Here is a 214,457-nt window from a genome sequence, read left to right as displayed (position 1 = left end):
ATTAAACAGTGATGAATTTTAGAAATTGCAGCATACAGACCCAGTGCTTTTTGAAAAGTTTACATCTTTTCCTGCTCAAATTGTTTTCGCTTCTGGCTGTCATAAATATCAAACAATACAAAACTGGGTAAGGGTAGATGACACTCACAGGCAGTGATGGATCTGCATAGCAGCACAGATCCTAAATCAGCAAATTTAGGGAAAAAGCGTAGGTGAATTGAGGGTGGGTTCATGAATGTCTGACAAATGAAAAAGGAGCTGTGCACTGGAAGAGACGGATGGTGTGGTTAAGTCAAAAAGAAATCTGTCTTCAGATTTGGAATGGGACAACTGATGTCTGAATGCCATGGTCAGAACCCTGCAAGGGCTCACTTTTCAGAAGATTTGAGAAATAAAGTGCTGTTGAATTTGGAAATACTAAGACATTGCAGTAGAACAAGTAAAATATCCAAGTAATTGGCCTAATTACCTGTAATTACGCAGAGGAAAAATGTTTTCCTGAACTTATCTAACAATTTCTTTCACTGATACAAAAAGATTAGTAGCTTGGTATTAGGCCTCTCTTGTGGCAAAAATTTTCTGGAGCTCTAGTTCTGCTTCTGCCACAGACATTGTTGCTACTGTGAATAAATCACTTAACTGAGATATATCTCAATGTTTTTTCTTTTTTTTGTTTGTTTGTTTGTTTTATAAACAGAGAGGATTTATAACAGGAGTGATATAAAACTTCTGTAAATACCAATAAAATAGTTTGCAAAGTATATCTATATAGTATATAGTATATATACTGTATACTTCATTTACAAGCAGGGATGGACATGTACTGTTCCTGCTATCGATTTTGTTGCTGTGGATTCCATTTTGATGCAGTGTTTGTTTTTGTTCACATTACTAGCCTTGGGAACCAACACAAAACTTATTTTACTCTGCACTTGAACAATGTTATAATATCCTAAAGTTTAATCATCTGTACATCTCTATACATTCCCACATGTGTCTCTTTGGCTAGCTGAAAGTGGTCTTGTATTTTCATTTGCAACCTATGTCCATCCTTTTCCATGCTCATCCTGTTGCCATGTAATATTTTCTCAGTCTTCCCAGCTAACAAGAAGAAGGAGATACAAAACTAATCCAGTTAGTTAGAAGTGCTGACCACTTCAGCAGTGCAGCTGTTTTGCCATCACATGTTTCAAGGGCTTGTAGCAGAAAGGCTGTGTTGGAAATAGGTTTTGTTAAATAAATACATAAAGGAGCCCTACCATGGCCAGTTTGGGTAGAGCTCATACAGGAATCGTGTAAGAAGATATTCTAGGGGAAGAGATTATTTCGGTTCACATATGATTCTGGATGTGCAGACAAACTGAAACGGTAGCAAGGAAAATATTACTACATGTAGTAAGAATGTGAGGGCTACAACACTGGCTACCTCGTCAGAAGCCAACAAAGAAAAACAAATTTCCACAGAAATGGAAAATCTTTTGTAATTATACAAAATTCAAACTAAAAACAACGAGCTATACTTGCAAGGAGGTGAAGTTACACAGATTGACCTGCACATCTACTGGAAATAGAATATTTGCTTGGCAAATTGTATTGGTGGATATACATGAGCTACACACTGAATTATTCAGTAGAGTTGGGTATCCATTTTTTTGTGTGCTGAAGATGGACTTGAGAAACACAGAATTAGGAAGCGATTGCCATCACAATGGTGAATAATAAAGCAAACCTTCAAAGTTTTCAGAATATATGAGGCCAGATACTAAACAGCTTGAAACCAAGAGAGCAGTGTGACAGAACAGGAGGACTATCTAGAAGTAAGCAGAAAGAAACCTAAGAGCAAGAATCAGCTCACATTGATTTTCAGGTGGTTTTATGTCCTACTTTTTCTTTTTTTTTTTTTTTTTTGGTGTACTCAAGTGTATTTCATGACAGTTCAGTTGTGCTTTTTAACTTGCTTTTCCCCTGTGCTGCTTCTGCCTAGCTTTCAGAGAAGTCACTTAATAACATTGCATTTGACTTCTGTGGATATAAGTAAACGAGATTCATTTTTACTTGTGTGAGAATATTTTCTCTTTGACCAAGCTTTCTAAAGAAACATTTCAGGATCTTATTTATATTCAAATTTTCAAAGGTTTTTGTGCAAGCTAACGTTTCTACTTCATAGAGACTCTTTGCATGATATGTTAATTGTCAATTAAAGGGCTAATCATTTCAGTGAATGTACTTGAGTTATATGTTTTACTATTGTCTTGATGACTAATGTTCTTGGGGCATTCAGCGCTCTTCCAAACAGTATTCTGTGCAGCATTATTTCAAAATTTGTCTGGAAGTGTTGTTCTGTAAGCACTGCTCTGTAAACTCTGCTGACAAGGAGCTACCAGAAGTGCTATATTGATTCCTAGCTGTTGGGCATCTGCTTCTATATTTAAAAAGATGTTATTGCTTTGTTATCAAAATTGAAGGCAGAGGGGAACCTTATTGTTCTAAAACACATGGTAATTAGCAGTGGCAGTGAAAACTGTGAAACATTCTGAAATCAGACTGGAAGAGACTTAGCATGAATCTTACCACAAATTATCGTATTTTCATATGAAAAATGTCATTGAAGACTGGCGCGTTACATACTCCGTGTATTCCTACGGCTTTGCAAAACTGGAGTGATTAGTGATTAATTTGGAGAAAAGCCTGAGGCCTCGGTATCCATCTCAGGCGTGCAGCATCCCTGCCGGCCGGTAGGTGGCAAGGTACGCCAGCTCAGCCTGCAAGGGCTGCGACAGTACCGGCATCTGCACGGCGCTGGGCTGCCCGGCAGGCTGTCGGCATTGCCAGTTTTCGCTGAGGGTGATTCCTTACTGAATAAATATATATATATATTCTATGATTAAAATGACATACAGAATGAAGTCTGCGCTGAAGTATGAACTCGTTAATAAGTATCTTTTACCAAAAAAAAAAAAAAAAAGTATGAAAAGAGATGGGGAATGGAGGAAAATCACACAGTCCCTTATTTCACAGTTATCATGCAAATCAGACAACACAAGGTCTGGTTACTGGATGGCTCAGAAAATTGGCAATACCCTGACATTTTTGTCTTTGATCACTGGTTTGAGTTTAATCTAGGATGGTAATAGTTACTCGCTTGGCTCGGATGAGATTGTTTGGTGGTTTCAGGCCAACACACAATTGTCCACATCATAAAATGATGACAGCTACTTGGCAAAGCAATATGAAAAGGAAGGCTAAGGCTTTGTTTGAACAGTGAAGTTGTGCTACTTATATGGATTTAGTTAAACTGATATTATTTTCTGCATCTAGTCATACTTTTATAACTCCTTCTGTATGAGTAGGGATTTCACGTCCATAGCTGTAACAGGCTTTTGCGCCCATGTAAGTATGTCTGTTCTAGAAGCTGTGCTGATATAATTTTATTGGTAAAAAGCTACAACTTAGCCAATAAGGGAGAAGAAATATTGAGAGAGGATTAGAGTAATAAATGACATGGAAACTAATAATTCTGTCACATTTAAGACTATACAAAGTGGACTTGGTACATTTGGTCCATGATTTTAAATATCAGTGATAGCAGAAATATTAAGCATGAAAAATACTGTGGTATTTGTGATACTAGTTCTGTACCCTCTGCCTTACCCAACCTTCCCACTCTGTTGTGTTGTTCTCCAGAGCCAAAGAGGGATTATCTTCATAGGCTCTCTGCTATCACAGTGGAAGGATTGGTAGGCTGTCCTCTCCTTCTGTCCAAAAGGAAATGGTGGAAGTCCGTGAGATGCAAAAGGAACTGGGTGGTTGCAAGGGGCTGTGGCAGGGCAAACGGAGGACAGGAAGCATCCCCTTGCACCAGGCACTGGAACTTCATCCACAAGGTGCTTCCAGGGGCAGTCAAGGTCAGCATAGCTACAAGGCTGGTAAAGAAGAAGAAATGTCAGTCCTAGTACAGTCACTAACTCCTCTAACCCCTTGATCAAAGAGTATATTATGTTATGCAATCATGATTTTTTTCACATAGTATTCCTAAGGTTTTAAGTGGTATGAGCCATCAATGACATGCTAGTCTATTTGTGTGTATATCCTTATTACACTGGGCTGCAAGATGGTTTCTCAATATTCATTGAGAGCAGCTCCGCATTTTGCATGGGGTTAGGCAATACACAGGTGCAGTTTAATCCAACATACTATGAAATTATATCCTACTTTGTGATAGTAATTTTTTAGCAATGTGCTAGTAGATTTGTACTGAATGTGGTCCAAAACTCATGGATATTGTATGCTTGTTAGGAGGCCTTCAAGTGTTGTGCATTTAGCATGTGGACACTGTGATCTCTGAGATGGCTGTGGCTGCAGTCAGTATGTTTACAAGTTCTTTGAATGTCTAATAGATAGAGTTTATAAAAAGACTTCTTTGTACATGGATTCTAATCCCCACTTCATGCACATAGTATAGCCTGTGCCTCCCACAGAACACCTCATCTAAGGATGCATGTTCTTTGGGCACATCCAAGTTGACCTGCAAGGGTGAGAAAACATCACTGAGCATGCCCACCTCTTCTTGACTTTGAGTTCCAGATTACTGCTCCCAAGTCATTCATTTACTTTCTTTGTCATTTTGCCATCTACAAATGGAGTTAAATATAGAAATGTAATGAGGGGTTGACTGAGATTAATGTACATTCCTGCATGTTTTTGAATGTTGTATTTTCCAAGTCTCTTTAGTTCCGTAAGAAAACCAAGATATAAGTCCATAAGAAAACTAAGATATAAATTGGGATAATGTCTGACTGTGAAGGTAGTCTTATTCTGAGGCTGCGTTTTAGGCTGATTTTTTTTTCCTAATGTGAACTTGTTTAGGGCATGCTAGTCTATGTGTTTAAACGTTTAACTCCAGCTGTGAAGCATGAAGAGTGGAATTTGCCTAACCACTCACAGATAGGCTAATATTCATAAATTTTTAAAACAGGTAAATGTATTATACATCTCAGTAATTGTAAAAAGGGAAGCAGAGTTCTGAATTTCTAGCAGTTTTGCTTTGTGCTCTTTCCAGTTTCTAAGCATTGATTATTCATCCTAATCCTACAACTTCCTCTTTGAATTTCCTGAAATGTTGTGACCTTGAAAATCAACAGTCTGAAATTTTTCCTTGCTGTTTTACCAAGTTCTTGAAAGAGAAGGGATATTTCAAGTTTAAATATACAATACTTTCTGATGATGCTTTCCTTGTTTAATAGCAACTCTTCCAACTTTCCATCCATGGGTATGCATGTACATACATATGCATTTTGGGGGGGTAAAGAAGCTTGTTTCAGGCCACAGTGGGGACACGCATGCACACACACAAAAAAAGGCATTACCAGGCTCACAGCAGTTAATCTTGAACTGGCTGATTTCCTGGATGGATTTTTGGTGTACAAACCTTCTCATTAGGATTAAGGTAATGTTGAGCTCATCCCAGGAGCATAAAGAGTACTCCTCATTAAAAGCTCCTTATTTCCTTTTGAGAGATTGCAGTCATAGTGTTTCTACTAGTAGGTCTCATTTTGCCTGTTACAGCTTTTCTGGTCTGGGACCATGAGCTGAATGCCAGCTCTGACCTTTCACAACTTTATGCCATGAATATACTTCAGTGTACATGTTTCTGTACATCCTTTTGACTGATTACAGTATAAAGCCTGTGGATATATGATACATTTTACATGAGCATAGGGTTTTAGCTTCACTTTAATTATTGTTTTTATTAAGATTCACATTCATAACACCTGTAGTGATCATCTGTGATCATCTGTGTAGTGAGCACATGTAGAGGTACAATGCCCTTATCAAAAGTGTCAGGGCCAAAACCCTCAGCAGACATTAGTTACTCACTAACTCACCTTTACATTGTATTAAAGAAAAAATCAGGAAGCCCGAGACACCTAGAAATCCCCAAAGACTCAGGCTTGCAAGCTTCTGATTCACTTTCGAGAAATGCAATTAAAGACTCTGACAGATGATTTCTGGCACATCCATCTACAGTTGTTTTGTACATTGCTGCCCTCACTCTCCATCATGCCCCTTTTCCAGTTGTCTCCCTATGGCAGAGTCAGTAGAATGGAGCATCACAGCTCTAACTCACAATCAGGCAAATTAGGTTAAACTCTAAAACAAAAATAATGCTCAGGTGCTTTTGTGTGTGAAATAAGAAAGTTGAAGCATTCTGTTTTTACTCTAAGTCCAGTAACAAACAGCTGGAGGCTAAGACACAAACATCTTAAATGGCTGCAGCTGTTTACTTGGTAAATGTGAGCCAGGTCCCTTAAGTCAATTTTTATTTTTTCTTAAGAATATGTCAGTATACTTTCCACTTATTAAATTTAGTGATCTAACTGCCTCAAAATTAACTCATGCTTTTTTATGCCTAAGTCAACAGTGGAACCAAACTGAAATACTTGCTTTTCAAAGGGTAGTTATTGGGAGTTTCTGAAAAATCAGTTCCCATTAAAAGTGTAAGGGGTCATCACTGATAAGTCACTATTCATTTTGAGAGTTATATTGGTTAAAACTATTTAAGTTATATTTGGTAATGTATCATAAATTCATATTGGAAAATAGTTTTTCTGGAATAGAAATACTGCATCAGAATCTGCCAATTTTTTGTCAATCTTTGGCAGCATTCACATGCTTGCAGATTTTGGTATTTGCCTTAAAGGCACATTTTCATCATGCCTGTTTTCCTTGTAGCTCCCCTGATTGGCATTCTGCCTTGCAGACATTTGCAGGATGGGGCCTCAGGCCTTCCAGGCTCGCAGTAGAGCTAGACACCCTTGGGTGTAGGACCATAGAGTATGGATTCCCAAGGAAAACATCTCATTTAATGGGACCTTTCAAAATAGCAACTTTTCAGTCTGAAGTGTAAGTAGATTTTTCTTATATTCCTATTTGCGAACAGCTGATGTTCATGTTTGTAGATGTGCCTGGTAAGGTAGCAAAATAGTTTAAAATTCTTATATATGTGCTCCCTGTTCTTCACCTAAGCTAAGCAAAAATTTAGGAAGGAGAAAATACAAATATCAGTTCACACAGCAGACGCACATGTGCCTGGTTTGCAGCATTCACTTGCTCCAGTTGTTAGGAATAAGCTGAGCAAAAACAAGGTAAAACTCCTGGATAAACATCCCATTGGGGTACCAAATTTGCTGTCACTAAAAAGAACCTGATCTTACAAGATAGTTCCTCTAGTTTATAATTGATTTGATTGAGCTCTTTCCTATACAGCACATGCACAGTAAACCAAGGAACTTGAGAGCTTCAGTTCAGGTGCCACAGGTATGGTCATGTGGCAGAAGGTGGCCAGTGCAGTATGTAGCTGCCTAGAATAAGTTACAAAAATAAATAATAATTTATCCTTATGGGGAAAAAATAAAATAAAAATAAAATGTGTGTCTGGGAAAGTGAGATGAGCAAGTCTGGGGGTGCTGAATAGCTCCAGGGGAAGAGTTCTTGTTTATCTGTGTTAGGCAGAGATTATCCAGGATGTCAATATTTTGGTAGACCTATCTCAATAATACTGCACAGTAATTCATAGTTACAAAAGTCTGATTGTTCTCTGTATGTTTTGTGGGCTGAAATATTATATGGGGGTATATGGTGCCTACTAATTCACTCTTAAAGTAACTGAGTAGCTGCTTGATAGTTGAACTGTAGTAGTTGCTTAAGTGTGTACTTTTTGCTCACCTTATTTGCTGAGCTAGTTAAACTGTCTGGACAAGGCATGGGATAAAGAGGGAATCTGAATGAATAAAGATTGTAGAAGTGAAAATAGTAATTTACCATAAAACAGAAGTTCTAGCTACCAAGTACACGTTGGATACTTTGCTGTGCTCCACAGCTAAGCTTAGACACAATAAAACCATCTACACATGTATGATGATGCGTACACGTGCTTGATATGCTTATGATATGCAGTGGCACAGCAGAAAAGTTGAAACACCATCAATCAGTCCTCAGGTTGATTGCATAACCTCATGTACAGCATAACCATTGTTGACTTTTGCTTCTGTGATGCATGAGTAGGAATTGTCAGACTAATGGAAAATCTAAAGGCCATGAAAACATGACTGCAGACCAGCCTACCATTCCTTTTCCCTGTGAGAGACGAGCAGAGGAAAATCTTGTAGTACAACACAATCCCAGATTTGCTTCAGTACACTTTGATGCTGATGTATCTGGAAGAGCAAGTTTCCGTTTAGGCTTTGAGCTAGGAATCAGTGAATTCATCTGTCTGGCTGAACTGCAAACAGTTCAAATTTCAGAGTATAACATTTTTGAACAACAGCAGGGAAAATTTTAATTTATTAAATTGGCTAATGGCAGATTCTTTTTTTAAAAAGCAATAAATATTTGCACAATAAGTACCATAAAAGTGAGGAAGAAAGAGGAAAGGGAAAAAAAAAGAAAAAAGTATGATATGCCTATAGTAATAAAACAAGAGTTCCTTTGAAATCATATTTAGGGGGTAGCCAGAATGTGTCTTAGAGTAGTAATTTATTTGTATTCTTGCTCAGCTCTATTGGTGAACAGTTTATCATAAATGCTCTGTGAGATTAAGTATACTTTTATCAGCTTAGGCTTGTACTTAGCAAACTCTTGTGCGTGCTAGGCATTTTTATGGCAGAAGTCAGCAGGTGATGGGGTATAGTTTAAGTACTCAATGTGCTTTCTTCATGAGAAGTGGTACTGTTTCTACTTTTGTCACACAACTTCTTAGAGATGCCATTGGCAATCCTTCTGTTTTAATCTCCCGACTAGTGTCAATACTCAAGAGTGTTGGTATACTATTTGATATTTTTGAGAATTTAACTGTGTTGTTCAAGATTACCTTTGTTCAAGGGTTGGTGCGCTAACAGTATATAAAAATAAGCCACTAATAAAATCCTGACTCACCAGAATTGATCAACATGAAAGCAGAAATCTAAATCTTTGTTACTGTTTAACACAGAAGAATGAGGCTACAAAATTAAATCACTTTGTGATAATTCCTTATGAACTGTCATGGTATCAGCATCTGAACAAAGTCTGTAAGATTCTGATAATTTTCCTCAATGTCCTTTTAGAAAAGTTAGTTAACATGGCCTGACTCCTGGAATTATTAAGGAAGAGTATGTAGACATTATGTAATTATTATAAAATCATGAATCCACCACTGTACCTCCAGGCGGACTTGCTTTTAAATATACACACACAAATATATACACACATTCTGTCTTTTACTGACAGAAAATTGGTAATCAACCTGAGTATATTTTTATGTTTGTTTTACAGTTGACTTGAGTCTGAATGAAAAACAAACAAACAAAAAACCAAAACCCACACTGGCCAGTGGTGCAGTGTTTCAAAATCAGGGTCTTTACATTGGTTTAATTCAAACAGGTTATGCTGATTCTGACTAGGACACTGATGGTCATTTCCTGGATAATTACTTTTTTTTTTTTTTACATTTGTTGTCATGCACTGAGGTGAATCAGCTACATATGTTTAGTCAGTACACATAATTACACTGAAGACTGACTGAAATAGAACCCAAAACATGCCCACTCATAAGTCGTTGGGTGTCCTTTATCATCATATTTGTCTTACGGCATGGTGAAATACAGAAATGGCATTGGCCAGACTGATGAGTGCCCTCCATAATAATTATGAGCTTTTACAAAACACTTCTATCCTAAAAGCACAGTTGCATCTGGATATAGTTCTGTCAGTCTCCTGCCACTTTGTCTAGATGTTCCCATAAGAGAACAGACCCTCCTCTTGAACTTTCCAGAGTGCTTGTATGGACAGCAATACAACATTTACACAAAACCAGGACTCTAACCCTTACCAGTTGCATGGCCAAGGCATAAACAGTAAGGTGGACTTTCACAATCTTCTGCAAAACTCATAAGTACACTGCTGGTCAATAGTGCCAACTGGATAATGTTGGAAATCCAGAAATTACTAAAAGTATCTCAAAAGAAAATGATGGAATTGCAGAAGGGTGATTAAACTGGCTAATAATACCAATCTGCATTGGAAGGCCTGCACCAATATTGATTTTCCATTGTTGAAATTTTTACTCTTGACGAAAAAGGGTACTTAAGTGAATTTTAGACAAGATCTGTAGAACAGCTGGGCCTGTAAAGAAAAGCTCTAACTTTCTTTGTTTTGCTTTTCCTTCCTCTTCAGTAAAATGGAAAATGGATGTCCTAATAGGGTAAGACTAGTTGCTGGAAAGGAAAAGATAAGAAACAATGAAAAACATATAAGCAATTAGTCTTGAGAAGTAGGATTTGAATTAGTTAGTCTTGTGGTAGCTGCTTAAGGAGTCGCTGCCAATTTGTATGGTTCATGTGAGATGGTATTGTGCTTTTCCTGTATTGTCACAGAGAGAAAAATAAATAAATAAATAAATAAATAGTCCCAGATAGCACCTGAGAAATTTCCTCTATGGACACTAAAAATTTAGCCTTTTAGGAAAATTGTGAATGAAAATGTAGACATTGCAGTATGGCAGAAAGTTCAACACATTTGAGCTCTGCCCAACCAGAATTGTTTCAGAAAATATTACAGGGCTAGTGTTAGCAGAGAGCTTCCTTGAGGGTCCCGTTGAAGTGGTCAGGGATTTATGAACTTGATTTGTTATCTTTCTTTTCTAGCAGCAGGATTAGGGCAAAAAATTGGAGCAGGAGAAGAGATTTATAAGCCATTTTTCACATTAATTTCAATTTGTTAAATATATTTTTTTCTGGTTTGAGTTAAGGTGATTTTTCTTCATTTCTTCTACAGTACATACTGTCTGTCCAGCTGAGGCCCAAAATACTTAAGAAAAAAATCTGCTGGCTTTAGTCATGTTATGTATCTGGCATAAACTTCTGCAGAAAGCTCTTCTGGGAGGAAAGAATGGATTTATCCATTGATGAAAAGCTCACAACTGTAATATAAAACGAGGATTTGATTAGTAGAGGTTCAGGGGATGTAGTTGTTAGCTCTTTGTCCACTTCTGCCTCACATCCCATGCGTATTTTCCTTCTGTTTTTAGCCTCTCTCTTCAATACCTGTATATTAACTGTTTTTTTTTTCTGTTTTTTTTTTTTTCTTTTCTTCCTGCTGTGTTTTGGTGATGGTGATATTTGTTCGTTTCCCAAAGATAGCCAGTAGCAGAGTAATTTTCAGCTCATCGCTGTTACTCTGGCATATGTTTCAAAGTACATCCTGAATCTCTTTTCAAAGTTAAGGCTAAATGGGTTACAGTTAGAAGACTATACATAACTGTTAGAAATTGAAATCAGTTATCAGAGGAAGGAGGGCAGGAGAGATCCGTAGTACACTGTCAGTTCAACAGAACCCAGTGGAAAAGCAGAAGCAGTACATTCTTCTAAAAACTAAATCTGCATAAATTTCACTGATACAAAATCAATGTCCTCACCTGTCCCCCTTCCCTCCCCAACCCCCACCCAGGTATGTTTCAAAACTGACTGAATTCATATTATAAAACCATTTCAAGCAGATTCTTTAGAAAGTGTTTTACAGGTACACAGGTTAGCTGGCAGCATTTTCTTACCTATCTCCGGACGGGTTTCTTAATGATGAACTTTATTGAAAGCAGCCCAGAGGAGAAGAACCTGGAGGTGTTGGATGATGAGAAGCTCAACATGAGCCAGCAATGTGTGCTTGCAGCATAGAAAGCCAACCATATCCTGGGCTGCATCAAAAGAAGTGTGGCCAGCAGGTCGAGGGAGGTGATTCTCCCCCTCTGCTCCTGTGTGACCCCATCTGGAGTACTGCGTTCAGCTCTGGGGCCCCCAGCACAAGAAGGACAAGGACATACTAAAACGAGTCCAGAGGAGGGCCACAAGGATGACCTAGAGGACTGGAGCACCCCTCCTATGAAGACAGGCTGAGGGAGTTGGGTTTGTTCAGCTAAGAGAGAAGACTGGAGAGACCTTACAGCAGCCTTCCAGTACCTAAAGGAGGCTTACAGGAAAGCTGGGGAGGGACTCTTTGTCAGGGAGTGTAGGCTAGGAGGAGTAGTAGGTTTAAACTAAAAGAGTGTAGGCTTAGATTAGATATAAGGAAGAAATTCTTTACTATGAGGGTGGTGAGGCACTGGAGCAGCTTGCCCAGAGAAGCTGTGGATGCCCCATCCCTGGAGGTGTTCAAGGCCAGGCTGGATGGGGCTTTGGGCAACCTGGTCTGGTGGGAGGTGTTCCTACTCATGGCAGGCGGTAGGGGTGGTGAGTTAGATGAGCTTTGAGGTCCCTTACAAACCAAACCATTCTATGATTTTATGAATATAACTTACCCCACCTAATTCTGATGCCATTCCAGGGATATTTTAAACAGGAAAATTACTCCAGTGAACCTATTTTAACAAGACTTTTATTGAAAACATACACAAAGTCAACATGTTATTTAGCTTCTGAATGTACATATTAGAGAATATTCATATTAGAGAAGAATATTTGAATATTTTAAGAAAAAGGGAAATACAACTGGCATATACTGCAGTTTACATTACTAAGGCATTTAGGCTTAAGAGAAGGTTGTACCGTGTGTGTGTGTCTATCTATATACACAAACACACAAATACATACACACAAGTTATCTGATTTTAAACTGTACAGTGCTATGCAATTTGTTATTTTTTTAAATTTTTATCACACTATATATTTTTTATCCAAATAGTAGAAGTTGTTCACAGAACAGCAGTAATAATCTACTCTTCAAGAGTTTGCTTACAATTACAATACTAAAGATGCACAAAAAAAAAAAAAAAGATCTTCATGGGAAAGTTCTCTCTTACCAAATTGAGGCTCAAGTAAGAAAAACACTAGTTTGCAAAGGCACCGTGGAGACAGGTTTTAATACATTAAATACAACATGAATCATTCACAATAACAAGTTTAGTGTTTCTGGGAACTTTTGTAAATACAACACAGTTGGTCACACAAAAATGTTTCTGTTGATTTGTCTTGGCAACTCAGATGCATCAACAGTGTAACAGCATAACAGCTTTGTTCCCATCTGACAGAAAATAATGGCAGTTCTGCAAGGCAAACGTTAAACCTGACCGTATGTATTTATTAATTCCACAGTGTTTTGACAGATTATAAGGGATGAAACTTAAAGGATGCTGACACGCTCACTGAGGGCTTTCATTTCTGTTTCTTCTAGCTTGGTGTTTTCATTATGGTTAGCACTTGGACTGATAAGGTGTGCTGGATACTGCAATCCATGTTCTCCTGAATACTGTACCCATCGGGAGTCATCACTTTCATGGGTAATGTAACGTTCCTCCATTTTACATTCCAGTTCCCTTAAATCTAACCAGGTTTGATAGTCCTGAAATAAAGTAATAGCATTTGTTTCAACATTTCTAAAATAAATGACATTCTCTTCTACTACCAATAACATACAAAGTGCTACTAAGTCAGCAATTTGAGTATCATGCATCCCTATTGCCCCAGAACAGAAAAAACATATAATCAATAAATATGAAATCTGCCTACAGAAATAGGTATCATATTCAGAGCACTGTCTGTTAAATTAATTTTATTAAACTTTGTTCTAAGTATAGTATGGAGATATTACAGATTGTTTTGCAGGATGTATGAACAGTCTACAGATTTCTGTGATATGGCATGGGTAGTAAAACAATTCCTTGCACTAGTTGTAAGATGTAAGGGGAAGAAGAAACATCTTTAAATCAGACTTCTACATCCACATGATCAGTATAAGATAGTCAAGAAAGTTGTTCCATCTCAGTATAATGGTGCAGGATATGAATTCAGCTTGAGCTAGAAAAAATCTGCTTTTCCAAACTTAGGCAAGTAGTGGTGTGCTCATATAAATGCATACACCTAAATATCAAAGCTACATTGGAACTCTGTTTTGACAGTCAACAGTAAGGTTGCAAACACATTTGGTTCTCTTTAACATGCTCTGCAGCCTCTGATCTGCCCAAGGCATATCTCAAGTTCAATAATTACTTTTCTTATTCCCACCCAAAGCATCCATGAAGCTACAGTAATAAAGCCAACCCTAGTCCCACCCAGCCTAACCTCTGCTCACAACTCTGTACCCAGTTTTATTTTTTTCTCATACACTTTGTCATTACTTAAGAGACAACCCTGGTCACCTAGCCAAAGCATCAGAAAGCCCACACCCTGTAAATGCACAAAAGACTTCACCTTTCATTTCTTGCATCCTTAGGCCCACTTCTTACACAGACTTCCTCTCAGAAATCATCTCTACCTCTCACTCCCCTGCTCCACTGCTATCTTTCCTTCACCCACAAGCTTGGGCTTTTCTGGAAGGAGGACTCATCCATGGTGCTAGAGCTGCTGCTGTACTGCCTTGCCTTAGTTCACCTCCATTCACTATTGCACAAGGGACAAAAGTGAACGTAGAGGGGTGAAGGACACTGTCCCATCACATGAGACAGCCAGCAGCTGCGCTGCAGGACTTAGCTCAGATCACCTCTCTGGTCCCCAGAGGCCCAGACAAATGCATTCTGTAATGGTTGGCAGGGAGAACACAGTCTTGGAGGAAAAGACTAGAGGGTGACAGGAAATCTGCAAGGAAGAAAGCAAGCCCAGGAGAAATGTCCCTGGGGAAGGCAGGGGTGTGGTGGGAGGTTGCAGCCCTTTTCCTCCTGTTTCAACAGGTCACCCTCCACTTTGAGAAACATTGTTCAAGGAATAGGACCCAGGTCTTAGTTCAGATAAAGATTCCTTTGGGACTGTAGACTACGCATCTGATCTGTGCCATGCCTGTGCATGATTAGTTTCCTATGCATATATATGCATCCCTTGGGGGATCCTGTGGGCTGATGTCCCAGCCTGGCCTTGGCCTGTCCCCATTGCCAGGGAGGTGCCCAATGCCTGGGGCTGCTCTGGCCTGTCCTGCTCCCTGGCTGCTCACTGCATTGATTCTGTTTTACATGTTTTAACTTGCAGTGACTTTGTTGCTGCCAGGATAACAACATATAAGGAACAGAAGACAGTGCAGTGGATGATAGCATGTCAGAAATTCATAACATTTCAGTTTCCAGTAGAAGACTTCAACTGAAAGTGGCTAATGCATTTCGCTGGAAAGAATACAGCTTCACTAGCTCTTCTAATGACTGAAATGGCAGCCTATTAATTAGTTTTAATAATAAGTGAATCAGGGCTCCATGTGTGAATTGATGACACCAAGCTGAGTGATGCGGTTGATACAATAGAAGGAAGGGAAGCCATCCAAACGGAGCATCCAAAAGTCCCCCTCTACTCTGCCCTTGTGAGGCCCCAGCTGGAGTCCTGCATCCAGGTCTCAAGCCCCCAGCACAAGAAGGATGTTGATCTGTTAGAACGGGACCAGAGGAGGGCCACAAAGATGATCAAGGGGCTGGAGCACCTCTCCTATGAAGACAGGCTGAGAGAGTTGGGGCTGTTCAGCCTACAGAAGAGAAGGCTCTGGCTCAGTACTTAAAAGGGACTTATAAAAAAGATGGAGAGCAACTCCTTGCTCAATCAGATAATGACAGGGGAATGGTTTTAAACTAAAAGAGGGGAGATTTAGATTAGAAATTGGGAGGAAATTCTTCACTCAGAGGGTGGTGAGGCACTAGAACAGGTTGCCCAGAGAGGTTGTGGATGCCCCATCCCTGGAAGTGTTCGAGACCAGGTTAGATGAAGCCCTGAGCAACCTGATCTAGTGGGTGGCATCCCTGCCTATGGCACAGGGGTTGGAACTAGATAATCTTTAAGGTCCCTTCCAACCCAAGCCATTCTATGATATGATTCTGTGACATGTTGGGGCAGACCCAAGCCAATTTGATAATGCAAGTTGAATGACTTTATAGTCTATCTATCTATCTATATGTTCTTAGCAGACATACTAAATATACTTCTTTAGTGTACTTTGAAAACATGAGAGAGTTTAGTATTGGAATCTCATACTTCAAAAATTAATTAGTATATATACATTAATTGGTGAAGGAATATGAGGTTCTCAGGATCAGAAAACATCTTTGTGTTTGTAGATTTGCCTAGATTCTACTGTATTTAAAGATGAAAATTTTTATATATTTAGAGACTAAATACTCAGGAAAAAAAAACATGGAGTTTGCAGCAATACCTGTAACCATGGATGGCTTAATGTTTTGTCCACACTGTAGCGCTTTCTCATTTTCACTTGCAACAAATTATTTATGAGATCGATAGCTGAAAAGGAATAATATTAGAACACATCAGTTGAAATATATTTGTATATACAAACAGAGACAGACAGACAGGATAGTAGTAAAAAGGGCAATTTTTCCTCCATGCTCAAGCTTTTTCAAACTGTATTCAATGTTGATATCCCTGAAAGTACCCTATGTTGATATCCCTGAAAATACTGTTTTACTAAATAGTTGCCTGCTAGCTAGTGTATTGTCTACCTCTTTGTGTTCATTTGCAGGCATGTAGCAAAGACTGAAGAAAATTCTCACTCAGCTTCTGCTCAAGTGAAAAAAAACCACTTCATGTTAGTGAGGGCTGCAGTACACTTCAGGTTCTACAGCAGTTTACAGTAAACAGGTAGAGGGGTACCTTTGCCAGGTAGACTTTTCTGTATGTTTCTGCCCCAAGAGGATGGGGTGGACTGTTTGTAAGTCTTGAGTACCTGACTTGCCATGCTTTTCATACAGTGTGGAAGCAACCACTCTGTGGCTTTGACTGTGGGTCTCAGTACTATATCCAGGAAAATGGAAATTTACACAACAGTCTGTCAGACATGTGCAGTAAGCCTGACAGATAAAGCTATTCTTAACAATAACCAACTGCCATTAAAGTAGCCCTGGGTCCTTGGTGCTGAATATTATCTTGGAAATCAAAGCAATTGTGGGAATAAGATCAAACAAATCTCAGGAATTCTGGCAAAGAAGACACTGCCGGAGATTCTGAGCCACACTCTTCTTGGAGCAGACGGTCCTAATTTTGTTTTCTCTGTTGTGGACAAACAGATTTTTAGCTATCATCTCTTTTAGTGTACAATTCATGCTAAATTCTCTAACTTATGTTTATTTTGTTCCCTGTCAAAATGTCTGAGAAGCAGATGTGGGATCAGAAAGCCAGTGGATAGCCAACAGGACCACTACTGATAGATGGCAGCACTCTGAAAACTCATTTGTTTTCCAAAACAACAGGGTTAATCTTTCTCCTCTTTATTGATAAGAGAAGTTCTCAAGTTCCACGCTATGAGGAAGAGACAGAAAAGTTGGTCAATCATCTCACAGTCCAAAAAGGGTACAGGGAACAGGGAGGGATTTCTATCTTGTCTTGCATTCAAGTTTAGATGGGCAACTGGATTATAACTAAAATATGAGTGTAGCTTATTTTGCTTATTTCCTTCTCAAAGATTTCACCTATTTTGAAAGGCAGGCACCTATGGCCTGAACTTCATAAAAGATATCATGTGGACCATCCTGACTGAATTCTTTAGGCCATGTTTTTACTGTCCTTAGTGAAAACAGTTCCTAAAATGTTTTGAAAATCATTTGCCATTAGAATGAATGCCAAGATGACTGCTAAGCCTCAAAAATAAGAGAACTAGGCCTTTAAGAGGCAGAGGTATATAACTACGGAGGATAATTAGTTTATGATGGTCTTACAGATTTGAGTAGGTTATATCAGCTCTGTTTGGCATTCTCATGCGTTATAGGGTAGATGTCTGTTCATGACTCTAGAGAGGAAAGCAACAGACACTGCTCTGTAGAGGAGGACATCAGTACCACTTGCAATAGAGAACCAGCTTAGACTTGATGCAAGCTTCTACTGGTTTTAGGGACTAGAACCATCAGCTTTTCATAATGATCCAGTTTTACTGAACGCAAAGCTTCAGATTTCTTAGTGCTGAAACTGAAGGATTAAAGGATTTTCTTAGGGATCTGTAATAGTCGGTTACTGAGAGAATTCTGACTTTAACTGGTGTTAGGTAAATTAGAGAGGTTCAGACACTGATATTTATATCACTATTTATAGGAAATGAGGAAAGATCCTGGTTACTCTCTTTCAGCTTACAAAAAAACATGAGCTGTCCTGATAGCCATCACCTAAAATAAGCTGGTCTGGCTACATCATATAAAATGTGCCAACAGTAAGACACACGTTGACTCAATATCAGAATTTGAAAAAAAAAATGCTTATAAATAATAATTTGATGGTTACTTTACAAATTGTACTGCTTAAAAACACTGGATATAAAAATGCATAAGCTATTAACAATTAGTTTAGACATACAACTCAAATGTGATTCACATGAGTCACTCAGGGGACCAAACTGGGACACCATAACTCAGGAAACAAAATTTTCTGTCTAGAAAGAAAAAGCAGTTTCGAAGAAAGTGGGGCAACTACATTCTATTTTAAAGTATATTTTATGAATTAAGGACTGAATCTTTAAAAAAATAGGTTTTAAAATAATCCTTGTCAGACATTTTTAGAATTTTATAGTTTGACAATATTCCTCTGCAAAAACATCGTACAACATTATACACAGTTATTAATAAATGTAGAAGGTTCAGAAAGACCACCTATGGTCTGAACATCTTTTACGGAATCCAGCAGGTATTATCAAGGAAGTAATTGGTATGAAAGTTCTAAGAGGATTATGGTACAGCTTTTCCAAACACCTTTATGGGCTCCTGTTTATTTCCCCTGATTAAGGTAGGGCCACCTGAGGGCTTATCAAGTTTCAGGAGCTGCAGACTTTGCTGAACAGGATAAACCAGCCAGCTGTTCCTCTTAGCTTCCAAACAACATGACTACTCGTCATTTAGATAGCTGAACGTTCATCAGAATCCCAAATGAAAATATTCAAACACAGTTTTAAAAAACTAATAGTTTTTCAGTTGCATTTTACTGGAAGAACTTACTGAGTCAGGAAGTTCATGTTTCTAAACTACTTACGGCAGTTTGTTAGTATAGCAAATAATTAGTTGTAGCAAAGACACAGTAACAATTTTCACACAAAGTATTAAGTTAACAAATTACAGTTTTCATAGAAATGACTGTTTTAACTCAATTAGGATGTAACACATACATTAACACATAAGTTAGCAAAATACCTGAAAAACCTGTCTTACTGGAACTTACTATCCATTTAGTCCTACGATACAGACTTTTGCTTTTCATTTAATTTATAAGAAACACATCACCTTAAGAGTATCAAGAAAAGCAGTGCTAAATTAAAAATAAATTTATCCTTGATCCAGAATTTTTAAAGTACACACATAATATCAACTACTCTAGCTGCCATCACTTGTGAAAATTTAAGCTGCAGACATTAATATAAAACGTAGGAGTTCCCAGACCCTGTATTCTTCTGAGTATAGCTCTGTTATCAGTAGTATAACTTTTTCATACACCCACCCACTGCTTCCCTATTGCTGCTCAATACAGCTTTGTTGACAATGCGCACATGCAGTTATTTTGGTAAAAAATAATCTTCAGCTGGCAAAGCTTATTATTTTCTGTGAAATGGATTCAGCTGTACTATCAAAAGAAATCCTTGGCAATTATAAGCTGCACCTCCACAAGAGAGGTTAAAATACCATTCTATTCTGGCAAACACATGTAAGTATGGCCAAGACCTTAGTTTAAACGGCTAGTTAAACATTTACAGAGGTAGAGACATCTTTGAGCTATAATATGTATATGACCTCCTTGTACTTAATGCTTATTCATGCGACTTTCTCATTAACGCATGAAACAGTTTCTATTCACATATGCTGAAACAAGTCTATGTTAACACAAAGACAGCTGCAGTATTTATTTCTGACTCAAAAAAAAATATGTAAAAGGCACACCATGATCAAATTTAATACATGAAAGAAATTGCATTGTTTCTTCCCAAATTATTTAATAATATAAAGTAATATGAAGCACCTAATCAGTAGCATGTACCTCACATAGCTTATCAGGGTAGCAGTAATAGCTGTGTTGGTAGCTGATAAAAACAAACAAAAATAATTATGAATACAATGATTTACAAAAAAATCCACAGCAGAATGAAACATGCCATGAATAATCTAAAATTTGACATAGCACATTTTAGGCCCGTTCAGTTCAAAAGAACAGCTACCACAGAAAAAACACATCAGGTAAAATATATTAACAAGCAGAGGTACAGCATTTTTCAGGGAATTTTGTCCTTAAATTCAACAGGATTTATTTTTTGTAACCTGCAGCTAAGTCAAAATAATCTTTTTGAAATAATGCAAATTTGGTGGACAGAAAGTTCAAAGTTGGAAACAACCAGTAACACTGTTGAAAACAGGCTCCATGTTTTCATGGATATACATACAGATATGAAATTTACATCTGTAAGTAAGAAACTTGCAAGAAGATTTGTCTGTATTAATATCTAGCAAAATTCTACAGAGAATTCTGAGCGAAGCTAAGATTCTAACATAGCAGTTCAGTGAATTCAGAAATATAAACTGGCTTGACAATAATTGAAGCCAAAGAGAACAGAAATAGCAAATTGGACAATGGAATGCTGAATGGCTATGACAAAACCTGTTTTAATACAGAGATTACCACAGAAATTGCCTCTCCAGTAATGTCTTCCAATTCTATTTTGACATACAAATACATACTCAGTTTTCAGGGAGTATTCTTTCAAATGAGAGAAAAAGGTGGGGAAAATGCAGCTGCTTGGTACAGATGCAAATCAGAATTCTCTAAGGAGGATTCTGTGATTGACAGATAGATAGATACAGAGGTAGACAGATAGGTAGACAGACACATTCTCTGAAAAAAAAAAATGAAAAGCAATTGGGTTTGGTGAAGTTAGAGAAGGGATTTCATGGATGAGCTTGGGAAATGATGCTCGCAAGAGTTTTCAATGGATAAACGGGGAAAAAAATACATTTGTCAGGGGTATAAAAGTTGAAAAGCCTTAACTTTTACAGGCTAATTTTAATGGCTGAAAAGGACAGATAAAGCCTGTTCATCCATGACTGCTGCCTGTTACAGTTCTTAAGTAAATTGGCATGCACAAATTGGAGTCAATATTTATTCTCTTAGATGGTTGGATGTGGCTTTGAGCAACCTGGTCTAGTGGAAGGCCCCCATGGCATTGGGGTTGGAACTAGATGATCGTTAAGGGTCCCCCTTCCAACCCAAATTATGATTCTATGGTAGCCTAACTCTTTTTAAGTTCACTGAATTCTCGGTTTATGCTTGTCATTACTAAGACATGTAATATAGTCTCTGGAATAAGTTACCACTTTTAAAATCTACCTGTGATGTACAATTTATAGAGTCCATCGTTAAAGAGTGCTTGGATCCAGCACTGCCTTTTGGATGTATCAGAGTAAAGCACCAAGTAATGGAGAAGAACATTTACTTAAGTTTTACTTATGGTAATCATTTGCCAAATGGCTCCTAGTTTTTCAAATTCTGACAGCATAACATTTCTAAAAAGATCTTTCTCACGTGCATTAAAGATAGTATTAATTTTGTATTTCCTTTATCTGTGACAACGACACTTGTCTAATCAAATGAAGTTTCAATTTTTTAATGAATAGCAGTGAAGCAAAATTTGGGTTGAAGGCTTCTGTGAGGGATGTGGTTGTTCATTATGTGTTAAATTTCTCCTAAATATTTGCACTTGCCAATAAATAAATAAATAGGACTAACTGCTGAGTCTTCAATGGTTTTAATTCTTACATGTAAGAGTAGCTTAAAAAACTTTCTTTTAATTTTAAAATAATAATATAACACTTCTTGCAAGAAAACATCTGTGTAGATCCTTCAAGACAAAAAAAAAAAGAAATAGGTTCATCAATGTTTATTTACAGTAATTAGATTTGAGATATTGTTTGAGCTCAACTTTTATCTCTTAAAGTCACTTGTAATACTTTAGATAGAGATCTAGATTCCCATACTTGTTTCTAGAGTCATCTTTAATAGACTTCATTTACCTTCTTTAAAGACGCTCATAGTAAATTATTATTTTTGTTTGTTTGTTTGTTTGTTTTACTATTGAAAATCTTTCAGGCCCCTGAACAGAAATCTAGTTTCAAAAGTCTCATTGGATCAGCTCCCAGCTCTCATCTCCCAGCTTTTTTTCCCCCCACCCTTGCAGAAAGTCTCTTCTGACCATTTCTCACACTGTTTTTGAAATCTCATCTGTTTGGAATTGCTCAGTATCTTCTTTATCTTCTCCACAGAAAGACTCTCAGGTTACAGCATACAACTGAATGAAAACCAAATTACTGGCAAAAGTAGAATATGAAAAGGACTGAAGAAGTGCTAGGGCTGAAAGAAGAAGTACAGAAGTAAATAGATGTAACATGAATTCTAACAGCTGAGGTCCTCCACAAGATTCTATAGCAATCAAATCTGTAGGTGGCTATACGCATCCTTCAACACCTGGTGAGATCTCACACCAGAGGATTATGCATACACAGTCTATACAGGCTCTGCAGGAAATGTCTACAGCAGTTAATACTACAAAACAAAGACATTACATTATGGTACATTACTGAAATTTCAAAAAATAAATTTACCCCTGGTATGTAGAGAGAAAAACAAAGTATACAAGCAAAATACTACACTTTTTTAGCATTCATATAAAACACCCACAGACAGGTATTACCTTCATGAGAAATTTCTTTCCATGGATTAGGTGGATACATGAAAGCAGCATTCTGGATTTGGTCATGTATGTCCTCATCTTCATTGAATGGGAAGGTACCACTAAGGCTTACGTAAATGATAACACCCACAGACCACATATCCAGAGATCTGTTATAGCCTTTGTTTCTCAGCACTTCTGGAGCAAGGTAGGCTGGCGTTCCTACGACTGACCGCCTAAAGGATTTCTCCCCAATGATTCGAGCAAAGCCAAAATCACAAAGTTTTACCTGTTTAAAGAAAATTGCTAGAGTAAATAAGGGTTTGTTTTTATTATCAAATACATAGTTGATGTACTTTTATCATGGTTTAGTTGTAAAATGCATCTCTATTGTTCCCTCAAGGATACTTTTTTTTTTTTAACCTTCTCTTTGAGAGGAATCCCCTTATTCCACCACAGTATTAGACTAGATTACCAATCCATTACATTCCTTCATGCTGTAGATAAACTGTAGTGAAAGTAATAACACAGAACTGCTTTGAATGAAAGAAGTTATATTTTTGAAGGGCCTAACAGCTTTGGTTTCTGGTGAAAGTAGTAATACAAAATAATATTTATTCATTCATAGCAGAAGAACACAGCAAGAAGAAAAATGGTTTTACCTATGACTTTCTCCTGAATCAATCAAGTTGTCAAAAGTTAGTTCTTGAACTACCACTTTCAATTTGTTGGGGACCTAGTTATAACCTACCTATCAGCAAATTTCCTTGTTGGATTTCTTCAGCGGGTCAGATTTCGCTGCTTTAAAATTGTTGCTTAGAGTCTCAATATCGTCCCTTCCTTTCAAATTATTATTTATAAAATTACAGGGAAATGAGAAACAATGTTCTTTTGAATGTAAGCAGTTGGAAGAGCTTACACATGAATTCTGCAGATCAAAGGCAACAGGAACTGACTGATGTATATACCTCTTAATGAGAAGTACAATGAGTTAGAAAGTATGTTTACATCATCTGCAAGCTACCTGGCATTTAAATTCCTAACATTAAAGAAGCTGTTGTTCTTCATGAACCGTTCTTTAACTTAAAAAAAATAAAATTGTCGTTACTGTTTCTGCTTTCAAATTGTCATTCATCTGGACCAAATTAACCAATTAAGTAATTCGTGCTGTAATGGTGAGCAAATTAGAAACAACTGCACAAGTTGCTATATCATACTTGAAAATATTGTTGAATATTTTAGGTAAGTGACAAAAACCAAGGATATTAAAAAAATACCCTTTTTTGGATACTCGTATCTACAATTTTATGTAGTTCCTGGAATTGATACAGGCGGGTCACTAACCACTCGTTTGTTCATAAAATAATCATTGCTAGCACTTACTAATTTGAACAATTTATCTTAACAAAGGGCATTTCCTACTTGCCTGTGGAAAAGGATCAGCTGACGCCAATAATACATTTTCTGGTTTGAGGTCACAATGAACTATATTTTTGAAATGGAGATGTCTTAAAGCAACAAGGATCTGTCAAGAAAAAAAAAATCAGAAAGAATTTCAGTTATAAATGTTGTATATTTATTTGGCTTTACATTGTTTTGACAGTAACAGTGACCAGAGAATTGAGGAATGGTGCAAAAAGAAACAATCCAATAAGACTGTACCTTTTAAAACAATGTCCACAGTGTAGGAAAAAAGCAAAAATGTCAGCTATTATTTGTTGTGCCTCAAGTTTTCTTAATGTTTCACTGTACAGAATACGATTGTTCCTTCTCCAGACCTCATATTCGAAACATTTTTTAGAAAATGCATTCTAAGTACTTGTTTAATTTTTTGTGAAATCTTTAACACAGAAATATTTGCAAAGTGACCTTCCAGATCTAAATTATTCACTCAAAAATTTTCACAGAAATATTCTGTGATCCAATTTAAGCATATCCTTGAGGTGATAAAGCATAAGGAGCCTTGCATGTATTTTTATGCCATTACACACATAAGAACATGCAAAGAGAGTATAACAGATATCCATCCTGTCCCTGTGGCTTTAACTCATTCTTTGTGTCCGGTCAGGGGCTGATACTGACTTTCCTACTGTATTAGAGCAGGCAATGGCTAGAGGCTAAATTCTAGAAACCAAATTCTAAAGCTGATGGCAGTTTTGCCCATAAAAGCCTGAAAGCTAGAGAACCTACTATGTTCCAATTCTAATAATAAATTTCCATTGTAACACTGGAGTTTCTGCTCCTTTCTTTTTCTTGCCTTAACACAAAAAACAGGCTGCTGCTATAACTCTGAGGTGGCTCGCTACTCAATTGTGTGTATCTAAATTTAAACCAATAGTATGGGCATCCAAAGAAACAATATGATAATATCACAACAGGAAGAACAAAATAAAACAAAACAAAAAACAAATCAAAAAACAAAACAGATCACACTGTTAACAGAAGTCATACAGGAAACCAGATTCATTTAATCAGATCCAATCTCAGCATAGAAAAGAGGCACAGACGTGCATATCATGAACTGTAATGGTTAGGTACTGGGAAATTCAGAAGGCTCAAATTTCCTTCTGCAGGTCTTTGATGGTTTGCTATCTGTGTTTTGCAACCCCTTCTTGTGCTTAATCCTTCAAGCATAAGAGAACCTGTAACTTGATGGCCTTCCATCCAGCAGCCAGGCAACTGCACATTTATCTATTTCTAGGTCTTCTTAATGGTTTACTACAAATCACGTAATGTACACAAAGATGTCTGTACCATCCCTGATAATATAATCCAAGCTTTCATAAATCAGAGAGGTAAATTATGTCAAAAGCAAAACATAAGAAACAGTGGTAACAATTGACCTCAAATCTCTTTCTAGGTTTATAATCAATTTCTTACCTGAGTAATTAAAAACTTTGTTATTCTCTCCGGCAATCTGCCATTTTCACTTGATAAGATCATCTCCAGCATATCTCCATGGAGTTTTTCCATAACAACAAACACTCTTTCTGGTGTCTCAAACATGCACTCCAAATTTACAACCCCAGGATGATGAAGATTCTATTAAGGGTAAATACAGCACTTGAACAACATAGATTTCCCAACATGATTAGAAGGTTTTCTCATTACATAGCCAATCTTCAGACCCTCCTAAACCAGACAACATTTCAGTTTTTCTTAATATAAACCACATGTTCCATTTTTAAGCAACAGGCACAAAATTTCTAGGGATGGTATAAGAGAATGGATGCACTTAAAATCACTTTAACAAACATACATTATTGTGCTTGGTGCTTTAAACTGCAGAGAGAATTCCTAACATAACATTCCCAATACAGTTGGTTTTGAATATTTATGCACATTAGGCAGTAAAAATACTAATTTTTTTCTGCAAAAACAGTAGTGATTATCAACTGGAATAATTATATTATCTGGTATTTATAGTAATGTACAGAGCGAATACAGTGAAAATAATAGAAAAATACCTGTAAAATTGCAACCTCATTACGAAGTTGACTTTCCTGTTTGGTTGGAAACCTTAGTTTGTCAATTATTTTAATGGCAACATCTCTTCCTGTTTTGCGATGTTTTCCTGCATTAAAAACAAACAAACAAACCAAAACAAAAACAGAAGGCGTCCATCAAATAACATGATTAATTCTGAAAAATGTTCCACTTTCACTTGATGGTACCAATGACCACAGCTAAATATCAATTATGTACAACTATGTCCAAATAAGTAAATCCCAGTGCAGGTATGCAGTAACTTAAATAAAAGTTTTCTGTTATTTCCCTTTTTTCTTCCCTTTGACTAGTGAATTTTTCTCTTTATCACCTGACAAAGCTGTTGTAACACCTAAGAAACACATAAGCACATAAGAAAGTCAGCTCTGCCTTTCAATAATATATATGTAAAGTTAACTTTTTCATATACTTTTTCCTTTTCATATACTTTTACTAAATTCACAGGCTTAATCCTTCCAGACTAGCAAATAACAAAATAGGTGATCTCCTTCAAGCACGTGAGTGCACATCCCAGGCTTATCAGGCACCCGTAGAAATTCTTCAGTGAGAATGTACAATCAGTTCTCACCTCACTTGTCTCAAATAACTGTACCTAAACCTCCCCCCAACAAAAATAAAAAAAAAACCTGCTGAAAAAATGGGCAAAAAAAGAGAGGAAAAACAATTAAAAAATAATAAAAAAAAGACACAATTCAAACAAACTGGTAAAAAGAAAGAAAAAAACTCATGAAATCATGCCAAGAAAAACAGTAGCAAGAAATAATGTTTTCCTTCTTTCATTATAGTTCTTTAAGAGAACAGGTTTCTGCACTTCAGGGTTTGTACTACTAGAACTCTTAATATACACTGAACCTCTACTAGCAGAAAACTTGAAATTAAAAAAAAAAAAAGACTGTCAACAATAAATTCTGTCCCTGTTTAATGAACACTACTTAAACGCCTGTTAGCTAATTTCTGTAAGAAAGCATTTCAGAGTCCAAATACTTTCATCCTTCCAGATTTTTTCTGCCTTTAGCATAACTGTACAACACACCAAAACCTTACCTCCATAAACAATTCCAAACTGTCCTGATCCCAACACCTCATCTGGGAAGATTTGGTATACAGTACTGATATCCTGTTCATATAAACATAAGAAACATTAAGCATTGAGATACAGAAACAAAATTTTTATTTGATCTGCTTTTTCTAATGGGAAGCAGCATGCATTTACTACAGTACATTTCAAAACATATTATCTGCTAGAAACATTCACGTGAGTTTTCTTAAAAGCAGCGATAACTGCAATCGTAATATCTTCTTTGTACAACAAAGAGTATCTGATATCTCAGCAATGACACAAAAGGTATATTTATCAAGGCTTGTGATAAGCCTTACTAAATTCAACAGACAGAAATTCCACGAACTAATAATATCTAGTGCTCACTTTTCCTTTAGCTAATTAACATCCTGCAAGGATAAGTAGTAAATTCTGTGTTAAGCTAAATCACACATATGCAATTCTTGTGTCTTAAGGAAAAGGTGCCACAAAGATGACTTTTCTCAAAAGCTAACAAAGCTAATGGTTAATTTCTACAGGATAGGTGAAAAAACAGCTGATGGAAACTCCTCTCTAACATACCTCTTTGCAAAACAGATCAATGACTTCACAAGCTTAATCATATCATTTCTAGCACAAGCATTCAGAGAACACTCACCACATTTTCTTGAACTTGGCAGTTTGACACAGAAATACTGATGGAAATATCCCCTGGGGAAGAAAGTAAAATATACTTTAGATTGCTGTGCTTTTAGTTGAAACATGTAATAATAGGAAATGACATTTACATTACATCAATATCTTCTGACAGCTGTAGAAATTGGACCAATTAGGTCAGCTTGTTCATCTACCAGCTAATATAAAATTACACCAACCGACAAATATGTGACTCGAACAGCAGACTTTCGTAGTATATTGGAACGAACAGGATTATACATTTCATTACCTTTTTTTTTCTTTTTTTTTTTTTTTTAATACTAGAATCTCATATTTCCCACTGATTAGCTTTCTACTTACTACTTTATTCTGTTCTATTTTGGGGCTTTATATCTTATGCAAGTAACACAACAGCAACTAGCGTAAATTGCTTTTATTTAGTGCATTTCAAAGTAATCTTTTATTTCTAGTGTCACCTACAATGTATTTGATGCTATTCAGACTAAGGCCTATACTTAATCATATTGGTATGTATACTGTTAAAAGTAATAGACATTTCAATGGCATAAGAGACATTAAAACAAGTAATGGAAATAGAAATTTGCACATGCGCTTTAACACAACAAATATCAGATCCAACTTCTAAAAATTCAAACCTTAGGATGTTACCAGAACCTTTTTGAATGGCAAACCCACTGAGAAGCTCAATAAAACTGGAGAATATTTTTACTGTTACTGTAGTAAATAAAGATGCCATTTCGGGGAGGGGTTCTTTGGAGCACTGATGCGTCTATCTCCTGTCTCTGCCTAGAATCCCATTCAAGCTGACTTTTCATTATTTTTTGGTCCATACCAAGATTTCAGCCTCTTTGAAACCAGTGTCCTCTTCTATAAAGCCTGTATTACACATAGAAGAAACTTACTACCACCCATCAGTATCTTTTATGAGTAACTTCTGCTCCTTGTGACTTATTCCCTTGTCCTCTCCTTAGGAATAGATTGGTTTTGGAAGGGGAAATTTTGGTTTCATGGAGTCTTTTTATTGTTGTTGATTTATCTTCAAATGTATGTGATACTTTGCACTTACATGAAAAATAACATGGACGTGCCCCCCCTAAAGGAAACTTACAAGAAAGCTGGAGAGGGACTCTTTATCAGGGGTTGCAGTGACAGGGTAAGAGGTTATCTTTAAACTAAAAGAGGGTGGGTTTAGATTAGATATAAGGAAGAAATTCTTTACTATGAGGGTGGTGAGGCACTGGAACAGGTTGCCCCATCCCTGGAATTTTTGAAGACCACGTAGGATGGAGCTTTGAGCAACCTGGTCTAGTGGCAGGTGTCCCTGCCCATAGCAGGGGGGCTGGAACTGGGTGGTCTTTAAGGTCCCTTCCAACCATTCTATGATTCTACGTGTGTTACTTAGAGCAGAAACAGAACGTCGCTACCATTCTTAGTCCCCATGAAAGCTTGTTCTAAAGGTCGCAGCTGACCTTAATTTTTGCATAGAAAAACAAACAAACAAACAAACAAACAGGGGGGATAACTGCTAACTCAGAAAGAAAATTTTCAAGCTTCCCAAGAGGCAGAGACAGCTGTCAGTCCCGGTCCAGCATTTTAGGTGATTTGTTTAGCTACAATGGACTCAAACCAGGGGTACTAAGCAACTAACCTGACTGAAATGACATCCAGAATTTGACACTATTTTATGCAGGAACCTAGTCAAGAAAGCATAGGACAGAGATGATGTGAGCTGTTGTGCCTGGAGAAGTATGCCACAGTTTGTGGTATTACTGTGTTTCTGAAGGGCTTGCTGTCTTGTTAGTATTTCACACTGCATTAACAGCATCCAGATGTCAAGTGCTAAAGCAAGTGTATATATACTGCAACAAAAGATCTAAACCAGCTTGTGTAGACATACCCAAATTTGCTTTACGCTGACTAGGCTCAGTACAATTAGCAAAGCAACCACAGCAGCACATACCTGGTAGTGGTGAATTGTTTGGTCTCTGCTACTTTGTTATCATGTTTGGTTTACATAATCTGTCATCTTTGGTACAGAGTTACCCAAAGGTATGTAAATTGGAGACAAAGATATATTCAGTCGTTTTGGTCCTGGGTTGTTATCCATGCCTTGTTGTGCTTAGAACAGCTGTTCTTCACACAAATTCATTTCATCTCAGCATGGACAATGTTTGTGGCAGTTGTACAGACAAATGTAATGAAAAAGAGCATAACATCTATGCTGCAGTGACCTAAAGAGTGAACGGCTGCTTCTGCAGATAGCTAGAAACATAAATTACAGTCATGATGGGAAATATCTATCCATTCCTAACTGGAGCTCAGAAAACGTCACACCTCTGCACAAAGAAGCTATCATTCATGTCAGCAACACAAATATGGATGAGATGCCATAGAAATAGAACAACTATTTGCTCGCTAGCAAATCTGCACATTGTATGTTAACACAGATGACCTAGTATTAACTGGAAACACATGAATGAGAAATTGTGGCTTTTAAAATAATACACAGACAGATGATGAGCTGTGCAATATTTCCGTACAGAAGATTGAGCAATGTCATTTGTTATATGACTGTATTTATCTGAAACAGAGAAAATAAATAAACTTACTGTGTAGGCTGGGTCCCGACCCAGCGGATGCCCCTTTAGGGATGACAGGCATCAGGGCATGCTGTATTGCCATCTCCCACATTCTTGCCACGTCTATGCCAATACCACTTGTGAGAACACTGTTATTCAGTGGAACACTTGAGAGGTTTTCTATGTTTTCTCCAACATAATAGACTATATTTGCTGTGCTTATTTCAAAACAATGAGGATTGGCTCCTTGAGGCAGTAAAGTGAAAGTTTTTGCAGGTTCCAGAGAGAAAATTTCAGACAATGGAATTTCCTAAAATGAAAATATATATATATATATTTATTTTCTGTGTAAAGGTCATCAACACATAAAACTAAAAAATGAACTAATTTATGATATTAGCTATTGCTTTTAACCACATGCTTCTTGTGCAAACAAAAAGGCTCTTGTAACCTGAAACTCTTTGAAACAGAGGCCTGTTGATGGCAAAATATCAAACATTTCTTTCCAAGACCAAACAGAACTTCAATTATTTAAACTTAGCAAAGAGAGGAGTGAGGTGCCATCAGAAAAGACCACCAACAGAACTCCACTAGAAAATTGAACCCTGCTTCCTTCTATATAAAATATAATATATTTTAATATTATAAATTTCTAAACAAAATTTATTTGCAAATAAATCTATTAAGAAAAGCAGAAAAAATCTATTTTAACATTAAGACTGCAAATCCACCTTTCACATAGGCATTAACTTAATTGTTTCATCTTGAATAAGACTTAAGGATCCATTTTACTAACATATTTCTCTGAGAGGAAGCCACATGAAAGAAATATTTGGCATTATCAAAAACTACTGCAGTAACATCCAAGGAGTTTAACTGCCTCAGGTAAAAGTACATGAGCATTAAAATAATCTTTTACAATTTGAATCATAACATTATGTCCAAAGGGCTGAATTAAAATAGTATGTACTACACCTAATTGTTTGGAAAGAATTTATATAATGAATGACAGAATATCAGATGAGTTTCTTGGCAGAATTTGTCACTGGCACTGAATTGCCCCTGTATAAAAACCTTGCATTTCCATAACATGTATTTTACCAGTCATTGTTAGCTGACACCTTTTTGATCTGAGACTTGTTTGTGAAATGCAAAATGTATGTAAGTAAAGAAAACAAACATAGTTCTAAGTTATACCGCTAATGTACTTTTAGTATTTATTAATTCAGCGATTCACTCTAATCATTAAACATTAGAAAAGTAGATTGAAAAACATGCCTTACCTTGTAATATTTGCTTCCAGTATCATTTTGAAAAAGTGTAATGCATTTGCTGTCCAGTCTCCAGTAGTGTCGCTTCCTCTGCAACGAAAAATTGGGGAAAAATCTTTCTAAAAGTTTTCAAGAAAATTAAAGAAATACTAATTTCTCAAAAGAATCACTTCCAAAACATTATTTACATCTGAAGGGATGAATTGTAAAGGATGAAGTTTCCTTTGCTGTTACATGATTTTTATGATGACTTTAGATTTAAGATTTATAGGTACACCTTTTGTTGTTTTAATAATAATGTAGCTGTGTTCAAGTCATCCAAGTTTTGAAAACTTAACATGTCACTTTTATGTCTGGGTTACACTCCACACAATTTGCTACAGGTGTGTTGCTAAAATAATTCAACTTTCTTTTTTTATCAGTCATAACACCCTGTCTCACCTTAGAAGGCCACATATTGACACTTTGATTCTTGTTTTAGCACAAAATAACTGTTTTTTTTAATGATACATTTATTTTACAAAAGCCTCATTTCATATAACAGTAAGATACCTAGGAGACTGCAGTTGGAGGATAAAGATACTTTCCAGGACTTCTACAGTGTTAAGATTTTGTTCTTTCTTCAGAATGTCTTCACATTTGACCGACAATAATGCAACTGACAGATGCAGATGCTTTTTTGTGTTTTAACTGTCTCCTGGTATGATGAAGTGACTGACTTACAAGCATTGCCAGTCCTCAATTAGGGGAGTTAGGACTTCAGGAATCATAAATACTGTAAAAATGCCTTATGTGATTGACTTTAAATTATCAAAATATTGTTAGGATCTGATTGTGTACTATCATATAGTATGTAGTGTAAGACAGGCCTTCCTTAACATTTCTTACCAGTGTATCCTTGCTTGTATAGTGAACCATCCAACCCTCCTTCATTACTGTGCTACTTCTCCTTTTTGTGTGCTTCACAGATTGTACCACTCTCATTAATGGAATGTTGTTGCTGGTTGAAGGGCTTAAGAATAAATCAATAAAGGCTTTTAAAAAGAAGACAATTTTAGACAAAGAGAAAAAAATCTTCCAATTCAGAATGAATATATATATATATATGATAATCACATTTACAATTATAGTCACTAACAGACCTGGACTAGACACAAATTTTTTTGTCATTCCAAGTATCTCAAGATTACAAAGAAAAAAACTTGTAATGTCACAACAGGAAAAGGCTTACACACACAACACACATAAAATATTCTGAAAGATGAGCTAAGATGATGGGCAAATGACTAGGGCCTCAACTAGGGTGTGGGAGACATAGCTCAAGTCTGTGCTATGCGTGATTCAAACCTGCACTTGATCTTGAATATCTCATAACCTAAGTAAACATTGTCCATCAGATTACCACCCTGTGATCTTTCTTGGGTTCAAACACACAATGGAGTTACGACAGTTTAGAGTAGAAAATGTGTCAGCTGACTAGCTGTGTATATACTGGCAGGGCATAGTAGAGACTCTGCTGGAACCTCTCAGAGAAAGAGGTTTAAGACAACAATGTTGTCGTTGAGGATTAAAGCAAAGTCCCACTGCCCTGCACTTGGGTATGCACCCTGAAAACTTCCAGTGCTCAGCAGAGTAACTCAGGAAGGCATGAGAACTTGACAGTATGCGTGATAGTAAAAGCAGATAAATAGTGGAGTATCTAGTTGGAGAGGTTTAAGAAGTAGTCAAGCCCATCTTCCCACTTTTCTTGATGTTGGAGTTAACCATTCCAAGAGCAAACTCTGCATAATGGATCATCTGCTTCATCATCTGCTTCAATCCTAAACTTAAATGCTTAGTCATTTCCAGCAGAAATTCAAACTGAGATGCTGCATCCTACGTGAAAACAGAGCACTGAAAGCACATGCAGTCTGCCTGGCTGGCAGAGCCACTCGTGCAACAATTCCGGCAAAAAAAGGGCAGAAACCACCTAGGAGAAGAATATCTTAAGCTTCCACAACTGTTCTGATTGTGAATATTTGCAGATGGCCCCCCTTTGCTGTAATGAATCCTGGAAATATGAAGCATTTTATGAATCAGCAGTTTCCAAACAAAATGCAAAGTGTCTTGTCTTAAAGTTTCATTAAGACTCTAATTAACATACCTTTTGCCTAAAAATGATCAAATGAAATGCAGCCGCTGTATAACTATTCTTGTCTCTACTGACAAGAGATTTCCTTTTTTTATTTGCCTTTTACAGATCCCTTAAAAATAATCCATGGACATGGAGACTACCCTTACAAATAATTTTTGGAAAGTATTACTGGAAGTACAGGGATGCCCCTCAAGTAAGGAAAACAATGTACCTTGGTCATCAATTTTTAAATTATTTATAATTCAGTATCTATATTTCAGAGAACCTTCAATGTTGTCCATTTAATATAACTTAGACAATTCAAAATTATATATGACACTGACTTTGTGAAATAAACATAGACATATTCAGGTAATTCAATTTGTCTAAATACATAGTATCTATGCAGATGAATATGACAGTAGGAATAACAGTTCAATGCTGTTGATAAGGGCTTTAAACTAAAAGAGTTTAGCTACGTTAAGTTAAACTTAAGTTCCAGTTTGTCAAACTTTCCTTCTTTCTGAAGATACCTAAAAATGCAAACAATATACCTAGAGTCAATTATAAAAGTTGCTTATAAAAGGTTATTAATTATTTTATTTTATTTTATTTAAATGACCAAGTATTGCACTTCTAGTTGGGGAAAATAAAAACATTTTAAATTTTTTCTCTATTGCTCATGTACAAATGAAGTTTCACAACTTAATTTTCACAAGAGAAACAAACACTTGCGTATCACAGAATCACAGAATCATCTAGGTTGGAAGAGACCTCCAAGATCATCTAGTCCAACCTCTGACCTAATACTAACAAGTCCTCCCCTAAACCATATCACTAAGCTCTAAATCTAAACGTCTTTTCAGTTACTACTTCAACTCGACAATAATGCTTAAGTTCCTTTTAAAATCCTAATGCATATATTCAACAAAGTAATGTCATTGCAACTTCAGAACCATCACATATCACTAGCTCTCTCAATGTTGAAGGAGCAAGAATAGGGTCCATTTAGATTTCTCTTTGAGTCCTAGACATTATATAAATAAATACAGAAGAAGATGGAAGGTTCACCTGATCATCCTGTTAGACTCATCATGATCTGGATCAGGATCCTGCATTTCTCCGTTGTCACTATGGCATCCTGTCATTGATATCTCAGAATCATGAGCCATGGATTCTTCCATGTCATCTATAAAACTGCTGTTTCTTTCACTGTCATTGTCATCACTCCCTTCTTCCATGACCACGTCAGACTCAGCCCCAGGACTAAGGAGATCTGGAATATTATTTCTGAAATTAATATCTGAAAACATACAATATTCCAATTGCAACAATCTAACACTTCTCAAGCTTCCAGAAAAATCAGGTTCTCTTTGGAACTCTATTGCCTGGGTCTCTCTCTACTCAGTGCGTACTGGCAAAGCATGGTCTTTAACCAGCAATTTAGAAAATCACAGCAGAAAAATGGAAACACATCAAACTGGAGTATTTTCAGAAATACAACTTTCTGTTAAAAACTGCCAAAGTCATGGCATAATTTCTTATCCACAGATTTCTATTCAAATATTCTATACTCATGAGTGTGCAGCTTGTATGCTGTGCACTGACTTGATGGCTGTCGGCAGGCTACAGCTGCAAACTGATGTTAGAAGAGCAGAAATTTCAAACTACAAGTTTTGTAATACAATGATGACATGCTCATGAACTACTGAAATAACTCCCAATTACTTATAATATAAATTATTTATTTTGGGGAAAAAAATATTTCCTTTGTAGCAGTCTTCTCTGCGAACGCTGCACAATACAGCACTGCAATCCATTCTAATGAAATAACATTCCCCACCTTTAAAAAGGAAATATTTAATAAATACTGAATAGTCCTATATAAGATAGCACAGAAAAAATTTGATGTTTTAGGATTTAACTTATTTGACTATGGCACATAGTATTAACAGTATTAATAACTTATTTCAGCTGTAAATTATTTCTGCTCATATTTAAATAATGTTAAACTTTCCAATTTCATGATCAGATAAGCCTAACCAAATTCAAAGTAAGAAGTAACTTTTTACTGCTGCTTGTGAATGGATTAATAAGACAGAAAAGGATAAAACTTTATTTACTTATCAAAGGGCTTAACTATTAAAAAAAAAAAAAAGGCAAACCAAAAAAAAACACAAATTACCCAAAAAAGAAAAAGTCAAAATCATCAGTCCTGTCAGACAGGTAACAGAGCATTAACTTTTCTGGGATGTTTGCAGTGGTTCAGGACCCACTCAGGATAGCAGTTCAAAGTAAGATGAAATCACATGGAAGACACCAAATGTTTTCATTGAGAAACTTTCACCTAATTCTGTGGAGGAAGGTTTCTTGACAGTCCATATTGAGGATGCCCCAAAAGAAAAAGAACAGTGAAATGGTTGGCAGAAAAATGTTTTGAACTGATTGTATTTCACTAGAATTGGAAGTGCATGGCTGAAACATTTTAGTCTGAACATGTTTAGATATAAGTTACTGATGTGTGACTAAGAGACACATTAGACTTCATTTCTAGCTGAAACAGTCATCCAGTCATGAATGACATTTTACAGTTCAGGGCTCTCTTTTTGCTATTCCTACAGCATGGTTTTTATCTCTATTTTTAATAAACCCACAGTCAGTTAAAAATAACTGCCCACATTTAGTGTTTAATGTGTTTATTAATGAGACCATACTTGGAATTTTATTGCTTCAGCTCTTCCTTCACTTACTATTTTGGGGAAGATGCATCACACAGCAGATGGACAGAGTGACAGTTACTTTATTTTATTTATTAAGATGGAAATTAATGTGAACCGAATTTCTGTGAAAATAGAAATGAGATACCAGGATGAAATTGCCTCTGACAATCCTGATGACCCCAAATCAGTCATTTATACACACAATTAAGAGTTACACTATAGCACCATAGATACCATATTAGATATATCATTTGATGAGGAAAAGCCAAATTCTATAAATTTTAAGATGTAAAGTTCCAAGGGCCTAAGTACTAATTCTGCAGAACTGCACAAAAGGAAGCTTAACACTTAGCTTAACACTTTCTAAAATACTGCTTGGAGTAAGTGTTCTCACCCCAAGTGGCTTTGAACAAGCTTTCCTCACTCAGCTCTTCCTCAAAGAAACCACTACTTCTCATCAGACCGTCATCAGATTCATAGGTAGGAGACAAGCAAACAAAAGCAGCATGTCACTTGTAGGACAAAGACAGGGAGAGGGTAAAGAGGGTGTGTTGGAGGGATAAAGTACTGCTGCCTGAGATGAAAGGTAGGAATGCTAAGGAGTGAAACAGAAACAAATGTAAATCTTGTTCATTTAGTTTGGCTGTCCAGAAGTAAGTCTTGCCTTTCCACCTTAACACTCTTGATCGATCCTGTTTTGCACTGCTCTCAGACTGCACCTCAAATGTATGCAGTAGAAATTTTATCATTTATACTTAGTGACTTTGACTGCAAATCTCTGTGCTTACAATTATTTGCAAAGTCAAAAAATAGAGACTGGGTTGGAAAATGTATTAAAATGGTTTTTTTTAACCTACTTAAGATATCTATGGTCCATTCTGTTATCAATGAATTTAACATATCTTGGTATATTTTTAGTTCTTGGATTTGAAAGTCAGTCTACATCCTTCCATAAACATCATCACTTGCACTCCTGAAGAAACAGTTATGTACGGACACGTATAAATGGTGTAAAACATGCTGTAAGAGTGCCATACCAACCTTTCAGAAAATTATGCACCTTATCATGTTTCAAGTTGGGATACTTGGCATCTAAAATGTTTTTGCCTATGCTAATTGTCATTAAACAGAAAAACTTTGTAATAATACTGTCATGCACTATGAAAAATATTAATTATCACTCCTAATTTTGTAAGTTCTTTATATATTTTCAATAAACTAGATAACTGATTTAAAGTTTGAAAAATGATATCTAATAAGGCAATATTTCATTAACCTTAGAAGCAGTTTAGGCTGACAATATGGGGTAATATGCATTAGACACTGAACACTTTACCACACTTCTCATTCCCTTATCACATAGAAAAGTGACATTTCCAAGGCAATCAACAACTCATCTACAACCACCCTTTTTTTCTCCAGTACCGTCTGTCAAACCTAGCCATACATTCCTATACTTGACACAAAACCGACAGCACATGTATTGGAAATTCAGCAGATAATCAAGCTTTCATTTCTAGCAACTGATACAGGCTTTATCCCAACAGGAAGCAGTGGATTTTTTTCATGGAGGGCCTTCCCAGTTCCTCCAGGTATGCATTTCCTTCTCAGGAATATTATCCTAAAACAAACACTTTTTCCCTTCCCAGATTAAACAAAAAAAATGTGTTTGTATCTGCCAGGTAAATGCCAATGTCTAATACATGTTCCTTTTTTTTGGTTTACTTTGGCATTCTGCAGGCCATGATCACCCAGACATTTTGCTGTGGAAGCCACCTCTGTGGCACAGATGAGCCTGCCTTTTAGTGCTATATATTTTGAAGATACATGCTCCAAGTTGATGATGTATGAACCATTAATAGGGTTCCTCCCACACTTCATCTTCAATACACAACAGAAATATCGCAGAGGAAAGGCCACTCCCAAGCAATGGAAAAACATGTCTCTGCACACGTCAGTTTTACACTTCTCTTTATTTTGCTGGTGGCTTAAACAATGACAGCAACAATTCTTAAAGCAACTTACCTCCATTAATGGCAACTTCCCCCAGGCAGTTATTTGGCACTTTAGGAGCACAGCGCTTGTGACAGTTGAACCTACAGTCTTGCAAGAAAAAAAAAAGAATACAGCAAAATTATTTCTCTTTTTCGGTGCCACAATTACAATTTTTTCCTGCTATCCAACCTATAAATGTCAAGCCCTATTATTTCACTAACATAAAGTTAACTTAATGCATCCAGAGAGCACTAGCCTGGCCGCACACCATTTGCCAGTGGAACCAACAGCATAAACACACCAGCAGCTTCCCTGTGGGGAAAGGAAAGCAGCACTCACAGCAATGGGCGGAGACCTTCGCTGCACCAAATGCTTGCTACGCTCATCTCAGGGAGCAAGCTGGAGACCTGTGCACTTGGCTCAAAAGCCAGAGTTGCTTTTCCAATACAAGAAGCAGATCAGGCTACAGCATATCAACTGCGGCTCAGAAGTTTGACTATGTATCAAACACTGAAGGCTGAAAATTGAAGCAGCAGAATCCTAAGCAACAATCATAAGCGAGAAGTATTTGTTTGCATCACAAAATGAATTCTAAACAGCTTTAAGTGGAGGGTTCCTTTAATACCTCCCTCATTTTCCAGATATTTTAACTTTACTCTACTTTTCTTTTTTTCACATCTGTAAACGGCACTTTACTAGATGTCATTTCAACTATTTTCTTTTGGCTTATGGAACACATTTTACTTAAACTAAGAGCTATAACTTATTAACACAGCTGGAAAAGCACAGTCAGGAAGGAAGGAATATACTAGGGATGTCTATATCCTTGTAATTATTTAACTTCAGATTGATTCAAAAACCAGCTGAGGTACGGCAGTGCCGAACTGTTGGCAAAGATATATATCTTTAAATCAGGTTAATATTTGCTTATGTCACTGAGATTCAAAACAAACTGAAACAGGTGATGCCTTTATACAGATTTTGCTTGAGTTAAATCACATCAGAATCACTTAAGTGAAATGAATTTAACTTCGAACTTTTGCAGGGTATTCACGGAAGCAACACAAACTACATTGACTCATTTTATGAAAGTTATTGCTTATTTTAATAGAGAGAAGGTGATTTTAAGCATCTGTTGATCAACATTATTTAACATTGTAGTATACAAAATGTTTTGTATTTGTGGGCACTCTCGTTGGTTAAGGTGAGCCAGTAGTCTAGGCTACATTCCAAATGGCCTCATTCACTTTGGCACCTGCTAAGGTATAGCTACATGAGACTCAAGAGCATGTAGGTAAGAATGCATTAAAAACCATGTTCTTAAGTTCTCATATAAGCTCATCTTGTTTAATTTCCCTTAGAACTCCCTCAAAACTTTGAACTGCTAAGACTCATGCACATGCTTCTATTCAAGCATAAAGTCTTGCAGATTGAAAACAATGAAGACTGAGAATACGCTACTATGTGTTAACTATTCAGCTGTCACTGCCTGTGAGCACACTCTCACCTAGTGCCAAGATAATCCACACCTGAATGACAAAGATGTGAGCTACCTCAGCTATACCACAGGGTAATAATGAATAGGCAATGAATAGGCATGCAGCCAGCTCCTGTAGAACAATTATTGTAATTCTGATCCCAGCTTAATCCAATATAATTGCTCATTTGCCTACATCTAGACAGTTTGGTGAAAAAATCCTGAGTAAGGCTATATAGCAACTACTCAACTGTTAATTTATTAATTTTATTATGCTTAGCTTTTACGTTCCTAAAGGGAGTTTACTTACCTTTGCACTGCAAACCCTGTCTAAAAAGCCCTTTGAGAAGCTTCTTACAGTACTGGCAAACTGTTGGCCGTGTGTAAGAGTGAATGACAAAAGTGTGAGGCACTTTAACCTTGGAAAGTAAGATCTTGTCAAGCTGAATAGGTCGTCCAATGTAGGACTGTGAATTTGATCTCTTCTCTCTCCCGGTGAATGATTCTGATGGTGTCTTTTGCTGTGAAATACATAAAAAGGATATTTCAAATAATCATGATTTATTAATTGTTAAAAGAATATCATACTCACATATGCCTTAAAAATGGTACATCATCTGTCATAAAAAGCAATGTAATTACTTTTAAACACTAATAGAACATGCAACATACCCCTCTCTTTAAGACTGCTTTTGAAAAATTGGAATGGTATCAAACAATATTTTTGCTAACACTAGTGCCATACTAGTGCCATATATTTCACAATGTGGATGAAACAGTTTTGTTTTGTTTTGTTTTAAAAACTGACTTTGATCAAAATGAAAAAAGATTCATTAAAAAATTCTCAGAAAAGCATTTTGTGTTCTGATAAAAGCAAGAGGCATTTCTTTCCCTTTTTCCCATTTTCTGTTTTATATCAAAGCCAACTTTGAAAGGATGTACTTTTGTACAAACATTAAGAAAATTATCTTGATCTATGTGCATGCAGGTTTTTGATAGAAAGCAGATTAGTATTTTCCATCACCTTTATTTATAATGTTTGCTATCACTAACCTTACCACATTCAAATTATGCACAATAGATCAGAACAGATATTTAGATGTCACTATATAGATATGTATGAATTGAGACACACCGTGTCTAAGGAATGGAATCAATAGAATTCCTGAAAGAAATGAGTTATCTTATTTTCTCTGCTAAATTCATTTAGATGTAAATATGGCAATTACCCCAGAAAATAACTGACCCAGAAAACTACTTTCTCCCAAGAATTGTCCTTGAGAAACAGACTACACCCACATGGAAAAGAAAAAAAAAAGTGACAAGATGCAACTTGATCATTTAAAACTTAGTATCTTCTTGCCGCCATATGCAAATAATCTCGTAACTGAAGGGTAGAAAATGAGTCATTCTCTGTTGAGCCTCCACTGTTCAAAGGTTGTACTAGCTGAAGCTTCAGATTGGCCTAACTTGAAAAACTGTTTTGTTTAATAACTATAGGAAAGCTATAGGAAATTCTGCATCTGAAGAGACTGATTGAATATTATTTCCTGGTCACCAAAATATAAAAATACATTTCTTTATGCTTCTGTCTGAGAATCTTGGAGTACAGAGAAATTTGAAGGTCATTTTGATGGTAGAAGAACCTAAGGAGCAATTCTAGTCTTGCCTTCACATTGTATTTGTCATAGAAATAAATAAATAAATAAATACATAAGTTCCTTCCTTCCAAAAACTAGACAGGTTTCTTACTGTAAAGACATTTTTTTTTCTTTCGGCTATGCTTCAGAACTGCCTGTCTAGTATATGCAATAGATATACTGAACATTAGAGCTTCCTTGCTAATTGATAACAATGCCAACATCACATGCTTATTCAGTGTATAAATGCAGGCCTGTCAAGTCAAGGAGAAATATGCAAAATACGTTCTATGAACCACGTACATGTGATCACTGCAAACAACTTAGTCTGAAACAAGTATAAGAAAGCATCTGTCTTTTTCTTTACTACAAATAAAAGTGGAAAAATACAAGTACACGCTTTGATATTATGTGTTTACTTCCAGAGTTTTAGATCTCCTTTTGCTGTAAAGCAGCTGTGCATACGAAAAAAATAGACTCAGTTTAGGATTAAAACTATTTAGTATTGATCAGTGAGTAATATCATTTGCCTAATGCTTTCAAGGCAGATTGCATTAAGTCATATGAAGGCAACGTGAACAGGGCTTTGGGAGGGAGAGGAAGGAGGAGGGAGGAAGAAGCCCAACAGGAAGGAAATGGGCCCACTTGCACAGCACAACCTGCATTGCTCGGCTTGTGCGAACCACCTGCAAATGATAGCCCTCAGAACTTGTAGATGGGACAGAGCCCACAAGAGGAGCTCAGTCCTCTCAATATTTGTAAGGACAAATAGGACAGTTTTGGTACAGACTGATCCCACTTCAGTCTTAGTGCAGTGCCATACCACAGGCAACATGAGCCTCTGCTTCTGCTCAGCAGCAAGGGAATGGAAGCTGGGGGGACAGTCAACACACGCGACACTCTACACCCCGGGGTGACTGACCAGTTAGGAGGAGGACTGTCTCCTCCAATTTGTCAGTGATGAGCTTCTCCTCCCGTTACTTTCCAAAACTCCTGTCAATATGCCTTAACTTTAAGTTACAGCACTCTCAGCATCAGGCAGACACCATAAGTTAAAACCCCAGAAAGAAAGGAAAACAGGAACTACACCATTTTCACCAAAAAAGCAAGAATCTCTTGCACAGAGCACCTTCTTTTTCAGCTGGTGTGCCTGGTTTGTTAGAAAGATAAATTAGTTTTTCCTGGTAGCCAGCCAGACTACTGACTCAGCAACTCTGGAAACTTCCCAGGAAATGATTGCTTAACTGGATTACACCATGGAAACTAACAGCCTGCACTGCTCCAAACACTAAACAGTCCTTCTAACAATCATCTTAGCAAGGTAATTTTAACAGATCAGAATATTATTTTCAAAGTTCCAACAAACACAAAGGAACATATGCTAATATTTAACTGTATGGATGTCCAACCAAGCCACTGAAACTGATCGTATCCAGAGACTTACATTTAATTATGTCTTAAATAATGAGAATATCAAATAGAATCCAGTGCTTGCTTATTACTCTTAGGTGAGGGGGGAAGAAGGCCTTTTTCAAGAAAGAAGAGGTGCCAAGCTGTTCCCCAGCAAACATGGGGCATTCTACATATCCCTTACTTTTATTAGCTGATGCCTCACCCCTCAATCTTGTTCTATTTCTTCAGATTTTTGGAACATACTCGTGGTTTAGTTGTTGGGCTTTGTTAAAACCTACTGAAGAACACAACTATTTGCCTACAGTAGGCAGAAGCACAAAGTCATTGTGCAGAATCACGTCATCACAGGAAGGAGACAATTCTCCACATATCTCCTAGCCCAAAGGTAAAAAGCACTCAGCAGGAAATCCTGCCTGCCTGTCTTTTTACCTTGTCCAAATCCATTGCAAAATACAATTAAGAAACTGGAATAAATACCAATTCTCTGCCAAAGCATTCCACTGTTGTCTACCTGGGTGAGTCCAACTGTCTCTAGAACCACTTCTAGCACCCCTCTCAGGCACAGAAATCAAAGAAATGTTGGGGAGATGTGAAGGGACTAATGGGAAGCAATCAAGCTGACTGCAGAATTGGCCTATTGGGAGCAAAGACAAGGAACAGCCCTGCAATCCAACCGCGCAGAGCAGCCTAAATATAAAAGATACTGCTGTTTTCCTGACTTATTTTAAAAAGTTTCAACAGTCCTACTAAAAATGTCCCGGTGATTCTGGCAAAACTTTACTGAAGAGCTTCACATGCTATAGCAGCCAGCTATAGCAGCCAAAAATTTATATATTTTTGACATTTGATCACCTTTTTAAATTATGCTTGTGGGAAGACATTCAAATAAGTAAACTTCACCTGAAACAAATTTTTCAAAACTGTTCACAAAGAAATTCTAATCTTTTGCAGGCTCAGTATCTAAAAAGCATGGTGACATTATCCCTGTATATAACACTGAGATGGCCAACCAAAACTACACAGGTATTTCTATAGTGTGCTTGCCTTAACAAAAGAAAAAAATTGCCTAGTTTATTTATATATTTGGACAACTGAGAAAAGTGATGTATATTATAACAAAACCAACAAAATTATAAGTGGCCTCACAAAGTTTCATTTTCTGTGTTGAAGTATACTTGCTGAAAAATGCATTTCCTTCCTGTATTGAAGGCAGAAGATAAAGACTTAATATGTTCATATACAAATTTTTCACAGGAAACTACTGTCTTATGAGGTTCTGTCTATCTATGCCACCACAGGAACTATGTTTTTTGCTGCAAAGCAAATGTTGACTTTAACAAATTAAACTATGTGACTATAATTAAGTAAATTCAAGGAAACAAATCTTCAATTAAATATACTGAAATACCACACTTAGAATGCAATCAACTGTGTTGTCTTTTGAGGCTTCTTGCACTCTTCTTTTTAACTCAAGTGTATGATTTAATTCTACAAGCATCACAGTTAGATAGTTATGGTCTGAAAAACACTTCAACATTAAATGTGTAAACACATCAAAGAACTGACTTCAGTACAAACTGTTAATATTAAAGTATCCACAGATGAAATTATTATGTATCCTGTTCCTCCTGCTCAGACATCAACACCAGCAAACAGTGGTCTGTAACCTGCCTTATTTTGTGAAGTAACAAAAAAAAGATTATTGGGTTTCAGCTGTAGTTAGCAGACTACACTAACTTCTCAGACAGAGTTGGGCATTTCCCAAAACAAAAGCCCTTTGTTGACAAAGGAGTTGTTAGTGCCTGCAGGGCTATTTGGGCTTATATGCAGCTAATCTTTTTTCCTGCATCTTAACAATTTTTTTTACAATATTAGGTTTAATCTTCTATTACGTACTCCTTAATTTTAAGTAGAATAATTTTAAGTAATACATTATTTTAACGAAACTACCTTGCACTATTAGAATGCCCACATTTTAAGCCAGACTCAGCAGCTCAGTCATGCTTACAGCATAGAACTAAGAGTTTAAAAAAAAAAAAGGCAAAATTCATACCCTGATATAAAAGTGGTATAACCACTATATAATAATAAAAAATATTAAAAAAAACAACAACTATATAATAGAAAACCCTTCAGGGAATCTTTGTACAATTCTGGTTCATACCATCATGTACGAATATTGGCAGTTTTTTTTCAATGTCTGTGTAAACATGGCCCATTTGACATTGACTCCATTCCAACCTTAACACATCAAGGATAACCTGCAGGACTGTGTAATGAACAGCCACTGGTTTGGAAAAAGATTCAGCAATGGACAGAGAAGGTCTAGACAAACCAGCTTGGTGAAGTTTGTTTGGGGACAGTAGGATGTTACCAATACAGAAAACAAAAGTTTTATATTAGAAGGAAAAGCACCATTGAACATATTTGGGAAAGCTAAATCAAGAAAAAAGGTTGCACTGACTGCCTCTGTTACTCAGACTATCATCTGCATGTAAGGATCTTGTACCATTTCAGAAGATCCAGTGCCAACATGTGGAATAGTTCAGAGATGCTAGGAAAGTAAAATGTGTGCTGCAGGGTTTGCCTTTTTGCCTTTTTTTTTATTTTTAATTTTAGATACATGTGAACCCTTGTGTTAGTTTTTAGAAACTACGAAAAACTAGCTTTGAGTGTATGTTTGCTTACGCATACCATACGCTCCTCACAAATTCCTACTGCTACAGCATTTACAAGTCCTCACTTTAAGCTGTGGAGACTTATATGAAGTCTGACAAGCTGACAACTATCAGCCCAAGCTCCCAGGGGTAGGTTCTGGACCCTGTTCAGAGTCCTCAGGCTTAAAGCACTCTGCACTCAGCAGCTGGGTCTGCTCCCAGCGGTGGGTGAGCTGCCAGCACAGGAGGAGGGGGAGATGGACAAAGCTTCACTAAATCTTTTAAAGTTCAGAGCTGTCCCAAGATTTGCATGTCTTTCCTAAAAACGAAAGAGCGGATTTAAGAACAAGTGGCAATTCTCTGAGGACAAGAACAACCTGAACCTCTAACCTCTTCCAAGCTGAAGAATCCCATAAAACTTTTCCGGGGGATCACAAAAGGTTGCATTCAAAAACATCACCAACATATGGCACACATGAAATTTCGGGACATGCATAACTTAAGCTGTTTACTATTTTTGCTTCTAGCTATTTTCCTGAAAATATGGCAAATACTAGCTGCAAAAATGATGCAATATATAACACTTCCCTACATATACAACTTTTAACTTAAAATAATTGGCTCAGTCCTCACTTAGATCTCATCTAGCTGACATGAACTACAAAAACAACCATTATTTGGGCAAATTAGCCCTTAAAAAGTTCTAATGTAGTCTGAATTAGTGAAAAGAAATTCAGTCTTAAGAGTATTTAATGCACAGTAGCTAGAACACTGACGTTGTTCATTATTTCCACAGCAGTGTAGGAATGGTAGGTCATTCCAAATTTACTTTCTGTATCCTACATTTTAATTCAGGGTTCAATTGGACTTTGAATTTCATAGACACACAATTCTTTAAAATAAAAGGGAGCTACGTTTTTAACAGTTTTTGTTGGGTTATTTTTTACATTTAATACATTATTTTATTTTACATAGTTGTACAAAATTCCTTTTTAAATATTTAAATTTCATTGTCAGATTCATTGAGATTCTCAGTTCTGTCCAGCGCGTGAACCTAGAACAGTGTGGTGAATATGGCAATAAATCGATGTAAACATTATTTAGTTTGCAGGCTATATTTTGCACTTTTATTAATTTAAAATTAATCTAGATTTCGTACATTAAAAAAAAAACAACCTTACAGGAGCATTCCCCAAAATAACATAGGGACTTTTATTAAACAAACAAGCACACTGAAATTATATAATAATATAGAAATTTACATTACTATAGGACTGACAGAAATGTGCAGTCTATGTGTCCTGGTTTGGGCTGGGATAGAGCTAATTTTCTTCCTGTTAGCTGGTATGGTGCTGTGTTTTGGGTTTAGGATGAGAATAATGCTGATAACGTATGATTGTTTAGTTGTTGCAGACACTTTCCAGCCTCTCACCAGTACTGCCCTGCCAGCGGGGAGGCTGGGGGTGCACCACGAGCTGGGAGGGGACAGAATCAGGATAGCTGACACAGACTGGGATCAGCCACAGGGATGTCCCATACCTTACGGCCTCATGTGGAACAATAAAACTGGGGAAGTTGGCCAGGGGGGCTGCTGCTGCTCAGGGAGCAGCTGCACATCATTTGGCTGGAAGTGAGCAATTGCATGGTGTACCACTTGTTTTGTATATTCTTTTTATTATTGTTGATGTTGAATGCTTTCCTTCCTTTTTTTTTTTTCCCTCTTTCTTATTAAACTGTCCTTATCTCAACCCACAAGTTCTTGCACTTTTCCTTTCAATTTTCTCCCCATCCCACTGCAAAGGGAGTGAGCAAACAGCTGTGTGGTGGTTAGCTGTCTGCCGGGTTAAACCACAATAGTACATCACTGCAGGATAGAAGAATAACCTGGGTTGACAAGAATAGAACATAACTGTGAGTGGTATTAATTCAGAGTTAACTTGAGTGTCTTTCTTCAAGAGGAAATACTAATTTTGCCCCTGAGGATCTTCAGTCTAATGAACTCCACTCTATCCATCAGAGAAGGACTCCTACTAATTACAGCTGGCTTAAGGCACAAAGCTGCTCTCAGCTGCAACATTCTAGGTCTTCTTTAACCCTTCCCTCAAGGGCTCCTTTTTTCCAGTCCAGTGAGTTGGTGAGCCATATAGGGACTGGAACTGACAAAAGGAGACATCTTCTACCTGAGTGTGGAAAAGGAAGGCTTTGTAAAATGGGAATTTTTGACTCACTGGATTCCTTATTTTAAAGGAGCGAGAGAAAAGGACAGCTGTGTTAGGAGCTAGGAACAAGGGAAGAAAGAGAAAATGCCCATCTACAACTGAAGACAATTCCCTCCCATAGACTCTACTGTCCTACTTCTTCAAGATCACTCTTCTGTATACAGATCAGATTTCTCAAGCCACCTCTGCTTATAATAAATCTACAGAGGCAGGCAACACCTGGCGCTTTGTATTCTGTCAGTGATACACAAATAGTCTTTTTAACTAAAATGAAGTAAATTATTTTGCAAAAAAAAATTTCTTGATTTTCCATTAAAAAGCAAAGATAATATGTAAGTAACTCTGTAATATTCCACTTAACTGTGCCCCATAAGACACAACATTCCTATTTTAAATGCAAAACTCAGCTAGGCTTTTTCTGAGAAATCACGGCCAATATGTCTATCAAATTACCTTAACACATCAAAATTCATCACTTCTAGAAGGATGAATAAAGCTTACCAAAATAATGGAAACACAAATAACATAGACATAAAATGCTTTAGTGTCATATAAATGTACTTTAAAGTAAAAACATAGAAGGTTAACATATTTTTTCCTTTTGTAAAAAGAAAAACAATTTTCTTTTTTTTTCCTAAATAATACCTTTTTTTTCTTTACTACTTTTAATTACTGTTATTTTAGGGTGATCTAACACCATATGGATTGATGGATAATTTTTTAGATAGCACATAAAATAAAATTGTTATATATTACTAAAACTCCATTCTATATGTGTTTGTATTGTTTTGAGTATTTTGTGGAATAGCACTTCCAGGGCACACTATAATACTTAGGCACACCAGAATAAAAATACTCGTGTTTGAGAAAAAAAAAAAAAAAAACAAAAACAAAAACAAACAGTAATTTCTTTTAAAAAGATAAATGTTTGGCCATGATAATCTACATTTCAGTGCAACAAACTATTCCTCAGGTTAACTATGTAGTAATTCTAAAAAAGAAAACATTTTCAGTCTGCTCTTCTACAGCTGTATCTCAAATATATGTAACATGGGAAAGATGCCAACATTTCATAGTTCCAAACTCTTTTGAAACTTACTACATTTAAAGAGCTTCTTTGGGAAATCAATACTGAAAGCCAAAGAGGACAAATTTTGACATGAAGTATGCATTAAAAAAATCAAAATATTGTTCTCTCATTAAGGTAGACTTCATACTATGTGTATTTATTGCTATAACTTAGCTGTACACTGTTTGTTCTTCTTCCTTTTTTTTTTTTTTTTCAATATTATTTCCAGGGAAATACAGAATCTTTGATTGTTTTTTTGAATGCAACTGTATTCTGAAAAAACTCTACCACCCTGCATTATGGCATTAGAAGTTTGCTGTTGAGCACTTAAAGGTCAGGTCTGTTCAGCTTAAAAAGTTTATTTTCTACATTACTCCAGCAAATTCCCAGTGTTCTGAAAGTGAAATTAATATTTTCTTTCCATGTAAAAAATTTCTACCAGTAAAGAAAGGCTGTAGTCCAACCAATATGTCACTTTCATATTAAAATATTTTAATGCCAGGGTGTTTTAGCTAATTTTACTGTTTAATATAAGCAGAATCATGACCTTTACTTTGGAATCCCAACTTTAAAGTTTTGTATCAGATATACTCTTTCCAAAAGAAAAAACAAATGCTCTTTAGTTCTGAAGATCACATAAGGCCATCATAATCCAAATAAATCCATGCATTATTTCACACTGATGCTGATAATCAATGAAGTTCCTGATAGTATGGTAGGGAGTAGAGTATATTTAGTACATACCTCATAGCCAGGGCTGACAGGAGACTGAGACAGGAAGTTGGAAAGAAGAATTAAAAAAAAAAAAAAAGAACAAAGAAATATGGGAAAAAAGACAGAAAATAATGTTACATTAGAAGCAAGCATGGATGTGCTATTATTTTATACTTTCATTCTGTGTTATAGAATGGAATGCAAAAGAATTGCATTTGAGCTATGATAGATAAAAACATAAGTTACAAAACATTCTCCTAGTCCTACATAATTTTAACATTTCCATTTGAAGTGTTGTACACTATGAAGTTAAGAATCAAAAAAGGTTATTGTCCAGATTTTATTCTTTGGAAGTAGATTTTTAAAGTTGCATTTAAATATAGTCCTCAGTCAATTTTCAGCTCAAATGAAATGCTTTATTGGCTAATGAAGACATACCTATACCCAAACTGAAACTCTGCCTGCATGTGGTGGTTCCCTAGGAAAGGATAATTAAAGTACCCTTTGAAAGATTCCACATTACCATGTCTGAAAGATTTTTCAAATGCCACAATTTCATAAGTTAGGGCAAAACTTCTTAAGTTCCTATTTGGCATGTTTCCAGCAGCCAGACTTACAAGCTAAATTTAACAGTATGAGCTAAAGTTGGCTTCTTTCTGGTTCATACAGTGTCAACAAAGAAAGATTCTGAAATCATGACTCAGATAATAATTCCACCTATGAAAGGTCTCCAGAAGCTCATTCTCTCTCAACTGCTCTCACACCACATAGTAAATAGGGGTAAAAATAACATTTATTTTAATCCTGTTGAAGTAACTGGCAGATCTCTGATTTCACTGGTCCCAAATAGAGACTATATTTTACTATCAGTGATTCAAGTACCATTCCAATACTAATAACAATAATGAATGATGAATTTTGTGAATGAGGATGATGTCTCTTAGAATATTCACACAGATTCTAGAAGAATGAAACACATTCCAAAGTGCATGCTTTGATTGATACCACATTATAAACAGCCATAAAACTTATCTCATGAGTACTGCAAAAGAATGGAGTCCAAAGGACAGATCTGATATAGGAAAACTGACAAAGCTTATGCTCACTCAAAAAAAAAGAGGGGGAAATTGAAACATTTTCAGTGCAGAAAAGAAAAAAAAAAGCAAAGCAAAGCAAAGCAAAGCAAAGCAAAAAGAAAAAAGTATGTGAGATCATCTGAAAATCTGGTAAATGATACTGTGACTTCCTGAAATAAAAGTGAAATTGGAAAGCTATCTATTTCATTTCCCTAGGCTTATGCCCATTCCTGCTACTTCCTTTAAATATATTTTCTTTGTGCATGCATGTGTGTGTGCACGTGCATGCGCACATGCATGTGTGATGTTCTGAATCATCAGCTTGGGTACCCTGAGGATTACAAGGTCCTAGAGAAGTAGTCTTCAGTATTCATGAAACTTAATGTATTTAATTTTAATATTTTCAACAGATTTAAACCATCTGGATTTGCAAAACAGGTATTTCATTTAAGAGTATATTAGCAACTAACAGAGCCATATAATTAAAAGTATTTTAAAACTTACATTTTTTTGATACCTTGTAACTGAATTTAGTGCACATACAGAGAATATACTAGAACTCTCACCCATACAGCATTTTAAAACCAAATTCCAGAAACAATTCAGAATTAGGGTCAGCCTTCCTCTAAATTTCATCTGTATTGGTCTGAATAAGTCAGCATTCTGAAACAACCTACTGAGAATTACAAATAATCTATAAAGATCTGGTGCTGCAGTTTTTGCAGAACTTAAGCACCTTACTCATTTATGCAGCTTTTCAATTAAAAATACAGATTCATAATGTTAACCTTAATTTCCAAGTAGCTTTAGGCTAATGATAATCAGCAGCATAAGTACATAATTATGGCTCATATATGGCACTACATATTACACCAGGTCTACATCATTTGCAATAGTGTCCTTTTAGTATGTCAAGTTTAATAAGTTTAATATTCTAATTGAGAGGAAAACACGATAATTGTTGTGTGTACTTATAAATTTCTCCTCTCTTTCAAACCTTAAAGTTTTCAAAACTTTCACTTAGGAGTGGAGTCATTTACACACAGCATAAATTCTTAACTATTAGAGTATATTATGACCATTAATGTTAAAAAGAACAAATATTGCAAAGATAAAAAATACATACTCTAACTTATTCCAGTCATTGCATTTAGTTCTCAGAAGTCTTGTTTTCGTGACAGAAAACTACTGTATTAATGTATACACAAATATGCTGTATATGTATGTGTGCAGGTGTGTATCTTGTACCTCTACATCTACACACATATACACAGATAAGTGCACACATTCCATACGTACTACATTTACCACAAAGACTTGTTTAGGGAAATAAGGAAGATTTTCCTTTCTTCTGAACACTAAGAAATACGTTAAACATACAGGCTGAAGTGAATTAACTGTTGCCTTGACTGTTAAAGATAGTGTGTTTGATGCAGTGGTATTTGGCTCAGTATTCTGAGGCCCCTTCTTTCCTATATAATCAATTAACGGACATAATCATCTGATGCAGAAGAAATTCAGCTTCTAGTTCCAGGCAAAACATCCTCCAAGATACAGCTTCTCACATCAGTATAGGTGGCAGTTTCAGACCTTCAACATAACCTAATTCTTCACAAAGGGAGGAGACTACTGGGAGTATCAGAAGTGACACATACCTCAAGCTCACATACCTTAAGCTGGTGACCTCCCTTTTACGTCAAGATGCCTTTTCCCACAGCATAGCTTTATAATTTGCATACCACCCCCTTCTCTGTAGTCTACAACAAGCAAAAACAGATCCCATAGCACTAAATGTCACTGCTTAACAGCAACATCCATGCCCTCCATAGCTAAGGAATTGCATACCAGGAGGACTTCATCCGGCATACTGGGTGATGGTTCTGCAGAAACTGTCCGAACAGAGCTGAGTCCTGTTAAGGAAACATTTGACAGGCGTCTCTTCCGTACACCACTGCAGTTGTTAGGAATTTTAAATGCACATCTCTTATGGTAATTTAGGCCACATCCTGTAAAGAGAAATTTACAACCATCTGATTACAGTTTATTACTGGAAAAAGAAAAGAACTTTTTTATTATTATTATTTGGTGAATAAAAATGACACATTAATTTTGATTAAACTTTTTTCCCTTTACTCTGCTTCTTTAGTTCCTATATTTTACAAATTCTTAGAGGGAGAAAGTTATAAGCTCTGGAAAGCTTTTATCTATAATCAGTGTTGTTTCTTTCATTTTTCAAAAATCTATGGTCTGAAAGCGCAGGAAAGTTCTGTGACAACTATTTGGGAAGTAAGGAAGTCTTTCACTGGACATGGTATATTCCATTGCATACACAGTCTGGCAGGGGTCAAATAGTTCTGGTAAAATGAGAAAAGACAGCTATTACAACTTCATATGGACTGACAGTAATTTCACTTTAGTGAACTGAATTCATGGGATATAGAATTAGGAAATAGTCTCAGACTCATAAGAGAGTTCTCTTGAACTCTCCTGAGGATGGGAAGTGGGGAGGGAGGTGCCAGTCTCTCCTCCTTAGTAACCGATGACAGGACCCAAGGGAATAGCATAATGCTGTGTCACAGGACATTCAGAGTGGACATCAGAAAAAATTACTTCATGGTGAAGGTAGCCAAACACTAGAACAAGCTTCCTAGAGGTTGATGCCCTATGCCTGTTCAAGAGGCATTTGGACAATGCCCTCATTAATACACTTTAACTTTTAGTTAGCCCTGAAGTGATCAGGCAGTTGGACTAGATGATCTTTGAAGGTCCCTTCCAACTGAACTATTCTATTCTATTCTATTCTATTCTATTCTATTCTATTCTATTCTATTCTATTCTATTCTATTCTATTCTATTCTATTCTATTCTATTCTATTCTATTCTATTCTAAAGATACAGATAACCTTTCCTTAAAAATATTTATACGCTATTTTTTTTTGCATGTCCACTTACAGATCACTATCTAGGAAGCCTCAGAGGATTCAAAAAGATCAGTTCCTTAATCAGTTAGTTTATTATTATGACAGTTTGTTCTTACTGTCTCTACCTACTGTATAATTCTTTTGATACCTGGCAAATTTAAAAGCAGCACCAGAAACATGCATAAATGGAATGGAAGACTCCCTTCCTGAGTCTGAAAAGCCTACCTCATTGCACCTTACCTTCACATTTGAGTCCCTGACGCACAAGTCCCCACAGCATTTCTCCACAATGGTCACAAAAGGCTGGTGCTCGATAAGAATGAACAAAAAGAGCATGGGGCCGGATTTGAAAGTCTTCAAATGTAGCAGAAGCTGTAACAACAAGATTATTCCAAAACATGGTAAAATTAGTAATGTAACTAATATGCATCATCTAAGTGGTCTTTCATCACAGAACAAGACACCTTTTGGTTGCTATTGCTATGCCTTTCCTTGTTGCTCATGCAGTGCAAGCGGTAGAAGTAGGTAATGTACTTTGAATTTTTTATAGGTATATTATACATAGGTAAATATACTGTATTTTGAACATAAAAGAATTGACGATATTTCATTACACTACAAAAAACATTGGAAAATAAAATGGCTTTTAAAAATGTACAACAAACCTTTATGATCTTATTTTACGTAAACTCAGAACAAAGCTAATAACTTGCTGAAGCTGTAAGAATTATGTTCTCTAACTTGAACAACGGATGTCTTTGTTAATACAAGGTCATTGTTTACATTATCTGTCACTAATTGGATAACACCTAAAACCTAACCAAAGGTATAAAAAGATACACAAATGTTTACAGCAACACAGATAGAAAAACAGTCCAATTCTAAAGAATTCACAGAGAACAAGGAGTAAAAGGGACTAACTGAAAGGGAACTAAGGATAGGATTTCAATGGATAGAAAAAGGAAAAAAGATACTCATCCAGTCCAAGTCTCTGGGGAGGGCTGTTCTTCACCACTCAATAAAGAGAGCATGGATGACTATTAAAAAGATGACTACTAAAATTAGATGAGATGAAGCCTGAAGAAAACAACCAGCAAACTAAAGGAAACAGAAAATGATTTTTTTTTAAAAAAAAAAAAAAAGGAAAGGAAAAAAAAGAAAAGAAAGAAATGCTGTGAACACCTCTAAAACAGATGATTGTGCTAAGGCACATGAGTTGGTGTGACTGGCAGTTTTCCCAGAACACCATGGCAGGTAAGGCACAAGTCCAACCCTGGCTCGAAATTAACCCCCAGCATAGGTGACTGATTCCCCACTGCAGAGTTTTAGGTTCATTGTTCATCTTAACAGTCACCCTTCCACTCTCTCATGATAAAACAGCTCTTATGATGGCTGTCCCTTATCTTGCCATACACACTGGAAGGATCTACGCAGACTTATTTTTTGTTGGATACTGAAATATTTACAATGGAATTTTATCACTTAGGTTGTTTTGAATTATTATGATAAAAAAACTTCTCTGAGAGTATTTTTCCAATAAAAACACAGGAGGATAACAGGATATCAAACATTTATCAGAAATTGGCAGAGTTCAACCAAATGTTGGAAATTTTTGAACATGCTGTTTTACAGACTTGACTCCCTACAGTCAGGTATACATGCTTAAGATAAACTGAATACATCTATTAAAAAAAACTTTTTTTTTTTTTTGACAAGGGGAATGTAAAAAAAATGGGCCATTTAGCTGAGCATTTTGTGTATTTTACTCAATAAACTATGGTGGTATCTGTGAACTGATCATTCAAGTTGAAAATATCCATTACAGTTTAAAAAGAAAACATGTAATTACACACCCAGTCATCAATAAAAACAAAAAGCCTTGCAGAGAAGTTTGGAAGACTACTATAGCTTTCTTGACATACCAATCATTTCAAATGTTGCAACTATTTTAACAGTTGCAGAAGTTATATATGATAAAGGGTACTGGTATACACTGTAAAATAAACGATGACAATGTTTTAAGAACTATTCAGTATATGGAGGCAGCCAGCACCACAATGCTATTAAAAACACACTTTAATGAAATCTTTTCTTTTTCTTATTAGGTATGTTAATCATATATCAGTCAGTTTAATGAAAAATATTACCTCTCAAATGTTGTTAAAAATTAAGCAAGTATTCAAACACTTGATTTCATTTAGGCTGCCATTTAAACAGGTGATCTAACTGCATGCTTCCTCTTCATAGATAGCAGTATGAACCAGGTCTGTAGTCACTGAATAGAAATACTTTGTCTCTGAACAGAAATGCATTCCTGATTTGAAATCAAGAAAAAAAAAAATTCTTTTTTTTTTTTTAATAAATCAGTTTTAATAAATTTCTAAAACATCCAAATACCCTTAGTCCCTGGCTTGTTCTTTGTGTATTAATAAAAAGAAAACCAAAAATCTGCATATCACTCAAGAAAATGTTTTAAACTAAATACAGCTGACTAGAAATAAAGCCCAAACTATGCCCTGGGCCCAGTTCCATTTGTGCACAAAATTGCTTCTCTTATAAAAAAACTTTTCCAAAAATGTTCAAAGAAAAGCATGAGTAGCTATTTGTCATCTTAACCATGTTCCAGTTCTAGGGATCTAGACACAGATTTATTTTTTTTTTAATTTGGAATTTCATTTTCTTTTGGAATTATTCAATTCCTAGTTTTCATAATAAGCTTTGTTAAAAAGCTTACTTAATGCATGAAAATAAGTTTTCATAAAACAGCCCAAAATGTTAGAGCACCCTGATTCAGAAATAAAACAGTTTTGCTATTATTTAACAGTGTTAGGCCAGGCATTTTTTCCATCCTTAAAGGCTTCCAATCACATAAGGACACTTGTTATTTTTCTATTTTTTTCCAGACTAAAGCTGTGAAGTTCACTGTTAATGCAACGCTCGACTGAGTGTTGTAATGGCGATACTGTCCTTGGAATACTAGAAAACACACAGTAATCACAAGGCATTTTAGATGTTTATCAGAATTCTTGTGATTTTATTTTGTTTAGAACTTCAAGTCAACTGTCTTTTGTGTGTATACACAGATGATCTTCCTACAATTCTGACTGAAGCAAAGAAGAATCATTGATCATTGGATGATCAAGCACCCAAACTTTAAAATGATAATATATGATTATATATAATGTAAAATATATAATGTAAAATATATTAAATATAATATATAATATATAATTTTAAAGTTTATATATACATATAAAGTTTATATATAGTATATAATTAATATACTAATGTATAATTAATATACTAATATTACATAAAATATAAGTTGGTTCTTTATCTGTACACATCAAAGCAAAATACAGGCATATGAACTTTCCTATTTAATTTCATATCTAAGATATATCATAGTAACTAGGACAACGGATCCCCAGTAGGGTGTGTAGTTCGAGAATGATTCATTTCTGTGGTCTTCTGTGTCACTAGCATGCAGCCACTAGAAGAAAAAGATGGCACATAGTCAAGCAATGTGCATCCCTATGGTCCTACTACACATGAATGGCAGTTCTGCTACAATAGTCCAGCAGTCGGATGAGATCGAATTATAGATTAAAATCATACTGAACCTACAACTTCTCAGGTTGCCAAGAGAAGTTATAGATTGAACCTGGGGGGTTGGAGTTAAATTTCTTTAACGTCCCTTCCAACTCGAGCCATTCTGTGATTCTGTGAAAAGCTGGACTGGAGAAGAGGAGCAAGGGAGATTTTTCAGGAGTTCACAGACCTGCTCAAATCTTTTTGCAAAGAAAACACAGCACTAGCATTTGCACTATTCAGCCCATAGGTTAGGAGCTTGAATTCTCCTCATTGTCTCATATAGACTCATATAGCATCTGACTGATATTTTCTGTCATCTCTTGTTCTCCTAGAGGCTACCCAGGAGTCATTTTGGGTATCGGTAGTTCACACCTTCTTCTTTTCTCCTCTTGCCTGGTCTGTGACTGTGATATACACACGAAGACGTGGTCTTCTGCAGTTTGGGAACTCCAGCCATACAGTGCGATATAACATACCACCTCAGCAATACGGACCACTGAAAGCACATCACTCTGTACCTGTTTCCTTAAGAGCTTCACACCAAGTTTGGAACCCCACACCTTTCTGTTCAAGACTTTCTATTCTAGCCTTTTCACAGCATACCCACTTACAGCTTTAGGAATAATATACTGATCAACTTCTCCACTTTTTCATATAATAAAATGATCACAGAAAACCTGTGAGTTTTCTCAAAGATGAGCACCAAAACTCGAACAAAACACCCAATTTTGTTCCAATAAAACTGCAAAGTGTAGTTCCTTCATCTTGTTTCTCTAGTTTAAATTTGCACTTAACATAAAAATAAAAAGCTTGCTCAAACAAGACAATGAGTATGTATTTCTCCCCAAGGGAGAAAAAAACAAGAAAATGAATGAATTTTGATAACATATATGTGATTTTCAGAGACGCAAACTTTTTGTTTCTAAAAACATACATATAACAATCAAAGCACTATTAAAACAGGAATTATGTTTAAAATAGTGTAAGACTCAATCTAGCAAGGAATCTAAGTATATATACATATTTATACCTATTTCCTTGAATACTTATCTAAATCTATGCAAGTATTTAAATTCTATTCTGAGTAAAGGAAGTTTGCTATATTGGAAGATTGGAGAGAAACTTTATATGGATTTACTGGGTGTTTTTTCAAATAGGATGACCAGTGCAATAAAAACACAATGAAACAGAAAAAGCAGTAACTTCAATTTAGCTTAATAATTTAGATAATGCATTTAAAATATTTTAATCTACCTTTAATAATTAAATCGCTACTTTCTGTCAAGAGTAAATATCAATACCTCTGTAGAATCTGATTTGAAATTAAAACCTCCCACAAGCAGTTTTGCCTTAGGGATTTCATCATTTGGCTCTCTTCCTGTGTCCTAAATTCTGTTCCACCTGAAGCTGTTAAGTGGATAGAAAGTGTTTTGTCATTGAGTATTATTCTCCCTTAACTCCATTTTTTATTGTACTCAACTCTTTTTTTTTCTCCCCTCACAAATGGCAAAGAAATCATTTATATCCTTTTCATTAAACCTGTAACCAAACCTTCTGGTCTCTCTGCAAATTAATTAATGTGTTATCATGGCTCATACTCTTGTAACAAAAAACTGTTTCTACACCGAAGGCAAAAAAAAGTAATTTAGAAATGACTTTATTATACCTTTTTTTTAGTTCACATTAGCAATAAATGTGATACTAAATAAATACCACTTTTTTAACTAGTACTGTAAATGCAATTTTAGGGAGACAAAATCCAATGTAAAGAAACATCCCAAAGTACCAAACTTGAAGTTGTTGCAGTGGCCATTATAAACACACATAGGGTATTACATACATATATTTAATTTAATTATATATGTATTTAAATTAATGTCTTTTGAAAGTTGAAAAGGTAACTGCGGTAAGTTCTGGGATACTTCTTGCGTTATGAGAAAATATCAATGGTAAAGATGAGCAGTGATGAATATGATTCTTGCTCTACATTTTAACTGTCCTGACTGAATAACCAGAACTTTTTAACATATCATTTTATATTGAAATAATAAATTTCTCAAAAATGAAAGGCAAGGAGTACATTTATATTATTCTAAGAAAGCTTTAAATTTGGCAAGTACTGCAGGATACAGAAATGAGAAGAAAACACACCAACATTCTTTCTCCTTCATTTGAACCTTTGGCAATGTTCTACTGTGTTTAAAGAAATGAGAGCATTTGGGGTTTTAATTTTTAAGGTAAAATTAGTATTTTTCTAGGCTTCAGATTTATGTATTCTCATCAGGCTCTGCAGAAAGTTCTCTTGCCGCATGAAATGATGCTATTTCAGAGCACTATTCACTGAAACTAGTGTGTGTTTAGAACTTGCTCTAGAAGAACTGTTAACTAGCAAGTTACACAAATCCTTAATCTATATAAATATAATTCATAATTCATATTTATTGTTCTGCCACTTGGCTTCAGTATGGCATAGTCAACTTTCTATGGTTAAACTTATAAACTTATCTTTTCAGAGCATGCAACAGCAGGACTAGTAGTATATGAATTACATTCTTTTAAGATTCTTCCATCATCTTTCCATTTGTAACTTTTTGAAATTACATGTCTAGAAACACTTTCATATAACCGCTAACAATCAAAGTTTTAACTTTCAGAATATGCCTGTTATTCACTGAAAAAATAAAAGCCCTGCTGACAAAGAGGAAGATATGTACATGTTTCATATTAAATGGAGACTTTCTTATTAACAAAAGAAACTTTCTGTAATGTCAGGTTATTCTCTCACTTTGACAGAACACTGATATTATGAAAGTAATTTTCAGGCTGTACTCAAAACTGTGTACTAAAAAAAAGAACGGGCTCCAAATATTTCGGGATACAATTATTATCGTTATCCTGAAAGACCAGCTACTCTGCAGAGAAGTTTGCAATATTATGTTCTTAATATGATATTGTTATGCTATTAAGTCTCAGACTAACTTGTCATCATCTATTTAAGCATTCCTAGTATCACCAAAACACAGACATTGAAACTACAATAGTTTTGACAAGTCTATTTCATCAAGTCTGTTAATGACTCGGCTGTTAATGGCTAGTGTTCCTTGTTCTGGGCTCAGGAGCAGATCTATCAGTCAGCACAGCTGGAAATGAGAACAAGAAGCCACTGCAACTCACAGAGGCAAGGTCCGGCTTTCAGAAAGAGGCAAATGATTTACTGATCATTTTGAGTTCCAAGTTCAAAAGGGCTTGAACTATTAGCAAAGGCAAGATCCTGCTGTTTCAAGCAACAGTGTCACATAACGGGAACTGTTGTCTAGCACCACACCTCTCATAGCATAAGCAAACATCAACTACATGATCAATAATACCTTGCCACTATGCAAAGCAGACACTCCCTTGCTATCCCCTTCCATTTGGAATGCCTTCAAAGTAATATACCCCACTGACTTCCCACAGGTACTCTTAACCAAGTCTTTTGCTATGAGAACTGCTGACATTCACAACTTAAAAAACAAATATAATATGCCATTATACACTATTCCATCTCAAGCATTTCTTAAGCCATAACAAGTAATTGCTCTGTGTAGAATTTCACTGGGCTAAGAGACAGGAGAGCATTGTGTTCTTTTTGATATTCCCTTTTGGCAATCAATGCAAGTGTAAGTTTTCAGAGCTCCACCACAGTCAGCAGAGTTATAGTAGTTCATACAAGCCAAAGATTTGATCTCTGATCTCCACCTTAAAATCTGATTTAAAAATGAAACCTATCAGGACTCTAATGCATAACAGAAATTAAAACTTCCTAAAAACTAGACATACATAGATTTAGAATCACTCAGTTTTTCTGCTCAGAGATAAGGATAGTTGGATAAGAAAAATTTGGGTGTAATATGCTTCCTAGAAGTACATCAACATTCTAAATTTTACATTCAGAAAAATTCTTAAATTCTGCGTTTTTTTTTTTTCCTTTTTCCTATCTACTATTGCTTTTATGCCAATGTTTTAGGAAAAAAAAAATGAGAGAGAGAAAAAAAAAAGCTGGAATTATGAATGCTAACCATTGAGAGGTATTTGACTAGTGGTGTGGATGAAGAGGGAGATAAATGTTCAGAATTGAATTTTGAACTCTCAAGCAAAAGTCTGCTACTTGCTAGCTGCAACTGGTACGGGCTGGTTACAAATTTTTATATCACCATGCCAAAGCGAAAGTGGCACAATCTGAATCTAAAGTAACAGGAAACTGAGCCACTAAATATAAGGCTGATTACATGCTGTACTTCTGCATATGGACTATTTAGATTGGAAAAAATCTGAGCTGGGGTTCCAGCAGGAAGAGAAGGTAGAAGAGGAAGGTCCCCAAAAAGAAGAATTGATTTCAGGAAAAAGTAGACCTGGAAAGAAGAGAGTGAGTATTCTGCCTAGAGGTAAGATGCTGGAAGTAGGGCAAGATCAGGAAGATGAAGGCCAAGAGATGTCCATGCATTCTGGCTGGTGATGCCCAAGACTGACAGCTGCAAGCAGTGGTACTGCAGGAATCAACATAACTTTATGTCCAGTCTTCCCAGGCCAGCAGCTACCTGCCCGCTGGGAGGGGCAGTGGGGAGCTAGTGAACATAATCCTGGGAGGAAAGCCAGTGAGCAAGCCTGGGAGACATCCAAGTGAGGTAAAAGCTCTAATCTCCTTGGTTATTAAATAAACGCTAGTAGCCAGATTCACTATGGGTTGTTGTTTACACTGTCTCACCCATGACTTGAGATATAAGCAATAAACCCTAGGAGCTAGTAAACCATTTGGAATCATTTGTCCAGTGCTAGCTCAGACTTCTATGGAGAGTTTTAATAAAAAGATTAATATTTATGAGTCAACACGCTTTATTCATCTTTACATTCTCAATTTTAGAAGTTCTATTTTAACATGCTTTTGTTTATTTGAAAAATATTCCACATTTTTAAACCTACGAACTATACAGCACAGTAGGTTTAACATTTGAAATCTCAGCACTGGATCCTTTCTTTATGAATTTATCCATTTTTCACCCAAGTGGAAAAATATCTTAGCTCACGTATTGAGGCCATGTTAATCATAAAATTATACTGCAGAGGTATTAATTTAGCACAGGAAAACAAAATGAAATACTGCACGAGTTTACTGAACCTATTGATGCAGTGCTCAAAATGAACTCTGGCTACTGGCAAAAAGAAACAGCTGCAAATTAAAAAAAAAAAACAAAACAGCATCTTGCTCCTTTTCTGTGCTTGGATTGATTTAATTTAATATCATGAAGTAATCACTATGAGTCTTTTACATCTTTATTTCCTCTGACTTACAAAACTAAATTTTCTTTGCAAGGCTTATGAAAAAAAAAAATCAAGTGATGGATTACATAGCTGCTGTCAGGACTATATATCTCAAAAAGAAGAGGCTTCCCAAAAGAGTTAGTAGCACTTGTGTAATTCCTTCAAATTTGCTTCATAAAAGGTTAAGAGAATACTTATTATACAGTGAATAAATGCTGATGGCTAAAAGTATAAATATCAGGAATCAAAAATAAAATCTTATGCTGAGCTCTCCAAGGAAACTCTGTGTACATTAAACTATTTTAAACTCACTTTAATTGGAACAATCTGCAAAAGTTTAGTTATCTCCAAAAACTACCCTAAGAATTCATAAATATATATCATTATATAAAGAATATACTTTTTTTTTTTTCAGAGTATCATCAGATGTCCATGAGCCCTTATGGGATGCACCCATGATGAGGAAGCTGGCAGATATCATTGCAAGGCCACTTCTGATAATCTTTGAACTCTCGTGGACAATGGGATAAATGCCGAAAAACTGGAGGAAAGCAAATGTCACTCCTATCTTCAAGAAGGGCAAGAAGGAGGACTCAGCAAACTACTGGCCAGTCAGCTTGACCTTGATCCCTGATGGAGCAGTTAATCCTGTAAACCAGTTCCAGGCACATAAATGACAGGAAAGTCACGAGAAGTCAACATGGATTCACCAAGGGGAAGTCATGCTTCACCAACACGATAAAACTGTGTAATGAAATGACTGGCTTGGTAGACAAAGGAAGGACAGTTGTCTAATTCAACTTCAGTAAGGCTTTCAACAGTTTCCCATAATTTCCTCATAGAGAAGCTGTTGATGTATGGACTGAATGAGTAGACAGTGTGGTAGATTGAAAACTGGCTGAACAGATGGGCCAAGAGGATGGTGATCAGGGGTATGAAGCCTAGTTGGAGACCACTAACTAGCAGCGTACCCCAGGAGTCAATATGCTCTAATGTCTGCCTGACCAACAGTCTTTCAAAGACCTGAGACCACCAGAGACAAGGAACCGAAGCATGACTGTAATTAACCATTGTGTTTTTTCATCCTTACTTTAATCTTTTCTAGGATAAGACTAAAAAAGGGAGAACCAAACTGAACCATGCTAAGTAAATAGACAATTTGCACACAAAATATTCAATATGACATAACCTGGAAAAAAAATAAATCAAGTATTGCTATAAGTTGTTGTAGTTTTTGTTGTTGTTTCTTTTGGTTTTTTTTTTTTTTTTTTTAATGGTTTACCAGAATTCAAGAATGATTCAGATCATGGAAACATCTGCAGTACCTGGCCAGGAGATCTGGAGGTCAAAAACATAAGCAAAATGTTTAGAGAATATACCATCGCTGCACTGAAAATTAAAAAGTGTTGCTACTGTCTTATTGGGTTTACCCAGGATTTCTCCCATGCACAAAATTAAATGGGATTGAAATAAACATTGGGAAATGGTGACACCAATATTCCTCATTCGATGTTCTGTGTTTAGTCTCTGAGAGACCAACCTAAAAGGAACTATGGTAAGAGAGAAGAACTGACGAAAGAGAAAAAACACTGTAGGCATGGAAGAGCCTTCCATGTAAGGAGAGGTTAAAAGACTGGATTTGTGTCATTTGGACAGGAAATGAGTAAGAGTGTACCGGATTGAAGAAGAGGGGGAAGCCAAAACCAACAAAACTAGGAAACAAACATAACCCATGTAGTGTCATAGAAAAACCTTTTGCACCAACAAAACAGACTGAGGTGACTCTTCATGTCCTAAGAGACAGGAAAGCTCTCCAAACATCTCTTAGGCAACAAGTCACACACTTAAGCAGGTTAACAGAAACATTCTTGAGGCCTCTTTTAGAGTGAGCTAGATTTCACAGTCAGAGTGACAAAGTCTCCAAGCTTGAGTCACGCTACCATCCAGGTATAAAAAACAGCAGTTCACAACCTGTGGCAGATCCTGAATCTCTTTCTCAGTTTCTGCTTCCAATTGTCATATTCCTCAAGGGAAAAAAAGGGTTGCTTGTTTGTGCTCAGATCTGCTTTAGCTACAAACCTCAGGTAGTTCCTGAAAGAAGTCATATAACTACGACGAAAGGCTGCAAATATCATTCATTGGAAATAAATATTGGATTGTGTATTCCCATTTGCCCTCTCAAAATCTAAAACCAGCAGTCAGCCAAGGAAACTAAATTCAGTGAGTTAAATAGTGATAGTGAAAGATGTATTTTTTACATAAGCCATAATTAACTTGAAACATTCTAGAGCAATGAACTACTGAGACCATGAATTCAGAAACTGAAAAAGTAGAAATATTCTCCAAACAGCACTTTTTTCCTGACATATCCAAGCAGCTCAAAATGCCCTGTTGACAGGTTAACAACACAGCTCTTCTGATGGGCATGTTATTCCAAGTGGATTACCTTTTTTTTTTTTTTTAAATTATTATTAGACTCCTCTCAGAATCATTTACAGCTAGACTCCCTTCAAGATTTGCAACAATTGATTAAAAATACACTGATATAAATGTTTGATCAAGCATCTACTGGTCAAAGTAATTGTTGAACAAATGTATCAAATAATAATAATAAAAAATATGATGAATCAAATCTTTTTCTTTTCTTTTTTTTTTTTCTGAGCATAAAATTGGGTTTTTCCCAATTTCATATTTTAGCTAGTGGAAATGAAGTGAAAATAAATAAATATGCCTATATTGGAAATGTGCTCAAAAATGTAGAGATAGCAATGTGAAATAGAAGTATTCTTAAATAAGTGCTTAAAAAAGTGTTTAAAAAAGCACTTGTATGGCTTCTGGCAAACCAAATTTGCTATCTCAACTGAACAGAAAACTTGGGTGTTTTCATTAAACACCACACAAATAAGCTCAAAATGTATCATCTCTCAAAACCTGACATGTAAAGGTGTACAATGTAGGATGTCTGATATATTAGCTAGCAGTAAAACAGCAGCCTCTCATAAACAGGTACTGTCTTGAAAGAAGGATTTCTGTGTAGTTGTAGTTTCTTGCAAGGAAAATGTATCCTCTCTACCAACACTGTTTTTTCTAAAATTTAATTTTTAATGAACACAAAAATGCATTGTTTATGATTACCAACTAATTAAGCTTTAAAATGACATCTAAAAGCTCAACGTATATAGGAAACTAGTAATTCAAAAAGGTTCCTTAAAAATGTAATGTTAATTTTGTTCCTGTGAAGAACTGAAAGCACTGCTTGCTTTACTGCAAGCAACGTTATCAAAATCTCACAACTCTTTTTCTGTTTCTGAAATAATCATTGAATATGAAAAACGTACAGAAAGACCTAAGGAAGAATAACTAGCACGGCCTGTAGGAACACTAGAAGCAAAGCTGACACACATTAACTGCTTCCCTATTAACGTTTGCCTATCACATATTATTTTACTCAGTGTGTTCTGTTGAGGATGCAGCCAGATAAGGTAACTAGTGTAAGGAAGTGAGGTTGACAGGATATTATTTCTTCATCCTATTTTTACCTACTCCCTCCTGTAGCAGAAAGAAAAGAATGGTAAGGCAAGATAGGAGAGGCAATTCAGAAAGATGCAGCTGATACAGAAGTATGAAACTTGAAGTCTGTATCTATTGTAATTGTTACCTTCTACTTATAAGCTGAGGAAAAGACAATGAGGAAAAATAAACAAAGAAGCAAAAAATCTTTTAGTTCTAAGAACTTTAAATAGAGGCATCTATGTGAAATTCATGACTTATGAATGATGCACGCTACTGAACAGTAAGGGACAGAAAATCAGACCTACTTTAACCTAATCAGTAATGAGTCTTACCTACAGTATTAAGAAAAAAGATGACAGCTAGAGATCATTAAAAGGGCACAGAGGAAGAATTGTAAGAAATGTGACCTTGGACGGGACATTTGTATTTTCCAAAGACACCAGGGCCTTAAAGTAGCCATGGAGATAGCAAAAGAACTGTGGCTTTCAACTACAACGCAAGTCACAAACCATGACCAATTATGTAACTACTACAAAATAATGTTCAAAGATGTAACATCATAATATTTATCTCAAGGATTTGGCAGTCAAACTAGTATTACAATCCAGTTATACGCTGATATATGGCATTTACTATAATTGCATAGTTATCTACAGCTTTTATTCAGTTCATTATATTTTATCATATACAAGACAGTATAAAATATACTGAAACCAAATAAAATGTCAGCAACTAATGATCTGATGGTATATTGTCTGTGATATTAAACCAAAAATGGCTTCTTAACAAAAGTAGTGGATCAATTCCTGCCCTCATCAGCTCAGCAAGGGAACGTAAAAGAGCTGCTATTTGATTTTATTGCTTCAGGAATCCTGCCAAGTTGAGCACGACTGCTCACAGCAAGCAGATGAAGTACATTCTGCTAATTCTCACAAGATGCTAATGTTTCTTCGTCTGCCTTCCAGTGGCTGGCAAAGATCTCTTACGTGCCAGTGTAATTTTGCCCCAGTAAAAACAGACAGACTTTTAACCATCAAATTCATATTAAAACTGCAAAACTGCTTTTTTGCTCTATATAACATGAAACAACTTGGCAAATTTACACAGCAGTTTTTAATAAACTTTCCTGAACAAGGTATAGCATAGGACATAAATTACGCTGGCAAGAAGAAAAGTCTAAAGGCATCTAAACTAACAGTTTCCTTGCAGGATTTGAAAAACAGAGCTCAAACAGAGTCAGAAATACAGCAATTGTCATTTGCCAGATTGTTCTATAGAGGCTGTGCTTCCATTTAAGGGAAAAAGGGCAAATACGGCTCATCTGAAAAAGGTCACAAATACACACACAAAGTGCTGTTGGTTGCATCTATAGAGAGCTTGAAATAACTTTGATACATGCACTGCAACCCCCATTTTAGAAACAAGTTTACTCATCTACAATCCACATTTCCTTACATCTTAACTTACATTAATTACTTAATGTAAAAACTTGATACAACATTTTAACTACTTAAAAACTCCAGAAAGAAAGGATATGAAAGTCTGTACCTCTCAATAATTAATATCTTGTTATTGGCGTTAATAAATGGCACTTAAATTTATATAATTTTTAAAGGCTACTCAAAAGAGTAGCAAAATGCTTCAGTTAGGAGTAAAGCTTAAAGAAGACAGAAATCAGAGAAAGCTTATTCCATTCTATTCAAATCTAATGTATATTTTACGTTATTTTAGTGTCTGACATTTACATCCTTTATTTTATGAGTGGAACATGAATGATACCTTTCTGTTGATCCCTGCTTGTAGCAGGGATGCAGCCCATCAGATCAGGTTGCCCAGGGCCTTGTTCAACCTGGTCTTGAACACCTCTGGGGATGGGGCATCCACAGCTTCTCTGGGCAACCTGTTCAAGTGCTTCACCACCCTCTGAGTAAATAATTTCTTCTTAATATCTAATCTAAATCTCCCCTCTTTTAGTTTAAAAACATTTCCCCTTGCCCTGTCACTATCTGCCTGTGTAAAAAGTCACTAAAATCACCTTACATGAAACTTACTTCCTTTTCTTGAGCAGACAGGAAGAGTGCATTTTAGAGAAAGAGAGTGCACAAGTTACAGCCTGTGGTTCCTCTTCCTTTCAGTGTTTCTGAGTGAATGACTGCTCATTTACAGCCACCTTCGATTATAACTTTGATATAATCCTTCCTGATTTGGTCTGCTTGCTAATTTTCTAGAGTATTTTAGTCAAAAGAAATCCTTCCTACAAGTAGAGCTCTACAAAATCTTTTCTACAAATATTTTGCTCCTTTTTCAGTCTGTGATGCAATTTAACAGATAGGTAAATGGGTTCAGTGAACACATCAGTGGAGATTTCCCCAGCACTGTAAGTAAAGGGCCTTCCTCTTTTGTGCATCAGGAGACTAGATGTACTTTTCTAACACTTTGAAGAAGAAATGGAATAGAAAATGCATAGCAAAGAAAACGTCAGTATGGCAACTGATACATCACTAATAGAATGGTATTAGTGATACTGTTCAATGCACATACATGAATGTAGCCTAATTAACTTGGTTGAACAAACAAATTCGTGGTTTTAAGTAATTCATTTCTGACGTGCCCCCCATCTGCTTTACAAACACTGTCAGAATCCCATACTGTTAACTGAAATAAAGCATTAGAACAGATAATATTTTTAAAATACATAAAACAAAAGGAAGATAACCATATATGAGGTAAAAATAAAACTGTACTTATGAGGACTACTAACATTCATAATGAAAGTTCCCTTTTCTTCCTTTAATGTGTAGGTGACAGTCTGTAACTCAGTATACCCTCTTCCTTCCACTCTCATAATAACGTCTGACATTTCACCTCCAAAATGCTAGAATCTATTCTGGCACTGAACAGCAGTTTGGCTAGCTGATCCTAACAGTCTGTGTTTATCTCCTGTGGGCCAGTCAGCAGACAGACACACAGCAGTTGTTCAGTAAGTTACGTGATTCTTACACTCCATTAAAATCCCACTGCATAATGCACCAATGCAAAGTGCAGATCATAATGTTCATTTTAAATATAAAAGCACAAGAAGTGTTGCATTCTGAGCTGATTAAATTTCATGTGTTCCACCAGAAACCTAGCTCTTCTACAACCTGTTTCAGTTATATTATATGACATCTGCAGGTACAATTTTCTTCCCTAAATTGGATTAAAGTGCTTCAGCTGCACTCTTCTCAACTATAATTTTTTCTAGGTAACTTCTCATCTCTCTCAAGAACCTGTAATATAAGATCTAAACCAGAATATGATTTTATTATTCCTTAAACTGTTAAGAACGTAAATAGAATATGGAAAAAATAAAAATAAAATGAAAAAAAAATCACAGGTCGTCCAGCCTTTATAAAATACCTTGAAATTACATAAATTATTATTAAAATTAGATAATGCATAGCATTAGGATATGAATTGATTTATAATACCATAGTATTAGGAGTGATAGTTCAGCTTTTTCTCCACTGGCTAGTATTGACATGTGCAATAAAAAATGAATGCAGCGGATCAGTATAGCTTTTGACATCAGATATCTATACCTCAGGGGATGTTTACCCACAGTGTGCACTGTTTTCAGCAGCAAAGCTGTAGCAGTAACATTCTATTGCCTCCTTCAGAAATGTTATTCAAAAATGATTGCCAAAATATACCTTGAATTTACAGAACTTTGGAATGTACATTCTGTTTAGACATTTCTAATGTAGGCTAGAAAATACTTTGATGATCAAACGTAGGAAGAAGTAGCCAGAGAGGTTGCATACTCTTTGTGTTTAGAGACATTAAAAACCCAATGAGCCAAGCCCTTTGAGCGATCTGCTCCAGTTCATCAAATGTAAACTTAAAATACATTTACATGGATTTAATCCATTGTATGTCAAATAGGATCAAGCTTCCTATTCAGAAAGCTTTGAACACGATGCCGCATGCTCTCTCTGCTGCTGAAATTCAGGCTATGACTTCCCAGAGGCAGAAAATGCTCTCTTTTTGTTTGTCCACAGGGACACACTACATGCCCCAAAGTGAGTAACAGCAACACTCAAGAGGTTGACAAATTCACTGTAGTCCTTGGGCATCCTAGACTATAAATATTTTCAACTGGTGACTGTCACATGCTAAAGTGAACATCTGTGCTTGGTAACAGCTTCCTGGGCCTCTCTGAGGTGCTTTCTTTCCCCTAGTTCTCTGATCAATTTTTACTACAGTAATTGTCACCCTGTCTTATAAAACTCAACTTAAGTTCATGCAACACAGTATGTACTAGTATTGAAATACCTATCTAACATATCTGTGCACAAATAACAATTTTTTAAAAAATAAATGAAGATCAAATATTTTCAGACTTTGAAAAATAAAAGCACTGGAACTTTGAATGAAAAGATTGTTTCTCTTTTTATCAGTAGAATCTCACCGTTTTGTTCCTACATCTGTAATAGGAAGAATAATGAAAAACAGAATATGAAAGTCATCCAGGATTTTGAGAATGCCATGACAAATAATTTCCTATTGAAAACTTTTACCAATTTCTCCAAAACAAACACTTACAGAAGACCTTTCGAAACAGGTTTCCTTTCTTGCACAGCACATATACTGCCTTAGACTGCTTCTCACGTCCATTCTGCAAAAAGAGTTATTGCTCTCAGGTTTTGGGGGGGGGATATTTTAAATGGAGGGGAAGGCGAAGGATTCAGTGCCTTTTTTTTTTTTTTGTGTGTGTGTTGGTTTTGGCTCTTTTGTTTGTTTAACTTAATTTCCAAGCCACATCCTAATTTAGGTTGCAATTGTAAAAGCTCTGCAGAATATATTAAATCCCAATTTGGAAAAAAAAAAGTTTAAACATCTGAAAAAAAATGTAGTTTATATTTAAATGCAACTTGCAAATACTTACATCTAAAGATATCTTTAAAATTTACTTGCAATTTATCTGTTCTAAGTAAATATTGCAATAAATGACTAAAACAAATGACAATTTACAAATCTATAATAGTATAAACTACATAATAATCTGATTAAGTCATAATCTAAAAAGATGTAATTTGCCATCTTTTCCATGGGGTCAGAGCACATTTCTAATATGGACCACCAAACATGTTGGATAAACACTGTGAGAGCTTGATAGCAATACCATTACTAATGGCATCACTTTTTAATGTATTCTGTACTGCTCCAGCTCTACTGCCTCTGAAGTTAGTTTAAAAGTAAGTGCTTTTAAAAAGAATACTTTATAAGCTTTGCTAATATGAAATACTATAAATGCATGTGTTTATTTTCTTAAGAACTAGAGAAAATTTTTCTTCGTAAGGGTCAATGAAGAGTTTTAAATCTTTTGGCGGACAGAAGCAAAATGACTAGTGCAATTGTTCAATAAAAACACGGAAACAAAATCATAGTCTTTGGGCTATACAGAATTAAGAAATGAGTATACCTTGCCAAAGAGTCCTGAGATTACTCAACCCTGACTTATAAAGAAAAAAAAAAAAAAAGCCACTTTATTTTAGTAAGGACATGATTGATGGCTGTGGTTAAAATTCCATAAATCAGGTACTCTCAAAACATGGGAAACTGCTTTTAACAAATCTCTGGATGGGTGATTGGTCAAAGAGATGGTTATACTAGAACGATAACTTGCATCTTTGTATTTTCCAGAAGTAGCTCTAGATGTAGGGGAAAGAAAGAGAAAAAGGCTAAGGGAGAAGGAGAGAGAGAGGGAGGAAGGGAGGGAAAGAGAGAGAAAAACAAATTCTATTATTAACTACTGCTAATAGGAAGATAAACCTAAAACAAGAATTATTCTCAGGGGGTTAGAACTGCCTATCACTGTTTTTTGTGGAAAAAAAAAGAACACAGTAATGACATTAAGACTTCAAGATTCAGAAAGGTTTTGACTATGCATATAAGGATTATAATTACGCCCTATTTCCTGTAAAACTATGAAACAATACAAAAAATATATTATGCTTAGTTTTCAATACATCATAATGTTTTTACAAAACATTTTCATTGTAAATGTATTTAAAATACAACAATTTCCATAATCTCTGAATTTCCTACATTACAATGACCTTCAAAATGATTTGGATCCCACTGTATTCTCTACTCTCCTCTAACTCTTTCTGACACACTGGTGCAGTTACACAACTTTTGATAGCCAGTGAACTGCGAAATGGAAATAGGCCATCATAGAAATGACAAAAGTGAGTATCAAGAAGGCAAAGGCAAAGACAGACTTCATTCATGAGTTCCTCAAAAATACAACTAGATCAAATGATACAGCTGATCAATACTGTTAAGAACTGTGTAGCAGAGTTATTAGGAAGTGTGCAATACTATACTTCGGGGATTTGCCTTTAACTAAAATTTGATTACTAGAACACAGTACAACACTACTTTGTCATATTAAAAAATTCAAGCCTTCAGACAACACTCTGTATAATCTATTTTTATAAAGCACATACAGACAGGTACCTGTAAGTACCACCCATACTTTCAAGCAGTATTGGTTTAAGAGCCTTCCTCTAACTACCACAGACTTGCTTATACTTGACCACTTATTTGGGGAGATGTTTCACCCACAAAATAAAAGCATAAATCCCCTAGTGCTCTTAAATAGTATAGTTCTCTTGAAGATTTCAACAGCTACTTGCCTAATTTTGGAGAACTGGAAGATATGTGGTTTCTGTTTCAAAATCATAAAAAATATGCATTAAATAAAACACTAAATTCCTTGCTGATTTTTTTTCACTGCATCTGATTTATTGACCTGCAGCAATTATTTTAAGTGGATTATCTGAAATAGGGATTCTGGCATCTTTTCAAGACGCAAAGATTTGTTTCCTGATATGGAATAGATGAACGATGACTTACAGGAATAACTTGCATCATTCTCTACTTCCTATACTAATCAGAGTATGAAATAGGATCCTATACAGTAAAGTACAACTGGTTAAGATGACATTAACCTAACTTACCTCCCCATCTTTTCAGCAACCACTAGGCCTACGGCTTTCTATTTGTTAATCCTGCACTCTTCTACAGCTTCAGTTTTCACCTGTACACGACATATGTACCTCCCTATTTTTGTCTTTCCAGCTGGTCTAACTGCATATTCCAACTGCAAAAATAAAGCCCTTCAGACATCTTCTAAATTTCATTTAACAAATGCCACTTTTACATCTTTACAATTGCAGCATTTTCTCTACTGCATATCCTTCTAAACTTTGCGTCATTCCTATTTACATACTTCATCTTTTCTTATACATAGGCTTTTGACAAGTCCTGTTAACACCTAACAGCACCCCCAGACTTCCTTTACATACCAGTTGCATAATTTCTGTTTCCTTCAGTTAGAGTAATCCAATCTTTATGGCCACTTTGCTGGCCAAACGTGTTCCTTAAATCCATTTGTCATTTTATTGTCTCCAAAATGTGGCCTTTCACTCATCCTACATCTCTTCTTACAACCCTTCACCTGCTAAACACCTTCAGACTATAGCTTCTATTCTCTGGCTTTTTATCGGCTTACTGTCTCCTTGTATTTCCTAGGCCCTAAATATTTATCTTCTTTTGTTCTGCTTTTTTCCATGCAATCATTTATATATAGTCCTTTACAAGGAGTATCCAGCACTCCTCTTGGACTGCCATCCATAAATAATATATATTTACTATCCCAACTAAAATTAAAATTTTTCTCTTACTTTTTTAAATATGTGGGTTTTTTTTAATCACATAAGGAATTAGAGCAGCCTGAACAGGCATTGTTATGAAAGGCTGTGAAAAAGCAATTACTCTATTTCCAGTAGACATTTTAGCTTTTAGCTTATATGAAGTGCCAAAAAAAAAATCCTTTTTTTAAAAAGGAAACAGGTCACTACTAGCAAGAATGGCTTTCATAATTCCTCCACAGGTAATTATGAACAAACAGCACTGCTTATTAGGCTAGCAGAAAAATGTATAGTCTATCCATTTAAATATTAAACTATTGATACGTCATGCAAAATATGTTAAAACCAACTCTAATTTTTAAGCTTCTCTATTAATTAAGTAAATGCTAAAATGTTAATACAGATATTGTATTTTGTTGTTACTTGTTACTTTTTGTTTACAATATGCTTCTTTGAAAAGCGCTGTGCTGCCCATCTGGATGATTTTCCTCTAAAAATGCAGAATACACATTTTTCAAATTGTTCATTAAAATTAACCTGTTGCTTAACTAGTAATATGGACATAGGCTGTCAAAAAGTAAGCTGTACAACAGGAAAAAAAAGAATTCAAAAATTAATGTATGGCACATATACATCTGAGATTTTGACCCAGTATAGATGAAAGTCCATACACACAAAATCTCCTTTTCCTGGGACAAAACTGTGGATGTCTTCACATGCAATTGTCATGCTGTTAGTTCCTTTTTATTTTTTTTTTCTTTTAGTTACCTGACAAGACAACTTCAACTAGGTCTCCTTCTTGGATATCTGCAGCTGATTTCACCAACTGGAGAATGTTTTCAGAGGTAGGGTCATGGCGGAAGAGCAGAATTTTGTCATACATTCCATAGAAACCACATTCAGGAAACTGTAAATACAAACCCATAAGAAATTACTACATTGTAAAAATACATAACTGTAAAATACAATGAATATAATTAATTTTGAGGGCAAAGTAGACACTTGCTCACATTAGTACCAAACTAAATATTTTTCCATATATGGCAATATTTATCATGGTATTCTAAAAATAGCTTTTCCGCAACCCAAGTAAACTCATTTGCTTTCATTTTGTTTGCAAGTAATGCGGTGTCCACTAGTAAATGAGAGAGAAATAAGCACATCCCTTACTCACTGCTGATGTCTTTTCAAAGACAAGTTCCCAAGCAACTTGATTAGATCCTTCTGGAGAAAGTGGTTGGCCTAGAGGACCTCTGGAAGTCCCGGCCAACCTACATTATTCTATGATTCTATCATGATTACAATATTCATGGCAAAATGATGCCTGGAGGCCAGCAGAAATATTTTTCAGCTCTGCCTAAGATACAACTCTTAAGTGATAGGTCATTAGGTAATACTTATTTCTTGAGACTAAAGTGTATCACTTAAAGCCCTCATAATATTCACAACTTCATACTTAGAGAAGAAAAATGAAAAGTTACTGACAATCTTTCTTTACAAAAATCACACCCTATGTAAGATCTCTTTTACAGTGTCAAAAAAGACCATTTTCAAGTGCAACGAGATATCATATAATAGGATTTTTATTTTCTGGGGTATACTTTAAGATACTGAAATATAAAACTATGTTTCCAAACTTAACCATAATAACCTGTTTCTATTCAAAGGTGTTGGAGCTTTGAAACTGTACTATTGGAAAACAGAGTAAGTCCTATTCAAAGTAGAAAGCATTTCAAAAAACTCTGCAGCTGTACACTGAACATGAGATTATTATATAAGCAAAACTTTTTCACTCCTTTTTGCTGCAGCACAAAAATGTGAGTTTTTTCATGTTCCTAGCTTAAAAGAACCAAACTTTTGCTTTGAACACATAGCCAAGAAACCCTTTTTTATGATACAGAAAATTCAATCCAATTTTCCACTGTTGAACTACTCCATGTATTATCTGGGAGCTTTACCAACATGCAGTGAAAGAAACCCAATGATAAGCACAGACAGAGAGAAAAAGTGACAGGTTTTGAAGGGCAAATTACTTTGAAAAGAATAAAGAATAAAACAATACATTCATTACTGATTACTAGAAGCTTCAGAATCAATCCAAGCACTCTAAGAAAGTTATGCTTCATAGCTTTAAAGAATACACTGAAAAAGAGAGACAAAATAGTCATATCCCTGCTTCGAATGAAATGCATCAAAGTCTCTGAAGTTGGGTCAGTCCTATTCTAGATTAATTCTTAAGCCATGATTGTTTCAAAATCTCATTAATGTAATAAATTATTCAACATAGTGCCAAAAGCATTCTTCTAGATCGATAATACGCCAAATTCATGGCTTAAATGTGAAATAGTTACTCTTGTTTTTAAAGAAATTTGCTTTACATTAAGCTGAGCTAATCAAAACTTTCCAGGGGGAGACGTAATCTGAACTGCAATTACTCTCTTTGTCAATATACTCTATTATCTAAGTTAAGGTAAGCTTAGATAATAAAAAAGCAGATGATACGGGTGCTAGGAGACACCCAAGCATCTTACAAAGCTGTTCAACACTTGACCCGGCAGCACTGAGCTGAAACTAAAAGCCTGATGGAGCTGCCCAGGCCCTGTGCCATGGTGCTCAGTGGATGGAGCAGCTCTGCTTTGCGTACACCAGCACGGGAGCTGGCAGCAGGCAGACTCATGTCCTCAGAGCAGACATAAGAAAGTAATCCCAAGGAAATTTAGTTATATAGATCCCTACCTTGCTACAGTATACAAGCCTGATGGTTTGTATTGAGGGATTTTTTTATTACTTGGATGCAGTGTAAAATTGAAAGTATCTCTCAAAATGGACATTGCTGTCCTCTTTCAAACACCGACAGAATCTTCTCATTTCACTGGATTGCAGAGATAAAACAGGCAATTTCCCTCTAAATTCATTATGACTTAAATTGCTTGTTGTCCCTTTATTTTCCCACTCCATTTGCTCTTTTTATGTTATTTCAATTTTTTCTACCTATAAGAAGTATTTGTTATATTACACGTATTATCTATGTGTGTATAAATATGTATATTTTGAGGTATCATTACATTCTGAAGAGATAAAAAATTCGATCACAATTTGTTGTTCAATTCTATACAAGGGTTATCTGCTGGGTTCAAGTGAGTTTTCCCCACATGAGCTACTCTCACGCCAAGAAAGCCATTTTGATGGTGCGATTCTCCAAATAAAACATTGTGTAAGGACCAACTGTTGCAACAGTGACAAAAATATTCCCTCAGCTAAGCTTATTCCTGCCAACAATAATGTTGATATGCACAAACAAAAGTAAACAAAAAGCCGACACATTGCTTGGTACTACAACACTATAAATAGCATTTATTTTTGCCAAATACAGAGCAAAATAGGAAATGCATACATGTCAAGCTACCTAAAAGCTGACTAGAGCTAAGCTAACTGAAAACTAACTACAAATGATGGTATTGGACCTGAATTCCCAACACTAATAAAAAGCCTTTTCACTATATTAGCTGCTGTAAGTGGAATTACCACGAGTAAAATAGTCACAGAAAATGCTATAATGTGGAAATGGAATATTTCCTTAAGAATCAAAAACAGAATTTGAGATTTAACAAAAGAAACTGTGTTACATATCCACAGGCTTTGTTCATTAACGTACTAAATCAAAGATAACTGATACAAGAAGAAATTCTGAAAAATTAAAATATAAACTATCCTCAAAAATGTATCAGATTTACACTTTGCTATAAGAGCTTTTAATTTTGCCCAACCTTGCTATGCAGATGTCATTCATTATTGCTAAAAATATATTTATGTCAGTTCAGTAGACTTACAGGGGAAGCACTATATGCATTCCCTCATTCTGTATTACTGGTAAGCAGTTCGATGTGTACTATGGGAAAACTGTTGTAAAGGTAATATTGCATATACACAGCTACTCTTCTCAGAGCAAATTACAACCTGTTAATATGATCTTCTGTAAAAAAAAAAACAAAACTCTTTTCCATAATCATGCCAATGACATGTCAAAAATGAATTGCTGTCAAGAAGAAATAGAAAATAAGGTGTTTAATGGGCTTACGACTTCAAGGAAGACCTAAAGCTGCACTGAACTGACTTAATATGACTACTACTGGTCAGTGTAACTATTTGTAAAACACATATAGAAGTTCGCAGGAGAAACGGTTTCAGCCATTAGTCCAAAATAGCATTCATAGAGATAAATAATTATGTCACAGTAGAGTCAAACTGATTTCAGACAGCTTGAGGAGGAGAAGTTGTAATTTAGAGATGATCTGAATTTAAAAATCAGCTTCCATGGATGGCAGAGGGTGACTGAAATTTAAGCTATCCCGAGAACACGATGTCCCTGGATTAAGCTGCAAATTATTCAAAATGGAAAATGAAATATTAACAAGTTGCTTTTCATTATTGTTGCTTGTAATGATCACAAACATATTACAATTCTGAATACAAAGTGTTTAGTATTGAATAATGGGGATTTTAATTCTGTTTATTAGATTTTGGATTATTAATACCTACTGAATGCAGAAGCAGTGATCATTCACGGACTGTGAATGCTACTTTAGTAATACTTTAATCATTATATCCCCTCAAGAAATAAAATGTACATGCAAGTTGTATAGTACCTCATGAGCTACAAACAGCCTAAAAAAGTTTACTTATAAAAATTTTCAACAAAGGCTTAAATGTCAGTTTTCAGCATTCTTGACTTTTCAGTGATGCTTTTCTCATATTATGCCAATAATTTCTCCTTACAAGTACTGCAATGTTACCACAATAAAAGTGTATTATTTGGGAAAAGCATAACAGTTTGTTGTTGTTGTTTTTTTTTTTTAATACATGTACTTAAAAACTCTTACTTAAAAACTCTTGTCTAAACAGTTATATAAAACTTGTTTTATATCATATTGTAGCAGCTCTTAAGGTAAAAAACAGGAAACAACACTTGCATCTGAAGTCACCCATAAGCAGACTGAAGTCGTGTGCTTCTTTCATTTCCTGATAATATCATTTAACTTTTCTCTAACCGTGGGACTTCAAAAAAAAGGCAAATATTTTTTTCAGATGGAAAAAAAAACTTTCTGGTCAGCATTTTAAGTAATAGTTCAATGTTGCACAGCTTATGTGTACTATGGCAGCAAATTATCCATAAAACACAGTGCAAGAAGAAGCTCAACACCAACCTTTCCTTAGCACATACCAAAGTGAAAGCAATCATTGAAGTGTTTTTACCCTTAGCAACAGTAAATATCTACAGAAAATCCACCAAAAGACTTTACCAATAAGAAGTCAAATGACTATCCAAATTCCAGCTTTTAATTTAAAAAGACTTCAAGTAATACTACAAAAAATTGCAGACGTTAAATTTCAATAACTAAGGCCTCACATTATAAGTATTCAGTAATTCACATAATCCATTACATATTTTATCAGTCAATAATTTCAAAGGCATACATCCATACACATGCCAACACAGGTTGAACTATGCACTTCCATGAATGTGCTGTCTTATTAATGACTGTTCTCAACACAAAGATCAAAAACAAACTCGTGAAAAAAATACATGACTTAAAACTCTGTCCAGCTGCTGTGACAATCAAATCATTTTACTGTTGAAGACAGAACTTTGGAAGACCTACTATAGCTAAACGTTAACATACTTCCAACATGTATTAGGAAACTTTCAATACTTATAATCAAACATCTACATATTTATTTGAATGGAGAATGTATTCAGCCTTCCTTTTTGCTGTAGTAAAGGACATTTTTTAATAGAAACTAATTAAAAGGAAAGGTGAGACTGTCTAATGGAAGCAGAGCTCTCTCATCAATTACATTTAATAATTACAAATGTTGAAGGTTTGCACACTAGCTCAAATGAAACCCCAAATGAAAAACTGATGAGAAATAAAGTTCTTTTGGTGGAAGAAATGTATCTGGAAAATCTGGAAACAATGTACTCTAAACATCAATGCTGTTTCCACTGTAACTACTAATGGAATCCAATAGTTGAAAAAATAGGTCACTGTGATCATTTTACTACAGTTTTGCACATTTACACATAAGGGATAGCGTCTGTTGTTTTATTCTAGGAAGTAACAAGTCTTCTTTTTATTTTTTTTAGTCTACATTGACCTTCTTTTTTAAACTTTTTTTTTTTTTAGCTATAGCTATTTTTCTCCTCTTAAATTAGTTAGATTTTCACAAGCCTTCCTCTTATGTAAGTACTTAGTGAATACTGTAAAACCACCAAGAACCTTGATAAAACCTGGAAGTCTCTCACAGCACAAAGATAATAGTCCAGAACACATAAGGACTGTGCACTAAACAATGTCTTCACAGCATGTGGAGAAGTTGAGTCATGCTGAATGTTTGTTGACCTAACCTAACTTCTAAAACAAAAATAAAATAGTTAGGTAAACCCAACAAAAACAAGTTTGTGGACCTAACCTTAACATTGAAACTAACAATAATAAAAAGTCTTAACCTGACACATTTTTTTAAAATAATTATATTAATGATAGAATTTTTAAAACAATCATATTAACCAAACTGAAACGTTCTTCTTTGGCATTCTTAAAGTAAAAATGTATTGTATTTTTAGAAGTCAGGATTTCCTTTCTCTACAGAGGTTACAGCACTGTAAATACATGACACTAAAAAGCAGAAAACTTTTGGCCAAGAGATCTGCCTAAAATGTTGCCTAATTGTGGCAGTCACTGTTAACTTCCTTGAGAAAGTCAAGAGATTTTTAAAAGGCTCTATTTCTCCAACTCAAAACCATGAAACTTTGGAAGGTTTAGGAAGCATTAGAAGGGAGAGGCCCTGAGCAAGGAAAATACACTTAGGCCAGAGGCAGAAAAGATTTGAATAAAGGAAGTGTAGAAAGATGACACAAAGAATTAGGAGAGAGCCTTGAGGACAGTAGCAAGGAGCCAGGTTTACAAGGGTTCAAGTGGTGAATGGGAACAGCACCCTAAGTCCTTGCTTCCTTTTTGCCTTTGTGATCCCCAAAAAGGTTTCCTTCTGATTTAATCACCCAGTGAATCATAAATTTCTAAGATTACATCCACTAAACCAGGCAGGAACCACTCTCTGGTGATGAGGCTGAGTGGCACAGAAATGGCTCGCTGCCATGAAGCTGAACTCTCTTCCCCAGAAGCAGGGAGGCTGCATTCCCACGGCCTACTTGACACAGATCCTGGGCCATGCTGGGATGCAAACCTTGCCTGGGCATCATCTGAAAGAGTGTGATTCGACACAGTTCAAACTATATCAAGATGCGTGCAATTAAACAACTGAACAGCTTACGTAATTTTGGAGCAATGCTTAAGCCAGTGTTCTCATTTTGGTTTATTTAGAAGTACCAATATATCTTCAGAGAGTCATTGCCATTTGGACTTTTCCTAACATCAGTTAAGCTGCTTTACCAAATGTTTTAATGTGGACAGCATCACTCCCTATTTGCAGTATAGTTTTATTCTTCAATTTTTTTATTTTTTATTTTTTACTACAAATTTTGACTAATTACACATTCTATAAAGCATAAAGAGATACCTGCAGCACAGAAGTTAAGCCTTTTCCAAGTAGACTATCAGGAAGGAGTAAACTTTGTATCATTACCTGACATAAACAATATTTTAAATAACACACACATACAAATATTTCTCTAATTCTGTTTGCTGCAGCAATTTGCTGCAGGAATCAGACTTCTTCATATCTCACAGATCAAAACCAGAGTCCTTTGCCCACATGCACTGACTAGATTTGGCCCCAAACTTCCAACTTTTTTCCCCGCTGCCATCTGTGGAATTGCCAGCAGCAATGACCGCAGAGGAAAAACACAGCTGAGCTCCCTCACGGAAATATCTGTGAAACAGATGAAACATGGCTCTGGAGAAACATAGAAAGACGGCTGTTTTGCAGAGAGCCTGACCTCTGAGGGACCTTTTGGTCAGTCTCTTCCAGAACAGGTTGTTCCCTGCGGTCATCCAAGGAAGGAGTTGCTTCCTTTGCATGATATTTCCAAACAAACACACTCTAATGCTACCTATGCCTCCTGCTGCTGTACGGCTGCTTGCCTTCCGCCACTCAAATTGTGCACTGCCAAAAATACAGAGTACACACCGCATTACTCAAGCTACTACTATGCAGACTTTAAAAACTCCCACTTTTCCCAATGGCAAGAAGATAATCAAAATAAGGCCTTCTTAACAGGGCATTTTTTGTCAAAACTAGATTCTTTTACTTGACAGCAAACAGAAAGCTATGTGGACATATCAGAAACATGTCTCAAAAAGGTTGTTAAATTTTACTTGTGTGGTTGCAATTGAAAACTTCAGTAAAATCCCAGTGACTTTGTAGGTCCTGATGCTTGGCATTGTTGCTTTAGTGATTTTAAAAAATCTGAAGGAAAAGAAAAGTTTTCTCTCTTTGCTCCTGAACTGCATCTGGGAAGTGGCTGCTGGCCAGGAACAACCCTACACTCAATGCGTTTAAACAAGGAAAGTCTTAAATAATAACACTTCTCTCCAAAATGAAGAGAAATTTAGCATAATTAATATAACTCTATTTGTGCTACCATAACACACTCTTATCACTTTCCCTATTTCCATTAAAAAGACTAGATTTATTTTTCAAAGAGACTTCCATGAAAGTATTTCTTTCTGAATCACTGTACATAATGTGTTACCAAAAATATATGTTGTTTATTTCTTGGAAACTGATTTTCACTAATACCATATATGGACTACCTTATTTTGAAATAACCTCTCACTCTTAAATATAATTGATCTTTTGCAAGAGTTAGCTTCTTTTTTTTTTCTTTTACTATTAGTTCCTCAGTGTTTTGTAATATTCTATTATAGCTACCGAAGTAATGATGATAACACACAGTCAAGCAGGCATAATGAAAGAATAATTCAGACATTGAGAAAACAGTCAAATAATTGTCAAGATGCTGTCATGTAAACATTATAATAGGAAGTACACATCAAGCAAATGAGAACACGCTCATGTAGCTGACCTCACTATCAGGTACATTAAGCAATTAATTCAACAGGAATATTTTAAAAAGTAATATAACAAACAAAACAATGAAACTGAAAAGAGAAAACAGGTCTTCGCATCCTCCTGTAGCAAAAAGTATTGTCACATGCACCACATTTGCATATGCTGCCTAGTTTCCCTGAAAAAAATGCATTGGGAAAAAGCATTGAGGGCAAGCACTAAGCACCAATGGTTTGTGCCTTCTCTGTTATTTCATATCTTGAGCTCATGAGCAACGTTCTACTAACACTGATCCACTACTGCCACATTGTTCTTTCCAAGGCAACATGGGGATCTTAGCAGAAAGCCTTACACTGTGTCTGTAGATGTGTTCTGTGCAACCCAGTATGGACCACCCCAGTACCGAATTGTGGAGTTTCCTGTGAAATGGTTAGGAGCTGAACGTGACAATAACAGCATCAGATTGTTGACAAGCATCCACTTACGTGGCTGCTTCATGAACAGATTGCAGAAGTTCTCACCAAGGAGGTTGAGAACTGGAGCAGAAACTCTCATGCCCTTTAGGGAAGAGGCAGAAACTTTCTTTGTTGGTGATGTATGGGTGATGAAACTAATAAAAACAACTATTTTTTTCCACTTCCTTTAATCAAGAAAGAAATAAGACAGTGACTAAAGAGTCCCTCACATCCATTCACTCTTTCTGAAGCTAGTCTTACTAATACTCTGCCATATACTAAGCCTGGGAAAACAAACTGTTAATTTAAGAAATATGAAAAGAAACCAATTCCAGAGCCACTTCTACGTATTATTTTGAAAAATAAATCTCTAACAGTCTACAACCAGATGTGTCTTAGGCATCTCTGAGCAAGCATTACATCAATTAAGGGGACTCAGTCAGGTTCATAACTAATTAAACTGCACAGACATAAAACAGGTATCTGATCTTTTTAGGAACTGCACAACAAATAAACTGCTTACATTCAGCCAAAGTTTCTGTGCATGAGGTAAGAGCTCTCACAAAGGTAAGAGATCTAGAGCTCATTCTCGCTTTCTTGTAACTCTACTAGGCTTCCAACATACACTTCACTTCTTTCAACATCTACGTCAGTTCAAGTAATTGCTTAAAGATGAATTTAAAACTTTTTTTTTTTTTTGCAAGGAAACATTAAACAAACCACCTCTAAACAGAGCTATTCTTTCAATTAAAGCAAATATGCAGCTTCTTCCTGAAGCTTCCTGAGCTTCTTCCTGAGCTCCCTAACATTTTAAGTTTAGTTTTAAGAGAGATTTTGAAAATGTCATACTATTTCATCACTCATAATATTAATTCTATATTCCAGTAAGAGCATTTGAAGTGAATTTGATAGAATTGTGTTGGTGTAACTTTTAATACTAATCACTAGGTTGTTCCTTGGTCATTTGTCTATTTTGCTTCCATTTATTAATAACTAGGATCCTTATTAATAAACGATGAAGATACAAAATCAAGACTGGGATCATTAACCCTATAATGAATATAATCTCTATTAAATGGGAAAGAAGGCTGAGTGTGGACATAAGTTCAGCATGTGCGCACATACCTAGAACCAGATCCACGAAGGGAGTCAAAAGACAACCTTCTAGCTAAAAAAAAAAAAAAAAAAAAAAAAAAAAAGACGAAATTGTCCAGAACAGATAATAAACACAACTAGGACAGAAATGTCTCTAAAACACTGTTTTACGCAAATTTAGAATTTCTTTGAAGATCTGACTACGACATACTATGTGACATTTGGGATTCATTGTCCACAACAGCCAAAAGGATTTTCATTGCCAAACCTCTCCTTTTAACTGCATGGGTAGCTGCATGGTCTTATATTTTAAAAAGAAAAAAATTTACAGCTTTTATGTAAAGATACCATACATGCACACACACACACGCACACACATATATATGTATACGTATATACACTTCTAGATAGTGAGTCACTCAGGAAGGGGCATGTTAGGTTTCTAGGACTTCTTACCTGAGAGTTTCAAAGTCGAACTGTACAGCTTTAGAACAGGATCTTATTCAAGGGACAAGATCACTAGGGAAACCAAAACTACTGAAAGATGAATGGGATCACAAACAGATCACAACAAAGTTTGTCTTGGTGCTGGGCACTCAATAGAAACTGGACAGTTAAGAGACTTTATTTTTAAATTGCCCTGAAAGCAAAGACAAAATCTTAGTTTAAGATTGCACTCTCCAAACATCTTGCCAGCAATACTGTTTCTTAATAAAAATGCTCGTGGCTGCTGTGTTCCAATTTGCATACACCTTTTTATAATAAGTATAGACAGAAAGGAAAATCTCTCAGGACACTCAGGCACAGAGATTAAATCTTTAAGTCTTCTGTCATTTTTGTGTCTTAACGTCTTTAAGTCTTAAGATGTGTTTAAGACGTTTAAGTCTTCTGTCATTCTAGGGACACTTTCACAGGACTGAAAACAGAGGAAAATCATTCAAACAGAAGCCCATGAATAAGTCTTAAGTTTAGTTTTTCATGGTTTTCATAAAATAAATGCACTAAACAACACAGACATGGGCAGGCTGCAAAAGTAGCTATCTTATATATACAGACATATAATGTTCAAAACAGAAAGTTGATAGCAATAGATATAAATAGAAACCTAAAAGTTGTACAAAACCACTACGGGAAGCTAGAAGATGTACAGAAATAGCACTGTCAACTAACTTAAGGCACATTAAAAGTTTTGCTAACAGTTTTAGAACAAAAAGAATCACACTAATTCTCCCATTCCTAAATATCCATCACTTCCCTTTTTTAATTCAACATTTTGGGAAAATGTAGTATTATGTGTTAATATCTTAGAATGACGAAACACTTCCTATTCTAACATCTGTTGATACAGATGCTGAAGAGGACTCCCTGAAGTTGCACACCCATATTGGCAAATCCAGAAAAAAATCAAAGAAAAATTTAAACAGCTGTAATGGCAAAGATTGTCTTTCGGAACAACTGAGATGGAAAACTAATGTTGTGCTGGTTATTAAAAAGGGAAACAAAACAACCTGCAGAATTGTAGACTTCTCAAAGTCACAGAATCACAGAATTGTCTAGGTTGGAAGAGACCTCCAAGATCACCTAGTCCAACCTCTGACCTAACACCAACAAGTCCTCCACTAAACCATATCACTAAGTTCAACATCTAAATGTCTCTTAAAGACCTCCAGGGATGGTGACTCAACCACTTCCCTGGGCAGCCCATTCCAATGCCTAACAACCCTTTCAATAAAGAAGTTCCTCCTAATACCCAACCTAAACCTCCCCTGGCGCAACTTTAGCCCATTCCCCCTCGTCCTGTCACCAGGCACGTGGGAGAATAGACCAACCCCTACCTCGCTACAGCCTCCTTTAAGGTACCTATAGCTACCTATAGGTACCTTTAAGGTACCTATAGAGAGCGATAAGGTCACCCCTGAGCCTCCTGTTCTCCAGGCTGAACAATCCCAGCTCCCTCAGCCGCTCCTTGTAAGACTTGTTCTCCAGACCCCTCACCAGTAATGGAAGTAAAGTAATGGAAGAAAAGATAAATAGTTCAACAAATAAAAACATAAAGGAAAATACTATAATTAGAGTAGCACCTTGGCTTACGGAAAAAACAGATAACTTGGTAATTTAATGAGAAGACTGCATAAGCAGTCCATTAACAGCAATACAAAGTCAGACTTTGCAAAATACTGTGTCAGGCCTCTGAAAACACTGCAGGCAAGCTGTTCTAATATGGACTCTATTCTGAAAAGCAATGATGAAATTTAGCTAATGGAGTGGGTAACCAATGAACATGAACTCTCAGTGAATTGCTTATGCCATGAACTGGGGAATATCAAAAGAAGCATACAGATTTACTACCTCTTCTTTTGGCACTGATACAACTGCAACTGGAACTCTGTATTCATACCTGACATTTAAAATTCAAAAAGCTAGGACACTCAAGAATGAATGTGGGGAAGAATGATCAAATAATTAAGGAATTGAAAGACATGCTCTCCTGAATGTGGCAGCGGGAGTTTGAAATGTTTAATTTCTAAAGAAAAGTTAGAATGTGATTTGATCTTTTTTGATAAGCATCAGTATGAGAAAGTGAAATCTGATTATCTATTGATTCATCTGCCTTGCAGACAAAGAAACAGCAAGTCCCAATTTCTGACAGCTGATGGTATGTAGAATTAGACTACACAACAATTATTTTGCTGGTGACATTTTTTTTCTTTATTTTTGCTTCTTATTCTAAGTAGCTAAAACAAGTGCTTGCTTGAAAACAAATACAGTGGTTTTATTTCTACATTATTGGACTTTGTTTCTAAAAGAGATGCTCTGTTTGAAAAGGAATTAATTCAGACAACTCCTATGGTCTTTCTTACACCAAAGCATCAGGCCAGATTACCATAATGTCATACTCTCTACGTAGCAGTCACAGCCAAGCTAGCTGGAGAAAGGTAACACTTTTCTTGGGACTCTTTTCAGAACCACTTTTCTTTTTGTTGTTTTTGTTTGTTTGTTTTTAATATCAGGATGATAAAAAATGGATATCTAATACACCAGATATCTGTCACAATCCTGCCACTCATTTTGGCATTGATAAAACTTCTAATGTCTGTCTAGTCCTGGGTGCCTAGAGACAGATGACAGCACCAAAAACAGTTCCTATAAAATGTAGCAGAAAAGAAAAGACTTACAGAACTAAGATGTGTTCTGTTAGTTAGATAGTAAGGGGTTTTCACAAAGAGGTTTTCAGTTAAATATTAAGAATTAAGGATAGTTATAACCGGCAGTGACTTTTGAGGGAGGCTGTGGAATCTGGAATCTGTCATTGCAGGTTATCAGACCAGGTTAGACAGGCAAGAATGGTGCAGATATAGCTGACCCTCATTCACAAGACGCAGAAGGCCTTGTGGGTCTTTCTATCCATGTATCTAAAACTCTTCTGAAAGACATAAGAAAAAAAATTACTTTCAGTTCAGAGTAAGAAAAATAAACCAAATGCCAACATTCCTACAATTTTTATGTTCCTTTCTCTAAGTCACTTTCCTGGGACTTTCCTTTCTGATTATCTAAAATTCCCATTCTAAATTCAACTAGATAAATACTCCCCCTTTTTTTTTATCCTGAACTGCTGTATACAGCTCCTCTGTAACATTACATAGTTGCCACATTTCACAAGGGAGGTTTTTGCATCTTAGTGTGGGTGAATACACGTCCACCCCCATCCAACCAGTACAGACAGATTATTTGACAGTTTAATTTCAGTCAGACCTATCTGCCTTAAGAATATTTTTAAACATCAAGACAAAAGTTGCCTCAGGGTTTAATATGTCTGGGATATGCATCTTAGAAACAATTTAACAGATGAACAACCCGCTATCATCCCTCAATTCCTACACAGGTTTACCTATGTTGATAGCTAGCTATTCTCAACTTCCAATACTTAAGTATTTAATACTTCCAATTAGAGAATTTCACACTCACTAAATCCCACTTCTTCTCATACAATGGGATCGATACTTGACTGCATTGCTCTCAGGGGTCAGTAAATGACTGAAACTTTTCTTAAGGTTATGCCCCTCTGACAGGGGACTTTAAATAAGTTTCCCACTGTTTTTTGATGGGATTTAAACCCTCCCAATATATATACATAAAAATTGCAATTGCTTTTGTGAATACCGTTTGATTTAATCATGACTCTGAATATTTAATTTCAAGTGCTGGCTCCTGCCTTCTTGCAATAACAGCATCACTCGGTGTATTTGAAAAAAATCTTTTTTTCATTGTGCAGTGCTATAATCTTCAGCTACAGAACCACATTCCACAATTGATGCTGGAATTTTTAAAAACAAGGGGTTTTAGGGTCATTTTCTTAACAATGGTTTAAAGAAAGCCATAAAATAAAGACAAAAGTTCATGATTTTTTTTCTTAAAGTTGGAGACTAACTTATAAATATTGCAGAAAGAAAACTGACATGAAGAACAACAACAACAACAGAAAGTAAATCAGCCACTGTTTCACAGAGTAATTCCCTACAGAATACCATATTAAAAATATATTGCTTACAGCAAAGAAATTATGGCTTAATGCCTTTTCTAGAGAACCTGAAGACTTCGGCACAAACCGCAATGCTTTGAAGAGCATTACAAGCAAAGTTGAAATTCTTCTCCTGCCAGGGGAAAGGCAGCCATCACATTAGACTAAGAAAACTCTTCAGACCTTCATCTAACATGTAAAGAAACCCTTCTCGGTTCTAATAACAAACGAGTCATTGTAAAATAATCTCATTTACGTGAAGTCTCAACCAGGTGGCACCCAGCCAGATGGGGGTGAGGAGCCAGACACCTAATACAAGAAGTTCCTAGCAACCAGAGGTCTGCAGGAAGGATGAGGTTTTATTACCAGCAGCTAAACGAAGATCTAAGATATTACAGAGGAATACTCTGAATTACATTTGCGTATTCCTTCTCAGTCTTTTATGATAGATCGGAAGCAAGAAGATAGGCAGCAAGGCTCATAATCAAAGGGGGCAGAAAAACATGTTACATAAGTTGTTTGAACCTGTAAATCTGGAGTAAAAATATTAGGAGACTAACTTCCAGTGAAAGCAAAATTGAGAGAACAACACGGACAGCCTCATTCAATTAAACTGTTTGAATTTTCTGTGTATACATTAGACAGTCATCTTTTCTAGCAGGACCAAAAAAATATATATTTTTTGGCTGAGTTTTCATATTGCCATTTTTTGCCTATCTTTTCTTACACAGCAAAATAAAGTGGCAAGTAAAATGAAAAATAACTAAAAGTGTAATTCATTTTTTTTTGGCTCAAAAATAGTGGTTAATCATTTGGCTCAGACAAAATTCATTTTCCATGTGTTGCAGAGCCACAGGCTATCAGCACCCTGCACAAGCAGCAGAACCTGGGCTAGTGCGGTATGCAGAGAACATGCCAGAGCTCAGTCCAAACCAAACTAGCCACAGCCAGGCACTTCTCTAAACCCTTTATGCATGATATCTGGCATTTCCCATGCCCAGTGTTGAACACTGAAGCAGCTCCACACACAAACATCTGCTGCTGCATGCTCACTCCACACAAGCCACCTAAAAGCCTTCACTCCTCTCAGCTCCTGACATTTTCAACCACTCATGAAGCACTGAAGGGGTCATTGTGGTCATAAAAACACTTACTGATCATTTAGAAACATAAAAATAGGTATTTTCCCATGATACGTTCAACTGTGTTGATTCCCTACAAGTGGCAGCATTCTTACTATGGCTTACAAGAGTAAGCCTTGAAATAATGGATAGATGTATTATCAAGATAATGACACAGCCCTTTCACTGTATCAGATCCTGTGTAACTGCAAAGAGAAAACTTTTTCCTTGCAATGTTTATAGAAATACTTTAGAGATAATATATTTGTGCTTCTTGAAGGGCTTCTCTTTTTTCCTCACAGCAACAAATACTTTTACTCAACTAATGATGTATTACCAGCAGGTGATTTCATCTCAATTATTTCTTGCTTCTAAAACCAGTGAGTGTGTGAGAAAAAAAAGTTATAAACATGACAAATACGCACTGATCGGCACGCTATGCTGGTGATCCAGCATGCTATCTTGAGCTGCCAACATGTATGGCTTCAATAATAACTAATGACATTTCAGAAGCCTAAAGCAATCACCACAGAACTTTTCATGGGTTATGTCACCCTTGATTCACTTTAAGCAATGCTCCAGTACAAGGATACATTGATCATTAATTGTTACGCTTCGGCAAGGTAAATAAGCACTTGAAACAGGATATAAAGCACTGCCAGACCAGTTTGACTTGTGTGGACTTTCAACAGAGTTAAATGACCAAGGCTGTGATTTTCAAAAGCACCTGATAAATGCTCTTAAGCAAAAGTTAAAGATGTGTTTTAAGAACTAGACTTTCTCAGATCATATTCATTTCTCATTGTTGTGCTGACAATTTGTAACCTGTATCACTGTAAAACCTACAATGTAATAAGAAAGCTAAAAAAAAAAAAAAGTCAAATACAAAGGATCAAATCTATAACTGTCTGTTAACATAATGCATGCAATAGTTCTGTTCTGTACAATCAATCGTGTTTTCCTGACCAAAACATTCACCAGCAGCAGCATTCCCACCACTGTGTCACCTACACACAAAGGAGAAGGAATTTTTTTCTTTATTCACCAATAAACCCCGAATCCAGTAAAATTAGAAGAAAAATCAAAAGGTAGCAAAAAGAACGCTTAATAAAGTTGAAAAAATGTCTGTATTATCACAGAGAGTCAAATCTGAATATAGAGCAAATGACTGGGGCCAGAAGCAATTTTGCATGCACAGATGTGGATTTCACATCCACAGACAGGTGCACATTCAAATTACGTGCAAGCATGCACTGTGCTTGTTGGTTTCTGACCATTCCCTCCACCCTGCCCACTGGTTCTTCTTTGGAACTATCTGATTAGAGACTACAGATCATCTTAGACCACAACCGCAGACCTGTTTGTAGCAAGAACCTCTGTTTACCAGCATACAGAAGTCTGTGCAGATAATCTCCTCCAGAAAGCCACAATACTCTCTACTCAGAAAAAGTTACATTTCAAAAAAGCCATAAGAAGTGATAATTTCTCACAATACAGCACAAAATGCAGGAATCCAGGGTGGGAATTCTATTTTTAACTACCTAACAGATAATTTAAAGAGGGGAAATTTCTTTGCAATTGTTTCTTTTTATTTTCTTGTACAGGGAATAAGACAAAGTGCTTAATGTTCTTTACTGCAATGATAATACACATAACCATTCCCTGACATCAGTCAAAATCATTCCAACTCCCCAACTGGCCTACATTGTGTTAAATCTCATCTCTTAAATACAGACCAGTTCCTTTTTTGATCTGAAGTCTCTAGAACCAAAAATGTGAAAGAAAAACACCCCTTTGAAGTGGTTGTCTGAGAAAAAAAGCCTGGGCGAGGACAAATCACCAGTACCTTGGTCTGCCTACTGGGTGCGAGAAGCAAGGAGTCCACGCCAACCCTCCCAAGCCACATCAGTCTCCTCCTCTCCTCCCACTGAACTACAGCTGCGTTTGCAAGGAAATCACTTGTTTTCACCCAAAAGCCCACACAACCAAAACAATGGAATCATCTCATCCTGAATGAAACTGGTTGTATTTATGAAAAAGCTGAAAGAAAAAAAGAATAAACTGTACTGTTAAGAGGAATTTTTAAACAGAAAGTCTTCATACTGGTATTATAAAAAAAAATAATTCTGCCAGTGATTACTTCTGCCAAACTGGAAAAAATCCTTCTGGTTTAAATGAAATATGCATAAATACACAGGAGTGACAAAAGACTTTTTTTGCTTTCAGAGCACTATAATTTTACTTAAATGGTAGGTGTTCTTTCTAAACAGAATGGCATTTCAAAGAGACATCCAATCCTGTATTTCAAATGCAGCAGTCATCTCTGAAACATGGTCTTTAAGAAAATTTCAAAATACCAAGAAGCAAATTAGTGAAAAAAAAATTATCAACTGTATTTTGAATAAAAACATAATCATCAGGAAACAAATGCACCTACAGAGCCTCCCCTCTCCCTACCCGCTTTCTCCTTCCTCCAAGGTCTGCGCCTGCACAAAGATATAAGAAGCCACTAAACCACAAAGTCCCACGCCTGCCAACCACAATGGCTAAATAACTCACCAGGCATCAGCACTATGTTATATCAATGCCTTCCCTTGAGATTTGGAAACAAATAAAACGGCGTAAAGTGATCGCTCAAATTAAATGATCCTTTTAAAAAAATCTAGTTCTTTTAGCAATTACTTACAAAAATCTGAAAAAGTTGAGTTTATGAGTTTATACTAGTTTATGTCTTTAAACTAGCATTTTTGACAGTGAGATGAATAAATCATCAGGTCAGAGGGCTTTTTTCCCTCTAATAATAACAAACTTGCTATACGGATCATTTTTACCAATTTAATTCAAATTGTTTACTCTTCACACAACTAACAGGGAGAAGAATAAGGAGGGAATATAGGAATTTAAATAAGAAGAAAAGCAATGCCAGCGAATGACCGAAATGAGAGAACGGCACAAAATTCCTTCAACGTTATTTCCAGAATTACAGTGTAGGACCATCTAAGTCTCATACCCAGGCACTAATCTAATCTCTCCTACTCCTAGAAAAAAAGCTGAAGGGAGCATTTTAGACTGTCTCCCAACCAGGGTTCTTTGCAGGGCCAGAGAGTTAAAAAAGGACTTCACATTTAGATCCACAATTATAGTGCATCGAGAGCAGTTCAAATTCAAACACTTCATAGTTATTACTTTTATTTAGTCATTTCATCTGTCATACTTACTCTTCTACATATCAGTTACTTCTTTTATCCATTGCTACCTAGTAAAACAGATAATATGCCCCTTCAGCATTAAAAGACAAAAATACTTTTTTTTTTTAATATGGTGAAAAAATCCTAGCACGCTGCACATGACTAGGCAAAGATATCTTGGCTTTTAGCGAAGGGGTTGCAAATATCCTTCAGGAATAGGTGAGACAGAAAAGTGGAAAAGCTAGAGGTGTCACAGAATTGCTCAAAAGAAAAGAAAACAATAGCCTAGAAAACAGGACAGGCACATGTATGGAATAAATCCAAAAACAGGACAGGCATATGTATAGAATTAACCCGAAGACTTCTAGCACCTGCATCCTGATGTCTGATAGAAACCATCTACAACTGTTCTTTCTACCAATAAGATTTTGTTTAATTGTTATAAAATGCAGTGGAAAATTATGTTTCACTAGTCTGTTGTCATCTAAACACTTCACATGCGTGACCAGTACAACTCCTAGCCCTCAATCATAAGTTATAAAATACTGATGGCAATTTATTTAGAATGGGAACTCAGATAAGAAGGACACATCATGTCCCCTTTTCACCCTCTTTTTAATTCACCACAAACTCTTTCAAAAACAATTTTTGTACTCACAGTTACTCACTAAATTAGATACTTTGCCTCATCATATCCTGCAGAATATCATTATGCATGGGTTGTCTGATCTCACATTCACCAGAAGCTGTATCATAATAGGAAGTTTGGACTAGATTTCAGAAGTAAATCAACAAAGATGATCTACTGAAATCAAAAGATTTGTGCTAGTTTATAGCAAAGCAGAGAGCAGATAGAAACTTCGTCAAGACACAGCCTATAATGATACAAGGTCAGATTTCAACTTTGATATCCTAACTCACAGACTTTTACCAAAAAGTACATCTCATTTAGTCTTAACCAAGTATAAAATGTAAGCATAACATGGATGTGTGTCCCTAAAAAAAACCCACAAACCTATACCCGAGGCTCTAGGCATATTCAACAGAGAAGAGGAATCTATGTGGGCACATTCAACAGAGAAGAGGAATCTATTTGGTCATATTCAACAGAGAAGAGGAATCTATTTGTGCCATGGTACAAAGCACTGGTACAGTGCACAATCCCTACACTCCACAGTCAGTCAATAAATAAATAGGGTGGAAAGAAGGTAAAACTAATATGATTAGGGAAATATGTATTGTATCTTATAGGAAGAGACTAAGCACTGTTTGGTTGACCTGACCAAATGATCCTGAAGAGAAAGAAAAGAATGATCAAAACCAAGACACAGCCCTGCAGAAGTGTGTATCAGCTGCCTAGGAACAAAGTCGGCTGCATAAAGAGGATTCTCCAGCTTCAAAGAAATTTATCTTTTGGATAGTTTTTCCAACTAAAGTCCCAGGGGCAGAATGCCAAATCTTTAAAAGTGAAGTTTGGCAATTTTATGACACAAGATGAATGACCTGTCTATCTGCAAAAGCAGACAACACAGATCCTTTTCAGTTCTAGAACCATATTTGAATGTAAAGGAAATACCACGTCCATTCTGCTACTAATCTACTACCAAATCTGCTACCAAAATACTAATTTATTACTAATCTGTTAATCGGTTTTATCCTCTTACAAGTAGGCATAATGAATAAGCTGCAGAAGCAATGTAAAAAATCTTTTGAACCAAGTCAGTATTAAAGCTGAGATTTCCCAGAGATGTTTTCACAAGGTTTTTACTATCATGTTATAAATACTGTAGTAAGCATTAATTTTCACTAATGTGCAAATATTTTAATACAAAGGGTAAATAATATAATTTAAATAATGCAAAGATGTTCCTCCAGAAAGTTCTTAAAGATTAACAGAAATATAAAGCCAAATTCACCGATTCTATTTTCATCATCCCAGGTATTTTCTCCTACTGAGCCAAAAATTTTTTGTAACCTCTTCATGTAACATACCTACTTGTGTTACTATAATGGCTTTCTGTTGTTATAACATCTCTCTATGTATTATTAAAATTTAGTTTAGAAATTTTTATAACACACTACCTCTGTTGATGTTAACTGTCCAAGTGAGTGTTTCTGTACATGGATGATTTATTTCTGAGGTGCTGCTGTTCTTCAAGGTACACTGCCTGGAATTACTCTAAACTGACCTACCAGAAAAAAAAAAAAAAAAAAAAAAAGCTGCTGCTGGCTAAAAGGGAAAAAATATAGTATTACTGCAGCTGTGACACTGTGACAATGTAAGAATACAAACAGTCCTCAGCTCTGCACAAGCAATGGCTATCTGTTTTCACTGAAACTGTAACACGTTTTAACAAAAGTAAGAAAAGTTCAGAACAACTGTTTTTCAGCTGTACTTAGCTATGGAGCCACTGCTGAGCCACCGCTTCTATGTTAGCCCCAGAGAAGGACTGAGGACTGGCATGTTATTTTCCAAACACATCAGAAAATGCAAAAATTGTTACCTCTTCTTGCAACAGAAGTCATAGTCCACAGTTTTAAAAATGTTCTGTCTTGTTTTTGAAATTTTTAATGAAACTGAACATAAATCTTTCAGCATGCATTGTACTTCTTTTCACTGAACATTACACTTTCTTCCCTTCTGCCCAAAGCCACCTTACAACAGAGCCTAACTTCACCTGTCTTCAGTATTTCTTTCCAATAAATTTTCACTGCTATCATTGCCTTCCATACCTTCTGTAGCGCCTCAAAGAGCTTTCCAATTATCATTATCTCCTGCTTTTATTTTTACCCCCTCCTAGTCTGACAGTACTTTGTCTTACGGCTTTTTCAGTGTGGCTTGGGCTGGAAATTGTGATTTACCATACCTATGTACAAACGCTACAAGATTTTTTTCTGATTAATGCTTTCTTCCTTCTTCTCCATTCTTCATAGGAGAAGTGATTTCATCTGCTTATATGCTTTTAAAATTTTTCGTTATTTTATTTATAATTGTAATAATTTATTTCATTTTAAATTAATTTGTTTATATTGAAATATTTTCACAATTTCATATCTTGTACCTCTGGCAACTCCTCCCGTATGCTTATTAACTTTAATCTAAAAAGACTCAAAAAACTAATACAAAGCAATTTCCTTGGAACTGAGGGCTTATAGGACTGCCCACACTTGGTCTGACTTTGCCCACCCAAAGGCTGACCACCCTTTGTCATAAGTATTTGCAGAATCAGGTTTTAATTTGTTTACTTGAAAAATGGCCACACTGTTAAAAAATGATCTAGCATTTACTCTTAAAAATACAGCTATCTGCATTAATGTATTTGTCACTGTCTTCTAAAATAGTCATACCAAAGTTTTAGAAAGAGATCACAGTAGCACTAACACTTCCTGCATTTACACCACAACCAATGCAAATACAAGTGCTTAATAATACCAGTGCATGGAAGCAAATGGAATTTTGTCACACCTTGAGCAGAAACAATAAAGTGTATCAATCTTTTTCCCATTTTTAACTTTCTTATGTGATATTCAGTTAACACTCTTTTTTTAAGTGCCTCAAGCTAGGGGTTGCAGTAGCATCACATAGCTTTAGATTGCCTTCTAATTTAACAGTATATTTGCCTGCTAAATCTGTGACAGAATACCCAACCACTTGTTGCCAGAAATTCTTTCCCATGGGAACTTCAGTTTTTAAGCAAGCAAAAGGCAAAGCAGTGATGCATTTAAGTCTAACAAAATAAAAAATACCAATGCTTTAACTTCTATGAAGTCAAATTTCCCTTTTCTCTTCTAAATTAATATGATCTCTAGCACATCAGTGGTACAGTTTAATAAATATTAGTTTTGTGTTGGCGTTGGTATGTATTGGCACCACCAGGAGAAAATAACCCAAGCTGAAACCACTGTCATGCAAGTCCTCCCTCTTCTTGTTTCCTGCTCCTCAGAACCAGCTTAGCACAGCAACAAGTGAACAGAGCAATTCATACAATCCATGCATACTGTCATAGAAAGGTGTCATTATATCTAGTAAATTAAATATCAGCAGATACAAAGAGCTTTAGGAAAAGTAAAAATCATTTATTCAGAACTTTAGCTCAGTGACCACCCGCCTTTCCCTTATACAGCTACACACCCAGTGGGTGTTCCACACATAGTTACTCCTGGCTATTCAACAGCAAACATTCCCAGCAGAATATTTGCTCTAAGTTTTAATATCACTCTCTTCAGCCCTCTCTTGAGGTTGAGAAAACGTAAGTGTATGTGTGTATACATAGTGTATGCATATATATACAGTGTGCATCTGTGTTTGTATTTATGTATCTATGTCTATATGCATGTATACACAATAAAAATAAACTAATGCTTAATATTTGTAAGCAAAGTGAGGGACGAATTAAGGAGATTACAATATTAAAGGCCTAACACTTTCCTTTAGTAAAACATCACACATACAAAATGTTAATTCATTACTGCACCTGAAATGTGTGGTACTGTGAATTCACATTTGTTATCCAAATTAGGACAAGTGCAAGTGAAATACAAACATTTTTCCACACAAAAGAAAATGTATCTATAAACTTTCTTCATTAGTAATCCATAACATATCAACCAAACTGTGGCTGGAACCACTATGCTAAGAGGGAAAGCAGGGTATTTAGAGACTAAGGAGCTTTGAAGACCCTAAGAACCACAAATCACACATGATATTTTCACCTGATTGACCAGTAGTACCAAAATACTGCCTGAATATATTTTTCCTTGTTTTGTTTCACTGACAAGGACAGCACTACAGCAATACAGGACACTAAATAATGACTGTACGTATCAGTTTGCTATGTTATACTCTGTGCCTAAATAGATACCCAAATTTCTCTTTCGAAAGGAAAAAAAAAAAAAAAAAAAGCATAAACACTCCTCATGTATTCCCAGCTTCATCCACTTACTTTCCCCAAGTCCCATATTAACTATGCTTTCTATCATACATTTCTATATCCATCATTTCTTTGCCTAATCTTATCAGTGAAGAGTCCTAACAACTTTCTTCACGTGGAAGGCATATTTAGTTTCTAAATTTTTTATAGAAAAACACCAGACAAGACTGAGCTGAAAGTGAATTTCAGTTAGGCAGTACTCTGGCAAACAAAATCATTATTGATGTTTATTTCAAATTTTAATATTGAAGTAGAATTAATATTCTTAGATTGCAATTCTTGGAAGTTTTCATTTATGTAGATTTGAAAAAATCAACTAAGTAAAACAGGGATTATCTACTTCTACAGATGAGGAAACAATTGAAGAAAGGTAAGAACATGAAGTGAATGTCAAAAGTCTCTGATGAAAAAAAAAAAAAGTAGTGCCCTATGATGCCTTCTTATCAGGCAACTTGAAAAAAATTGTCTGTCAGGTTAACCTGATCACAAACGCATGAGGCACATGCTCTATTTAACACTGATATCTTTAGTTATCTAGCACATTATCTGTGCCAGACTGTGTCCAAAGGCTTCCACAAAGTTTCTACAGCAGAGAGCAGTTTCCATTTTAGAGTCTTGGCATGCGGAGGCCAGCATTGAGTCTCCTAACCAGAACTGTCCTAGGAGAACAAGTCATCAGTTTGAACTACTGTCTTCAAACCCGGAATATACATGCTAGAGTGTGTAGCATGTGAAATGGGTTTGCCCAGTCCAACCCCCCTGAGACAGCTGCATCTCAAGACCCAATTTGCAATCTGTTATGCTGACTGATGCCTAGGTCCGTTATTTCACAGGACTGCAACATAAACAAATTTCCATTCAATGAAAATGTAAATGCCAAAGACTTTGTGCAGGAAGGCTGAAACAAGTTGCCATATGAGCAGAAGGACGGAGCAGTGGCAGGGTCTTGCCTAGGAGACTTGTGCAGCCCCACTGCAACTTGCCACTTAGACGTGAGGAGAAGGAAGAGAGGGTAAGGGTCCTTCAACCACAGGACACCGGAGGAAAGGACCATCTCCTGTTGATCTCTCTCTGCTGTGGGATCACACTGATGGAGCATCACACTGATGGCATTTCCTGTTGTCTTTTGTTTGCCACGTCTTTGTAACCAAGCCATCCTCTGCATTGTACAGCCCACATCTCTGACGCCATATCAGTGATCAGTGGGAAGGAGAAAGGCAAAGTTCTTGGGAAAGCACTGTTGTTATCTGGGAACACTATTTTGCTCATGACTCATCTACCGGCTTCCAGAGTCCACAATATCAGCCAATATACATCTTGTAAATCCAGTCCTTTTTCACCTGTCCCACCCACCAAAGGAACAGCCCACATAAAAACACTAAAGCTATGCTTCCACAAATACCAAACACAGAGCTAGATCACCATTATATCATACTATTACATCCATAAAACTATTCCAGCTCTAAAACCATATAAAAGCACATAGCCTAAGCCTATACTGTCCACAGATGCATGTCTTGTCCTTCTATAATATAGAAATAAATCACTACAGTGATTTGTGCTGCTTGACCATTACCTGAGTCATCTATTAGCTGCACCTCTGAGATAAAATGAGCACACTAAGGCCTTCTGGGACCCCTTTGGAAGGCTGGACTATGCTGAGTGCGTCTGATACAAGAAGGATCACATCCATGCTGGATTTTAGTTTTACCTCTACCTATTAACACTATTCTTCACCTGCTCTCCTAAGGGAGCTATTTTTAGTGTGGACAATGGGTGAGAGAGGACAACAGCATGAAGCATGAAGCATGGAAAACACCAACCCAGAATCGTTCAGGTTGGAAGAGAACTTGGGAGCACATCTAGTCCAACTTCCTGCTCAAAGCGTGATGGTATTGACACACCCTCGAATTACCACCCTTGGTCTAAAACCAATGCAATAAAACTATTTATTACCATGCATTCAGAGGCTTTTAACATAAAAATCTAGCATCTTTCTAACATGCATTTTGTTAAGACAATGACATATTTACATAATATCCGATCTCTAAGCCATTGTTCCATTATTAAACATTTCTGTTTGCATAGGTAGCTCTGTAATGCATTTCTTACACCTTTTAAGTTTTATGTTGATGAAATAGATTACATATCACAGCTGAAAAAAAAAAACCAAACCTTTTTAGCAACAAATTGCTAAAATATTAATGAAGAAGCACTGTGGAAAATGTTAAGTAACTTGAAAAGTTTTAATAAATATTCATGTTGGACAATCCCCTGCCACAACAAAAAAGAAAAAAACATAAATATGCTTTCAGCATAAAACAATCATTAATTTCAAGTGGTACTTAATTAGTGAGTCTGGAACAAATTTACATAAATCCTCATTACAACATACAGCACGTGTATTTCAACCTTTTAAGTAAAGCTAACTGTGGGTAAATTCAAGGCTTGACCATCCTGTGTTAGCCTACAGGTTAATGCTTTATTTCCTCTTCTCTGAAGTTTGAATCTTCTGATAGCATACCATCTGCAAAGACTCACAATCCTTTCTGGCAAAACCAGCTACACAGTAGCAGAAAATTGCCAGTGGAATAAACACCTTTTAACAACGCATGATGATTATTTTATTTGCAATATTCACAAAGTTCACATTTAAAAAGCTGCTGTCATGCTATGGAATTCCCAAGTGCTACTCCTTCAGTCAGGATAGTTTACCACAATGGGTTTGGATTTATGGCCATGCAGCACAACGTACAAGCTTGTATTTACTAGTGTTACAGTAAAAGTCACAGACATGCCCCGTGTTCTAATATATTACGCATTTTATTACACAATGTTCACATTAATTTTGTGATAAGAAACCTGTATCTTGCCTTCACATTTCTGTACCTACTGTGGCTGCAGCATCAGGCCATTATTTCCACCTTCCCCAATGTTTTCCTTCTTACTAGTCCACTTCCAATTCATTAACAATTAGATAGAGCTGCTCCTGGCTAATTTAACATCACATGCTGCACTGTAATGCAGTTCACCAGAACAGCCCTCATCTCCATATCTTACATCATATGATGTCCACATCTTTTCCCTGCAGGGATCCTACAGGATCCTATCTTAGAGTACTGCTACTACATTCCTCAACCAACCAAGTGTTCTACCAGGCAGTTTCTGTCCTGTATTCTGAAGACAATATATGCCCATGTGATAAATACCATTAAGCTCTATTTCTGTTTCCAGATGTTTCATTTTGAGTTATCTTTATGATCCCATCTCATATTATGAGTATCATTGGATTATTTCAGGAGGAGGTAGACTAATATTAAATGGCAGCATCTTTCCAAATGCAAGTATAGAGAAGAAGCACTAAAACCCACACCATGGCTCCATATCCAGCAAAGGTCCACCTGGGGCTAATAACAAACAGTTGGCTATATAATAAACTGCCTGTAAGCTGGCATGCAATGGAAGTTGCCCTTACTTTAACTCCAGCATTGCAAGTGGCATAATGCTACACTTGTTTTGGATGCCCTTAACATATTGTTCCAGGACATTATTTTACATAAGACTCTTACATATGAAGTAAGAAGAGCTTATTGCATTTATTTCTATTTTGAAGTATATGTATTGCTAATTACTTAAATAATCCATTTATTACAACCAAGAAAAAAATCAAATTTTTATCTTTAGTGAAGGTTTCCATGGGGAAAAAAAACAACAATACAAAACAACTAAATATACCCACATACACATATTAAAAAAATTAAAAAAAAAAAAGAAAGAAAACATAAATATTTATATTTTATAAAGTTGTTTGGGATTTTTTACTTGCTTCATCTTCTTCTTCTAGTGTCTCAACTATTGTCTCAAGACAGCAAAGCTTTAAAATAAAATGGGCCCACCATGAAAAGAACAAAAAAAAAAAAAAAAAAGAAAGCCTCTGAAGGAAACGGACAATTTAGCAACATGTTCTAGTTCAGTGATTAATATAAATTTTCTAACTTACTGTAAGCTCTCACTGGGTGAGTGGCTAGTTCACTGCCTGTACTTTGTCCTATAATAAACTGACTCAAAATTTTGTCATTTGTTTCCTTATAAAATATTCCATTTCTCAACTGGCACCAAGGACAGCCTAAAATTTCATGAACTGTTTTGCCAGATTTTGTACACAAAATCCCATCTTCACTGACATAGGTTTATATTGACTTATTTTCACCTCCTGTACAACTATGCAGATTCTGCTATAAATGTAAATGTATCCTGTGACAGTTTTACACTTTGGCAGATTGCAAATGCTGTCAGATTAAAGTTGGTGTCTTTAATAAAGTAAATAAACTATATGGAATAACTCCACTACAGGAAATGGTAGTGGGTATGAATGCCCACATTAGTACTTGATGCTGAAGTTCTCTGCAGCTGAACATTCATGACTAAAGGCTAGGTGTTGCTGCTCATCAGATTATGACTCTGTTTTACACAAAGCAGTGACATTATTTGACTTTTGCTTTTATCCCTTTTTTAGTGCCTGTACAAAGGCTCCAGTAGTTCCCTGTCAGATATGTAAAACAGACAGGGGTGGGGAGTATAAAAACTTCCATGCACCATGCACACAAGGGCAGGAAGCAGTATCAGGATCATAAGCAAGCTATTCTGGAGCATATTATTCTTTCTTTTAATGCCAAACATATCGTTAGCCCATAGCTGAAGCTCTGAGATTACTCTTGCAACCTGGCAGATTTTGTATCATTTCAGATTCTAGTTAAGATTTGGACAGAAATATGTATAGCAATAGACAGGACATAATGCAATCTCCTGTGACAGGCCCAAAGTCCTACCTTTTCAATGGACTAAAGGCAAAAGAAAGCAAAACAAAAACCAACCAACCAACCAACCAAACAAAAAAACCCAACAACACAAGTGAAGAAATATGTGTATATATATATATAAGTGCCAAACATCTTTGGTGACAGTTTTGTATTATACATTTAATTAATTTCAGGGAAAGTTGTATGCAACCACTTCAAGTCAGTGCTTAAATGTGGGTGTTATGAACATGTTTCACATACTTATAATTGATACGCCCTACCTTTAACTTTTACCTTCAGTAAATGCTGAGGAAATCCCCTAGAATTAAATGGGAGTAGGCAAATCTACAGATCTAGAGCATAGACAGATGTAGTGTATTCAGAAATTAGTTTCCTATACTTGCTAACTGCAGAAATGGTTGGACAGGCACATAGCTGTGCCTGAGGAGAGAACCATATAAGAAGCTTTAGACCAGCAATTATCCAAGAAAATCACCTCAGGAAAAAAAGAGAGTTGTGAGCCCATGGGGTATAAAAGGGAAGGCGGAGAATTCAGTACTTCCCAATGGTTTGCCTTCATGCCTCTTATCTCCCTCTACGTCTGTTTTGTTTTCTAACACTTAAGGCAGCTTGTATCTCAGATAAAAATAAAACATCTATTGTCAGAGTTCTTCTTGTACTTCAGATATCTCCATACTAGCTTAGCATTTCTTACCATCTTATTCTCATGCCTACGTGGCTCTCTTCCTTTCTGCTTCTACTTCTCAGATTTCTTTCAAACTGTTGCCCTCCTTGACCCGGTTCCTATCATTTTACCTCACTTAGTGTCTCTTGAGATCCTTTTTCACCTGTTTTCCACAGAAGTCTAGGGCAGATGAAACAGCCAAGCTCCAGATGCAGGTAGGTCCTCATATTATTACTAGGCTCTTGAACCCCATCACCATTTCACCAGAGTTGCAGCACCACCACAGCTTCCACAGGCAACAAAACTTTCTGTATTTTTTTTTTTGTATTTCTACTAAGCAGAACTAATAATTAGAAGGAAGCCACACATATATTTAGACTGAAAACACTTCTAGTCAGCCACTTAAATTCTTCTCATAGGAGAATCCTGTTGTAATTAATGAGAGAAAAACAACTGTGGAAATATAATGGAATTACAGAAAGATTGTTCTACTGCTCATGTGTTCCTCTTATCCCACAACAGTTAAGGATTAGTCTATTAAGGATCTTAACAAAAGCCACAAACCTTTTTGTAACGTAAGATAATTGCAAAGGGTGCAGTTTTTAAACAGTTGCCAAACAATACCACATCACTGAAACACAAAACAGTTTTCACAATAGAGCCATCCTACCTTAACATAGACCTCCCTACCAACTGCAGTTATTTTCTGTATCACAAACATTTGGCTACTGCCATTCTCAAGCAAGGAATAGGAAATCTAATTTCATTTAAAAAATATATGGTTTAATGTTCTGAGAAAATCAGATGAGATGATATCAAATTAGAGGTAAATCTACATTTGTACCAGACACTAATCTTGAGGCTATACACCTAGGAAAACCAGATGTGACCTGTATGAAAACATCAACTGTCTAAGAATGCATTAATTTTAATGTCAGCGTTCAGATAGAGATACAATTACCATCAACATTAATTCACTCCAAAAGAAAGACTGGAGAGGAGGGAAGAACTGGATGAAGTCACTTTAACAGGGGACTCTGTCATTGCTTTAACCAAATAAGCTCTCCAATAGAATTAGAAAGAAATCAGATTTTACTCTATTCAGCTCTACGAATTCTCAAATATTCTCCCCTTCTGCTTCAGAAAGAATAAACCAAAGATCTTGCAGTTTTACAGTATGAAAAATACATTTCACAGCCAACAGTAACCCTTCAGCATACTTTCCTACAGTACAAGAGCCCGTATTTTGTTCCTAGTGCTCCCCAACTCAAATTACAAATTTCAATGTATTACTATATTCCCACAATTATTCTGCATTATAATTCCCTCTTGATAGTAAACAATACAATTCCTGCCTGTTTCCTCTTAAAAAATAATAATAGTATTAAATAAAATAAAACACAAAAACAAAACCACACACACAAAAACAGACACAACCCCCACACATACACACAAAAAAACACACACAATAAAAACACCCAACAACCCACAACTCTGTCTAAATCAGTGTAAAAATATCCTTAAAAACAGATATTAGAGTGAAAAACCATCTGTCAATTATGACACAATAACAGTTTGTATTGATAACTGCAAATAACAGTTCTGCTTTTGGGTCATTTTTCACACATTTTGATGGCTTCTATCACACACACTGGCAGGCTCGAAAGTTGAAAGGTATGATAGCAAAGCTTCAGTGAAAGCAGAACCATCTTTCATTCTGCGGCTTCAGGCCCACTAGAAAAAATAATAAATCTCCTCCACTAGGTTGCTCTACTAAGCATAAAATTGCAAGCAATTTTAATCAGATCCTACTGGCCTCAAACTCATTTTAGGTACACAAATTTTAAGCAAGTGTGAATATGAGAGAAGAGACTTGGGGTTTTATTTTCATTGGTAACTTCATTTGTGGTTTAATTTCATTAAGAGCTTATGAAGAAGGCTTACCTATACTAAAATCCATTTGCTAGCAAAAGGGTTGGCAAAACAGTTCTTGAATGGAATGTAAAACTAATATTACTTATTTTAACTTCAATATTAAATTTCATGGATAAGTCAAAATGGCCATGGAACAGTTACCATATTTTAAACTAAGTTTACTATTCATGCTGTAACAACATTGAAAACCTTATTTAAATGAAAAATGACAGTAAGAAATCTATCACACTTCAAAATGGTGACATTAGCCAATAGCTAAATTTTTGTAACCAGAAAGCCTATTCAGCTTGCAAATAATCATTCTTTCCAATCTAAAATGCAAAATATGTATGTAGTATATGTACTATAAAAGAGAAGGGAATTCTGAACTAGACACAAACTGCATATAATAAATGAATGATGCATCTTCTCCACCCACAATTCAGTGTAGTAATCTCTATTTATACAAAATGGTGATACTAGTAATCAGTAATTGTGAACCAGTGCTCAAAAACAACTCAGTGAACCCAATTCTTTCATTATTTCCAATACCTCTTTGACACTATGCCCACCAGCATTTAGCTCCTATTACCACAGAAAGTGATCTACTTTTCTGGATGAAAGATTTGAATAAATAATGCAGAGTTGTTTTACACAAAGTATTCATTACACTCAAGATGAAGAGCTCAGCAAGATCAAATTTAGTAACTTCAACTATTAACAGAATGGCTTTATTAGCAACATCTTTTTACCCCTGTAAATTTAAGGGTGTGATCTGGTATTGTATCCTGACAGATATCTGTCCAACTTATATACCACTCACGTAAGTGGCACTTTAATAGGAAAATAATAATCAATAATGCAATTCCTTCTGAAATTTTCAGTTTCACTGAAATAATTAATTTTAAAAATAACTGATGCTTCTCCTTTAGAAGAACTACAGAACTGCTGTAACATTGACAATCCTTCAGTAAACAAATAAGAGTGCAAATAAGATCACTCCAGAAACAGTAATGCCTTATCTCACAAAAATTACTCTGAGTAGGCAAAAGCGAGGAAAAAAAAAAAAAGACATTACAACAAGATTCAGTACTATCTAGTTAGTGTTACAGTTATAGTTATTTTTCTAGAAGTATGTGAAAATTTAACATTTGCACTATTACCTATGTAGTAATGCCATTTTTTTTCCTCTTCCTTCAAAAGCCATTTGAACCGGAGAACACTAAGCACATTTCTCTCTCCTAATACTTCTGTTACAGGATTAATATTGAGCGGTGCAATACCAAATTTCTCACTGTTCTCCACAAGCAAACTTCCCAGCGTACCCTGCACACAGTAATCAGAACATGCACAGTTGGAAGTCAGCGCTCAAGGCACTTCAGCAGTTTAATCAATCCATGTGCATTTTAAGTGAGTTATCTGCAACACGAATGGTGGTATATTCACAGCGGTGGTTACCGTGTTATTCTAAGCAAACAATAGAGAGCAAAAAATGTTTTCATATTAGGGAAATGTGAGGTATGGAAAAAATAACACAATAAATTTATTTTTTTTAATATTATTTACACAGTTATCAGAGGTCCACTGACACTTCATTGCCTCCACCTTCTCCATGCGTGTAAATTTAACTCATGTTCTAAGCTGGATGGGAGGTTTTAGCCATCAGAAGCCTGTAGCTTCTATAAGTTATTAAGACATTTGGTTTATAGGTTGACTGTACAAACTTGATATATCCGTGTCATCAGTTCCAATAACTGCAGCCATTAAAATGCTGGCTTTAAAATGCAGCCATTAAAATACAGTGCACACAAAAAAATTCACATTCACTTTTTTTCATTTTTTTTTGTTCAGAGATTTTATTTTTTTTTAATATTTTGTAGTGTTCCAGATACCTAGGTGACAACCCTCCTAAGGAATTAATACGGACAAAAAATTTAATAGTATTTACAGTTTCATATTCCTTTTAAAATCTTGCCATCAGAATATAAAAGAATATATATAAAATTGTATGAACAATGATAGCAAACAATCAGTAGTGATTTTAAAATCATATGATCAGTTAAATCAAATGAGCAAATAGAGCAATTTTTGCTATTTTCTTTGTCACTAGAGCAGGACAAAATTTTAATGTATTGCTGTTATCTGATGACTCTTTTGGGTTTACATACACTGGCTCTTTTCTGCCTGCAAGTCTGCTCTGTGACATACAGCAAAAAAGGTCGGTAGGCAGAAAAGTGATGGCAGAAAACAGTGCCACGTTAAGACTGACAAATCTCTTAAGAGAAGTCTCTTCTCCGGCAATGAAACTGATTAATATCCTGAACCTGCTCTGTCATGTATCTTTTCTCTTTTGTTCATGTAAGTGTACACATTTGAACAATGTGTACAAAATTGAACAAATTTGGCCTAATTTTCATAATTTTCTTATTGCAATTAAAAAAAAAAAACCTGCTAAAAACAGTCACCTTTGGAACCCATTATTTTTCTTGAAAAACATAAGTCACTTCCACCAAACACAGAGGGAAGGTGCTCCAGGGAAATCTTGATCAAGGGCCTCAAAAGATTCATGAGAATGCACCCAACCAGTTTTAACACCTGACCACATAGCAGTGTCCAGTCCACTTTAGGACAGACAATTCTTCCTTAGAATAGCTTGAAGAACTCCTGCAGCCGTAGCTGAAGGGAGACATTTTTAAACACTGGGTCTAGAAGGCTCCGTTTCAAGGAGCTCAGTTTCAAGTTGTACTGCCAGGAATCCTGTTTGCTACATAAGTTCTTGAATTATGCAGTCAAGTCCAGTGTGCTCGATGACAGTATAGGGGATACAGCTTTGGCAATTTTCACAACAACCAGCTGTTTTTCTAGACACCCATCATCCCAGGACTGTAGCTTCTTGAGAGGTCATTCAGAGCAAAGCCTAACTGAAGTACTATAAATTGCACTCTATTTAAGGCTAGCTCCTTCCCATCACTATACAAAGAGCCTAGAATATAAGTTTAAGTATCTTAGATAATGCACCCCATATCTGTATTTTCTGTTTACAAGCTACATTTTAGAATACAATTTTCAAATATGAGCAGAGGAATGCCTCTTCTCTTGGATATCTTCCAGAGGAGCTGTATAAATGTTACCTTGGGCTTATTATTTGACATAACTCACACAGTAAAATACAACATCCTCCATCAATTTGAAGCACACTAGAACCATCATGTTCTGTAGGACCCCTCTCAATGTCTACTCTTATTCAGCAGGGCTGTAATAATGTAATAACATAATGCAGACTCTTTTGACTATTTATGATGGAGGCGAGGTTCCCCAAAATACACTTTTTATTAAACTGAACTAAGTCAGAAAATTAAAATATTACTGAATGGTCTCTCATTCTTTTTTTTTTTTTTCATTATTTTGTAACTCACCTGCAGTACAGATAGGTCCTACAATAAGAGTAAGGTCTGTATCACTTTGGACTGTTAGTAGCATCTTAGACAAGCCACAAAAAGCTGGGTTTGGCTAGCTTTAACCTGTGGCTAGAACTTATTAGAACATTTTCTTGATTTCTCATTAAAGTACTTGTGCAACTTACTTATTTGGTTGGAGGCAAATGCCTTTCATCTCAAAAGCCATTTAATAAACGTAACTATTACGTCAAACTAAGTATTAGAAGAAGAAAAGCACACAGCTTAGAAATAAATATGCTTTAAGTTAGCTAAATCAAGTAACACAGCAAGACATAGACCATGTAAGTACAGTTTATAAAATAAGAAAAACATTTTAATGGAACAATTTAAAATTAAAATAAACATACTTTATTTTTAAAGACTAACAATTATATGTTACAAATTATTCAATAAAAAGATATTTTTTGTCAAAGTTACAATTACTAAATTAAAGCAAATTAAAAATACTGTTCCAACTGGCAATGAAGCAACCTATCTGCCAAAACTGTAAAATTTTGAGTATCTAAACAAACAGAAAGAAGTTCTACTTAAAATTTAACTATGTGCATTATTGTCCAAAATTTGCTAATCAGTCCTTGGTGATAACAACTTGTACTGCCCTCCTAGCTAAACAAACAAACAAAAAAGGCCTCTGATTTAGATGCTCTTTGTTGACAGAATTCACATAAAGCTTTTATTTATAGACATACACACACATATGTATATAAAATATTAATGAAGTAACAGCGTTACATGCAGACTTGCCTACTTTGTCTCTTTCACTTGTAAATACATTTTAAATGAGCTAATTGAGACAAGACATTTGCAACTGCTGTTGCTTTTTCTCCAGCTTTTATTCACAATTCAAATCTTAAAATAGCTAATCTACAGCATTCTAGGGATAATCTATGGATACTGTACTTAAAGTGCATTGTTTGAGCATCTGGAAAGCTAAAAATCTACTAATAGCCAATCCTCTAAACATATGATTAGAGAATAAAAATCTGTCTTATATCTGTTCACATAAATGGCTTTAAACAATATATAATATATTCCAAATTGTACTTATTTCTGCTGAACATGTTTTTTTTAAAAAGTGTTGATTTTACTTGCTCTTAATTGAAATCTGGCCTGGAAAAGGATATCTATCTACCTCATCAAATTAACTTACTGAAATTTTAAATTACTCCTGTTAAGAAACTATTTAAGAAAAGTGATTTTTAAATATTAATTTAGTTCCTGGAGATTGCATGATATCAGTCTGTCTTGGTAACGTCTTTGTAAAACACTTGAATTAGATGCCATTTGAGAAGCACCAAAATATTAATTTCCAAGTATTAGCCTATAGCCAAGACTAGTTTTAAGCACCATTATTATTGTAATAAGAACACATTAGAGATAGCTTGTTTTAAGGTTTGTGGGTTTGGGTTTTTGTTTTTGTTTGTTTGTTTGTTTGTTTTTTAGGAAAAACGTATAATTTAATGTCTTATTCATTTCTATGTAACATTACTGAAATTGTTATGAAGAATTAGGTTAACACTGGAATACAGTTGGACAGAAAGTATGTTCAGAGAGTTCGTAATGACAAGTTGACACATTTTATTTAAATTGTGCTCACTGGGATAGCCTCATGAGATGCAGATCTCATTTAAATGAAGACATTTGGATGACAATTGCAAAATTTGACTATGAAATGTAATGACTAAGCACTAAATTACCTAAACTTTCAGACATAATTATTCAACATGTACCATACAGTGTAATAAAAAGACATGAGAGGATACATTAATCAAGTTTAAATACAGTGATAGTGTGATACAAATGATATCCAGCAAGTGCTATAAATAATGTTCTGCAAACACTACAGACTGAACTGCTTTATGGTCTACTATTTGCTGCAATATTTCTCAACATTCAAAAGAGTTCCTACTCACTTGATACAACTCAACCCCACCACCACCACTCTAAGGTGACTACTTTAGAGGACATTTGGAGCATTATGGTGAACTCTAACTTAGGTACTCTAAATTGCACTGTTCTTGAGCTTATTTCCCTCCCATCCCATCTAGAAGAGCCATTACATACCTGTCCTTGGTATCCCCCCAACTCCATACTCCTCCTCCTCCCTGCCTTTGCGAGTTTCCAAACAATGTTAAGATATATTTCTTTTTTTCCCAGGTGCTGCTTAATATGTAAATTATACAGTCATTTAACAAATCTCAAAGTATATACAAACTATACAAGTAAAAGTAAGACAGAAAACAAACAAGAAATACTCTTCTCTAGATTTAAATCATATTAGTGGATTATAACACTAGCACATAATCCACTTTTATTTTAAAAAGTTTAAAATTTCACAGACCAATGTAATGCTTATACATGAAGAATTTTTTTCAATTTTTCAGTTTTTCATGTAGAGCTTTTTACTTTCACACTGTCAGTTCTGGCTACTCTGAAATCCTGAGGACAACCCTTCTGAAGAGATGCTTGCTAACTGAAAAATAAAAATAATAAAAATAGCAGCTTGTGTGATAATATCTAGAACAGAAAAGTAAATTGTTTTACAAAATCCTGTGCCAACTTACTTTTTCAAATGAATATTACCATTATTTGTTCCCCCATCGACCAAGGTGGCTAAAGTAGTGCATAAAGAACATTCCTCTCACAATTATTACAAGAAATATATTTAATACTTTATTCGATGACTTAATTCAACAATATACATCCTATTAACTATATTTTCTCCCAGAAGATGGATAAAAAAAGCCACCCCTCTACTCAGCTCTAAGCTGTGCATGACTTTTCTTGTAAGGAATCACTAGGAAAATTCTCAAAGTTCTATACAGTGTCATTAATGTTTTCATATACAAGTTAATCATACCAGCCAAATTTATAACTTCTAGACTTTCATCTGTATTAATCTGCATTTATGTCTTTGCCTTAAAAAGAGAAGGAGGAAAAAAAATAACACATACGTCCTACAGTATTTTGGAAGTTTCACTGGATAACTCCTCACTCTTATTAAGTAAGAGGAAAAAAATGAAAAAAGATGATCAAACCAGACAAAGGGCTTGACATGGTTTATAGTCTTCTTATTCTCCTTAAACAGAATCCTTACTGAGCTACTGTACAGAGAACCACTTATAATATTTGTTAACAGTTCCATCACAGAACTGCAACTGAATTCACTGGAATAGAAACAAGAACTTGGACAGAGACATTTTATTTGTTAATTTATGGACTGATAAAAAAATCAGCACTTTCAGTAAAACGGGTAGCATCATCTGGTTATAAACAACTCATGGGCTGTACTAACCTGTAAGCTAGCCACACTGTCTGTGCTAGAACCATTAACTAATCAAAAATATTAGTTTTGCTTCTTCCAGAACTACTCAGAAAGAGCAAAAAAAAGCAGACTAACTGGTTTCTATTTCATCTTCTCTGTGAAGTAAGAAAAGCGTTCTTCAATCTTACTAGCAAGAGAAACCCCTAAACCACTGCAAAGAAATAAGTAAAGTAAGGATATGTTACTATAGCTTGTAGCAGTGGATGTAACAGCAGCAATGACTAGCACACAATTTCCAAGTCTACTGACAACCTCCCACTGACCTGCTTAGAGAGCTACATTTCTATGCCACTGGGATAGGAAATCTGTTAATTGTAATTATATGTATTTTAGCTTATTGCAACTTGACATTACAATATGATCTCTGAAGATATGAAAGGAATTAACTTCATGTTAGGAAAAAAAATAAAATTAAACCAGCCTCAGAAGAGCAGCTATAGCTTTGAAACCCTTAGAAACTCTTTTTTGTCTTTTCCTACGCATTTGGATTCCAAAACAATGGTTCTTGGCTTTCATCACACCAATTCCATATTACAGTAAAAGAAAGCACCAAGGTCCTTCTCCATCTAATTATAACTGAAGGTAGAGGGACTACCCATACTTAAGTGTACAAACACATTTTTAAAGAAAGGATACAAAACAATTAGAAGACATGCTAACCAACATGCTGATTGACAGTTTGTTTGACATTTTACATAAACCAGGGGGTAAAGGGAGTCAACCAATCTCTTAATTTATGACTAAACTTTCCTTCAAATTCAGTGGCAGCTGGTTATATTCCATCTGGAGATGAAGCACCTGAAACAGACATGATTTTTAGGTTGACCTGTAGTATAATTGTGCAGACCAAAGCTGCAGTTTACTTCATTTCTTTTTAAACATATAAATATGCTCGTGATTAAGGTTATCTGCTAAGAAGCTGTGAAATTAGCATATTTAGTTTCCACTGAAAACATTAATATGCAAATTTGATGAATATCAAATGAGAAAAATAATAGAGTTCACCTTTGTGTAATCAAACATTCTGGGAAAGACATTCTTTTTCTCCTCAAAAATGGAAAAAAGGAAAGACAACATATGAAAAAGGCTACCATCAGTCTGTCAATATAAGGAAATGAAAGAAAAATAAGTGTTACTACTGATTACCTTTAATTTTGTGTTATTTGCAAATCATTATATTTAAAAAAGTACAAAATTTGAATTCTGTGAAATGCCTTTAATTTTCACGGTAAAATCGTAAAGGAGCTGAAAAATCAGGTCAGATTTTGAGTAACAGACTCAAAATGCAGTATATTTACATGGAAACTTGTCAATAAATGGTATACTCAATTGTTTCTAGTCCAAACGTAGCAGAACAAGTGTATTTTACTTAGATTTTTCCACACAGACTCAGTTGACTTTTGAGATTCTCTCCAAGGTAAGGTGTGCCCATTAGTGTGCCTTCCAAAAATAGACCTGCACAAAAATTACCCTGCACATTTATTCCATGTATTTAAGTTTAAGCAACTCAATAGACAAGTTCTTGCACTGATACATTAATTCCTTTGCTTAAATTCAATAAGAGACTAGGACTCTAGGACTCCAAGGGACTTGGTCCCTTATCCTTTACTATTCCTCCCCCAAGTAAATTTACTACAGAATGTAGCTTGCTGCATACAAATGTAAAAAAGTCACACATTCTATAAATTCCAGTCACAGGAAATCTTGTCTATCTCAAAAATATTTATCATGTATAGGCTTTTCTGTAATGTTGTGCTATTGTACTTTTCCACTTCAGCCATCTAAATGGTGAGTTGACAGGCCTTCCTTCAGCAATACCTGAAATGGGTACTCAATTCACCAATGCTTTATTGTACAGTTACAACAGTTACAATATAATAGCTTTGCAAATCAGAAAAAACAGTGTTTCAAAACAATTTTCCAAGGTGAATAGAGCCCAGCAGGAGTAAAAGCATACTAATGAATCACTGTTTCAAAAAAAGATGCATAGCATTTGCAAAAAAAAAAAAAGCTGGCAATGTCATCAATATTTAAGTAATGAAACTGAAGAACATCCAAAATCCCCACTACCTCCCGCATCTTCTATCGTTCATAGGGTATGAACTAAAAATACTGTTTTGCCTGACAAGCTAATACTCACCTTTCAAACTTGTGTCACTTGTTAGGGAAGAGGGGGGCTGGAGGGGGACAGGAAAGGGAGATGAAATGAAAGCAAACACTGTCGTTCGTACACATGTTGCTTAGCAATACACCATATGAAACTAGCAGAAATGGTGACACTAGCCCCCAGATGAATTTACATAAACACTAAACGTGCGTCACTGAAAGAGGTGTGAATGCAAAGTGTCAGGTATGTAACCTATAGCTACAATAGACACAGTAGCACACAGATACGTGTTAACATTCTAAAATCTGAACAGAAATTTCACTTCTTCCTTACAGCATAGAAATGTTTAAAGCAGTCTTTCCCTTTTATGATTATTTGGAAACTTACACGAACTGAAATTCATAATAATTCTCTTTTCCTGATAAGCACCTTAATAAGAGAAATTCATTTTATTCCTATAACAATGATTAAATATATATCTTTAAAACATGCCTTTCCCACCAATAAGCTTTGCCCTTGTGGCAATAGTTTGTTGTATACACTTTACTAATCACCTATTCATATTCTGAACAGAAATGAATTTTTAAAGTAGTAAATATACAATCAAATGCTACCACTATTACCAGCAACACTACCACTACTTATGAGAGCGTTTTAGCCACTGATCTCAAAGTACAGAATCTTAGAACAAGCTAAATATACTTTTTAAAGGTGAAAAAGTAAAGGCATAGAATGATGTAATGACTCAATCACTTCTGTGAAAGTGTCAAAGAGTAAAACTTTGACAACAGAGACAAAATATTGTAAGTAGTAGTAAATTAATGTCATCACTTTCATACCGCATTTCACACCACAGTCCATATATAAGAGATTCTATCTATATCAGTATGCCAAAACACAGAGATCAAAGACATAGGGGAGAATGCCTTGTGTTTTAAAATTTGTATAAATTTTAGACACACTTCTAAATACCTTACCCACGCACACAGAAAGCAAGTATTTGCATATTTCCTTCTTCAATAAAATGAATTTTTTAGAAAAGTTGAGGAAATTCCTTAAGCAGTAACAGTACACAATATATAAAATAAAAAGAAATACTTATTTTAAATAAATATGAAAGCCAAGAAAAATATCAAGAACCATCTATTTCCACTTCTTGGTTTTCACATTCATAGCAATTAGTTAAACAGCTGAAAATCACAAAACATGCCAGTTTGTCCTTTTTAGCAGTGGTTCCATGCTTGTAAGGTATGCACCACTAAGTATTCAGTTTGATAAGACAGACGCAACGATTACTGGTTGTCTTTTTTTTGGAAGTGGGGACAAAGAGAAAAGCATAAAAATCTTCCTGACATCCTGCCCAGTACCCTTTTGAATGGAGTACTCTAAAGCAACAGCCATCCTATCACCCTGTGAGCACACAGTCACAGGGTATCCTCACCAGCCTCAAGAAGGCAAATCCCCGCAGAAGAGTAACCATATCCTTTCCTTATTTCTTTACCTAGCTGCAGTTGTCCAAGTTACTCTCCATTTCGATACCTGATTGACTGAGTTGGCAATATGCTGTAAATTTGAAATACAGTAGGATATAGAACACTGTGTAAATTGTTACATTCTAAAATTTTTCATCTTGAGCAATTTGGTCTGTATTCTTCACATATACTAACGAACAACTTGTAAGCAATAATTTTTTCTACTGTTTATATTCAGGTGAACCGATTACTTCCTCTGAATTTGGATGTCCCAAGAGAAGGATAACAAAATCCCAAAATATTGAGAAATGGTTCACTTACATCGAACACCTAGAGCAAATAAAAAGCAAAGGAAAAAATGCATTACTGGGTTCAATATATTGAAATAATCTCAGGAAAAAAACGTTATACATGATGCAATGTTGCTTTCCTATATGACCGATACCCCCAGTTGTCCAAAAACACAGAGTTTTCATGCTTGGTTCTTCTGAAAAAAAAAACAGTTATGGTATATGTAAAGGAGGCTTTTACAGAGGTTATCAAAATGAAGCATTCCAACAACTGAGTATTTCAAGCTTCCTTAAAAGAATTCTGCAAAAACTATTACTCTTGTAGTATTTAATTCAGGTCCAAACAACTCAAGTCATGACGAATTTTTGATTGATAGATGACCAAATTAAATGTTTACTTCAGTACATAGTTTATTGTCTGCATATGATGGGTGTTTACATTATAGCTTAAACAACATGTTTCACTTTGTAATTGAGATGGACTAAAAATACACTCAAGGATCAGTTGCAGTATCAAATGTAATTGAGAACATTTAACCATTCTGTATTTTCTGTCCATGCTCCCGCTAGCTCATACTAAATCCACTTAGGCAGACTTAGAGTAAGAAGTATCTAATACCCAGATACATATGACAATCATCTTGTCCTACCAGTAGTGTCCATCATGACACAGAAGATGGCTGCATTTTTCCCCCACAGGAAAACCATACATATGACTGTTGAACAGCTGCAAGGCTCTCAGAGAGGGTGCAAGGCAGGACTACAACCTGCCACAACAATCAGTTTGGTTGTGCCCACCACTTATTTTATTCAGAGCAATAGTTCCCAAACCTGTTGGTGTATTCTCAGACACTATAAAAGACTCAAGATGACCAAAGATGGGAGAAAACTATCCTTGATGAGAACAAGATTTACAAAAACTACTCCTAATGTATTCCAACTGGCGAGCATAGACAAACCTTTCCTGCAGTCTAGCAGCTCTCTAGCAAGAAACACCTCAGGTGCCTTAACCCAGAGCACACAGACTTACAGAAAGTTGACCTGCATTCTTTAACTTATGTGGTTTCAACCTACATTGTTTTACTTTTGCTCAGATGCTTCCCTATCCATGTTAAGATCGAACAGCAGAAGATTTGTTCACCAGTTAATGTTCTGCATTAAAAATATCAGACCTATGGTTTGGGTTTGTACTTTATACCTGTATGTTCTTTGAAACCTAAAAAAACAATCACTAACCAAAGGAAAGACATGCAATAAACTCCCAAGTTTCCAAGCTCTTTCAGGTAGACCACAAGCTGCCTACATAACACTGAACATGGGATGTCAACTACATCTCAGAAAGAGACCATAGAGATAGCAGTCACAGTTTTCTGAAACCTCTGGTTTAAAGTGCAGTAGCTACTGATGAGAAAAAAAAAAAAAAAGAAAAAAAGAAAAAAAAAGCCAACAACATGTTAGCCATTATAAGAAAGGGTGCTGAGATCAATGAACGGCATATCACTTTACTACACGGTAAAACACTGACATTCACTTGGGATGACTGTTCATCGACATCCCAAGTGCTGGGTGTCACCTTGGTCTCCAGATCTTCAGCACAATGGAGCAGTTACAAAAGGCACAGAGAACTTCTAAAGGGATCACAGTGTTGAAGTGCTGCGTTCCAAGGCTAGTTTCTTAAACTTGATGAGGAGAAAGCTGAGTATGGTTAAAGTCTACAACATTGTGAAGGCAGGAGGGAAGATAAATAAGAAATATTACAGACCTAACCGTGCAAAAATCAAGTTAGGAGATACTTGCTCATTGCAAGCAGCAGCAGATTTAAAAAAAAAAAAAAAAAGAGAGAGAGAGAGAGAGAGAAAAAAAAAAGAAAAATAAGGACTTCTTTTTTTTAAAGTAACATATAACGATCTTCTGGAATTTGTGGCAGGATGGAGACAGAAGTATCCACATCAAAAAGACAACAAATAAATGGATAACACCTCCAAAACAGTCCCCCACATCAGAATGGATGTGACCTCTAAAAGCCCTAATTTGGAGTTGTGGGATGGGAAACAAGTTCACAAGAGGTGCCGGGCTTGAGTTGTTTTGGTGAAAAGCTTCTAACTACTGCTGCTGAAGACTGGAGTACTGGGTTAGACAAGCAACTGGTCTGGCTCATGAGAGTATTTTAGATGTGCTGCAGTCCTTATGCCCAAGAGACTGATTGAAGCAAATGGAAATGGGGGGAGGGGAGGGAGATAAAAAATAGTATTTTATACAATCGAAAAAAATAGGATTTATAATGCAGAAGTGGTTGGTTTTTGTGTTGTTTTTTTTGTTTGTTTGTTTTTTTAAAGTAGAAGAATGTCAGTAATGGCATGCACATTGTGTGTCCTTCATGAGGCAGGTGATTTTTCAAGCTTTTTGCCCTGTACAGAAAGTACTTGCCTCAGGGGATCCAAAGTAGAGAAACTTCAAGTCCTGCACATATTTGCAGAAGGGACAACACATTTAGTTGCCTAGAAGAAGTCAAGTTAATTGCACCATTAAATTCCAGCTCATTGGGTTGGAAGAGTGATGAATGGACTTGATGTGAGATTATGGGGTTGAATTCAATTTACTAGGCAGCTCATTAGCATTAGTTACCATATGCAATTAGTTCCCATATATAAAATGCATTTAATATATTAGTTCTCTTAAATCTAATGCATACAATATATTTTAACTTGGAGGATCTTCGTGCAAATTAAAACAATTCCTGAATGTGAATGATTCACACAAAAATGTAAAAAAATTACAAAATATTTATGATTCAATAGCAAAATCTTTGTTCTGGCAGTGATTCTTCTGCTATACTCTTCAAGATGTGACCCATGAAAACAGAAACAGGAATTTGGATCACCTGAACTATATATACAAAACCATTTTGACAAAACTATTTAATTACAGCACCATCTGAGAATATTTCAATATGTGAAGTGTTTACAGGTATTTTCTAAACATGCAATATGTCATTATTGAATGTAATGACATGACAAGATGCAAGATGAAAACAGAAACATTAAATATACCTGTCTGCTTTATTAGGTCAATTGGCAAAACTTTTAAGGAGGGTTTCCAAGCCTAATAATGAAGCACACAAACATCAGTATACGTAATTTCCATCCTTCTTGTACGTTTTTAAAACAGTGTATTATAGATCTGAACATACACCAAGATTTTTAAGTTTGCAGACGTTTTAAAATTCTGGAGTGCCAAAATTAAGGCTACCTGTGAAAACCTCATCTGCTTTGCAGGCACATAATACTGATAGTTGGTACACTTGTCATGCTTCTGACCCCAGCATTCCATACCTGGGTCTCAATGGTTCTCCTCCTTACTCTTCAGATACAGCACAGAGCAACTTATTTCAATACACTGATATATTTTTTTTAATTAATGTTTTAATAAATTTTCTCGGTTATTTTTCTATGATACTCATTGCTATACTACATTAATCTTTCCAAAAGTCATGTGAAACAAGAATTATTATTAGCTCTGTTCGAATGATCAGGAACCTAATCAAAGGAATATTAAACAGAAAGCTGTTGTCTTTGTCCACTTTGAACTTCCATGAATGTTGTTGTTGTTTTTTATTTTCTACAAAGTATTTCCCATTACACGTGGCCAATACTTATTATGCAAAGCCAGAAATGAAGGTGGCACATCCTCTATGTTCCAAAATATAAAGAGGGGCTGTGGCTAGAGCCACAGAATGAACAGTATCAGAAAAGGCCTTCACGGCGCTACAAGTTATAATGATGAAGGGTAATTGAGAATATAAAGCCAGAGTAGTTTCCTCCCTTTTATCCCTTTCCTACACCCCCAAAAAATCTGTTCCACAGTGTTCAGTTCATTTTGGATGAAGCTCTTGGTGTAGTTGCAGCTGTAAGTTCCTACGCTACTTCAAGCCAGGTCTCAGTGGTCTGAGATTGATACACAGACGGTGACGGTGCAGTACTAGTGAGAAGTTACTTGACTTGCTCCACAAAACAATTTAGCAGCAGGTGTGCAGATGAATACACACCCCCAAGATAGCATCCAACTTTAAAACTGTACCATTATTCCTTCTCCTTTTCCACTTTCTTGTCTCATTCATCACATAATGCTTCAACATTTGCAACAAATGAAGATTTCCTGCTGGCAACTGACTCCTTCACTACTCAAACCCAGTTCCACCCTGAAACTACAGCCCGAGTTCAAATGCAGATGTATTGTCCCGGACACATTCTAAGTTTCAGTTTAATTGAGTACAGAGGTATGTGATACTCTTCTTCTAAAGACATGTTACCCATTGAAATCATTAGAAAACAAAAAATGGGAAACGCTTTATTTACCCATGGAAGAGCTAGCATGGACTCATTGGCTTCGGATCTACTAGATGCATCACGTCAGGGTGTGATGATGTGTGGTGAACAGTACAAACATGATTTCCTGCTCTATTATTGCAAGTGAATTCAGACATGGCATTTAGGTGGTTCCAGATACAGTGATTGCATAGACAGTTTTACAGCTCCACCCTAATTGTGGTTTCTACTTTTGTCAAGGTCAATCTCAGTTTGTACATTTAATAGAATCTCTCAGCATTAGATTAAAAAAAAAAGCCATTTTTCTTTAAAAAATAAAGCCTACATTTCTTCATTCTTGATTTCAGTCGGTAAATTCCATATGCTCTTGTTCCAGAGGTTTCCTTCAAAAAAAACCCTGGTCATTCTTCAGATTCTGGGGAAAGATGATGATTTGTTAGCAATGGAGCCAAACTCTGAAAATGTGTTTCTTCCAATGGTTGTCTTGCAGCTATATGAGGACAGGCAGCAACTAGTAAAAGCTTACTCCCAAGTTGCTTATGTCGCCTACAACTGCTTGTCTATGTACCATTTTCATCTCAGAAAGAACCACTGGTCTTCCTTGGAAAGAAACCTAAGGGTGGAAGAAACACATCAGGTTCCCCAGAAAACAGATTCCTTTTGTGGATACACAAGCTGAAGTGCCCTCAAGTGCTGGCTGACATTCAAGGAGCTGTGCAAGAAGCATGCACGTGCAAGCACAGCATACAACTGATGGAAAAACAAACACAGGACAGCCAAACATTGGGAGTGCGTAGCAAATTAAAAAGTTCATGGACAACTATTTCTCCAGTCCTGGAGATCAGATCTAAATGACTACTTCCATCCGGTTTCAAGTATTTATTTTATTGTTGCTTAACTTATTTTAAGGAACGCAGGAGACCGTCCTCATCCTGACAGAAATGTAGAAAATCTGCGTCAGTTACATAGAGCAATAAGGAAGTTAGTTACCTTGTTTATGATCAGTAAAAGAATTGTTCTAAAAATAATGATGTACTTAAGACATACAGTCAAACCACTGAAAGGTTTTGTTTTACAGCTTCAAACTGTAACTAAACTAGAAGTACAGCATTTTCTAAATCAGCCTAAACCAAATTTGCTTTCTGTGCAATGAAGATTAAAATACAATATACATTCTGAACTAAAAATTACATGCAGCATTTTCTTACACAGTTCTTAGCATATTATTTCTGAGTTTAATTATATCTTGTATATTCCCTCAAACAATATTTAGTCTTGTAAAGTAAAATTACAATTTACAATTACGTATTTTTTAAAAGTTATGAGTAAAAATGCAACTGATATTCTTTTGCTATGCTGCTCCACAGTTTGAATTTTAAACATTTCTTGACCTAAACTGATTTAATAAAGTGAACCTTTAATTTTGTTCCATAATTTTTCTTCTACAATCCCTTCTTCGTAAACATTACAATGTAAACAAACCAATAAGCTCCAAAAACCTACATCAAAACTAGATCTGTATTTCTCTAGTTTAAAAATTGCCCTTCTTCTCCATTACAACATTAAGGAATTCCCCAAACTTAATACGTTCCTGGCTATTTTTCCCCATCCAGCTCCCTACTTTTTCCTGTAATTTACCTATTTCAACTGTATCAGTCACTCAACTGACTGATTTCTCCTTCCATGGCTGCACAGCTTCTGCTTCACTATTACTCCAAGAAGGTCACGGCAAGTTGTAATTCTTTTTTTAATTGGAGAGAGAAAAAAAAAAAAAGGGTGCAATCAGAAATGATTAGAACCCTAGTTCAGATTCCCTCCACATTTCATGAGGCAAAGACAGACCAAATTAGGTTTAGTATATGATGAGCAAAAGCACACCTCTTCAGCTGCAGCTCTTTTTCACAGGCATTCATGCATACTTAATATCATAAAAAGGAAATGCTAGAGCTGAAGACAACTTCAGAGTATGTTTTTTTTTGTTCAAACATTTACTATTATGAGAGCAAATAACATGACAGTCTTAAATTTACATTCCACTACTATAACTGTAAGTGTCCCATATATTGAAACACGAACCAATTTGCCCTGTTAAAGCACTGCAATTTTCTGCACATTTTTAGACACGCCAATCAAGTTGGATCAGAAGACTCTGGCAAACCATTCCATCTCATTGATTTAAATCAGAAGTATTTTCCAACCTTTGAAAAGGTAACCTCACAAATACTGACAACTTAATTCTTTATTTTTAACTGAAATGCAGTATCTCTTCTAACGTGCAGTATCACTGTACTTTCTGCTTTAATGCTAAACTTAAACCATCAAGACTTGCTCAAGTTGGAGACTTCATAAATAACTCCATAAAAATCATGGCTATGCTTTTCTAACTTTTGTCAGAAATTGAGGAAAGTGAGACCACTCAGGATCACAAAGAGAAGCATTTGACAATTTCAGAATGTAGATGTCAAGTTGTATTATTCCCAAACCATTGCCTTGTTTACTTAACAATTCACACAGAGAATATTATTGATGGGTTAGAAGTCATCACACAAACTTCTTCATATGGTATAGAAATCAATAGGTTACTAAAAATTACACTTTTTGATTTTGGTTAGGAAGGGTCACCTTTTTATATATATATATACTTATAGAAAAAAATATTTTCATATACATATATATTTTCCAGATCTACCTATGGATTTTTGCTAGTAAGTCCTAATTATGTTTACGAGAGAGAAAGAAAGAAAGAAAGAGACCTCTTTATACAGTTTGTAGAAACTACCATTGCAAAAACTAAGCAAAATTCACATATTTTTATGTTTAGTTATTTTTGGTACAGACTACAACTGATTTCCACTTGAAGCAGGAAAGTTAATCTACTAATCTAGTCTTTTAGATGATCCATAGTTTCACTCACATCCATAATGTAGTGGAAACTTACATGGACAAATATAAGTTCATACAATGTTCATCATCTTCATCTTTCTTACATTTTTAGACTTTTTTCTTGATTAATATTTTCTTGATCAATTAGGGTTAAAACATAGCTTTTTATTTTTCTTTAAAAAAAGAAAGGGGTCAGCAAGGCCACAGTGAGGGTTTAAAAACTGTAACATATATTCAGTAGTAAAAGTAATGCACGATAAACAGCTCATTTATTTTCTACCAGTAACAATCTAATATGTAAGAAAGTAAAGTACATCTGTAACTTTTAAATCTTGAAGTGGGGCCAGGAAAGTGGAAAATGGAAGACGAGAAAATTTCATTTTTGAAGTTATACTGCAACATAACTTTATAAACACATTTAAATTCATCATTTGAATTTATAAGACATAGTTGATGGCTTCAACATAACTACACCCAAGATGCCGTCAGATCTGTGATTCACTTGTAGCAATACATTTTAAAAATGGTTGGAGAATGAACTGATTCACTGTAAGAACTTTTAACAAAAATACAGCAGAGCACGCATTTCTAAGCTTTATGCTTTTTTACATACTATTCACTTACATTTTGAATATTCTTCTATTCTCTGGATAAAATCATTACATGCAGATCACGTATTCATTCCCCCCAGAAACAGTCTGATTAATTTTTAAAGCACCATTTTGTCATTAGTTATGGATTTGACAGAAGCAGAGACAGCTGAGGCACGTTACTGTAGTTTCAGAAAGCAGTGGGTGGAAGACAAACACTCTGAAACTCTGGGACATAAGTCAGTCTGCACACATGGTAGTAGAAATGTGAAAATAAATACAGGTAAAGTGTTGGAAAGAGATAATTCATATTTATTCTTCCCCCCAAAGAAAAAGATAACAAATATTCACAAAGTTGAATAACCCCTTCCAAATCATGTTCTTGCTTCTACAGCTTCTAGCTGAAATTAGTATTTGTACTAGCAATAGTAGCTCACCTACCTAGCTCTACTACAAACTGGCACATACTTGAAGATGTAGAGTAAATTCCGTGAATTTCCCTTCTTGTATTTAACAAAGATTAGTTGATCATTACCTAGAAACATGGGCAACAGTTGCCAACATGCTGTTCACTTTTAGTAACACTGCTAATCAAGGAAGTCTCCAATGACCATTTAGCTTTTTCCATGCAATTGCTGCCTGCAGCCTTCCTGGTCTGACTGCGCTGGATCCCATTTGCATTTGGAAGCCCAGGACCTGGCTAGTACTTTGAAACCACACAGGAATCCTTCACATCATATGTAACCCAAATAATCAAAATTTGACAGCAAATACACTAGTAGTGGAAAAACGTATCAAAGTAGGCTCCTTCTTCTTTTAATCTTCTGTTCAATTTGTTATTATCAATTTATATACATTGATAAGATGAACCTGAGCCTTCTGTTTTGCAAGCTGAGGGTGGTCAAACACTGGAACACGCTTCAGAGAGGTGGTTGATGTCCCGTGCCTGCCCACATTGAAGAGGCATTTGGATAATGCTCTCAATGATTTAACTTTTGGTTGGCCCTGAAGCAGTCAGGTAGTTGGTCTAGTTGATCTTTGAAGGTCCATCCAGCTGAAGTATTCTATTCCAAACAGCTCTGGCTTTCTCAACCTTTCCTCGGGGGAAAGATGCTCCAGTCCCTTAATCATCTTAGTGGCTCTTCATTGGATTCTCTGCAGTAGCTCCAGGTCTCTCTTGTATTGAGGAGCACAGAACTTGTATGGCCTCACAGTGCTGAACAGAGGGGAAGGATCACCTGCTTGACCTGTTGACAACACTCCTCCTAATGCAGCCCAGGATACTACCAGCCTTTTTTGCAGTGAGGGGACATTGCTGGCTCATCACCATTTAACAAAGTGAGGAGGTACTGACAAAACTCCACAGTAAAGATTAAACACACAGCAACATGTACAAAATCCTAAGGACAGAGAGATGGCTTACTCACAGTAACATTACAGGAGGAAAACAGTTTGGAGAGCTCACGAAACAGCTTAATACATTGTTAATACACCGGAGAATAAACTAAAGGATGTGGATGTTTTAATGGGCAATTAAGACTTAATTAGCTTGTAAAATGGCTTACATGACTATTAAAAATTAGCTGTATAAGTTTTTTTAAATAGCCGGCAGAGTAATTCAAAGCACAGAACTTTGATCTCATAGGGATTTGTGGAAGACGTACAGCAGGACCCAAACTCACACATCTAGATTAGTTGCTTGGTGTACTGAAGGTATTTCTTCAGGTAAAAATGTGCCCTGCATCCACTGTTGGGGTGGATGCACAACACACTGAAATACATCACTGGTACATTCAGCACAGCTTCCCCTTCAGTGGAACCAAAGCTGAACTCCTGCACAGGAGCACCTCATTTGCAAGGCAGACAGAAGTATCTACCCCAGAAAGAAAATGCATCTTCTCAATGCCCTCCGAGCCGTATGCTCCCTGTGCACGCACACAAGTCTGTCTGCACAGAAGTCTGCTCTGCATAACTCACAGACGTGGTACACACCTAAGACTGACACCTGGTGCAAACTTCCCACAGGTGACAAATATGCAATGTAAACATCTACTACTAGAACTGTAACAGACTGCACAAAAAATCCCGTTCCTTTTCTTTTTGAATTATACTAGTCACTAAGGCACAAAATTGTCCCTCAAGTTCTTGGAATGCATTGGTAAATATTTTTGGAAGGTGAAGAAAGTAGTAAAAGGCTCTTCAAATTCTAAACACAACCAATACAAAGGAAAATACTGGGAATAAGAAGGTGAAAAGCTCTTTGACTAAGAGCAACCACAGCATGGTAAGATTCATATTCCTCAGCAAAGACAGGAAGGAGAAGAACAAAATGAAAGCAATGGCCCTGCAGACCTCAGTAATCTCAAAGTTGCAAAAGGTCTCCGAACCCAAACTGGCAGTTCATTAAAAAGTAACAAAACAGGCAGAAGAGAAAGAATACAAAAATTCTGAACTGGGCAAATCATGTGTTTTTGATTGACCTCAATCATGAAAGCTTTCAGAAGTAGAAACTTAAAGCACAAGAGACTGCATTAGTAAAAAGTGTCAACAATAACAAGTAATAATTTCACTACAATTGTAGTCTTAAGACACACAACAAAAGAGTTTGCCTGCTACATGTTGCGGAGATCAATGATATGAAACACGTTGAACTTTCAAATGCTTTTTTTCATCAAACTTCATTAAAAACACCACCAGAGAACAAAGATGACTAACCCAGACTGGACAAAAAGAAATCAGAGTACTCACACTAATGTTTTCAACAAAGACCAACTCTAAAAAACTTCATCTAGTGTATTTTAAAATAATTCAAAGCAATTCTGGCATTTTCAAATTGCATTTGAAAACTCGTGGATGAATGCAGTAAAGGAAGGACTTGAATGAAAGCCTATTAGACATAAAAATCAGGGGAAAAGAAAGGAGTGTGGGAATTATAGACTGGTCAGCTAAACTTTCATCCTAAAGGTATTGTCTATTAATTATTAGACATTCTTCAAAGCAAAATTGGTATTACTTGGCTGAAATTGTCTTAAAATGAAGACAAAACTGATTGGATAACTAGACCCAGACCCAAGGAGGGCTTAGCACTGTCAGAAAGCATGGACATGCGGAAGGAGGATGAGAAGGGCACGTTCCAAAGGGGAGCCTGGTCTCAGTCAACTTCTTTATAATGATGTCATTGATTATCTGGATAATAAAAAAATCTTACAAAATTTTCATTACTATATGAAACTGAGACAGACAGCACATGCATGAGACACAGGGCTGAAATTCAAAAACATCTCCAAAAAAAACAGAGAAGCAACCTGAAGAAAAGAGGATGAAGTTTTAGAGGCATGTGTTACTGGAGACATGGTTTGGGAAAAGTAAGCATGGAGAACAACCAGTTAACTAACACTTTTCAGAAAAGGATTCAGGGGTTACATGCTGAATATGAATGAATGCAAAGTTTGAAAAGATCAGGAATAATGGTAGGAAAACTGATACTGCTCTAAAAAACATTTCTTGACATCTCATGCCACCTCTAAAAGAATCATTAAAGAAATAGATGCAAGCTCATGTCTGGAGGACAACTATTATGTTAGCTTATTCACATAGGCTTGTTAAACAAAGTTCTTAATCCCATACTCAGTGGCAGACTGGCAAACCAAATTACACAAATGAGAGTTTTTGCATGGAAACAGGTACCTCCAGAAATCTATTAAGTACCGCTTGGCAGTTCATAGCTCGTGAAGTCAGATGATTCCATCTCAATTTTGGCCTTTGCTTCATTTACCTGCCAAGTATGAAAGGTTATTTGGTTAGTTCATTGAGTGGGGCTGGGGGAGCCAGGGAGGGTTATCACTGACTCTGTAATCTATTTGATTTATTCAACACATGGGCCAACTGACAAACTCTTTCTCTCTGAACATTTGTTTCCAAGTTAAAAGGAAAAAAGAACATTCCACCCAAACTGGCATGGTAAATGCTGCATCTACAAAAGATCTTTACAGTTGTGATGTTTGGAGAAGTCTCTACTTCTTTGCATAGACTTGTGAAGAAAAAGCACTGCTATCACAGAAAATTTCAGATGTTTAAGATTTTACAACCTGAGAAAGCAATACTTGGTGTCCAAGTGGAAGACATTGCATTGGACTTGTTAAAAAAAAAAAAGGCACAAATCTCTTGCACTACTGAGTTACTGAGGTCTGCAAAAAAAACTCTTAGTTTGATGGTAAAAAATATTTGTTGATATACATTAACACAAAAAACATCCAGGAAATTTTGACTTTCATCAGAACTTTTAATATTTAAAAATCGAAACCAAAAAACATGGTTTACTTTTTAGATTTATTTTCTGTACGATCAAAGCTGATTTTCCATCATATAATAAAGTTCAATTCCACACAACACCGTAAATCTCTCTCTCTCACCTTAGAATAGTTCCAGCTGACAGATGCTACAGTGCATATCAGTACATACTAGGAAGACAGAAATATATTCATGCTTATATCATTCTTTTATAACGACATTTTTCTGAGTTCATATCTAACACATCACTAGCCAAACCCTCTTCCCGCAGGCATATTTTCTTCTGAATGCTAAAGTATTAGGAACAAATTAGGCCTACAGGTTAAATGTTAAAGTTTGTTTGTTTGCTGGTTTTTTTTGCTTTATTTTTTTTTTTTTTTTTACTTTTTTAAGGACAGCATCATCTGAGGGTCCTCCTCCCACTGGAGTTTAAGACTATGTCATACAGGACATTTTTCTTGGCATGTCTTATCTTTTACTACATGAAAGAGCATCTAGCCAATGGAAGAGGCAAATATCTTCAACTAGCAATCATAAAAAAAAATCTCATCTCAAAAGATGATATGTCAGCTAAAGTCATGTCCAATCTCAACATGATAGTGTGATTCTGTGATGTCTTAAGAAGTATAAGGATTTTTCTTAAGTTTTTTTTTTTTTTTTTTTTTTTTTTAAGTATTTGGCATCAACACAAATGAAACTGTACTATTAAAAACAAACTAAGCAACAAGGTGGAACTGCTAACAACAACTAAACTTTGTTGCAGCTATATCATTAGGCTAAAACTGGCATCTAGAAGTGTAGACAGACTTGTAAAAATGTAAAAAATAAAACTGATGTCCTTACTTTTTGCATTTTTAACAAACTTCCATGAGCAAATAAAGCACAAGAAGGACAGAAATATAGTTGTGCTTATTTTTCCTTTATCAAATAAAGTTTCTAGAAAGGATTTTAAAATGTTTCCTCTAACCATAACAAATTGATTCTGCTGGGTCTTCTATACAGTTTTGGATGTTAGTGAAAAGTTCCAAAAGCCAAATGTTCCAAAAGCAAAAGACAGCAAAGCAGCTTCATTTTTCAGGCTGAGACATCTCAAATTCATTCTCTCAATGCTAGCAGTCCCTTTTTCATTGAGCTGCTTTAGGGTAACAGACATTATGGCCAATCCATACCGCCAGGCAGGAGTGCTCCAAGGTGCACAAGGATCCTCTTAGAGCACAGCCCACATCACCAGGCCTCCAGGAGGACAGCCAGAGAACCCCCTCTGCATCTTAAGTTGGGAAGGATTACAAGTCTAGCACAGACGAAACCAATGTGAATACAGCTTTTACAATCTCCGTATAACATCAGCTGCAAGTTACACACTTTTAATACACTCCAAAATGTTTTCCACATGTACTTCAACCATTTTCTGCCCCTTGTTCTCTCCCTAACAACATTTAGCCAGTCTGCATAAAGCAATGTTATGCAATGCAAATTTAGGAAAATAGTAGGAAGTCATTGGCAATTTGTTTTAGCAATCTGACATAATGTAATTGCCCATCTTTATTTAGGCAATATTGTTTACCTCAATCAAAATGTTTTAGAGGGTACTGTCATTAGTCATTTTGATTGACTACTCTGAAAAGTCACACTAACTTTGAAAAAACATGCACCAGTGATCTTTAAGAACCTAAATTTTCTGTTTTCATTAACATAAGTGTTTTATACTAATGACCATTCAGGTAAAAGAATACAGCAACTGCAGCACATGCTTCAGACCATGTTTTCGTTATTGTAAGGATTTCAAAACAAAATACATGTATATTCAGACCATAATACATTGTACACAGATAACTTGTATATGTTTTCAATTAGCTGCCCTTCACTTACTGTCCAGCTTCCCCCTCTGAAGTCACTAGGCACCTTCAGTACCTAGTTTCCAGAAAAACATCTGCTTGCAGTTTTCCTTCATCTACTCATTACTGTGTGATTAAAAAAAAAAAGTTGTCACAGTATCTCAATGACATGAATTTGCAAGAACAGAAATTGAATCTTTCACTATGAATATTCTTCTGCATGAATATTGGAAGGTTCCTTTTTCAGTGTTATAGCCCTGCATCTGCCTACATTCCCATTATGTAAACCCCATTTTCCAAGCAATAAGAGAAAATGAATTCCAGAATGCAATCTAAAAGAAAAAAAACATACTCACTTAAACATTGTATTTCAAAAACAATTCAATTAATTTCTTAGAAGAAATACAGAAGAATCAACCTAGTTAGTATTTTACATATCTGAGTTTCCCTGTGAATTTCAGTATACGTGATTTTTTTCCACAATATCCACAACAGTCCAAGTGTATAAGTGTATAATGTATATATGTGTACAGTTGTCCTCATATATAAATAACACTGCACAAAATACAAAACTATCACTTTATAAAATAAGAGAATTAAAAATAAGTGGGAGTACTCTATTGTTCTGTACACCAGCCGAACTATCTCTCTCCAACATGAATTCTCTGCAATTTAATAACACACGAGCTCACAGACAGCCTACCTTCAGTCAGGTTACTTGGCTTCTTATTCTACCCAGATGTTGGTCCCTGAAAAATATAAGAACTTCAATATTCTTTGATCTTTCTAGTCTTCCATCAAATGCAACTGAATCCAGACAATAGAAAAAAAAATATTTCAGAGGTGACAGAAGAATAAACATGTAAAGTCTTAGAGACAGAAAACCAAGATCTAGTTTCCTTCAACAGCACCCACTCTGTCAGCCTGTCATTTGTTCCCATTCCCTCCCTCACTGACCTTTCAGAGCAGCTGTGCCCTAAAGTGGATCGGATAACAAGTACAGGAAAAGTTAAACGCATACTAAGTGTTATAGGTGTACCATTCCATTCAAAAGAGAAACCATGTTCTGAGCACCCAAACATTAACAAACTGAGCAATTATTCTAATCACTTATTTGTGAAATTAAAAAAAAAAAAATGAAGAAAAATGAATGAGAAACTGAATCATGCTTGAATTAGATTGCTTGAAAAGATTGTTCTTAGTACATATAGTTAAACAGAAGCTCTGACTTACTAAACAGGAAAATTTTTGCTTTTGCATTTGTAAATACCAAAAATGGAAAGCAGTACAGAACACTACAGTAACCTCTGGGAATGGAATTATCTCACAAATAAAAGATTACTTATTTTTTTACTCTTTTGTTTAACTTTTTGTCCTCCTCATGTTATATTAAAACACAAGCAAGAACATACAAATAACTTACTTAACAGCAATTTTATTTCTAGCTTTTCCCTTGAGAATTAGAAGATAAAATTTTAGAAGCATCCATACATTTGAATGAAATAACCACGATTAAGTGAAAAAATACCATTTTCCTTCCAAAGGAGAAAGAAGAATGAAATGACATAATAAAATAAAGCACACAAGGCAGACTGCCACTATTTGCAGCTTAATGGAAGATCAATATAAAGTAGATGAAAGACTCTGATGTGAATCTGCAAGCTGTGGTCCTTGTTGTTACCACCTAAGAAATCCCAAAGGAGGAGTGAATCTATGCTAAGCAGAGAATGTAAGTTGTACTTAATAATAGAAGAAGCTTTTTTCAATTTTCACCACATGGAACTGCAGAATCATTGACGTTGCAAGAGACTTTGGGAAGCCACCTAGTCAAAGTATGGTCAATAACGAATTTAGATCAATTAAAAAGCTCTAAATTAGAAAACTAAAGCTGTCTAGGTCCAAAGACATCATAAGTGTATTTGTAATTATCATGAGGTTCAGACTCTGTTTTTTAAAAAACACTCATCTCATCCCATTGTGTATCGGTACTCATGTAAGTGACATTCAAACAATGTTCATTTTTGACTGAAACACACTGGGGAAAAAAGGGTGCGATGATCATGCCACACCAGTGAAAGATTTTGAGGCACTCCTATTTAAAAGATGGAAATTAGGTTTCACAAAGGGCAAGTCAAAGCTTTTCTCATTACATAATGATTTTTGTTGTTTTCAGAACCTCCCTTTTGCACTACTAAATAAGAAATCAGGTTTTTGATTATTAATGTTACCATTTTTTTCCTCTAATAGCAAAAAAAGAAGCTTCCTAAATTAAAGGAAACATGTAGGTTCATTCATCAACACCGGATGAGAATGAGACACACCCACTATTTTAGGGAGAGTCTTGAGGGTGTATTTCCCTCAAATCTTTTTGAGAGGCATCTCCAAACGCACATCCTAACAAGTTTTTACATATTGTTTATTTACCTCTCAAATATAGAAACAAACACTTGCAGGCTTTTTAAGCTGAATCTGTGAAGTTTTTTGCTCTTAGGCCACCTAAGAAACAAATGATTTTCAGTAGCTTTAAAAAGTTTAGAAATTCTTGTTTCACAGTTTACTCTTCAAAGGGGGTTCATCCTTATTCTCTTACCTAGGTTATATCCAAAAATTAAACTTACCCAACTCAGTAAAAGTGACATTTTTTTTTCTTTTGTAACAGCATCAAGAACTTATTTCTGGGTAAGCCAGGATATTAAACAAAATTACGTGACCACAGTTTGAAATATGAACTGTATGCTGCATTGAATGTTACCAAAATATTAATATTCTTACATTTAAGTATATAATTGCACATACCGTTATGTGAAATCCGTGAACGCATAGCATGCTTAAAATACATTAAACTATCAGCAGCCAAATTTTAGCTTAGACTGTACGCCCTTAGTTTACTCAATAGCTGTCTATCAGTCCAGGATATTAACTTTAGTGTGACCATTCGATAAGAGCCCGTAACGAAGCATAGGAAATATGAAGAAAGGTGGAAAAAGGAACAAGTTACACAAAAAAAGTACTCAGTAGCTTTAGTTTTGACTTCACTTCTAAGCCTGAATAGCAAGGTAGTGTCTAAATAATGCATCTTTTTCCTGTGGAACATCTCTAACACGTACATGTCCTCCCTGCAAAGACAGATAAACCAAGCATGTCCTCATTCACTTTCCAAGCGGAATAATCTCTTTCATTCTTGAAAAATTACACATTGTTCCACTTAAACAATCTTTGCAGCAGATGGGTGTATTATTTCATTCTATCATTCCTTCCTTTCATCTCTGCACAGACAACCTTCACCACCCCATGAGGACAGATAACCCAAGCAGGACCCTCCCCTACATAACACTGTCGGGCTTTGTTGTTGTTTCTAACCTGTAAGATTTCAGGTCTTTATTTCATTTTGAAAAGGCTGACATTTTGCCAACCATTTCTGCTAATCACAGTTTTCCATGAGGAACTTCTGTGCTTTCGCTGACAGCCTACGATGAATTTCTCTCAGGGCTGTCTTCAGAGATACTGCTGATAAGCTGTGGCTTTTAATGTTGAGACATCATTCCATGTGGTCTAAGATGTGGTGTTTTAACCAGCTGTCTAGTACACCTTGACTGCAAAGTACAGATGGCAGGAACTTTATCCTGTGTACAATACAGCATATAATAAGGCTCTATCATATACTAATCTACTAATCTAATAAGGCTACATAGCATCTATGAGGGATCAATACAACAAGGGTACACACGCAAGCTTAAAGATTCAAAAGCACTGTTAGAAATATTTTTCCAGCTGCTTTCTACCTCGTCTTTTGTATGTATATTTAACTATCAGCCACAACTTCCCATTTTGCGCTATGCTTCCCTTTTTAAATAAACTAGGTGATACAAAACAGCACGGTGACTGCCTTAATGTACCTCCTTAATAGCTATATTCTCAAAGATCCTTATTACCTGTTACTGTCTTATAAGCATACTACTATCAGAATTTATGTTTTTAGTTTTTGAATATTCCATTCAGACAAGCAAGAAACCACAGATACAGCACAAAGCATGAAGAAGAAAAAAAAAAAGCAGACTTATTAAGCCACATATAAGCTGGGCCAGCTCCTTAATAAACTTTATCTGTGTCTTCAGCTGTGGCGGGGGAATGCTGCCACTTTAATTTGAATATTCGTTTAATTATTGATTGTGGTGAGCTGCACACTCTCAAAACCACAGAAACATTGCAGCCTTCAGGAGTCACCTGGTCTGACTTCCCACTTACAGCAGGACTATCTCCAACGCAAGGTTTTGTTTACCCAAGTCCAAAAGTGAAGGATGATGTTTCCACATTCTTTCTGGGTACCTGCTCTAGTCCTCCACTCTTTCAAACCCTAATTTGCAGTCACTGTCCTTTGTTTCACCCTCTGTCACTAGCTAAAAATTGAGCTTTATCACCTGTGTAACTCCCCTTGAAGTGCTTATGTAGTTCCCTCCAAGAACCTGTTCACCACGCAGAACCCCCAAGGTACTGTGATACTTGCCAAATAACATAAATCAAATGGAAGGAAGGAGGAGGAGGTTTACGTTGGATGATCAGTTAAACACTGGCATTAGTTGATAGGTTTGAAACTGTGCCATTCTCTGGGTAAGATTCAGTCTGCATGAAAACAAAACGCATGATCAGATCATAAACATGGGTTAAAGACAGACTAGACATATGTTTCTAGGTATAGAGACAAATATTTGTTTTCCAAATTGTTTGATTTTACCAGACTGGAAACTGTGTCAATAAACCATACTGTCTTCCTTATCAGTTGAGTTTCCTTCATCCCACACACTGTCATCCCATGGATCAACACCACTATTTAAGAAGTTTAGATCATATAAACAACCCTCTGTGGCCCATGGATTCTACAGGGTTTTCAGGACTGTTTCAGTTTGAATACAGATTCTAGCCTACCATTCATGAATTGCATAAGGACATACGCTACATACTTTTTGGAGCCTCAGATTATCGTACGCTTTTACCAGTATGGTCGACATATATACAAACAAATGACTAACATAACAGGATTTCATAGGTGGTAGGAAAAAGATAAAGCAATAGAACCACTGAAGTTGCTGTTTTTAAGGATAAATGTATTTTAGAGAAATTGCCTCATAGCCAGAATGTTGCTCCCTGTCGCAGCTTTTGCGACTGACAAGATGCTAACAAACGCTATTTCTAACGCTCAAGAAAAAAGTATTCTCAAGGTTGACCTTTTTTTTAAAAAAAAAAAAACTTGGAAAAAATAGAATATGCTTTCAGACTGCACGGGACACATTCAGATATGGTTCTTTTGAAGTATACAAGATAAAGGTTTATAACTGGCAACTGTGGTTCTGGTTAGCACCTTCAGTTCACGTACCTTGTGCTTAAAATTACAGTGGAAAGACCTTTTTATGCTAACCGCTAACGAAAGCCTCTAAAAAGACTCTTTACTCCTCTTAGGAAGCAGCCAAGATCCAGATTAGATGAAGTATATTCAGGTTTCCTACTTTAACCAAAAAAAAAAGTACTGATCAAATTAACATGTGATGTTCTAGCTTTAATGTCATTGCAGTTTCTGAGCTGATTCTGACTGCAGCATAGGCGCAGACAGCTGACTGTCTCTACAAGGAGACACTATGACAATACACTATACCATGGTACAAGAAGTGAAAGTTTACATCTTGACTAAGTTTTCCTCAGTTAAAGAAGAAAACGGAATTACAAGGAACAATCTAAAGGAAGCCACATATTCATGGAGGAAGAGAAAGTAAAACACAATGTTATACACTGAAATGTATGTCTACCTTCATGAGTATGCATATATCCCTGTAGTATGTTCAGATTCATTTCTGGATTATAACGTAATACACTATACTACCTTTCTAAATTTTTACATGTTTTTCCAGCAGATAAAACTAGAGGAGGATTTAAAAGAAAAAATGTGCCTCATGAAGTAGCTGACTTGAAGCACACGCTTCAAGGTTTTGTACTTAAAAAATTTAAGAACAGATGTGTACAAGTTATTTTAATCCTACATGTTATTTTTTGAGTGACATGAAATTTGTCATTATTTCAGATTGTTGCATGAATAGGAATATTTAAAAGGAAAAAGTCCTAAAAAGCAAGAGATCACACAGTGTTACTAATAGTTCTTTACTAGGAAAAAGAAAGGTAAAAGAAAGCCTTTGAAAGAAACCTGTTTTGGTTTCCAAAATCCTGGATGTTCACAGGGACTCCAAAAGACAGAAGGATGCAAACACAGGTGAGGTCCAGGCAGAGCACTGTGATGTTCATGCAGGGCATCCGTGCTGAGCCTGGTGAGGGCCCCGCCAGCCAAGCAGAGCAAGGCACTGCATCGAAAGCCTCCTCACACAACACTGTACATTGAGTGTATCAGGCACGGAAAACCAAATCACTGTCAAAGATGACGTAAAAGGCATCTCAAAGAGGAGAGTGTTTTTTATTCTCATATAGCACAAATACTTATAGAGCTAACGAGACAGGATAGCTAAACTCAGTAGCTTTTCCAGCAGAACCTCTACGATCAAACCTCTGTAGAAGATATTCAAGTCTGACGCTGAAAATGAAACAGGTACTGTTTACTGGAACACACCCTAAGGCAGATGTCAGTTCCATCCCAAAACAGATAAGCTGGTATCACGCAAGAAGCACATAGGAGCTCCAAAAGACAGTTTGAAAGAGCAGCTCTCCTCCGAGCAGCAAGAGCCAAATACAAGTCAAACGCCTACACTGACCCCGCTGAAGATGCCAGGCAATACAGCCAGACCATTGTACGATGAGGATTAATCAGAAAGGCAGAAACAAGATGTTTTCCAACAGGTGCAGAGCATTTAGAAGTCTGCACAGGGTAGCTAAAATGAATTCACCTATGCTTTGGATAAACACTTGGGATGAGATTTAATATATATACTAAATTGCACCTGCGTAACTCTAGCTACGTTACATAATGTCAACATAAACCTGCCAGATGTCCAACAGACACCAAAGTCAAGAAGTCAATGATGACCTACGATATGTACAAAAGTAATTAAAAAACTACAAATAAGGCATGTACTTATCACAGGTTGCTTGAAACAGATGATTAAACTCTTGGTCTCGCTGTACTTAATTTTGCCTTATAAGCTATATTTTTTAATTACACATAGCCCTATATTAAAAATTCCAGGGACGTCCTTAAAATAATTCCTATCGCAGATTCACTAAAAAAAAATAATAAAAAAAGCTAATGTAAATTTGGCAAAAGTTTTTAATCAAAATAGATTCATATACAGGAAAACATTAAGAAACTAAAAGTAACAATATGCAGATTTCAAGAAGTCTGCTCGTTTCCTTGCAGGTAACCACTGCGTAACACACGTGGTAACCATACAGCCAGATTTCTCCCAACAGGGGAAAAAAGCCTAGACAAGAAGAAAAACTAGTTTTGGATGTTTATGAGGCATTTCCAGAAATCATGGAAAAATACCCATGGACAAAGTCTGCACATGGACTTGGCACATACTGATGCACCATACATACTGCACAACACAGATAACCTGCATATAAACAGTAAATCCTCTGCATCTTCAGGACGTACTGGGCATTCACAGGTCACCCATGTGGCTCGTGCCCAGTAAGCCTGGTATCAGACAGACCGACCGACCCCTGGTACTTCACGTTCACTAAGCACATCATACAGCGTATGCACCTCTGTCTGGAAAATGCTGCAACTTCAGGAATAAATTCTGTTCTTTCTCTGGCAATTGAGCTTCATCTCATCAGCAATGAGAAGCATCTCATCTGCTTACTCATCTTATAGTTTTTAAAATCATTATGGAAATTATGTGTTTCCTGGAGGAAGCATCATTAGGACTACCACAACAGCAACACAGAACTCCTTTTATAATTCCTTTAAAAATGAAAATGTCAACTGCTTTGGTTACAAGCCAGTGTTCTGTCCAAAGCTCGATCTTATTTCTTATTCTATGAGAATTCATTTGATAGCCTTTAATCTTTGGCAAGGAATTTCTCAAACGGTCTAGATAACTCAGTGGCATTAGACCAACTTTCCTCATCCAAATCCCTGACATGTTAGATAACAAAGTTAGCATTTCTTTAAAAAAAAAAAAAAAAAACAGTTTCTTTAAACAAATTCAGACTGATTCCCTTTCATCAGTTATCCTTTTCCTGGCATTTTCTCACACATTCTCCAAATGTAATTTTAATGATCTACAAACTAACATTGCGTACACTGACTTACAGTTTCCAGGGTGGAGAATAATAAATGTAAAGTCAATAAAAGATTGAGCAGCAAACATCAAAAGTCTCACTTTAGTTTATAAGGGTGAGATTAGAAAAGTACTTTCACTTTGAAATATGTTTACATGCATAATGACAAGGCACGTCACATTCCTGAAATGAAATTGAACAACTTTGTTTCTTTGCAGGCAGAAAGCATTCAGTTTAGAGAAATCACAAGAAGTTGAACATTTTGTTATCAGTGTACATCAGGCAAAAACTCCTAGAGAATGTAGCTTTAACAGATAAACACACATCTGTACTAACTGTCCCCAAACATACAAAGGATGTGACTACAGCCAAATATGTAGTGAATATACGAAACGTCTGCATGCGCGTGTTGAGTCAACAGTATACAGGTTTTGGTCAGAGTGGGAAAAAACCTTTCACAGTTCCTCTGTCTATCCTGAAGGAAAAAATCTTTCTTTCTTTCTTTCTAGTATACTATTTATTGTGAGTCCCCGACCCACTCCAAAGGAAATTATTTTATTATTATCAGGCCCTTGTTTATTTTAAGAGAGTTTGTAGACTTAGGGGGAAAAACAACAACAAAAACCTTCATCCATATAAACAATATCCATATGTTTTTCATGGCTGCTTGAAACCCTGGCAGAAAAGGTTAAGAATATTTTCAAAACAATCTTCAGAAAAGCTCCTTTCTTCACTAAGACCACAGGTTTAAAGATTCTGGCCGGGGAGGGATGTGGCAAAAAAAAAAAACAACAACCATACATCTAAGCTTACATTTGTTTTCCTGTTTAATTTATTTCAGAATAAGTTGGATTTCCTTTATCAAGGTCAACCAGGAGCACAATCCGATATGTACCTGCTCCCAAATGTAAATATATTTGGTTTCAATTCTTCGTAAGGACAATACTTTATAAAAAGCTTGTGGTTTGACTTCTGACTATTCTCTTACTTTAAACACTGAATACCTTATGTGAAGATGAATCTGGGTACAGTATTCCCCTTGCAGTATACCACTTGAACCATCCTTTTATTTTTCTTTTTGTCCTTCCCCATTCCTGAAATGGCCTACTTTTTATTATTACTGTTTTTATTTGTTGCAAAGTTTCAGAATTAACCAAACCAGGGAACCACCTACAACAGTACTTTTATAAACAGTCTGAAACATGCACAGCCAATGATCAAATTTTGTTTCCATTTTGGATCAAATTGTTTCCTCTATGTTTGTTTTAAGAGAAAACACAAAAAACAGAAGAATACTTATACCGGCCTAGCTGTGTTCATATTCAAACTGTCTCAAGTTTCTAAAGCTTATAAGGTAGCAACCCACAGACCATCAGCCATGCAGATCTCAAAAAAAAAAAAAAAAACCAACTTTGCCAAACAACTTTGTAGCACATATTTACTTAAGAACTCAAAGTTTTCAAAAGTTGGCAATGCCACTACAGTAACCCAACACATTGCATGTGAGTCACTGAAGGTGACAAAGAATTTCAGCAAACAGAAAATATAAACTTTCCTCTTTGTATTAATAGTGTAGGAAATTTTATGCAAGTTCTTTTCTCTTTTGCTAATAACTTTAAATAAAAAGTCTTTGATAACATGACCATTCTGGACAACTACAAATATGCTGTGCTCCTACATCGTGTGCTCTGCCCTGGATAAGTGGTTCTACTGTGTGCAGTTAACCCAAAAAGGGCAATAATTCAAACTATTTATCTTCAGAAAACAAAGATTGTATTTTACAATATTCTCCTACTGATCCTGTGGGGGAGTCAGCCTAGAGGTCAAACACTGACACACATTTTTCAGTTTATTCTCATTTCTTGTTAGCCACATTTTTAAATGTTAAAATTCCCTCTCAGCCAAAGAACAAGTAACCCCACATGAACTAGTCTCAAGGTTTTCACATCACTGATTCTAAGAAAGACAAACAAACACAGACTCAAAGGAACCAACTGTAGTTTAGTTGTCTTTAAACAAATTTAAATGTGTTTGGATTTATGCCTGAAACTAGCAAATACCATTTCATCTTTAGAATTGTTATGAAAATTTCTATATAACTATCTCAGGACGATAGATGCAATTTCTTCCTGAAGGAATGTGGCTCATGGATAACGGAAGAAAAACAGACTCTTTGTTCATTCCATTTTTCACACCATGTATCAGATAATAAATACAATTATATTCTCTACCAAAAGTAGCAAGCCTAACCTTTGTACTTCAGATGCTGTTTAAAATCCACTAGTGTAAATGTATGCAAAAAAAATGCTTATTTCAAAATATAGACATATACTATACATAGCAAAACTTATATTTGTGCACACCTATGTACAGTATATATTATTTATATATAAAACCACCATATAGATGTATCTACGTATGGTGGTTTCCTACATATTTACATACACATGCATTCATCAACCCATATACGCATACACACCCTACAAATTCACACCCCACTGAAGCTTACGTATGCTCCACTATGCACGCTCTGAGAAGCTTAGTTCAATTTCATATAAATTCCGCACGCTAAGCACTAAGTTCACTTAGCTGATAAATCTGTGCAGACTAAGGGTCATAAATATCTTCACTCAGGTATACCCACATTACCATGGGAGAGGCTCTCTATAAACAGATCATCTGACACTGATACTAAAGGGAAGCTGGCACAATCCTATAAATAAAGTTACATGCAAGAGGATTGCTTGAATGTTTAACAGTATAACCACAAAGACAGAGCTGATATTAGCAGTCTAACAGGAAAGCTAAAGAGAAAAAACAAAGTCACTTCTTCTCATCTTGATACACCGCTTAAACAGTCCAGACCAAACAGTGACTTTGGGACAAAATAGGTACCTGGCAGGCACCACCTACCTACTTTACAAACCCACGGAAACTTGGAAATAGTGTGAGATTTCACTGAGATATTCTTTACGGTATTGTCTCCTGCTTAACTGTGATAAGCAAATCGATCTTTCCCATAAGATCACGAGCAAGCAGTGCTTCAAATAACTTCAGGGAAAGAAAAAAAAATCATGAATCTCTAACACACAGAAAGAGTTACCTTATAAAAAATATGTGGTATCTTGAAGTGTGGTGTTGTTAGGGTTTTTTTTGTGTTTTTTTTTTTTTTTTTTTAAGAAGGCCCTCTCTTTCTTCCAATTTTCCCTTTCTTTGAGTCACTTTCTTCTCACCAGCCTTGCAAAAGCAGTAATTAAAGCTCTGAGAAACTGTGCCTAGAAGAAAGTTCCTCGTTCAGGTGTGTTCTATAGAAAAGCAGCTAAATGATTTTCTCTTTTTTATTGTCAGTAAACAAATTAATGCGCTCGACATTTTTATGTCAGTACTTACTCAGATAAGCCTGACTCTTGGAGGAAAAGCCAACGCATTTAGTTTTCTTTAGACAATACTACATTGTTAGGAAATTAGGAAATTGTTAGGAAGTATGAAAGATTAGACTCAAGCTTACTGTAAACCCATGTAATGAATAAGCTACTCAAGCACAAATACATAAACAATGCATGCAACAATCTTGATATGTTTCCATTACTGCTAGCATAATAACACATGAATGGCAAAATATTAAAAGTATTTAAGTTGTGCCTGACGTATATGACCAAGCAACAAAGTTTTGGCCCAGCTCTGAAAGCAAATATGGCGATGTTAAAAAAAAAAAAAAAGTATGTCTTTCTTCAGAATTTAATTTAGCAAAGCAGGTAGCCAAGCACCTCAACCTGCAACTGAGACATAAAAGTTAGAAGTTAAGATATGTATTGCGTACTTTTTTGAAAATATGTAATTAGTTGCTCTTCAAAATAGGGAAAACTAACTTTTTGCGTGAAGTTCAGGTGACGGGCTCTCTACGAACAAACCTAAAACTTTAAAAAATAAAATACCCTGTTTGAAGTTATTTTACATCAGTGAAAACAAGGGGAGGAACAAAAACAAACAAAAAATATTTTTTTCCATTGTAACTATCCAGGATATCTGGCTTTCGGTTGGTTGGGGTTTTTTTGGTTTTGTTTTCTTCTGTAACGCTCCCTTCGGTCCCTCGCACGAGAACCACCGGGAGAGTAAAACTTCAACGCACATCGCTCCTGTTAACACAGAGAAGCGGGGAACGGCCGAGGCCAGCGGAGGCTCGGGGCAGATGCCAGCCTCCGGCCCCAGAGGAGCAGCAGCAGCAAGTGCCTCCCTGCCTCCCTCCCTGCCTGCCTGCCTGCCTGCCTCCGCTCCCCGCCTCCCCCAGAGCGACCCCGCCGCGGTGCGGCGCGCCCCGGCCTCCTGCGGCGCGGCGGCCACCTGCCAGCACCGGGCTCCCCGCGGCGCCGGCCTCTACCGGAGCCCCCGGCCCCGTCCCGCTGGTGCCCCCGCCCGGAGCGGGGCGCGGGGCTGCTCGCGCCGCTCTGGACGCTAGGCTGTTTTTTTCCTTGTTGGGGTTGGGTTGTTGTTTTCTCTTTCCTTCTTTCTCTTCTTTTTTTTTTTTTGAGTGGAAAGTTTCCTCTTCCAGCGGAGGCTGGGACGAGGCGCAAGGCGCCCTCGCGGCTGACAGGTTTCTGCCCGCCCCCGGCGGGGGGCTGTTTTGAGCCGCAGCCCTGAGCGCGGCGACAAGCGGCGCCACCGAGATGGGCGCCGAGCATCCCGCCCGGCACCGGGGGCCGCGGAGGCAGAGCGGGGGCCCGGCGAGGAGCCGGGGCAGGCGGCGGCGGAGGAGGAGGAGGAGACGCCGGGAAGTTGCCGCGGGTGCCCCGGAGCCGAGCCCAGCCCCGCCGGCAGAGGAAAGTTCGCAGCCACCAGCGGCGCCCGGGGGCTCCCCTCGGGGCTCTCTCCTTACCTTCTGGTCGACGATGGAGCAAGCCATTTCCCGGACGTGGGCGAGGCTGAAGTCCCCCGAGGAGTCCTGCAGCAGCAGCACCGGCTCCCGGCTCAGCCCGATCTGGAGGTGGAAGGCGACGCCGCCGCCGCCGGCAGCAGCAGCCCCCGGCGGCGGCAGCGGGCTGGGCGGCCGGAGCAGCGGAGGGGCGCTCATCGGGAACTGCCCGCCGGAGGAGACGGAGACGGAGGAGCCCGGGGAAGGAGGGGAGAGAGGCGGGCGCCGCGGCGAAAAGTTTGGCGGCCGCCCCGGAGGCGCCGCTCGAGTTCCCCCGCGAAGTTTCAGGGAAGTCCCCGCCGCCCTGCCGCTCCCGGGTGAAAATGGCGGGGGGTGGGGGGCGGAGGTCCGGGGAGGATGCAGACAGGAAAAGGCGGTGAGAGAGGCGCGCAGGGCGAGGGGGGAGCCGGGCCCAGCGCCGCCGCCACCGCCGCCGAGGTGGTGCCGCCGCTCCGGCTGCTGGCGCTGTGCGCGGCGCGGGGGCGGGACGGGCCGCGCCCTCCGCCGGGACGGGCCGAGCCGAGCCGAGCCGGGACGGGCCGGGCCCGGCCCCGCCGCCACCACACGGCGGCCGCGTCCCGACAGGCGCCGGGCCCCACTCCGCAGCCCCCGCCGGCAGCCGGCGAGTGCCCCCGCGACGGGGCGGCGTCGCCTCGGCCCGCCGAGCCCGGGCTCCCCACCCGCCCCCGTCAGTGGGGAGCCCCCCCTGTCCCGTTCGCCCCGTCGGATAAAAGCTTAAAGCTGCCCGAGGCGCCCCACCGGGCTTCACCCGGTGTGGGGGGAGCACGGGGGGCTCGGGGGGCAGGACGGGGACAGGATCGGGGCAGCAGAGCCCCCCCAGGGCAGGAAGGGGGGGACAGATTGCCCCCTCTCTTCCCTGACATCGCTCCCAGGTTCAGCTGCTGTCAGGGCTGAGGGGGCTCCCTGACGCCTCAACCCGGGACGAGTCCTTCCTCCCAGCTTTCACAGTAAGTCCCGTCCGTTTGCAGAAGTAGCACCGGTATCAGACAACATGTAATCTTAAAAAATATCCCTAATCTCCTCTTGGAAATCAGTTGTCGATGGGAACGTGAGCTGTAAATATTTTAGGTACCGGAGGAGAAACTACAGCTATTCATATGGCACCTGTAAGGATGGCAGCACCAGCCGAAGGTCTGAAGGTCACAGGGGTTGATGGAATTTACCACCTGTTTCTTTGCAAACTGCTTTTCTGACCAAATGTACAGCTGCAACATTGTTTCATTTTGATTAGCTGTTTTTAGGACACGTTTTACTGTAGTCAGCTTCTTTCCCAGCTGGCATTTGCACAGACAATACCTTACCGTCAATATTTTTGAATCCATTTATCCTTTAGCAAATTTTCTTATTAAAATGGTTGCATTTTAATCTGTATCCTCTGCAAACTACCAAACCTGACGAAAACGTCAGCACTCTAGATTAAGATGATTACTACTTCCACTTAGTGACTTTTTCTTGTCACGTCGGGAGTTACAATCATCTTCAACCATATCCTTTGGCGTTGCTGTTGAAAACCATACTTAATGTTGCTGTTGCCTGCAGTATTCCTGTAGCACTGGATCAGTCTCAGTGCAGTACTGTACCCCAGCTGTGCTGGTGACCATTGTGATGGGCTGTTTCTTAATAGTTTCCCACATACTGGCCATTTTCATGCTTGGATGTTTTGGGGTATGTACATTTATACTCTCATGTCAAAGCCTGCTGAGGCATTTTGATACTGTAAGCTACCCATTACCCCATGTCCCAGCCAGCTATCCTATGTAGGAGCAGCACAGGAGGACTGTGAGATTCTTGTGTAAATCTATAGCAGGAAGACTGTGTGAGGTCAGAATGCTATCCCCGAATGACTGTCAGAAGTTCAAATGCAAACGTAAGGCCAGAGCCATATCAGGTGGCTGGTGTGAGATTTTTTCTGAGCACTTTAGTTCCCACTTCTCAGTCCACTTCTCCACTGTTGAAAGCAGCATACTCAAAGATCCCACAGCATTGCTTCATTGTCCAGGTGATCCTTGAATGCAGTGAAGTGTCATAAGTGTCATCAACTACTATCAGAGTGCCTCTTCCTTACAGCTCACTGTGGAGAAAGCAGACATGGCTCTCTGATGGCAATAGGGGTGGTGAGTTGTCTCCCTCTCTCCTGGCCTTGCCATATTTAATTATGGGGTCACCTAACTGAGCATTTCACAACGTGAGTCACATGATGGCATCTGCTTTCAAAGGAAAGAGTAGAAAAATGACAGCTGTACATGCACTTAGCTACTGTGCACAGCTTTTCTGCACCTCTTAAAATAACTACAGAGGAGAGGTAGTGTAGTGCTGAACAGCAGCCAGAGTAGGCAAGTCAACATCATCATAACTAATATCAAAAAATCATTACAAAGTAGAAATGCTGTGAATTATATACCCATATTTTTATTATCTGTGTGAAATCTAGCAATATAGCTCTTTGGTCACTACCCACAGATCCACGTCCTCTGTGCAGACATGGTTGTGAGGTTTTCTTCAAAAGGAAAGACCGTGGTGTTTTTTGAAAGTTACAGATTGCTGGCTTGCTTGATTGGTGTATCACCCTATTGAGTACACACCTTTGTAATCGGAGTAGATGAGGGCAGGACTTATTCTACACTGTCAGCCAGTCATATTCAAATACTATTTATAAAGGGATTTAGTGAAATCACATGACATGATCCTGAGTACAACCTGGCCTGTTGTACTGACTGAAATGTCATCTATTTAGTGAGCCTTCCAGATGGGAGAATTATTGCACTGGTGCTAGGGAGGGGAAAAGACCATCCACAACAGTCTGTTCTCTTCCCTGTGACCTGATGCTGTGTGCACACCTGGTTGAGCCAATCTGTACAGGCACGGTTGGAAAAAACTCTGGGTGTTTAAATTTCACTATGCTTGTACCAGTCAAGTAAGCAGGATGTGAACTTATAAGGGAAAAAAAAAGTTTGCCTCACATAGCTACACAGTTTGTGCATCTAGCTACACACATGAAGAGGTGTAGAAAAGATTGTCACTGTAAAATCAAATTATGAAAACCTTCCCCAGCTGCCCCCAAGGTACAGAGCCTTACCTGTTTGTAGCAAATGCTCGACAAGATGTCAGTACTTGAAACAGGACTGCTTTTATTGCACGTGTGTATCGCACAAATACCAAAATAGGACTTAATTCCAAGCTGTTGTAATACTACTTCTAATTACTCTGAATTACTGCAGTATGAAGGGTGGATAGTGACCTTTGTATACCCACATAAACTGTATACTTGACACCCCACTTACATCCTTTTCTGAAACTTTCTTCTTTTCTTTCAGCATACTACATTGTATAGACAGAATTCTGTTCTATTCACTGGGAATAAGAATCATCCCCTTTTTTGCTTTTCTTTATCTGTGATGTAACTGGTCTGTAACTTTTTGAACAGTGAGTTATCTGTTTATCTTTCTGTTCTTTAACACAATTATTTGGTGCATGTGTTTTAATTTTTACAACTTTTTAAAAATCTGAACCCAAACACCTAGGAAATAATGCAGGATATGCCTCTGGAGAATAAGGCACCCTCTTTGACATAGACAATGTTCTTGTTCAGGTCAAAATAATTGACCTAAAATTAAGTCTTGATGTATTTACACAGTTGATTACTACTGGCATTGTTAGACAAATTGTAGAATATGATATCCAGTTCTGGGATCAGTATTTTGAAAATATGTTCCTCAACAGTATGTTCAATAGTATAGTGCATCTTGTCAAGGAGAAAAAAAGCAGAGCTAAAGCAGAAAATGAAGTAAAAGAAGCAATCTCTGGATGGTGGATGGAAAGTGAGATGGGAAATAAAGCTCAAATTTTAACTGTTAGAATGAATATGTGAAGGAAGTGACAAATAGTCTTTTTTAATATTTTCAAATTCAGGCTGAGAGTTTACTCAAGCACAAGCTTTTGGGCTCAGTACACTGGTAACTTTTTTGTTTTACAAGATCAGAGTGGAAGATAGTGGCCTTTGGCCTTCTGTTATGCTCTTAATAGCATCCAAAAAAGGCAGGCAGGTTTTGTTTCCTGTGACAGCACACATGAATTCAAAGATGTAGAGATAGTCATCTTTCTTCCTCTCTTAAAATAAGTGTATCTTTTCTACCTCAGAAGGAAGGCACCATCTGTCCAGGAAGAAAGTGAGCTAGCATAAACCCTTTGTTCCTTACGTCACTTCCACTTGTTTGCCCCTGCTGTACTCCATCAGCTGTCCCAAGCAGAGCAGGAGCTCTCCTTTTATCTTCAAAAGCTTACCTCCTCAACCTGCAGCAACAGATCTAATGTTAAAGGGGGCAAAGACTTTTTTTTTGCTGAATCAGGCTGATCCCACTTTCAGATTCTGCCACTGCCATGTTTCTGTTTCCAGGCCTTCCCTCATCTCACATGTTCCCGGACCGCACACCTCCAGGCTTACAGCTTTGATCAGGCATCCCGATGCTATATTTTTCCAGCAGTCCAGCTTCTTGACATATTGACTTGCATCCAGGGGATGGTCCATTATAAGCTCAACATCTGTCCATGCTAAGTAATTGTTTTGTTCCTATTTCTGCATGTCTGCAGTAGATTATTGCTGCACAAGCATTCTACATTCTACACTGCACGTTCTGTGTAGAAGCCCATCAAATTTTTCCGGGCCATTACAATGATTTGTCAAGTTCATTCGACTTTGAATCACAAGTGCTTCTGCGGCATTTGCAGTCTGTCTCCTTTCTTTATAATCCATAACTTTAATGGAGTTCATTATTCAGGTCATAAGTAAAGGACTGAATAAACCTGTATGAAAGACAGATTCCTGTGGAAATCCATTGACCATATTTTTCATTTTGACACAATCATACTCTTTGGGTGCTATTATCCAACCAAGGAAGAGAGAGAAAAACAGACTGATACATACAATGACATGAAATTTGGGAAGAAGTGTGGAGACTGTGATGGAAGGTAAAAAGACGTGAGAGTTGGAAAGGCAAATGTCACTGGATCTGGGATCATTATCATGTTAGGGGCTGAACTGATAAATTAAATAGAGCTGATATCTGAAATACTGGCAAAAATGGTTTTACAAATAAGCTCCTGGGTATTCATCAGATGAGAAGAAGCAGAAGTTAGCTGTAGAACTAGGGATTTTCTGATAAGCCATTTATTTACAAGAGAAGATTATAACATTTTAAGATCTGTATGTTTGATGTGAATATTGTCAGTTAATCTCTCAAATTAATTTTTATTTAGGCTTGGTTGTTTGGTTGAGTTGCCTTTTTTTTTTATTGTTTCCAATTGTTGAAATTGCTTCAGCACTTCTAAAAGGAAAATCTTGGAGTATTATCTATCCTCCATGTCTTTCTGCTAAATGTTTTAGATAATTAGGAAAAAACATTTTAAATACTTAAAAAATCAAAACTCAAATTTTCAAGATCTAAGCCAATTCAACTTAGCTTTTTTTTTTTTTTTAAGGTATCAAAAAAATCAGATTTTTGAATTTTGGAGTATCTTGGAAACAGAAGTTAAATCTGATTTCACCTGACAAAACTGTTTTCTGGCTATGCAAACCTATCTCTGGGCAAACTAACCATGGAAATACAAGGTAAGTTAATGTTAAAATAGGGTCTGAAAGACTGCAGTATAAAGCTCTCATGCCAAACTTCCACATACTCTGTTTCTTTTGCTTCAGCAAAAAAGTGTGCTGATTTTTTGCTGTTTTCTTTTTTTTTTTTTTCCTCTATGATCTGAACTGACCTAACTATACTTGAAAGATTCTGTGAGAGGACAGGCTCTGTTTATCCCAGAGTATTTCTTGAGGATGTTTGTTATGGCTTGATGATAGAATAACTGATGCATTCAGATAAATATGAGTATCTTGGCATTGCTTGTGCATATTTGTGCAAATTGTCCTCACTAACTCTCTGGTTCTTAAGAGCCCAGTACTTCTGGAACAAGGCAGCCATTGCTGCTTAAAACTGCTCCCTCAGAGATATGCTTCCAGTTCCGAGGACACTGAAACTGCCATTGTACCTTAAATGAAGACACAACGTAGATTTTACTCAGATTTTTTTTATTACTACTTCCTATGATTTCTGAACAGTGCATTCTATGTGAAGGACGCTTTTTTTGTCACTTAAATAGTGACAAAATACTTACTGTTTCACTAAGCAGTCTCCTGGATGTCACTACAGTGTATTGTTCAACAGCATTTTGGGCTGCAGTGACCTGAAATTTCTAGGTCTGAGAGTCAGACTTTGTAATAGTACATAACAGCTGCTTCCTTTTCAAAAATGATTATATGATATTCACAATTTAGCTGGGGATAATTTTCAGCTAGGGGCTAGTATGTTTGGTATATTTTGATAATTTTCTTTTTAACTACATTGATAATTCTGTTGGGAAAATACGTGTGTTACTAAAACCAGTTGTATCATATTTTAATTAAATGTGTTTTTTATTATAACAAAGTTCTTGAAGTACTGTTCATTTATTAATACATGCAAACATAAATAATTTACCAAACTTTGTTCTTTTACACATCAGGAACCTGTTATATTGTTACTTAACACTAATATTTTTTGTGGCTGCAGTCCAGGCCTTTGTGTCGTTTCCACTGACACTGGCGGTTCAGTAAATAATCCAGATACTGGGAATGCAAGTACTGTCCATGCAGAATCAGATATGTACATTGTAATTTGTGCATGATTTTGACCTGTAGGAATGGGTGTCATGCTATTTCTGTGAACAGATAGAGCCCAAAGGAAGAGGTATAAGCTGCTAACTGTCTATCAACAGTTCTCATCAAAGCTTACGGTACATGTCAAAGTAGAGGACATGTAGAGTAGCCAAGGATAAGTAAGGATGGCAGAATCTTACTTATGATCTAAGCTGTGTCTGATAGTATGGAAAGGATACAGTTTTATAGGCAATTTAAAATTGAGATAGAAATTTATCTAGGAGCTAGATAACTCAAAAACGACTACTGACTTTCTGCTCTGGTGTTTAAAAAGATGCTAATTGAGCTTTGTCAGACTGGTTAGTCCCACTACAACTAATATTATCATAATTTTATGTGGTTTGTTGTTTTTATCCAAAAAAATTACTGTACAATGTAATTTGAATAAATTAAACTATGGTTAACCTAATGATTGCTGCATGAATACTAGGATTACGGCCAGGTACAGGTAATATCTGGGTGGAATTATTGAGACAAAAGCTATAAAACAGTTGATAAACAGTGTTCCTCTATTCTTTTGTGTGGGTTTCCCTACTTGTAATGATTTAATGATGTAAGAGAGTCTACCCATAGGAACAGGGGATCAATAGATTTCTTACCTAAATTGCCATTGATCTTTTAATGTTTATTGGAGTTGGTTACTGCTGCTGCTTTGGTTTCACTACATGAAACTGAAAAGTGAGAGCTAAGAATAGCATTAGGGGGGAACCTAGTATTTTATACCAGAGGGCAGAGGGTAAAGGAAGGGAATGGTGCAGGGGATCCCAAGGAACCTGCAGGAGAGAGAAAGGTAAAAATAAAGAGAAGGAAGATTCACCGGAAAGGAGAAGAAAGAAAGGAAAGGGTTTCCTATTCATTGCAGGGTGTACTACAATTGCATGTCACAATTTTTTACTTGAAAATGTTTGGATCTTAAAATTTAGCCTTCACTCATCATTTCAGCGGGTTGGGTTTTCAGATAATTAAAACTGTACTTTCCTTTCATTTGCAATCACTTCCTGCACATAAAAAAATACTTAATTGCTCCATATTTCTTTAAGTAATAAAAGAAAATACCTTTCATTTAAATTACAATTTGGGCTTAACCCAAAAAAAAAAAAAGAAAAAAAGAATTGAAATATTTCCTTGCCATAGTAGACAAACATCTCAACATGAAGCCCTATACAATGTGCAGCTTTGTCATCCTTGGTTATATAAACAAGGAAATTGTAAGACAGAGTAGGAAGACATTTTAAAGAGATTAACTGTGTTTGATTCTACTTAAATTTAATGGATCTTGATACAATGAAGCATGCAAAGAGAATCTTAAAAATAACTTCATTAGAATAATGTTTTTCAGGGATATAAGAGAGTATAAGAATGTGAGATTAGGCAAAAACACATAGACAAACAGGAGAACATAATTATAAGTAATCTGCTCTTGAACATGCTCTTGATCATGTCAAGAGTAAATGATTTTTAGGAAAACAAAATTACAAAAAACTGAAACTTGAAATCAAACTTAGAGAAATGAGGTACATTTTTTCATCTTGTCTCTTGGAATGTCTCAAAGAAAGTTCAGTACTTCATATGTGACTATCTTCCAACCTCAGGTGGATGGCTTTCTCAAAGATGTACGTTTGCATTACAGTATTAGGTTCAGCACACAAGTATCAGGTAACGTTCTGGGTCTATGTTGTAAAGATATGATAATATACTTCTTTCTGAAATCTCTCTTCTACAGGTCTGTAAGGCAGATTTGTTTCTCATTTCTTAATTATATCTTATCAACCATTTTCTACTAACTTCTGAAGTCCTCTAACTTGGAGAGAAAAATAGACAATTTTAAATTGTCTTGTTTGCATCAAACTATTGGAAATGTCTATATTTCTAGCCACCCATAGCCTATTTTGTTTCTTAAATACTATGTGTATATATATATTTTAATATTCCAAGTGTTGAGCCCAGTCCTCTAATTTGTTTTGTATGGGTAGCAAGACTAGCAAAGAGTTTCACTGGATTGTTTGTGAGCACAAATAGCACAATATCGTATGGGTTGACAATGCTTTGAGGATCACAACTCTGAGAGAAGGAAGCAAAAAAGGAGTCCTCAGAGAAAAGAGATTTTTCAATGTAATCTTAAACTGAGACAGAGTAAAAAGCTTAATCTGAATCTATGATTCCAAAAAGTGCATTTTAAGGGTCACCTAAGTCATTTATCACCCACATTTCAAGAAGTATTTTAAGATGCCTACATGTTTTCAAGAAAGAGAAATCCTAAAGTGACACTCACCAGCTGTAACATGCATTGATGAAAAATGTCATGCGCAGCCATGTACCTGATGCCATCACATCCCTCAAACCTCTGTTGTTCATCAGTGACCAACTCCAGCTGTATGCTGTATTCAGTCCCCTACATTCCTTTCCTTCACTTTTTCCTAATATTTGCACCGGTGTTGATAGGGTATCCACGGCCTCTGCACCACAGAGACAGAAAAGCAGAATAAGACTGGCCATTGCTAGGATATAAAATTTACTCCAAGCTACAGAGATGCCATTGCCAAGTGAATCAAGACAAAAGTACCATTTTGAGTAGGCAGTCTATCCTCAAAGGCAAATTTGCTCTATGTTCTTCATGTAACAGTTAATGAAACAACTTCAATCTTCACCTAGAGGTTCATCCAATAAGGCAAAGAAAGTGAGATTCTGTGGGATACCGGGGCAATTATATACAGAAAGAGCAATGACAAAGCTTTAGCTCCTGATCCAGGCTGCTCTATTCTTACTTTTAGAGGGTATCACCCTGAATTAGGCAGTCACCTTTCCACAGGTTGTAGGAGCTAGAACTTGATGTGTGAATGTCTATGGACAGTCAGAAAATATGGTCTTTGGGCTATAACTAATGTCACTAAACCTTGATAGTTTCATCACTTCTATGTAAGAAGATGTTAGAGATGAAGAAAATGCCTCCCTGTTTTCTAAGTGTTTTTTTTTTTCTTTTGACAGCTTTGCAAAACAGAGCAGAACTATTAAAGGTCACAGAATGCAGCACAACTGTAATTCACAATATTTTGTGAAAACAAAGATGTGCGGCCTAGCTTTAAAATAGTACAAATATAATCTTTATACTTCACAGTTAGCCTGCTACACAGACAAATTAATTTATTTAAAGTTTAGTTTCATACCAGCGCATCGTGCTTTGCAGTTGAGACAGTTTCTCATAAATTACACAACACATTGAATAGAGCAGGGAATTGAATTAAGGTGTCCCTGGTACCAAGTTAGCTCAGTAACCACTTGCCCCCCACCTGCCTCCTGCCAAGAAAGAATAGGTATGCTCTTCTCTAAGGATGAAACTGTGCATGTCTCTGTGTATGCATGTGCACACAAATGTTGGTGGAAAAATCCAGCCGCTTCTTTCAGTTCAGACTTAAACACATGTCATGATGGAGAGCTCTTTATAGACATCCAGATAGTTGTGTTCCAAGTCTTTCCTAAATCTGATTTGTTGGAAGAAACTTGATGAAATAATAGTTTTATGAAATTTCATATATTCTCCTTTTAAGACACTGAGAAGTGAAAGTCCTTACAGATACAGAAAAGATCAGGCATTTATGTAAAGCTTGACTCATTAAAATCCTAGGTGGTCTTGTGTGGCTGGTCTATACAAATTACAGCAATGACAGTTGGGGTCAGGGGATCATGGAACAGCCGGTCTGTATTAGTTTGACCTAATCTCAGGTGATGTGGTCTAGGAAATAGTTAATTGCATTTATCAGCACTCCAGTGACTCACATCTTTAATATTAGGGTGATCGATCTTTGTACTTTGTAGATCCTTGCAGCTGGTCCTCATCATATTCTTCCTTCTCGGTATTGGCTGGATAGTCAAATACATTCAGTTAAGTTTCATAACTTTGACATGATTCTTCAACCAGAAATACGGTGTCTTAAAGTGAACAAATGAAAATCTTACTGATAGAAAACTATACTAGATGCACGTCAGAGACTGTGGAGGGAAAAGAGGGGAACAAATGGTCAGAAAATGCTTTTTTTCTGATTTCAACTGATGCCTCCTCCCCAGGGGATATCGAGTAAAGTTTTGAGCATGTTACCTTTTTAGATATTTTGCAATAGACAAAACGTACAAATGATGAACTGAAAATATCAACTATCAGTATATTTAAAGATTTGAAGTAGATTTAAAATACAGCACTTCATTAAACTGTATCAGTAGTTACTAGATTACATACATGCTTTCCAATGAAGAATCATCTGTTTTTCCAAAAGCCAAAACAGTTCAGAATGGAATGCCAAATATTATATTCATTGCAAATATTTATGTTAAATCAAGAGATGTGGACAGTGTGCAGAAGTCGGGAAATTGAATTTTGTGTTTTTCACAGCAGCTGTCACTTAACTGCATTGTAATCACAGTGGCATATTCTCACAGCATTGTTCTAATACAATTTTACATCTCTAAAAAGGGGCTGAATGCCAGCCACTGTGAGAACCTGCATTTTGAATTTCCTGACTCTGGCATATTTGAATTTTCATCCTTAACACTAGATTAAATTAAATCTTTATGTTGAATATATGGTAAGAAGCTGGATTAAGCTCTGAATTCTGTAGTTAACACTCGCACAGTGCTTCCTGAAATAAGATCACTTACATCTTTTCTCCTGTATACCATTCATGAAGATAGATGTTCAACATTTCCTCCAGAACTCTTTGTCAAAAGTTTATTCTGCCTGGGAGAAAGTTCAGCTGTTGTAACTGCAGTGTTTCCTGGCAAAGGTCTGCACCCACTTTCCTTGTCTGAGACTGCTTCCCTTATTCCTTTCAGGAATACGATAACACGTACTTGTAGGGATAGGAATCCCAGGACATTCATGAACATTATCCTACAGATTGCTATTTGCAGAAGGGAGACAGGGATTTATAACATTTTGAAAACATATTTTCAGAGCACTTCCTGGGTCTACAAAATTATTTTGTTTTTGCATTTGGTGACTGTTTTTAAGTCTGCCTTCATTGTATTATAACTTTGAAAGCTCTACCTAAATATTTGAAAGGCATTTCAAAAATACTTCTAAAATATACTTTAAACTTTAAATGAATAAATTTTCACTCAATGCTTACACATGCTGATTTTCCCTCAGTGCGCTGTATTTTAATTACAAAAATTTTCACAGGAAATCAATAAACTTCAACAATCACAGTTGAAGTTCATGTAATATAAATTACAATAAATTAATCCAATTAGGACTTATGTCAATTATAACACTTAAGCAAGAGGTTTAGATAGCAAATTTTAGTATCTGTTAATGATAAGCAATCATTTAAAACAAGTAAAAACAAAAAAGTAAAAACAAGTACTTGAATCACTGGGTGATCTTGGCTAAAGAATGGATTGGAGTCAGCTGTCATCTGCTTAAAGACATTTCCACTGACAGAAAGCTTTCCGCAAAGCAAAAAGTAATTTCATAAATTTCAGTTTATCCTTCTGAATGAATAAGAAATAAGGGCTTTGAGGTCTTGTAAATATTTAACATTTGAAAATGGCAGGTTTTATATCAACATGATGATTCTTTAATGAATTTCTGGTACTTATGAACATTGTACAGTTTTACTTTTGATACTAAAAAACTTCTAAAACATTTTTTTCTGGTTGCAATTGATCTTTTTTCAATCTCAGATATATTGCAAAGATCAAGCTACTCAGGGTAGCATTTATCTGGCAATTTATCCTCCTTTAGATTCACTGCTTAATTTGTAGTGAGTTAGAGATACAGGAAAACAGGAAGATCCACCATGATTCCTGATTAAAGTCTGATATATAGGTTGCATTACATCAAAAATCTGCATAATGCTGGTATAGTTTTGTCTTGGGGAAAGTAGTGGTGTTTAGGAATAAGAAGACATGATAATGAAGGCCAGTCAGTCATCTGTTCGAGGACAGGTCATTGGCACACTTAGTTCTTTATCGCTCTTTATTAATTAGCAGAGTGGGGACTTTTTTATTCTTTCTGTATATGACCTGACCAAAACAGGATATGAACTGTGATCTGGCCCAGTTCTGGCAGCTAATTAAAACATCAGCATTAAAATATTGATTCACATATAGTATTAGAAATATTTGACTATGTCACAGATCAGCCTGCCTCTCACAGCCAAGAGTCTAATAGAAAGAGTAAAATTTGATAGAATGCTTTATTTCAAGAATTAGCTTAATTTAAAGCAAGACATGGAAACTGGACATAACTATCCTGGAAAAAATGTGAATTAAATAAGTCACAATGAGGTGAAGGAAAATTAATAGATACGTTTATTTGCAAAACCTGAATTCCAGGTTTATGTCAGAGCACTATGACCTACATACAACCTATTAGACAATAAGGTTGTAACAAGAGAAATTCTCTTTTTTCCTTTATTTTACAAGCAATTAATTTAAAATTTAATCTTCTTTTTAGAATTTTCTATGTTGTAAGAAAGATTAATAGTAACTTAAGGAACAATTGGGTTAATAAAATCCCTGGTATCTATATCCTTGCACATTAAGGTAGTTTGTCTTTTGTTTTGTTTTGTTTCATTTTAGTGTTCCTTCTCTGTTGCAGGGCTATAGAAAAGTCATCAAAAATCCTTTATCTGGAACACATGAATGCTTAAGGACTGTATCCTACTCCCTGAATTTTTGTGTATGTGCAACTAGAGGTCCTCTTGTCCTTTAGGTCCAGATGTGTTCCACGTGTCTTAAAGCCTAAAGTATTTATATGAGCAGAGTCTCCTGTACATGAATTATTTGAGGTTCCTCAAGCACTCAGTGGTGAGGGATATGCACCTGTGTTGCTGTATGATCTGAATCACCCTCTGGAGCCGCTTGTCTCTCTCCATTGTCTATGCAGGGACTCTGAAATAAATAAGTTCTCCAGATCTATATTCTACTTTAATTATTGTAGGAATTTGTGCCAGTAGTCAGGCTTTTAAAAAGTTTTGATAGTATTTTCAAAACGATTGTGCTAGTCCAGCCACACTCTCAAGTTTAGTGAGAGAGAGCTGCCGTATTTCAAACGATTCTGAAAATTCCAGTAAACGTCTACTTCAAGCTTTTTTCCCCTCATAGTTCAGTGACTTAATTTCCTAAGACTAATGGCTCCCACTTCCATGCATGTGTTGGTGATTAGATTTTTGGCCTAAGCCTCTAGAGAGCCGGAAACTTGCTTCTGACATGTACAAGTAAACAAGAAGGTCTGGGCCACTCAAGAGCCCCAGAGGTGGGAGCGTTCCCTGCCTGTGTTTGTCGTTGAGCGAGGAGGAAAGCTGAGCAGACCAGGCCTCGCTCCCCATGCACGTGTGCCGCAGCTCGTAGCGTTTCAGTTAAAGCCGGTCTTGTCTGGAGGAAAAAGATAATAGTTACTATTCTCTGCTGACAGAACAGGTGATGAAACAAGAATGAACTGAGTATGCCAGAGGCAAGAAGGCAGTATATCTGTTTGTACAGCTTCTAAGTAAACTGAGTCAAAACCCTGACAACCATGATTTGCGGAGATTTGAGGTTTGGATCTGTTTTGTTGTTGTTGTTGTTGTTTTTCTGCCTAGGCTGTTTATAATACAGGACAATTTTCCAGTGCAGTCTGAGAACGTACACAAGAAACATCTTTTCTATTTGTGTTTTTTTTTTTTTTTCTGGTTTTCAGGAACTTTGTATTAGTATAATGATATTCAAATAATTTCATCTGATTTTTTTTTTTTACTGATTATTCCACATAACAAGATATTTACACTGAACACGAAGTACACAGGATATTCAATAAACTTACTTGAATTCAGATATCCCTGTTCATCTCTTTTGCATTAATCTTTGTCATATGTTACTATGAATCCTTTTTGAGCCTTGCTGCTTTATATATCGGTGGCATATTTTTAGGATTTGCTTTCTAGAATTTTTTTTCTTGTAGTGGTCCTGCTGAGTGGCAATGTAAAACTAAATAAAAATCTGCTATGGAAATTAATTCCTCAAGAATGTTCCCCAGTAGAATGTAGCAAATAAAGGCAGAATATTCGTGATACAGTCACTGCTACCGTGCTGCAGGAAAGATGTAAAAAAAGTTATTGTCGTGTAGCGTTGTCCCTAAATACACATTCAGAGTTTTAGTTCTAGATCGGTTTGACATATTTGGAGCATGTGACAAGAGCTTCAAAAATTTTCAACTTTCTCAACCAGCCTTCAACACTTGTGAAATAAACTGACTACAGAGTGCCATGTTACAACTCCATTCTCTCTTCCCTGTCTTTTTTTAACAGGAATATATTCACAGGGAATAGATTCAGGACTCTGGACTGAATCAGGCTGACAAAGTCTTGCAATAACGCTAAGTAGTGAATATTGTTTATTTTGGCCTACTTCCTGAATTCTTTTAGTCTTTCATAGCTTACCTTTTTTCTGTATTCTCAGGGAAAGATTATTTTTCCCATGTGAAAAGAAGTGACCAAAAATACGGAAGATGGCTGAGGTTAATAGTGCTACTCAGTGGTAATGAAAGATGACTATTCATCAGCATTAACCATTCTTTATTATCCTGAAAGATAATCATCCTTTTCACATTTTTATGGTGCTATTTGCCTGTCTTGCATAACATGCATGTAACGTATGCAAACTCAACTTTTTAGTCCAAAGAAGTTCCACAGTTAAAAATCCCTAAATATTAGTGACACCGTCCTTATTTCTACAGTGAAATTGTCTACAGGCAAAAGACTTTAAATAGTTCAGGTTACCTATAATTAGTGTCTCTGTTTTTTTATAGGAGGTTTATAACTGTAGGAAACCTCTCAACGTTTTTAATAAAAATGTGTCTTAAGGTGGGTGAATTAAGAGACTGTATTGCAAGTGTTTGAGAGGAAAACAGCAAAAAATACTACAAAGAATGAAATGCTGCAGAATTCAAAACAAAAAAAAAACCACTGGGAACATGATCCCCAAGGAATAAATAAATAAAGTAAATAAATAAATAAAGTAAATAAATAAATAAATAAATCTCGCGAGCAGCTTTTTGTTCTGGTTGCTAACTGAGGCATGGCAACATATGCAAAGATAATATCTCCTATTATATTCCTCCTCTGTTTGAAAAGAGATTTTTTACTCTTTTGATAAATAAATAAGATTGTATTAAAGAAATAGTTGGCCTCACAAGAAATTCCTCTTCCTACTCAGACCAAAGCAACTCTCATGATCCGAACTGTACTGAGTGCAGTGGCCAAAGCAAGGTAATATCACATGTGCTAACAATGGAAATGGGCAGAGTGCAGACAAAACACTGGAAAAGGTATGAAAAACATTTTTTTCTGTATGGCTATTGTTACCACATGTGCTTTGTATCAACACATCAAAGTGCAGAGCTGGTATCACTACCTCTTATTAAAATTTCCTGGGTTTTTTTTTTTCAGGTTATTTTTCTATTTTCTATTGTTTACTATTTTATTTAATTTATCCATTTGTTTGAAATCCTTCATGTTTGGCACTTGCATGAGAATTTTTTACAACTTTTATTTTTTAATTTAGCCAAAACTAATTCTATAACTTCTAAGAATGAAACTGAGGGAAATATAATGTAAAAAACTTTCTTGCTGTTTTCCTCAAAAAACTACAAATCACATATTTACAAATTAGGTTTGGCAGCTTTTTTCTTTCATATGGAAGTCTTCCCATTTCCTTAAAATGCCAAAATTTGTTCAAGTAACAGACTTTCAGAAAGCAGTTTGTACATGCTCAGTAGGTGCTTCATAATTTTCAGTGTTGATTCCATCACTGTTTGCATCTCTCATACCTCTTATTTCAGAGAAGTTTACTCTTTTGCCATCTTCACAGTGGGACACAGCAGGCAAACTGTAGAGTATGTGACAAAAGTGAGGCTTCCTCACAGGAGCTTCTCCATTGAGAGAGAGCCAATATTAGGCACTAGACTGAAAAGTAAAACATGTATTCATAATCATTTGTCAGTCTTTTTTTTTTGTGATGTGATGTACTACTTTGTTTTGTGGTTTCTGGACAACATAAAAAGGGAAAGTATCTCATTCAAGGCCAGCGTCTTAGAACTGGGGGTGAAGAACTGGGGAATGACTGATCATAGCACCCAAGCCTAGGAGAAATAATGAAGGTAGAAGGAGTCAGGTGTCTAAACTGAGCTGTTGAAGATGGACAATGAATTGCTGGTAAAACAAACAAACAAACAAACAAAACTGAATGCATAAGAAGATTGGAACAGGATACAAGTTTGCAGGGAAAGTCAGTGACCCTCCACTATTGTATATGCCCAGGAGCTACAGGGAAAGATTTGACCTGACCTGGAATGTGGAGCAAGAAGCAAAATAGTCTGCCAGGTAGATTGACATGAGAAGCCAGAGAGAAGATTGGAACAAAAGAAAACAAAAAAGGAAAACTGATGAACACCAATACTGGTTAAAGGACATAGATGTTACCTAAGGACAAAGATAAACCATCTGGAATTTAATGAGAGGTCGTTGGGGGGATATGAGCTGCGAGCCAGGAAATGAGTGGAATAATTAGCATTCGTATCGTGAGTTTGAGTAGAAAAAACAAGAACAGTGAACATGCCTGTGGGATGACTGTACCTACTTAATTCAATACTGTACAACTGTATAGTGCATGTCTAGGGACACCAACTAGAAAGCAGGTACTATTTTATTTTGTGCAGAAACTGGCATAAGGCATGGAATGGAAAGCACAGAAGACATGGTTTCAAGAAGATGACTGGAAAACTGCCCGAATCATTGTATTTACATGGTGATTTTACATGGCAGTTCCTGTGTGATGTTAATGATTTCCTTCAAAACGTCTGTCTCAGATACTGTCACTATGTGAAATTGTTGTTTTTTGTATTAAACTTTCACCCATGACTGAAATGAAAATTTATATATATATTTTCTATTCTGAACAAGTTCATAATTTCTTGAATATGCCCAGGGATTTGAGCTCAGTTTCATGGATAGCTTTACTGCTGTAATCTCTGGATTTGTAAATGATTAGCTGTCATAACATGGTTCTTAATTTTTCAGTGAAATGTAACAGAAAATTGAAAGTTTCTTTATGGAAAAAGAAATATATATTGCTTGCCTTAGAAACAAGCCAGATTTATGGGAAAAAAAAAGTTTCTTATTTTAAATTTGTATTTTATTTTTCTCATCTGTGATTTCTATTTTATTTTGAACATTTTTCCTGATCATTCCAGTTCTCTGGGAGTGTTGTTCAGTGTGTTCTTTCTTTTCTTATTACTTTATAATTTGCTTTTAGCTTTTAATATGTTTCTATTAAACATTCTTTTCATCTTTGTATGTTTTCTTTAAATTTGTTAAGTGTAAAAATGCATGCGTATCGAAATAACATATTATTATAAACAAAATTTCCAAGATAATAGCATCTTATTGTTTTTAAGAAAAGAAATTAAGAAAATAGAGTTTTGTTGAGTTTTAAAAAGTTTTAAGTACTGTACCTGCCATCTACTGGAAGTACAAGGACAGTGCACTTAAATTGTGTTAACTGTTCAGCCTGGTATAACATCCTAGTATAACATCCTACTACTTTATTACTTAACTTTTTCCTATTAAAAAAAAAAAAAGTAATGAACTTTAACCTGTATTATTTCGTTTATAGCTTTATTAAAAGTGAAAATCTTACAATTTAACTCAACAACTTTTCAACTCTTCAGCTTTCATAGAAAAACTCAAACCAGTACTAAGAATCTAGTGTAAGAAATACATTTGCCTTGTCTTCTACCCCATTCCACATTTTTTGGATCTGTACAACTTGTAGTTGGAGTGGCGTGTGAAATCTATATGAACAAAGAGGTTTCCAGAAACTAATTTATAGACTTCCTTTAGAAAGAACAGATATGGTATTTTTAAAAAGACAACTTACATAAGTAAGTTTTGTTTTGTTTTGTTTTTAGAATGGGGCACATTTTTAAGGGACAGGTAAATTGTGTTAGGTCCCCTTTCATCTCTTATTGACTTCTGGTTCTGGTCCCATAAACCACAGTAATTTCATTGCAGCGTGGTAACTTGGGCTGATTAAAAAACAGACAAAGTGATATAAAACAGATTAAGTCCATTATTATGCTGCTACTTGATTTGGGACAGTCTGACTTAAGTATTATTTGATTTTGTTTAGTAATCCAAAAGTCCTTGGCAACAGAGAGAAAAGAAATTAATGATTAGTTATGGCTGGTACGTGATGTGAATGCCTAAGTTTGCATTCAATGCAATTGAATCCACTCTGGTATGAGAAACTGTATTTTCCCGACATATTAACAGCAAAGGCTAATGTAGATTATTTGATAAACTAGATTTCATCACAGCAAACTGTGTAGAGGAAGAGAGAGAAATGCATATTTACCTTTTAAAAGCTAGAGCTAACCAAATCAAGGCAGGGCTAAAAGAAAAACAAAGGAAGTCGGCAGTTGTCATCAGGGAAGTATTGCTGGATTCCTAGGAGACTATTGTGGAAATAAACCTTTTCAGCCCTGGGAAAGTTCAATTACAAGATTGTAATTTTGGATACCTTTTACTATTAGATACCACTTGGCATCATTTTTAGTGTCCATTATTAGACACTCTCAGAGTATTATGTTCTGAGTAAAGTATGACTAAAACTGCTGTATCTTCTAGAACTGTTGCTAAGCAAGACATTACAATTTTTTTTCTCTGTTTTCTATTAGTTTGTTAACATCTATTAAGACATTTTTATCACTTCACTAGAGGAAAAGTGATTCGGCACTGAAATTCATTTTCACTTTTCAAAATTTCTTGTTTCTCAGACCGGGATAGGAATCGTTTGAAATCTGTATGTCGAAAACAGACAACCTTGGACAAGAGTTGCTTTCAGTGGAAAATATAAATGCTTTAGGCAAAGAAGCTGTTGAACTTTTGCCTTCTATTTGAACTATATATAAGCTAGTTTGATTATGGAAGGGTACAGAATGTCTGGATTCTATAAAGTTTAATTTAAAATTGATTTACTATGGTAGGTATATTATGCTGGCATTTTCCCATCTTTCTAGCTGGTCAAATGTCAAGTCAACAAGAACATTTCTGGAAACTTTTTAAAGCAGGATAAAAATAAAAAATAAAAGTAAAAAAGGGAGAGAGGGAGAACTCCTTTTCACCAAGAGATTTTATTGAAAACTTTAAATATAGGAACAGTTATTTGCTAAGCAAAAACTTATTCATTATGAATGACAAGTAGATTCTATTACTGCCACTTATTAATAAAGTACTTTTAAATAAAATACTTAGTAAAAACATTTTTGAATAATGGCAAGTTCACTTAACATGATAGATGGAATTGGCACCATGCTTTGGTTAGGATTCCTTTGTGCATAGCTAACCATATACACCTAGACGTCTTAAAAACTCTATACATCTAAGATACCTTTTTCAGAAATGCTTTGTACATGCTTCCCTGACAACCTCTAGCTCACTGTGAGGTATCTCTGGTTTCCAAGCGTTTTAATACAGGTAGACTGTAGACTACTAGGCTTTTGGTATGAGCTGAAAGCTTTTTACTTTCTTTCTCTGCACATTCTGGTAAAAGATATTTCACATAAACAAACTACATGTTTTCCTTTTTTTTTCTCTCTCTCTCTTTGACTGTAGAGAATAAAGAATTAAAGAGATGGGGGGGAGGAAGGGGGTATTTATGGATTTTTTTCCCAGATCTGCATTGCTCTAGGCCAGACATGGTTAACCATTAACAGTTTAAATTAAACACTTCACATGCATAATAAAAACCAGGTCTCTTATGTTGTTGCTGAAGCAGAATGGCTCTTTTTATTTGATATGTGCTTTGATAGTATTCCAGATTCTTTTTTTTTTTTTTTTTTTTGCATTTAGATAGGTTAAGTGGTGCCTGAAGGATGATTCGCAAATTATTACAAACAGCATAGCAGATAGTCCACAGCAAAAGAAGAAATATTAAAGGATTTTTTTTTTTAAGAAAAATGTCATCCAAAGTTTAGTATCCACGTGGAGCAGACATATGCTCATTCTATATTTCCCCATCAGAATTGCTCTTTTACTTTACGTCAGATAAACTTCTGCGTCTTCTGTGGTGCTATTGGCTTCTCCACAGATGTTCATCTGCTGCCACCTGACAGAAAAAAATCTCACCACTTTCTACCTAATCGATTCTTCCCAAATGTTACTTTAATCTCTATGCCCTCTGAAGTTGCTTTTTCTGCATGGATTCCATCTATCTACTATGTGAGATGTTCCTAAGCAGACAAGGGTCTAAACAGTTAGATTTATTAAACAGAAGAGATGCAAAACAAAATGAGAATCCATTACCTTAAAGCAGCAAGATTTATTTCTCCCAACTTAAACTAACTTAAACTATGTAAATCTGATTTCATTTAGTGAATAGTTACTTCCTCTCTGACCTTTCCTTCCGTTTCCTTTCCTTCTTCCTTTCCTTTCCTTTCCTTTCCTCTTTCCTTTCTTTCCTTTCCTTTCCTTTCCTTTCCTTTCCTTTCCTTTCCTTTCCTTTCCTTTCCTTTCCTTCTTCCTTTCCTTTCCTTTCCTTTCCTTTCCTTTCCTTTTCCTTTCCTTTCCTTTCCTTTCCTTTCCTTTCCTTTCCTTTCCTTTCCTTTCCTTTCCTTTCCTTTCCTTTCCTTTCCTTTCTTTCCTTCCTTTCCTTTCCTTTCCTTTCCTTTCCTTTCCTTTCCTTTCCTTTCCTTTCCTTTCCTTTCCTTTCCTTTCCTTTCCTTTCCTTTCCTTTCCTTTCCTTTCCTTTCCTTTCCTTTCCTTTCCTTTCCTTTCCTTTCCTTTCCTTTCCTTTCCTTTTCCTTTCCTTTCCCTTTCCTTTCCTTTCCTTTCCTTTCCTTTCCTTTCCTTTCCTTTCCCTCCTTTTCTCAGGTTCTCTTCTTCAGTAAGTTTGGATTTAGATTCTAGAAAAAATAAAAGAGATTAGAAAAATGCACAGTAAGAAATCAGCGTTCTGTTTGTATGCTGCCTCCCTTTCACATTGTAATTGTATAAATGAGATTTGCTAAGTTACTGTACCCCTGACTTTAAATAAAAGCACAATTTCTTGAGGTTGCTTTTATCATGGAGGGAATTATTTTTTTTAGATTTCTTTTTAATTTTGGTAGTTGTCTAACAGCAACTAATTAATGAATCAATGTTATGAATACTTAAAACAAAGTGAATGAATTTTGGACAGGGAAACAGGACTTTCCCTTAATCACTTCAATTAGTGATAATGCACTTCTGTTGTTGGTTTTTGGTGGTTGTTTTTGGTTTTGTTTGTTTGTTTTGTATTTTTCATGGGTTATGTACATTAAATCTTTGTGAGGACTCAGAGAAGCAATTGAAGTGTGGTTTATTCATCCAGCTTTCCTACTAGAAGGAACTATGCATTTGCTGGAATGTAAGATCTCACAATTTTTGTAATCTGAGATGCTTGAAAGAGCCTTAAGAGCAAACTGCTGATGTCTTGGCTACCTGCACTGCATGACCTGTTTCCTCATCCTTGACTGAAGAGCTGAAGACCTAAGACTGCTTACTTGATTAAAAAAATAAAAGAAAAATTAACTATGGAAATGCTGATTTTTAAGTATTCCCTAAAGAATTAGGTCAGAAAGTCATAAATTGGTGAGAAGTTTGCATACAACAGAAGTGAGAAATAGATCAAAGTAATTGTTATCTTAAATCAAACTTTGGCCTGTTAGTTATGTCTATAGAACGAGCATTCTGGACTGACTCCAGAAGTAAAGATTTCTTCCTGAGGGGACCAATGGGGCATGATCAGACTTTTCTTTAATGAATATACCATTCTTTTCCTTTTTGAGGCCACCCAATCTAATGCTGGGTCTTGCACGTTTTCTGGTATGTGAAAGAAATCTGTAAGATGATAAAAAGGGAAAAAAATATTAATCCATGTACACGTTTCACCAGCTTGAGTTGATGATAAAGGATGTAAGAAAATGAATGAAACACTAAGCTATTTTTGGAACTAGCAATGACATGCTGGAACAGCTGCATTTACCTGGTTAACAAAAGGGCTTAAGGAGAGAAGCAGGAAGAAGGAAGACTGGTTGTGTTTTGATTACAGCATGAAGCCTGTGTACCAAAACTGAATTTCTAGATTTCCCATGCTTGTGTGTGTGACTTTGAACATGGCATTTTATATTTCTTATGCCCCAGTTCTTTGCCATTCATGATGGTGGTATTTTTCCTGACTCCCAGGCATTCCTGGGGAACTTTGTGGTAAGTTCTATGTAGGAATGGCAAAGCAAATTAAACAATTGCTTCGAGGCTTTAGCCAAATGAGAATTAGTGCTCTTTTGTCATACAGATTTAGTGTAAGTATAAACCATTTTGAAAAGAGTAGGAATAAAAATACTGACTGGATAATATTGTTTTGAATGAACCTTTTATTTGTCTATTCTCTAATTAATCACCACCTTAATTGGTACTCAAATTTTTAATTTAATTTTGTTTTATTTATTCACTTAAGATGCATTCATCTAGCAATGTGGGTTACTTACTATAAAAATTATCAAAAAGAAACCTAATATTTTTCTCCAAGTTGCATCTGATCTCCTAGAAAACCATTTCCTACTTTCAAGCAGCTTTCATACAGTAATAAGATTTCTTTCAGCATTAGTGTATCCAGGATAAATGACACTTTCTACCTCTGTATTTTGTTGGGGGCCTAGAAATAATGTAGACAGCTAGCATCTGTACTACACATGAGCTCTTACCGAGAATATCCCAAACAGAGTGAAAAGATCATTAATAGCCCAGATTTCAATCTTCTTTATGCAGCTCGGGTATCAAATGAGTAATTTGCTGTCCATAGCTTTGAGAAGCTCAAATATAAAAGCTACAAGAGACAGGATAATGGTATCTTTGTGATTACACTGTTTTTCTAACTACTTTCAAGGCTTTTGCTTTCAGTTCTGCCTTAACGAAAAGATAAGCCTGAAAACGAGCCAGGTCCTTATTAAAAGCATAGCATATGTCTAGAAAAAAAACAAGTCTTGCTGTTCAGATTTATGTCTTTTGGCAGATTTATAAGGTGTTTGCGTATAGTAGAGTTGATTCCATGGACAAGTGCTGAAGGCTTTATGCTTAATTTCATAACTGTTTAAAAATTCTGATTATAAGATGTTCTTGATAATAGGATTTATTCGCAGTAATTACCCTTTTCAGGACCAAAGGTGATGCTTGTACCTTTTTATAATAAACATATTTCATAACAACAGTTGAAAGTGCCAAACAATAAGGAAAAGATGAGTTACACTCTGCATCTGTCCAAACTTTGACATACTTTTGCTCTAACTAACATACATTTTATAACCATTTTTTATTCAGCCATGTGCTCTGCAGGTAATAGAATAAGATGATGAATTCCATACATGTGCGTCTTATAGCTAAGTTTGTTATATGCAGAGATTTAATAACAAGTCTCTGCCAAAATGTTTTCAGGTCATACTAATTAAACCAGAATCAACAGTAAACTTTTTTTTTTTTCCAGATAGCTTTAGCTAAGAACAATACTTCAGGGGCATATATTCTAAGTATACATGATTGGGATATCAGAAAGTACATGAGTGTTTAAGTGAAGTAATTCAAAAAGGGAGAGCATGTGAAATGTATTAATGCTGTGAGGTACTGCATTTGGTTGTTTGCCGTAGGGAACTGTAATACTAGCATCTTTGTAAAGGTTGTGGAAATATAGGCTCAGTCACATGGTTAAATTTTTGCTTGTGACAAAGGATACTTGAATGACATGTTAAAAAGGATATAACGTATCTTCCACTGAAGGTTTGATATAGTTCTAAATTGCTGGTTTAGTATTTTTCAGGAAATCAGAGACTGTTTTGTAGATTACTTTTTATTCTATGAAGACCAAAGAAAAAATGCTTTTAGATATTACTGTCCTCACATTGTTTCCTGTCACTACTTTTTTTTTTTTTTTTTTCGTTTGTTAAACTTGTAGATGGTTTGTAGTACTGCAGATAATAGGGGTGTTTAAAATGAAAGTCAGAATCCTCCCTGGAATACCTAATTATTTTAAATAGGTCATATTTGAATCTGAGTTTTCAGATATGGATTTTCTCCTGCTGTTTTTGTTACAGTATTTCTTCCCTCTTATTGTTCTCTATATATCTACAAATAATGGTGTAAACCTTGAACATCTTCAATATGCAATTTTTCAATCTTATTAGTTCTAGCACCACTTAGGAAAAGAATGTGTGGAAAAAGCATTCACATGCCTTTTGTTGCAAGACAGTTTCAGTGTTTCAAATTCATGGAGAAATGCACAATAGAGATGGTCACTAAGGCAAAATAATTTCACCAGAATGTTATTCCATTACCTCTTTGTCAAAAGGTACTATTCTTTATCATGCAACTGGAGAAAACAAATCAAACCCCTGCTCCTGTACACATTAAATATATATATATATATATTTAAACATTTAAAGTATTTCTTTTTCAGTTTTTTTTCATCAATAAGGAGCTACATGAAGAATGGATGACAAAGAGTGCTGGCTAACAATCATTTTTTAAGACTGGGATTCATAACTAGATTCATAATCGTAACCATAGAATGGCTTGGATTGGAACGGACCTTAAGGATCATAGAATCATAGCATTGTTAAGGTTGAAAAAGACCTCCAAGATCATCTGGTCCAACCATCCCACGACCACTAATATTGCCCACTAAACCATGTCCAACCTATTCTTAAACACCCCCAGGGATGGTGACACCACCACTTCCCTGGGCAACCCATTCCAATGCCTGACTACTCTTTCTGAGAAGAAGTTTGTCCTAATTGCCAACCTGAACCTTCCCTGATGCAACTTGAGACTATTCCTTCTAGTCCTGTCGCTGGTTATCTGCGAGAAGAGGCTGACCCCCAGCTCCCCACAGCTTCCTTTCAGGTAGTTGTAGAGAGCAATAAGGTCTCCCCTGAGCCACCTCTTCTCCAGACGAAACAACCCAAGTTCTCTCAGCCACTCCTCACAGGACTTGTGTTCCAGGCCCTTCACCAGCTTCGTAGCCCTTCCCTGGACACATTCCAGGGCCTTGATGTCTTTCTTGTAGTGAGGGGCCCAAAGCTGAACACTGTACTCAAGGTGCAGCCTCACCAGAGCAGAGTACAGGGAGATGATCACCTCCGTGGTCCTGCTGGTTACACTATTTCTAATACAAGCCAGGATGCCGTTGGCCTTCTTGGCGACCTGGGCACACTGCCGGCTCGTGTTCAGGCAAGCATCGACCAACACCCCCAGATCCTTTTCCTCTGCACAGCTTTCCAGCCACTCTGCCCCAAGCCTGTAGCACTGCACGGGGTGGTTGTGGCCAAAGTGCAGGACCTGGCACTTAGCCATGTTGAACCTCATCCCATTGGCCTCTTCCCATTGACACATCCTGTCCAGGTCCCTCTGCAGGGCCTTCCTACCCTCCAGCAGATCAACACTTCCCCTCAGCTTGGTGTTATCTGAAAACTTACTGAGGGTGCACACTCAGTTCTCTCATCCAAATCATCAATAAAGATAGTAAAGAGTCAACACCAACCCCTGGGGAACATCACTCTTGACCAGTTGCCAGCTGGATTTCACTCCATTCACCACCACTCTCTGGGTCTGGCTGTCTAGCCAGTTTTTAACCTAGCAAAGCGTGTACCTGTCTAAGCCATGGGCTGCCTGCTTCTCCAGGAGAATGCTGTGGGAGATCCTGTCAAAGGCTTTGCTCAAGTCTAGGTAGACCATGTCAACAGCCTTTCCCTCATCCACCAGGCAGGTCACCTGGCCATTGAAGGAGATGAGGTTGGTTAGGCAGAACTTACCTTTCATGAACCCATGCTGACTGGGCCTGATTCCCAGGTTGTCCCACACACGTTGTGGGATTGCATTCAAGATAATCTATTCCATATCATTCCCCAGCACTGAGGTCATGCTGACAGGCCTATAGTTCACCAGATCCTTCTTATGACCCTTCTTATAGTTGGGCATCATATTAGCAAGTCTCCAGTCATCTGGGACCTTTCTGGTTGACCAGGACCACTGACAAATGGTGGAAAGTGTCTCAGCAATTCACGTCTGCGACCTTTCTCAGCACCCTCGGGTGGATCCCATCTGGCCCCATGGACTTGTGACAGTCCAGGTGGAGTATCAGGTCTCTAACTATTTCCACCTGAATCATGGGGGGGGTTATTCTGCTCCCCATCCCAGAATCATCTAGTTGCAACCCCCCTGCTATGGGCAGGGACGCCACTCACTAGATCAGGTTGCCCAGGGCCTTTTCCAATGTGGTCTTGAACACCTCCAGAGATGGGGCATCCACAGCTTCTCTGGGCAACCTGATCCAGCGCCTCACCACCCTCTGAGTGAAGAATTTCCTCCTAACCTCTAATCTAAATCTCCCTTCTTTTAGTTTAAGGCCATTAATAATTCTATTTTTTTTTTTGCCCTATTATTGAATAATTCTTATCATATCAGGAAGTTATATCTAAAGCAGTGTAAACTGTTCTGTATTTCTCCCTCTCACTACTAATCCAAAACTTCTGTGTATTTAGTCTACATTGTTGGGAAAATGACATTGTTACTCTACCCTCCTCATACACCAGTACTCTTCATTCATCACCGATTTATGCTCTCTGTTGGTAATAGTTTCAGTTTACAAGTCTGTGCTCCACAGTGATAGGAACCTCCAGAAAGCTCAAAGACTTGCTGACAGAAACCATGTAATATCTCAACGGAACATAGTGCTCCATGGATGATTTCCCTGGTGTGATGCTGCAGAAGTCTACTGATTTCTCAGAAAAGCAGGTTGTTCATTCAGAAGCAACTGAAGAAGTGCTCTGTTGAGAGAAGCAGATATCTCTGTGATTCTAAGCAATGCTATCAGGGCATTTTTTTTTCTGTGTTTCTAGTTTTCTAAATGTTGGCTCTATAACTGTTATCTCAGTTATGTAAAGTGGGAATAGAACATTAATTCAGATCTTAGTGAAGACAGGGAACTGGGAGATTTTGCAGAAATGCAGATTATTTTGCTTAGCAAAAACAAGGTAGTCTAATAGAGGGGAGAACATTGATGGTTGCTTAGTGACAAACTAAGGGCCTGAGATGCTAAAGGTATAGTCAAGATAAATAAAGCTGAGTAGTTAATTAAAAGTGTACTCAGCAATCATAAATCACAGTCTGACTGTTACAGGTACTACTACCTGTATCAGAAATCAGGTAAAAGAAATCAAATACAAGGGAAAAAATAAACCAGGGAGATAGACAATAAACACCTCTTAACTGCTTTTCCTTTATTTGATATGTGAACGGTGCATAATATGTACAAGTGAATGCTCCAGTCCCTTCTCCTAACAGGAGAAGGAGAAAAAAGGAGGAAAAAATAAAATAAATAAATAAATAAATAATAATAATAAAGTGAAGTATCATGTTTCTGATAGATATCTGTAGTAAACACTTATTTTTGTACTTTGCTTTTCAAAATTCTGTAAAAGATCAATAGCTTTAAAAACTAAATACAAAACTTTTTAATTTGGTAGGGTCCTAATTTAATATAAAATAAAATTACATTTAGCAACAGAATTACTGTGGTTATTACAGAGGCTTCTGAAAAATTTTAAATCTCTTGAAAAGTCTGATGTTTTGCAGGGAACACATTTCTTATTATCTGTATCATCTGATACTCTGTAAAATCTTTGTGTTTTTTCTATATTGATATCATTTTAAAGAGAGATTTTTATACCTGTATGTTACACTTATAAGGCTTCAGAAATGACAAGTTTTATAAGCTCAGACTTCAACATTGAATTTATAGATCTAGAGACTTTCACCGTAAAGTGAGTCAGAATGGGAATTTTGCACGGCTCCAAAAACTGAATACTCATTGATAATTTTCTTATAAACTGTATCAAGTAACAGATGAGCAAAACTTCAGGAACTAAACTCAGTTAACTTAATCTGTTGTTTGTGAGGCCAGTAACAACATCTAGTAAAACAATTGATGATACATTATAAAAGTACTCACCAAAATTCATCAGGCTAATGTGTCACCTGTGCCTAGTATTGTAAAGCTTACTAATAATTGTACAATCATACAGAGATTTATTCTTAGTCTTTAATAACTTGTAAATATTTTGTCATAAACACTTCATGTTTCAGTTAGAGAAATGTGCTATTTCTTTTTTAAGCAGTGCAAGTCACAAAATTTACCGTGCATATTCACTGTTGAGTGCAAACAATTGGATTTAAAATGAGAAATCCATGCTGGAGTTTGCAAATGAATTCCCCAAGATGTAAAGTCCTTTATATGTGTTGAACTAGGTCACAACCTCCAGGTCAAATGTCGCTGTGAATTATAATAATTGCAATTTATGGTAAAGACTAGAGTAAGGTTTGAAACCTGTCAGTACATATCATGAAGTGGAAATAAATTACAGCTTGTCATAAATGACAGATTTCTGTTAGGTGCTTCCTTTCACTTTGACTGCATCAGACCTTTATCCACCCAGCAATTAACTTTATTCACATTAATATTCAGCAGTGTTGACAAGACTGACACAGTAAAACTCAGTTTGTATAAAAGTAAAGATAGATTGATGCAGAGTTATTATATTGTCTCATAATTCACTGTTGAGAGAAAGATCTTGATAAATGAAGAACAAAGCTATTGACTCTGGTGTTGACTTACTGTGCCAAAAAGAACTCTGATTTTCTGTTTTCTATGGTACACAATTTTTTGTTTGGAAATAAACAGTAATTTTATCTAAAGTGTTACTAGAAGTAATATTAATGTACTGGTATCATCCTGTGTATTATTGACATATTTTCACTGGTTCCCCAGATCTTTTTTGAATGTGTAAAATAATTATGATTACATGTAATGTCAAATAAGGCTAATCATATATTTAAAGCATGCTTTTAACTTCTCTGGGAAAGAAAAATGTGTGCTACTGCTGTCTCTACTAAGGTTATGGCCACACAAAACCAAAAAATATCTTTTCAATTAAAGTGGAAAGGAAATAACTGCTAAAAAACAAAAATTTCCCCAACAGTTGGTGTATCCTTCTTATATAATATTGCCCAACAAGAAGTAAATTTAATCATGAGAGAAAACAGGTTTGATAATGTTAAAAAGAAGTGTTACAGATGTTGTAAAGAGATTTAACAGCTGCTCTTTCTAGGTTTATAGCATTTACTTAAATTACATTTACAAAATTGCTGATGCACAGTTGAAGCCATTAGAGAGACGCAAATTTTAAAGTACAGATACAAGCTTTCTCCTAGTACCATTTTACTTTTATAGTGTGTTTTTTGTGGAAAAATCAGAGAGCCCTTAATTAATCAAGCCTTATCTTAGGCACAGAGTTTGAGTTAGATAAATAAGATTTTATGTTACAGTAGTTGACAGAGATTTCTGTACAGCTTCTCACTGAATGTGTCAGTTTTACAGTACTTTCCTCAACAGGCACTCTGAATATGATGGAAGTAATAATAATTCATCCCAGCATTGCCTAGAGATTTAGTCTCTTTTACTCCCTGTTCTTTCCCATTGAATGTGCTGATGTAGGTAGAATAAAAGAAGTCTGAATCTCTCATGCATGATATTCTTCTGTTACTACTTCACTACTTCAATAGAATAAGTTCAATACAGGTGAAACAAGAACATATTGGAGAGGAATTATGAGTTCTCCACAAGTTTTACCATGCACTAAACAAAAAGAAAAGGTAAATGTCATGGCGGAATGACTAAAACCCAGTCTATTGTTTTTCCTTGGTGTCAGAAGGTTTCCTGCATCAAGGCCAGCTGAGAGCAATTTGGAGCTGCTCCTCCAAGAATTAACCTTGCTTAAAAATGACATTACTTCATTTTTCCATTTCTCATTGTATGCTTATTAAATGAGGAACTGAGTTTACCATCTGTAACTATTAGACCTAAGGTTTGTTATCCTTTAAGTGTTAATCTAGGAGTTGCAGGTTGTGCTATTCCTGTCCAAACAGGGGATAACCTTACCCAACCGTGGTGGTGCTTTTCAGCCTCACCTCCTCTAGGTGAAGGTATGAGAAGGTATTTGATACTAAAAGGAGAGTACTGATGGTGTCCTTCTTACATCCAGCACAAGCATGAATCCTCTGCTCAGAGGTGCAAAGAATTTTGTCCCTTTGTATCAGGCTGATAAACAAAATAAGTATGTCATCACCCCATCAGTCTTGTGTGTCTCAAGTGAAATTTTATTGTGGCTGATCTGTTTGTTAAATTTATTATTAGTTTTATGACAATCAAAATTATATTTTTCAGATAAGCCATTCACTACAAATGCTCACCAAGATGTATTATAAATTCTTCCTGAGATTGCTATGTGCAGACAAATCAAATATTTGTCTCTGGTCAGGTCTAAGGTGATTAGACTTGACCAATCTTTTTTTTTTAAGGAGAAAACACAAACTGCATCTGTTAAGTGATAGCAATAAGGTACGAAGGAGTAGGCAAGTTATTTTTAAATCTCCAGTCAGCCTGATTTGGAGGAATAGCTTGAATATGATTGCTAGGATATAGATTGTCAGGCTCCTGGGCATTCTTAGATGGAGCTCTCAGTCATTCCCTTTTTCTCTGTTTTCCTTTATACAGACGTACATTCACACTTGAATTTCCATGGCACTGTGAACGCTTCACTAGATCATAGACTTAACTTTCTGATTTTCTCTCTTTCATCCAATGGTTATAAAGCTATTGAACCAAAGTTTTACCCAGAATGCCTTATAATCTGTGTGCATGTGTTGTTGATGGACATGAAATAACAGAAATCAGAGCAGGCTGCTTAGATACAGTGCTGTGCTCACAGCAGCTCTTTTAAATAATTTTCAAGACTAACGTGGGGAAATAGCTATAAAAGAAGAGTACCCTAATTTGAATTTCTGTCTATCAGTTATCATGATTAAGTTTCTGTGAGTATAATCCCCATACTTTTCAATTGTCATCCAGCTGTTACACCAGCAGTGCAGTCCGTATTATAATCTGAAAAGCATTGTTGGTATTCCCTAATAGTGTGAATATTGGAGTACACAATATGTTTCTTCAAGTGTATCATCAAGAATCATTCAGTTTTCCCTAAATTCATAAACACTAAACTTATATTTAAATATTTCTATTCTGTTAATTGTAACACACTATGATTCTTTCACTTGTCTCAGGTTTCCAGCACCAATATGCTAACATCCTTTTTTTCAGGATTTCAGTTATTTGCCATAGTTTTCAATAATTTATTGATTCTCTTATCTGCAAGACAAGCCTTTTAGCATACTTGTATGTCTTGCTGTTTTCTTTTCTGTGTCAACGTAACTGTGAATCAAAGAACAAGGCAGACCTCTTTGTGACTTTTTATACCTGCTGATGAACCTGCTGGTCACCTAAAGAATGACAGAGCTCTTCTCTGTGCATGTGTGATTCCCTCCTGTCAACAGCTGGATATGGCTGTTGTAAAAAGAAATCATCACTGAGATCTTACCCATTCCTCACACTCCTCCTTTATCATCAGGATATTTTTGGCTAGAATTTGTTTTCTAGTGGCAAGCTGATTAAGCTGTAACTTAGTTAAATTTCATAAACCACAAACTGGCTGCAAGCCTGGAAACACTGAAACTTTTGCCTAATTGGAATCAATTGCATCTCTATTTATACTGGATTACAATGTTATTGGCTCAATTTAGTTTGTGGGAAATAAATTGTTGACGGTTTGGCTGAGCAGCTGTAACAATGAAAAACTGAAAAAAAAAGATGTGAAGATAACAGGCACAGCCTGTTTAGCATTGCTAAAGCCATTGACATTATCATGGAAAAATGGCTTCAAGCCAAGAGAAGCTCGTTTGGACAAGATGGAAAAGAGAAATTGTGGAATGTTACTGAACGTTGCAGACTCAAAAGATATGTTTATACTATCACATTGGCACACTCCCTGTTTAATGCCAGGGTCCAAATCCACTATTGTTCATGCTACATAGATGTTAATATGCACACAAGCTCCATTCTGGGAGGAACAAAATATTTCTCTTGAGGGGGAATCTTACACATGTGATCTCTGTAGACATAAAGGGCAGAGTATGCTGGTTTCTTAACCCGCCAATATGCAGCGAGGATGCAAGACATGCTAGCCACCCTTAAAGCACGTCTTCTCTTGTAGAGATCTTATGATCTTCTTATCAGTATCAAAACTATATACCCATTCCCTGTATGATGTTATAACAATAAAACTCTGGCAGCCCCAGCAAGGAAGAACTTCAAGCAGCTTTCTCTAGGAGACAGGCTGTATCTTTCTTTCCCTCCTCATCTCACCACCACTTGCTAGAACTCTCTTCTCCTGAAGTCCAGAAAAACTCTACAGAAACCCTACCTTTAAAAACTCATCACTGAGCTCAAGGCTCTGCCTCATAATTTAAGTCTGTGTACGCTTGCCAGGAACTGTGTCATCTTGGACATCTTTAGTAATTCTTCTCAAAGGCTGCAAAGGAAGAGGGGCCTAGGCAGCCAATTATAAATTTGTGAAGTTTACTCAGGGTGTTGGGTGTGAGACATCAGCTGCATGTCCCACACATTGCTTTCTGAACTGCAGTGCAGTTACCATGTGTTAGCAGGCATAGCATGTGTCACCAAACACTACCAAGATTTGGCAGACTTGTTTTAAATCCATTTTCTGATAATGGAAAGACATGATATCTGACTGTTTTAAGACTAAATTCTACTGTAAATTATAAGATTTTGTGTTATTGGCTGCCATCATAAGACCTGAAGACAGAGCAAAGATTAAGGGCCTCACCCAAGCTAGGATGGGCTGAGGCAGCAGAGAAGGGTGCAAAGAGACAGTCTGCAGAGCATGCAAAAATAAGTGACCTATGCAAAGGTGTTCTGGGACGCTGTGTGGTTCTGTGTCCACACATGGTATGAAATCTTTCTTGAGACCTGATGCAAGGTGTGGAGAATACAGCAGGCAAGCCGTACGGATGGCTTTGAGTACAACAGTGCCACAGGCATATGTGAGGGTCTGTCTTCCTTTCTCTAATGAAAAATGCCAGAGTTTTTGAAAAAAAGGAGTGTTATTTATCTGAGATGAATGTGGTAAACCAAGGAATTTGGGCCATTGTTGAATGTAAAAAAAATACTTTGTCTCTGGCTAAAGCAGCCAGCTAAGAAAGATGAGAAACACACCTGCTTAATTATATATTCATTGTTGCTGAATATACCACTGTGGTATATTCAGATTTCACAGGCCGAAACACTAACCTTAAAAAGAAACCCAGTGTTCATATTTTGAAAGTTTACTTCAAAATAAAGCATAAAGTAATGCAGACTGTGTTTGCAGACAGACTGAAGCCATGCAGTGTATCAGCATTTCCCATCTGTCCTTAATCTCATTTTGATATTTAGCTCTAAAGCCTGATATGTTTTGCTAGCAACCATATTCACTGTCTTAGGAATAATTATTTTAGTGTATATACTGCAGAAAGAAGTGAAACTGTTGGAAGTTATTAAGACTTTTTCATTGAATAAAATATAGAAGGAAGGACTGAATTAGGACAGAAACAAACATGAAACAATAGGGAAAAAAAAGATAACGGAAGGAAAAGAAAAATAGAGAAAACTGGAACTTGTAAAATGAACTCTTTTCTCTCATGGATCTTGAATATGTCATAAAGGCAGTGAAAGAAGGTAACAAAACAAAAGAAGACAAAAAACCTCAGAGTTTGAAAACTTACTTAATCACTAGTCTGTCACCCCTTGATATTAGAAAGCCTTTCACAAAGAATTGAGAGCAAACCTGAATTCATCCCCAGCTGACAGGAAACTCACTATCCTCTTAGAAAAAGTTTAACATTCTTGTCCTAGTCTGAAACAATAGCACTGCAAGAAGTCTTATGCTTCACCCATACATCTTAGTGTGGTGTTCTTTGAACTCTAATTATGATTACTTAAGTACTAACGCTATTAATTGCTTCCATGCTGAAAGATGCGGCAGATGTATTTATCAAATGCTTTTATCATGTGCATCTGGACAGACCTGTCACATCTTGGAATTCCTCTCACTTGAGTGGATATTCTAGAGAAACCTGCAGTCACATTATATATCTTCTTTTAAACAGCACTAACGAAAGCTTAAAAAGCCAGGGGGGATTGCCTCCTTTTTATTTTTATTTTCATTATTTTTATTTTTATTTTTATTTTTATTTTTATTTTTATTTTTGTTTTTGTTTTTATTTTTATTTTATTTTTATTTTTATTTTTATTTTTGTTTTTGTTTTTATTTTTATTTTATTTTTATTTTTATTTTTATTTTATTTTTATTTTTATTTTTTCTGTTCTTTTTTTCCTCCCAAGACATTCTCTATTCTCTGTAAATAACTGCTGAAAATCTTAAATCCAGCCTTGCGAATAGCTCTGAAATGAATACAACTATGTTCATTTATCCCAATAAGAATATAAATATATATGTCCTCTAATCAAAAATAAATTTTCAAGGTATTAGCTTTAAGGGCAACCATGCATATACACCATGGTTCAATAACACAGCGGTAAAATGATCAATTTTCATTGTACTTTTTTTATTGGGCAAAGTTTCATAAAAGTGGGGAGGGGGGGATCTTTTTTTCTGTTTGGTGTGGTTTTATGTTTATTGAGTAGCATTATAGGTTCTCTTTATAAAACAGGAAAATAAAATTTGAAGAGGCAGAATTATGATAAAGGTGTGACCAAGAAATCTGAGTCTTTACTTCAAATTTCAGTTTGAACATTACTTGTTTCCAAGCTCTAATGAATTTGAATCATTGCCGTTTTGAAGATGCCACCCCCCCCCGGATCACGGCAGGAACAAGAGTGCACAATCAGATAAATTACTTATCTGTTTCTAACACCTTCTCACTAAACTGGTTTAGCTTAACATAATTGAAAGCTATTTTAAATAACTTGCATCGATGAGTTTTCAAATTAAAAATAAACAAGTAACGTAGTTCAAATGGCATATGTAAAGACCTACTAGATGTGTTCCACACCAAACTAAATCTCTCAATTCTGCTGTTGCTTCTAGTGCCTGTGCACTTTAACAACTAATAAGCTTGAAATGAGACATTGTTATACTAATGATTATTGCAGAAAGGAAAAATTTGGACAATGACCCCTTTCCTCATTTGTCTCGCCTTCTTCCTTCCCTCCACTTCCCTGATAAGATGTCCTGGAACTTGCTAAACCAAAATTTATATACAAAAATATGTATAAGCATATAGATATCCACTGCTTGAAAAGTACATTTAAATCATGCAACTGTAGATATAAGTCAAATGTTCTCTGAACAGTTTCTTATTCTTTATTTAAATGAAAACTTATCTATTCATTATGTATTTATTATTCATTTACTTCAGAGGATACTACCTTTACAGTTTCAACCATACAGCTTGTGACAGGACAACAGACTCTGGTCATCCATTTACCTGAAGCCCTTTAGCACATTAATTGAGCATATAGGATGTTCATATTTGTGTCTAGTAAAACTACATTTTGTTAGATCATTAGAACTAGCTTTTGAAATAGAGAAGACACATGCTGGGTGGGATCTGAAAAAACAACAACAAAAAACACAAAATCACACAAACCATACACACACACACACAAATCTAAAACACAGATTTCTTGGGTTCTTGGCAGAAGAGCAGTATGAAATGAGCCAGGTTATCTGCTGCTGCCAAATCAATCTGAAATGTAAAAATCAAAGGTATTCCACCATTAAGAATTAGTAACAACCACAGCGGGTTAGCTAGTAAAATGTGCGGTTGGCTTTCTTAAAAAGAGAAGAGCAGTAGCTGCCAAATTTTCAACACCAGCAGCCCTCACATCTGCATATATTTGCCAATTCAGAACTTGTTAAATCAGGTATAGCTCTTCCTTGGTCTTGGTGAGTTTTGGATTGCTCAGTTCAGTAACTGTTTTTTGTTGTTGATGATGTTGGTTTAATTTGTTTTTCAAAAGAGAAATTTTTAAATGTAACTTAGACCTCTTTCAGATTTCAGTAAATAATAGTAATAGATGAAATACGGTTTTCCTTTTTGGCACCAGTACTAACTATTTGCGTAGTTTCCTCCTCTGTGAACGTAACTGGTTAGTTTTCTCAAAACTTGCTCTAATTTAAAACTTTGTATTTATTTATTTATTTATTTATTTACATAGAATCATAAAGGTTGAAAAAGACCTCCAAGATCATCTGGTACAACTATCTCCCGACCACCAATATCACCCACTAAACCATGTCCCTAAGCACCAACATACTTTTATGCAAAGCCCTGCTTACCCTTGTGTGTCTGTAGATGCTGATCCCCAAGTTTATTGGGTAGGAGCGTGAGTTTTTTCCATCTAACAAAGACTAGATCTGTGTGGTTCATTGATTCTTGCCTTCAGGAAAGAGGCTCTCCTGGAGAGCAGAGCAATTGCAAGTTTAGCAAAGAACTTTAGTAAAGACTTAACTGTCACAGCAGAGAACAATATAATAAGAAGACAGCAAATAAAATCCTTTCTCAGACTGGTGTTAACAGGGAGATCTACTAGCTTGCAGGATGAAAATTGCAAGTAATGTTCTCATTAGTACTTTTTTTTTTTTACCTTTTTTTACTTTTTTTTTTTTACTTTTTTTTTTTTTTCCTGCAGAATGAAGATTAATAAAGTTCAAGTCCCTCTGTCTAATTTGACTTCTTTCCCTATTCCAGTTTCACTGGACGGGAACATTAAATAGAGCTGCTGACTCATGAAGTCATTTAGAGGGATGTAAGTAAGCAGTATCATATGGCTTTGTAACTTTTAGCCATTATGCTGAACAGATGACACCACACCATCCACCTGTTGTCTTTTAGAGTTTCACATGCATTACAGAAGACTTACATTTTCAGAAAAGGGTCCTAAGGTGGTTTTACCCTTCTGGGCATCTGAACTCCACCACAACCACTCTCTCACTCCCCCTCAGAAGAAGAGGGGGAGAAGAAAGTATGACGGAAAGAAAAAGGTTCGTGGGTTAAGATAAGGATAATTTAATTAAAGAGAAAAGAAAGAGGGAAAAAAGAAGCAAAGGTCATGTGGAAGCAAAGAGGGAAAAAAATTAATTCTCTACTGCCCATCAAAGAGTGATGTTCGGCCACATCCTGGGAAGTTGGGCCATATAGCGATTGTTTGGGAGGTGAGATGTCTTCATAACGAAAGAGCCTCTCTCCTTCCCCACCTTTTACTGTTGAGAGTGACATCATATGGTATGGAATATCCCTTTGGTTGGTTTAGATGTCCCCTCCCCAGTTCTTGCCGACTCCCAGCCTACTGGTTCTGGCAGGTTTGGAGGGAGTCTTGATGCTGTGCCAGCATTGCTCAGCAACAGACAAACCATTGGTGTGATACTGATGCTGTTCTAGCTACAAGTGCAGAGCTCAGCACTATATGAGCCGCTGCAGGGAAAGTTACCTCCATCCCAGTACACATCCAAAGAGCGGTTCAAAGTCTTGCTACATAACTGCAGTGTTCTGATTTGTGCTATAAGTATGTGATGTGTCTGTGAATCAGAAGATTCACAGTCTGGTAAATTATGTTCACTCTGCAACCAACTTCTACAGGTTTTTATTTTGTGCTTGCTTTAGCTGGGAAAATATATATATATATATAAATCTCCACAAAGCAGTAAAAAATATACTTCTGGTATATTTTATTCTTAAAGTTAAGAAAAATGAGAAAATCTTTGCAAGTTAGAATTTTTGTGGCAAAAAGTTATTATACTGCAGTTGGAGTTTGCTAGTGGGTATTTCTTTTTATTTTTATTTTTTTGAGTGCTCTGCTGTACCATGCACCAAACACAATAAAATTACTTCTATTCAACTGAATATTTGCTCTTGTCAAAGGTTAATAGTGTAGGTTCAAATTCAATCAGTGTAAGAGGCTTTAGCTTTGATAGGTTTCAGGGATACTTTCAGCCTGTCAATGGCAAAGTATGAATCTCACTTTGCCCTTGAAGAAGCATTAGAAAGTTTCAAACTTCAAAGTTTTATACTCAATAAAGTTCTTTGCATTCAAAAATGTCACATCCTGACATCTATCTTTTCTCTTGTGCAAGGCATACACAATGGGAAGAATAGTTCGAGCATCAGAAAAGTCAAGCTAGGATTTGAAAATTATGAGACCAAAGTGCATCCATCAAAGCAAAACCTTTAAGACCAAACTGAACACATTGGAAGCCTGATAATGAGTGTATGCTGTTATGAAAAAGCACTGTGAATTCTCTGAAGCTATACACCTAGAGTCAGTTTCTCATGTCTGCTACTGTTATCAGTCATGGATAAAAGCAGGACCTCTGACCATCACATTGTCCATGAAGCTGACACATTTGTTAAGCTTTTGTTTTACCAACTGTCCTGTATATCACAATCAATATGATCCTTCTATGATTATACATAATGGTGTGCAGTAATATGCCATATTTGCATTTGAATCCTGAACAAACTTTTTTGAATCTTTAGTAGATTAAATAATAATTTGTGTGTGTGTGTTTTCAGGGTGAATTTATGAGAATAGCTTATTTGAGTCACCATCTATAGCTGAACATCTTTAGAGATTTTGGCTGGGTTCAATCTACTTAAACTTAACTTCCAGATCTGCATCACAAAGAATTCTTTTTAACAGTACTGAAAGGCAGATTAAAAGAGAGAGAGAGAGAGCACAACTGGGTTTGGAGTGGAAATGCATCAAAGCATAAATAATCTGCTTTTCTGTGTAAAATGAGCAATGGAAATTTTTCAGCATCCATTTATTTGGGAAAAATATACCTTTTTTTTCTTTTAATCCTCAGAATTTACTCGATTCTTGGCAGAACATGAAGCCTCGATCTACCTCATTATACCTTCCAGTGGCTGCAGCTGTTTTTTTGCGCCTGTTCACTTTCTACAAGAGTTTCAAGTTGTGGACAGTCTTTCCGTAAGTTTTAATTAATAATGAAGGGGTTTTGTTTTGGCAGAGTCAATAGCATATTTTGAATATATATATGCTTGCAAAATACTAATTTCATTTAAAAATAATACTTTCTATTCTTCCTAAGATTTCCTAAAATATTCCTTCTATAAAGGAGGGTAAATATTGAAAAAAGACTTGCACACAAAGACGTTTAGTAATGTGAAAACAACAAAACAAGACAAAATGTTGCAAAGTTGGCAATAGATTAATCCACAGTAAAGGCAATACAAAGAATAAAAGGAATAAAATTGGAAGTGCTTAACTGAGTTCTAAAGCAACTGTAAACACTCAGGAAAAGCTTGGGTTCTGTGCCAGAGATTGCAGTGAAAATATTTTCTTGTATAATCTTGTTTCATGCATAAATGATGAAAAGAAAAAAAAACAAACACTAAAAACAATATATGAAAGGTAATTTCAGACTTAGTCTGGTGGACAGATATCTAATTTATTGTTTCCCAAACTTCACCTCACTTCAACTTCTGCCTGTATTTTAAGCCTATACAGAAGATTTCACCTATCACTAGAAAAAAACATCAAAACCATGGTATCTGTAACTCTAAACAATCCTCTGTTTTTATGCTGTGTTCCCCATGCATGACAGATCTGCATTCATGTGGGTGGATTTCTTGGCAGAGCTGGCATTACATGGCTATAAATCTTATCTCATCTTAGCTGTTGTTTCATGGATAAGTAATTGGATGATTTTTAGGATGAGCTTTTAGTTCCTCCAAATAGGGACACACCTTTAGAACAATATTTTAATTGATGCTGAACGAGCATACCAAATGTGGTAAGAAATGGAATTTATGGTATGCGTGTAGATAAAGGATGATGACATTCTCAGCTGTAGAAGACAGAGGGAATAAAAGAAACCTCTAGTGAGCATCCCTTTTTATCCAGCAGTCACAGGTCTGAAGTCACCATGCCTACAGCAGATAACTTTATTCAGCGTTTGTATCCAGTGACTTCGTTAACATTGTGTGCTGTGTTTTGACGCAAGTGCTAAGAGAGCTCTAAATGTCTGAATAGTCTCTGTTAGCACTCTTAACATAGGATATTTTAAAGCTGTGACACTTTATATTAGAATGAAATCTTGCAGGTCTGACAATGGCATACTACAGAATCTCAACCTTTTTCTTTCAGGTTTCCTGCTGTCTTTATAAATATACAGAACTATGAAAAATTAAATACATGTGAATAAATAAATAATTTTTTAAACATTTGCATGAGCTCAGTGGGAAGATTCCATTATTATTAAAAAAGGGTAAAAATTTTTTCTTGGTTTCTTGTCTTAGAGTACTCATACACAAAAAAAATCAAAGTTTATCCATGTGAAACAGGTTCATGTGAATATGATGTTTTGTTATTTTATAGATTCCAGAAGATGGTAATAAGATAAAAAAGGAAGTCTTATTTTCTTATTTGACAACATAGAAAATATTTAAGGTTTATTTTACCTTCTAGCTGAAATATAAAAACAACAATAGGAAGTATTGATAAGCAAGCTTATCGAAGGGCACACATGCTAGAGAGGTTTGAAATTACTTGAGAATAGTCCTCTGCATGTAATATGTTACATTTCTGTTTAATTTTGAAATTGTTTCAGTTCATCATAAAACTTCATCCAGACATAATATCTGTTTGAATCTATGAAAGATAACCTCTTGCTCAGCTTCTAAAATGGCATGCTGCTTATCAGCTTAATTCTCCTTCTTTTACACAGTATAACTTTGTTTTATCCTACCCTAGAACTTACTGGTGATAGCTGCATCCTGTGACTACAAAAAGAACAATAAAATTCTTTGATTCTTGCAGGCTATTTAAAAAGCTTGGGCTTTTTCAATCACAAGTTCAAAAGACTAGTTTTGGATAAAATCTGACTCAAAAAACATCCATGTTTGATTAGTTCAAGGAAAGCAAAAACAGACATACAAAATTAGAGAGTTTTTTCATACCTACAGCATTATTTTGCATATCACAATCGACTACAACTCAACCCCATCAAAAGGCAAAGCTAAGTTCCCTGAAAATAAAGTACGTAAGTATTTCACTAGCTCCATAAACAAGTGCAACTGGAATCTAAAACCAGAAAGGTCAGTTTATTAGAGGTTCACTAACCTAAAATGGCAGATCAAAATCTGCCAAAATATATGTCCCAAGCACAACCAGTGAACAGGCAGCATGTTAATCGCAAGGAAGAGGTGTTTACACTATTAGACTTGTAAAGCATAGCCATGGTCACCACAAGCTTTGAAGGCACAGCTCATCAATTACTGCACTAATTGTTTGTTCTGTTTGTGTCTCAGGCTAAAAGGAAAGAGTCACTGAAGCAAAAATGAGACACACAGAATTGCTACCTCAGTGACAGTTCAGTTTCAGCATCTCATTATTCGTTATTTGTTTTGTTGTGCATATGTGACTTTAAGTTGAATGTACTCATGTATACTCCCAGATGCATACTGTGCAAAGCTTGTGAAATCATTATGCACATTATTCTGCAACTCCAGGCATGAAAGCTGCTTCTTAAAGTTCTGCCAGTTTCTTTCTTAGCTTTTCTTTCCAACTCAAGTAACAAATACCAAAGCCACTCAGTTTCAGATCTGGATGTCTCTGTCTAGATCTTAAATTCAGGACTTAACATGCACATTTATAGGAGGAAAATATATCCATCTGAACAAGTGCATCTTTTGACACATCTTAGGAAACAGATTTAAAAAAAAATAATCATTCACTCCTATATTTCTCTTATGAAAAAGACCCAACTGCAAGGTCTTAATATCAGTATTGTCCAAATGGTAGTGATCTAAGGAAGTTCAGAAAGAACGTATCAATTTTCAATTTGAATTATATTTTTTCCATAACATTTGTAATATTTATTAAATCAACATCAACTTCTACAGCAGGTGTAGATTTACACAGACACAATCTAAGATTTATCTAGTGAAATGCTCTAGAATACTCTTGTTCAGTATTCACAGAATTATAGAATTCTTGAAATAAAATACAAAATAAATATAAATAAATAATAGAATTCAAAATTCATTTCTAAAATTAATTTCTAAATAATTTCTAAAATAAATTAGAAATAAATCATAGAATTCAAAAATAAAAATAAAAAATCAGACCATGTATCTGAGAGCATTGTCCAAATGCTTCTTGAACTCTGGCAGGCTCAGTGCCATGACCGCTTCCCTGGGGAGCCTGTTCCAGTGCCTGACCACCCTCTTGGTGAAAAACCTTTTTCTGATATCCAGCCTGAGTATTCCAAGTATTCTTCCAGTATTCAAAGATTTCTTTCTAGTGTTAGCTCTTGATCCATAACTCATAATCAGTGATCCGATAAATATAAATCACCTGCAGTCCTTTCACCTAATGAAAACATGAAGATACCAAAAACTTCGTGGGAAGGGTTTTTGCTCAGTCCTTTCTTTCTTGGGCAAACTCCTGCTGTTGTGGAGCATTTCCTGATATTTAGGGAAAGTTTACAAGAGGAAAAAACTGATCTTTGTAGTTGGGGCGCTATCTTATGTTCATGTTATAACTAAAGAACTGTGGTCCTTCAAGAACTGTGGTCCTTCACTAGGAGTATGTCATACTGTCACATACCCTGTTTTTATGTGAAATTATATTTGACTTTGAATTCTACACTTTGTTTTTCCTTCCAAGAAACGGGGCAATTAGGTTAAGAACCTATATGTGCCTATCTCTAAGACACTTTCAATGATATGCAATGTAGAGACCAAGAGATTTACAATAACTTGTGCAAGAGACCCTCCCTGCCAACCCTTCCCATCTCCGCCTCCCTCCCCCCCCCAAAAAAAAGTATATGTTTTTAAAGCAGGTAGGCCCTAGCTCTAAATTAAATGGGGCACAGAACAATTCCAATCTTGATTTACTTTACTTGATACTTTATCTCTTTCCTAGCCATAAAACAAACCCAGAAAAGATCCATTTTTTTGCTAGTAAACAGGAAGCTATCTGCCTTTGTGCAGCTTTCATACAAAATTACTGTTCTCCCTTGTTTACCTTTAAGCACATAATCAATGCATCTGGGTACACTAGGTTAGACATGAAAGGCTAGTCACGCTCTGTAGCCAAAATTTTCAGAAGTGTTTGGGACTGACATGGAAGTTTCCAGCAGCTAAAAGTGAGATTTTTGAGTTTTGACTGTGACAGCTTTTTTCATTATACAACTTGTCACAAAGGGACCCAGCTTTCCAAATGGAAATGGGAAATAGTTGTGCAAAGACAAATATGCCATTCCTTATTTTAAAAGTCACAAAAATGATAGAGAAACTATGGTGATAAGGGGCTATAGGAAAGAAAATGAAGCCAGTGAAAAATCAAAAAAAAAAATTTAAAATCAGGAATATTCTCTCTTTTCCTATGGATAGTAGTTTCTTTGCACTGGCCAAACTATTCATCTTCTCTGCATTAAATAGTTACTAAATTTGCTGAAAACACTTTCCAGCTAGAAATGGGCAAGTACTAACAGTTTGGAGCAGATTTGTAACAGCATACTTGGGCACTGATAATGCCTCCCTACTCTGAGGGAACCTTTTGGATGTCATTACTTCCTACTCATCATTTTGCTGAAGAGTTGCTGGTGAAATATTTTTAAAAAAATATATCATGCTTCAGAATTCCCCTTCAGCATATAATTCAATGAAAACACAAATGAATTAGTGGAAGACAGAAAGAAGTTTGAAGTATGAAGAACATTTTTTTTTACTGTTTAGAATTCTAGACTACCTAATTTTTCTCAGACTACACTACCTATTTTTTCTCAGACTATTTTGTGCCTTGTCTTGTATGACCAGTTAAAAAATAAAATAATGTGTCAGAGCTCTATAAATAAATAATTATTCTTGGTTTCCAACAAAATTTAAAAAAATAAAACACCCTATATAACCACAGAATCACAGGACAGTGTAGGTTGAAAGGGACCACCGGAGGTCATCTGATCCAACCCCACTGCTCAAGCAGGGTCTCCTGGACACAGTACGCCAAAAGTGTCCTTACCAGTGCTGTCAAAGAACTGTCTTTATTCTGCCAATAGGGCTAGAAGTATATTGTAGGTTTTGTTGTTGTTTTTTTTTTCAAATGTATTTCTGCAGCATTAGAAATTAAAGAACATATGTTGACTAGAAAAATAGGTTCTGATAGGCTAGGATGAAGGTAAAGAGCACATGCAAATCTTCAGTGTTTTGGTGGGTTTTTTTTAGATAAATTCTGAAGTTGTTATAAATCAGTCTTAAGACTTATTAGTAAGTAAAGCATGGTATGCTGAGGTCACTGTATGGATACAACTTCACAGAGAACACAACCTTTGCAGTAAATACACTGACTTTTGCAAACTGTAAATCATCTGTGAGCCACTACTGTTCTACTAATTACAGTAAGAAGCTGTGCTCATTAGCTGTTCTCATCTGGTTCACTGCACGAGCTAAATAGTCCGTAAATGAGCCAGCAATTATTGCTGTATTACTGCTACCAGCTCTGTTCATATCAAAATATCTTCACCAAATGTTGTGCTTCTTGGGATTATCATGTTAGGAATTTCATAATCATGTTGAAGCAGGTAATTGGGAGATTGTTCTAGGAAGATGGAGGAGCTTCTAAAACTTCTATGAATGACCGGCTGTCACAAACATATTTACCTTATATATGACAACCTCTTAAACCAGACAACTACATGAATACATGACTACATAAATATTGTACTTAATGAACTAGGAAAGAGAATGCTCACCTTGCTATTCATCATAATTTCTTCTAATAATAAACTTTAGTTAAGTCCTAGATTTAAATATGTAATTATGAATGGAAGCATTATGGATTTGGTAGTATTCATAAGCAGTTTAGTAAATTAGTCACATAAGTATTGTTAGTAGTATATATACTGCATTAGTATAGGAGAAAATATGAATTTAATGTCGCATTCCCACCAGTGCCATCTAGAGTAAGGTTCTTCAAGCAATGACCAATGTGCCAAATACAGCCTACATGTCCTATCCAAACATCCTGCAAATGAGTTTTCAGACAGGGAGGTGTGCTTTAGACTCAGAGGAACAGGAGCTGAAAGTGAGGGTTATTATCTTCACTTTCCTTTCCTCCACTCTTACACATTTACTGAGCTGTAAATGCTTGCCACCTCTTTCACCTCTTGGATGTACATTCTCCTCTGTTTTCTAACTTGCTCTCATTTATGAAATTTTGAAGTACCTTACTGTAGAATTTATATGGAGTCTGCTTATTAAATTTGTCAAAAGTCCACCCATTTGTTCTCTCTCTCTCTCTCTTTTTTTTTTTTTTTTTTTTTTTTTATCAGTGCAGTTCAGATTTTGCTCATTTTAATGCCTTTGTTGCTTAGGAAAGTTTTGCCACCATACATAATTAGAACCTTTTCTCACATGCAACTCTTCCTGCGATGAAACATTCAAAGAGGAAATAAATATTGATCTTAAAGATATGGCTTGTCTCTCAAAAAGTTGAAAAAGCATGTCTTAGAGAAGCAATTCCAAAACTATAACATACTTCATTAACTTTTTTAACTTGATTATTTACATAATGTGATAGCAAGACAAAATTCCCAAGTAGCAGTAGCTAAAAATCCCAAGTTGTTTTTCTGTGTATGAGATTGTGAAAGTATCTGTCCGTTAGTATGTGAAAATTGCTTTATGCAACTTCAAACAGCACAAGCACCATTAATTCAACTCAGTCTGCACACATAAATTACCATAGCTTATTAATAATGTGTTTAATTCTGTTGGGCCAAGGATTAGGAAGCTGGGAGCATTAGCACAATAAAGCAGAGACTGTCATAAGTAACTGGGTAATTGCAGTTATATATTTTTAAAACTAGCTCCAGGAATTGTAGTGTGCTTTCCTGATGTGCCTTTATAGTGCATGATCAGTGATAGCTTTCCCTATCTGGAAATTAGGGACTGCCTAGCAGTGGGTGCTCTCCTGTGGCTGCTGCTCAGGAGGGGATGACAGGCATCAGGAACACTTCAGGTGTGGCATGAGACAGGATTGTTCCAAAGGACCCAGTAGTGAATGAAAAGGAAACAAGAAGAGGATCAGAACATGGTCGTCTGGAAAAACATCTTGAAATTAGCTGATGGAAATGAGTATTGAAGTTTCCAGGATTCCCAATTTATTAGAACATTTATTGTCTTCTTTATGTTTTAGCAGTTATCACCAAAGGAAAATCACTTATTAATGTTTGTGATAACTGCACTACTTTTAAACATTGTTTTAACTGAGGATTAGCAAAGTAGGAAAAAAAATGTTCTACATGATTTATATTTTCCTAATATGATTGTCCTGTGCTTTCAATAGAAGTGTATATTGTACAAATTCTGAAGCCATGGAGTCCCATTAGGAACAGAATTCTTTGCTCTCTGAATGAACTTCATATCATGAATTAATGTATATTTTATTGAAGATTATGTTTTTCAGTTAGAAGTTTTGTTATCAGTAGATCACAGTTTTCTGTAGAGAAACACCTTGTCAAAGTATTACAAAGCAGTTTTGGTTAGGACTTCATCATATCAGGTGATTACTGTGGACATTACACATTATTACCCCAAAATAAGTAGCAAAATACCACAAACTAACACTAGCATCCTAAACTGAATCAAGTAGCTTGATTTTTCTTTTAAGAGAGATTTATTGGCTTGCACGGATATAAAGATAGCTTTGAAAAAATTAACCTTCTTAGATGAAAAATAAACAAAACCAGAAGCAATGTAGTGTTCAAGTTGATTTTTTTTTCTTTAAAAAAAATTAATCAGAAAATCAGCCATGGCGAATGCATCATACATCTGTCGTTCTTTGAGAACTTAGGATTTCTGTATTATAGAATGAGGTATTTTGACCTGTTTTTTAGAAGTGTATTTATGCTTTTAACTAACTGCTGTTCAGCAGAAAAAAAATAAATAAATCACAGCTAGGACATATCTAAGTAAAAAGGATAATTTCAGCTAATAAGTTGCCATCATTTCTGTAACAAGCTCTTTGAATTTAACAGCCTTTACACTCATTGTTAAAGCCCAATTTTATTGGAAAAATATCTAATGTGAATGGTCCCCCCTTCTGCTGTTGTTATTGCACACAGCAACAAACAATTCTAAGGAAGAAGGTTGCAAAAACAGGGCTGCAGAAAAGCAAAAGGTCATACACTGACGTTTCATGTTGATTCTGGAGATTTATTAGCTACACAGTGACTGGCACTCTTAAAAGTACCTTCATGATTCATTTGCCAGTCACTCTGCAATTATTCCAGGTGCTGCTGGGGAAATGACTCTCAAGTTTTATAGGAGTAATCAGCATATAAATGTTGGCAAGATAAAACCTCCAACACAGACTTCAGGTGCAGCACTCAGTGCAGATGGAAACACTTCAGTTCCTTCTTAAAAGAGATGGTTATATCTTGGCTGCAAAAAAAATTGTTCTGGTGAAACCTTGGTGTTTTATCTGTCTTATCTGAAAAATGGAACAAAAAGTATAACTTGAGAAACTTCATAATACACAGAAATAAAGATATTTTTTTTTCTAAAATAAGTCCTTCATGTAAGGAGCAAAAAAGAAATCAGAATAAAAGAAGTTTTGGTCTGGGGATGTGTGTATTATCTTTATTTTTATTTAAAGATGTTAAGCTGGCTGATCTTTCTCATTGCTTTTCTTCAGTAAAATAATCACTGATGCTAATGTGGCCTAGGTCAAGGGAATACAGACGGCATCCTGTTGTTTTAGTCTTGACATTTCTGAAAGTTTCTAATTCCCTTACAAAAAGGTTTGAGTCAGTTTTCAAAGACGACAAAATAAATAAAATACAGTCTGTCAGCCTCCTTTAGAAATTTCTAATGAAAATGCCTGGTACCCCAAACACTGGAAATCTGGAAAAAATGTATTTTGATTCCATATGCTTCTTCTATATTTACTGAAAGCTCCAATACATTGTCTCATGCCTACATCATTCCTTAGGATATAGCTTCACTAGATGAATCTGATTTGGATCCTCTGAGGTAGACTTTGCTTCATTTCAGAGAACTTCTAAAAAGAGAGTGCAAAGACATGAAAGTAACCTAGAAATTATGTCTTTTTCCTTCATTTTTTTTCTCTGAAAATGCTCAATCATCTCCATAAATGATTTATACAGATTAACCTCATTCAGTTATGTAATTCCAGGAAACAATATAGTACCACTATCCCTTGAATAACGTTTTAAGGCATCTATAGACTAAAGAATCATTGGTTTGGTTTGTTTTGCTTAACTGCTCATCCATTCATACATATTCTTTTTGTCAGTGAGTCTCAGGATTAGTTTGGAAAAAAACTTCTCTTTCCTTTTTAAAAAGCATTTGAGTGAGTATATCTTTAAATATTTTATTGAATCATTGGATCATCCTTCTTATATATATTTCACCTCTTATAAGGGAGAGGATACATCTGTTGGGTTCCCATTTCTACACTGAAAAGGCATTTGGAACTACATCTAGAGCAATAGCATTGCCCTACTGTTATTAGAAACCACAAGGCAAGGTCTTGCTAATCCACAGTATCAGACAAAGAACTTTACAGGAAAGTGTTAACAGACAAATCAAAAACTAAACTGGAAAGAGTAGGACAAGTAAAGAGAGAAGGATTCTAAAATGTCTCTGTGGCATAGATAACCTGCTCCTGAAGGCATGCGCGTGGCAGAAGAGAATATGCAAAAGAATCCTTGACTCTTTGGGAAACAGGAGACCTGAGGTTTCCATGAGGACTGAAAAAAAAAATTAATTGTTTCATATTTTTCTGTAGCTTTGTATTGCTCATTTGTTATCTGTGTGAAGCTAACCACTTCACCAACCATAAAAATGTATAATAACATAGAGTACTGCAATGTAGAGATTCTGTGAGAGAGTATATGTAATCTCCCAGACTTGTAAGTCTCGGGGCCTACATTGCCTGTTTCTGCACTAGTATTGGTTTTGTAGTTGTGGCAGCATTTGATAAGACGTACACAAATTTGGTCTCTTGAATGCTGCTCAGGCTCACTGTTCTTAGAAGCACACAGGATCCAGAGACCACATCAGGAGCTTGGAGACTGTCCCTGCAAAAGAATCCAGGAAGATTTTAACCACACACATCCATGCTTTTCAAAAACAAAAGAGTGATGTAGAAGAATGCATTTTGCATCTGGCTTAAAGACTCTAGAGGAGATGGCTATTTTGTCATATTTTTTAAAAATATTTGGAATTGCAAATTTATTACCAAAACATGCTCACTGTCATGGCGCAACTGTCAACACTGTCATTGGCAGCTCTGTGGAATGCAGGTATTGTAAGATTAAACACTATGAAAAGATTTCTTGGGTATAACCTGGACAAACCTGCTTCAAGAGACATTAATTTCCCATATCACTCTGTATTCTCCACCAGTTAAGTAAGTGCAAGTGAAACCTTAGTATTTCTATGAAAAAAAAAAAGTTTTTATATTTTCAGTTGTAAAGATGAGCACTCTGAAACCTTTTTATGTAGCTGCTTACACAAATGTGAAATTATGAAGGAAGGATAGCCTGCCTATGTGGATTCAATGGCCTGAACACATCAATATGCCACAGCAACAAGAACCCTGTTAGAAGTCAGTTCCATTCTCACAGCTGTGCTCATGTCCAGAGTTAGAGGACAGAGAGGAACTTTGCAGTTACAATACAATATGGAAATGAGAAAAAAAGAAGCTGAAGTAAACCACAATAAAAGTCCATTATAAATTTAGTACATTAGGACTTTGAGACAATGGACTTGTGTGACTTTTACATTCCTAAAAATGGTATTGATTTTGAAACCAAATGGATTTACACTACTATACAATTATAAATTCTAAGAATTTTTCAACAATAACAAAAGCCAGTTATTCATTACTTTTTCATTACAGCTCTGAGAGTGAAAAAAAATCAGTTGGAAAAGGGTTAAGAATGAAGGGTGTCATTGCAAAACACTTGGGAGGGTTATAGGAGTACAAAATGGAGCTAGTGTTGATGAGGTGACACTATAAGGCTGGTTGTTAACATATGATGAAAATTGCCTTATGTGTTTAGAGGTCACATCATTAATTAATACACAGTTTAAGTGCCAAAACAGATGAAATCAAGTCAGCTTCAGGTTTTCTACACTCTGAAGGACAATCAAATTACTGTTGGTTGAATTAAACATGCCAAAACAATGACTTTGTATAATGAAATGACATTACCTTGTCATCTTGATTTGCTCATGCAGTAGCTAGACTTAGTCATTTGGATTAAATGTATGTGGTCTTTTTTTCCTCTTTCCATTTCAGGCATGGAATACTGCTAGTGTCTTTGACTCCACTTGTCATTTTGCAGAGGTCGTCAGAGACACTAACAGTATGGGGCTGGCGTGTTCTATTTGTATGTTTTCTGAAGTACTCATCTAATATTAAACCGCTTCAGCGTTCTACCAAAAAATCAGCCCATTGTTTTTGCCTGCATATGTGTCTATACTCATTTAATGACACTCGTTCTTCTAGTTCTGTCAACCACATTTTTTTCCATGACCTTCTCAAGACCCAAGGACAAGAAGGAAAATCTGCTGAAACTCAAGATTAACTTAAGAAGCTATTTATAAGCTCTCGGTTTTGCATCTCTTCTTTTTTTTTTTCTTTTTTTTTCTTTTTATTCCCTTCTAGTGGAGGCAAGCATCATCAAAAATACAATCACCCAGGACAAGAGAAGCTATTTCTAATTGCTGTAAATCACAAATGGTTCCCACTATCTAGAAGGAAATGAAAGGGTGTTCAAACAATTTAAATGATTATTCTCAGCGGTGAGAACAAAACAGGTTTCTCTATAAGAAACAGAGATAGATATAACAGTAAGTTATTTTTCCCATGAAGATGGTATTCTATGCTTATTTTGCCAGTCTTTGTTAGGAAAATGGTCTCTTGGATCTCCCTGATCCTGTCCTGTCTTCAAGTGAATCAGGTGAATGGAAATATTTCAGAAGGGCAGTTTCTTAGACCAAAAATAGATCACTAAAGTTTCTTATACATTTCCAGATACTTGTCGTGTATTTCTATTTTACAGGAACAATTGCTCAAAACCTAGTGATGCAGTGCTCAAGTAACCTTTCTGTAGTTTTACCAAAGGAGTCTTGGTTAGATTTGAACTGTCATCTCCTATCACTTTTATTGGTTAGATGTATTCATGAGTTGGGCTTAGAATCCGTTTATCATGTGTATTCTTGGTATGAATAGTCAATCTAAGTATATGCTCACATCGAATTCTCATTGCCTACATTTCTGAAATGGGACACATCTCTAAATTTTAACTTACAGAACTTAAATCATTTTAGAAGAAGTTCAAGGGTTTCATCGGGGCTCAGTAACAACTGAAATTCCATTTTAGGCATGTTTAGAGGTCAGTCCTGTATATTTCCCTACAAAGTTGTAATTATGACTGGTTATCATGAGTCTTGAACTCAAGTAATCAAGTAGTGTGATTAACATATTCATAGTTACTTGGTTGTGTAAAATATTATTTACATATTACATCTTATTGGAATATTTATGTGAGGCAAGGAGAATTCTGCCTTACAAGTAGTCACTTCGTAAATTCATGAAGATATTTCCTAGTAAGCAGATGATAACTACACCTGGGTATAACCACATGACAGTACAATTTCCAAAGGTAGATGAGTAACCATTGATCTGGTAATAGAAATGCAAAATTTCCACTGGTTGAGTTAAGGATTAAGAAAATCTATGAGCATGTGATAAGAGATCTGAATATGAATGACCTACTTTCCTTCCCTTGACTGGTTTGTCATATAAAAGAAATTGATACTACCCAAGTTCACAGGTGTTGCTTTACAAAATCAAAGTTTGTGAAGGGTATTCTGTGGGCATGTACCTGTGTGTGTGTGTGTATGTACAGGAGGCATCGTTAGTAGTTGTAGTCATTAATATCCCTGGCCATGATCACTTCTTCATTCTGTTTTGGGAAAAGTGGCTCATGTGTTAAGTACCATATTTTGGGAACTGCTTCTACAAAGATTTTATAAAAGAAGCAAATTCATTATCTACATTTTTAGTCCTAATAGGATATTTTAGTCCTGACAGGACTGATTAGTTGAGATAGGACCAATTAGTTTTTCATCCTGATAGGATATTTATACTTTTAAATGCTCTACTAAGGAAGAAAGAATGACATAAATTGGGACTGCTTTCCATGTGAAAATGCTACCTCTGGTTTCTTTTTGAAATCTGTGGAGGGAAATATCTCCATACAAAGCTTGAAAACAAGTAACTTCCTTTTAAAAGAGTATAGAGAATAACTTCTTGATGATATTCAGCTGTGAAACAAGTCCTCTAGAAGAGAAATGACTGTAAGGCATTTTCAGAGTAACATTTTCAGAGTAACATTTTGATTTTAAAAATTTTAATGATCATCTTTAAAATCTTAAGTTTCTATAACATTTTCTTTGTAAAAAAATATTTAAAATGCATTTTTAAATTAATTTCAAACACAAGCAAGATATTTTCTATAGTTTTATGACATTGCTTCTGCCAAAATCCTTCTTTTAAGGAAGTGAGAGACAGCAGTAGACCTAAAGAAGGAAAGGTTTTGCATAACAGAAGTTTTTTAAAAGTAGCTCTGTTATCTAGTTACACTTAATGTATTAAATTATAGTATATACAGAGAGAAGGAAGGAGAGGAGAAAGGAAAGGGGACATACACAATGCAGAAATGACTGTGTACAACTGCTTGAAACAGACAAGATCCATTTGCCTGAATGAAAAAGTATCTTTGCCAACCAGACTGGCCAACTTGGTTCACAGACCTTTAAACTAGATACGATGGGGCAGGGAGAGTGATTCAACAGTCAAGTAAGGAAACTGGGGTCAGGATTGACAACCGAAAGGCATGGAGTGATGGAAACAGAAGGGACATGGCAATTAGGTGGACAAATATGAATCCATTTGAGCACAATCACAGAAAAAAAGTGCCTGCAGAACAGCTTTATGAGCAAAGCTCTCAAGCCTGTGTTGGGGAATCAGCACACTTGGGTACCTTTTTGAAATGCCTCTACACTAATTCACACATCGTGAGGAACAAATAGGAGGAGCCATTACAGGGCTATTATCTCATTGTGATCATGAAGACATGGTGAGTTGGCTTCATATGACGAGTGGTGTGATGGATGGATGGAAAGACAGGCTGTGAAGGCATGAGAGAGCAGCTGATGTGAAAGCTGAAGACAGCCTTCGCTGCAGTGACAATGTAATGATGGAATTTGGGATCCTAAAAGGAGGAAGGAGTGCAAATGTAGACAACAGCGCTGGATTTTAGGAGAGCAGACTTCAACCTTTTCAGAGATCTGACCATCAAGGTCATTAATAAAGATAGATATTAAACAGTACTGGACCCAGTAGTAACACTTGAGATACAGCACTACTGAATTGCTTCCAGCTGGACTTTGTGTCACTGATCACAACTTTCTGGGCCTGGCTGTTGTGCCAGTTTTCAATCTCATGGTCCTCTTATCTAACCTTTATTTTGTCTGCTTATCTATGATGATGCTATGGGAGACAGTTTCATAGGCTTTACTAAAGTTGAGGTAAACAACATCGACTGCTCTCCCCTTGCCCATCAATCTAGTCACCTCATGATTTTCCCTGAGAAGGGGATTGAGAAAGTCCTCCTGGAAATCGTAATTGTCATTACAGAAGTATTCCAAGTTGGCTGTGTCTCAATCTCTACCTAGAAATTATGCTATCTGATCAATTCCCTAAGAAGGGGAATGTTCTGGATTTCTCCCACACATATGAAAGTGCTGTCTCCAAATTGCTTACAATGATTATCAGATCACTGGATTTCTAAATTTGTATATGTGGATGATACTGCTTTGAATAGAATACAAGATTTTATATTTTTCAAGTGGAAGTGATAAATACAGTTAGTGCAGAAAGGAAGCATCTCCTAAACTAAATGGTATGAGTCATTGTGAGTTCTGAGAGAGATGGGAAACAGGCACTTGCACTTAAATTAACTTCCAACAGAAAATTTTTGTGAATTGTACTGTCAACATACTATATTTGCTATATATTGTATATACATATATATACATAATTTCTACTCTTGATCTTCTGAAACAAATAAGCACAATACAGAATAACAATGCCACTTTCTAGTGGTAATAATATTGAGAAATGGAAAAAAATGTTGATTAGTTGAGAAAATTAGATATTTCTGCCCACATGAAATACAGGTAAGTCAGTTTAGATAGATGATTCAAATGAGCTGAATACTGTCTTCTGTCCTGTAAAGCTAAAAAATCAGGCATATCACGAACAAGGAAACTCCTGAGTGACACCAAATGTTCATTTTCTGACTGACCAAAACCAAAAATGAAATTCAGAGACTCTCAGTCTCTGTGGTCTGCAAAAAGTTGCTAGAATACGAGGTTGACTACCACTCAAAACTACTTCTATGGCACAAAACCAGTATCCCAAAGTGTGCCAGTGAAAAGAGAACAAATGGGTATGTTTAGGGACACTTGTGTCTCAGAGACATCCCTTACGTATTCATTTCTAGCAAGGACGTTTTTTCATTCTGTGGAAAGAATCCCCCTTGAGCTGCTAACATCATGCTAAGTCAGCATAACTAGTTAGGTAAGGGTTTCATTGCAAAAAATGACAAGGCAGAGTACAGATTTTCAAGGAATTTTTGAAAATATGTTTCCTGATGCATAATTAAGTTGCATATGGAAGAGTGCTCACTATTGAACATCACAATGCTGAAGCTATGGACCAACACGTCACCAAGTTGTCCACATGTGACTGAGCTGTCCTTGCTAACCAACCCTCATGTCAAAGCCTAAAAGTGTGTTTATCCAGGTTACAGAAATCAAATAAGAGAAAAGAAGATACCTTTACTGTTAAAACATGAAGATTTAAGATCTTTCTAAACAGCATAATGAACAAAAACCAGTTAGTTTAAAGCATACAGCCCAGAGGATAATGGATTCTGCCACTGGAAGTGGGAATAGTAGCATTCTGTCAGATACAGAGATTGGCATATTCTGCTTTTTTCAGAGTCCTTATAAAACAGCATCTGATTCTGAACCATAATTAAAGTCAGAGAGCAGAGATACTGAGCTGTTCTTTATAAATACTTGACATTTACTAGTGTGTAGCTTCTCTCGTCAGGATTGCTTTCGTCAAAATGTTTGCAAGCTGTACAGGAGCAGAAACATTGAAATGCATCAACATCTAAGTGGCAGGAGACAAATAACATAAGGAACAACATGAACATTAACAAATTTAAGACATAAGCACTAAGTACAAAAAACTTTTTCCATGTCAATCAAAAATATATAGAAATTTGTGCAAAATAGAATGCAAAAAAATTTGCAAGCCAGATCAATTTCACTGAATTCAAATTTTTGAGTGGATGCTTTACCACTGCCAAAATTCAGATCTATGTGTCCTTACCATTTTTCTCGAAAAATAATATGGTCATTTATTTAATCTCAGAGCTTCGGAGAGCAGGAGATGGATCCTAATCAAAAGCATAACTCCTTTGTTGTATCTCATGACTTGTCAAAAGGATTGCCAGGTTTGCTGAATAATCCAGCTTGGACCACCAGTCTTATTGTGTAGTCCCATGCATGCCTCCTGGGTGTTGTTTTTTACTGCTTTATTTAAAATATATTCATCTTACCATAGAAATCATTGTTAAAATTGTCACTGCTTCTGGGGCAGTAAGACTCTGAAGTAGCAGAAAAGAACTTCAGGTTTAGAATGGCAATTTTAGTGAGATATCATAGAAATATGTATCACATGGACATTGCTCTCTGATTAATTTAGCTTGTAGCATTGTTTCTGAAGTAATCTGAGGAAGGAAGGAAGGAAGGAAGGAAGGAAGGAAGGAAGGAAGGAAGGAAGGAAGGAAGGAAGGAAGGAAGGAAGGGAGGGAGGGAGGGAGGGAGGGAGGGAGGGAGGGAGGGAGGGAGGGAGGAAAGACAACTAATATATTAGACATCAGCTGACTTTGGTCTTCAGTTTCAGGATATGGTTTGTGTTGAAATTATGCTGCTTGCATGTAAGCACTTGTACTGCCTGTTCTGTTTTCTGTTTTGTTATGGAGAAAAAACCCTGTTTCTACTTTGATAACAATGGAAAAAGTGGCATTATTCAGATTTTCCCTTCCCTTAATTCCAGTAACTCTCTCTATATAATGGAAGTCTAAATGTATGTATAATAGCACAAGAATTCAATATGCCATATTAGCAGAACTGTCTTTTAAGTTTTAGGGAGATTTTATCACTTGCCTCATTCATCTATGAACAAGTGTTCTTCTCTACTGTTATGTTATACTCTTCTCATGTGTGTCTGATGTTGATGGCTCATTATTTTGTGTATGCTGTGCAAATTTATGGGTAACAATTCCATCAGGGACTGGAAGCATGAAATGTGATAAGAATTCTTATTTCCTGAGTGCAGAAAAATGTTCCAAATGTGACAAATAGGAGAAGCAGCAAGAGTTAATTTTTAAACACCCATGTTCAGGCCAGTCGGTCTCAGATCTCATGCAAAGCATTGATGTCCCCAATTATATCCTTGTCTCTAAATCAGAGTTATGTGGATTTGATGGATGGACCATTTAGTGCTTAAGGATTTGGCTGGATGGTCTCACTCAAAGAGTTGCGGTTAATGGTTTTTAATGTCCAGGTGGAGATCAGTAACGAGTGGTGTTCCTCAGGTGTTCAGGTGTTGGTATTGGGACCAGCACTGTTTAATGTCTTTGTCACTGACATGGACAGTGGGAACGAGTGCCCCCTCAGAAAGTTTACCAATGACACCAAACTCGGTGCCACTCTGGAGAGAAGGGATGCCATGCAGCAGTAAGATGTGTTCTTGTTTGTAGATGTCTGTGATATGATATGAATATTGTCTTAATCTTAATATTTTTATCCATCCTAGGTGTGTCATTGTAGACACTCTTAATAAAATTCAGATTGGTTTCTTCCTGGATACACTCATATTGGAAATCAATATACTAGAAAATATGTAAATCTATAATGAAATACATTCTTTCTGTGATGTACTGGAAAGATAAGGCAGATGCAGCATCAATTTTTCTTGCACTAGAGTGAAAACTATGTTACCATTTGGCGTGACATGGGAAAATTATATATACATGGTGCCTGATTTTATTGCATTGTGTAAAAATTGTACTGTATAGTTGTACTCACCTTTCAGCTATGTAAATCAAGGTAACAAAATCAAGTAATCTGACATGAATATAGCTTTTGATGTTACTGATACTCTTTTCATATGTGAATAGTTCAATAAACCCACAACTCAATTGGTATGGTTCACTATAATCAACAAGGTTATGTTATGTCATACTTTTAAGGCTGTTATTAGGTGTTAGAACACAAGGATTTCATAAGTAATGTAAACTTAGTGAATTGTCAGACAACACACAGCAAGATATGACAATGTGGACATAATGGAATTATTTTTTTCTCTAATCACCGACTGTTATTAATTACCTCTGTTTAGAATGTTCCCTCAGAGGTGGTTTTCTCACGTGATTTTGAACAAACACCCAGAAACAGGAAGAATTTTCATTTTCCAGGTGGAACTACTTCTTCCTAAAGTATTTGCCTTGGAATAGTAAATGATAGAATGCATTGATACTTTGGATGCATCTGTTGTTTTTAAGAAAAATCACATCAAATTACACCTGAATTACTGCAACTATGAAAATACACCCAACGTTTCTCAAGTCTCAGTTTAAGCTTTATACAGTTTAAGTTTGTTTTAATGTGCCACCACCACCTGTCAGTAGTAAGAATTCATTGTGTAGACTGTGAGAAAGTCTTGGTAAACTACTATTTACTTACCTGCAAAGGCTACAGTCCATGCTAAATATCCTGAGATGCTCAAGCAAATTTATGTAGGACCAAGTAAGGAATAAACAGGCAACCTAGAGAAAGCTATCTGGGAAACTGGTTACACTTAAATTCTTCAGCAGTTAAGTTTTAGAACAGTTTGTCTGCAACTAACTGTAAGTCTATCTGGTAATGGATCCTTCTTCACTGAAATGACATAAATCCAGTCAGAAGAGACTCTAGACTGCACTATTTGAGTACAAAAATCGGTTTCCCAAGGAGGTAAAACTGTCAGAAGAAATGGATTCAGTAAGTGCTCTCTGCAGATGGTCAACATGGATATTTGCTGATTTCTCTGAAAGACAGCAAAAGTTTAATGGTGTAAGGTAGGAAATAATCACAATGCAAAATGGATGAGAACACTTTCTACAGTGTTTCTCCTGAAATGTCACTGTCATTTCTGTTAACATTCTTATGCTAACCAAGGATTTATGAGACAGTGGATCCATACTTATTTGAACAATTGCTTCATTGAGCCAATAGAATTATATATGTGTGTGTATAAATATATATATTAATTAGCTTAAGTGTAGCTCATGTCAAGTTACATTGTTCTGCTGCCAAAGAAAATAAGAATTATAGCTTTGGTATATAACATAGCATAATGTCATGCCCAATCTTATAGACTATTCAATACATAGGTTCTGTTGAAACTTGTGTGTTGCATACATCAACTAAACCATGGAAGAAGTGTTGATAGAGAAAATCAGTCAGTCAACTTACTAGATGAGATTCTTTTTCTTAACAGCAAAAATAAATCTGCTTTATTTGCTTACTGATAAGTTTGATAATGTTTTGCTTGGTTCCTTATTATTATGGTTTACATTACACTTGCCTTCTGGGAGGCTTTCGTTAGAACAACATCACAAATGTAAATAACATCTTGCTACAGTAAAGCCAGGAGAACAGATGATGTATTACTGCTTAAATCAATACAGCATATATAAGTTCTGTTTTTCAAAACCTTGACTGCTCACATCTACTGACTCAAACTCAAACAATTTTATAGATTCCCTCCTTCCTCTTTTTCTTAGGTAGACAGAAGGTGAAGCACAATGATAAAAAGGGCAGTCTATATCCTTTGCCAAAGAATAATTTTTACCTTTTGGAATTTCTCATCTCCACATAGCAGTTGTGGAATACTCATGTTTTGTCTCTTGTTAGGCTCTGCTAGCAAAGGTGCTGCACCTACATTGCAAAAAATAGAGCATGTGAGCATCACATACTCCTTTTTCAAATAATATCACCACAGATATTATATAAGGCAGATTTTGTCAGATACCTGGTATCAAGTATTATTAAATTCAGCAGTTGCTTGAGAGCATCTTCTAGAGAACAAACAAGATGCCAAAGGAAGTTTCTCTTGTGTTTGATTAAACAGCTTTTTTTCTAAGTGTGCTCTGTACCTTTTTTTTGTTTTCTCAGTTTTTAAAGATGCTTCTATCCTCTCTACTAAGAGGTAGGAAGTATGCACTTAAATTCTTGAAGTTAACTTCAAAATTCTCCCCTGTTATTAGGTTGTTTTGATATCTGAGAGGAGAAATAAAATTTTAAGCCACAGCAACTTATATTGCAAATTTTAACATTAATAGGCCTTTCCTAAAGGAGGAGAAAATTCTGTCATACCTATGCAAAATGGTAACGTTGTCGGTTTCACATGGATTTAAGCCATCGGTTATGGTAACAACATGTTGGAAAAGTCTCTCAAGGAATGTTGCTCATGCTGTTTTTAACTGGACTTAACCCTGGGAATATTTGTGCTTTTTAAAATGAGTGGAATTCAACAGAATCCAGAGATATCTCAAATTCTAGCCTCCCTAGCATACTGTTAGTAAGCAGACACTACATTTAGCATTATTTCTTGTAATCTTGTAAGGTGCCGTTTCATAGAATCATAACATTATAGCATGGATAGGGTTGGAATTACTAAATTGGCATATATGGTCTGTAGTCAGATGTAGTGTTAATCTTCCTTTTCTTTCTTATAACAGCAGTAAGGAACTTAAAGTTAGTTAATTGAATGTAGCCTACAGGGTGACTCCATATGTCTATTTCCTTTACTCTTTTCTCATAATACTGGAACTTTTGTTTACTTTGGACCACATTTTGGTTATAAATAATTTCATTCTAATTGGAAACTATCAGCTGGGACAGCTGCAGGAATCTGAATAGCAACTCATTTCTGAGAGTCAGTGTCATTTATCGTAATTCCAGGGCTTATTTTCTTTACTAAATGAAAATAGGCAACTCACATTTCACAACTATCACTCCACCTCTCTGGCAATTCAGAAAGGCATTGTTCTATATAGAAGCACACTTTCTCAATTTCCTTCACAACCCTTTCATCTGAAGGCTTCTTAAAAAAGAAAGCTTGGATGCCAAGCAACTGACTGACTTGTAGAAGTTCCCATGATGTTTTGGCTTTAAATGCTTGTTCACTATCCTTTAGATGGAGAACACCACACATTTTGGGAGGTTCCAATCAAAACTTTGCATCACGTAGCATATCTTGTTGTTGCTAAAAGTAAGCATACATACTTTTTAGAGGTACTTGAGACATGTCTATGTCTGCTCCAGGGCTCACTCTTACCAGTATTTTCAGTACATGATGCTTTAGCATCACTGCATTCAACCATGAAGTACTGTCCCAGATGCTAGAAAACCTCAGTAAAGACAACTAAAATTACTCCTTTAGTTTGAGGTAGTTAATTTAAAAAGTAATTTAAATCTAAAATACAGTCTGGTAACTTTCCACTGTAGGTGATAATATAATCTACTAGTCCCACAGTGTATACACAAGTTTTTCTCATGCTTAAGAGAATTCCTGTAAGAAGCCAAGTTAAATGCTCTAAAAACTAGTTTTTTCCTCTTCAGTATGCACATGCAGCTCCTATTTGTTGTAAAGAGTGCCATGTGCAGTTATCATCAATAGAATATTAGACAACTGATATTGTTTAACAACACTCCTAATACCTCCATTAGCATTCCTTATCTTTGCTTGCATTTACACACATGGACACATAACTCTGGTTTCTTTCAGACAGTCCTTTTATGTTATTTAGACTAGCATCGTTTTATAAATCTAAAACTATTTCTAGTATAAATTAATATAATGGGGGAGGGGACAAAGTGATGACAATTACCTGTGAATGAAATGTGATATGTCTTATCACCAAACATCCACTACTTATCTTCCAAATAAGTCCAACTGGATCATACTTAAATTTCATTAAATTTTATACATTTCCATTAAAATAAATACCTAGGAAAAGTCACATTAAGGAAATCACTCTCTGTTGAATGAAAGATTCATATTACTGTGATACAAACCTAAGTACTATGATCATGCTGATACAGTAGTAATTTGAGTCAATAGTGTGTGTTGTTTTTTTTTTTGATTTACTATTATTTTGCGTAACAATAGGAGATCACTTACTACAGTTTCTGTTAAGTTCTAACACAGAAATCTGTTAATTGTACCAGATCTTGATGTTTTTAGTCAAGGAACTCAACCAAAAGATAGCATTTCAGACATGAAAAGTTGAGGTACACACAGACATGTGATGCCCAAGATCACACAGCAGGACAGTGCCAGAAACCATAAGAAATTTTCTGAGTATCTGCCTGGTTTCCTTACAGAAGACTATTAAACTATCTACCTGAATTTCTACATAATTTAATGTCTCTAGGAGGCCATCATTTAAAAGATCTCTTTCTGTTTTTCATTTATATAAATGAAGATTTGTAGAAACCTGATTTTTGAACTACTTAATTCTTAAATGTATATAGCTCACCCTGTTATGAACTGTAATTCCTTTGTGTTTCTTTTTCACCTTATAAAGAACTAAATTCAGTCTAAACTTCAGTCCTTTATATTTGTCTTCCAAGATATTCTTGTCTCAGCTACTCTTGTTCAGGTGCACATACAACAATATTCAATATCTTGCTCTTTCCCTTACTCTACCATATCCTTTCATATACACACATTTGTTGTCATGCTGCTAGTACATTTTCAGTATTCCCCTCTGCCCTAATGGGTACATATGCCCTGCAGAATTACTGGTTACTTTTACCCCAGCTGGGTATTTGGGCACACAGATGTGTAAATAAGGTTTAGCTGTTCCTGAGATGTTCAGAGGAAAAAAAATTTTTACCTCCTTCCCATGCAATGCTGTTGGCTTCAGTTTGATTCTTTTCTATATGTATATGGAGTGCTTGTGTTTTTTTATTCCTTGTTCATCTCTTTCCCACACATACATAAATGTATCATAGCTTGGTGAAAGAATACAACAGAAATAATTATGTGAACATGAAAACTTCCAAATTTGACTGTTTTTATTGAAACACTATTCAGTAATGTTGTATTTATAATAAAAGTGCAGAGTGTTACTCAAATAATTATTTAAATAACTTCTGAAAGAACATTACAGCTGGTTAAATAATGAATGTATATATTCAGCAACAACTGATGAATGCAAAACTATTTTGATCATATTTGCAGACCACTGAGACAAATTGTGCCATTTGAATGCCCAGTTTGGAATCTTGAATACCATATGCAAAATAAAGCACTCATGAATATTCATAGTCCTCCATTTAGTTATTCCTGATAAAATTAATCTTAAAAATTGAGACTGCTTCATAGAGCAAAAAATTCCATATACATAGATCCATATTTCCTTTACCTGCCACTATTTTGACTAACAATTTATATGAACTTTTATCATATTTAGTGTTCGCAAAGTCTTAATTAGCTAATTCTAAATAAAAAGACACTTAGATGCTAATTCTGTAATAAATATTGTGGTGCTAGTGCTGATTCTCTGAAAGATACACAAATTCCATATTAATTAACCCAAGACAACCTTAGTTATTCAGTATCCCTGAATAGCGATAAAAATATTGTAAATCTTGGGTTCCTGCTTTTTGTTGATGTTGCTTTTTGGGGGGGGGGGAGGGAGAGGGGGAGGCTAGTAGCGAGTCTGAGTGTACATTCTTCTCACCTGGTATTCAGAAAGCAGACTGACACTGTATTTGCTAAGAACCTTATTCTTTAAGTTTAATTTATTGTTACATTTTTTTCTAAATGTGCAAACAGTTACAGTAGTTTTATACACAAAACCACAGGTATCATTTCTAGCTGTCAGAATTCCAGAGGCCTGCCGAGATGCTGAATCCAACTGATGTCCTGTAGTGACATCTAGTGGGAGCTTGAAATCTCAATACTTACCGTTTTACGTGATTGCAGCCTTGATTTTAAAATGATGATGCTGTGAACACCAGAAAATATGTGGAATATTTTCTCTTAAAACGTAATAAAAAATAAATAAAAAATAAAAAGAGAAGAGGATTTTATACATATTCTCCAAAATTTTTATCTTAGGCAGCCATGTCAGCGGATGAAGTTTAGACTTATTATCCTTGAGGTGTCACCAAAGAAAAATATCAAAAAGGTTATTTAGGCCAGAGTTAACAGACAGATGGCCACCCACCTCTTTTCTGAGAGGTTTCTCTCCTGAGTCACATCCCATGTCTTCTTAATACTATATCTAAAAATAATTCTTAGGAGTAAAACATGGTTATTGTCATCTTTAACAATAAAAAATATTTTCTCTCATTTATTTATATGTCACCTTTTTTTAGAAATAGACAAAGCTTAGTTCTAACTCAGTAAATGTAAAATCAAATTGCAATCTAAATTAATTAAATCAGGTTTAAGTCATTTTTATTGTTAACCAGTAGCCCAAATGAGTTCAGCTGTGTTTGATACTCCAATCACAAAGAATGACTCTGGATTTAGATGCCATACTTTGCTATCATACAGCAGAAAATGAAAAATGAAAAAGCTTTTAAAATCCAGCAAGATAAACGCAATTCCACGTCACACTAAACAGATTATTCATGTGGGGAAGAACCTTTATTTTGCTCCATTTTCCTTACACCCTCTCTCTACTGCTAACACAGTAAAACAATTCCTTGGAGAAAATCTCTTTAAAACACACAAGCTACTGTAATGCAGAACAGGCTCATACGAACACGAACACATAAGTCTTGCCTTTGCTTAACAAAAGAAAGCCCGTTAGTGTCAGGCATCATTGCATCTGTAAAAACTATTTTAGCTAGTTAGCTGTGTAGCAATTTTCTAAAAATATATATCTCAGCCCTCTTTCAAATGTATTCCCGAGTCTTGCACTTGGCTCTCGAGATTTGTTTGTTATTCAGCATACTTGCTGCGTGTTTATTAAATACAAAGAAACTGCCTTTTTGCTTCTGTAATAGTGTTGCAGAATGAAAAGGTTTTAATTTTTACGAACAGTTCTGTGAACAGGTATTTTTCCGTGACAGATATTCAGTTGAAACTGCAGCAGGACTGGTCAAGTAGGGATTAATAACATACCTGCACAGTAGTCTACACAGTAATCTATTAACCTTTCTCAGTATTCACCATTTCAAAACCACGGGAACTACCACCCAAACTACCTACATCATAATTCTGAAAATTAAATGAGGATTTTAATTCCATGACAAAACAGATTATTTTTAAATCACAAATTAACAAGAAAATATACGGAAAAGAGCAAAGAGGAGCAAGACAACCACATAGGACAGTTTGGGTTCTGCTTCTCTGTGGTGAGGTATTTCAACACAATCTGAAACCACAGAAAATTCACTCTCTGTAGGGGGCCACATGTCCTGTAATATCTTGCATTTGGCTCCGAATATTATCTGAGAAAAGGAACTTTACACGAAGTTATTGTTATTATTTAGAATAGATTTTGGATGTAATAATGTAATAATGATGTGCATGAAATGAAAGGGTTTTTGCCATTAGAAATGTAAAATCAAGCAAGGAAGCCAGGAATAATGAACTCTAATTTGGAAGAGAATAGAAAACCAGATTAATTTAAGGATCAAGTACATACTGCATCTTACCACTACGGTAAACCCCCTAGAAAACATTTGTCAGAAATTTGAACAGATTCCTTATTTCTTTCCTGCCACCAGGGAGGATCTAGAAAGATTAGCTAGGAATGATGAAAATAATTTTGTTCAGGTTTGCACATTCAGCTTCTGTAAGTATTTGGTTTTCTAATACATAGCATATACAGATGCAGAACCAAAGAAATCTAAGAAATAGACACGTATTCAGCACATTTCTTTGACATAGGATACATACAGAACTTTTCCTGAAGCACATTTCTATTTGTCAAGTTCAGTTTAGCTCTCTTTTGATGGTATTTCCATCATTTCCCTCAGGAAATCACTCCACTCGATAATGTATCATTTTGTCAGGAGACTTTTCTTACAATCAGCTTAAATATTTCCTCTCTTCCTTTGTCTGATTGATTCTAGATACCTTTAGTTACCTTTTGTAACACTTGGCTACCAGTATTGCGGACTGCATACTACAGTTGTTCAAGTTTATAGATTTCCACTGACTAAACGCCCTGCATGTGTTAGCTCACAAGAGGGTTAAGAGTCAGAAGAGCCCTTCGTATCTTGTACTTACACTAGTTAGAACTTTGTAGAGGTAAAAACTTCTTAATTTTTGTGTTCCTCAGTAGCAGAGTGCAATACCCTGGTTTATAAGAAGGTGCACCTGCCCCACCTGCTTAACAGAAAACTGTCTGAAAGGTCTAGGATGAAACTGGAAAAATATTGCTTTCCACATATTTGGTTTTGCTGCTGTATGGTGCTACAAACTCTCTTCAGGTTTCCATATTGTGAATGTAATGTCTGGGAGAAGCTACATCAGGCATACAGAGCCTAAACCTACAGTGAAGTTCCAGCACTGCTTGTGTTCGTGTCATGGCATCACAGGAAGTCCCAGAGGCCAGAGGCCAAAGGCATACTCTCAATGTATAAAGTATTAGAACTGACAGAGATCAAAGAGGATAAAGGACAGAGGGAATCTCTCACTTTTGTGCGGGAGTTCAGTGGTGCACCAGAAAGCAGTGAAGAATTGGGGTATACCCGGGTTACTTCTGGGTGGCAATGTTGTGCTCCTACTCAGGGTTGTGGTACTAGACTGCTCAAACTATTAATCTGTTCTCCAAAATTAGTGGATCCAAGAATATTACTCCTAGAAGCAAGTATGTTTTGCACATATGCAAAATTACTGTTTCAGCCATCCTGGAAAGAAATCCGCACATAGTTACACTTATTGTGCATGTGGTGTAGACCTGATCTATTCAGGATATATTCAACTCACAGTATGACTTTTCGGCCTATTTGTACTGGCCCTTCATCATATGTATGGAAATCCCATAGATCACCATCTAAACTGGTAAAACAAAATATTAATAGCAGAAGTCTATTGCCATAATTGGTACGACTGGCTGATTTTCTTCCTTCTGTTGTGTCTATTCTTCGTGAACCAGATTGGTTCTGTGTGCTTCTTTTCTTGTCAAAGATTCATCTGTGCGTATTAGTTTTGTGAAATGACTCTTAACATATCTCTCACCTGGATGGACAATTTCATCTCCAGGTTTAAGCTGCATGTTACTGAATCATGAACCATAACTACTTTACTAGTAGTTATTTATCTTGCTTTGTCTCCTACAGTGATGTGATACCTTTTATATTGAGAAGTCATACAAATGCCCCAGGTGGTTTAAATACACTTTAGATAAAATATATTGGCTTTACCATCCCTTTTACAACTATTTGGAAAGATGAAATGTTTTATATAAAGGAAGACTTTTTTTTTTTTTTTACACAGCAAGGCTAAAGATGCAGCATATGAATTATTGACGATTAGCATTTATGACTTCTACAGATTAAACAAAAATATAAATGTCTCTTAAGATTTAAGGAATCATTTAGAAGTCTTAATAAAATGTGTCATCAGGCTCAAATTAGATTACATATAATGGGAAGCTACAGTTATGATATTTTCCTTATATATCCCAAGAAGACATGAACAGAAGTGAAACAGCTGGAGAGGAAAATGAAATGCATATTTTCTCTCAAGTGCAGGAATATATGAAATTTCCATATATCCATCTGTCTATCTATCATATAGCAATATTAGTGCCTCCAGAGTTAAAGATGGAACATCTTTCCTGTTAGAAAGGAATATATTTTCAATCTCATATATAGAATTTCCTTAGAAAGCTGTGAAAACATTCATCATAATCAAATTTCATAAAGTATGTAAAGAACCTGGAACAGAAAATCCCAACTTCAGTATACTTAAGAACCATAAGAAACATGTTAATACTTTGGTTTGGAACATTTTGAGACTATATTTAATTTCTAGAAAAAGTAAAATAAAACACTCCTTTTGAACTTTTTTTTTCTGTTTTTTTTTCCTGTTTTTCACTGGAATGTGAAGTTACTCTTTCTTTACCTGTGAATTTGCCTATGAAAGTGAAAAAGAAAGATATTTATAGTGTTTCTACTCATAAAAGGCTTAATTTTCAGTCAACTGTGATTGAAAATAGTCATGTTTACCTTTTTTAGGATACAACTGGAAAAATAGCCAATCCTCTATCTACAACACAAAGTAAGGAGGAGAACAGTTTTTGTTGTAGTCAAGCATATGCCAAAAATCAATGTTTCCTTCTACCTGATTTTCCACAACTAATCACACACAGTAAATATCACAGGGTGCTTTCATGGAGCAAATCTATAACTGCAAATGGAAAATAATATTTTGCTTCTGGTGAATATATTCAAAACAGAATGGGGATTAAATAAGCACTCATAAAACAGAGCACAAGAAAAAGCATTTTTTACATATCTTTTTAATATATCAAATTACAGGAGTTGCATTAACTATCTGTAGAGTAGTACATGAAAATTTAAGGTTGACTTGATTGTTCAGACTTAAGTCTTCTACATAGAAAATTTAAGTAATGTTAACATTAATTTAGCTAATGACTGTTATTCAGTTAACTCTAAGTAATTGAAAATAAAATGAAGGTATAAATATGGCTTGTACATCAGAACTTCTGAGTCATAGAATCATCACAGAATCATTGAATGGCTCAGGTTGAAAGGGGCTTTAAAGATCATCTAACTCCAACCCACTAGATCATAATGCCACCCACTAGATCAGGTTGGCCAAGGCCCCATCCAGCCTGGCCTTGAACACCTCCAGGGATGGGGCATCCACAACTTCTCTTGGCAGCCTGTTCCTGTGACTCACTACCCTTTCAGTGAAGAATTTCTTCTCGATGTCTAGTCTAAATCTATCCTCTTTTAGTTTAAGACCATTCCCCCTTTTCCTATCATTATCTACCCGAGTAAAGAGTCCTTGTCCACCATTTTTCTAAGTTCCCTTTAAGTACTGAAAGGCTGCAATGAGGTCTCCCCGGAGCCTTCTCTCCAGTCTGAACATCCTCAGCTCTCTCAGCCTTTCTTCACAGGAGAGGTGCTCCAGCCCTCTAATCATCTTTGTAGCCCTCCTCTGGACTTGCTCTAAGAGATCCACATCTTTCTAGTGCTGGGGGCCCCAAACCTGAATGCTCTACTCCAGGTGGGACCTCACAAGGGCAGTGTAGAGGGGAGCAATCACCTCCCTTGACCTGCTGGCCACTCCTCTGTTGATGCAGCCCAGGATGCAGTTGGTCTTCTGGGCTGCAAGCACACACTGCTGGTTCATGTTGAGCCTTTCATCCATCAGAACCCCCAAGTCCTTCTCTGCAGGGTTGTTCTCAATGAGTTCTTCTCCCAGTCTGTACTCCTGTCTGGGATTGTCCCAAACCAGATGCAGCACCTTGCACCTGGACGTGTTGATGCTAATGCTGTTCACATGGGCCTACTTCTCCAGCCTGTCCCGGTCCTTTTGGATGGCATCTCTTCCTTCTTTGTTATCAACCACGCCACTCAGCTTGGTGTCATCTGCAAACTTGCTGAGGGTGCACTCAATCCCATCATCTATGTCATCTATGAAGATATTGAAAAGCACTGGTGCCAAGACAGACCCCTGAGGGACACCAATAACACTTGTTATTAGAACCACTGTCAAGATAAAACAAATACCTGTATAAATTTCAATGAGGTTTTTATACAGAATGAACAGGTTTATTTTAGAAGAGTTTTACTCACAGTTTTTCAAACCCAGAGATTTGGAAAGACTTGAAGCAAATAGCTCCCCAACTTCTTAGAGGATAATCAAGGCAGAAAAAAGGAAATTTGCAAAGGAACATTTATCTCACATATGCAGTTCAATATATTAACTTTGCCAATCTAGCAAAATGCTTATAATAAACATCTGAGTAATACTATTATAATCAGTTAAACAATTCATATATTTAAAACTAAGTATATACTTCTACATTATTGATCTTAGCGTATAATCAAGAACATCACAATAGTAATTTCGTGTGTGTGTGTGTGTGTGTGTGTGTGTGTTCTCTCTCCTTACTGTTAAGGTTCTGTAATAGTGTTACAATTGTTTGGTTTGGCACAGTTGCAGGGATAGACTTGCTTTTCAGTACCTATGGAAAGACAAATGGCATCCATAGATTTCAGAAGTCTTGCATGATATCTTTTCATTAAATTATCTGTACGTTTTTCCTTTCAAAATAATAGGGCAGGAACATCCTACTCAGTTGAGCTAATTTTTAAAAATAAGCAATCAAAATAAAATAATTAAGAGGCATAAAATGAGTCAATCACAAAGTGTACCACTAACAAATATATGATGACTGTATAAATATGTTATCAGATTGGTGCACAGAATTTTTCTTGCCTGTCTCATGTATTGCACACAGTGATTGAGGGAGCACATATCAGCCTTGCATTACACACATTAAGGTGTCCTACTCTCAAAGAAATCAAAAACAAATGCAAGTAGAGTTCAGAAATTAATTGCCTTCACCTTCTTTTTAATGAGAGCAAACTCTGGAAAGTGTCTTCAAAATACAAATGCACAAAGCTATGTCTTCTATTTATGGGCTTTGCCTGTGATTTGTCAAGAATGAAAAGCAAAGAACGTAAGGCCAAAAGACTTATCTGTGTTAGGAAGGCCTGACATGCTTATCATGCCTGTTTTGGTTTTTTAAATATCATTCTTGCTTTTTTACTTGATGAATAGGAAGTTTTCTGTTGATTTTTAAGGAAGGTATTATCTGTCGGATGAATGTGGTGACAGAGTTGGGTTTCAAAGACTGTGGAGTTGGGTTCCTTGCTGCTGCAAATTCGAACCCAGTAAGCATTTTCACCTCCATAAAATTAAGTTTGTAAGTAGTAACATTGACACCAGCAGGGCTACTTTTTGTTTAAAATAAATTATTTCTCTGACTAATGGAGAGACTATAGCATCTCTCAATAGAACCAAAGTGTCACCCCTTCTTTCAGAAGCACGGAAAGTGAAGAATGCAACAAATTAAGTTTTTTATTTCAACTGTTTGTCAGAAGTTTAATGAATGTTGACAGAGTTGAATTAAACAGTGTGGGTCTTTAAACTGCC

The 214,457-nt window shown here is 36.2% G+C and overlaps 1 protein-coding gene across 6 annotated transcripts; it reads right to left on the bottom strand.

Annotated features, from left to right (window-relative positions):
- Positions 1–12,388: 12,388 nt before the first annotated feature.
- Positions 12,389–143,954, bottom strand: PRKD1 (protein kinase D1). 6 transcript variants are annotated; one of them, XM_080592748.1, is made up of 23 exons: positions 143,237–143,349; positions 130,844–130,889; positions 130,175–130,266; positions 128,428–128,475; positions 127,703–127,790; positions 74,597–74,735; positions 53,964–54,095; positions 52,648–52,808; positions 49,757–49,780; positions 40,325–40,535; positions 38,568–38,645; positions 34,894–35,098; positions 32,598–32,721; positions 31,722–31,799; positions 30,469–30,748; positions 27,840–27,892; positions 27,187–27,259; positions 26,103–26,209; positions 25,516–25,677; positions 24,062–24,160; positions 22,657–22,924; positions 16,147–16,232; positions 12,389–13,368 (listed from the first exon to the last, which is right to left on the bottom strand). In XM_080592748.1, exons 5-23 carry the CDS (start codon positions 127,784–127,786, stop codon positions 13,150–13,152), a joined length of 2,583 nt encoding a protein of 860 aa, XP_080448874.1. In that variant the 5' UTR covers positions 127,787–127,790; positions 128,428–128,475; positions 130,175–130,266; positions 130,844–130,889; positions 143,237–143,349; the 3' UTR covers positions 12,389–13,149. The 6 variants fall into 6 exon arrangements, with proteins under 6 accessions (XP_080448874.1, XP_080448875.1, XP_080448876.1 ...); XM_080592749.1 differs by lacking the exon at positions 130,175–130,266; XM_080592750.1 differs by lacking the exons at positions 128,428–128,475; positions 130,175–130,266.
- Between the last annotated feature and the right edge of the window lie 70,503 nt (positions 143,955–214,457).

This window comes from Anser brachyrhynchus (assembly GCF_964034855.1).
Source record: "Anser brachyrhynchus genome assembly, chromosome: 5".
NCBI lineage: Eukaryota > Metazoa > Chordata > Aves > Anseriformes > Anatidae > Anser > Anser brachyrhynchus.
The sequence above is the reverse complement of the archived record's forward strand: the minus strand, read 5'-3'. Positions and strand labels throughout refer to the sequence as shown.

What these genes read in the sequence shown, in the direction of transcription:
- PRKD1 (XM_080592747.1), bottom strand. Translation starts at nt 143,431, where the DNA reads ATGAGCGCCCCTCCGCTGCTCCGGCCGCCCAGCCCGCTGCCGCCGCCG. An exon ending in GCCAAGTTCAAGAAAATGTG is followed by an intron (nt 27,260 to 27,839) that starts GTGAGTGTTCTC and finishes TTATATGAACAG; the next exon opens with GATATCAGTACTGTATACCA. An exon ending in GTTTGGAATTGTTTATGGAG is followed by an intron (nt 26,210 to 27,186) that starts GTAAGGTTTTGG and finishes TTTTTAATGCAG; the next exon opens with GAAAACATCGCAAAACAGGA.